This window comes from Calliphora vicina, chromosome X (genome assembly GCF_958450345.1).
Source record: "Calliphora vicina chromosome X, idCalVici1.1, whole genome shotgun sequence".
Classification (NCBI taxonomy): domain Eukaryota; kingdom Metazoa; phylum Arthropoda; class Insecta; order Diptera; family Calliphoridae; genus Calliphora; species Calliphora vicina.
In genome coordinates, this window is record NC_088785.1 from 2,792,854 (window position 1) to 3,081,211 (window position 288,358).

Here is a 288,358-nt window from a genome sequence, read left to right on the forward strand (position 1 = left end):
GACTTTAAAAGTATAGAATAAAAACATTAATATAGAGTAAGTTCGGGTAATGTGGTATACCTATTTTTTATTTGACTGTAATTTTAAAAATATTAATTCAATTGGAACAGTTCTCAGCTGGTGTTCTACTACAAGTGTTAGGTTTACATCCATTAACGTAAAAAAGTCTTTTAAGTTCAAGTTTCAGAGAAATTTGGGAAAAAGATAGAAAAACCATAAACAAGTCATTGAAACACACATTTCTTTGGCATATTATTTGCTTGAAATTCTTTAGCTACACCACATTAGCCGACCACGTGGTTTATTGAAATTATTATAAAATTAAACATATATATGGAGTTTAAAACACGTGATTTTATAAAAAAAATAATTTTTAACAGATCACAAAAAAAGTCTGCCACAAGATATTGCTGACTTTTTACAACTGACTATTTTCATGATCTGCAAAAATAAACTACACTCACCGAATGTTAATTTTCATTTGTTCTGGCTTTACTTAATATATCGCACTCGTTCAACAATACTGTATAAACTCAAAATTTTTAAAAATTCACTTTTTGCAAGAAATCAACTAACAACATCAATATCTATCTACTGTAAAAATTTCAACGTATTCCGATTACTCTTTCATCTCGAAAACCACATTTGAGATAATTTTCGTGATAATTAGTGACTACCTGTATCAACAAAAAGGTATTATTTTGAGTTAGTACAAAAATTTAAATAGAAATACATCGTATATTTTCATAAAAAAATGTATTATTTTGAATTGAGCCTTTATTCAAGTTAAAAATAATCAAATTGTTTTATTTAAATTTGGTTGTATTTTGAGTTTTGTTGATAAAACAATAGAAAAAAATATCGAGAAGTTCCAGAAAAATGGTAGTAACTCAAAAAGTAGATTTATTTTGCAAAAATTTTAAAGAAAAACAATGTAAATATATTTTCAAATGGAATTTGCTTAATATGATGTATTTGGATTTTCAAATTCTCTTAAAATGTAATCACAAACAGTTTTTGGCCTCTACTGAACATTTTAAAATTTTTAGTTAATACAGTATTGTTGAACGAGTGCGATATGTACTTTCGTACATGATTTAAATCCTTACAAAATTGTAAAAACTATATATACATAATTTTAAATATTCACCTTCTATTTCTATTTTCAGATCTTTCAGACTAGAAGGATTCTCTTTTATATGTATAATCCGTGGAGATATGAACCCACCACAAATACATTGAAATTTTATAATATTTCTTATTTATTTATTTATGCATTTAATTTCTAGCTACACACATATTGAATTTTTGTTATTTCGTTGATTTGTTGCTTTATTTATTCATAATAGCGGTTTTCTCTTTCACGCATTATATGAAAAAATTTAAAATTTGTCAAACTTCTGTGGAACTTCTGAGGAGTAAAGGCTTTTTATATACATATGTATTTGATATTCTTGAAAACCTTAGGTCTTAAGGATTGATATTTTAGCAAAATTAAATAATTTTATAAAATGTTGGGACTTCATTTACCTTAAAAACTAATTAAATTATAATATGGTGATTAGAGTGTCCCAAATTTTTTTTGTTTTTGAATTTTGGAACGCATACGTTCTATTTTTTTTGTCTTTCTATCATGATTGCAACCCGTGCCGACTTGCGATTTAGTTTTGTGGTGCATTTACAATTCTTTCAATTTTTGTGAAAATTTTAATTTAAAAGAATCTAAATGTGTACGTAAGTGTCGTTCTACTATGATATAAAAAACACAAAGTTGGTTAAAAAATGTTAAAGTTATTAAAAAATCGCCAGGCCATTAACGTGTCTCAGGCTAATAGAACAAGAAATGTAGGAACAAAATTAATATATTTTGAGAAAAATTATTAAAATAAAAGCTTATTTTTACTAAAAATATATCCATATTTACTTGTATATGAGTTTTTTTCTTCGTAGGCTACCGTTGACCTATTCGCAGGTATAACAAAAAAAAATATTTTTTTTAACGGCATATTCAAAATTCCAATTACAAATTTTTAAAAATTTTGTTGAACAAATTTCAGAATTTTTTGATCAGCACATTGGGATTTATTGAGAACATAATAAGGAATAAAAATATGAAAAAAGTATGACTAAACCTCCTATAGTTTTTCCGTACCTGCGATTTTAATTTTGCGGTTTTCGAGAAAAACTATTTGTTTGGCCAAATGTTTGGCGAATAAGCCGAATTTCCTTACTGTTATGGAATTTCTCATGGAAATACAGCGAAATGTTATATATTTTTGGGCCGATTTTGATGAAACTTAAGAAAAATATAACATGATGTCTAGTATTTACAAAAAACAGCACAAAAGTTAAAAATTAACCCATAATAGCACTTGGGGTTAAAATTACCCCAAACTTCTAAAATCATTAAAAAAATATTCAATTTCAATAGTGCTGATGAAAATTTGATTTTTATAGGAAACAAACTTTAAAATATTGGCCCATAATCATAGTCAAACACTAAAGTCGGTTCTTTTTAGAAACAACTTTAAAGTAAAAACCTGCTTTTAATTATTTTGCAACTATAGTCAAAATTAAAGTATGTTTTAAATTGAACCGACATTGACTGGGTGCCAACGCAAATGTAGAAAATGTTTTCATACAATATACAACAAAATACAGACAAGTGGCAACGCTGAACAGCTGACATACAAAATTAAAAAAAAGTAAACAATAAAAGTAACCGGGACAGCTAAAGAAAAAATGTTGTTTGTTGTGGAAAAATGAAATATATAAGATGAATATCATAATTAGAATATTTTGGTACTAATTTTATTGATAACTGTTCAATAATTGCAAAATCTCTACCTATATCTTGTAACTTAAACATTTTTTACTTTCTGCCAAACTTTTTTACTCGGCGAAGAACAGCTGATGCTGTTGTTAAACGAGTTAAAAACAACTTCAGCTAGTTTTATATTTAGAGTCGACTTCAGCGTCAGAAGTATACTTCAACTTATCTATGATTGATAGACCTAAAGTCCACTCTTGAGTAAAGTCGAGTTTAATTATCTTAAAGTATTCTGTATTTCTGACTATGATTATGGGCCATTGTGTTGTGTATTAGAAAATAGTATTACGAAGCCATTTTGAAAAATTTTTACAATTTTGTTCAATTTTGACCACACAGTTTTCAAACGGCAAAATATTGTATTTATACCTGATTATAAATTATAATTTATACCTGATAACGTAATTAATATTTTATTGAGGATTTTTGAATAATAAAATTGATTTTAACGCTTTAGTGTACTTTTGATTTATTAAATTTAAACTTGAATGATTGAGTTTATTTAACTCTGAAAAACATTAAAGTTAGCACCATTCATATTGAATGAGTTTTTCGTGATTTTAAAAGTTGAGTGTCTTTTTAACCCCAAGAACAAACGCAAATCAACTCGAAAACACATCAGCTCAAACCATGTGAAATTGCGTAACAATATCTCCAATAGTTCCCAAGATACCGAATTATTTCCAAAAAAAAAAGTTTCTAAACCACTGTGCAGTGATGGGATTTGTGGCACAATTGTGACATTTTGGAAATTATTACGTTTTGAGTGATACTTTTCAAAATAGTTTTGTTAATTTCGGAAATGGATATTAAAAATTATCAAATTTTCTTTTTTGAGCAATATTTCCAAAAATATAGAAGGAAACACAATTGTGCTTGTTAAAGTACAAATCCCATTTCACTGCGCATTATAATACTAACATGATTGATTGATTAAGAGCCAATTTGTGACTTCCTATTTAAACATTATTTATCTTTAATTAATTTAAAATCTACTTAAGTTTCATATGTTTTCTACAGCTTACTAAATTCGATTATTAATAACACTAGTTTACAAGGTTTTTGTTCAAGAAGTGAAACATTATTTTAGGCAATCGAACTTTGAGAAGAATATTGATAAAAATCCAGGACGTCAAACTTTTGAGGTATTTATTAAGAATGAATATACTAACAATAATATTAAAATTAGTACAAAAATTAACAGTTTTAATTATTTTCATTTGTTTTTCTCACGACACTCCAACTATAGTCTCCTAGCATATGCTGGTCCCAAAAAAACTTGATAATTCCGTTCGGAAAAAATGATAATAAATCTCTATCTTCTAAACTACTGGTCCGATTGTAACATGATGTACGAACAAAACGTACAAGAGGACATAAGCTTTCACAAAATGTAATGTGGCCACTTAGTTAGCTTAGCCGAATTCAAACAATATAAAATTAGCTTTTTAAGCAAGTTATAATATATTTTCATGTCAATTTGTCTCAACAGTATTCCTAATTTTTATAAATACCGAAATACGCTACTTTAAATAAAAATATTTTTATTTATTAAAAATTAATTAATTAATTAATTACAAAACAAATAAATCAAAAAACAAGTTATTTCTTTTGGAAAAAATATGACTTTTATGAAAACTGTTACGGTTCCTGACAATAATAGATGTGTTCAGATTTCAAAAAAAAAATATTTTCTTTATATGTATAATTAAGCTTCACACCAAAAAATAGTAAAAACAAGATAAATGCATATATATGGTTACACTGCCGCTAATTCAATTAAATACCGATTTTCGTTAGTATTCACTGATATTAAAAAAAAAACCAAAAATTAATTGAATAATAATTTGTAACTTAATATAACGACTAGAAATTGAGCCGCCAACCAGCCAAGTTTTATATATAATATTGTTTATTTCCAAACTAACATGGAAATTTCATAATTCTGAAAATTTACATAAGTTAACTTAAATCAATTGAATAAAATGTTAAATATACAATAAAAACAATTTGAACAAAATAATTAGTTGATAATTTTTAACAAATTATTTAAAAATGGTGTCAGAAAGGGTAGTTTTAGCACTATTGAACACATTTTGGCAAGTTTTTTACATCAATTTATTACTAAGTGCCGATTTACACCATGACTTTTAAGACGTTGTCTTTTCTTAATTCTCTTTTGATTTTTTGAGTTTGTGGATAAGAGGGGTGGAGCAACTTCAAAAGAGAATTAAGAAAAAACGACGTCTTTAAAGTCATGGTGTAAATCGGCACTATATATAAATATTGAAATCCCATCACTGATGAGTACTACAAACGAGATAGCGACTTATTTGAATGCTCATTGTGCCGATTTTTTTCATAAAAAAATACGATTTTTTTGTTTTATTCCATAAAGACAGTAACAGACATAGGTATTCTATTTTAGCGTATTTTTCATTTATTTAACAGAAGACATTAAGAAGTGGAAAAAAATTAAGAAATTTTATTGACAGAAGTATTAAGGACGATTTGTTAACAGAATTAACAAGATATTTTAAAGTGATTTAACAAAATATTACAATGAAAGGTTTTTATATATATCTTATATATTTGTTGAATTTTGATGATTTTTATTTGAACTCATATTAATTTTTCTCTAGAAATTATTCTTTTCTGGATATCTTGAAATAATTCCCCTGAAACAAAGAATTATGGAGTTAAAATTTCTAATTAAATTAAAAATAACATAATTTTTCTGAGCTAAAATATGCTGATTATTTGAGTAAATTTAAGTGTTAAATAAATAAAAAAAACTTTCAGGACATTTTTTAGTGAAGATATTTCATGAAATGGGTTTAGTTATTCTAAAGAGTATATTGAATAAAATATAAAAAACATAAAATTAACATGTCAAATTAAGAATTGTAGGCGTACATATTTCTCAGTATTCTTAACATTGCCGATTTTTCAAAATCCGCCAGTCCTGCACTTCTTTTCTCTGTTGCAATCTGACCAGTTATTGATTGTGATCAGGGATGGAAAATGATATACATATGAATTCGGTAACAAAATAATATGCAAATAGTACTTTTTTCAACCTCGAGGCACTAAAATTAAACATTTTAATTATTTACATATAAGCGGATCGTTGTGTTTCAAATCATCTATAACAAGTAAGAGAGCTGCAGTCAAGGAAAAAAGTCTAATACACCCTACGAATTTGAAGTTTTTGAAAATGTTTAAGGTATTTAATATGAAGACTGTTTGAAATAAAAAAGAATATGAAAAAAATGTAACATAGAAATTATTGGGGAAAAACATAATAATTAGCGGGAAAAAAGTCTACATACAACGTAGTATCTTCTAACATCAACTATAATCACACTTATTGTGGTTGGCGTAAACGTCTTACGCGTACGACTGTTTCGTAGTAGATAAAAGATAAAATGCAAACTGTTTCTTTAATCTAGTACGAAACTGTCGTAGGCGTATGACGTTTACGCCTACCACGATAATGGGTGAATACTAAAAACAAAGAAAAGGAAATAACGGTTAATTTTGTTGATTTATTTAAATTTACAAGCATTACAATTGTTAAATTGATAATTAAAGATTTTTTTTTTAAATTTTTATGGCAAATTGAAAAGAGATATATTCCAGTTCCGAATATGGTAGTAAATCTCCGAAAGGAAAATAAATCTTATGGAGAATTTGCTACGACAACAAAATTAAGTCGGCTACTGTACAGGTGATCATAAAAAATATAATAATACCAATAGAACCGAAAATAAGCCAAGATCTGGCAGACCTAAGAAGCTTTAGAGGCGTGATGTTACCAGTATTTTGAAACTAGTGAACCAGGATCCGAAAATAAACGCCCCAAAATTGGCGGAACAGATCGAAAAATTTTCCAATAACATTGTTACTCCACGAACAATTATAAACATTTTAAATGACAATGGATTTAATAGCAGAACAGCACGCAAAAAAAAATCATTTCAGCGAAGAATCGTATACTTTGGCTTGAGTTTGCTAAAGCTCATATGGACAAGGGTATGGATTTTTGGAATCGTGTTATATTTACGACGAAAGTAAGTATAATATTTTCCGATCCAAAGTTTGGAGAAAACCAAACACTGCACTTGATCCAAAAAATTATACCTACCGTCATGGTGGAAGCAAAGTTATGGTTTGTGGTGCCATGACGTCATCTGGAGTTGGTCGTTTGGATTTTGTCGAGCGTAACATGGACCGCTATCAATATAAAAACATATTGGAACAAAATATTAAGGCATTTGTTGATAGTTTGGGCCTGGGAAATCAATGGATTTTCCAGCAAGATAACGACCCTAAGCATACTGCGCACGTTGTTCGAGACTGGCTTCTTTATTAGGCACCAAGACAGCTATATTCGCCACCCTAGTCACCAGACTTAAACCCAATAGAGTACATATGGGACGTTTTGTAAAAATTTGTGCTAAAATATGACATCAGTAGCCTTGAAACATTAAAAACCGCTCTTATTCGAGCATAAGCCGAAAATTCTATTACAGAGAATTTGGTGAAATGAATGCACCGTCGTCTTACTGATGCCCAAGGTGAACCAACCAAATATTAAGAGTTTTTTTTTTTAATTTTATATAAAATTTTTAATAATATTTATTTTTTTTTGTAGCTTTATATACAGTCAAGGAAAAAAGTCTACATACACCGTATGATTTAGGGGTTTTAGAGAGATCGTGAAGAAAATTAAAAAATGTTTATGTCAATATTTAATTTGGATCCCGAAGATATCTGGAGTCTTCAGAAAATTGATTTCAAAAGACAGGCAGACGGACATGGCTTGAAGAATTTAAAGTCACAAGAAGTGTTTTAGAATGGTTTCTCAGTTTCCAATAGATAGAATGCATTTAGTTGATTTAGGAGTTACAATAAAATTGCTTAAGCTTTTGATTTGTAAATCAAATATAAAAAAAATTAATGAAAAACTTAATTTAATCGCTAAATATGTTCCATTGGAATTTTGCCGTGCTCCTAGGAGTTTAGATGAATTAAGTATTTGGAAATCTACTGAGTTCAGGCAATTTTTGTTGTATACTGGTATTTTCATTCTTAAAGATTGTGTAAGTAGTGACCAATATTACCACTTTTTACTGTTACACAGTGCTATAAGACTTTAGTGAAAGGTCGCATAGAACAGAGGCAGATATTTCCCAAAAGCTATTAGAAGATTTCGTAAACTATTTTGGCACATTATATGGTGATGAGTTAGCAAGTTTTAATGTCCATGGATTATTTCACTTAGCAGATTGTGTCAAACAATTCGGACAGCTGGATTCTTTTTCGGCATATAAATTTGAAAACTATATTCAGTATATTAAATTTTTTTTTGAAAAGCCCAACCAAATTTTGCAGCAGATATCTCGTAGGTTCGAAGAAAGGCAAGGTCTAAAATCGAACACCCGAAATGTTTTTAGCTTGGGAAGCTTTTCTATAAATTTCAAAAAAGAAAAAGATAGCTTTTGCTTCACCAAAAAGGCTGGACCCATGAAAATAATCAGTAAACGAAATGTATCCGAATCGGACATGAACATTTTTTCGAGATCTAGGCATAGTCGTTGCAAGTGACTTATGTAGTAAAATCATATTAGCCAAAAGGGAAGATATAGATTATAAAAATGTTTTTATATCCCACACGACAATAAGTTTCTTCTCATACCCCTTTGAAACTTTTTTTCAAGATGATTTGAATAGGAGAAAACACTAAAATATTAATATGTGTAAGTATTTAGAGATTATTACAACATTTTATTGTGCAAAAATAATAGTTTAAACTGACCTTATTTAATTTTTTAAATTAATTTACATGTTTTAGGCTAAAATTGTGGTTAAAAGTAAGCTCCCAATTAGCATGTAGTATGAAATGAATTTGACTCTGATTGTTTATCTGCTAATATAAAATTGTTTATTGAAACCGAATGTACATAAATTTTCTATTAATTTTTTTAATTTTTGTATACATATATTTACAGAATATATATTGTTTTATAATAAGAGAAAAATCTGTCACGTACGGTATGTCACGTACGATATTAAATTTTATGTATTATAAATTCAGCCAAAGATTGTTTTTATTTAAATATGACGGATTGTAAAGGAAAAATATTTCGTTTAGTGTAAGAAATTGAAAGAAAACTAACGCCTCTCACAATTCGAAAATTTTCGCATATTTCGACATGTACCTCAAAACCACTTCCGTTTTATGTTTATATACACTTATTTCGCTCGATATTTTGGACAACAATGATTCGAAAGAAATTTTTATTATTTTAAAATATAGTACCCTCTGAATGGAACATAAAGACCAAATTATTTTTCAGATACTCTTATTTTTGCAAAATTTATTCCACTCTATAGGCGTACAAATGTCACGTATGGAATTGACCATGTGGGAATTATTTATTTCAGATATACATATATCTGATAACGTTATTTTTAAGAGACTTATGCGTGATTTACAAATATGGACCGATCAAAAAAAATATATGGAATGGCGATTCTTTTTTGCACGAAACTATATTCTATAGAATTTTATAAGGTTCAAAAATTTATTGGGTCTCAGATGAATATTTCTCAATGTTTTATACAGAATAACAAACTTATTATATATTTTTGTGGTGAAGGGTATAAAAAAGTACGATCGTATCAATTTTTCCATCCCTGATCTTGTTTAATTTTTATGCATTTCGTTGCCATTCGTATTGTTTACTAGTAATTAAAGGATCAACTTCGGCCCTGGGGGCTATGTGTGCCGTCCATTGGTTTAGATCTTACATATTTATTACCATTTTGGAAAGGTTTTAACACAGGGATATGTCGAAAACAGGGTTCGCATAATATATATTAAACTCTTCAATTATTGTGGGTTTCTCACTGATATATGTATGTAAATTTAAGCAAACAAAGGCCTATCTTTTAATCTAAACACGATCACTTAATAAATCGTCATATCACAATTATCAGTGTTTAGATTTCATACAGAACTTTGTATTTATTATCGTTTATAAATGTATTCAAATAACTCAGATAATGACTTTTCAACATATTTTGGCTTTATTTGTTTCGTTTTTATGATTAAGCAAGATTAAAATTTAGATTACAATTTATCTGTGGTAACTTACCATTATTATACGGATTTAGTAAAACTCCACGATTAGGATTTCTGAAAATAAATACCAAAGAGTATTTATTTATTATATACATATACTTTTTTAATTGTGTATACACTAAAATCGGTTTTATTATCTTTCGGTGAATAAATGTAAATACAATATAATTCGGATACGACTAACCCAGGCCGCATATACTCTGAAGTTTATAAGTGCGTTTACAAGGTGAAAATAATTCAACTAAAATGTTGAACTAAATTTCGATTTGTTAGTTTTTGTTAATCATAAAATTATATAAAAATTTAAAATCGAATTCATTAAAGTTCTAATATAAATAGATATCGCTTACACATTTCCATCTTAAGCCTAGTACGCTGTTCATATTTGTGAAAAAAATTATGTTTTCCGCAATAAGAACAGACTACTGCTTTTGCGAAATTAATTCGCATATATTTCATTCCAAATATATTATATGTAGTTTGACAGCATTTCGCACGAAATTTCGAACAGAGTACTAAGCTTTAAGCCATATAATGTAATTAATAAATAATAAAACTCAAATTTTAAACTGTTTACAATTATTTTACTTGAATTTTAAGATTTTCAGAATTGATCTTTTTATTAAAACTATATACGAGAATAATAACTTCTTAGTATATCCGGATGTTTGTATGTATGTATGTCCTATTCTCTTTCCGCAACTTTCTGATGACATGTGCATTAAACACATTCAAGACAACAGGCTACACTACTACACGAAAACAAATTCTGCTGGCTGCAGTTGTAGTCGTGTGGCAGCTACTGAATTATTTTAAAGACGACAGCTACAGAGTAAACAGCTATGTTTTCCGCAATAAGAACAGACTACTGCTTTTGCGAAATTAATTCGCATATATTTCATTCCAAATATATTATATGTAGTTTGCCATATAATGTAATTAATAAATAATAAAACTCAAATTTTAAACTGTTTACAATTATTTTACTTGAATTTTAAGATTTTCAGAATTGATCTTTTTATTAAAACTATATACGAGAATAATAACTTCTTAGTATATCCTACACTACTACACGAAAACAAATTCTACTGGCTGCAGTTGTAGTCGTGTGGCAGCTACTGAATTATTTTAAAGACGACAGCTACAGAGTAAACAGCTGATTTATAATTCAGTGGTGCCACTTTAATAAAAAATAACCGTACAAAATTCCAAAGTAATTAAGATTGAAACAATTATTTTGAGTAAAAATATGTACATATATGGTTATAATTAATTTTGTACCTATTATTAATTTATTAACTAAAAAAATATATATTTTTTAAGCACTAATTTGATTTACATTTTTTATTATATTAGCAGCACTATTTCTGTTTTGTATAGAGTGTCCAAAAAACCGGCAAATTTGAAAAACCGGTTTCCGGTTTAACCGAAAAAGTGTGTTTTTGAAAAAACCGGTTTTCATTATAGTATTTTAAAAAAACCGGTTAAACGGTTTCGGTTTTTGTCTTCAATTTTTATTTAATATGAAAAAGTTCACCTTAAATTTATTTTTATTTGTGGACGCAATTGGGAAATGTGTTAAGAATTGTGTACTAAATCTTCGGAAATTTTGCATTTTTTAATTCTTAATAATCTATCTTTATGTAATTATTTTATATCTTTTACGAAATATTGTCAATGAAAATATATTTCATTAAAACCGGTTAACCGTCTTACAAAAACCGGTTTGTAAAAAAACCGAAAAGTTTAAAAAACCGAAACCGGTGGAGTTTACAATGATGAAAAAACCGGTTGACCGGTTTTCGGTTTCGGTTTTGGATACTCTAGTTTTGTAGTTGAGAAAAATAGAAATTAGCCTAATTCGGCTACATCGGCATGAATGGTCGTGTGGCCGTGTAGCTGTGCTGTCGTCAAAATAATCGTCTTCATATAAACGTGTGCATTTTATTTTTGACAGATTGAAGTTGGTATCCTGCTGTCTTGAATGTGTTTAATGCAATAGAAAGTTGAAATTTGACATACTTTAATAACTTTCTCTGCGGAAGATCGTAACGAAGCCAGATTTTTTTCATAGGGAATTTTTATATTTTCTAGGGAATCGGAGTTTGGTGAAGATATTATTGAAATTCCAAATGAATTGATGGTTTAAAACTCAATTTGTAAAGACCAGTTTTGGTGAAAAATTTAATTCTTCTACAGTAGAAAAGTATTCAAAATTTTCTTTGCCCTAGAAATGAAGTCAAATTGACGAGGAGGTGTTAAAACATTTAGAGGAAGAACGTTCCACATACTTGAGTATTAACACAGTAGAATGTGTAAGCATAGCCGAAAGAGGAAACTATCCGCTCGAGTTTTTGAATAGCCTGTCACCACCATCTGCTATTCAAAACCATGCGAAGGTTAATTAAAAGTTGGACTATCGGTTTACAAATTTCAGATTTATTTACATTATTTTTTTAGTTTTTCATTCCTAAAATGTTTGAAATACAAAACGTTTTCTTGCTAAAAATTGTGCGTTTTCATAATAAATTATTTTTATCGAAAAGTTCACTTCTCTCCACTTACTCATTAGATTCTAATATAGAGGTTGGACTCAAACCACTAACAGTACCACTAATACTGCCATCACTTTTCATCATTAGAGGCCGCATGGAGATGGCCTCGCTATAGGAACGCAACTCTTCATTATCCTTTATGTTGCTCATGCTGTTATTCAAATTGTTAACGCCATTGATGGCCATTGTCAACTTTTGATTGACTCTGGTTTGCATTAAGTTTCTGGTCAAATGGTTAATCCCATCGGCCACGCTACAGTGCACAGAATCGTAGATGTAATCGGATTCTAAATTTGATTCATCGGATCGCATTTGAATATCGCCTGAGCCTGCACCAATATTTCCATTTCCTTGAGGCTTTTGTTGCAATGCAATACCATGTCGCCGGAAGGAGGACCAAACGCTGCCGAATAAGGTATGTTGACGCTAAAACAATTTGTTTAGTTTACATTTTCATTAATTAATTATTTAGACAAAACTTACTCTATGCATGGGTTCTGGTTCTTCAGCCAGTTCATCTAAATTGCCCGATATGGCTCTCTTCAAAGCTGGTGATACTTCGTGCAAAGTTCTCAAGCCAGCTTGCAACGTGACTGTATTACTCTCTGCCTGCCCTTCTTTGCCCTCTTGCTCTTTACGCTTTTTAAAGCGCCTAAAGTAGTCCTGTATAAGGTAGGTAGCATAAAATTTGCCTACCGTTACTTCATCGTCATTTCCCGGCGGTGGTACAATCTGATCCAGCAGCTTAGAGTTAGTGCGTTTCCAAATCTGTTTAATAGTGGCACGTAACTCAGCATTGGCATCGTCAATATTGCCATCGGTCTTTATGCTCAACGATGTGCGAACCACTGCGAATAATGTGGCATTAAACAAGACCGTGCCATCTGAGTTCAAGGGCATGTTCATGGAGACCAATCGTTTGCAAGCCATGCGATGAGGGCACAATTTACCAAAGCCTAAGGGGGGAGAAATCTTTCTCAATAGTGTGACCACATCCAAATGTTTGATCCGTCCTTTAGCATCCGGATCGTATTCACTCCATAAGCGTATAAATTCGTCCAAATGGTGGGGACCCAAAATAGACCAATCACGTGTTAAATAATCAAAGTTATCCATAATAACAGCAACGAAAAGATTGATAATCTTTGAAAATAAAGAAAATAAATATTGTTAAATAGACTTAATAGGGAATCCTAGTTAGTATTGTCAAATATTCGTTTCAACGAAAATGTAAAAATTTTAAAACTCATATCATTGATATTCTCTAAAAACAATAAATTTTGAATTGTGGAATTATTTATTTACAACCAGGGAAGCCACAAAAATTATTTATATTAAAAATCATCTATGTATATATAAAAGGGAGAATTCCAAAATGTATGTATGCAATGCAACCTTAAAAAGTCGAGCGATTCTTAACGCACCCGTGTAAACTTTGAAAATGTTTCATATCGCAAAATGTATGAAAAATAAAAACAGATACGCTTTTTTAAATTTTAACTACGCGTTTGCATGATTTGTTTTGATAAAGATATGACTGCATTGTATACATACATTTTGGAATTCACTCAAAGAGCTTTTCTCTAAAACTAAGAGCATAGGAGTAGCGGTACCAAGCTTAAGAGTTTTATGATCTCAGAAAATTCACAATGGGTGAGTGTACTTCATTTTTGCAGGTCATGGAAATAGTCAGTTGTAAAAAATCAGCATTATCTTATGGTAGACTTTTTTTTGTGATCTGTTAAAAAATTTTTTTTTCTACAATCACGTGTTTTAAACTTTATTAATTTAATTTTAAAGTCAAATATTTTGCTATTGAAGAACATATGTAACAATATAGTATATTTAGTGTATATGTTTAATTTTATAATAATTTCATTAAACCACGTGGTCGGCTAATGTGGTATAGCTAAAGAATTTCTAGCAAATAATATGCCAAAGAAATGTGAAGTATGATAATGGGCAGCGGAAGATTTGAAGAACGCTATCTGAGCTATTAGAAACAACAAATGGAAATTTTTTTCGCATCAGTCATTCAATGTCTCCTACAAAGCGAAGAATGTATTGATGATCTTCTGGTAAGCTTGGTCAGCCGCCAACTTTAACCGCATCGATTGAAGATGATTTAAATAAAACGCAACTCATTTACAAATTAAAATACTATATGTATATCGGTTATGCGGTTTGGTATACAATATTAAAAGAACATGGTATACCACATTAACTACCAATTTTTTCAATGGCTTGTTTATGCGTGTTTTCTCTTTTTCCCAAATTTCTCTGAAACTTGACTTTTTTACTTTCATGGATGTAAACCTAACACTTGTAGTAAAACACCAGCTGAAAACTGTTCCAATCGAATTAAGATTATAAAAATTATAGTCCAATAAAAGATAGGTATACCACATTACCCGAACTAAAGCTACGTACACACGGTTGTCAGATTGTCAGGAACATGCTCAGAAAATCGTTAACACAACCATGAGAACTTATGTTGATACATATGGTATACGTAGCTTTACTCTAACGTTACTGACTGACTGATTCATCATCGCACAGCCCAAACGACTTAAGTTATCATGAAATTTTAACTGTGGGTTCCTCTCTTCCCAAAACGATCCGATAAGAAGGGATTTTTGGAAATTCGAACGTTTAGGAGGTAAAAACGGGTAAATTAGGTAACCTTATATCTTCAAAACTAATAAAGATACAAAAAACTTAAAATTGCATGTTACTCCATTTAAAAAATAAGCTGAAAAGTATTTCGTACTTTTTCGAAATTCGAACCTTTTAGGGGAGAAAACGGGTAAAAACTGTATTTTGGTACTTTTTGGCACCCTATGTATCTTTTAAACCAATAAACATAGAAACAAATTTTAAATCGTATTCTTCACTTATCACAAAATAAAAATTAAATGTTAGATACTTTTTGGAAATTCGAACCGTTAAGGGATAAAAATTGTGTTTATTTTTGGTACTTTTTCATAAAATATGTTTTTCTATAATTTGACATACGAATATTTTATTATGAACTCCCACCACGATGCAAAATTGTATTTGAATAAAATTTTACCACCGCAATGGGGATAAAAAGGTACCAAGGTTGGGCCAAATCCGGGTAAGCAGTTTGGTACGTTTTTTAAAACATATTTTTTCTTGGGCACATTAACACAGATTTTAATAGTTTTTGGCAAAATGGAATATTTTTAAATTTCAAACCTGAGGCGTGCTCAAGGAGGAAAAGGGAAATTGGTACTTTTCTCCTAATGGTATTTTCTTTAATATTTTAAATTATTTCACTAATCGACATTAAAGTTAGCTGATATGTATCTGAATGAAGTTAGTGTTAGGAATAGGGAATAATATTTAGGTACCAAAATGTGAGAACTGATACTTTTTTATTCTTCTAATGGTACTTTTTGAATTTTCTGTAAAAATGGATTTAGAAATATGAAACTAATCATATATAGAGTCAGAATTCTAGGAGCAGACTTTTTGGCACTTTTTCTTTATTCGAATGGTACTTTTTGCCATTTTTTCACCAATGAACCTAGAAACACAATTGGCTGCTTTTTGGTACTTTTTCTATATTCTAATGGTACTTTTTGAAATAATGGACCTAGAAATATGAAATTAAGCGCAAAATTCAAGCGGATACTTCATGGTACTTTTTCTTTATTCTATTGGTACTTTTTTTAATTTTCTATAACAATGGACTTAAAAACATGGAATTATGCATATATGATCCTAAGTCAGTGAGAAGGGGGAGACTTTTTGGTACTTTTTTTATTCGAATGGTACTTTTTGTAATTTCTTTACCAGTGAACCTAGAAACATGAAATAAAGCTTATATGGAGTGGGAAACCACAAGTGGGGGCGTTCTAATGGTACTTTTTGAATTTTCTGTAATACTGGACATACACTGAGGGAAAAACTACGTTGCAAAATCGACAACGGTTGGTTTCATTTTGACACCATACGGTGTCACTTTTATTGACACCGTACGTTTACAATTTGTAAACAAACGGGTACGAATCGACAACGCAATGTTTTTAAATTATTCGCCGATGCATCTCAACGTGAGTTGCTCTGCTTTGTTTTTATAAGTGAGTTTTAATTTTATTTACATTAAAAATTTTTAATAAATATAATGATAAAAGTGAAGTAACTAAATGTTTTAAAAACCAAAATATAAAAGAAAGCGTAATTATGTTTAATAGGGAATATGTGTTGATGCAGATGGAAGCAGTGCCACCATTAGGTATGCTATTTGAAATTTCACATACAGGAACTCCGACAATTGACACCAATGTTTTTCCACATTTAAACATGGAATCTTTTATATGTACATATTTTATATTTAAATATTTTTTCTTATTATATTTAAAAATAAATATAAAAAATAATGAAATTATTATTTATTTTAATTACCAAATCGTACACGAACGGTATCAAATCGACAACGTATGGTATCAAATTGACAACGGTGCGGTATCAAATTGACAACGGTCTGGTGTCAAATCGTACACGAAAGGTGACATATTGTCAACGGTCTGTTATAAAATCGTACACGAACGGAGTCAAATCGACAACGGATGGTGTCAATTCAGCAACGGAATGGTGTAATTTTTTCGTTGTCAAATTGACACCGTTCGTGTACAATTTGTACACATACGGGGTTGATTCACTATTGAAACAAAGCGTGGTTTATTGGTCTTGTTGCCTACATAACAAATTGTGTTATAAACTTTTGCAAATTTAAACCGATTTTAACAAGTAATGTCTCGTTTTTTTCTATATACAATTTTCTTGCATACATTTTATGAAAGCATAATTCTTTGCCTTTCCATAACCACAACTGTTTTTTTCGGTCTTAAAATTTGTGAGTTAGAGGTACTAAAGTACTACGACCTATCGTAAAACAGTTTTTTCAAAATAACTCAAAATTTTTAGGGTATTTCAAAATCTTTGAAAACGAGACAACCCTCACTTCAATACCAGTAAGCAAAGCTTACTGGTATTGAAGTATACATTCTTCTTCTTCATTGACATCTTTATTAATTTATTTTTTCATTTCTTCAAAAAATACATACACTTTGTACTAATTAGTCGTAAGTAAATTTGAAGTAATAAATAATATAGATATTATTGTTTAAAATTTCTACATATTGTTACGTTTTAACATTCTCAAAACGTTGGTTTATTTCCTTTAAATAAACCGGATACTTTTGATTGCAAATAAAAGCCGTTTAGTAGTTTGAAAATGGTAACAACGCTTTATTTATTCAAATGTACAACAACAACAGAATTAAATAGTCACTCAATGTTTTTTTATACACGTTTGTAAATTCGCAGAAATACAGACACAATTTATAATGTACACGAATTTACTTGAAAAACACAACACACTTTAAGGCACTCAGTTGATATTTATTCGAAAAGCGTCTCTGATAAACTGACTAACGACTGCAACCTCTGCCACTATTTATAACATTGATTGCTCTAGATTGCTTTTTAACTGTCAAAGTTCGAATATTCTAGATCTCACTAATACATACGCCATGTGTGGTGTACTTTCTACAATGTTCTTTAACTGAATATTCGAATTCGAATATACGGTAGCAGCAAACAGCGTTGCCAACTTGCGATCAATGGTCAACTGAAAGCTTTTATTTAATAATGCTCACAGATGTTACAGTTTGCTATTACAGCACTGTTATTTGAAAGCATTATGCTACTTTTAAATCAGCCCTTAAAATGGTTATATTTGAATTCAAGTACAATTTCGTAACACTGCCCCCCGCTTAAGCCTGTTCGTCCCGAATATGCATAGATTCACTTCTCCCATAGGCGGTAAGTCGTTTCAGATGTTCAACTTTAATTCCCGATATCGGTCTTCCACATTTCCGTATTCTATAAACCATGTCGTCCAATTTCTTAACCACCCTATGTGGTCCTTTGCAGTGATTCGTTAATTTGGATGACAAACCCTTATTACGTTGTGAGCTATATCTGGTTTTCATTTGGTCATTTGTTATTTTAATTCGTCTCCGAACGAGTTCATGCATTTCTTTTTCTGTGAAGCACCTTCACCCATCTTGGAACCCGGCCTGATGATCTTTTCTCTGCGGGACAGACCAAGCACTCCAACAGGAACATGGACACTTCTCACATCCGTTGGTTCCAACACCAACAAACCATTGTCTATACAATCCTCCACTTCCTCACGGGCCCATACCAAATCCTCTGACTGCGGTGGCAACCTTTTGTGCTCAACAAAAACTAACTTTCTTACTTGAGACTTGCTCTCATATCCGACGTCAAGGGGTATTTTAACATTTCGCCAATTCATGACTTTTTATCCCATATCCAAAATAATGCTGTGATTAATCATGAAGTCTGCACCAATGCTTCCTTCGTCCACAACAAAGACATGACGCTAATACCACCAATAGTTAGTTTCACATTAACTTTACCATGGACAGCGGCAGGCTCTACAGTAGCGGTGCGTATATTTACATTGCAAATTGGTTCCATCGATTTCTTTACTAAATCTGTTCTGATGATAGACTGCGACGCTCCCGTATCCATAGTAAGGGTGTGCTTCCGACCGTTGATGTACCCACTAGCAGTAAGATTGTTATTTTCCTGCTGCAGTACTGATATGGAGATGGTAGGGCCATCAGGTGTGGGTGTCAGATCCTGTCCCTCAGTGCAAGCTCGCTTTAAATGTGGCTCCTGTAAGGCTTGATGATTCGCCAGCTGGTTATTTCTTGATGCTGAAACATATCTGATTCGCTTTCTTGATGCTCTGCAGTTTCGCTGAATGTGACCCATTTTTCCACAGTTATAACATTTAACTTTGGCTTTAGTTTGTCTCTTACTTAAAGCCTTTAAAACTGCATCTATTAATTCCTTTAATTCGTTGACCATACTTCTATCATTTTCAGCGCAACCTCGATTTTCCGCACATTACACATCTGGGGCTTTGAAATTATCTCTGCTGTTTCTTGTACCAGCGCGAATGAGACGGTTTCAAAGAATGATGACTTTGGTGTGGCACATACCGCATATTTAATCTCTGAATCGCGAATACCATTCACAAATGCCTCAATCTTGAAATGGTTCAATAACGGATGGTTTTCGTCTGGATATGTAAGCTGCATCAAACGTTCGATTTCTGCCGCAAAGTCTTGTAGCGTTTCATTAGGTTTTTGTACTCTACCACGCAATTCCATTCGGTATATTTCTTTCATGTGTTCTCCACCATACTTACGTTGTAGAGCATCCAATATGTCATCATAGCTATTTCTGTTACTTACTGCTACGCTTTCAAGAACTATTGCTGCGTTCCCTTTCAAGGCCAAAATCAATTCTATAGCTCTTTCGTCATTACTCCATACATTTCTCTTGGCAACTGTATCAAACTGGAACTTGAAAACATTAAATGGTGTGCTGCCATCAAAACTAGGAGCCTTTATTCTACTCGATGTTTCTGAAATAATTCGCACCGGTCCGTCTTGGCATTGAAGATTATTAACTTTTATTTGCAGATTGTGCAGTTTATTGTCGACAATAAACTCTAAGTCGGAGAGTTTTTTATTGACGTCTATGGCTTGTATTTCTAAACAGCTTTCTAAGTCGGACACTTTTCTCTCAATGCCATCCACTCTGCTGTTTATAACTTCCGATATTTGCTGAAGCTTCTCGTCTGTCGCTCTAGAAGTTTCTTCAAATTTCATTTCCATTATTTTATTTTTTTCTTTAACTTCAGCAAGAAGTTTCTCATTGTCGGCAAGAAGTTTGTCGTTGTTGACTCTAGAAGTTTCTTGAACGTCAGCTAGAAGTTTCTCGTTGTTTACTTTAGAAGTTTCTTGAACTTCTGCTTTAACTTCAGCTAACAGCTTCTCATTGTTGACTCTTGAATTTTCTTGAACTTCAGCAAATTTCTCATTTGTTTCTTTGAATTTTTCCATCATAGCAGCAAACATTGTGCTTAAATCCATGCTTATATTTCTTTAAAGCATTCAAAATGGAAAGAAATACTTTAATAAAGTTATCAGCAGATTATTTATACTTATTAATGAAGGAATTGTGAAATTTATTTATCGGTAGTACATCTGATAGGTATGTTCCTTGTGGCCGATGCTACATCATCATCAGTTTGAGGTATGATCAGTTGATTCTACGTGATTAATCAAATGATTGAGATTTAATCATGTCAACTTGAAGTGATTAACAAATCATTTAAATGTATGTTCAAATTTGCAGAGTTAATCATCTCAAACGTGACTAAGCTCTAATCACTTCAAAATCGTGATGATTATCCATACATTTAAATGATTTGTTAATCACTTCAAATTGACATGATTAAAACTTAACCACTTCATTAATCACATAGAATCACCTGAACATACCTCAAACTGATGATGATGTAGCATCGGCCACCTTTCAGTGTAGTACCGATAAATACATTTTGACAGAAGTTTTTTTTCCTTAAAAAACCATAAATAATTCATCAATGTTCACGATTTCATAATTAAAAAGTTTAAAATAATCTGCTGATATCTTTAATAAAGTATTTATTTCCATATTTAATGCCTTAAAGAAATATAAATTTATTTGTTGTTTTTCATTTGTCAACTTAATCATTTTAGTGTCAACTTAATCATCTCAAATGTGGCTTTGATTAACTTAATCAAATTGCTTAAACTTATATATACCCCTTCACCTTCGTGAAAAGGGTATATATAAGTTTGTCATTCCGTTTGTAATTTCCACAATATAATTTTCCGACCCTATAAAGTATATATATTCTGGATCCTTATAGATAGCGGAGTCGATTAAGCCATGTCCGTCTGTCTGTTGAAATCAATTTTCTGAAGACCCCAGATATCTTCGGGCTCCAAATCTTCAATAATTCTGTCAGACATGCTTTCGAGAAGTTTCCTATTTAAAATCCACAAATGGCTGATATATGAGGCAAAAACCAGGACAACCTCGATTTATGTTCCAATATCTGGATTACTAAGTCATTAATGTAGACAATATGGATATCTAATGATAGATATTTTAAAGAACTTTGCAACGACGTATATATGACCATAGTAGATTGGACCTACAACGGGTCAAAATCAGAAAAATATTTTTTAACCCGAATTTTTTTTTCAAATTTGAAAAAAATAATTTAAAATAACAATTGGAAAAAAAAATTTTCCAAAAAAAATAAAAAAAAACAACTTTGGAAATATAAGATTCGGCACAGCCGAATATAGCTGTCTTACTTGTTTAATTACATTTTTTAAAAATTCAACATGAAACCGGAGGCAGAAAATAATTTCCGATTGCAGCAAACTTAGTGACATGAACATATTTATAATTTCACACATTTTTGTCACAGTGCCCATAAAAAAAACTTAAAAGAAAATTTTCTTCATACACGGGTGACCCACCCTAATACGCATCTCATTAGTAACGATCAGCACGCCTACCTTAATAAGGGTAAGTCTGTGGAGAGTGCATTACATGAGGTTAGCTTTAATTTAGCTGCATTTTCGGACATAGAGAGAGCCATTAATACACAACGAAAACAGGGTTAGTGTTCTTGACCAGGAGATATGGGGTAGAGAGATTTAGTTTTCCAAAAATAGCTGTTGAACTTATGTTATCAGAGGACGCCAAGTATCTAGTGACCTTCCTTGACAATAAATTGTCATGTAAGAAAAATACTGAGGAAATGCTTACTACACATGCATTGGTAAGAACTACGACCAGGCATTAAAAAGGGTCTCCGAGAAGTGTATTTAATAAATCCCTGACTTTTTGAATTTCCCGCCATTCAACTGATCTACACTGCTCCTGTCAACAAGTATCTGTCAGTTGACTACTGTCAAAATTAGAACAAGCTGCATCATTTAGTTTGTGATTGACAGCTATTGATAACAGTATATTGCTTGACTTGAGGAGAAAATGCGATGATGATGATGATGTTTCCGAAATACAAACGGAGCAAAATTTTAAAAACAAATTAGAATATGCAATCAATATTGTGAAAGAAAACGCGTTTAAAACATTTAAAATCAAATGCTGAAAGTCTTTTTAAGCGGGAATTAGCTTAATTTGAAGCAAGTAGCAATCGGTCAAAAAATGTACATTGCCTTTATAAAGCTTTACTGAAGATAAAGCCAAGATCTGTGGAAAGTGAAAGAGTTTTCTCAGTGGCTGGAAACTTTGCCACTAAAATAAGAAATCTGATCTCAGATTAATAGAATGTATTTTTTTTTTGATTTGACTCAAATTGTTCATACAACAAAATCAAAGAATATGTAAAAATTTACCAAGAAACTGCAAAGCACGTAAAATGATATAAAATATGGAAAAGCTATGCTGGAACCACAATTCCCCGGATGGGAATCGGACTCTTCGTCACATTTTACTTCATCGCGCGGCGAACAATCCATCATAATATCCTGCCATGCCTCGCCGGTGGCCGAACGGAACAGCACCAAAACGGCTTGTGGAAATGTTTGAAAGTTATTATTTCGATGTATAGCCGTATCGTCATCCAGTGCGATTTTGCCAAAGACCTGAATCAAAATAAAATTAATTAAAATTTGAATTAATCTGTTAATCGGTCGATACTTACCTGCATACCAATGACAGCATATATAAAGAAAAGCATTACAATTAACAGAGCCACATAGGGTAGAGCTTGGAAGGATTTAATGAATGTCCATAAAAGTGTCCTTATGCCTTCACCCTTACTCAGCAATTTCACTAAGCGCATGACACGAAAAAGTCGGAAGAAATTAATAGAAATTAAAGTGGAACCACCCTAGAATAATATTAAAATAAAAAAAACAAGAAAAATTATGTTAGCTTTTGTATATGTAAAGTTGAAAAGTAGAATTTGGAATATGTGTGGGGGTGGCGTACTTACTTTAGCCTTCGGTTTACAACCTTGCATCACGGTACAAGGTGTAGTCAATACCTGTTCCTTGGTTTTTATCTCGCTATACACAATGTCTATGAAACTTCCAAGGACAATAATAAAATCAAACGTGTTCCAGGCATCACCAAAATAGTTCTATTAAAATAAGAATTTGTTAATTAATCTAATATTTTTTAAAATTGTTATATTACACATATATGTATCAATATGCACAGACTTCCATAAATTTCCGTTTATTATAAGCTACATCTTTTCGAATATCGTTGTTCGAAAAATAGGAAAAACATGTAATTTCTAATTGTATTAAAATTTCGAGTTGGTTATAAAAGAAGTATACGTGAATAGAATATTCTTTTAATAAAAAAACATACATATCTCTGTCACTCACTATACATTCGAGTAATGATCGTCCGATTAATCGAATAATTTCTTACGAACAATTATTCGAACAATTTAAAAATTACCATTTTCGAATAACGAATAAGTCGAACAATTTTATATAGAATATATACATATATTTAAATTTATTAAATTGCTTAAAATTGTTCATAATTCCAAATTTAAAGAAGTATTATTCGGTATTATTTCTGAAATTCGACAAATAAATAAAGATAAATGCTGTCTTTCGATTCATGTAGCTCCTTCTATAAATATATAAATATTAATGCAAGAAGTTACAATTCATATACAAAAGTATTAGTTACTCACTTTACAGCCCAAATTAATATATATTGTTCAAATTTTTTAAAGCATAGCTCCAAAACGAAAACTAAAGCTAATCAATTGTTTTGTAGATTGTTCGGGAGGGAATCTGATCAGAATATTTCTGATAAAAATTTAATGATGGGCTTTGCTTTCGAATGTTTTTTAACATTATCAATACTTGAATTGTTAACTTTAACGTTATTTTTTGTTTTTCTTTAACAATAAAATATTAAAAAAACCTACATTAAAATTTCATTCTTTACTTTTTTAAAAAAAAATTTAATTATTCGAATAATTCGATTAATTTTAAACGTGTGATCGAATTATTCGACCAAGTTAAAATCTCTTATTCGAATTATTCGTTTTATTCAAACAAGAGAAAATAAGTTTCGTACTAAAAAAAATCACAACACAAAATTTTTTGTGGATCGGACCATTATTTGACCATATAAAGTTCACTTCCGAAAATCACTTAAATAAGCATAAATATCTTATAAATATCGTTATTAAGTTGAAATTTATCACAAATAATCCCCATTTATACCAAAATTGTTGTACCTAATTCTATGAAGATCGGCCCAAAATTGGTTATAGCTCCCATATAAGGACCACTTCCGAAAAACACATTAACCTGCATAAATTTCTAAAAAATATCAATATCAAACCAAAATTTTACACAGGTTTTTGTGAATATCGGTCATATTTGACCATAGCTCCCATATAATGTCAACTTCCGAAAATCAGTTAAGTACTCATAAATCTCTTATAAATATCTTTGTCATGCGTAAATTCTACACAAATAATATTCATATATTAGAAATCACTGTACCGAATTTTATGAAGATTGGCCGATAATTGGTCATAGCTCCCCTATAGGCCCATTTCGGAAAAAGATATTAACCTTAATAAATATGTAACACATATCGATATCAAAATGAAATTATACACAGATCAGTAATTTGTATCCATTTATCCATTAAATCCAATCATACTATTGGATTTAATGATGATCGGTTCATATTTAACCATAGCTCCCATATAAGGCCCACTCCCGAAAATCACTATAATCTTCATAAATTTCTTACAAATATAGTTATCAGGTTGAAATTCGAAACAAAAATTTTCAATACATATAAAAATCGATGTACCAAATGTTATGATGATCGGCCCAAAAAGAAAAAAAAATCACTTTCAACACACACATTTTTAAAATATCATACGATAAACAAAAACAAAATCTACATGGATGACGCAGTCGTCAATGTTTACCAGCAAGCATACGAAAGTGTTGTTGCTTTCAACATGCGTGTATTCAGTGAAGAACGACAAAAAAAATAATAAGACAAAGTTGTTTGTGTATTTTGTATTGCTAATGCTGAGTGCTCTAGTGAGTATACAAAACACACAGCCTATAGCAAGGCGAATTAATACAAGGTGGTGTTAGTTCTACAAAAACAACGATTGGTCTTAACAAATGTCAAAAAACCAAAATGAAAAATTTAACAAATAAGTATTTAAACTTAATATAGTGTAGATAATTGAATAGTGAGGGCTTTACTTATTTATGTAAACAATAAATATTTTGTTAATAAGCTTAGAATATGTAGATATTTAAATATAAAAACAGGATTTGACAATTGTTAGAACCAAAAAGCGAAAAAAAAATTATCAGCTGTTTGACTGACTCCACCTTGTATAAATTCGCCTTGGCCTATAGCTAAGAGCAATTACAATAACAAAAGAGTACCAAGAGTATAGGGCTTGGGCATGACTGCTTTACAGTATTAGAGTGTGTGAAGCATTGCCACAAGTATCTGTATAATCAACACTTGCAACTGCCTTTAGGTAGTTGTTGCAATTTAAACAACCAACTGGATCGTTGGATTGAGCAGCTTCAGAGCTATGACTTTAGAATCGAACAAGGGTTTGAAGCACGGCAATGCAACGTGGGATGCAAACATTGTACAAAAGCCGAGAAATTGGAATGTGTCATCGATGTTCGACTAATGCATATAGAGTCCAGATACTGGCAAAAGTAATATCGGCTAAAGAAGAAGACAGAAAGCCAATCCGGCGAAAGTCCACTGATGAAATCATATTGGGCCCTATGAAATAGTCTGCAGTTATTAAGTAAATGGCTGCTTATACCGTATATGGGAAAGTGCTGACGGTAAAACGGTGACAAATCTAATGTAATTTTTTAATTGTTTGCTCAAAAGAAACCCTAGGTCTTTTCCTTTAAGAGATTTATTTTCGCTATTATCTATCAAAATAAATGTTTTGTAACTCAAGACATAAAACTTTTTTCAACATTTACCCGTTTTTACTTTTTTTTTGATCAAAATAATGCTTAGGTGTATTCCTTTAAGAGCTTTATGGTCACTTAGTGGGATGCGAGTGGGTTATAATCAAAATAAGGAATGGACCTAAGCGTTCTTTTGAGCAAAAAAATAACAACAAGTAAGAGAGCTATATTCGACTGTGCCAAATTATACTTCAAAATAAAAATTTTAAATATTTTTGGGTAAACAAAAAAACAAAGTTGTTTTTTTATTTTTTGAAAAAAAAATTTTTCGAATGGTTTTTTTTTTAATTTTTAAAATTTTTATTTTTTTAATTTTTTTTAAATTTAAAAAAATTTTGTTTTGTTTTTTCAATTATCTAAAAAAAAAATTCGGTTTAAAAAATTTTTTTTTCCGATTTTGACCCATTGTAGGTCCAACTTACTATGGTCTTATACACGTCGTTGCAAAGGACTTTGAAATATCTATCATTAGATATCCATATTGCCTATATTAATAATTTGCAAAAAAAAAAAATAAAAATGTTATGTCTTGAATTGCAAAACATGTTTATAGATAGATATCCCACTAATCGACCAAAAAGGTCTTAAAGGAAAATACCTGAGCTTTCTTTTGATCAAAAAAAGTAAAAAGGGGCCATTTAAAAAAAAGAAGTCCTTGTGTCTGTTTAATGTATTCAATTATCAATAAACGAGTATTTCTTTAGTAAATATTAGTTGAAGAACAAAAGAATTAGTTACGAAAACGATAATTTCGAGCAAAAAGCATTAAATAATGAACTAGTTCATAACCGTTTCATCAAAAGTGTATTGGTTACTTAAATAAATTAAAATATATTTGTTGGCTTGTAACATGACAAGCCTTAAAATAGCTTGACAATCATGATCATTCATAATATTCAATATTAAAACATATTGAAAAATGTTAGTTCTAAGCATTATTTTTCGGAGTTTATCTCGAAGCTAGTACCTCAATTTAATTTATTTCATTTAATAAAATTTTTAAAAATACACATTTATTTAACTTACTTTGAAGCGAAATGCTGCCAATTTAAAAACGAATTCCAATGCAAATACAGCAGTAAATATCATATTCAATGCATCCAATATTTCCGTATAATATTCTGGTTGTTTATGAAATTTCATTGCCAATGTTACCGTATTTATCATGATTAGAACAAATATTGAGTACTCAAATGATGATGATGTCACAAACCACCACACTTTGTACTGAATGCCGTGCTTCGGTATGTATCGCCGCACTGGTTTCGCTTTCAAGGCGAATTCAATACAATTACGTTGATTTTTATCCAACTCGCAATTTTTGTACTCCTGCTCGCCCTCATTTTGGAATGTGACAATAACAAAACCGACAAATATGTTGACCATAAAGAAGGCAATAATAATGATGTAAATAATGTAATAGGCAGCCACTATTGGACGGAAGTTATGTATTGGTCCACCGTTTTCCATATTTGAATCAATCGAGACATAGAGGAGGCTAGAGAAAATAAAACAAAATTTTTATGTTACGAATAATTTAATAATAATAATACATTTTGCTTACTTATTGGATTTTTAAAGTTAAAAATAAAATAAATAGACGATATGTATATATAGGTAGTTCATAAATTGACAAAGGTCGAAAGGTCAACAACATAAAAAACAAACCCGACATCTGTTACGTACATATGTATATAGTAATAAAATACATTTCAAATATATTTTTTAACGAAGCACATTGGGTTGAACAGTACTCGTGGATTAGTTCAAAATTATTTAGAACATTTTTTTTTGAAAGTAAAAAAATTTTAAAGCAATCTTGCATGTGCTTCCTATATTTTCTTAATATTTCAATAATAGAATATTAAATAGGAACAAAACGGTACCTTTAATTGGGAAATGTTTATTGAATAATTAAATATCGGTTATTGAAAATTTTCTTTTAAAAAAAAAAACGTTATAATTTGGAAAATTTGTAACGTGGATTAATATTACTATAAGAATTATTAACATATGCATAATTTTTCTATCATAATATTTCCTATTATTTTTTTAATAATTACACTGTACTAGAATTTTCTGTCAAGCGGGGCACTCGGCGGGTTAAACAAGACTGAAACTTTTTTAATCTAGTTTCAGCCTTTCTTAAAGGTAATTTTATTGCGGAATTTCGTTTTTTAGTCTATTCAATAAGCTAAACCGTTCTCGAAAACAAGAGATAACCTAAGAAACACGGTTATCATCACTGGATTCAGCGTACTCGAATTAGTTTAACCCGCCGCACAGTGGCTCATTATCGTTTTTCATCGGCCAAAACTCTGTAACTTTTGAACCGATAGAGATATTTTAGAATTTTTTTTTCCGTGGACAGATAACTTCTTGAATTTTTATCCAGTTTTAATTTTATTAAAATCGGTTCAGCAGTTGTTGAGAAATTTAAAGCTAAATTTGAACTTTTAATTTTTTATAGCATTTAGTATGAAAATGCGGATTTTAAGGAAGTATGTTCGGTCAAGCTCGACCATATAATACCCTACACTGTAATTTATTTTCTTGAATGATTTTCGGAAGAGGGCACTATGTGGTCTCTATGACTAATTATTAGGGTGATCGATTCATCGACATTTTTTAGAAACCGGTTTTCGGTTTCTTCGAAAAATTGCAATTTAATATAAACCGGTTTCGGTTTTTTTATAATAATCGGTTAACCGGTTTTTTGGAAAAATATGCCAAAATTTTTACAAAAACTGAAAAAATTGCATTTTTTCCCCTTGTAAATGCACCTCAAAACTTCAGCGTCGTTGCGGCACCAGTTAGCGTTATCCTATCATCCTAATATTTTATACAACGAGTTTCTACAAAACATAGAGCCATTCTAGAGGGGGGACGGCCTGTACCTAGAATTTTTTTTTGTCCATACAATCTTGGAGCACTCTAGTGTAGATACTAGGGTTTGGGTAAACTTATTGTCTGGAATTCCCGGGAAATTTTAATTTTTTTCCCGGGAAAAACGGGAAATTTAAAATTAATTAAAAATACTTTAATTCATTTAAATATAACATCTCTGTTTGATGAATGGCTTGTTCCAAATATTAGTGGAGGTTTAAACCTCATTAAGGATACAGTTGAAGCATTAAGCCGACATTTAAATTCAAATGCTGAAAGTCGTTTTAAGCGGGAATTAGCTTTATTTGAAGCAAGTAGCAATCGGAGAAAAAATTTAGATTGTCTTTATAATGCTTTATTAACGATAAACCCACCACCTGTTTAAAGCGAAAGAGTTTTCTCAGTGTCTGGAAACTTTGCCACTAAAATAAGAAATCGTCAAATGATTTACTGAATGCATTTTAAAACCTAAATTTTTTTAAAAAAAATAGTTCTATGACGAACATATAACATTATTTATACGAAATAATAGCGGTATTCACAATGTAGAGTACTTTCTCTAGCAAAGTAGCAAAAGAGGTGTTTAGCAGAAACCAAAAACAAAATACATTAGAACTACTTTTTTACTTATTTACACTTTTACTTATTTACACTTTTTAAACTACATACATACATATATGATGTAATTTTGTTTTGGAAATGAATTAAATTTTATTTTAAAATTTATTTTATTTAAAAAATATGTATAATAAAAAATATGTATAACAGAAAAATTAAAAGAATGAAGCTAAAAAATGCATTACAAATGCAATTAAAATATTGATCGACAGTGAATTATAAAGGTACATTCACAATTTATAAAATTTTGTGACACTTACTTGCTCTTTTGCTCTAGTACCAGGACAAGAGCTCTACATGATGAATATCGCTAATATTTAATTTTATAGTAGCAAATGTTCTCCAAATATTTTATCCAAAAATGTATGTAGCAAATTTTATCGCAATATCTTCAAAATTGCGACTTGTTCTTTGCGCCAGTCATATGATCAGGTAAAATAAAAATAGAAAAAAATTTGGGAGTAATTTCATTCAAATGAATAAAGTATTCAACAAACAGGTCAAAACAGGTATATATGGGCTTAAAGAGGACACTTTGGCCTTTCTCTTGGTAGTAAAATTTGTTTAACCCCTTTTGACCCTAAGCACTTTTATTCCACTGATCAAATTTACAAAAATCAAATTTTTTATAAAATAACATAAAATATTTGACTTTAACAGCATGCCACGCACACAATTGACAATATTTTTATCTAATTTTTTCATTAGTTTTTTTATCTAATTTTTACATTAGTTTCAATGTGTTTACTATTGAATGGCATTAAAATTTTTGGAAATCGGAGTTAACAAAAAAGTTGGACTTTTGGCCAATGAAATTGAGATATGCCACCATGCGCCGGGTGCCCCGCTTGACATTTTTTTCAACTAGCACAATGTTATTTATATATATTATTTTCCTTTGTTAATATTTTTCAAAAGCAGTTTCAAAACTCCATTTATAAATTTTGTTAAACAAATATCAGGATTTTTTTTATTATCATTTTTTTATTATTGAGAAATAGCTGACCAGACAGACGTTGCAACAACGCGTTGTACTGTCCAAATTAGAAAAAATTTTTATGTTCGAATTTGTGGGAAGATGTTTAAAAATAGTTAAAAGGCATTTTTGAATGATAATTTTTATTCATATATGTATGTAGGTTTGGGTATTGAAAATATGTACAATGAATCTTATGGTGTTATATTTACATTTTTGAAACTGGCTGAAATCGGTAAATTATTTCACCTAGCCCCCATTCAAATGTCCTCCCGAAATTGGACTTTATCCGTCATAAATGTTTTATTATTATAGGTATCTGTACAAAATTCTATGTATACGGAAGTCATGTCACATAATTTCATGGCGATCGGCCCATAATTAGTCATAGCTCTCATATAAGGCCCTCTTTCGAAAATCATTCACATAAATAAATTATTAAAATTTTAAAGAAAAATTATTTTGCTCATTTTCTTAGTGTAGGGCATTATATGGTCGGGCTTGACCATACTTTCTTACTTGTTATTATTAGAACTCTTTACTACTATTATCATTATTTATTAAATTTTATTGGATAATAAAATATTTCTAATAATAAACTTTCTAAAAAAAATAAATATTTTATTTACATTTTGTTAATTATTCGACAAAAAGATGGACTCAGAAAGGCTTTTATGTAATTCAATACAATAAATACACAATTTTTATACCCTTCACCTTCGTGAGATCCTATAAATTATATATATTCTGGATCCTTATAGATAGCGGAGTCGATTAAGCCATGTCCGTCTGTCTGTCGGTCTGTTGAAATCAATTGTATGAAGACTCCAGATATCTTCCTTATCTAAATCTTCAATAATTCTATCAGACATGCTTTCGATAAGTTTCCTATTTAAAATCGGCCCAAAAGGCTGAGATATAAGGAAAAAACCAGGACAACTTCGATTTTTGACCTATTTTTAACCTATATTTGGATTACTAAAAGTAGGGTCAGACTACGCAAATTATTTGACACAAGATGTTTCATGTGTTTGATAAAAACTACATCAAATAATTCATGGTTGATTTTGTGGTTACACTGTACACATTTATTTGCCATATTTGTTTAATCAAACTACACCGAAATACTATCAAACACTCGAAGGGGAAAATATATTTGTCTTGTGGTCACATTTATGGTAATATATTTTCTAAATAATTATTAAATAAAGCTGCAAAAAAACTTTAATTTCTTTCAACAATAAAGAAGACATTTCTAGAAATTAAAATATTACTATATTTGCTTTACAATTAAAAGAATTGTGAAATTTCAGTACTTTTATTTAAACGTCAAATATTTTATGTTTCTAGTTTGAACATAAAATATTGTTGCATGGCAAACAAGAAAACAGCTGAATTTGGTCAAACAAATTTATTTGCCGATAAGAAAACATTCTTGTAATGTGACCAATGTGTGACCACTAAAGAGCAAATATTTTCATCCATTTTGTGTAATTTTTTATTTGATTTTGCAATTCAATTGCAAGATCAAACAGCGTCAAATAACAGCTGTTACATCATGTGTTATCGCAAAAGTAGTGTTGCCATATCTTAAATTAAAAATTGCTAAATAATGAAAACAAATCGTGAAAATAACTTAAGTTTGAACAATTTAATAATATAATTGTATAATTGTACTTAATAAACAATTTTGGAATTTTATTGTATTTGTTTTGGCTTTGTTTGGATTTTGAACTAAAAATCTTTTTATTCAAACAAAACGAATATTACTATGGTAAAATTAACAATAATCGGAAATTAAAATGAGCTAGAAGTCTAAAATAAAATTATAAAATTCTATGTGTTAAAGAATTAACGTGAATTGAACTATATTTAATCGACAATTGAAAAATAGAGAAGTCAGACTACTTGTTATACTTATTCACAAATATTATAAAATTTTACGGAAATGTTTATCTTTTTTACATATATTTTTAAATAATTGCAATTCAATTGTATTATCTAAAGATTTAGAATAACAATTTTTTTATGATAACAAAATCAGAAAAGTAAAAATATTATTAGACATATTCTTCTTCTGCAGTAAAACAAATTAAACAGATCATACTGTTTAAGAATTAATTTTTAATTGGAATCAAATCATACTATTTATGTAAGTATGTCTAAACTATTTTCTTTGATTTTAAATTCAATCTGTACAAATACAATAAATATTCAATACATTTGAGCAATTTTAAATTTTGTGAATAGAAAAATTCCATGTACTATGTATAAAATATAATTAAACATCTGACTATGTGAAACGTATAAAAATATAAATCGCATAAAAATGCAAAAATCGCAACATAGACTTCATGTCTTCAATTAGTTTTTCTCCCAGTATGGCATTCTCGGCTGACTGACTTTTATGTGAAGAAGAAGTCTTCATTTATTGATGCAATTTTTTTAATGAAAATAATTTAAATACCAAATGTTCAAGAAATATTGAATATGTATTTATGTTTAAAAAAAAATAATGAAATTGTGTATATAATTTAGTCCCTAGAATACTTAAATATTCTCCTTTTATTTTTCCGCCATGCTGAGCAAATAATTTTTGTTTTCACTGTATTTGATCAAACAAATATTTCATGAAAATATTTGATATAGTGGGACCACACGGCAAATATATTTAATGATTCTTTTACGCAGCAGTTTGGTCAAACAAAATGTGAAAAATTAAATTCAATATATGATAACAAAATTCATCAAAACTTTATTCAAATAATTGCTTTACAATTCGAAATAAGTACTTTAACCCTAAAAAGATTTGCAAGATCAAATTATATATTTTTTAGGTATTTATATTGAAAGTGGTCACACTATGTTCACATTAAGAAAATATTTTGTTTACCGACAAATAATTTTGTTTGACTAAAAACATCTGTTTTGTTGTTTGCTCTAATTTTATTCGTGGTCAGATTCAAGCAATGAAATATTCAAGGCACACTTAGAAAGGTGACTGCGATGAAACAGCTGATTATTTTTTTTATTCAGTTTGAACTGTCAATTCACTAGTGGTTGTTGTGGCGCAAAATACAACAAACCCAAAAGCAAAAACAACAACAGGCAACTTTGACAGTTCACCTACCTTTTAACAAAAACAAAGTACCTGTTGTTTTTGTATTGTTGTATTTATTGCAGTGATGCAATCACCTTTCTAAGTGTGCCCTGGAAATATTTGTCGAAAAACTTCAAATATTAGCTGTGTCTGACCGTACCTTAAGTCATTAATATAGACATATTGTCGCATATTCATAAACGATCACCAAGTGTTAACTTTTTTAAGTACCTATTTAAGTTATTCACAATTGGTTATTTTCAGCACAATTAGTTAGCACTTAATCATGGGTATAGTTGTAACCCTGCAGTTGATTGCACTAGTTCCGCTACGTCGAATTCGTTGGCCACTAAGAACTACTACTAGTGAATATTCAACCCACTCGCAACGTTATTGACTGGTGAATTTAACACGGGGATGTCATTGCAAGTGGCCGATTGGCACACTCTGCATAACACTTCACTATTAAATTCAATAGTGAAAATACACCAGCATTTGAGAAAAAAAGAAAAAAATAAATTTTTCTGAGAGCGGGGTTGAACACATAACCTCTCGTTTTCTAGTCAAATGCTCTAACCACTAAACCACAGAGCTCTTATTTGTACTGCTCTCTAATTGTTATTAAGAATAACATGTGAGTCTACTCTCTATTTTTGCATTTTCTACATCATCACTGAGAATGAAAACACAAATGGCCACATTCAGCATTACATGTGGCCATCGAAGTGGTATATTTTAGAAAATTTTATTTTTCTTGAATTTATTTTAAAAAACTTAGGACAAATAGCTGACTATTGCTTATTACTGAATATGCTGGTGAAATGTAGTGCAAGTGATAACCATTTAACTACCACTTTAGCAGCCACATCGAACTAGTTAGTTGTAGAAGTAGTAATATAGCTAGTGTAAGGTTTCCAATTGGCACTTTTCAAACTGCTGGGAACTAACTGTCAACTAACTAATACATTCAAAAAACAGCTGATATCAGCGGGAAAAAGATGCAGTAAAGAGGCCTTCCTAAATGCCTCATTTTGCAGACACAAGGACTTGCAAAATCATTTTACCGCATTGCAAAATCATTTCAATTTTACACGGCGTGTCATTGCGAGCCAAGGCCTTGCATACTCGCTGCTGTTAGAGGGTTGAGAGAAGGCCTACTTATGATGGGCTGTTGGCAGCCAACAAGCTCACTTGTTATTAGAAGGGGATTCATAGGGCTTCTTGAACACCTTCTAAGAGCAGGCAGGGTGGAATGAGTATCGGATCTTTTAGAATGTGTAAGTATGCCTTTTAGAAGGCCTACAAATTGAAGTCCTATCATTTTTTCCCGCTGGGATTGATTTCATTTTAATACATCCATACAAAAAGAAAATAAACTAGAGATGTGTTTGTTTTTTGTCAACAACATCCCAGCTGTTTGAAAAGTGCCAATTGGAAACCTTTCACTAGCTATATTACTACTTGTACAACTAACTAGTTCGATGTGGTAGTTAAATGATTAACATTTGCACTACATTTCACCAGCATATTCAGTAATAAACAATAGTCAGATATTTGTCTTTAGTTTTTGAAAATAAATTCAAGAAAAATAAAATCCTCTAAAATATACCACTTCGATGGCCACATGTAATGCTGAATGTGGCCGTTTGTGTTTTCGTTCTCACTGATGATGTAGAAAATGCAAAAATTGAGAGTAGATTCACATGTAATTCTTAATAACAATTAGAGAGCAGTACAAATAAGAGCTCTGTGGTTTAGTGGTTAGAGCATTTGACTAAAAAACGAGAGGTTATGTGTTCAACCTCGCTCTCAGAAAAAGTTATTTTTTCTTTTTTTCTCAAATGTTGGAGTATTTGTACTATCGAATTTAATAGTGAAGTGTTATGCAGAGTGTGCCAATCGGCCACTTGCAATGACATCCCCGTGTTAAATTCACCAGTCAATAACGTTGCGAGTGGGTTGAAAATTCACTAGTAGTAGTTCTTAGTGGCTAACTAATTCGACGTAGCGGAACTAGTGCAATGAACTGCAGGGATTCTATTGAAAAATTTAATTTTACATGCCATTATTTTAATTGATTTACATACAAACTATAACTATAAATTTTGTATGTACTTTTTAGAGAACAAAAATAGTTTTGTAAGAGCTTTAAAAGCCTTTTAATTAATTACAATATATACCAAATATTATCGACATTTTGTTTTCTCTACATGTCAAAGCAGTAACTAAGCTAGTTATGAATTGTGAATAAGATCTCCAACTATCTATGAACTATTTTTTAGTTTCTGTTTTACTAGTTCCGACTTTAGTTATGATTTTTGAATATGCGCCATTGTTTTTGAAATAAATGATGATTTAATTCCATCTTTCAAATAAGGCGATATTGGCGCATATTCATAAACGATCACCAAGTGTTAACTTTTTTAAGTACCTATTTAAGTTATTCACAATTGGTTACTTTCAGCGCAATTAGCACTTAATCATGGGTAAAGTTGTAATTAAATGCCAACTAACTAATACATTCAAAAAAACAGCTGATTGATTTAATTTTAATACATCCATACAAAAAGAAAATAAACTAGAGATGTGTTTTTTTGTCAACAACGTTCTATTGAAAAATTTCATTTTACTTGCCCTTTGAATGTATTAGTAGTTGGAATTTAGTTCAGTAATGCGCAGCCCATAGCACAATTGTGCAGAATCAAATCACACGTATTCTTATGCTCTTACATTTTAGTAGTCGGTGTCCACTCAACGAGACAACTAGGAATACGCATGAGCACTGGTGTATGACTTTTTCTTTATTTTTTCAGTTTTTGTATTTGTGTGTTTGTAGGTGCACTGTATAAAATAAAGAATTGAATGTGTTGGTGAGAGTAAGTTTATTGGTGAGAGGATTTATTTTTGCGAACCTCTGATTTAGTTACAACTTTACCCATGATTAAGTGCTAACTAATTGTGCTGAAAGTAACCAATTGTGAGTAACTTAAATAGGTACTTAAAAAAGTCAATACTTGGTGATCGTTTATGAATATGCGCCAATAAAATTGGCAACAACATTCAGATTTCTGGCACAGGGTTCGTATCAGGTTAGTGTTGGAAACGTTTTTAATTTGGGTTTGTCGCAACCTGCATTTTCTAAAATATTGACCGAAACTCTGAATCCTTTAGAAATGACAGTTTTTGGAAACAGAACTGGTTCCTTTTCTTTTCGGAGTACAATCACGTTATTTCGCGATAAAGGTCCAGGTATCTCTTGTTCAATGGGGCATCTATTGTGTCCAATTCAATAACGTCAGACTCTCCTTCCAAAAATCCTGCTGATTCTAGGATCTCAACATTATTGCCCTGATTCTGACATTGGACACATTGCACAGCACCTTCCGGATTTATAAGTTTATTAAACTGCAAGAGATTTGCTACATCTTCCTCCAAAGGGGTGCCAACTGTTTAAATCTACCGCCACCTGTAGCATTACACACACTTCTGTTAGTTACCATTTTTTTTTAACTTTAAATCTCTCCATACCTAATAAATATGATATATTAATTATACATATGCCTATATAAACATCTAATAATTTCCATACCGTTTGCCATCCATCGGAAAGTCTCCTGGATGGGCCAAGAGCATTTAAAACTTTGGTCATTTCTTATCATTGAACTTTAAACTTGCTTGGAACATTTCCTCGATTAAATCCTCTTGCGAGAGTAGATTTTTCCGCAACTCCTCAACAAGTTTTTCAAATTGGTAAGAATTTGTTACTTTAATTTTTTATTTTTTTCCATTTTATTATATTTTCTCCATTTTTAACTTTAAAAAAACAACTAGTCGTCACCAAAAATGACGACGACAAAATCAGTGTCGACACAATACAATATCGACGCCGTATTGACTTACAGAATACCAAATGTGTGTCGACAGTCATCGATAGCAGTCAATAACGACAAACAGAATACCATTTTTAAATTGTCGACGACGACAACCAGAATATGGGTGATTTCTAAGACCTTTGCAACGACGTATAAAACCATAGTAAGTTTGACCTACAATGGGTCAAAATCGTAAAAAATATTTTTTAAACCGAACAAAAATTTATATAGATATCCATATTGTCTGTATATTAATGACTTAGGATTAATCCAGATATAGGTAAAAATCGGTTGGGCTGGTTTTTTCCTCATATATCAGCCATTTGTGGACCGATTTTCTCGATTTTAAATAGCAACTGAGCCGGAAGAATTCCGGAGATATTGATCGTGTATGTAAGGAGCTTCGGAAAGTTGATTTCAACAGACAGACGGACATGGCTTAATCGACTCCGCTATCTATAAGGATCCAGAATATATATATACAAATAAATTTTGTTTACTTAAAAATATTTAAAATTTGTATTTTGAAGTATAATTTGGTGAAGGGTATATAAGATTCGGCATAGCCGAATATAGCACTCTCACTTGTTTTTTTTTTTTTTGTTCAATGTATTTCGACCAACACTCTAAATGTATTCAAACACATTAGGTACTTACTTGGGCCATCCTTCAAATGTTGATACCGTAAATAAGGTCAGCATTGCTTTGGCCACATCATCGAAGTGGAATTTGTTGTTCTTCCATTCTCGCTCCTTCAGACGAGGCTTATTGATATCACCGTTTTCATAGATCAAATAAGTACCACTATTTTAGTTAAATACAAAAATAAATTTATATTAAAATATTTTATTTGCTGTCTGTCCTACATATATTATTTTTTATGATACTTACTGGCACTCGCTTTCAAACATCTTGGACCCATCGGAACATTTGAAAAATTTCCCCTAGTTATAAGTTTATTAGAGAACATATTTTGTGAATAAATCATAAAAATCAGCAAATCAAAATAAAATATATGTCCATAAAAATAATAATAATAAAAATAATCAGGGCAAGTGATCTTTTGCATTTTTCACAAGTTTTTCGAAAAAAATTAATCTTTTGCTGAACCTTGCAGAATTATGCATATTTCGCACTTCGACTATAATGTATTAAAAGAAAATATTATTACTTTTATCTACCACGACACATCGTCCTTATGAGACTTATAATTAGACCATCTAACTATGTATGTCTGCTGAAGACAAAAACATGTTTGGTCATTTTATATAACAAATAAACATAATTAAATTTTTAATAATGTTTCTTGTAAGGAAATGTTTCTTAAGCTACGTATACACGGTTGTCATATTCTTACAATATTGTCAGAACATGCTCATAAAATGGTTAACACAACCATGAGAACTTATGTTGAAACATATGGGTGTTAACCATTTATTGAACATTTTCTGACAATATTGTAAGAATATGACAACCGTGTATACGTAGCTTTACAATCAAAATAATTTTTCTGCATATTTGTGTGCCTATTTTGGAGTTTTTTGTGCATGTTTAAACTTGCCCTGATAATAATAATGATATGGGCTTAACAAATAGTACTAAAATCTTTCCAAGCCCATTTCACTAAGTTCAAGATGATTTTTTTTGGCTTTGTTTCAGTCAGGAGAATTATGCTCCAGCCGCCTGGTTAAATTAACCAGGTTAATAGGGTGTACAGCTGGTTACTTTGAGTCATACGTACTTCGTAATAAATATATAACACAGGTCAACAGCAAAAAAAAGACTTCACTAACCACTATATAGATTTGATGCATCATGATTACCTAAGTACAAAAATGGTAAAATTTTTAAATTCTAATATAGATTTTTTTTTTCTAAAATTGTGAATTTTTTTAGATGTTTCGCCACATAATTTATAATAACTCAAAAAGGATTAGTCCGATATTAATGAAGTAAACTTAAAAACGTTCCAATTTACATAACCTTTAATTATATAATTTATATATGTCGGCTCAGTAGTTTCGGAGTTATAACAACAAATTGAAGCAAAAAATATATATTTTACGTGAAAATAGCAAATTTTTTTTGTTTTTAAAAAAAAATCTATGCGTAGAATTTAAAAATTTTACCATTTTTGTACTACCACAATACTTCAAAATTGTGTAGTGGTTTAAAAAGCCTCCAAAATTGTTTCGATTTTGTTGCCCTGTGTTATTAATAAAAGCCGAAAAGGGTACATAATAATCGTCTTGTTACTTAAGGTTTTGTATATCAAAGCCAAGTTTTCCATGAATATTATAACTATTTTAAAAAATAAATGGGGGTATATTGATGTTGTCACTCCGTTTGTATACATATGATATTTGAGTAACATGGAAAAATTTGTGTGAATTTCTTTTTCAAAAACAGTTTCTTGTTATAATGGGTAACACATACCAGAAAAATAAAATAGTTTTTGTCAGATAATTCAATAATTATATGAGATGTTAACTATTATATATAATTACTTTGAAGTCCTATAACTCCTAAAATAAGAGAAACCGGACTTATGCTTATAATTTGAAGATTTATCAACACTAAGGTACACCCTCAATGTGTGGAAAAATGCAAAAATGGTTTGAGTGAGGTTAGGATAAAAACAGAAATTTACAAAGATTTAGCTCGATTGGTTAAAATTAGCGTGCCACACGAGTGTTTAAGTTTGTGAGAACGAAATTGGTGGAAAATGGATAGAAAAGGCTCATAACTACTCAGAGGGAGGTAAAATGTATGAGCAATTATTTTTGTATCCCCAATATTTTTGCTTGATATGCTCATTGAGTATTTATTATATTGTATAACATAAAAGCCTTTCTGAGTCCATCTTTTTTTCGAATAATTAAAAAAATGTTTAATAAAATGTTGATTTTTTTTAGAAATATTTTATTTTCCAATAAAATTTAATATTAGTAAAGAGTTCTAAGAAAGTATGGTCGGCCAAGTCCGACCATGTAATACCCTGCAGTAAGAAAATGAGCTGAATTTTGTGTAACTAACCATTTTTTTACGATATTTATGCTCCTTTAAGTGATTTTCGTAAGAGGGCCTTATATGCAGTGTTGCCAATTCATGGTGAACAAAAAGGCTAAAAAATGGCTAAAAAGGGCTAACATTTTTAATTAAAAAAAATACATACATTTGACACAAAAAATAACTTAGAATGTTACATTTGGCTATGCCGAATAGACAAACAAAATGTATGAATATAACACACGTTCAAATGCAAGAAAATAAGAATATTTATTCCTGTATGTTGATCCTTAACTTTAAAATAACGTAATATGGGGCCACACGTATATCATATGCCGATGTTTTTAAAGCCTCGTATTTATCACCTGGCCTGCAAATGCTCCTAGGCAAATTTTTTTATATGAAAGACAAATTATGTATAAAGTAATCCTTTGTGATAACTTCGATGAAGAATATTTTGATAAGTGAATATTTTCAATCAAATAAATGTTGTGCTGATGTAATCCCAAATAAATTTTTTGTCATAGATGATGCCATTGAAATACAAAAATGTAGTTTTCCTTGTTATTTTCTTGGGCTACTATGTTTTAACAGTAAAGACGAACTATTCACTCTCACAATATACTTTTAAATAACACACCTTAAAATAACAGTCTCATTTTTTAATTTTTCGCTCACAGTTTGTATGTTTTAATTAAAAATTACTAAAAGATCAATACGTTAATGTACATAAAATAATGTGTCTAACATAAACAAAAAATATGAACTGTAATTCGGTAATTCCCTATATTAAAAAAAGTATAAAAATTTTCCGATCCAATACCCATGTTTCAGGTAAAAAATATTTTGTTTCGATCCGATCCACATTCACAGATTTTATACTTGGTTTTTATTTCCAGTTTTCCTGAAAATTATTTTTTTCTGGTTTGGAGATAGAGGATAAGTTTGTTCTAGAGAAATATTGGGGATACAAAAATAATGGGGGTTGCTCATATGTTTTACGTCCCTAGGGGTAACTCCTGAGTAGTTCGATCTCACGAACTTTAACCCTCGTGCGGCAAGCCAATTTTTAACCGATCGAGCTTAAACTTTTGTAAATTTTTGTTCATCCTAACCATACACAAAACTGCCCTTTGTTTTTTGAAAAATTTAAAATAAAAGAATTAGGTCCACCTTAATCAGCACCAAACAAATCTATATATATAAAAATGAAATGGTCCATGTATGTAATGGCATCACATGAGAACGGCTGGAGCGATTTGACTGATTTTTTTATTTTCGATTCGAAATTTTCAGGAGATGGTTCATAAAAAAAAAATTCAAAAATTCCGGGTAAATTTCGGCATTTTTCTTTTTTTTTGCAGTACAAATTTAGATATTTTATTTGCAAATAAATAAGAAACTTGACGAACTAACATTAGTAAATGCTACTGGGCGAAGCCGAGGAGATTTTTGTTTACACAATTTTACCACTTTAAGTCGATTTCCAGCAAAGGATCTCTCTTATCCCATTGGTCTCAAAATTAGCATCAGTAAGTTTTAGCAACTATCCATAGCAAATACATTTTTCTAAGGGCGGATCTAATGTACCACCTACGAACAATATGAAATTCGATTTACGTCATCATTTACCGAAACCACTCACGACGTAAATCTAGAGATTATTACTGAAGACCAAGTTGATAAACAAAATTTTTTTAATATTTGGGATTTATTCATGACAATTCTAAATATGTACATAAGATTTTGCTGTATTTTATTGAAAAATACCAAATGTTCAATAATTTTACATATGATCCTGGCAGTGAAAGGTTCAACGTTTCCCATTTGGAGTGAAACAGGCTATTAGTTAATTTGAGATAATGATATCCAACTTATGATTTAAATTTTAGTTTTTTCCCGAAATAATTAAATATCAATTGACGTTGTTGAAGTTATTTACCGAACTATATTTGTACCAAGTAATGAATTAAAATGCTAATACATATATATAATTACTCTTAACTACTTGCACATTGGCATATTAATGCATTAAACACATTCAAGACAACAGGCTACACGAACACAAATTCTGCTGGTTACAGTTGTAGTCGTGTGGCAGCTACTGAATTATTTTAAAGACGACAGCTACAAAGTAAACAGCTGATTAATAATTCAGTGGTGCCACTTTAATAAAAAATAACCGTACAAAATTCCAAAGTAATTAAGACTGAAACAATTATTTTGAGTAAAAATATATATATGGTTATAATTAATTATGTACCTGTTATTAATTTATTTCAATATGGTTATCAGAAACTTCTCTTAATTAAGTAAAAAAAATATATTTTTTTAAGCACTAATTTGATTTACATTATTTTTATTATATTAGCAACACTATTTCTGTTTTGTAGTTGACAAAAATAGAAATTAGCCTAATTCGGCTACATCGGCATGAGTAGTCGTGTGGCCGTGTAGCTGTGCTGTCGTTAAAATAATCGTCTCCATATAAACGTGTGCATTTTATTTTTGACAGATTGAAGTTGATAGCCTGCTGTCTTGAATGTGTTTAATGCATAAGTCATTATTTTAACTCGACAATGTCATTGGAGGTAAGTACTTACCACTAACGCTTACACATAGGAAGTTAAATAGGTTATTACGATTAAATCTATTACAAATTATCTTTAAAAAATTATTCTAGATTTATTTTCTACGAGATAAAATAAAAAAATATTTCAAATCAATTTGGATTAGATTTCAATTAACAAATATGTAATCATGAATGAATGTATTTATGAATTTCGTAAGCAAGTAATTATATATATATATGAGATTATATGTATATCAGACCTTACCAAACTGCTTCTAAGTAATGTAGATGGTAAGAAGAAGTCTTTGAAAATTTGTTCTGTAATTGCAAGTCATTACCAAGTTTTTTATTTAGGGGGGAGTTAATAGTAACTAGGGGGCGGATTTATATAAATGCATGTTTTTTCTCGAACGTGCAAATGCTAATATAGACTAATTATAATAATAGATAATTATCTATCCGCTGTCAACTGGCATCGATTTGTAAGCATATTTTCCCAATTTTTAATAACGAATCTTGTTAATGATTTAAATATTAGAAAACTGAACATTTTTCAAACAAATGTTGTCGATTAAATTCTTTCTACATCAAGAAACTGACTTTAAGTCTTCATCATTTCTCTATCAGCTATTGAAAATTTCATTTCTAAATATTTGGTTTCAAAACTGTTTACATATTTTATTAAAATAGCTATCAACAATTTATTAATTGTACATTCTACACAGTCATTTATTACGAGATGAAATTAATGGCGGGATTCTGCTTTATCCATTACCCATGTTCTTGAAATTAGCTTTTTCGATTTGAATCAAAAGTCAAATAGGTGTTCTGACAAACGTTTTTAAAACGCTAGTGTATACTGAAACGATTTGGACTATTTTATTAAAACTGCACTTTAAATAGAAAATGAAATGAAGCGCAATTTTATGTTTTATTTTAAGAAAATCTTGCAAAATTTTTTCACGATTTTAATTAAAAATGTATATGGGGCATTTCGTGTCAAGTGAGCCACTTTTGAAATCGATGTCATTCGATCGGAATGAAACAAGATCGGTCGAGAACTCTCTGAGTTAGAGGTCAAAATTTGATATTTTGGCAAGAAGGTTTATTGTTCTTAGCAAAATGTGTCCCACATAATTTAAATAGCTATTTCTTCAATCTTTCGAAAAAAAATATTTAAAAAAAAATAAAAAATGTTTAATATTTTTTTTCCAAAATCAAAAACTTTTTTGACTTCTTTTTTCAAAATGGGCCCTTTTTATTTTTTTTTAGATATTTTCTTGAAGAACTATTTGGTCGCTTAGTGGGATGCGAGTGGGATATCTATCAAAATAAATATTTTCTAACTCAAGGCATACAATTATTGACTTTTTTTTGCAAATTCAAATTTTTTTTTTCAAAATGGGCCCTTTTTAAAAATTTTTTTTTTGCTAAAAATATTTTGATTTTTTTTAAGTATATTTAGGCACGTTCTTTCCAATAATAAATGCATGAAAATCCGCCCCTATTAATAACATTCTAAAGAGAATAATATTCTGATATTATCAACATTTTGTAGAATTAGTTTAACAAAATTTTACTTCGTTATGTCTTTTATATAGCAGAATGTTTCTGTGTATATTTTAATACTATTGTAACTTATCCGATTTGACTCATCGTTGTTGTGTTATACCAAATGTCTACTAAGTTGACCCTGAATTTGAATTTTTTCGTTGCTTCCAAGTAAAAATGGTTCTTCGTTATCTAAATTCTAAAAATTAGAGCAACATCGGATATATATTGCACAATTGATTATATATTTCGATTGCAATATTTTCCATAAAATTAATGCTTAAAAAATTGAATTTCCAGTTTTTCATTTTCATGTTTAAATATAAAAATTTTCTGACATAAAATCATAAAATTTCGTGCATATTTCAAATCCCAAATTTTCAATTATCAAAATTATTTTAAACAGGTAATAGTGCATTTACACCTACGCCATAAACATGTTATAAGTTGTTTATGGTGATGAACTAGTTTGAGAAACTTGTTTATCCATACAAAACAAAACCAGCTTTTGAGATAAACTAGTTACATACAACGAGTTTTTGCTAATGCAGCTCTGTTTTTCAACATTTTTCTGGCAACGCTGGTAACATTTGACATTTGCTCAAAAATATAAAAACAGTTTTCTTTTAAAAATAGCCAAACTGTAAGAAAAAGTTTAAAAAATATATTAAAATTTGTTTTTTTATGCCGAATTTTATATACCCTTCACCAAATTATACTTCAAAACACAAATTTTAAATATTTTTAGGTAAGCAAATTTTTTTATTCCAAAGTTGTTATTTTAATTTTTTTTCGAATTTTTTTTTTTCAATTAAATTTTTTTTTTTTAAATTTAAAAAAAATTTTTTGGTTAAAAAAAAATTCGGGTTAAAATGTTTTTCCGATTTCGACCCATTGTAGGTCCAACTTACTATGGTCTTATATACGTCGTTGCAAAGGTCTTTGAAATATCTATCATTAGATATCCATAGTGTCTATATTAATGACTTAGTAATCCAGATATACATATGTAAAAAATAGGTAAAAAATCGAGGTTGTCCCGGTTTTTTCCTCATATCTCAGCCATTTGTGGACCGATTTTGCTGATTTTAAATTGAAAACTTCTCGAAAGCATGTCTGACAGAATTATTGAAGATTTGGATCCCGAAGATATCAGGGGTCTTCAGAAAATTGATTTCAAGAGACAGACGAACGGACAGACAGACAGACAGACAGACAGACAGACAGACAGACAGACAGACAGACAGACAGACAGACAGACAGACAGACAGACAGACAGACAGACAGACAGACAGACAGACAGACAGACAGACAGACAGACAGACAGACAGACAGACAGACAGACAGACAGACAGACAGACAGACAGACAGACAGACAGACATGGCTTAATCGACTTCGCTATATATAAGGATCCAGAATATATATACTTTATAGGGTCGGAAAATATACATTTTGTAGCCTAGTTTCTAATATTTAATTTTAGATTGTTTCTGAAAATTTATCTTTTTTTTTTTTTGGTCTGAAGCTCTAATGGGTTGGAATGGATGTCAGAAAATGTTTATATTTTATTTATATCTATGGTTAATTGAAATACAAAATCTAATTTTAATAGTATTTCATTGTTTTGGCCCAAAACTTTTGACCCCTAAACGTTATCCGATTTTGCTAAAACTTTTGAGTTTTAAAAAATAATTCTACAAAATATTTCACAGGTGTCGCGAATATATACGTACATACATATATGTTAAAACATTGTTTTAATTTAATGTTTTATTTTATTTTACTATTGAGCTCCCCTTTTTGTTTAATATATTGGGTGTATGACTTAAGGTATGGTCACACATGACAAATATTTGACGAAAAAGACGTAACCATTAAATAAAATATATTTGAATTCTTTTATTAATTTATTTCAAAAACGTATGTTATTTAGGATGATTCAAAATAAATATTTATTTGTATTTTATTTGAAAATACTCGCAAGGGTAAACAACATCAAACAAATTTGTACTAGAATAAAGTGGTTACGTTTTTTTTTTTTTGAATAAATATTTGGCGTGTGTGACCATCCTACCTTTACAAGTGCGGGATTTACAATAGATGGCGTATTTTTTGAATGTGGTTTTAGGTTTTAATAACTTAAATTGGAGGCATTACTCCAGGAAGACTGTTGTCAAACTCAACAAGAGCTTGCAAAATCATTGGGACCTACTCAAGCAGCAGTTTCAAAACGTTTGCAAGCAGCCGAATTCAGTGGGTACCATAGGAATAGAGAGACCTTGAAACACGATTTTGTCCGAAATGCACCGAATCATTACATGCGATGAAAAATGGATCCATTACGATAACCCGAAGCGTAAGAGATCGTATGTGAAGCCAAATATCCATGGCGCTAAGGTAATGTTCCGTATTTGGTGGGACCAAAAGGGTCCTATTATTATGAGCTGCTTAAATCTGGCCAGACCATCACAGGGAACATGTAATGAACGCAACTGATTCGTTTGAATATGAGGCCAGACATGGAACCGTAATATTCCATCATGTCAACGCTAGGCCACATGTTGCAATACCTGTTAAAATACTATCGTTAATCTCTCTGGGATACGCTTCACAGAACAAAGTATCCGAAAAGGACTTGATTCGTTCTTGGCCTCAAAAGATGAGGTGTTCTTTTGCCTCGTAATCCATATGTTGCCAGAAAGATGGGAAAATGTCATAGCTAACAACGGCCAATACCTTGAATAAATTTATATTGTACAGATGTTTCAAAATTATTTAAAAAAAATCACACATTTTTTAAGTCATACACTCAGGGCCGTTCCTCATAGGACGTATTGCCAACATATATTGTGCATTTTTGAAAGCCACCGACTGTAAAATCTTGCATATGTAATTTGTTCCAACTTTTGTGGGAAAAAATCCGGCGACTTTAATATAATTTGTAGATCATGTTTGTTTCAAATGCTAACATTTATAATTTACCTTGAAGAGTTGAACTCCGATGACAGCAAACATAAATTGTAGCAAGTAAGTAACCAACATTATATTACCTATCGTTTTTATGGCTACCACAACGCATTTCACTACATACTTAAAAGTCATAAATACAATCCATTTCGAAATATTTAAAAAAATATTGAAAGTTTCAAATCAAAGTAAATAAAAACGTCGCACCATTATTATTTGTATTTTACACATAATACACACGTACGTACATAAATAAATAAATAATAACGGGTGTAGGGTGTGCGTGGTCGGGGTCGGGGTCGTGTGAGTTATATACAACACACACACAACATTAATAAATCAAATACACACACGGATAAAGGGGTCAAAAAACAGTAAAGCAAAATTAAAAAAATTTATTAAAATTTTATTAAAAAGACAAAAAAATAATAATGAAAATGAAAATATACGTAATTAATTAAAATAATATAAATATATACATAAGTGTTGTGTAGTTTATCAAAGTGCATTAATTTTGTAATATTTTTTGGTTTTGTTTATTTTTTTTTTGTTTTTATATGAAAAGAGACAAAAGAGAAAAATAATAAGATTTTTGTTAATTATAAGGATATTTTGGATTTAGTTATCTATAAATATATTAATTATTTCACACATATTAAGATATACAATAATAAAAATTACACACTTATGCAAATAAATATATAATCATGTTTAATATAGATAGATACTGGATGTCATATTTAAAATATTCACAATAAAAACAAAAAAAATAACACAGAAACCCTTACTTTCTGTGTGTGATGAAATTACATTTATAGTTAATAACTAGGGGCGGATTTTTCATAAATAAAATTATGAGCCTAAGAATATGCTTTATTAAAAAATAATTATTAAAGCATGAATACAAAGAAACAGAACGAGTATTGCTCTATTTTGTTTTTGTTGTAATAACTATTCCGTTTAACAGATTTCTTTAGTCGCATACATTTATTTATAAATGCATGAATATCCGCCCCCTATTAATAACTAAAGGTCACGGTGCACTATAATACAGAATCGTACGATTTTATCGATGATACAACTGAAAGTATTATGTCCTAGTCAAATAAACTAAAATAAAGCCACTAATGCTACATAGTAGGGGAATTTTACAACAAAAAAATAAAAAATTTAAATAAATCTTTAATTTTAATACAACTAGGCTATATATCTGGGCTATTGAAGGGATATAGCTAAAAATTTAAGTTTTGAATTTGGTGCTTATAACCATCAGGGGCGAGTTCACTTCCAGTATAATCAAATTGCATCCTAAATAATTTTCTATTTTTGATCATTACACCTATAGATTATCTATTCGCATTCATAAAAATTCTAAACGGTTAATAAGATTAATTATAACAAAATTTCTATTTAATTATTTGAAAGACCCCAAAGTAAAGAACATTGGGTATATGTATTTCTTAACAACATTGTCTGTTTTTGATACGATTTGTAATCTACAAGTTATGATACAAAAAACCTCTTTTAGAAAATTTTTATTTTGGAAATAAATCGGTAGCTCTTAGGGTTCCTACGCGGGACAAATTTCCCGGGAATTCTCGGGAATATTTTTTTGTTAATTTTCATAAAAGTTTCTTCCAAAAGTAACAATTTTCAGATTAGTTTCGATGGCCAAATTTGTTGCTAATTGTATCATTCTATTATATCCATAGATATTTCGGTTCTAGCAACAGATAACACAGGTCAACAGCAAAAAAAGGCTTCACTAACCACTATATAGATTTGATGCATCATGGTTACGTACAAAAAGTACAAAAATGGTAAAATTTTTCAATTCTATGGATAGATTTTGTTTTAAATTTTTTTTTCTAAAATTGTGAATTTGTTTAGATGTTTCTCCACATAATTTATGATAACTCAAAAAGGCTTACGGCCATTTTCACAATGTACGATTATTTCATTTTAACCGGAAAATTAACTAACTGTCGGTTTGTTTAACGGGGACCATTTAACCAACGGTTACCGATTTACGTTTCACCATCATTTGATTACTTAACCAAAGCATTCAGTAGAAAGTATGGCAATAATGCATACATTTGTTTACGAAAAATAGTGTAATGAAAGATTGAAATATAAAAAATTGTCTAAAAGACGGCATAAAAAATAATAGTTTGTGTTTTCTTAGTGGTATAATAAAAAAAAACATATAAAACTCAAAAATATTAAGGTACCTAACTGTAAAATTTACAGAACAAACTGAACAACAATTACCGAAAACCAACAAGCAAAAGTGCACATTTGTTGTTTGGTTTGTAAGTCCAATATCCGGGTGGTATATGGATCACCCCGTGCAAAATTTACTTTTCTTCGCTTTACACTTTTAAAAATTATAAATATTACAAAAATATAAATGTTTTTCCATGTTCTTTTATTATATTTCTTACAATTAAGATGCTAACCGGCGAAATTTGTTCGGTTATATTTAACAGCAACTTTGTTGTTAAATAGTGTCAATTAAGAATTAATCGTACATTGTGAAATTCAAATTAGCCTAACTTGCGGTTAAAGTTCACGTTAACTTTTAATCGTACATTGTGAGAATGGCCGTTAGTCCGATATTATTAAGGTAAACTTAGAAAAGTTCAAATTTACATAACCTTTAATCTGTTTATATATTGCATTTTAATCGGCTCAATAGTTTCCGAGTTATAATAACAAATTGAAGCAAAAAATCTATTTTTTACGTGAAAATAGCAAAACTTGTTCAGGTTTATTACTATGTCGCAAAGCCGCATATAATAGCAACAAAATGAGATATCGATCATACAAATCGATTGATTCTTTTCAAATTTATTCACAATTAAGTGAATTCGTTAATTTTCACAAAATTTAACTATTTTGTTTGATATACATAAAATTGAGTAGTTAATGTTCTTCTTTAGATTGATTGAATGTTGAAAGCATTTTCCCCATGCTATGTACAAATTTTTAATGATATATATATATATATATATATATATTAATCGGCTCAGTAGTTTCGGAGTTATAATAACAAATTGAAGCAAAAAATATATTTTTTATGTAAAAATATCCAATTTTTTTTTTGTAAAAAATCATGAAAAACCGAAAGATGTTCAGATTTATTGCCTTATCGCAAAGCCACATGTAATAGGAACAAAATGAGATATCGATCATAAAAATCTATGGATTATTTTCGAATTTATTCACAATTAAGTGAATTCAATTATTTTCAGAAAATTGTATGTGCATACAAGCGTGTTCTTTGAATGTAAATTTTACATGTGTTTTGTTTTTGTTAAACTTTTTGTTACAAGTCCTAAAAAAGGACATATAACATTCAAACACACTTCTTCTTAACTGTTATTAGATGATCTAATAACAGTTAATTTAAATCATTATAATTCATAGCAATCAAGGACTTTAGAACGTTTTTTGTATCTCCTGTAATATACTAAGCTAACGAAATGATAAATAGAAACAATCAAACTCAGACGCAAGTCCGTCAACCACAAAACCAAAATATGAACCCAGAAGTAAGAGAGCAAACGCCAATTTTAAATTTTACCCGACTAGAATCTACAATAGAAACTCTTGTGCAATCGGTAAATAACTTTACAAACTCAATGAGTAACATGATGCAAGAAATGCTTAAGATGCAATCAATGTTATTGCAGGCTGTGCTTAACAGACCATGAACTGCCTAAGAATATGTTTTAGGAATGCAAACGGCATACGCCAACACAAAAACGAACTCGAATATTTTTTAAGAAACCAACAAATTGATGTAATGCTGGTTTCTGAAACTCATTTTACGTCCAGAAGTTCATTTCGAATAACTGGATATGTATTATATGACACCAAAGATCCCAGAGGTAGAGCATGCGGATTCTCGGCAATTTTAATAAAAGCTCGAATCAAAGACTACTTAATGTGTGATCTTTGCGAAGATTATCTTCAAGCTACTACAATCTATCTTGAAGATTTTCATCGTAACTTAGTGATTTCGTCGATATACTCACCCCCTAGATTTTCAATCTAAGCCCGTTTCCTGGCTGCTGGCGATTATAATGCTAAGCACACATTCTGGGGATCACGACTGATTACCTTTAAGGGTCTTGTTTTGAAATGATTCAAATTGAATCCTCGCTGAAACTATCTTGTTACTTTATTGAGCCCCCGAGAAATTGTATCCCCGACCATTGTAGCTCCCAAATGAAATATCTTCCAATGAAATAACTCCCAATGAAATAATTCCCATCAAAAATGAAATAATTCCCAAACTTGAAAAATGAAATAACTACCAAAGGGTAAAATGAAATTACTCCCAATAATCGGCGGTTTCATAATTTTAAAAATATTAGTCCCAAAAAAGCGAAATAACTCCCAATGAAATAAATCTGATTTTGCAAAGTAGAACCCAACAAAAATGAAATAACTCCCAATACAATGAAATAACTCCTAATTCCCAAAATAAAATGAAATAAAACCCAACAAAAATATCATTGGGAGTTGTTTCATTGGGAGTTATTGCATTATGAAATAACTCCCAACAAAAAATTATGAAATAACTCCTTATGCGTTAGGAGTTTTTTCATAATGAAATAAGTCCTAAGTTGTATGAAAAATTTGTTGGGCGTTATTTCATTTTTTCGTGGGGAGTTATTTCATTTGGGTGTTATTTCACGGTACCATCACTCTCTTATCAATTTCGATAAAAATATCAAACTGGCTGCTCAACATGCTACCCAAACCCCCCGACAATTCAGATATAATAGAATTAATTCTGCAGATGTCGAACGGCTCTTAAATGAAAAAAGAAGAGTTCGAAGAGAGTGGCAATTGCACAGATCCCCTCAACTCAAATCGTAGCTTAAAGATTGTATAAAAAAACTTAAAAAGCTCTTGGAATTTCGAAAAATGGAATCATTGAATAAATATTTAGAAAGCCTGGACGCAACCCCGCAATCGGATTACTCATAATGGCGAGCAACAAAAAGTCTTAAAAGACCCGTTATATGTAAGTCCCCCTTGCGAAATTCAATTGGCGGTTGGGCAAGAAATGATACTGAAAAAGGGAATCTGTTAACCATTTAAAAAAGTATTTACACCGAACACATCTAACGAAGAAATTGAGTTGCCACCTGTTGTACCCCATTTTGGAGCAGCCGTACGCCTACGTTTTGAGATTCGAGAGATTGAAAAGGCTATTGTTGACTTAAATTCCAAGAAAGCACCTGGTATTGACAAAATCATTAACAACATGCTTATGGAGCTACCCCGGATAGCAATAAAAATAATTCTTTTTATTTTTAATGCTATATTACGACTTGAATATTATCCTCCAGAATGGAAGGTTTCACTGGTTACCATGATGCCCAAGCCGGGAAAAGATCACATAAAAGTAGAATCATAATATATCAAAGCTATTTGAGAAGATACTTATGAACAAATTGTACCCGATGTTAACTGAAAACAATTGTATTCCGAATCATCAATTTGGATTTAGAAGAAAACACAGTACTATCGAACAAATCCATAGACTTGTAAATATTGTGAAAAAAACGTTTGAAGAAAATAAATATTGTTCCGCACTCTTCATCGACATTTCTCAAGCGTTTGATAAGGTATGGCATTAGGGTTGCCAGATTCAGATTTGCAAAAAGCTGACATTGGGGTCTAAAAAGCTGGACAAATCAATAAAAACTAGACATTCAAAAAATTACTGAGAAAATGTTAATTTTGATTTGTGTAAATAATTTTTATAAAATATATTTTTATCCATTGTAATCAACATATATTTGTACTACACGGTACATGGAAACATGGAAAACTACAAAGCGTGGGTTATAGGTTTTGTTAAGTACATTATAAATTGTGTCAAAAACTTTTTCGAAAAAGTTTATAAACTTTTGCAAATTTAAACCGATTTTAACAAATAATGTCTCGTTTTTTTCTATATACAATTTTCTTTAAAACATTGTACAAAAAAATATATTTTCATAGAAAATATCCATATTTTTAGCAGTTATTTAAAAAATTAGAATCACAATTAAATGTTTTCATTTCATTCCTTAAAATTTATTTAACTAAACTTAAATTTGTTCGGTTCAGTCCGTCATATACATATGTATATTATTAAATACTAAAAACACTGCCACTTTATTTCGTTTTTGAGCTTACGGATTTTACCCCCAGTAACACGAAGTCTGGTTATGTTTTAACTAATAGTTATACTGACAGTTTTCATACAGAAATAATTTTAACCGACAGTATAACTATGAGTTAAGGCATAACTAGACTTGGTGTTACTGGGGGTTAGCCAATTCCAAACCTAGAAGTTTGTAAACCATTTTGAAAATCTTTTCAAACTTCCTCTAAATTTGTTCGTATTAATATTCCAGCTCTAATCAGGTCGAATGACATTCGGTTTATTTCTTTAGTATAAAGATTGTTTAACCCTCCGGGGGGTGGGAAAGTCCCTGGGGACCTTTTTCATTTTCAAACTGAAATTACTCCTTGATGGTCCATGGGAAGTATACCCGCCCCCCACATGTATTCCAAGGAAATTTTATCTAGAATCAAAGCGATCCGACCAATAGTTTAGTTTCTATTGAGATTTAGATGTGCTTAGTACGTCAACGTGTGAAAAGGTACTTGTACTGAAATTTCAACAATATTTTTTTAGGCTTTTTTCTTATAAAACTTATAAAAAATTAATAATGTTATATATAAAAGAAAATTTTTTTTCTAACATTCATTATACATGTATAATTAGTAAATAATAAATCAAAACAAAAAAAATGTTTAAAAACTGCGCTTTCATATAATAGAAGTACAAGGTCCCTGTGGACCTATCACCTTTGGTAATAAAATAGTACCATATCATTTGACAAATCTCTTGGTATTTGTTTATAAACTTCACGAAGGCTGCAGTAATCGATATACATATGTTAAGTTTATCGTTATCTATTTCTTCAGATATTTGAAGGTTTTGCGGAAGTTTTTGTAAATCTACCCATGAAAATAGGTTTTTATTTTAAATTTAAAAATGCTATTTTTAAAAAAAACGATTTTCTAAATAGCTGACCGCTGTTTTTAAAAAGTCTTCTACTTCAGTCTTAAAAGTTTTTTGTTCATTAGGCGAATTTTTTTTAAAATGCTGTTAAGTGCATCTGATAATCCTTAACTTTTACATTCTTTCATATGACACGTATTCCCATAAAACTTTTTGGCATTTATTTTTTCCTTTCTTCAAAAAATACATACACTTTTTTGCATAAGTTATTACTGTGTACTAATTAGAAGTAAGTAAATTTTAAGTAATAAATAATATAGATATTATTGTCGAAAATTTGTATTTAGCTGGACAAATGAAATTTTAGCTTGAAACTGGACAGACATCAAAAAAGCTGGACAATCCATCCAAGTCCAGACAGGCTGGCAACCCTATATGGCATGGATGGATTAATATACAAATTGAGTCAAAATTTACCCGCAAACACACATAAGCTGTTGGAAAGCTATTTAACTGGTCGAACATTTAAGGTTAAAGAGGGAGACTTTTTAAGTACTGCACAATCCATTGAAGCTGGAGTCCCCCAAGGCAGTATCCTGGGAGCCTTTTTATATTTGATATATTCGTCTGATATGCCAACTAACAATCGCACTCATACATCAACATTTGCTGATGATACTGCTATTCTAAACATTCATGAAAGAAGCGTCTCGTTACTTACAAAATCACATATTTGAATTAGAAAAATGGTTAAAATAATTTGAAAATTAAAGTCAACGAGCAAAAATGTACACATATAACATTTACATTGCGTAGAGAATCATGCCCCCATATTCATATCAATAACCAAACAATTATTCAACAATCGGAAATGAAATACCTCGGAATACATCTCGATCGTCGCCTTACATGGAAAAGTCAAATAGATGCAAAGTTGACTCAAATGAAATTGTAATCAATTCAAATTAACTGGCTTATTGGCAGAACTACTACTTTATAACATGATCATAAAACCGATATGGTGTTATGGCATACAGCTATGGTGCACGGCCTCAGCGTCAAATGTAGAAAAGATCCAAAGACCCCAAAACAAGTTTCTAAGAATGATCACAGTTGCCCCCTGGTATATCAAAAACGCGAATATACACAAAGATCTAAACGTGCCCATTGTAAAAACTGAAATCTCGAAAAATGTACAAAAATATTAAAAAAAACTTAAAGTTCACCCAAACCCGCCGGCCCGCAACATATTAGATAACCGTGGCCACAATCGATTAAGAAGGAGGGACACATCAGACCTAATCTAGAAGGAAGAATGCCAATTTAATCAAAACAACACTGGCGGGACTAATTAAATAATAATTATTAGATATAAGATTTGAACCACTTATTGTTAGTTCATTAAATAATGAAGATACAATAAATAAATGAACATGAAAAAAAAAAATCTTAAGAAAAATTATAAAACATTTTAGTAATTAATTAATTAAAAATAAAAATGTTGTATCCTTTTTCTATTTTCTTTGTATGTTTGTTATCTAATTAGACTTAAGTTACTTATGTTCAATTCAATTTATCACTGTAAAAAAAAAACATGTTTGAGGTACCTTAAGAGACTTATAGTCTTATCTGTACTGAAATAAATAAATTAATTAATTAATTAATTATGATACCCGCAAATCAAATGAAGTGACCTGGTCACAAACGAACTCTAATGTACATGTTTAAATGTGAAGAAGTGTCCCAATTAGGCTTGCCAGATCGAAATCGGTAAAAAGCTTGACATTCAGAAGAAAAAAAATTTATTTTTTTGACGTTAAAGGAAAAAAATTGATTTTTTTTACAATTTAACCCTTTCGGGACTAGAAATCATGTTTAAGAGTTCATTATAATATTTGAATAAAAACATTACGGTACATGTCAGCGCATTAATTCAGCTTGAAAATTAATTTCACAACATTGTTGAAATTTGTGCAGTCGGCCACACAGTAGTATAGAAAAAATATAGAGGGAAATAAATCTTTGACTTCTAAACGCTTCGTTCAATTTGAGTGAAATTTGACATGCGCAAAGAGGAAGTCTTGTCGAGTTCAAGTTTTGAGTTTGGACCTCATGGACCCACTAGGGGCGCGGACAGGATTCCATTTTCAAAAAAAATATAAATAATCTCCTCGTCAAGCACTATAAAAAACCGTATCGTATCCATCAAATATTTACCACCATGCTCCAGTTTTTTGATATCAGAGTGTCCAAATATTTTCCGAGTTTCTAAATTTTTATTATGATGAATGGCTTGTTCGAAATATTAGTGGAGGTTTTAAACACCATTAAAGATACAGTAGATGCATTAAGCCGAAATGAAACCATTTTTCTGATAGGTGATGCTATAATAGGTGATATTATGAACAGCAGTTATCTAAAAATTCTAGATTTCTCAAAACAGCAAATGTATGAACGTCTATTTGACCACAATGTTCCCTCATCTGTTCAAAGCGATGATGATGAGGTTTCCGAAATACAAGTGGAGCTAAATTTTAAAAACCAATTAGAATATTCAATAAAATTTGAAAAGGAAAGCCCTAAATAATACATTTTGATTGTCTTTATAATGCTTTAATAACGCTAAAGCCAACACATGTTTAAAGCGAAAGAGTTTTCTCGTCGAATGACTAATTAGTAATTTTGACAAATCAATTTTTTAAAAAAATAGTTCTACATTATTTCTATGACATAATATATCATAGAAAAAATAGTATAACATTATTTCTATGATATGATAGCGGTATTCACAATGTAGAATACTTTCTATAGCGAAGTAGCAATAGAGCTGTTTAGCAGAAAACAAAATAAATTAGAACTACTTTTTTACTGCTTTACTCTTTTTAAACTATAATTTTGAATTTCATATTTTTGTTTTGAAATGAATTTAATTTTATTTTAAAATATGTATAATAGAGTTAATTTCAAAAATTTGATTTGCGGGTATCATAATTTTTCTGAAGGTTTTTGCGTAAATAAAAATAATGTCGTCTTTTTTTTGGAAATTTTTCACTACTTGTGGTGGTTCAACTCACCTAAACACGCGCATTTTGAGCACATTTTTCTGTAGAGCAAAAACTGTTGAATATACTGCAAATATGATTTCACCAATGGATTCTGCATTAAAAATTAATACAATTGATGTTTTTTGAATTCCTAAAATAGTTCCACTAACTCAAATAGTTCCACTAACTTTTTAAAAAAAATATTAAAAAGGATTTTTGATTTTTTAAAAACGCATGATGAAAATACATATTAAACTTATCAAAACGGTGCCATTATTTCCTTTCTATGACAACACGTTAAAAAATTATGTGGCTTTAAAAATGTTTTTCTAAGGCAAACTAATAAACAAATTTCTAAACTTTTTCTACCAAATTTTATTTTCTTGTTAAATAAATAACTTTCAAGCCTCATAACTTTTTAATGGTTAGTGATAGAAAGGAAATATTGGTGCCGTTTTGCTAAGCTTAAAATGCTTAAAATGCCTTTTCATCGCGTATGTTTAAAAAAACTAAAATTCTTTTTTTATTTTTTATGAGATTTGCGGAAAGTTTTACTAATATCGGAAAACGTCAATCCTTAAATCGTGAAGGTAAAAGGTAAATTTTTTCAATATTAGGAACTTTTCAAATGTTATATATTTCTGGGCCGATTTTGATGAAACTTAAGAAAAATATAACATGAAGTCTTGTATTTACAATAACAGCACAAAAATTAAAATTAACCCTTAATAGCACTTGGGGTTAACATTACCCTCTATACCAGGTTATTATAATGCATATGGGCATTTGCATTGTGAAATACGTGACAGTTGCATGCTTCAATGAGAAACAAAATTTAGAAATACTTAACTTTTTTCATTTCTTTGTATTTTTGTGTAAAACTTAAGTATGTAGCTCTGTATTTAGTAAAAGATAACAAAACAATAGAAAATGTAACAAAAGTAGTGACATTTTATTCCATGTTCGCATTATGACGATCACTGCGATATAGTAATTTCGAAAGTAGGCCGGCCTACTGTGATCTTTAGTTTGATGACAATGACAGTCATTTGGAAGATGGACAGTTTGACGGATATCATTTTAAGCGACAGAAACATTTGCAAACATCAGAAATTCAATGGCTTGAAGCGAGACAATCGCGTAAAAAGCGGGACGTTTTGGCAACACTAATATGTACATTAGAGTGACAATCAGTTGTATGGAAAAAAATTTTTGTTAAAATTTTGAAGAGTGCCGGGTGGAATATTGTGACACTAGGCCTAAATGTTAAGTGCTGAAAATTTGAGCCAAATCGGGCAACGATTTCTGGACGCGCATCGAGGTCAAAGTTCAGATATATGCAAAATTTTACTGTTAATATGGAATAAATAGGTGAAACTCGTTAACTTTCTGCATTGTTTTCTAGAAATATGTAGATTTATTTATATTAATGAATATTACATTAAAAAAAAAATTTGGAAATTAACCCTGTATCTCCTTTGGTTCAAAATGACCCAAAAACTGTATTATAGCCAAAATTAGAGAAAAATGCAAATTTTTCAGTTTTTGAAAAAATGTTGCTACTAAATAAATACTTTTGCAAGTAAAACCTATTCATAATATTATAGTCCTTGTAATTTTAAATATGTTCTGAAAGTTTTACTAAAATCGGAAAACGATAACCTTTGAATCGTGAAGGTCAAAGGTCAAATTTTTCAATATTTATAATTTCTAATGAAAAAATAGCGAAATGTTATATATTTTTGTGCCGATTTTCATGAAACTTGAGGAAAATATATATTGGGGTCTAGCATTTACAACAACAGTGAAAAAATGGATTTTAACCTTTAAGAGGACTTGGGTTCAAAATGGTTGTGTTTTTCGTGATTTTAAAAGTTGAGGGTAATTTGGACCCCAAGTGCTGCTAAGGGTTAATTTCCATTTTTGTGCTGTTATTTTAAATTCTGGACTTTATGTTATATTTTCCTTAAGTTGCATTAAAATCGGCCCAAAAATATATAACATTTCGCTATATTTTCATTAGAAATTCAAAATATTGAAAAATTTGACCTTTGACCTTCACGATTTAAAGGTAAACGTTTTCCGATTTTAGTAAAACTTTCAGACCATATTTAAAATTACAAGGACTATAATATTATGAATAGGTTTTACTTAAAATTTATAACAGTAAGGAAATTGGACTCATTCGCCTAAACATGGACAAAAAATTTGTTTTTCTTGAAAATCGCAAAATTTAAATCGCAGGTACGGAAAAACTGAAAGAGGTATTGACATAATTTTTTCATATTTTTATTCCCTATTTTGATCTCAATAAACCCCAATGTGATGATCGAAAAAATCTGAAATTTGTTTAACAAAATTTTTAAAAATTTGAAAATGGAGTTTTGAAACAGCCGTTAAAAAAAAATATTTTTTTTGGCCATACCTGCGAATAAGTTAACGGTATCCTACGAAGACTAAAACTCATATACAAGAAAATATGGACATATTTTAAGTAAAAATGAGCTTTTATTTTAATTTTTCTCGAAATATCATAATTCTTTTCCTAAATTTTTTGTTCAAGTGGCCTGAAACACGTTAATGGTCTGGCGAATTTGTAATAACTTTAACATTTTTTAATCAAATTTTGTCATTATATCTCATTACAACGACAATTACGTACATATTTCGATTCTTTTGCATTAAATTGCAAAAGTATTTATTAAGTAGCAAAATTTTTTCAAAAACTGAAAAATTTGCATTTTTCTCTAATTTTGGCGATAATACAGTTTTTGGGTCATTTTGAACCAAAGGAGATACAGGGTTAATTTCCAAAATTTTTTTTTTTAATGTAATATTCATTAATATAAATAAATCTACATATTTCTAGAAAACAATGCAGAAAGTTAACGAGTTTCACCTATTTATTCCATATTAACAGTAAAATTTTGCATATATCTGAACTTTGACCTCGATGCGCGTCCAGAAATCGTTGCCCGTTTTGGCTCAAATTTTCAGCACTTACCATTTAGGACTAGTGTCACAATATTCCACCCGGCACTCTTTGAAATCTAAAAAAAAATCGGCTGTCACTCTAGTATATACATTTGGAATTTTTTTTCGTGAAATGCGGCTGTAATTGTCGTGACATTTGTTATAAGACTGGTTTTGTAATTGATACACGGGCAACAAAATCGAAAAATTTTTGGAGGCTTTTTAAACCACTACACAATTTTGAATTTTTGTGGTTCCAGTTGTACAAATATGGTCCAAATTTTAAATTCTATGAAGAAGTTTTTTTTTATTTTTTTTTTTTCTAAAATTGCTGATTTTTGTAGATGTTTCTCCACATAATTTATAATAACTCAAAAAGGGTTAGTCTGATATTACTGAAATGAAATTGGAAAAGTTCAAATTTACATAACCTTTATGTTATGTAATTTATATACATATTGTTACGAAATTGTACTTGAATTCAAATATAACGATTTTAACGGCTGATTTAAAAGTTGCATAATGCTTTCAAATAGCAGTGCCCAAACTGTAACATATCTGTGGGCATTATTAACATTGAATAAAAGCTTTCAGTTGACCATTGATCGTAAGTATGGCAACGCTGTTTGCTTCGACCGTATATTCGAATTCGAATATTCAGTTAAAGAACATTGAAGAAAGTATACCACAGATGGCGTATGTATTAGAAAGCTCTAGAATATACGAGCTTTGACAGTTAAAGAGCAATCTAGAGTACAGATGGCAGTGTTATAAATAGTGGCAGAGGTTGCAGTAGTTAGTGGCTTTATCAGATACGCTTTTCGAATAAACATCAACTGAGTGCCTTAAAGTGTGCTGTATTTTTCAAGTGAATTCGTGTACATTATAAAGTGTGTCTGTATTTCTGCGATTTTATAAACGTGTATAAAAAAACATTGAGTGACTATTTAATTCTGTTGATGTACATTTTAAATAAATAAAGAGTTACAATTTTCAAACTGCTAAACGGCTTTTATTATCCGGTTTATTTAAAGGAAATAAGCAAACATTTTGAAAAGGTTAAAACGTAACAATATGTATTGCGGTTTAATTGGCTCAGCAGTTTCGGAGTTATAATAACAAATTGAAGCAAAAAATATAGTTTTTACTCGAAAATAGCAAATTTTTTTGTTTTAAAAAACTCACGAACAAAACATAAATTTTAACAAAAACAAAACACATGTAAATGTACACTCAAAGTACACGCTTGTACGCACATACAATTATCTGAAAATAAACGAATTCACTTAATTGTGAATAAGTTCGAAAAGGCTAAAGGCTATGTAAATTTGAAAATTTTCTATGTTTACTTCAATAATATCGGTCTAACCCTTTTTGAGTTATCATAAATTATGTGGAGAAACATCTAAAAAAAATTACAATATTAGAAAAAAATTAAAAAAAAGCTTTAAAAAAAATTAGCAATTATTTTCCATTTATGTTACTTTAAAAAATTAACCTTTTTAATATTCTCTTGTTTTACGAGTTTAACAACAATTTTAAACAATAAAAAAATTGAAAAATATTTTTCCCGACAATGGCCCATTGTCGATAAACGTCTTCAAACTAAATAACACCGTGCTGGGGGCAAAATTAAAATATTTTGTAAATAAATCTGTCATTTCTAACTGGTTGATCGGATTGGCATGAAATTCCACACAGGCGTAGCAGTATTCGAGTTTATTTCTTGAATACGAAATCCAAAGACCCTTAGGATCGGCGATATGGGGTCTAAAAGCACCTTTTCAAACACTTTCGAATTTATTGTGGTTTGTCGAAAGATTTTAATATATTCATATAGCCCCTTGGTTTAGAAACTTTTGTTTTGGAAATAATTCGGTATCTTGGGAACTATTGGAGATATTATTACAAAATTTCACATGGTTAGAGCTGAGGTATTTTTGAGTACGAACTTACGTTCGTTCAGCTTCCTAGCGCTAATGGGGGCCAGTACGTAGCCCCTAACAGTTGGTCACCTCGGGTCTCAAATTTAAAAAAAAAAAGTCGCCAAAAATCCATTTATGGTCCGAATGAGCTGAAATTTTGAATATAAATAGTTCTTGAGAAGATCTACGCTTACAAGTGTAGGTTATCTCTATAAGTTGAAGAGATATTCAGGTTTATTGATTTATTTTTTTTAATTTTGCTCGATCTTTTTATGGTTTTTTAGACATGGCGGGCATACGGAAGGTTGAAATTTATTTTTAAAGTATCAGCTATATTTACCGTGTGATAGTAAAAACACTTAGTAAATATTTAAGAAACATATGAGGTTATACAAATATGGAGCTTTTTTGTGGATTGGTGCTTTTCCTTTTTAGAATTTTTAGAATCGTGTAGCAGAAACGCATTCTACGGAAAATTCTAAGAAATTTTCCCCAAGAAACCATAGGTCTAAAATCAAATCCTATCTTGCGCATTTCGACTTTTATCCAATAAAAAAAATATATATATACTGAAATATCATTGGATAAAAGTCGAAATGCGCAAGATAGGATTTAATTTTAGACCTATGGTTTCTTGAGGAAACTTTCTTAGAATTTTTCGTAGAATGCGTTTCTCCATTACGATTTTTTTACTTTTTTATCGTCCATACAATTCGACCCGGCCTAATACAGGGGCTAAAAATCTAAGAAATTGAAAACTTCTGCTATATTCAATTTTAAATTCACCTACTTTTGGATTCGTGCAAATTATTGATTTGAAATTTGATTTCTTATTTATTGTTTAACTAGCTGAACAAATTTAACCCAGATATGCCGATTGCTCGAGCTTGATCATTTTAAAATTACTTTTATATTATTTTGGAAGCAAATGAGAAATAAAAAACAGTTCAATTAGAGTTTTTTAAAAATTTATTGAAAAAAGTGGTTTTTTAAGTCTTCCAATATAGAGGACATTGGAGTCACAACAACAAAACTAAAACGCAATAATCAAACATTCATGCATATAACAATTAAGCTACTCTTCATAAATATAAATTCCAAAAAATATACTATTTATTCACTTGTAAATGTACAATATAGTATTTATTCACTTGTAAATGTACATAAATAGTAGCAAAAAATAATGCGATCACACAATCTCCCCTGAGGTATTGGTATTTTGATAAACATGACGTATCCTGTAAACAAGAACTACATGTAATACAGTCGGTATATCTGGGTTAAATAAAAAATTATATATTGTGTCTGAAATAATAAAAAAAACTGGGTCAAGGTATGAGAAATTTGAATTTAAAACTGCGTATAACTCAATAACTAACTATAAGAGATAAATTGCATACGTCACTACGTTTTTCATAGGCCTAATCGAGGACTTTAAGAATACAATTAAAATCTTTGATTTTCAACAAACCACAAAAATTCATAAGCGTTTAAAAATGTTGCGTGACCCCTCAACGCTTATCCTGAAGGGCTTTGGGGTCTGTCGTCAAAAACTAAAATCGAATATTACTCTGTTAAGCCTGTGTGAAATTTCATATCAATCCGATCAGCCAGTAAGAAATGACAGAGGCTTCAAAATAAGAGAGAACTTCGACTAACTATATGCAAATTTGAAAACGATGGCAAATTACTATATATGGCACCTACAAGTTAAGCTGTACACAAATTATATCTTAAAATGAAAATAAATATTTGTTGAAATTTCGGAAAGATCCGGTTTACAATCGGATCAAAAATATAAAATTAGTGTTATTTGAAATTTAGCATATAACCGATGTGCATGATTTGGGGCTTTGTTTCTTTAATTCCCCCACTGTGCATCGGATCTGACTTTTAAAAATGCGTTAACAAAGGAAACCGATGCAGCACGGATTAACATTATCTGATTGTACTGAAATTCTTAAAGTTTCAGCTTTATTCCAGATGTCATACTAAAACAGTCACGTATCCAGGTCAATAATTTTGTGTTAAATTAAAATTATATATTTCTTTTTTTTATACGAAATTCCTATCTCACCCCCTCTGGATCCGCGCCAGTACTAATACCAAGCACACTCCCACGAACTACAAAAAAAACTATAAGTAAAAAACAGTATAATGTACATACATACATACATACAAATATAAATATTTAATTCTAAGCTGCATACTTTTTCTACAACATTAATTAATTAATTAGTTATATAATTAATATACATACATATATTTAAGTTATATAGTTAATATACATACATACATTGATAAACAAATACTATACATTTGTGATAATTAATTAGACAACACTCTTGTATGGGGTCATTTTATAATCGACCATTTAATGGATGGGAATTTTTAAATACATAATTATGTTAATGTGTAAATAATGGATTGATATATTGATTGATACATATACAAAAATATTAAAACCACAAATTAGACGTAAATGTTTGTCATTTTTACCCCCATTTTCTCAATATCTGGTTATCGTTTTTCGTAACGATAAACCTCCAATTAACATTTTTTTGTATGAGAACTGTAAGTTTATCGTCACGATAAAAAATAACCAGAGATTGAGAAAATGGGGGTTACACTATTATAAGTTGAGAAGATGAAGTAAACAAAAAACAAGTAAAAAAATTTAGTCGGTCAAGCCATTTGAAACCCTACTCCGAGTATATCTATCTATATACATACACACAGCCTCAAAAGTGAGTAAACACCCGCGAATTTAATCTTTTTTTCAAAACTGAATCTATTATTCAACTCAATCTCCAACAAACCGAAACATTAAAATTTTAATCGATGAATAAATTTAAGGATTTTCATTATATTAAAAAAAATCTAATATTTTTTGGTGTATACTCACTTTTGAGGCTCACTGTATATACATGTTCTGTGTTTATATATTTATACTCTATAAAACACAAAACCTGTTTCTACCTATGTCCGTTTTAGACTCTGAAACCATACAAACCGATTTCATTGGAAAAATAGTTTTCGGAAAATGGTTTTAGACACCTAAAATCCTACATTAGGTCAATTCTTAAAGTCGATTTTCCCAAATTTCAACTTTTGAAAATTTGTAGTTTTGAAATTTTGTTTGTACGTACCTCACACTAAGAAGGTATTTTTGGAAATTCGAATTTTAAGGGGTTAAAATTGGTAAAATCGGCATCTCTATATCTCCGGAACTAATAAAGCTAGCACTAAAAGTCGAACTTAATCTATATTTATGCAAAAAATAAGTGTACAGGTGTGTGGTACTTTTTAATTCTTCTACTTTTGAGGGGATAAAATGGGGGAAACCCAAGTTTTAGTACTTTTATGTTTCCCATATCCAAGAAATTTGATTTAAGTGAAATTGTAGTTGTTTGCCGAATACATTTATTTGTCTTAATTTACGATGTGTCCGGATTTTGTAACATTTTGAATTGGCAAAACTTAAGAGAATGTAATAACACTAATGTTATTTTCTTTTCTAAAAAAATGATTTTACAATGTAGAAATTGAAAGACAGACAGACGAAGTTTGTTGGCAAGGGGTTCAAGATGTAGAGTGTGTATTACACAGGTTTAGGTTAGTTCAAAAGAGAATGAGAAAAATGTCTGCCTTTCAATTTCTGCATTGTAAAAGGGGACTTATAAATGTGTAATATTATTATCATGTTACACACACCCTTGAAAGTGAAACATTTTTTCTATTAAGGTTAGTACTCTGTTCATATTTGCGAAAAATTATGGTTTTTTCATGCGTAATATTTTACATGGTGTTTGACAGCTAGCTGTTGGTTTTAATTTCGTGCGAAAAAGTGCTGCGTATAGCTATGTACTCTGTTCAAAATTTCGTGCGAAATGCTGTCAAACTACATATAAAATATTTGGAATGAAATATATGCGAAATAATTTCGCAAAAGTTGTACTCGGTTTTTATTGTGGAAAACATGTGAAATACATCTGGCAACCTTATTTTTCCACACGAAATAACATACGCAGCACTTCTTTCGCTGCGAGCTGTCAAACTGCATATAAAATTTTTCGCATGAAAAAACCATGATTTTTCGCAAATATGAACAGAGTACTAGGTGTACTTATGTTATTTCGTGTGGAAAAATAAGGTTGCCAGATGTATTCCACATGTTTCCACAATAAAAACAGAGTACTGCTTTTGCGAAATTATTTCGCATATATTTCATTCCAAATCTTTTATGTGTAGTTTGACAGCATTTCGAACGAAATTTTGAACAGAGTACTTAGCTTAAAGCGAAATCCTGTCAAACTACATATAAAATATTTGGAATGAAATATTTGCGAAATAATTTCGCAAAAGCAGTATTCTGTTCTTTTTGTGAAATACATCCGACAACCTTATTTTTCCACACGAAATAATATAAGCAGCACTTCTTTCACACGAAATTTAAACCAACAGCTGATCATTTGATCGGCGTGAACAAAACAAACTGGAAATAAAAGAAAACATACTGGAAACTGCTGATTCTACGTACATTTAGGCCTCCATTTACGCGGTCTGGTGGGCCCAAAAAATATATATATTATTGATTTTATAACTTATCCTGTAAAAACAATAAACATGTAGTTACGTCCATTTGCATTTAAGGCAACGATATATACTTTAAGTAAACTTATTTTATTTGTACAAAAAAAAAACAATATTAAAAAAATTATTTCTGATCAAAAATTAAAGAAAAAATGTCAATTAAAAAAACAAAATATTCTATTCTAGAAATCAAAACATAAAAAAAATTCATAAAAATTAACGAAGTTTTCAAAAAAGAAATCTGTTATTCGCTTGTGTTTTTTTTTCGTTTCTTGTTGTTTGTTGCCGCGTTATATAAAAATCGTGTAAAAAAGTCGCGTATTTCAAAAAATGGTTGCAAATTTGAGTTCGCGAAAATAAAGTACCGCGTAAATGGAGGCTTACCTGTATGCTGTTGATGTTGTACCCAACAACTTTATTTGTTGTGTGGTGAATATAACACTCTGTATATTTGTTATTGTAAAAGTTTGTTGGTTTTTAACAAATCGCAGTGGTGACAAAAATTCTGTATATTTGTTATTGTAAAAGTTTGATGGTTTGCAAGGTTGCCAATTTAGCCATTTTCCGGCTAGATCTAGCGATTTTATTTTCATTTAGCCATAAAAAAATGGCTAGATTTAATCCAGCCGGAAGATCTAGCCATTTTATTTTGTCCTAGCCTTTTTTATTTTATACTTTTCATAAACCTTTTTCTAATTTTTTAAATAAAACAGTATTTTTTATCAAATGACAAAAAAATTCGTCTGTTGATGAGAATATTATTGGCATAGAGACGAGACACTCCGATTTGTCAAACAAAAATACAACAAATAACATTTCTGATACAACAACAAAATACATTGACTAGCATGTATTTTGTTGTTGCAAGAGATAGGTTTTTGACAATTCCGTCTCGTCTTTATGTTACCCTATGATTATTGGTTTTACGAAAACAGTCAATTTTGCATTTCTTCAATGGATCCGATTTTGATTGTAAGTGCCCAGAAATTTGTTTAATTTATCAAAAAGGAAAAAAAATTATTGATATTACAATCTTTAAATCTGCTAAACCCCATTAACACGAAGTCGGTAAAATTTTTTTTTGAAAACTTTCAGTATAACTATTAGTTAACACATAACCAGACTTACCCCCATTAACACGAACTCTGGTTAGGTGCTAACTAATAGTTATAATGTCGTTTAAAATTATTTTTGTATGAAAACTGTCAGTATAACTATTAGTTAACACATAACCAGACTTCGTGTAATTGGGGGTTAGTGGTAATGGGGGCCAGAAATGTAATATTTTTGAATTTGTATTCAGTTATTTTTGGGTTTTAGCCATTTCTAGCCATTTTTAATTCAAAATATAGCCATTTTCTGAGCTGAAGAGTTGGCAACCTTGATGGTTTGACATTTTTTAACAAACCGCAACATTCTGTATATTTGTTATTGTAAAAGTTTGTTGGTTTGTAACAAACCGCAGTGTTGACAAAAATTCTTAAAATAAACTAAAAAGTTAACAAACAATGACAAATAATATTTTTTAAATGCATTTACAAAAATTATGTCAAGAAATACGTACCATATAAACAATTTTTGAAAAAACAAAAGTAGGGGGTAAACTTTGTTGAAGTCAAAACCACTTTTCATAAACAAATTAACAAATTTAATTTAGGAAAAAAAATTGCCAATATTATATAAGGCAATGGGCATCATATCTGGAGACACGAATGGACAGTCTTAGGAATCGAATGGCATATAAACAATTTTTGGAAAAATAAGTTTTTCCAAAAATTGTTTATAGGGGGTGTTTGTAGGGGGTAAGTCCATTAAAACTTTGATGTCATGATTTTTTTTAAATTTAAAATTTTTCATGAAAAATGGTTATGACATCAAAGTTTGAATGGGCCTACTCTCTACGTTCAAGTTTTTCCAAACATTCTTTATATGCCATTAGATTCCTATCAGTGTCCATATATCGTGCCCGTTCTCAGATATGATGCCCAACGCCTTGTATAATTGTGGCAATTTTTTTAATAATTTAAAATTTTTAATGAAAAATGGTTATGACATCAAAGTTTGAATGGGCCTACTCCCTACGTTCACTGATCGTGTCTGTTCCCAGATATGATGCCCAACGCCTTGTATAATTGTGGCAATTTTTTTTCTAATTTAAATTTTTTTATGAAAAATGGTTATGACATCAAAGTTTGAATGGGCCTACGTTAAATTTTTTCCAAACATTCTTTATATGCCATTCGATTCCTATAAGTGTCCACTTATCGTGCCCGTTCCCAGATATGATGCCCAACGCCTTGTGTAATTGTGGCAATTTATTTTTTTATTTAAAATTTTTCATGAAAAATGGTTATGACATCAAAGTTTGAGTGGGCCAGCTCCCAAGGCCTTATATAATTGTGGCAATATTTTTTCCAATTTAAAAAATTTTTTCATGGCATTAAAGTTTGAATGGGCCTACCCCCTACCTTTAAGTTTTTCTAAAAGAAGTTGGTATCCCATTCGATTGCTGTGAGTGTCCACTTATCATGTTTCCCGATATGATGCCCATCGTCTTGTATAAATTTGGCAATTTTTTTTCTATATATATCAAAGTTATTGCAATTTTTTTAATGATTATTTTCTTTTAAGGTTATGTTGCGGTTTGTTCATATGTAACAAACTTCATTTTGACATTTTAACAAAGTATTACAATAACAAATTTTATTTTTATATTCACCACACCAAAACAAATAATATGGTGTGTACAACATCTACAGCAACAAAAAACAATCAGCTGTTTCCGTTTTGTTTTCTCCGGGTTGTTTTGTTGACGGGCGTAATATACAGAGTGTTATATTCACCACACAACAAATAAAGTTGTTGTGTACAACAATATACGTATAATAAGCTGTTTCCGGTTTAATTCTTTTACTTCCAGGTTGATTTGTTCACTCCAATTGCAAAAAAGTACTTAACGCAGTTGCAAAAAAGGATATTTTCTCACCCTGAAATATAATTGAGGGTGAAATATGTAACATATTTACCAATTATTTATGCAACATATTTAGAAAGGAAAACGGCAACTTTTTTTCACATGTTTGCATACATTTTTAGAATGGTGCATACCCCTGCGCCAATGGTAACATAAATGGAACATTTTTCTCAGAAAAGAAAACACCATAATAAACATACAAAGTATGTAATATATTATATAATTATTTACATCAATTCGTTTTATATTAGAATAAAAAAAAACTCATTTGTGTTGAAATAGGGCTCGAAAATATTTACGAATTAATTTAAGTCACCACAAGTTATGAATTAATGTTTAGACCCCATTAATTAACAATATCAAACTTGTAGTTAGCAATAACTTAAAGGTCTTAATTTTCAAAATATTCGGTTAAAAATTAGGGCATTCGGTTAGTGCTAACTGCAGTTTAAAACTTTATTGTTAAAATGGGGATAAGAGTTAATAGGTATATTAAATAAAACTTACAATTAAAATATGTAGATGGATATTATTAGCACTTAAATCATACCTTAAACAATTGGACTCCTATAACTGCAAACATGAATTGTAGAAGGCATGTCACAAGGACAATATTTCCAATAGTCTTTACAGCAACTATTACACACTGAACTACATGCTATAATAATAATAATAATGTATGTATATATATAATATAATACCGTATTACCATAAGAAAATAAACCAAGATTTTTATAGAATTAAGAATTTTTGTTTAAGCTAGAAAATAATAAAATGTTAAATATTTTGTTATATAAAATTATTATGTAAATCATTTTATTTTTATTTGCGACTGATCCAAATAATCGATGAACCGGATTAATTCAATATATGAAACCACGCCGCGGCGTACTATGTCCGAATTTCTTAATTCTAAAACGATGAAAATATGTAAGTGAACGGGTAAAAAGGATTAACATTTTTAAATATAATAGTAGAAAGATTACAAATTATTTGCTTTTTTAGGTACCATTTCTAAATATAAACAATTGCATTTCTCGTTAGCATATTTATAGCACTATGTATAGTTTATAGGGTATTCAAATTATTAGATTTTTCTCTTGTTCGAATAAAACGAATAATTCGAATAAGAGATTTTAACTTGTTGGAATACTTCAATCACACGTTTAAAATTAATCGAATTATTCGAATATGTAATTTAAATTTTTTTAATAAAGTAAAAAATGAAGCTAAATAAAAACAAAAACTAACGTTAAAGTTAACATTTCAAGTATTGATAATGTTAAAAAAAAACATTCGAAAACAAAGGTCCATCATATAATTTTCATCAGCAATATTCTGATCAGATTCCCTACCGAAACAATCTCTGTTTTGGAGCTATGCTTTAAAAAATTTGAGCTAACTGGACATGATCCTGGATTCAAGTACGATATTAACGTATTAAGAACTTTTTTATGTCGGTTTTAAAATATTAATTCCGGTTTTAAAATGTGTAACTAATTCTTTAATAAATTAATTATTCACTTTTTCTAAATTATTTATAACAAATTGTATTTTACCCTCAAGCTCTATCAACGTCGCCGAATCATTATTACCATAACTTTTATTGAATATTTCACTATTCAAAATTTAAATACTTACCATCGCACAGTGGGGCAGAATAAAAATAAAAAACGGATAGTCCGATCGGGATAAAGATACCTTACAGAAAAACATAAAATTGTTATATGTTCTTAAAGAAAGTTTTTTGTTAATAAGAAAAGAGTTAAGTTACCTTATCGATAAAAAACTGCAAAAATCTACTATTTTTTTAATATTTAAATTGAAAATAGTTTATTTTTGGATCTATAATTGATATTGCTCTGAAATCTTTTGTATATTATTCACAATTTTGTTGTCTAATCGAACCAAGGTATAGCAAAATTTTAAAATTTCAATTTATAAATGCCTATAACTCGGAAATTGTAAGAGCACGCAAGCATGACCTAGCCGAGCGCTTTCCAAAAATATAAAAATCTTTGAAATCGGATGGGAAACCAAAAAATTGTTTTATAAATGTCGAAAGTATCCTACTTTGAGCCCGCATACTAACTTAAACTCGAATTGGCTACGCCCACGTAAAATTTTATCCCAATCGGACTACCCGTTTAGAAATGCCAGATTTATTTCCAAAAAAATTTGATTCTGCCCCACTGTACAATGTTCTTCGGAAAGATACCTTACAGAAAAACATAAAGTTGTTATATCGCTCACCCAGTTCAAAAGTGACACAACTCAAAATTTTAATTTTTCATAAATCGCAAAAAATTATATACCAATTGAAACATTATGAAAGATATAACTGTTGTTTTAGCAACAAAATACACTGATATTTGTTTTTATATATAAACAAGTGTATTGTGCACAATTTAAGCATATAAACCCCAAAAATCAATTTTGAGTTTTGTTAATTTTGAACTGGGTGTACGATATGTTCTTAACCCTTTGACGACCAAGGGGACACCGGTGTCCCAACACAAAAATATTTCATAACTAAATAAAGAAAAAATTAATGGGTGGCATTTTAATTTTAACTAGCTGAACCCGGTCCGCGTTGCTGGCCTTTGAAAACATCTGTTTTATATTTTATTCAATGTTAATACATGTAGTGCGAAATGCCACGAAATGCTGGTTCCAATGAATTCAAAAATTCTGTATGGAAATTAATTATTCGTGCACCTAATATGCAAGAGTAAACAAAATTGTTTATCACAGACCAAAAATCAAAAATCTGACTTTACACTGTTACCCAAAAGGCTTTTCTGACGATTCCGTGAAAATTTCATCAATATCGGTCTAGCCGTTTTTTATATGTATATATATAGATGGCATTAGCGGTATAATGTAAATATTTGATTTTGCCACGACCCTCCGCCCACAGACCGAAAATCAAAAATCTGACTTTACAGTGTTACCAGCTAAGCTATTCGGAAGATTCCCTGAAAATTCTACAAAATCGGTCCAGCCGTTTTTGAGTTCATTCGAAACATATATACGTTTGTATGTTTCAAATGAACTCAAAAACGGCTGGACCGATTTTGATGAAATTTTCAGGGAATCTTCCGAATAGCCTAGCTGGTAACACTGTAAACATCCATTTTTATATACACACCGTTACTAAAGTATACGTACGATCGACTTTTTGATATTTTGCAATTATTGAACAGTTATCAATAAAATTAGAACCAAAAAATCTTAATTATGATATTAATCTTATTTTTTCCATTTTTCCACCACATTTTGCTTTTTATACCCTTCAGCTTCGTGAGAAGGGTATATATAAGCTTGTCATTCCGTTTGTAATTTCTACATTTTTCATTTCCGACCCTATAGATAAATAAACGGAGATATGAGCAAAAATCCGAGACAACCTCTGAAAATTTCATCAAAAAACACAATGCATGATTTGACAAAAAAACAACAAAACGTATGTTTGGATATGCAAGCTTTGCGTATTTTGTTTTTGTGTGTTTTGTTTCTTTTGGCGTTGTTGTTGTTTTTTATACAACTAAACTTTTGTTTGGTTGTGTGTTGGTTTTTTTGACAAAAAAACAACAAAACGTATGTTTGGATGTGCAAGCTTTGCGTATTTTGTTTTTCTTTTGTGTTTTGTTTCTTTTGGCGTTGTTGTTGTTTTTTATACAATTAAACGTATGTTTGGATGTGTGTTGGTTTCATTGCCTTGCGTATTTTGTTTTTGTTTTTTCTTTTGGTGTTTTGTTTCGTTTGGCGTTGTTGTTGTTTTTTGTGTTCTTGATAAATTTAGGATGAAAGTGGGCAATGTACATACATATGTATATACTAATTATAAAAAATAATAATGCATCCACAACAAAGGTGAAGGGTATATAAGATTCGGCATAGCCGAATATAGCTCTCTTACTTGTTTTCTTTAGATTTCGCTGTTACTTTTATTGTTTACCTTTTTTGTTTTTTTTTTAATTTTCTATGTCAGCCGTTCAGCGGTGCCACTTGTCTATATTCTTTTGTATATTGTATGAAAACATTTTCTACATTTGAGGTGGCACCCAGTTAAAGTCGGTCCAATTTAAAACACACTTTAATTTTGACTATAGTTGCAAAATATTTAAAAGCAGGTTTTTATTTTAAAGTTGTTTTTAAAAAGAACCGGCTTTAGTGTTTGACTATGATTATGGGCTAATGTATTAGTTTTTTCTTTGTCATATTTTTACTTAAATATATTAACGAAATAAAATAAATATAGTTTTATATTGTTGAATTTGATGTTTATGAAGTTTAACTAAAATCCCGAATCCCGTGATTTGTAAACCGCAGTCCCGTTTGGATCTCTAATTTCCACACTTGGTCATGGAACAACATTATCTGATTTGTCTTAAATTTCTCTTAAAACATACATCCATATTAGGGTGGCCCTTTATACACAAAAGTTGGATTTTGGCCATTCTCACCCCCACTTTGGTGAACATTAGTAAAAAAATCATCCTGAAAAAATTTTAGGTAAATCTGTTGGGGTTAAGACGTGCGCAAGCCTTCTGAAGTTTTGAGATGTATTTACAAGGGGAAAAAATGCATTTTTTTCAGTTTTTGTAAAAATTTTGCCATTAAAAAATTACTTTTGCAATTTAATTTAAAAGAATAAAAATGTGTAGGTAATTGTCGTTCTAATGAGACAAAAAAACAGAAATTGGTCAAAAAATGTTAAAGTTATTAAAAATTCGCCGGGCCATTACCGTGTCTCAGGCTACTAGAACAAGAAATGTATGAATAAAATTAACATATTTTGATAAATATTAAAATAAAAGCAAATTTTTACTTAAAATTTATCCATATTTACTTGTATATGAGTTTTTGTCTTCGTAGGTTACCGTTAACCTATTCGGATGTATGACCAAAAAAATAATTTTGTTTAACTATATCTCTTATAGTTTTTCCGTACCTGCGATTTAAATTTTGAAATTTTCGAGAAAAACCAATTACTTGGCCATTTTTTGGCGAATGAGCTCTATTTCCTTACTATTATGAATTTTAAGTAAAACCTATTCAGAATATTATAGTCCAGATAAATCTAAATATACTCTGAAAGTTTTACTAAAATTTAAAAAACGGTAAACCTTAAAATATATAGAAATGTTATTTATTTTTGGTCCGATTTTGATGAAACTTAGGAAAAATATTACATAAATTCTAGTAATCATAACAGCACAAGAATGGAAATTAACCCTTAATGACCCCAAACTTTTAAAATCATAATTTTTTTTATTGTTTTAGAAGTTTGGGGTAATTTTAACCCCAAGTGCTATATAGGGTTAATTTTAATTTTTCTGCTGTTTTTGTAAGTACTAGGCTTTGTGTTATATTTTCGGTAAGTTTCATCAAAATCGGCACAAAAATATACATTTCGCTATATTTCGAAGAGAAATTCCAAATATTGAAAAATTTTACATTTGACCTTCACGATTTAAGGTTTAACGTTTTGCAATTTTAGTAAAACTTTCAGAGTATATTTAGAATTATCCGGACTATAATATTCTGAATAGGTTTTACTTAAAATTCATAACTGAAAGGAAAAAGTGCTCATTCGCCAAAAAATGGCCAAGTAATTGGTTTTTCTCAAAAATTTCAAAATTTAAATCGCAGGTACGGAAAAACTATAAGAGATATTTTCATAATTTTTTCATATTTTTATTCCCTATTATATTCTCAATAAATCCCAATGAGATGTTAAAAAAATTCTGAAATTTGTTTAACAAAATTTTTAAAAATTTGAAAAAGGAGTTTTGAAACTGCCGTTAAAAAAAATTATTTTTTTGGTCATACATCCGAATAGGTTAACGGTAACCTACGAAGACAAAAACTCATATACAAGTAAAAATGGATAAATTTTAAGTAAAAATGAGCTTTTATTTTAATATTTATCAAAAGATGTTAATTTTGTTCATACATTTCTTGTTCCAGTAGCCTGAGACACGGTAATGGCATGGCGAATTTTTAATAACATTAACATTTTTTGACCAATTTCTGTTTTTTATGTCTCATTAGAACGACGTACATATTTCTATTCTTTTAAATTAAATTGCAAAAGTAATTTTTTAATGGCAAAATTTTTACAAAAACTGATAAAAATGCATTTTTTCCCCTTGTAAATGCATCTCAAAACTTCAGAGGGCTTGCGGCACGTCTTAACCCCAACCGATTTACCCAAACATTTTTTCAGGATGATTTTTTTACTAATGTTCACCAAACTGGGGGGTGAGAATGGCCAAAATCCAACTTTCGTTTATTAAGGGAAACCCTAATCTATATATACAGTATTGGCCATAACTAAAGCACCCCCTCAGTGCATTTTTTTCATATGGTATTTTTTTGTATAAAAACAAATTTTTAAATATCTATTATGTATTATTTTCAATTGTTAATATGTTTATTATTGATAAACAAATACTTCGAAAGTTAACCTTTCCATAAAAGGTAACTTAAAATCAAAAAATACTTTAAGGTAGAAAATGAAACGGACAAAACTAAAGCACCCCTTCAAGGATGTACTATAAAAAAAAATTTTAGTTCATTTTTTGTTGCAAATCCTTTGTTTTGGATGGCACAAGAACATCTCTTAGCATAGAAGATATTATGTTTTTATGGCGTTTTTCGATATTCCTTCCCAGGCTATTTTAACGGCATGAAATAAATCGTGAAAATTGCCGATCATTATTTCCGCAATTTTCACGATTTATTTTCATATTAACAATGTGCCACAAGTTTTCAATAGGATTAAGATCGGGAGATTGACTAGGCCAATGAAGAACTTGAATCTTATTGCTCTGAAGCCAAGTCTTACAAACTTTGGAGGTGTGCTTAGGATCGTTATCCTGTTGGAAGCTCCCTATAAGTGGCATCTCTTCACTGGCATAAGGCAACATTACATCTTTCAATACATCACGGTACATGAAGCGATCCATAATCCCATAAATTTTATGATTTGGCCCAAATCCTTGACCAGAAGAGCATCACCAGACCATTACATTGTCTCCTCCATGCTTAATTGTTCCTTTGCAATACTTAGGATTTAATCTTTCTCCTTTTGGTCTGCCTTATTCCAGCGGAACTTTTTAAGTTGTATTTGGATTTGTCAGGAAACAGTACTGTCTTCCATTTTAGGACACTCCAGTCGATGTTGGCTTTGGTAAACTTCAGTGTAGCTTTCTTGTTCTTAGCTGATGGAAATGGTTTTTTTGCTGGTCGTCAGCTGAATAAACGGGCTTCTACTACTCTTCTACCGATTGTTCTATCGCTAACGCATAATCTTAAACTTGTTCTCACTTGACTAGCGGATGCTCTACAATCTTTTTGTATTGCTCTTTTGATCAAGGAATCATAATATCGTGTGGTTTTATGCGAACGACCTGCAGAATGCACCGGTGATATGCGGCCAGTCTTAAAAAATTTTGAAACGAGACTGAAAATAACTGATCTGTTAATTGAATATTTTTTACTCAATTCATGTAGTGATAAGCCCGTCTTACAGTCTTCAATAACTTTAATTTTAAATTCACTGGAGTACTTGTTGCTTACCATTGTTTTTTTTAACAATAAACTGTATAAAACTTAAATTTTACACACTACGCCTTCCATTATTTTTATCTTTTGGAATTTTTAAATGCATTCATTGTGATTCCCGATAACTCACATTGCAAATATGCAGTACCGAGTCAAATTTTTAAATATCTTATAAGAGGGTGCTTTTGTTTTGTCCATTGCGTTTTGAGTTTTTATATGATTTATCATTTTAAATTAATTTTTGATAAAATTATCTTTTACTAAATGAATATTAAATGAACATTAACAATATTAGTTAATAAAATATATACAAAATACATCCCAAAAAAGCCGTTTTTATCAAAAAAATATGATTTGATAAAATTCATTGAGGGGGTGCTTTAGTTATGGCCAATACTGTATATATATTCATCATCGCACAGCCCAAACGGCTGAAGCTAGAATCATGAAATATTAACTGTGGGTTCCTCCCTCCCTAAAACGATCCGATAAGAAGGGATTTTTGGAAATTCGAACGTTTAGGGGGTAAAAACGAGTAAATTCGGTAACCTTATATCTTCAAAACTAATAAAGATACAAAAAAATTTAATTTGCATGTTACTTCATCTAAAAAATAAGCTAAAAGGTATTTCGTACTTTTTCGAAATTCGAACATTTTAGGGGAGAAAACGGGTAAAAACTGTATTTTAGTACTTTTTGGCACCCTATGTATCTTTTAAACCAATAAACATAGAAACAAATTTTAAATAGCATTTTTTACTTATCAAAAAATAAAAATATAAGTTTGGTACTTTTTGGAAATTCAATCCCTTAAGGGATAAAAATTGTGTTTATTTTTGGTACTTTTTCATAAAATATGTTTTTCTATAATTTGACATAGACATACGAATATTTTATTATGAGCTCCCACCACGATACAGAAATTTATTTGAATAAAATTTTACCACCGCAATGGGGATAGAAAAGGTACCAAAAGGGGATAAAATCGGGAAAAGACATTTGATTTGAAATTATTAAGCCAATTTTTATAATTTTTTGTAACATTGGTTCCTGGATTCATACAAAAATTAACTAACAGGGTGTTATTTTGAACTCGAGTGAATAGGTGTATGTATATTGGGCCAAATCCGGGTAAACAGTTTGGTACTTTTTTTTTAAACATATTTTTTCTTGGGCACATTAACACAGATTTTAATCTTTTGAGACATGTCTGCAGCATAAACAATTTTGGCAAAATGGAATATTTTTAAATTTCAAACTTGAGGGGTGTTCAAGGTGGAAAAGGAAAATTGGTTTCTTTTCTCCTAATGGTACTTTTTATACATTTTAAATTATTTCACTTATCGACATTAAAGTTAGCTGATATGTATCTGAGTGAAGTTAGTGTTAGGAATAGGGGATAATATTTAGGTACCAAAATGTGAGAACTGAACTACAGGTACTTTTTTATTGTTCTAATGGTACTTTTTGAATTTTCTATAACAATGGACTTAGAAACATGAAATTAAGCATATATGGTCCTAAGTGAGCGGGAATTCTAGGGAGAGACTTTTTGGTACTTTTTCTTTATTCGAATGGTACTTTTTGTAATTTCTTCACCAATGAACCTAGAAACATGAAATAAAGCTTAGTGGGTGGTAATCCACAAGTGGCTGCTTTTTGGTACTTTTTCTATATTCTAATGGTACTTTTTGAATTTTCTATAATAATGGACCTAGAAATATAAAATAAAGCGTATATGGTCCTAAGTGAATGAAAATTCAAGCAGATGCTTCATGGTACTTTTTCTTTATTATAATTGCACTTTTTTTTATTTTCTACAACAATGGACTTAGAAACATGAAATTAAGTATACACGGTCCTAAGTCGGTGAGAATTCTAGGAGACTTTTTCGTAATCTTTCTTCATTCGAATGGTACTTTTAGTGATTTCTTCACCAATGAACCTAGAAATACGAAATAAAGCTTTATGGAAACGATTGAGTGGGAATCCACAAGTGACTGCTTTTTGGTACATTTTCTATATTCTAATGGTACTTCTTGAATTTTCTTTAATAATGGACATAAAAATATGAAATTAAGCGTATATGGTCCTAAGTGAGTGAGAATTCTAGGGGTAGACTTTTTGGTACTTTTTCTTTATTCGAATTGTACTTTTTGTAATTTCTTCACCAGTTAACCTAAAAACATGAAATTAAGCTTATATGGACCCGAGAGAGTGGGAAACCACAAGTGGGGGCGTTTTGGTACTTTTTATATATTCTAATGGTACTTTTTTAATTTTCTGTAATAATGGATTTTGAAATATGAAATTAAGCGTATATGGTCCCAAGTGAGTGAAAATTCAAGGGCATACTTTTTTGAATTTTCTATAATAATGGACTTAGAGTTTCCAAAAAACCGAAGAATTTCAAAGCCGCGGTTTCGGTTTTAAAAAATTGAAAACCGATCAGTTTCGGTTTTTTCGGTTTTGTGATAATTTATTAAATATTAAATGTTATAGAAACAAAATTAGTTGATAATATAGGAAATGCTATACAAATTTAAAATTCAAACTTGACGGGTTATGGTTTAGTGAATGTAAAAGTTATAATCAATGTACTATTTCTTTGTTGCAATGCACTATAGTTCAAAGTATCACTTTTTTCGTGCGAAATTCAAATTTCGAAGTTGTTATTATTCATTATTTTTTGTTGTCAACCTGATACTAAAACTCCAATGCAATCAAATTTGCAATTGGTTTTTATAAAATACAAAATACTGCTTGACAGCACGCCTTCAAAGTCAAAGTTCCGATACATTTTTTAAAAATTTGTGAATAGTATCAATATTGTATCGTAACTTTTAACCATAAATTGTGGAAAGTGTGTGAATAATTTAAAAAAATGTTTAAAATAGAAAACAACGAGACGTCTAAGTACTTAATTTATCTTTCCTAGATATTTGGAAACTATTTCCCTTTATATTAAAAATTACAATTTTTAAACATAACCTTAAAGTAATTTCTTTTGATTACAAAACATTAACTTTATAGAAGCTTTTAAAAAAATGTTAACGTTTGTTAAACTTGAAATAAAAAGAAATAAATATATTGAAATATTGTGAATTCATTTCACTATATTTCATACTGCGCATTTTTGCGCTTTCTGAGTAATTTAATTTTTTCTAGGTTACTGAGCTAAAAAAATTAACTTTTTTAAATTTGGCTAAAAGAACGCCCAAAAGACACAAAGTATGATTATTAAATATATTGTGAAGAAAATTAGTGCTCCTATTATTCCTAAGGGCTGTAAGATGAAAAGGTCCGCCATTTTGTCTACAATTACTTAAAAGTAAAATGTCAAAAATGCTGAAGAAAGGAAGATAATTTTCGAAATGAAAACACTATATGGCTTAATGGTGATATATGCTTTCAGATTTGTATCTTTGGTTACCAATGACATCCACAGTACACAAGGAATTAATACATTCGAAGCAGATGATATAAAACACAGACGAAGAAATAGGATCGTTTTAAAAATTGAACATAACCGAGGTGTCCTACTATGGAAACCCCTATCCACACCCCTGGTGGGCCCATGCGGTCAGAATTAAAAATTTAAACTCGTCAACACTTCTTCTTTGCGCATGTAAAATTTTTGTCAATTCTAACTAAGGCCTAAGGATTTAGAAATTACAGATTTATTTCCCTCTTTTTTTTCTATACCACTGTGCGAAATTTTATCTGATACTTCAATTAATATTTTGAATCAAATGTGTTTGCAAAATGAATTACTGATTCAACTAATTTGACTGAAAACTAATATGAAATAAATTTTTTCTAATCAAAAGCAATGAATTTACTTTATTTTTTTTCTGAGGGGTTAATGGTCGACAAAGTGTTAATTTTTTCTTAAATTTGTTGAAAATATAAGTATTTCTACCTATGGTCCAAGTTTGATATCAAACAGTAGAATACTTTAATAGTTACTAATTTCGAACGGAAAAAGTGATACTTTGAACTATAGTGCAATGGTACTTTCTGAATATTTTATAAACCTAAAAATTTAAAATTAGGCACACATGATTCTGAATGAATTTGAATTAAAAAAAGGTGACTTTAGTGGTAACTTTCTTTTGCATTTTCTATAATAATGGACCCAGAAATATGAAATTAGACATTTACAATTAGATTCACAAAGGGAGACTTAATAGTACTATTTCTTTCTTCTAATTGGGGTGTCGAAGCGCACCGGGTCAGCTAGTAGGTACCTAGTACCTTTTTAACCGAGTACTTTTTTAAAATATATACAATCTAGTAATAATATTCGTCAGGTCATTTTAGAGGCGCAGTTTCAACAAAATTTAATAAAAATAAAATGATTTACATAATAATGAATGAAAAAAAGAAAACACATACGCATATAAATCATTAGTATAATTTAACAATAAAAATTTGTTGCAATTAGTTTGTTACTTTTCTTAGTGTATAAATATTAATTCTTAGAATCGTATATAGAAATTATTAATACAATATACCTACATAAATAAACCAACAGCTGTTTTGAATATTATTCATATAGACATAATAACTTGAAATAAGTAAGTATCTACTAAATAAATAGCAAGAAAAGTAATGTTTCTAAATGAATTCAAAAGACGTTTTTCAAAAAAAACACATTTACTTGTTAGTATAAGAACTATGTTGTAGTTCCTTATAAAGTTAAATCATTCCATTTAAGTTCCATTAGTATTAAAGTCTGTTCACATAGACTTGATATACATACAAATACCATATCAAGCCTTCTATAAACAACACATTCAGATATATTCAAATTTATATAATCCACACAGCCACAGATAAATACAATAATATTGTAATTCCAGTTTATTAATTTATAGTAGATATGTATGTAACTAGTAGTTAGTTTTCAATAACATTAAGCAATAATAAATACATTCCAAAATATACAATGTTAGTAAAAACAAATTGTCTAAAAACATACCTTTAGGCCTTTAGCGCGATTTATAGCCCTAAGAGGCCTTAAAACCCTTAATACACGCAATATTTTCACGACTGAAATCGCATTCGAACTGTATGAAATGAAAAAAGAAAACAAATTTTCAATTAAATAATAGCATTGAAAATTATTTTTACATATATTCTATACAATATAACTACCCTAAGTTAAAAAATAAATTAATAATCAAACAAAAAAAAAACAAAATTTTTAAACATGTCCAATTGGACCAAAATTGATAGTTTTAAGTTAACAAATTGATTTATGGTAGTTAGGTTGGTTTGTTATAATACAAATCATAACAAAAAACTACTTATGTTAATCCAAAATAATAAAATTATTTATGAAATATGAAGACCGACTTATCAGAAATTTTTAGTTTAGTCAGGTAAATATGTAGGCTCAGTTAAAAAAATGCCAAAGTGCTCGCAATACTTTTATTTTCTAATAGTATTTTGTTCTGCCGTTTCAACATTTCCGTTTTATCTAAAACTTTTAACACATTATACGTTTAATTTACATATTCTAAGGCCCGTTTTCTCAATTTTATTGACAAACTGCCTGTTACTAAATGTCGACATAAATTTATTAGGCCGCTAAACTGTCCGTTATCAATTTGGGTTTTCTCAATATACCGACAAAAAACATTATTTTCAGTTGGCAATACCTCTCAAAATAGATGTGAAAGTTGGGAACCCTGCCTTCAAGTGACAACATGTTTACATAAATCAGCTGTTTAATGTGGCCATCGACAGCCGGAATCTTTTGAAAAATTCATTATTCTGCATGTCTGACATGTAGTTAGGACTGGTATGAAAAACACTTTCAGCATTCACTTGGAACTCATGTTCTTCGAGTTCATCCTACATCAAGTTAATGTTAATTCCTCTATTAAACGTTTTTTTATAAAATCTACATAAAAACTATGAACAGCAGTCAGCTGATTGAATTTATCTGTACGATAAATAAATAATTGGCAGATGAGGTCGGGTTAGTTTTGCGACAAAATAGAAGCAAATGAGATATTGATAAAACCATATTTCTTTAATCTGCACTTTTTCGTTGGGAAAAAAGATAATCACCTAATGAGAAAACGGCCCTAAATCTTTCAAATTATAACGCATAACATTTTTCTTTTAAAATTTCAATAAGAGAGATTTTCTGAAGTGGACATTGTATGTCAGCTATGACCAATTCGCCATGAAATTAGGACGCGTAATTTATTTCTGTATGAAATATATTTGTGTTGTATTTTGTAGGGATACCAACAAATATAGGAGCTTTATGGGAGCTATGGTCACTTATGAAACGATCCACACACAATTTTTAGGTGTGACATACATATTTATGATTGTAGTATAATTAAATAATATTCATCCTCTGGGCAATATTTATGAGCAGCAATAATATAATTTTAATTAAACTATTAATTTTGAAACGAATCCAAATAACATTTCTCAAATATTTAAAATTTGGTAGGTTTTGGTAGTTTTTCATCAGAAATTTGGTAGGAATAATGTTTTATGAGTGGCAACGCTGGCTGCATATGTGATTTTGTTACCCCAAATCTCCACGTAGCAATATTTATTGCTGCAATTGTCAAATTTGATTGCGTCAATGAAATTTGCGAGAGTAAACAGCAAATTACCATATGTAGCAATCCATTGCGCAATGATTGCTAAGCAATAAGCTGCAGTTCAGTTGTCATTAATGTAAAATTTATTCTTTCTATGATTCGGTGCGATTAATTTCTACATATTTAATTTATTTAAGTACGAAAAGTAAAAAAAAACAAAGAATTTAGTGAAAAAATCATTCAATACAAAATATAAGCAAAATACACCACAGTTTTTCATAGAACTTCTCGCGTTGAAAATTTTGTATTTGTGACGAACGTTTTCTCCACCTAAAGTAATCAGCAATCACTCTGCTGTTCTTCTGCCAATGTTATTGCTTGTGCTTAGCAATAAAAATTGCTACGTGGAGACATAGGGTTAGTGCAGAAGTAAAAACAATCACATATGCAGCCAAAATAAACAGAGTTGCATAGTAAAAAATGTTAGACAAATTTATTGGGTTGTGCTGAAATAATAATAGAATATAATATACCGAAAATAAATACCAATTTCATAAGTTTTTATAAATAAAATGTTTGCAATTTGAAAATTATGGTATTTGTGCCTTTTTGGCGACAAATTAGAGAAACTCAACTAATAATGTGATGGGAAATATTTTACGTAATTGGTAATGGACAATGAGATTCGTTTTAGATGCAAAATTTATGCTACGCCACCACTAGGGTTCTATAGCTGAAACAAAAAGTCGACTTTCCGACTATTTTCGACTTTTTTCAACTTTTTACCATTTCTTGTAAAAAAATACATAGTTTCTACATTTATTGATGCGCCTTTTGTAAAGTTTAGCAATAAAAATGAAATTTATCAAGGCAATAATAGTTAGAAGAATGTTGTGTAGAAAAAAGCTTTAATTTATAAACATTTATTTATTATTTATATTAGCACACACTACAAAAAATGCAAGTGTATTGCAATAGTTTTAGTATAATGTTGCAATTAAATATTTTTTTTAACAATCTAAAAAGTCGACTTTTATCGACTATTTTCGACTTTTATCGACTATTCGACTTTTGAGATAACATAATTGTTCGACTTTTTTCCGACCAAAAAGTCGATTGTTCGAACAATCGATTTATAGAACCCTAGCCACCACCATCATATCTCCGTACAGGATCATATTTAGACATTTGCATAGCTGACTGCAAACTACACATTAGGGCTGAGAATGACACCTTGAATTGCCTCTAAAACTCTAGACTACGATAACGACCATAATGCTATACAGATAATTGCTTCCAGGTGAAATGGACAACAAAATTTTACATTTCTGAAACGGGAAACTTAATCTTAATATAATTATAAATATAAAAACTGGAAAAGATTCCAGAATAGAATTATTCAACGACTGAATGGTGACGATCTAATCCCAAACATTAGGAATCAATCTTACGAATGAAGAGATTGATATTAATGTTGAAAGAATGAACAGAATTATTGTTGAAACGGTTAAGGATGTTGTCCCGAATTATAAAACAAACAATTACTTAGCGGAAATAACTAACTAAACTCTAAGGTTGCTCTATAGGGAGAAGAGTAGAATTATCACTCTGATCAAACGACATAATTATCTGAAACGAATTTTAATATTTTGAAAACTATGCTAAAATTGATCAGGAAACTTATAAAAGAGAATTTAGCGTTCATCGTATTCGAGAAAAATTTACAAATATTGATCCAAAAGATTACAGGAACATGTTTAGACAAACCTTTGAATCTTGAAAATCTTAATCGAATCAATATTTCACATGAAATATGTTCCCTTTTGCCATTTCACGTTCATCAACTTTGTTCACGAGAAAAAATTCCCCATGTTGTGAAATTTTTAGATGGAATTTTGTAAACAATAAACATCTGTTACGAACAAAATAACTAATGTAAATGAAAAGTTCATGTGAATATCACGATAGAAATTTTCCCTTCGAGGGAAATGGATATTTCATGGGAACAAAATTTCACATGTTATTGCCGATAGGGATGAATTTTTCAAAGCAATGAACGGAATCAGATGATAGATGTCATAGCTGCATTTCAAGAGACAGTCCATGCTCCTATGGAAATAGATCAGCAGAACATTTTACGTAACCAGGAGTTAACAGTTTTGGAAGATTTCTCGATTCAAAGACAATATTTGTTAGTAATCAAACCTCTTTCATTAATTTTTGCTAAAACACATTATCAGATAATCTTAATTATGAGTACTTTTTAATGAATATATTCCAAATTGATAGGTAAATCTGGAATTGATAACATTCCAAATATCGATCTGAAAAATATACCTAAAGAAATGATTTATAAATATTGTAAATTATTTAACAACATGGAAAACTGCAAAGTAGTATTATTACCTAAAAAATATAAGAATCCCAGTTAAATCGGAAATCGTTGACTGATAAGTCTACTACAAAACATTAGTAAGGTTTTAGAAATATATATATGCAAAAACATATTCGCTTTCAGGATTTCTATTTTTGCAGAAATTGTATATGAGGAGCCGCAGAACAAAAGGTACTTTTTGGAATTTATTTACAAATTGATTTTTTTGGTATTATTATAATATTTGGGTTGAAATCTTCCCAAAATTTTTGGATTTTCAAAAGAGTACCTTTTGTTCTGAGGCTTCACATATACAAATTCTGTAAAAATATAATACAGACATTCTGCAATAAATGCCATTCATAATATAACCTTCTATATTAATTGGAATAAAAAGTGTTGTGCATTTGATAGCATATGAATTCCAGGACTTATATTTAAACCAATTCAATACAAATTTCCTCAACACCTTTCCTCAATACTAAAAGGAATCGAGAAGTAGTAGAATTGATTCATACAGACTATGTGGACCGATCAGGGTCGAATATGCCAGAAAAAAGTTGTAGTTCGTTTAATACGAACAACATCTTATATAACAAATCGTTGCCCAACTAAATTAAACTGAGAGTTATGGTCTGGAAAAGTTCCAACTATTAGACTGTAAAGTCAGATTTTTGATTTTCGGTGTGTGGGCGGAGGGGTGTGTGAAAATCAAATTTTTACATTATACCGCTAATGCCATCGTATATATATATACGGCTGGACTGATTTTGATGAATCAGAGAATCTTCCGAATAGTCCAGCGGGTAACACTGTATAGTCAGATTTTTGATATTTGAAAAAAAATCCAATTTTTACATTATACCGCTAATGCCCTATCTATATATATATAAATGGATGTTTGTATGTATGTTCCGAATGAATTCAAAAACGGCTGGACCGATTTTGATGAAATGTTCACCGAATTTTTAGAAAAGCTTTTTGGGTAACAATGTACAGTCAGATTTTTGATTCAGGTGTATGAATAAGAAATTTCAATACTGATTTTTGAATTCATTCGAAACAGCCGAAATGCCACTACATGTATTTACATTGAAGGTTGGTTCACCGACTTTGTCCGACACTGTATATTAAAATCGAGATCGATATGCAATATAAAACAGATGTTTTCTAAAGGACAGCAACGCGGACCGGGTTCAGCTAGTATATCATAATTACAGAAGAGCTACTACAAACAAAATTCAAAGCAAACAATTTTAGTGTTTTTATCAGTCATAAATGTTTAAATGTTAAGTATCTACACAAATTACTATACTATTGCGTGCATAAGTCATTTGCAATCATATTTGTTAAATTGTTAACTTTTTCTGTTATGGTAAGCTTATTCTACAATTTAGTTACATTTTGCTTATGAAATGGTCTGTTGGGTTCTTATTATCATAATGTAACTAAGTATTAAATTATTATGTACTCACCTGAAACCAATTGATATTAGCGAAACGCAAACGACCAGCAAGTCCAATAAATTGAAGGCTGATCGGCAGAATGCTCCATCATGTAAGACGAAGCCATATGAAATCAATTTAAGCAACAGTTCTATTGTGAAGACAGCCGTAAAAAAGTAATCAAACTTGTTTAAAACCTAAAAGAGATTAATAGTTTTTATTTAATTTACTAAATCATTGATACAAAATGTTAGTATTTGAAAACGAAAATCGAAACGAAATTGAAAATTATATCTTATAGTTGGAGCCTCAAAAAAACTTACAGTTAACGAGATAATCACATTTTATTCTAAAACCGGAACCAAATATTTAAATTTTTTTTTATATTTTTTCTTGAATGAGCAAATATTTTTGGATGATTGGTTTAAAAACTATTGCTGAGTCTAAAGTTAAATTGTTTTTTTTTTTTAATTTTCCCCACACTGCGCCAGCTACATAAAGCAAATATTTATCATAACAATTAATTACGTTTGTTGTCATGACAAAGTTGCCTGAAGCAATAATACTAATAAATGGGGACTATACCTGATAATTTTTTATCTTGACAACCATTTTGACGTTTACCATGATAAAAATTTGTCAGGTATAGACAGGGGTTAATAATTTAAAAATATCTGGCTGTCCATCAAAATTTAATTTCAACAATAGAAAAATATGTGACAAAATGTCGCTTACGATAACTTCTATAATAGTTTAAAAATTAAATGAAAATACCCAAATGAATTGTTTTTTATAACAATTTTGTGATTTAGGTAATCTTTTGTTGACGTTTAAATTAAATCTTACACTTTGCATAATAAATATTTATGTATTTATTTAACTAATATCGAAAACTAATATTTTTACCCGTTTTATTAAATGTTTAAGCTATTATCCGACTGACTTAAAACAGTTTTCCTACATTATATGTATTTGCGGTTAGGGTTTGATCTCTGAAATAGAGGAAAAATAATTTATGTTAAAATACTTACAAGGTTCCTACTTGCGTCCGCTTTTAAGGGATTTTCCGCAGCTAACATGGCCGATGAAAACATAATACAGCACAATATGAAATTACCAAAATTGCTGTGATTACACAACTTATGGCAAAATACACGAAATCTAGTAACAAATTAAACAAACGGTTATTAAATTTTATATGAATATTATTATGAAATTAATAAATTCTAGTTATCATAGTGTACAGTAATAAAAATATTTGCCCTAGGAAGTTTTTCAAAAGAAAGCAGTTCCTCGTTTCTCTAGCTCTATCTAGCGTTACCGTTGAGTAATTTCAAAAAGACCTCCAAAACAAAGATTATCCGAAAAAAGAGGATTTCATAGAAAAAAGCAATCAACTCAAAACCTTGTTATATACATACTAGCTGACCCGAAAGACGTCGCCCTGTCCAAATTAAAAAAAAAAATTGTGTTCGATTTGTGAGAAGCTGTTTGAAATGTGTAAAAATAGTTAAAAAGGAAAAAAGCTTATAAGTCTGTCTTGTTGAAATCAATTTTCTGAAGACCCCAGATATCTTCGGGATCCAAATCTTCAATAATTCTGTCAGGCATGAGATATGAGGAAAAAACCAGGACAACCTCGATTTTCTGGATTATCTGGATTACTAAGTCATTAATATAGACAATATGGATATCTAATGATAGATATTTTAAAGACCTTTGCAACGACGTATGTAAGACCAAAGCAAGTTGGACAATACAATGGGTCAAAATCGAAGAAGTTTTTTTCAAAAAAAAAAAATTTAAATAAAAACTTTTTTTTTAAAATTAAAAAAAATTAAATAATTCAAAAAAATTTTTTTCCAAGAAATGAAAAAAACAACTTTAAAAAAAAAAATTTGCTTACCTAAAAATATTTAAATTTGGATTTTAAAGTATAATTTGGTGAAGGTTATATAAGATTCGGCACTGCCGAATATAGCTCTCTTACTTGTTTGTTATAATTCTTATATATATACATATGTACATTTTTATAAACATATATAAATTTTAATAGAGGGATCAGACGGCATGTATTGCTTGTGTATTGGGACATGTATTCGATACATATGGAATTCCATGTGTATGTCATAATTCACGTTATACATACGATTCATAATTTCCACGTTCAAACGTACATATGTAATTGCATGTGACATAACCTCTATTAGTTTATATGTTTGTTGTTTTTAATAATATACATATTTATTTAAAACTTTTTTAAGTCACAATAAATATATTTAATGCAATGAAACTTATTTTGTTATGATTTTTCTTTACTCGTTTTTGTTTTGTTTTTTTTTATTTTGCACTCACACAGTGTTGTATTTGAAAATACAACACTGTTATACACACGAAAATAGAACATGCTCTAATTGCCAAAAATGTCACGAGTAATACACATGTATTTTACATACACAAAGTTTTATATGGATCACACGGTATGTATATGTTTACATATGGAAAAATGTCCCAATACATGTCACAAAACACAAGCAATACATGACGTCTGACCCACCTTTAATAGGGGGGTCAGACGGCATGTATTGCTTGTGTATTGGGACATGTATTCGATACATATGGAATTCCATGTGTATGTCATAAATCACATTATACATACGATTCATAATTTCCACGTTCAAACGTACATATGTAATTGCATGTGACATAACCTCTATAAGTTTATATGTTTATATTTATATTTAATGCAATGAAACTTATTTTATTATGATTTTTCTTTACTCGCTTTTGTTTTGTTTTTTTTATTTTGCACTCACACAGTGTTGTATTTGAAAATACAACACTGTTATACACACGAAAATAGAACATGCTCTAATTGCCAAAAATGTCACGAGTAATACACATGTATTTTACATACACAAAGTTTCATGTGGATCACACGGTATGTATATGTTTACATATGGAAAAATGTCCCAATACATGGCACAAAACACAAGCAATACATGCCGTCTGAGCCCTCTTTAAGCACATATTAATATAATTTGCCACCTTGCCTCAATAATGTCTGTAGCTCGTTTCTGTATTTCTCGCATTGGAAAATTTCTCACATGAATTGTGAAACAAAAAATTCCATCGTTTCTCGATGTGCGAGAAAAAAGTGTTTCTGTATTTGAATACAACAACACAACACAGATTCAGATACTGGAATATTTCCAGTAATTAAGTGTCAAATGCAAGACAAACGTCAACGAAAGAAATAAATTATAATAAAACCAAAACAGTAAAAAGCTAAAAAATTAATAATGCCAAAATATAACAATTGTGTTTTATTGATTGTCATCATTTAAATATAAAACAAAAAGTACAGTGTGGCGCTTATAACTGCTGAATTAAAAAAATAATAATTTAGAAACACATTTTTGTGTACTTACATGTGTATATACATATAATTATTTTATTCAAACACTGTGCTTACTTACATTTTCGGCTGATTTGGTTTCCATATTTATATATACGAAATTAAAAATATCTATATTTTTTAAAATTTAGTTTTTCTCACACCAATTTCAAATGTGACTTGTTTTGACAGTTCTTGTGAGAAACTTTTCGCAAAATATTGTTAAAAGTTTTTCGATTCGAGAAATACAGAAACGGGCTACTGTAAGGAGCTGAGACTAACTTATTGTAATGAATTTGAATTGAATATAAAATTTATATAAAATAAAAAAAATTTAAAAGTTTAAAGTTTCCATTGTTTTGTCAATCTCTGTATATCTGGTTTACTAAGTAATTTATAGACAATATGGATATCTAATGATAGATATTTCAAAGACATTTACAAGCACGTATATAAAACCATAGTAAGTTGGACATACAATGAGTCAAAATCGGAAAAAATATTTTTTAACTCAAATTTTTTTTTCACCAAAAGTTTTTTTTCGTTAAATATAAAAAAAATTTAAAAAACAAAAAAAAAAATGTTTTAAATTTAGAAAATTAAAAAAAATAAAAAAAAATTACAAAAAATCCAAAAACAAATAAATTTTGTTTGCCTAAAAATATTTAAAATTTTTGTTTTGAAGTATAATTTGGTGAAGGGTGTATAAGATTCGCACAGCCGAATATTGCTCACTTGTTTAATGATAATTTTTATTCTAGGTTTGAAAATGTGTACAATGAATGTTATTGTCATATCGTAGAATAAAATATACATAGAAGTGTTATTAAGAGACAAAAAACCTATGTTAGTCTGTAGTCAAAAACCTGAGTCATGCAACAACAAAATACATGTAAATCAGAGATGCCCAAAGCTAAAACTGTATTTATGTTCAAGGTTGCCAACTCTTCAGCTCAGAAAATAGCTAGATTTTGAATTAAAAATGGCTAGAAATGGCTAAAACCCAAAAATAACTGAATACAAATTCAAAAATATTACATTTCTTGCCCCCTATTGCCACGAAGTCTGGTTATGTGTTAACTAATAGTTATACTGACAGTTTTCAAAAAAAATTTTACCGACTTCGTGTTAATGGGTTTAGCACATTTAAAGATTGTAATATCAATATTTTTTTTCCTTTTTGATAAATTTTCCTTTAAAAACAATTTAGAAGACTGTTTTCATAAAACCAATAATATTCTCGTCAAATCATCAACAGACGAATTTGTTTAAAAATACTGTTTCTTTGTCATTTGATAAAAAATACTGTTTTATTTTTAAAAAATTACAAAAATGTTCAAGAAAAGTATAAAATAAAAAGGCGAAAATAAAATCGCTAGATCTAGCCAGAAAATGGCTAAATTGGCAACCTTGTTTATGTTGGTGAGCGAAAGAGATCTATCGTCAAAGTTAAAGAAATTTCAACGGCGGAAACGCATTAGTTCGCATTTACAGAGTCCATCCAAGAAACGAAGCAAATCAATCGATCTTTCAATCAAAATGTAAATAGAACACCATAAGCATAGGGTAAAACTTGAGGCGCAACAGAGTGTAAGTAAGTAAAAATAATTACTTTCTCCCAAATTATATGGCTTACACAACAACAAAATACATTGATTTACATGTATTTTGTTGTTGCAAGCAGCGTTGCCGTTTTTGTCCACTCGGACCAAAATTGGTAGTTTTAAGTTAACAAATTGACTTTTGGTAGTTTGGTTGGTTTGTTCCGATTTTTGTCACATTTTGGTAGGTTTTTTGAATAAGTATTTTTAAGAACAAAATAATAAAAATCATAACAAAAAAAAACTTATGTTAATCCCTCTACGACGGATGTAGAGGCTTAAATGCGATGATCTGTGTTGGCCATGCTGGAGGGGACAGTTTAACTTGAGTTGGCTGTCTCCGGTAGGGTCTCCCATTCCAGAAGGGCACGCGGTGAGCATAATACTAAGAACTACCCTCCCCTCTGTCTGATAGCGTCTGTTCTCCTTTGGGGCGGCTATCAGATGTTCCAACAAACCATGTTCCCTCATTGAGAGGGGTTTGTTGGTTATTGTCCGGCTGGTCCGAAAGGGCTCTTAAATTGTCCGTCCGAAATCCATCAGCGTCTGTTTCCCATATTGGGCGGCTGATGGTCTGCATCTGTTATCTCCAATGGAGCGGCAGTTAATCAACACCTGGCAGCAGGCATAAAATGCAACCTTATTTGTCCGTAAGGACTTCATGGAAGGTAAAAAATCATGCCACATGTACCCGGTCGGGGGCTTCATAATCTCCGGAGACCCTACTCCCACAGCGATGGTTTCGGGCTGTGGTGAGTCGAATGCTACTGCAACTCAGGCTAGTCAGGTGATCACACCGGGCCAGACTAGTCTGCATGCTACTGGTGTCGCAAGAGGTCAATCTGGTACACCCAGGCTGGCTGATTGTAAAAAATTCAAGGCAATAGGTGGTAGTGACCTAAGCGGCGAGGTGCCTCTGGACTTCTCTCCAAGTACCTCCAAAGCCGCTAAAGCCCAAGTCGCCAATGCGGCTAAACCCCCTGTTTCGGGCGCCTCTAAGGGGAAAGCGACTAAGTCGCCCCTCACGGAGGCTTCCATATGCCAATTGTGCTTTCAGGTCTTGTGAAGGAATCCTCCTGTCCTGAAGACGCATCACCCCTGGCCAATTCCGGCTCAAAAAGTGCCTCAATAAAGCGTTCCGCCTATCGCTTTATTGAGGCACTTGGCTCTAAAAAAGTCGAGGATCTCACTAAGGAGCAACAAGCTTCGCTTTCTTGGGCGAAAGCCTACATTGCTGGTCTCAAGACCGCTCCTCCTTCTGCTGATTCTTCAGCGGGGCCTAACGGCAACGTTCAGAGGAAGACGCAGTGGCCAAGAGCCAGCAACCGGGACCAAAAAGGCCCAAAGCGACACAAAGGTCGTTAGCTAAGTCCTTCAGCGAGATTGTCAAAGACAACCTCGTCAGGGCGGTTATCAATCGGAGTGTCGATGACGGATCCATATCTCAATTGAATTGGGATATGGTGAAGCAAAAACTGGTAGGGGTGTTCTGGAAAGTTCTCAAAGAGAACCCAGGCACTCCTCCTCAATGCGATGTCTTGTGTAGATGAACGCTCAGCGTTGCTACTAAAGACTGCTGTCGCATCATTGGGCGAGGTAATGCCGGGATCTGGGCTTGAGGTGTTATCTGTGAGTGAGATACCCCGAAAGCCTAGATCCATAGCTAAAATACCAGCTGAGCCATCTAGCCAGGAGGAGATCTTGGAGATCCTTCAGTGCTGCAACCCACAGCTTCCAACTGAAGACTGGAAAGTTGTTAAGGTTACGGACGCTGAGGGGTCTTCAAGAAAGGCGATCGTTGTCCTGAATAAGGACTCTTTGGGGCCGCTAAGGAAGGCACAACGGAAGGTCTACTATGGTTTTGGTACGATCATCCTGCGTGTCTACCGTAGCGACAACAAAAGCTATATCTCCTCAGGTGATGTCAAGCCCATGCTCTCGGAAGAGGAGGCGGTGGACGAGGATGCCCTCCTGAATTCTGACCAGGGGGACGCCGACGTCACCATTAAAAATGGAGCATGGTTAGGGTGACTCAGGTATACTGGCTAAAAGCTCTTTGAATATCTTCATTCTGTCTGATTACAGCAATGAAGATACAGTATCAGTCTCATGGGAAACTAATGAAGGTTGTTTGTTATGGTTGATATCCAGCTATGTATATGGCGCATGACCACGGGGAGCATCCGCCAAATGATGCTGTCCGTAGTGCTGTGAAAAAGGCGAACGAGTCCAGGATACCTTTGGTCATCTGTGCTGACGCTAACTCGCACCACATTATATGGGGTAGCAGCGACACCAACACAAGAGGTGAGAGTCTTTTTAGCTTCATTCTTAATAGTAGTTTGGAAGTAGTTAATACAGGTTCAGAACCTACCTTCATTGTTTCAAACAGAAGTGAGGCACTAGACTTAACACTTGTGAGTGCTGAGCACCACAGTATGATTAATAATTGGGCTGTCTCCGGAGACTGCTCTTTTTCCGATCATCTATATATTGATTTCAATATTAGTGTAATTTATAGGAGTGATAATATCATTCTAAATAGGAGGAAGACCAATTGGGAGATGCAGAGTGATGCACTCTCTCGTTCTCTACCAAACCCGTCCTCTATTGAAAGTAGGGAGGATATTGAGGTAGCGGTTGAGACTCTTACAGAAGCGTTTCAAACGGCTACTAATTTGGCCTGTAAGCCGAATATCTGCAGGGATAGGAATAAGCCTCCCCGGTGGAATCCTGAGATTGCACACGCCAGAAGGACGTGTCGTAAATTGTTCAACGAGGCAAAGAGGCTGGGTAACTGGCCGGCATACAAGTCCTCAGTGAATCACTTTAAGAACGTTACGAGGAACGCGAAAAGGAAAGCCTGGAGGGACTTCTGTAGCGGCGTGGAAGGATCCTCTGAAACTAACCGATTACGTAAAATTTTATCAACCTCACCGGTTGTACCAAGCTATATCCAGAAACCCTGTGGTATTTGGACTCTGAATAGTAAGGAAACACTTGAGGTCCTACTAGATACTCATTTTCCAGGTTGCCTCCCAGTCGATGATGAGACTGTGGATATGGCTGCTGATTCTGTTGCTCCGTGTGATAACTCTGTTGCAATAAACAGGGAAAGAATCCAATGGGCAATCAAAAGCTTCGACCCGTTTAAATCTCCTGGGCCGGATGGCATTATTCCTGCTGATCTTCAAAAGAACGAAGAATTAGTTGTACCATGGCTCATCAGCATATACACAGCGTGTATTAGATGGACCTATATCCCTACATGGTGGACGAGATGTAGAGTAGTCTTCATTCCTAAGGGTGGTAAGGCGACTCATACTAAACCAAAGGATTATAGGCCAATTAGTCTTGCATCCTTTTTGCTGAAAACCCTAGAAAGGGTGATTGACGTATATCTGAGAATGACCATTCCGTCGGAACTCATCTCTAAATCCCAACATGCCTACACCAAAGGCAGATCTGTGGAAACAGCTCTACATTCGCTAGTTGGCTCCATTGAAGAGTCGCTACTACATAAGAAGTATTCACTTGTTGCCTTTCTCGATATTGAAGGAGCTTTTAACAATGTCAGGCCCGAGGCCATTTTATCTGCGATGGATGAACTGGGAATTGATCTATGTGTTCGCCGACTAGTCGAAAAGATACTCGGTTATAGAGTCATTTGTGCTACTTTAGGTGGTATAAGTGTTTTAAAAGTGGCCAACCGCGGAACCCCGCAGGGGGGTGTATTATCACCACTTCTGTGGAATTTGGCTATAAATACCCTGTTGATCAGGATGGACAACAGATGGATCAAGACAGTCGCGTATGCTGACGATGTTGCAGTTTTTATATCTGGTAAATTTCTGGATACAATATCTAGTTGTATGGAATCAGCATTAAGTACACTGAGTGCGTGGAGTATTTCGAGTGGACTTAGTGTGAACCCTCAAAAAACGGAAAAGATCGATGATTTCAGACCACCTAGACTGAATGGAATTAGTCTTGAGATCAGGGATAAGATCGATGATTTCAGACCACCTAGACTGAATGGAATTAGTCTTGAGATCAGGGATAATGCGAAGTACCTTGGCATCATTCTAGACAAAAGATTATCCTGGAATTTGAATATTCAAAACAGGATTAATAAGGCATATGTGGCCATCTACTCCTGTAAAAGGGCAATTGGTACAAACTGGGGTATTATGCCGTAGGGTATCAATTGGATCTTCAAAGCAGTTGTTAAACCCATCTTGTTCTATGGAGTGTTGGTGTGGTGGCACGCCTTGGATAATGCTACTCACCGGAAGGCTGTGGAACGAGTTCTCAGGACTATTGCGATACTGATTACAGGCGCTATAAGGACTACCCCCTCTAAGGCACACTTTGCTATCCTAAACTGGTTACCAGTTGATTTGATGGTGATACAAATGGCTCTCAACTCTGCTGTGAGACTAAATGCTGGATGTTCGTGGTATGGTAAAGATCATGGGCATTCTAAGATACTGAACTACTATTGGCATTTACATAGTAATGTCGATTATTGCATCGCAAAACCTTTTTTCCATATTAAGTTCCCGAATAGGGATCTATGGCAGCGCAGACTCTTAGCCGCTTATGATGTCATAAGGGTATATACTGATGGCTCAAAGCGGGGCAATAGGGTCGGTGGTGGTTTCTTTATTGAAAACTATGGGATTAAATCCTACTTCAGGCTACCTAACTTGTACGGCTCTTCAGGCGGAAGTTACGGCCATTAAACGTGCATCCAACTGGCTGAGGTTTTATCGAATATCTGGTGATATATGCATATTTACTGATAGCAAGGCTGCCGTTAACGGAATAGCGGGTGTCTTTACGACATCTAGGTTAACCGAGGAATGCCGGGTATTTCGGACATTCTAGGATAACGCTAATATGTGTCCCTGGCAATGATGGAAATCAGGGTAATTGCATAGCAGACGAACTGGCCAAAAGGTGTGCGTTGATGAATGATGATGAGATCGACCCCTTTTCTGGTATCTCCCTTGTTAAATGCAAGATGGCTGTTCAGCAGATACTTTATGAATCTGCACAAAGCAGATGGACCAATGAGTCTACCTGTGTTATAACGAGGTCTACTTGGTCTGTATATGATGCCAGCAGCACGAATCTACTTATGGAATTTCGTCTTGAGCAAATAAGGCTAATTGTCTCCTTCATTACGGGACACTGTATAATTGGGACACTTGCTAGGAGATTGGGCCTACGGTATAATGACTACTGTACAAGCTCCCACAATGAAGAAGAAGATGAGATGGTGTCACACCTATTCTGCCAATGTCCGGCTCTGATAAACCTGAGGGAACGCATCCTTGGATTACCCTTCCTTTCATGTTTAGATGAGCTATCAAGGATGAGTCTTAGACGAAAACAACGGACGTATAATTAATACCAAGCTGTTTACCCCTTGGGTATCAGTTTTGAATGGACCCAAGTGAGCTGCTTGAACATTGGTTACCCATGGAACCTAACCTAATCCAAAATAATAAAATTATTTATGAAATATGTAGACAGAATTATCTTAAATTTTTAGTTTAGTCAGGTAAATATGTAAGTATTTAGTAGAGTTCAGTTCAAAAAATGCCAAAGTGCTCGCAATACTTTTATTTTCTAATAGTATTTTGTTCTGCCGTTTCAAGATTTCCGTTTTATCTGAAACTTTTAACATATTATACGTTTAATTTACATATTCTAAGACAAACTGCCTGTTAACAATTATGGTTTTCTCAATGTACCGACAAAAAACATTATTTTCAGTGGGCAATACCTCTCAAAATAGATGTGAAAGTTGGCAAACCCTGCCTTCAAGTGACAACATGTTTACATAAATCAGCTGTTTAATGTGGACATCGACCGCCGTAATCTTTTGAAAAATTCATTATTCTGCATGTCTGCCAGGTAGTTAGGCCTGGCATGATAAACTCTTTCAGCATTCACTTGGAACATCCTCCATCAAATTAATGTTAATTCCTCTATTACATTTTTATAACCTTCAGCTTCGTGAGAAGGGTATATATAAGTTTGTCATTCCGTTTGTAATTTCTACATTTTTCATTTCCGACCCTATAAAGTATATATATTCTGGATCCTTATAGATAGCGGAGTCGATTAAGCCATGTCCGTCCGTCCGTCTGTCTGTCTGTCTGTCTGTCTGTCTGTCTGTCTGTCTGTCTGTCTGTCTGTCTGTCTGTCTGTCTGTCTGTCTGTCTGTCTGTCTGTCTGTCTGTCTGTCTGTCTGTCTGTCTGTCTGTCTGTCTGTCTGTCTGTCTGTCTGTCTGTCTGTCTGTCTGTCTGTCTGTCTGTCTGTCTGTCTGTCTGTCTGTCTGTCTGTCTGTCTGTCTGTCTGTCTGTCTGTCTGTCTGTCTGTCTGTCTGTCTGTCTGTCTGTATGTCTGTCTGTCTGTCTGTCTGTCTGTCTGTCTATCTGTCTGTCTGTCTGTATGTCTGTCTGGCTGTCTGTCTGTCTGTCTGTCTGTCTGTCTGTCTGTATGTCTGTCTGTTGAAATCAATTTTCTGAAGGCCCCAGATATCTCCGGGATCCAAATCAACAAGTCAGACATACTTTCGAGAATTTTGCTATTTAAAATCAGCAAAATCCGTCCATAAATAACGGAGATATGAGCAAAAATCCGAGACAACCTCTGAAAATTTCATCAAAAAACACAATGTATTGCATGCTTTGACAAAAAAGCAACAAAACGTATGGTTGGATGTGCAAGCATTGCGTATTTTGTTTTTGTGTTTTGTTTCTTTTGGCGTTGTTGTTGTTTTTTATACAACTAAACGTTTGTTTGGTTGTGTGTTGGTTTTTTTGACAAAAAATCAACAAATCGTATGTTTGAATGTGCATGCTTTGCGTATTTTGTTTTTCTTTTGTGTTTTGTTTCTTTTGGCGTTGTTGTTGTTTTTTATACAATTAAACGTATGTTTGGATGTGTGTTGGTTTCATTGCCTTGCGTATTTTGTTTTTGTTTTTTCTTTTGGTGTTCTGTTTCGTTTGGCGTTGTTTTTTTGTGTTCTTGATAAATTTAGGATGCTGTAAGCTGAAAGTGGGCAATGTACAACATACCTATATACTAATTATAAAAAATAATAATGCATCCACAACAAAGGTGAAGGGTATATAAGATTCGGCATAGCCGAATATAGCACTCTTACTTGTTTTTTATAAAATCTATTTAATTTCGTTTACAAAAACACAAACACATAAAAACTATGAACAGCAGTCAGCAGATTGAATTTATATGTACGATAAATAAATAATTGGCAGATGAGGTCGGGTTAGCTTTCCGACAGAATAGAAGCAAATGAGACATTGAGAAAACCAAATTTCTTTAATCTGCAGTTTTTCGTTGGGGAAAAAGATAATCGCCTAATGGGAAAACGGCCCTTAGGTTTTTTGTCTCTCAGTAACGCTGCTATGTATATTTTTTATTGTACATATTTTCAAATCAAATGTAAATCAAACATTACCCAAACCTATATGAATAAAATACGTTTTTTTCTCTTTTTAACTATTTTTCACAAATTCACAAATCGAACACAACGTTTTTTTCTAATAAATAATAACTTAGTTCTCAGCTACAGCCCTATATACATATGTATATGAGTTAAAACTCATTTTAATGAGGTGAGCCGGTCCTGTTGAGAATTTTGAAGAATATTGGCTTATAAATAAATATTAAATATAAAATAAATGACATCTAACATAAATATTACTTGTATTAAAAAATAATTAAAACAAACGAATGTATTTGATTAAAAAAATAAAACCTGTTAGTTTGTGAAAATAAGAAGAATGATGAACCCTCCGGTATGGGCTGAATTTTCGTGGCAGTATTAACCTCAGACATGCGTCTGGGTCTGGCTGTGGCTACATCGCTGTCATCATATTCTACATGATAAAGAAAAGTTAAATATTGGATGTCGTTTATAACAATTCTAAAAGTATATATGTATATGAATACCAGGTGCGGGAAAAGTTTTATTTTTACAATTTAATTTTATTTCCAATTCCTACTGCATTGGAATAAAATACGTAACCATATGTCTCCACGTAGCAATATTTATTGCTGCAATTGTCAAATTTGATTGCGTCAATGAAATTTGCGAGTGTAGACCGCAAATTGCCATATGTAGCAATCCATTGCGCAATGATAGCTTTACTGATTGCCAGAGCAATTATTGCTAAGCAATAAGCTGTCAGTTTAGTTGACATTAATGTAAAATTTCTTCTTTCTATGATTCAGTGCGATTAATTCATACATACATATTTAATTTATTTAACTACCAAAAGTAAAAAAACTAAGAAATTATGAAAAAAATCATTCAACACAAAATATACATCAGTTTTTCATAGAACTTCTCGCATTGAAAATTTTGTATTTGTGACGAACGTTTTTTCCACTTAAAGCAATCAGCAATCGCTATGCTGTTGTTCTGCCGACGTTATTGCTTATGTTTAGCAATAAAAATTGCTACGTGGAGACATAGGGTAAAGGAAATAAATCGTCGTAAAATTAAATGACATTTGATTTTTATTCAAAATCATTTAGCAGTTTCCGAACCTGGTATTTACATATAGTACATATATACACATACTGAACCAAATCTCGTAGGTAATATCAACAGTCAACAGAGCTTTTATTCACAAACATATTTCAGTTAAATTCGTTAATTTGAAAAAAATAGTAAATAATTAATAAAAAAAAAAAATAGAATTGGTGAAAACGATAGTAAACCATCGGAATGCAATATGTAATAAATTTCAGTGAATTTATCAATCATTAAATTGGACATTTGGCTCATGGAAACTAAATAAATTTTGTATTCCCAAAAATAACATCCGATGAATTTGTTTAGTTTGGCAAAAATGTAAATGAAAAATAATTTTTGCCTAACTATTATAATAATGGGAATGGGTAAATCTCATTGCCAACAAAAACTCAACTCTTGTAAAAATAGCTTAATTTTAGGCAATAATTTGGTTAAAACAAATTCAGAATATTATTACCCAATCCATAGCTAGATTTGAATGCACTCGTAGGTAAAAATTTTAATATGTTTCATCAAAAATACAACCAATGCATAAACATGCATACACGCTCTCAATTTTTTTTATTCGCATAGAAAACGAAGTTCCAAATAAAACGAGCCCTAAATAATTAAAATCTGTACACAACTTTTAATTTTATTCACAAAAGATAAGATACACAACTCGTAGTAATTAGCTACATCGTGCAGTGTTCTTCTATGTTTAGTACTGCAATAGTCGGCAATGCAGTACAAAAACATTGAGAGCGTGTATGCATTTTTAACGCCGTTTTAAAAACCAAAAATTTCGAAATTTTCTAAAACAAAATGTATATTTCTATAACGACTGCGATCATTAAAAACATGTTAAGCCTTACTTAAAGGTAATTTTATTGTGGAATTTCGTTTTTTCTAGTTTATTCAAGAAACTAAACCGCTTTCGAGTTACGCGAATATATGTTGTGCAGCCTCCTACATTTTCGAAATAACGGTAGATCTCGAAAATACGAGCTAACCTAGAGAAACGGTTAGAACCACTGAATTCAGCGTACCAGAATTAGTTTAACCCACCGGGTGCACCGCTTGACAGTTTTTTTCAACTAGCACAGTGTAATCAATTTAATAAATTCATGAAAACTATGAAATTTTTACTGATTGTTCTATATAAGCCTACTACTTTTCAGTCCTGCACCCCATTTAACTGTATCCATTGCCCATTTTTGGTTCAGTATATGTACATAAGTGATGTTATAAAAATATTTAATACACTGATTATAAACATACAACTTTTAAACTAATGAACTGATGTACATACAACATTAATAAATGAGAGGTTAAACATTTAAAATTTTAATAGGAAGAAGGGAGAATTTTTAGAAAAAAAATTAGTGAATAGGTCCCAGGATTAAAGGTTATTTCAAAAAACATTGCGCAGTGTGAAAATTACCCTCCGTTACTCGCAACTGATCTAGTTGATACAGGCAAAATTTTTTTATTGTAAATTTTTTTAAACTCCCTAAGTTTTAAGCTATTTTTTGATAAAAATATATTTATACTGCAATTATATTTAAATATTTTGAATTTAATATTGTTTTTATGTTTTCGAAATATAAAGTGAAGAGATTATTTTCAAACGCGCCTTTCTTTTATTGATATCAATTTGAGACATTGCGACTAGTCTCAATTGAAAATGATTGCGACTTGCGGAGGGTTAATAAAAAAATAAATAATCCTGTTATTTCTAAACAGATATAGAGCTCCAAACATCTTCATTTAATATTTGGAAATAGTTTTGAATATTTTCCTGATCTTAAGCTAGCTGGCGAACAGTTTATTAAAAAAAATTTGTTAATAATATGCCTTTTTATTGGATTTTTTGCTATCTGATTTTTTTCAAACAAAAGGCCCAACTATAATATGCATACACTAGTTTAAGTCAGCTTAAGCAACTGTTCGAATACATATAAAACGTATGTGACAAACTATAATGTACTTAAGAGAGTTTCGTCAAGTTTCGTCAAATTTTATTTGCTTAAGCAAAGAGCGAAGCTGTTCGCACATTCCGTAAGTTTGTTTATTGTATACAAAGAAAATAAAGAAAAAATGAAAAGGATGAAGAAAATTAATTTATTTTCATAAAATAATAAGAAATACGTATTTTTTTAATTACGTGTTGCACATGAATGTGCAAATGGGGCTAAATTGTTTTAAATGCACATAAGTACATTATGGCCACCTAAAAGTTTCTTCGGATTTTCTTAAGCATTTGACAGTCTTTTCGTTCGGTTTTGACATTAACTTAAGCTAGCTTATGCACATTATAGTTGGGCCTAAACAAAGCCGTATTGGAAACCAGTTTTCTAAAAAAATCGGTTAGTTACTGTTTATTTTGTTACAAGTCCAACGTAGGGGATACAACTGTTTACATTTTTAAAATTTCTCGAAATTTTTGCCAGTTTTACCACAACTTCCGTAAATAGTGCTAAATGTAAAATGTAATTCTCGAAATTCCCAAATTTTTATATTGAATTATGGTTACTTTCGAAATGTTCGGGAATATTATTACCTGTTAGTATTACTGAATATGAAGAAGGAGCTCTCACTGGGCATGGCTTTTTTGGTCTTCTTTATGCTCATTTCGGAAAGTCGACGGGGTCGTGCAGTTACTCTTGCTGAAACATCATATCTGGGTGCTACTTTAGCCGATTGTAGTGTGTATATGTGTAAGCAACATGAAGGGATAATAAACATGTTTGAAGTTTATAGGAAATATTAGTAATAGGAAACCCGAAATATATTTGGGTTTAAGTATTAGAAAGACTTTTAACAACTACATATGTATATGTGTGTTAAATGCATTACAAGTATTAAAATAAAATAGTTAAACATTTTCTGGTTATATACATTAGAGTGATAATCAGTTGTATGGAAAAAAAGGTTGTTAACATTTTGAAGAGTGCCGGGTGGAATATTGTGACACTAGGCCTAAAAGTTAAGTGCTGAAAATTATGATCTCAATAAATCCCAATGTGAAAAACTCTGAAATTTGTTTAACAAAATTTTTAAAAATTTGAAAAAAAAATAAATTTTTTTGGCCATAAAGACAAAAACTCCTACACAATTAAATACGGATATATTTTAAATAAAAATTACCTTTTATTTTAATTTTTCTCAAAATATTTTAGTTTTTTTCCTAAATTTCTTGTTCATGTGACCTGAGACACGTTAATGATTTTTAATAACTTTAACATTTTTGAACCAAGTTTTTGTCATTTATATCTCATTTCAACACCAATTACGTACACATTCCGATTCTTTTTACAAAAACTGAAAAATTTGCATTTTTTCGAATTTTAACGATAATACAGTTTTTGGGTAATTTTGACCTAAAGGAGATACAGGGTTAATCTCCAAAAGATTTTTTAATTTAATTTTCATTAATATAAATAAATCAAGATATTTCTGGAAAACAATGTAGAAAGTTAATGAGTTTCACCTATTTATTTCATATAAATAGTAAAATTTTCTGAACTTTGACCTCGATACGCGTCCCGAAATCGTTGTCCGATTTCGCTCAAATTTTCAGCGAGTTAATCTTAGGCCTAGTGTCAAAATTCAAACAAAAATTTGCCACTCAAAACTGATTGCCACTCTGATGTACATACCTTGTTCACAAAGCCATGCACATTATTAGCTTTGTTAGTACAGCAACAAACAACTTACCTTCTTGTTCTTCTTCACACATTTCCCTTTCTTCGCCATACAAATCCTCTTCCGATATAACATCTCCGTCTCTGCAAAATTAAATTATATATTTTAAATATTTCGTAAATACACTTAAAAATATATTTTTTTTATTATAGTAAGAATTGTGCTAAATTTTTTTTATTTTATATTCAATTCAAATTCATTACAATAAGTTAGTCTCAGCTCCTTACAGTAGCCCGTTTCTGTATTTCTCGAATCGAAAAACTTTCCGCATCAAACGATTGAATTGCAACAAAAACAGTGTCAAATGAAACAAAATAAGTTTTTTCTCGCACAAGTGTTTCTGTATCTTGAGTTTGCGAGAAGTATCTGTCATTTAAATAATTTTCCAGCAATTATTGGAAGGATGTGAGAAAAAGTGTTTCTGTAACAATATTTTGCGAAAAGTTTCTCACAAGAACTGTCAAAACAAGTCGCATTTGAAATTGGTGTGAGAAAAACAAAATTTTAAAAAATATAGATATTTTTAATTTCGTATGTATAAATATGGAACCCAAATCAGCCGTAAATGTAAGTAGCACAGAGTTTGAATAAAATAATTACATATATGTATATACACGTGTAAGTACACAAAAATGTGTTTCTGAATTATTATTTTTAAATTCAGCAGTTAAAGGCGCCACACTGTACTTTTTGTTTTATATTTAAACTAGCTAAAACCCGGTGTGCTTCGCTACCCGTATAGTAATGATTTACAATATATTTAGTCTATCTAAAATTTATTTCATATTTTCTAACCTTAATGTGAATTGTAATAAAATAGAAAAGTTTAGACCCAAAAATATTTGTATTTAATGTTTAGTATATAAAATTTTGTATTAATTATTTAGTGTATAGAATATTTTTGGATTCTCCATCTGGTTCATAGACCTATAAGTCTTTGAGTTTTCCTACTCGCGAACATGCAACTGAAAACTGTTCATGTGAAAAACATGGATTTGCTAAACTTAGTCCGCAAACTTGCAAATACTGACCTTGAGCTTTATCAATTGATATTGCAAATGCTAAGCAAATAGGAAACTGCAATCGATTAAAATCAATCATTTCCGAAGTTATAATCGGAATACGTGAAGCAATACACGTATTGCCAGTTATAAAAGTCTTTACTGTATGTCGAGTGTCATTACAAATACGCAAACAATCATACAAACAAACACACATTGACTTTTATATATATACTACCTAAAACCCGGTGTGCTTCGGTACCGTAAAGATTTACAATATATTTACCCACATTTTCTCAATCTCTGGTTATTTTTTATCGTGACGATAAACTGACGGTTCTCTACAAAAAAATGTTAATTGGAGGTTTATCATTACGAAAAACGATAACCAGAGATTGAGAAAATGGGGGTTAGTCTATCTGAAATTAGTTTCTGTTCATATGAAAAACATGGATTTTTTAGATTTAGTCCGCAAATTTGCAAAGACTGATTTTTATCAATTGTCATTGCAAATACTAAGCAAATAGGAAACTGCAATCGAATAAAATCAAATGGCATTTCCGAAGTTATAATTCGGTGGCTCTGATTATAGGTCGCTCCGATTAAATTGTTCATTAATTGCCTTACTGTAAGTCGAGTGCCACTACAAATACGCAAACAATCATACATACAAACAAACACACATTGACTTTTATATATAATGGTTTCAAATGTATACAAATTTTAACATTTACTTAATATTATTGGTAGTCCGCTCACTTCTGTACTAAAAATTAATATTGATAACTGCTATAGCTTTCCCTATAAATAATTTGTCATTATATCTATGGAAGGTGCCACGCCCACTTTTGCTAGTTTGCCCATTTTTGGCCCAAATATGTAATTCATACAAAGTTTCATTGCTTTACATATCAAAATTATGCACATAGATGTGGTTTTTAGTATTTAGTTTGTATGGGAGGTGCCACGCCCACTATTGATAGTCCGCCCATTCTTGTCCTAAATATTAATATTGATGATAGAATAACCGTGCAAAATTTATGGACTCCATCTCTTATTGTATCCCATATAATAGATTTTTTAATTATCATCATATGGGAGGTGTCACGCCCTCTGTTGCTTCTACTCCCATTTTGGCCTCAAATATTTATACAAATGGTGGTATTGCTCATGCAAAATTTGAGGACTATAGCTACACACATTGACTTTTATATATATGGGGCATTTCATGTCAAGCGAACCAACTTTTGAAATCGATGTCTTCCGATCGGGATGAAATTTGCAGGTTAGTTCTATTGTAACTCAGACACAATTTTTCAACAAGATCGGTCGAGAACTCTCCGAGTTAGAGGGGGTCAAAGTTTGACATTTTGGTCAAGCAGGTGTTTTTTCTAATCCATGTAACTTATTACCTATTGTTCTTAGCAAAATGTGTCCCAAATAGTTTAGATAGCTCTTTCTTCAATATTACGAAAAAAAAATATTTAAAAAAAAATATAAAAATCTTTTAATATTTTTTTTGTCCGAAATCAAAAACTTTTTTGACTTTTTTTAAAAATGGACCCTTTTTTTCTTAAAATAAAGCTTAGATATTTTTTCATCACATCTGTGGGAGGTGCCACGCCCACTATTGCTAGTTTGCCCATTTTTGGCCTAAATACAAAAATTGAACGCTTTACATACTACAATTATACAGATAGATATGAAGTTTAGTATTTAGATTGTTTGGGAGGTGCCACGCCCACTATTTTAGTACGCCCATTCTTGTCCAAAATATTAATATTGATGGTAGAATAACCGTACAAAATGTATGAATTCTATCTCTTATTGTATCCCATATATTAGATTTTTTAAAATAATAATCATATGGGAGGTGCCACGCCCACTGTGGGTACTACTTCCATTTTGCCTCAAATATTTATACAAACGGTGGAATTACTCAAGCAAAATTTGAGGAATATAGGTAGTATAGTTTCCTAAATATTTTTTTAAAATTAACTTTGTATGGGAGGTATCACGCCCACTTAAAAAGTATCCTATTGTTCCTTCCAGATATAGAAAAACATACAGTCAAAATTTCAAGCAAATCTGGTTAGCCGTTTAGCCGTCTATAGACTTCAAACCAACAAATATATGTACATACTAGGGTGATCAGCTTGGCTTTTAATAACCGGTTTTTTTGGTTAAGTCGCTTTCGGTTTTTCTGAAATGCTAACATTTCGAATATCGAAGAAACCGGGTTTTCCTCCTCGAATAGCCGGTTTTTCCTAAAAGTGTGTTTTTATGAGTTATAGTGTATTAAAAACTTTAAAAATCCAAAAAAAAACTTGTTTAAAAAAATACTCCAACTATTTTAAAAGTCTTTTTTATATTTAGAAAAATGTCACAAGCAATCTGGAAAGCTTTAAAACTTACTTAATGCATTGTTAACTACATATTAGGGTATTCAATTAATCGGGTTTCTGGATTAATCGGTTAATCGAGCAAATAATTAATCGGGGTTTAGATTTAATCGGTTAATAATCGGTTAATATTAAATTATTCGATTAACCGAATAATTTCTATTTTAATTTTAAATTGAAAAGAAAAACACGAATTTTGTATACTTATGCATTTTGTTACTAAAAAGAACAAAAACATAAAAAACAAACAAAACTTAATAATTCAACAAAACAATAAATAAAAATATGTATACACATGTGAGTTCTTTTTTTAGATTTTAAGGAGATCTTCTGAAATAATCTTTTAAAAAAAGAATGTAATTTAAATGCTTCAATTTTAAACGATTTTTTTTAGTTTTAATTAAACTTGACTTGAAAAAACTATCTCACTGATTGTAGATTTGGAGAAATCGAAAATAAGGCACGATAAAAAGAATCCAATTTCTCAGTTCTTTTTTTAGTTTTTTCTAAGCATATTTTTTTAGATTTTGAATACTTTAATAGTATCGTTAAGTTCTGATTAAAGATTCGTTTCAGTAATGTCTTTAGTTTCGTCTATTACCAAGTCGTACTTCAACTCATTATCACAAAGTTCATCATAGAATATTCTAGAAAAAATGTCATTTCCAAATTCCTTAGTTTCAGTTTCCGTACTATACTTCAAATAACTATTGCTAGAAGGGAATGTTCAAGAGTTAAGAAATTAAATTTTAAAAAATAATTCTGTATAAAGTGCAAAAAAGAGACATTTCGGTTAATCGGTTAATCGACACAAATTAATCGGTTTATTCGTTATTTGAAAATCGTCAATTTTAAATTATTCGAACAGTTAACCGACAAAATTTAATCGGTTAACCGATTAACGGTTAATCGATTGAATACCCTACTACATATACGTCCTACAAGTACACTGAGTGAAAGATTATTTTCAATGTTTAGCTTTATAAAAACAACGGAAACAAATAGATATACTCCAAAGCATTTAAACTGTGTTTTATTGCCATGAGATTGTTTTAACATACATAAGGTCTTCAAATATTTGTCGCTAACGATCTCCGGGTTTAATTTAACCCGAATAGAAAATATATATTTTTTGTATATTTTTCGTAAAAATAGAAAAAACACAATTTTAATTTCAAAATGTGACAAATTTGACCCGAATATCTTATGAAGGATAAGAAAACAATAGCTTTGGTACAAGGGGAATCCCAGTTTTCATACAAATATAATGTTCAGCAAGTATGATGAAAAGAGACGGATATATGTTAGTGCTACCAAAGCTCTGAAAACATTTAACTTAATTGTGCGTAACAAAGATTTTTAAGATTTTAGCTCCAGGTGAAATTTGACCCAATGACATTAAGTGGAAAAATTTTTTTTTTGCAGATTTGTGTTTCTAAAACGTATTTGTTGATTTTTGAAATTAAATAAAATTCATAAAATATCAAATATATCAACCACTTACTTTTAAAAAAATTTAATTTTAATATCGAAATGGGTCGAATTTGACCCGAAGACCTTGTGAACGTTAAAAGAAGTAATCATAATTAGAATTAAAAAGTATTTAAGCGTTTTAAAAATACTTATTTTTTGTAATTAGAATACATGTATATTCTTTGTCATAAGTATGAGATCTTTAATATAAAATAAAACTTATTTTCTTCTTATTTCTAGGCGTTTTAATATTTTGCCAAAAACCCGGTTAACCGGTTATTATTAAAAAACCGAAACCGAAACCGGTTTATATTAAATTGGAATTTTTCAAAGAAACGATCACCCAATACATATATACATACATATAAACACACATTCACTTTTATATATATATATATAGATAAGGGTTTCAAATGTATAAAAATTTTAACATTTATATTGTTGGTAGTGTGCGCATTTCTGTACTAAATATTAATATTGATAGGTGCTATAGCTTTCCCTATATATAATTTGTCATAATATCTATGGGAGGTACCACGCCCACTATTGTTAATTTTCCCATTTTTGGCCTAAATAATTATTTCATACAAAGATTCAATGCTTTACATATTACAATTATACAAATAGATATGAATTTTAGTATTTAGTTTGTATGTATGGGAGGTGCCACGCCCTCTGTGACTACTACTCCCATTTTTGCTTCAAATATTTATACAAACGGTGGAATTGCTCATGCAAACTTTAATGACTATTGCTATTATAATTTCAAAAATATTTGATATTTAAAATTAACTTTGTATGGGAGGTACCACGCCCACTTGAAAATTCAAAACAAAAATTATCCTATTGTTCCTTCCAGATATAGAAAAACATAAAGTCAAAATTTCAAGCAAATCTGGTTAGCCATCTATAGACTTCAAACCAATAAATATACATACATACATATAAACACTAGAGTGCTCCAAGATTGTATGGACGAAAAAAATGTTCTTGGTAAAGGCCGTCTCCCCCTCTAGAATGGTTCTATGTATTGTAGAAACTCGTTGGGTAAAATATTAGGATGATAGGATAACGCTAACTGGTGTCGCAACGACGCTGAAGTTTTGAGGTGCATTTACAAGGGGAAAAAATGCAATTTTTTCAAAAAGTAATTATTTGGCATTAAATAATTACTTTTGCAATTTAATTTAAAAGAATCCAAATGTACACGTAATGGTCGTTCTAATAAGATAAAAGACAAAAATTGGTTTAAAAATGTTAAAGTTATTAAAAAATCGCCAGGCAATTAACGTGTTTCAGGCCACTAGAACAAGAAATGTAGAAACAAAATTAACATATTTTGATAAATATTATTATAAAAGTACATTTTTACTTAAAATATATCCATATTTACTTGTATATGAGTTTTTGTCTTCGTTGGATACCGTTAACATATTCGCAGGTATGACCAAACAAATTTAATTTTTTTAAAGGCAGTTTCAAAACTCCAATTTCAAATTTTTAAAAATTTTGTTAAACAAATTTCAAAATTGTTTGATCATCACATTGGGAATTATTGAGAACATAATAGGGAATAAAAATATGAAAAAAGTATGGAAATACCTCCTATAGTTTTTCCGTACCTGCGATTTAAATTTTGAGATTTTCAAGAAAAACTTTTTTTGGCCATATTTTGACGAATGAGCCGAATTTCTTTACTGTTATGATTTTTAAGCAAAAGCTATTCAGAATATTATATTCCAGGAAATTTTAAATATAGTCTGAAAGTTTTACTAAAATCGGAAAACGTTAACCCTTAAATCGTGAAGGTCAAAGGTCAAATTTTTCAATATTTGGAAGTTCTCATGGAAAGATAGCAAAATGTTATATATTTTTGGGCCGATTTTGATGAAACTTAAGAAAAATATAACACATAGTCTAGTATTTACAAAAACTGCAGACAAATTATAATTAACCCTTAATAGCACTTGGGGTTAAAATTAACCTCAACTTTTAAAATCACGAAAAACACAGTCAATATGAATGGTGCTAACTTTAATGTTTTTCAGAATTAAATAAACTGAATCATTCGAGTTATTTTTTAAATCTAATAAATCAAAAGTGCACTAAAGGGTTAAAATCAATTTTATTATTCAAAAATCCTCAATAAAATATTAAATACGTTATTAAAGCAAAAATCAGGTATAAATAAAATATTTTGTCCTTTGAAAAATGTGTGGTCAAAATTTAACAAAAATGTGAACATTTTTCAAAGTGGCTTAGTAGTACTATTTTCTAATACACAATACAATATTTTAAAGTTTGTTTCCTATAAAAAACTATTTTTGATCAGCACTAATGAAATTGACAATTTTTTTTAAGGTTTTAGAAGTTTGGGGTCATTTTAACCCCAAGTGATAATAAGGGTTAATATTAATTTTTCTGCTGTTTTTGTAAATACTAGACTTTGTGTTATATTTTTCTTAAGTGTCATAAAAATTGGCCGAAAAATAAATAACATTTCGCTGTTTCCATGAGAAATTCCAAATATTGAAAAAATTGATCTTTGACCTTCACGATTTAAGGGTTGACGTTTTCCGATTTTAGAAAAACTTTCAGACTATATTTAAAATTACCTGGAATATAATATTCTGAATAGCTTTTGCTTAAAAATCATACAGTAAAGAAATTCGGCTCATTCGTCAAAATATGGCCAATAAAATAGTTTTTCTTGAAAATCTCAAAATTTAAATCGCAGGTACGGAAAAACTATAGGAGGTATTTCCATACTTTTTTCATATTTTTATTCCCTATTATGTTCTCAATAAATCCCAATGTGATGATCAAACAATTTTGAAATTTGTTTAACAAAATTTTTAAAAATTTGAAATTGGAGTTTTGAAACTGCAATTAAAAAAATTAAATTTTTTTTGGTCATACCAGGAGTAGGTTAGCGGTATTCTACGAAGACAAAAACTCATATACAAGTAAATATGGATATATTTTAAGTAAAAATGTGCTTTTATTTTAATATTTCTCAAAATATGTTAGTTTTGTTTCTACATTTCTTGTTCTAGTGGCCTGAGACACGTTAATGGCCTGGCGATTTTTTTAATAATTTTAACATTTTTTAACAAATTTTTGTCTTTTATATCTTATTATAATGACAATTACGTGTACATTTCGATTCTTTTAGCGTCGTTGCGGCACCAGTTAACGTTATCATATCAATATTTTTAATATTTTTCACAACGAGTTTTTACAATACATAGAACCATTCTAGAGGGGGACGGTCAAAATTCGCAATTTTATTTTTTTGGAGCACTCTAATAAACACACATTCACTTTTATATATATATGAAGATGATGACATTCAATAAAACACAATTGTTATATTTTGGCATTTTCAATTTTTTAGCCTTTCACTGTTTTGGTTTTATTATAATTTATTTCTTTCGTTGACGTTTGTCTTGCATTTGACACTTAATTATGTACTGGAAATATTCCAGTAAGAACAGAATCTGTGTTGTCTGTTTTCGCATTCAAATACAGAAACTCTTTTTCTCGCAAACGATGGAATTTTTTCTTTCACAATTCATGTGAGAAATTTTCCAATGCGAGAAATACAGAAACGAGCTACAGACATTGTTGAGGCAAGTTGGCAAATTATATTAATATGTGCTTAAAATTTATATATCTTTATAAAAATGTACATATGTATATAAGAATTATAACAAACAAGTAAGAGAGCTATATTCGGCAGTGCCGAATCTTATATAACCTTCACCAAATTATACTTCAAAATCCAAATTTAAATATTTTTAGGTAAACAAAATTAATTTTTTTTCCAAGGTTTTTTTTCATTTCTTGGAAAATTTTTTTTTTCGAATTATTTTAATATTTTTTTTAAAATTAAAAATTTTTTTTTTAATTTAAAATTTTTTTTTTGTTTTATAAATTTTTTTTTAAAAAAAAAAAATTCTGGTTAAATTTTTTTTTCGATTTTGACCCATTGTAGGTCCAACTTACTTTGGTCTTACATACGTCGTTGCAAAGGTCTTTGAAATATCTATTAATAGATATCCATATTGTCTATATTAATGACTTAGTAATCCAGATATAGGTCAAAAATCGAGGTTGTCCTGGTTTTTTCCTCATATCTCAGAAATTTGTGGACCAATTTGGCTGATTTTAAATAGCAAACTTCTCGAAAGCATGTCTGACAGAATTATTGAAGATTTGGATCAACAGACAAACAGACGGACATGGCATAATCGATTCCGCTATTTATAAGAATCCAGAATATATATACTTTATAGGGCCGGAAAAGAAAAATGAAGAAATTACAAACGGAATGACAAACTTATATATACCCTTGCCACTCATGGCGAAGGGTATAATTAACTAAACACGTATTTAAATACCAAGTCAAAAACTGGGCATTAGTGTGTAAGCAGATGCAAATGAATTAACAAATAAAACTTTAGTTTATAGTAAATTAAAAGATCGTGTTTTATTCTACGCACTAAAGGTATATTACTCTCCACATATGTAAGTCATAAATTTATATCGACGTAAAATATCGAGAAAAACCAAACTAGAATTTCATTTCGCCATAACTATACTTACACTTTATGTTCATCCATTTCATGGTCAATATCCATATCTATATCAAGGTTATGTTCGTCATCATCAATATCATCTAAAGTCGGCGTTGGACTATGCGATTTTTTACCATCGTCGATTTTTTGCTGCAGCTCTTCTTCCTCTTTGTCAATTGCAGTCAAAGAATCGGCATCTGCTAAATTATCCACCGCAATGGCCAAGAAAACGTTTAGCAATATGTAGTTGCCACATATAAAAAGTATTATGAAATAAATACAGGCTAAAATGCCAAATGAGAAAACGCCACCGTATGCTCTAATGCCGTCATACATAACAGCATTCCAATCTTCACCCGTCAATATCTATAAGTTCGTAAACATAATTTAAAAAAAAGAAATAATTAATATAAATCAAAACGCATTTACCTGAAATACTGTAAGAAGACTTTGATAAAAACTGTCGAAATTCCATCTAGGCTTTTCTTCCTCCGGTTTAAATGTAAAACGACCACCAAACACTTGCATTCCCAATAAGGCAAATATCACAATAAACAGAAACAGCAAGAGTAAAAGGGACGCAATTGATTGTATAGAATTAAGCAAGGAAGCAACCAAGTTTGACAACGAACGCCAATATCTAAAAAAAAGTTACAAATTAAAACATATGAGTACATATGTATATTAGAGTGACAGCCGATTTTTTTTTAGATTTCAAAGAGTGCCGGGTGGAATATTGTGACACTGGGCCTAAAAGTTAAGTACTGCAAATTTGAGACAAATCGGACAACGATTTCTGGATGCGCATCGAGGTCAAAGTTCAGATATATGCAAAATTTTACTATTTATATGTAATAAATAGGTGAAACTCGTTAACTTTCTGTATTGTTTTCTAGAAATATGTAGATTTATTTATATTAATGAGTATTACATTAAAATTTTTTTTGTTGAAATTAACCCTGTATATCCTTTGGGCCAAAATGACCCAAAACTGTATTATCGACAAAATTCAGTTTTTGTAAAAATGTTGCTACTAAATAAATACTTTTGCAATTGAATGATAAAGAATCGAAATGTGTACGTAAATATCATTGTAATGAGATATAAATGACAAAATTTATGTCTTTAGATCTTTAGAAAAAATAAAAGCTAATTTTTATTTGAAATATATCCGTATTTACTTGTGTATCAGTTTTTGTCTTCGTAGGATACATTTAACCTCTGCGAATAGGTTAAATGTGTCCTACGTATGGCCAAAAAAAAAACATTTTTTTTAACGGCTGTTTCGAATCTTCATTTTCAAATTTTTAAAATTTTGTTAAATAAATTTCAGAATTTTTGGATCATCACATGGGGATTTATTTACAACATAATAGGGAATAAAAATGTGAAAAAAGTATGTCAATACATCCTATAGTTTTTCGTACCTGCGATTTAAATTCTGCAATTTTCGAGAAAAACTAATTTTTTGTCCATATTTTGGCGAATGAGCCCAATTTCCTTACTGTTATAAATTTTAAGTAAAACCTATTCATAATATTATAGTCCCTTAATATGGTCTGAAAGTTTTACTAAAATCGGAAAACGTTAACCTTTAAGTCGTGAAGGTCAAAGGTCAAATTTTTCAATATTTGGAATTTCTAATGAAAAGATAGCGAAATGTTATATATTTTGGACCGAAAGTTGAGCAAAATTTTTACAAAAATACAGTTAATACTACAGTTTTTGGGTCATTTTGACCCAAAGGAGGTACAGGGTTTAATTTCCAACAAATTGTTTTTAATGAAATATTCATTAATATAAATAAATCTACATATTTCTAGAAAACAATACAGAAAGTTAACGAGTTTCACTTATTTATTCCATATACATAAATAGTAAAATTTTGCATATATCTGAACTTTGACCTCGATGCGCATCCAGAAATCGTTGTCCGATATGGCTCAAATTTTCAGCACTTAACTTTTAGGCCTAGTGTCACAATATTCCACCCGGCACTCTTCAAAGTTTTAACAAAAATCTTTTTCCATACAACTCTATTGTATATAAATAAGTATAAATGAATGACCTACATACTAAAATCTTTAAATATTTGTAGATTATTATTCTGTTAGTGGGCCTTAGGTACGACATAGGGCATTATTAATCGATACCTAAATTGGCTAGGAAGTCATTGTCTAGAGGAACATATCGTCCATCCCTCAAAAAGTTTTTGAGGTCAACGACACTCCATACAGACTCAGTACTATTGGCAAAACTGATTAAGGTACTATCGTATAAATGGTAGAAATATATGAATTTATACAATGCCGGGCGTCTCTGAATGAGATAGCAATACATTCAACAATATCACTACTATGATTGGTAGACGTTTATATAAAAATTCTATATTAAATTAGTACAAATAACAGTAAAATTGTTCAAATAATTTAATAATCCGACTAAAATTAGTAATTCCTTTTAAAAGAGTACTTTTTCAAATCAGAATGTATATAACAAATTTAAATTTTATTTTCTGTAAGTTTGAATATCCTTAGAATCTTTAATGCATCTTAATAATTATTTTAAGAACTTAAAATTTTAAATAAACATTCTTCTGTTCCTGTCACACAGGGAGAATTGTTTTTGTTGTGATAGCCGAATTGCTAATACAAAGATTCTGTCTAAATGACGAAATGTTTCCCTTAGTCCCATTTTACAATGCAGAAATTGAAAGACATTTTTCTCATTCTCTTTTGAACTAACCTAAACCTGTGTAATACACACTCTACCTCTTCAACCCCTCGCCATCAAACTTCTTCTGTCTGTCTTTCAATTTCTGCATTGTAAAAGGGGACTTATGGCCGACAAATTTATAGTTAGTGTTCCAAAAATTTGGTTATATAAATCGTTATTGTTCTTTGTTAACTGATTTTCTATTGATAGAATCATAAAAAATATACAGATTTAATTGAATTAATCGATTAGCAACAAATCACAACGAATCTATTTTAGTTTCAAGAAAAAATCTTATAAAGAAATTCCCGAAATTTTCCTATAAAAATTTACCGCAAATATGTAAAAAAAAATATGCCCGGAAAAATTCCCCGATTAGGAACCCTAGTAAAGTGTGACCACAATTTCAAATCAACCCATGGATTATTTGAAGCAGTACTGGTCAAACACCATCTCAATCTCAATCTCAGCCTATCTTAAGGCTAACGTTTAGCCATTCCCATCTGCCAACAAAAAATATAAATTCATTTATAGCAATCTAAAAAATCTAATTTCAAAATATTAACATGTTTTAAATATTTAAGTTTTTCTTTTTATAATTTTATTAAAGATATACACAAAATACTGTGAAGATTACTTTAAATTGGATGCAGGTCTTCTATTAAAAATTAATACTTTAAATTTGATGTACTTACGTGACTTATTTCAACTTTTTTTATACTTACTTTGTCACTTTGAAGACACGTAATAAACGTACGCAACGTAATACAGAAACACCTAAAGGAGGCATTAATTCACTTTTAGTCAATATCATTTCTGTGATGCTGCCAATAACCACAAAACAATCAAAACGGTTGAATAGGGAAACAAAATAACCCTCAAATCCGAGACTGTACATTTTCAATATCATTTCACAGGTGAACAGAGCAATAAAAAATATGTTTGTATATTCTGAAAGTGATAGACAGTTACAGATAATATTAATGAATTTATGCTTATAGTAGTAGTGCTCAAAATTACAGAGCTCTTCAAATCACATTATACTTGATATTAAATGATACAAAAGTATTACTAAGATGTATGTACTTTAATTTTGGGTTTGATAAAATATATAATCAGCCCAATCATGAATAAAAAATTCCACCGGAGTTTTTTCCCATTGAATTTTAATAGGTAACATGAGAAAAGGAAAAAAACTCCCTGGAAATTTTTATTCATAATTGGGCGGTATATTTCGCGGAAAGGAAGAAAATGTTTTATCAATTAGAAACACTTATCCCATACCATTATGAATGCAACTAAAATGATTGATCCTTCATTGAATGACACTGTGCTAGTTGACTGTCAAGCGGGGCACCCGGTGGGTAAAACTAATTCGGGTATGCTGAATTCAGTGGTGCTAAACGTTTTTTTAGGTTAGCTCGTATTTTCGAGATTTACCGTTATTTCGAAAATGGAGGAGGTTGCACAACATATATTCGTGTAACTCAAAAACGGTTTAGTTTATTGAAAAAAATTAAAAAATCGAAATTTCGCAATAAAATTACCTTTAAGAGAGGCTTAACGTGTTTTTAATCCTCGCAGTTGTTTTAGAAATATAAATTTGTTTTGGCAAAAAAATTATTTTTTTTGCAAAATTTCGAAATTTTTGTTTTTTAAAACGGCATGAAAAATTGGAAAATAAAGCTATGCTGTTTATTTTTTCTAAGCTTATAGAAAATTAAGTTCCAAACAAAACAAGCTCTAAATGATTTAAATCTGTTTACAACTTTTGATTTTATAAACAAAAGATCAACCAAATATCCCCTAATAACATTTTAACATTTTTTCCCATGTTTTTACAAAAAGTCTTCTATAAATTTTTTAAAAATTGTATACATTTTTGAAAAGAATACATAATTTCCTATATCTTTTCCACTAGTCAAATTTATGGATTCAAAATCACCAACAAACAGAAAAGTTACAGAATCTTGCCGTTTTGTAAAAACGGCACTGCATTGCCGACTATTGCAGTACTAAACATAGAAAACAGTGCACGATGTAGCTAATTACTACGAGTTATGTATCTTATCTTTTGTGAATAAAATTAAAAGTTGTGGACAGATTTTAATCACTTAGGGGCTCATTTTATTTGGAACTTCTTTTTCTAAAATTTCGAAATTTTTCCAAAAAAATATTTTTTTTGGCCAAAAAAAATTTATATTTCTAAAACGACTGCGAACATTAAAAACATGTTAAGCCTTACTTTAAGGTAATTTTATTGCTTAAAGGTAATTTTATATCCGAAATAACGGTATATCTCGAAAATACGAGCTAACATAAAAAGCGGTTAGCACCACTGAATTCAGCGTACCCGAATTAGTTTCACCCACTGGGAGCTTATGGTAAAATAAGCTCTGTTACTTACGATATTACTTAATTTGAGGAAAAGACATATTAATGAAGGCTAATGAAGTGCGCCATAATATTAAACCATATTTTAAATATAAATAAAAATCAGTTGGGATTAAAAAATACATTCGCACCTTGGAATTGATCCAACCAGGAGGGCTGCTTGTAATGCTCAGTTGCCAGTACACCCGTATTGAGGAAGACCAAAACGATAATTAACCAATAGAATGCTTGTGATTTTACTGCCTTTCTACACGATCTTCGCAGCCGTCGATTTATGCGATCCAAGTCTTTCTTCTTTTTGCGAAACAGTGACTCAGTCTGTTGTACTTCGTAGCCATGCTCATGTTCTCCCATCTGATTTGCTGATTCGATTTCATTGGCGGCTTTAGTTTTTCCATCTGATATTAATTGACCATCGGTGTCAGGTTCAATGTCCTCAGCCTGAGTAATCCAGTCCAAGTAACCACGCAAATCGTCTTCTATTTGTTGTTTCTCTCGTAACTTTTGAAAGTCGCCACGATTTTTGGCTTTTGTACGTTCTTTGGAAAATTCACCTGACAAAACACCAAGAATTAGATTCATCACGAAAAATGCACCCAAAATAACCATGGAAACAAAGTAAATCCATTCCCAACTTGAACCCATAGCATCTTGGATCTAAAAAAAATAACCAGACATTCTCTGTCATTTAGTAAACTTCTTCAAATATATTAACCCTCTAACCGGCCAATTTTATTTTGAGGTAAAAAATATACCAGGTATTGTTTGAATAAAAAACAAGTAAGAGTGCTATATTCGGCTGTGCCGAATCTTATATACCCTTCACCAAATTATACTTCAAAATTTTAAATATTTTTAGGTAAACAAAATTTAATTTTTTTTTAGTTGTTTTTTTTCATTTTTTGGAAAAAAATTTATTTAAAATTTTTTTTTTTTAAATTAAATTTTTTTTTTTTTTTAAATTTAAAATTTTTTTTTTTTAAATTTAAAATTTTTTTTTTGGGTTTTTTAAATTTTTTTTTTTGAAAAAAAAAAATCGGGTTAAAATTTTTTTTCCCGATTTTGACCCATTGTAGGTCCAACTTAATATGGTCTTATATACGTCGTTGCAAATGTCTTTGAAATATCTATCATTAGATATTCATATTGTCTATATTAATGTCTTAGTAATCCAGATATAGGTCAAAAATTGGTCAAAAATCGAGGTTGTCTTGGTTTTTTCCTCATATCTCAGCCATTTGTGGACCGATTTTGCTGATTTTAAATAGCAAAATTCTCGAAAGCATGTCTGACAGAATTATTGAAGATTTGGATCCCGAAGATATCTGGGGTCTTCAGAAAACTGATTTCAACAGACAGACAGACAGACAGACAGACAGACAGACAGACAGACAGACAGACAGACAGACAGACAGACAGACAGACAGACAGACAGACAGACAGACAGACAGACAGACAGACAGACAGACAGACAGACAGACAGACAGACAGACAGACAGACAGACAGACAGACAGACAGACAGACAGACAGACAGACAGACAGACAGACAGACAGACAGACAGACAGACAGACAGACAGACAGACAGACGGACATGGCTTAATCGACTCCGCTATCTATAAGGATCCAGAATATATATACTTTATAGGGTCGGAAATGAAAAATGTAGAAATTACAAACGGAATGACAAACTTATATATACCCTTCTCACGAAGCTGAAGGGTATAAAAATACGTTGGAATAATTCATATTTATCACAATAAGTAAATTGTTTGTCTCTTTACACATATTTACCATTATAACGGGTGAAATAAGCAAATAAAGCAGCATTACATACATTTAATATACCCAGCGTAAAGGCAGCCTTGCCGGTTAGAGGGTTAATTTATAAAGAAATATATGTCATACAAGAAATAAAGTATTTCTTTGTATGACATGCATATTATTAATAAATATTAATAAGTCTTATCAAATTTCAAAAATTTAAATTGAAAAACAAGTTTGCATACTTACATTATACAAAACATCAGTCCAACCTTCCAAGGTAACACACTGAAACACTGTTAACATCGATAAACCAAAGTTGTCAAAATTCGTTATGCCCCAATTGGGACCGACCCACTCATCAAAGCATACATATTTTTCGGGACATGGGAATCCAACACCACATGGATGTAATTCATCCAAATCCCCTAAGTATTCACCGGTTGTAGGGTTTCTACACGTTTTATGTAATTTTCCAGAAAATAACTCTAGACCAATTATAGCATAAATTATTATGACGAACAATACCAGCAGAGCTATATGCAACAATGGTATCATGGCTTTTAAAATCGAATTTAAAACAACCTGTAAACCTGAAAAGCAAATTATAACATATTTAATTATTGTAGTCTAAAATATTTAACGACTTATTAAGAATATGAGGATTTACTAAAAATCAGATACATAAAATAACTCGTTCGTTCGTGTTCGAACAACGCTGTCAGAACAATTGTTAGCACAACTACATATGTCTGACATTAAATGTCATTAATACAAAAATACCGCCATTTTAAAAAAATTACAAATATATCTATGCACATGAACATCGACACGTTTTCCCCACACCGAAGAACATGAACAAATTTGTATCCGAAATTCTGACGGCTTGACTAGACATCAATTTGTTCACTCAGCGAAAATTTTTTTCCTACGCCATCAAAAACTGTCCTTACGTTTTTTCCTAAACCAAATTATATAAAAACTAGCTGACCCGACAGACGTTGTCCTGTCCAAATTAAAAAAAATGCTTGTGCTCGATTTGTGAGAAGCGGTTTGAAATGTCTTTCAACAACAGAATACATGTAAATTAATGTACATATGTATTTTGAGTTTTTAAATAAGTAATACAATTTTGGTCTGAAATATGAGTGATCACGCTTATTGGCCAAGTTATTAGCGAATTTAGATATTTTGATTTTTATATAACGTATTAGAGGACATGGACAATTTTTATTTCTGTAAAAACTTTTTTGGACTATTACGAACATTAAAAAAAAAATTAGCCAAATCGCCTTGACCGATTTGGCTAATTTTTTTTTGTCCTGCGATTTTGGATATTTCGAAAAAAAAATTGGGGTGGTCAATTTTTCTTTTAGTAAAAACTGAAATTGGATTACTATGAACATTGAAACAAAAAATTAGCCTAATCGCGGCAGCCGTTTTCCGATTTTGAATAAATCGTAAAAAATGGGCGTGTTCAATTTTTCATTCCGTAAGAACCTAAGTTGGACTATGACAACATTTAAAAAAAAATTGTCTAAATCGGTCCGACCGTTCTCAACTGATGCAATTACCAACGAACGAAATTTGATGAATGAGAACATTTAGATCAATTCCCTTCTATTTTAATGTAATTACCAGTTTGAACTCTGTCACTGAATTTTTGTTTTGATTCTGGGCATTATTTGCGTAAAATGTACCCTCACAGATTCTCCACTCGTTTAAATCCAACTCGGAAGTCTGCTAGCAAAACCGAGTAATATCATGTTTAGTGAACCACGATTTGGATTAAGTAAGACATTGTTAATAAAAATATAAATTAATAAAAAATATAAATTAAACAAATTTAATTTAAGAATGTAGTCCAGGGATGGAATGTGAAGATTTTGTTCGGCATCAAAATAACACCGAAAATATGTAGGGATTCTAATATATTTCAATAAAACGAAGTGATCGAGCAAAAATAAAAGTATTTCCATACTCTATGAAGTCCAGAAAATCACTGTGTAATATTCAAATAGTAATTTTTACCCTCAGAGTACAAATAAAATTGTTAGTTATTTATATATTTCTGTGGTACTATACACGAAATGTTCTGTACCCAAGATTATCTATAGAAAATACTGATATACACAAGAGTTTCTAAAGAAAAAGACTTGCTAAGGCCCGTTTTCTCAATGTATCGACAAACTGCCTGTTACTAAATGTCGACATAAATTTATTATGCCGATAAACTGTCCGTTAACAATTTTGGTTTTCTCAATATACCGACAAAAAACATTATTTTCAGTTGGCAATACCTCTCAAAATAGATGTGAAAGTTGGCAAACCCTGCCTTCAAGTGACAACATGTTTACATAAATCAGCTGTTTAATGTGGACATCGACAGCCGTAATCTTTTGAAAAATTCATTATCCTGCATTAGAGTGACCCAAAAATTTTATTTTTGAATTTCTTTATATATATAAAACTATAGTTAAATATGAAATTTTATCTTTCTATCATGATTGCAACCCGTGCCGACTTGCAATTTAGTTTTGAGGTGCATTTTCAAGGGGAAAAAACGCAATTTTTTCAGATTTTGTAAAAATTTTGCCATTAAATAATTACTTTTGCAATTTAATTTAAAAATGTGGACGTAATTGTCGTTCTAATAAGACATAAAACACAAAAATTGGTTAAAAAATGTTAAAGTTATTAAAAAATCGCCAGGCCATTAACGTATCTCCGGCCACTAGAACAAGAAATGTAGGAACAAAATTAACATATTTTGAGAAATATTAAAATAAACGCTTATTTTTAAATAAAATATATCCATATTTACTTGTATATGAGTTCTTATCTTCGTAGGATACCGTTAACCTATTCGCAGGTATGACCAATAAAAATATTTTTCTTAACTCCCTTTTCAAATTTTTAAAAATTTTGTTAAACAAATTTCAGAATTTTTTGATCATCACATGGGGATTTATTTACAACATAATAGGGAATAAAAATGTGAAAAAAGTATGACAATACCTCCTATAGTTTTTCTGTACCTGCGATTTAAATTTTGCGATTTTCGAGGAAAACTAATTTTTTGGCCATATTTTGGCGAATGAACCGAATTTCCTTACTGTTATGATTTTTAAGTAAAAGCTATTCAGAATATTATAGTCCAGGTAATTTTAAACATAGTTGGAAAGTTTTACTAAAATCGGAAAACGTTAACCCTTAAATCGTAAAGGTCAATTTTTTCAATACTTGAAATTTCTAATGAAAATATAGCGAAATGTTATATATTTTTTTTATGAAACTTAAGAAAAATATAGCACAAAGTATAGTATTTACAAAAACAGCAGAAAAGCTAAAATTAACCCATAATAGCACTTGGGGTTAAAATTACCCCAAACTTCGAAAACCATTCAAAAATAGTCAATTTCAATAGTGCTGATGAAAATTTGATTTTTATGGAAAACAAACTATAAAATATTGTGTTGTGTATTAGAAAATAGTATTACGAAGCCATTTTGAAAAATGTTCACAATTTTGTTCAATTTTGACCACACATTTTTCAAACGGCAAAATATTGTATTTATACCTGATTTTTGCTTTAATAATATAATTAATATTTTATTGAGGATTTTTGAATAATAAAATTGATTTTAACCCTTTAGTGTACTTTTGATTTATTAAATTTAAAAAATAACTTGAATGATTGAGTTTATTTAACTCTGAAAAACATTATTTTAAAAGTTGAGTATCTTTTTAACCCCAAGTGCTATTAGGGGTTAATTTTAATTTTATTTATAATGTTATTATAAATACTAGACATCATGTTATATTTTTCTTAAGTTTCATCAAAATCGGAACATAAATATATAACATTTCGCTATCTTTCCATTAGAAATTCCGAATATTGAAAAAATTTACTTTTTACCTTCACGATTTAAGGGTTAACGTTTTCCGATTTTAGTAAAACTTTCAGACTATATTTTGAATTACCTGGACTATATTATTCTGAATAGCTTTTACTTAAAAATCAGAACAGTAAGGAAATTCGGCTCATTCGCCAAAATATGGCCAACAAATTAGTTTTTCTCGAAAATCGCAAAATTTAAATCGCAGGTACGGAAAAACTATAGGAGGTATTGTTATACTTTTTTCACATTTTTATTCCCTATTATGTTGTAAATAAATTTGAAAATGGACTGCCGTTAAAAAAATATTTTTTTTGGTCATACCTGCGAATAGGTTAACGGTATGCTACGAAGACAAAAACTCATATACAAGTAAATATGGATACATTTTAAGTAAAAATTAGCTTTTATTTTAATATTTCTCAAAATATGTTAATTTTGTTCCTACATTTCATGTTCTAGTGGCCTGAGATTCGTTAATGGCCTGGCGATTTTTTAATAACTTTAACAATTTTTAACCAATTTTTGTGTTTTATATCTTATTAGAACGAAAATTACGTAAACATTTCGATTCTTTTAAATTAAATTGCAAAAGTAGTTATTTAATGGCAAAATTTTTACAAAAACTGAAAAAATTCATTTTTTCCCCTTGTAAATGCACCTCAAAACTTAATCGCAAGTCGGCACGGGTTGCAATCATGATAGAAAGACAAAATTTCATATTTAACATTCACTTGGAATGCGTTTCTCAAATATTTAAAATTTGTTAGGTTTGTGGGACAATGTTACATGTGTTAATGTATAAATATTAATGAATATGAAAATTACTTACTTGGTACACCCGACACCAAACGTAGCGGTCGTAGTACACGAAATGCTCTTAGCGCTTTCACATCAAAGCCTTCTTTAACCAAATTGGATAATGCTGTCGAAATCATACTAACAGACCAAATTCGAGTATTTAATATAAAAACATTTAACAATAATTTTAATTCAATCATACATACCCTATTACAACTATAAAAAAATCCAAAAAGTTCCATCCGTTTCTTAAATACGAACCAGTATGTAAAACAAATCCATAAGCTATAATTTTCATAACACATTCAGACGTAAAGATAACTAAAAAGATGTATTCAACTTTTTCCTAAAAATAAAAATAAACAAAAAAATATAGAACATATACTACCTGGTCCCATTCAATATGCTCAAAAAATAAACGTACCAAAGTTTGATTTGTAACATTAGAATCACTAGAAGGATAAGGCGTATAAACAGCTAAGGCCACACAATTTGCAAATATAGTTAACAAAATAAAATATTCAAATATTCTATTGCGTGAGTGTTCATAATTATGCAGTTAAGAAAACCAAAATACATACATATGTAATTTATTTGTTAGGTTAGTAAGTTCAATGGTTAATATTAAGAGTAAGTACAGTGAAGTCGATCGCTAAAATAAAATATTGTTACGAAATTGTACTTGAATTCAAATATAACGATTTTAAGGGCTCATTTAAAAGTAGCATAATGCTTTCAAATAACAGTGCTGTAATAGCAAACTGTAACATATCTGTGGGCATTATTAAATAAAAGCTTTCAGTTGATTTGATCGTAAGTTGGCAACGCTGTATTCGAATTCGAATATTCAGTTAAAGAACATTGTAGAAAGTACACCACAGATGGCGTATGTATTAGTAAGATCTAGAATGTTCGAATTTTGACAGTTAAGGAACAATCTGTAGTACAGATGGCGGTGTTATAAATAGTGGCAGAGGTTGCAGTCGTGAGTGAGTTTATCAGAGACGCTTTTCGAATAAACATCAACTGAGTGCCTTAAAGTGTGCTGTATTTTTCAAGTGAATTCATATACATTATAAAGTGTCTGTATTTCTGAGAATTTATAAACGTGTATAAAACAAGTAAGAGTGCTATATTCGGCTATGCCGAATCTTATATACCTTTGTTGTGGATGCATCTTTATTTTTTATAATTAGTATATAGGTATGTATGTACATTGCTCACTTTCAGCTTACAGCATCCTAAATTTATCAAGAACACAAAAAACAACAACAACGCCAAACGAAACAGAACATCAAAAGAAAAAACAAAAACAAAATACGCAAGGCAATGAAACCAACACACATCCAAACATACGTTTAATTGTATAAAAAACAACAACAACGCCAAAAGAAAAACAAAATACGCAAAGCATGCACATTCAAACATACGATTTGTTGATTTTTTGTCAAAAAAACCAACACACAACCAAACAAAAGTTTAGTTGTATAAAAAACAACAACAACGCCAAAAGAAACAAAACACAAAAAAAAACAAAATACGCAAAGCATGCACATCCAAACATACGTTTTGTTGTTTTTTTGTCAAAAAAACCAACACACAACCAAACAAACGGTTAGTTGTATAAAAAATATATATGTATATTAATGAAATTAATAGCTTTTTATTCTTGAATTTGATATTTTTGACGTTTAACTAAAATCCCGAAAAATCCCGAAATCCCGAAAAATCCCGGGATCCCGAAAAATCCCGGGGTCCCGAAAAATCCCGGGATTTACATTTCTACAATCCCGAATCCCGGGATTTGTAAAACCCAGTCCCGTTTGGCATCCCTAATATTTATGTCGCGGACAAACAGCCAGAAGATGGACATAATGATTTTTGATTATTCTGAGTCGATTGATCATTATGAAATAACTGGTAAGTATACGAACTCTTTCCTGAATAAATATTTGCTCGCGGGAAATACATACATATCAGTTTCACTTAATTGTTTGAATTTTTTTACACATTTTCAACATAATGATGTTCTTTAAAACTAGATCTGAAATAAGTAGTTATTAGATTTGGAAAATCCAAAAAAGCGGGAATTACGAATCCCCAGTGGGACGCAGGATTTTATTACTAAAAGCGGGACAATCCCGCGAAAATTGGGACATTTGGCAACCCTACATTTTACATAGTTTGGTTGAAAATGGTTGGGAATGGATTAGTGGTCGTGGAACCTCCCATACAAAGTAAATAGTTAATTTCGAATATCTGGAGTACTATAATTGTAATGTATTTCAACTTTGTATGAACCAAATTGTCTGGATCAGAACAGTGGTTGTGGATTCATAGTCAATTTTGAATATCTGGATATCTAAAATTGCGAGATTCTTCAAAACAGCGTTGCCATACTTACGATCAATGGTCAACTGAAAGCTTTTATTCAATGTTAATAATGCCCACATATATGTTACAGTTTGCTATTACAGCACTGCTATTTTAAAGCATTATGCTGCTTTTAAATCATTTGAATTCAAGTACAATTTCGTAACACTGCCCCCCGCTTAAGCCTGTTCGTCCCGAATAGGCATAGATTCACTTCTCCCATAGGTAGCTAGTCGTTCTAGATGTACGACCTTCATTTTAGATCTCGGGCTCTTTTCTTTCTATATTCTGTACACCACGTCGTTTAGTTTGTTAATCACCTTGTATGGTCCATCCCAATGGGTTTGTAGTTTTGGAGACATTCCTTTCTTACGTTGTGGGTTATACAGCAGTACAAGTTGGCCTTCATTAAATCCATCAGAATTCGCTGCTCGATCGTATCTGGCTTTCATTTTGCCGCTGGTCATTTTTATTCGTCTGCGTACGAATTCGTGAAGTTCGTTAAGTGTTTTCATTATTTGATGAGGGCTTAATACCGAATTCTAAATCACCAGGCAACTTAAGTTCTGACCCGAAGACAATTTTGCAGCTGACCTGTATGCCAATAGAAATTTTGGTATGTGTTCATCCCAGTCCTTCTGGTGTGCACTGACCACTTTTCTTAAATATTCCTCCAGGGTGCGATTGAATCTTTCGACCATGCCATCAGATTGAGGATGCAGTGGAGTTGTTCTGGTTTTTCTTATTCCGTATAAATCGCACATTTCCTTGAATACGGCGGATTCAAAATTTCTACCCTGATCCGAGTGCAATTCCAGTGGAACACCATAGCGGCACACCCAGTTGTTCACAAATACGCTTATAACCGCATAACCGCATTGCCGTGTTTCAAACCCTTCCGGTGTTCGATTCTAAAGTCATAGCTCTGAAGCCGCTCAGTCCAATGAGCCAGTTGCCCTTCAGGTTGTTTAAATTGCAACAACCACCTGAGGGCAGAATGATCGGTTCTCAGTTGGAAGTGCTGACCATACAAATACTTGTGGAAATGCTTAACACACTCTAATACTGCCAGGAGTTCAAGTCGCGTTACGCAGTAACGAAAGCACACCGCCTATTCCGTATCCACTCGCATCGCTGTCTAGCACAAACTTCACCCCTGGGATGGGATATGCCAAAATTGGTGCTGTAACAACAATTCCTTTAACTGAAAGAATGACTGTTCTTGAGATTCACTCCACAGGAACGCTCGCGACTTCTGCGTTAGCTCATGTAGGCTTGCGGCAACACTGGCAAAATTCGCTACAAATAGTAGTAGTACGTGCAAAGGCCTAGAAAACTGCGCAATTCGTGAAGATTTCTCGGACGAGGCCAGTCCTTTACGGCTCGTATTTTATCCTGATCTGTTTATATGCCGTCTGCTGTTACGCGATGCCCTACATACTTAACTTCTTTCTGGAACAATGCACATTTCTTTACGCTAAGTTTTAGTCCAGCCGCAGCTATTCGTTTAAGGACTTCTTCAAGGTTTTTCAAGTGTTCATCGAAAGACTTCCCCATGACAATTATTTCATCGAGGTACACCAAGCATGTCTTCCAGTGAAGTCCATTCAACACATGTTCCATTAAACGCTCGAATGTGGCTGGAGCATTGCAGAGTCCAAAGGGCATCACATTAAACTGCCATAATCCATCACTAGCACTAAACGCAGTTTTCTCTTTGGCTTTTTCTGAAATCTCTACCTGCCAATAACCACTTTGCAGGTCCAACGTGGAGAACCATTTTGTTCAAGCTAATGTGTCCAGGGTGTCGTCAATTCTTTGTAGCGGGTAGCTGTATTTCTTGGTAACGTCGTTCAGCTTTCTATAATCGACGCAAAATCTAGTGCTGCTGTCTTTCTTTTTAACTAACACAACAGACGAGCTCCAAGGACTTGAAGATGGTTCGATTTATTGGCAGGTTCCGGATTTTTCTCGCAATTGATTACTGCCTCTGCTGAAGTGCATTGACCTATTTCGGAATTTAGCTTAACGACTATTTCATAGCTAGACAGGTTTGCAGGGTTTAACGAGGGCTTTTGCTGTTCATCAAGATCACTTACCCCACGTAATGGTTCAATTGTGTTTTTGACTAAATCGGGCTTGACGATGGACTGCGACGCTCCTGTGTCTGTAGTAAAAATGTGCTTCTGACCGTTGATGTATCCACTAGCCGTAAGATTGCTATTTTTCTGCTGTATTACTGATATGGAGATTGTGGGGCCCTCAGATATGGGAGCTTGCTCTTGCCCCATAACGCTAGCTCGTTTTAGTTTAAAGGTGATTCTTGTGACGATTGATGATTTGATTGCTGGTTGTTTCTTGGATGCGAAACAGATCTGGTTCGTTTTCTCGGTGCTTTGCAGTTTCGCTGAATATGACCAGATTTACCGCAATTATAACATTTTACTCTGGCTTTGCTATGCTTATCATTAAACGCTTCCAAGAGCTTTTTTAATTCGTCGACTATATTTCTCTCATCTTCAGCAACAACCTCGATATTGCACACCTTGCATATTTGCGGCTTGGACATTATTTTCGCGGTTTCTTGCGCCAGTGAAAATGAGACTGTTTCAGCAAATGATGGTTTAGGTGTAGCACAAACCGCATGTTTTATTTCAGGATCGCGAATGCCATTGACGAATGCCTCTATCTTGATATGGTCCAAAAATGAGTTGCTTTCCCCTGGATAAGTAAGTTGTAGCAAACGCTCGATTTCCAACGCAAAACGATTGTAGCGTCTCATTGGGTTTCTGCACTCTACCACGCAATTCCATTCGGTATATTTCTTTTTTATGTTCGCCACCATACTTACGTTGTAGCGCCTCCATTATGTCATCATAACAATTTCTGTTGCTCACTTTCAAGAACTACCACTGCATTTCCTTTTAAGGCCAAAATCAATTCGATAGCTTTTTCTTCGTCTTTCCACATGTTTCTAATGACAACTGTATCAAACTCGAACTTGAACACATTAAATGGTGTGGTGCCATCAAAACTAGGAGCCTTTATTCTACTCGATGTTTCTGAAATAACTCGGACCAGTCCATCTTGGCATTGCAGATTATTAACCTTTGTTTCTAGGTCATGCAGTTTTTGATCAACACCATTTTCTAAATCTGACACCTTCTTGTCAATACCATCCACTCTGCTATGAAAAGCATCAGACATTTCCTGAATTTTCTCGTCTGTGACTCTAGATGATTCTTGAAATTTCGCTTCCATTTCAGCTAGGAGTTTCTCGTTGTTGACTTGAACTTCACCTAATAATTTTTCATTGTTGACTCTAGAAGTTTCTTGAACTTCAGGCTTAACTTCAGCTAACAGCTTCTCGTTGTTTACTTGAGTAGTTTCTCAGATGGTTCTAGAATTTTCGTTCAATTTCGCTTCCAGGTTCTCATTGTTTACTTTAGAAGTTTCATTTGCCGCTTGAATTCGTCTATCAGCCTCTTCTGCAATTCTGCGTTATTACCTGCTGTTGGTAGCTCCAACTTACTCAATTCTTTCTTGAGTTGTTCAACTTTTAGTTCCTCAAACTTCATGCTTATTAATTTGCAATCCCACTTCTGACACCAATTGTTACGTTTTAACCTTTTCAAAACGTTTGTTTATTTCCTTTAAATAAACCGGATACTTTTGATTGCAAATAAAAGCCGTTTAGTAGTTTGAAAATTGTAACAACTCTTTATTTATTTAAAATGTACAACAACCACAGAATTAAATAGTCACTCAATGTTTTTTTTATACACGTTTAAAAATTCGCAGAAATACAGACACAATTTATAATGTACACGAATTTACTTGAAAAACACAACACACTTTAAGGCATTCAGTTGATGTTTATTGAAATAGCGTCTCTGATAAACTGAATCACGACTGCAACCTCTGCCACTATTTATAACACTGCCATCTGCACTCTAGATTGCTCTTTAACTGTCAAAGCTCGTATATTCTAGAGCTTTCTAATACATACGCCATCTGTGGTGTACTTTCTACAATGTTCAGCGTTGCCATACTTACGATCAATGGTCAACTGAAAGCTTTTATTCAATGTTAATAATGCCCACAGATATGTTACAGTTTGCTATTACAGCACTGCTATTTGAAAGCATTATGCTATTGTTAAATCAGCCGTTACAATCGTTATATTTGAATTTCGTAACAATATTCAATATCTCAGTTTTTTTTAGTTTTTTCTAAGCATATCAAATCTTTCGTTATACCATTGGTGTCCTTTTTGGAGTGCTTTAGATATTGAATACTTTCGATAGTTTCATTTAGTTTCGTTAAGTTCTGTACATGTAAATGCAAGCAAAGTTTCAAATACATGTAAATTAAATAAGTCAGTTGTTATTCTCAATAAAAATTTTTCTTGGATGTTCGAAAAAATATATAATTTTAATTTGAAATTTGTATTTAAATTGAAATGTTTTTAAAAAGGATGCTTTGAATCTACAATTCTTATACAAAACGCTCGAACAGGATTTTTTAAAGTTAAACAAAAGAGAGCTCTCTCTGGTCGATCAGGTTGTTGTTTGCCACCTCGTCGTTGTGGTCGTTTTTGAGTAGTACCACCTGTTGTCTTTTGTTGATTTGCTCCGGCGCCCGGAGTAGCTCCACATACTGTAGTGCCATTCATAGTTTCAGGGATGTTTGGCATACCATTGCCAGTAGCTAGAACATACAAAGAAAACATTTAATTAAATAATATAATTATTTTACACAAATAAAATAAAATACAACAACCCGACATTATTGTTTGTTTTGCGACATTGCACGGTGGTAAATTACGGCCAACATTTTTTAAATTGTTATAAAATTTTGATGGTATATATACCATATATATGCATTAAACACATTCAAGACAACAGGCTACACGACTACACGAACACAAATTCTGCTGGTTACAGTTGTAGTCGTGTGGCAGCTACTGAATTATTTTAAAGGCGACAGCTACAAAGTAAACATCTGATTTATAATTCAGTGGTGCCACTTCAATAAAAAATAACCGTACAAAATTCCAAAGTAATTAAGATTGAAACAATTATTTTGAGTAAAAATATATATATGGTTATAATTAATTTTGTACCTGTTATTAATTTATTTCAACATGGTTATCAGAAACTTCTCTTAATTAAGTAAAAAAATATATTTTTTTAAGCACTAATTTGATTTACATTATTTTATTATATTAGCAACACTATTTCTGTTTTGTAGTTGACAAAAATAGAAATTAGCCTAATTCGGCTACAGCGGCAAAAGCAATCGTGTAACTGTGCTGTCGTCAAAAGAATCGTCGTCATATAAACGTGTGTATTCTAATTTTGACAGATTGCAGTTGGTAGCCTGCTGTCTTCAATGTGTTCCATGCATAAAAGTCTGCTACGAACAGTGTTGCCGTTTTGGTTATTTATAAACAAAATTGGTTATTTTTTTCCCTGATGTGTAGACGTGTATTTATTTTTACTTTTTATACCCTTCAGCTTCGTGAGAAGGGTATATATAAGTTTGTCATTCCGTTTGTAATTTCTACATTTTTCATTTCCGACCCTATAAAGTATATATATTCTGGATCCTTATAGATAGCGGAGTCGATTAAGCCATGTCCGTCTGTCTGTCTGTCTGTCCGTCTGTCCGTCTGTCTGTCTGTTGAAATCAATTTTCTGAAGGCCCCAGATATCTCCGGGATCCAAATCTTCAACAATTCTATCAGACATACTTTCGAGAATTTTGCTATTTAAAATCAGCAAAATCCGTCCATAAATAACGGAGATATGAGCAAAAATCCGAGACAACCTCTGAAAATTTCATCAAAAAACACAATGTATTGCATGCTTTGACAAAAAAAACAACAAAACGTATGTTTGGATGTGCAAGCTTTGTGTATTTTGTTTTTTTTTGTGTTTTGTTTCTTTTGGCGTTGTTGTTGTTTTTTATACAACTAAAGTTTAGTTTGGTTGTGTGTTGGTTCTTTTGACAAAAAAACAACAAATCGTATGTTTCTATGTGCATGCTTTGCGTATTTTGTTTTTTTTGTGTTTTGTTTCTTTTGGCGTTGTTGTTGTTTTTTATACAATTAAACGTATGTTTGGATGTGTGTTGGTTTCATTGCCTTGCGTATTTTGTTTTTTCTTTTGGTGTTTTGTTTCGTTTGGCGTTGTTGTTGTTTTTTGTGTTCTTGATAAATTTAGGATGCTGTACGCTGAAAGTGGGCAATGTACATACATATATACTAATTATAAAAAATAATAATGCATCCACAACAAAGGTGAAGAGTATATAAGATTCGGCATAGCCGAATATAGCACTCTTACTTGTTTCAAAACATTTTGTTATAGACAGATTTTTCAATATTTAATGGTGGTGTACTCTCAAAAAAATGTTTCAACATGGGTTTGTGTTAATCCTTGCTGTAGGTGTATAATTTTACATGACATTTTTCATAAATAAATTATATCTATCGTGATTGGCAATTGAAGCCAAAACATTTGAGAAATAGTAATTGTTTTAAAATATATTTACGATTTGTGTGATTTAGAGCTAGTTTCTTACTTGTCAGTTAAACTCAGCTTAACACGCTGTTATATGAAACCTGAAACATATTTTGCCGGGTTTTAACCAATGACTGTGTTTCTCACTAATGGATTAATTTTGTAAGAATTGCCATACTTTTCAGTCAAATCACATTTTGTTCATATAAATATGGCAATACTTCAAATTTTATAAGAAAAAGCAACCATAACTTTTTTTTTGGAAATTTTAACATTGCAAAAGAAAAAGTGGCATTAAAGTATATAAAATTGTATATTAAAAATTATATTGATGTTAATAAAGCAAATCAAAACAAGGAGCTGCTCTGCTGAATTGTTTATTTTATTTTTCATCTGTTTGTGCTTTGTCATTTTATACTTAGGTTTAACTAACCAAGGATGCTGAGTTAAACCTAGATTAGGTAGTAAATAAACAATAAATGAGAAACACTAAACAATGAATGTAGATTATCTTCATCCCAGAAACTAGCTGTATTTGTGGATGAATAAGTCAGTCAGTCAGTAACGTTACTCTTTTATGTCTTACGCACTCGATGAGGACGATTATTATTAACCCTAATCTCAAACAGAATGGCCCATAATCATAGTCAGAAATAAAGTATATTTTAAGAGAAATAAAGTCGTCTTTACTTAAGAGTGGACTTTAGGTCTACCATAGACAAGACAAAATATACTTTTGACGTTAAAGTTGACTGTAAATATAAAACTAGCTGAAGCTGTTTTTAACTCATTTAACAACAGCATCAGCTGTTCTTCACCAAGTAAAAAAGTTCGACAAAAAGTGAAAAATGTATATGTATGTTTCAAGATATTGGCAGAGATTTTGCAATTATTGAACAGTTATCAATAAAATTAGTACCAAAATATCGTAAATATGATATTAATATTATTTTTTTCCATTTTTCCACCGCAATTTGCTTTTTTTCTTTAGATTTCGCTGTTACTTTTATTGTTTACCTTTTTTTTTTTTTTTAATTTTCTATATCAGCTGTTCAGCGGTGCCACTTGTCTATATTTTTTTGTATATTGTATGAAAACATTTTCTACATTTGAGGTGGCACCCAGTTAAAGTCGGTTCAATTTAAAACACACTTTAATTTTGACTATAGTTGCAAAATAATTAAAAGCTGGTTTTTATTTTAAAGTTGTTTCTAAAAAGAACCGAATTTTTTCTAAAAAAAGTTTTTTCAAAATTTTTTTTTTAAATTTCTTTAATTAATTTTTTTGGAAAAAGAATTTATGACAAAAAAAAAAATTTTGATGAAACAAAAATTCGAGTTAAAAAATATTTTTTTTTACGATTTTGATGCCCAACTTACTATGGTCTTATATACGTTGTTTGAAATATCTATCATTAGATATCCATATTGTCTATATTAATGACTTAGTAATCCAGATATAGGTAAAAAATAGGTCAAAAATCAAGGTTGTCCTAGTTTTTTCCTTATATCTCAGCCATTTGGCGACCGATTTTCTCGATTTTAAATAGCGACCGAGCCGGAAGAATTTCGGAGATATTGATGTATGAATCGTGTATGTAAGTTAATTGGGGGCTTCGGAAAGTTGATTTCAACACACAGACGGACATGGCTATATCGATTCCGCTATCTATAACGATCCAGAATATATATACTTTATGGGGTCGCATATGAAAAATGTGGAAATTACAAACGGAATGCCAAACTTATATATACCCTTGCCACTCATGGTGAAGGGTATAATAAACAATAAGTTAGAAACACAATTTTTAATTTAATTTAGGTTTAAACGAAGAATGTAGATTATCTCATTTACATCTTAGGGATGTAAATTATTTCCCAATATTGGTTTAATTACACCAGCGGAACAGACATTTTGGTGCCGGAAATTTCAGTTACATTTTGTACGAGTTGATGAACTCTTAGTACTATGTTAAACTTGTTTTTTTCAGTCAGCTCGCGTTTTCGAAATATTGCTGTTTTTATATTCACATTACATACCGTATTTTTGGTGTTTTTCTTCTAAATTTTGGGTAATTCAGCATAGAAAATTATTTTTTTTCATTAAACTGGTCTACGTAACCATATGATTATTTTGAGTATAATAATTCTGGTGGATGTTTTTTTAGCTTTATTGCGGATAAATAAAATGTTGTATTCCAAAAATTCTAAACAAGAATGTTTATTTTTAATATTTAGCTAATACTCTAATAAAAACCTAAGTAAAAAAATAAAAACATGACGTTTGCAACACATTTTTGGGTTACTTTTTTTAACATTTTGCTTATTTTTTTAATCAAACTTGGTTACAAATATTTTGAGGTTGTGGCAACACTGGCTACGAAGCAACAATGTAGATCATTGGTAGGCAAATAGAGGCATTTAATTTGTGTGCATGTGTAGGTAAAAAATAAAATAAAAAAATAAATATATGTAACAAATCCAAAGATGATCCTAAAATTAAAAAATGCAGCAATTGCGGAGGTAACAACACAGCAAACTACAGGGGTTGCCCTGTCTACTCAATTGTTAAAAAATCACAAAGCCAGAAACCGAAGATTTTCCCCGCTTAGCCATTAAACAACAATTTGAACTACACCCGTTGCAACAGACATATGCCAACAAAGAAACATATGCAAATGTAATTAGAAACAACCAAACTCAGACGCAAGTCCGTCAACCCCAAAACGAAAATATGAACCCAGAGGTAAGAGAGCAAACGCCAATCTTCAATTTCACCCGACTAGAATCTACAATAGAAACTCTTGGGCAATCGGTAAATAACTTTACAAACTCAATGAGTAACATGATGCAAGAAATGCTTAAGATGCAATCAATGTTATTGTAATATTATGCTGTGCTTAACAGACCCTGAACTGCCTAAGAATATGTTTCTGGAACGCTAACGGCATTCGCCTACATAAAAACGAACTCGAGTATTTTCTTAAAAGTCATGAAGTTGATATAATGTTAGTTTCGGAAACCCATTTGACGTCAAGATGTTTATTTAAGATAAATGGATATGCTTTTTATGGCACAAATGGTCCAAGAGATAGAGCACGTGGAGGCTCTGGAATTTTAATTAAAACCCGTATCAAACACAATGTGTGATATTTGTGAAGATTATCTTCAAGCTACGACAATATGTATGTATGGATGAATGCTACAGAGACCTATTAATTTCTAGAAATTTATAACAGGTTGTTGAAAATAAATAAAAAAACATTATTTTCAGATGGCAATACCTCTCAAAATAGATGTGAAAGTTGGGAACCCTGCCTTCAAGTGACAACATCAAAGTAAATTAATAAAGTAGCTACAGTACTACAACAAATACAACATTTACAAAAACCACAAGCAATTTTGTTTTTGGTTTAAGGTCTGAGCTGTCAAAGTTGCCTGTTGTTGTTTTTGCTTTTGGGCTTGTTGTATTTTTCGCCACAACAACCACAAGTGAATTGACAGTTCAGACCAAAGTAAAAAAAATAGTCAGCTGTTCTACTGAGTCTACTTTATTAATTTACTTTGGACAACATGTTTACATAAATCAGCTGTTTAATGTGGCCATCGACAGCCGGAATCTTTTAAAAAATTCATTATTCTGAATATCTGACAGGTAGTTATGACTGGCATGATAAACACTTCACGCTTTAAGGGTTAGCGTTTTCCGATTTTGGTAAAAGTTTCAGAGTATATTTAGAATTATCTGGACTATAATATTCTCATTAGGTTTTACTTAAAATTCATAAGAGTAAGGATATAGACCTCATTGACCTAAAAATTGCCAAATAATTGTTTTTTCTCGAAAATTTCAAAATTTAAATCGCAGGTACGGAAAAACTATAAGAGATATTTTCGTAATTTTTTCACATTTTTATTCCCTATTATATTCTTAATAAATCCCAATGAGACGATCAAAAAATTCTGAAATTTGTTTAACAAAATTTTTAAAAATTTGAAAATGGAGTTTTGAAACTGCCGTTAAAAATTTTCATACCTAAGAATAGGTTAACGGTATCCTACGAAGACAAAAACTCATACACAAGTAAATATGGACATATTTTAAGTAAAAATGAGCTTTTATTTTAATATTTCTCAAAATATGTTAATTTTGTTCCTACATTTCTTGTTCTAGTGGCCTGAGACACGTTAATGGCCTGGCGAATTTTTAATAACTTTAACATTTTTTGATCAATTTCTGCTTTTTATGTCTCATTAGAACGACAATTACGTACACATTTCGATTCTTTTCAATTAAATTGCAAAAGTAATTTTATATGGCAAAATTTTTACAAAAACTGAAAAAAATGCATTTTTTCCCCTTGTAAATGCATCTCAAAACTTCAGAGGGCTTTCGGCACGTCTTAACCCCAACCGATTTACCTAAAATTTTTTCAGGATGATTTTTTTACTATTGTTCACCAAACTGGGGGGTGAGAATGGCCAAAATCCAACTTTCGTTTATTAAGGGCCACCCTAGACGACATACTCGAAAAATAGGACATTTTTTTTATACCAAAATGTTCTTCGTAAAGATAACTTACAGAAAAATATAACTTACATCGCAAACCCAGTTCAAAAGTGACACAACTCAAAATTAATTTGTCGGGTTATATAAACCCGAAAAATGAATTTTACGCTTAAACTAAAGATATCAGTGTATTCCGCTGTTGTTAACTGTGCATAAAAAAACACTAATGTCTTTCATTATGTTTCAGTTGGTATATATTTATTTTCGATTTCTGAAAAATTAAAATTTTGAGTTGTGTCACTTCTGAACGTGTGGTGTACGATATGTTCTTCAAGAAAGTTTATTTTTAATAAAAAAAGAGTTACCCAGCAAAAACTTTACTTACAAATAAGCCGAAAAATAAGGGGAATTTGACGATTCGACTACTTATTTTTCTACTGAAAGAAGTCATTATTTTTGTTCGCGATGTGCCAAAAGTAATCCTTTATATTTTGACCGGAAATAAGTTGTTTTGTTAGTAGAGTTATTTATAGAATTTTGTATTTTCAAACAAGAAATAAAAAAAAAATAAGTCGCAGCCACGAGTCGAACCACCAACTATCCGTCTGCCCATATCGCCGCCCCTTGATCATTTGTAGGGTTCATTTTAATAAGTTAAACTCGAATACTCCTTTGCTGCGTCCATACATGGACATAACGCATTACTTTTTTACTGCAGTAAGCGTTTCAGCAATCAGTAAATGCTTACTGGTATGAAATATAATTTTCATTACCAGTTTCATCCCGATCGGATGAGCCGTTTAGAAATGCCAGATTTATTTCCAAAAAAATTTTGATTCTGCCAAATTGTGAGTGCGAGAGATGGTTTGTTCGGTTCAGAAGTGATGATTTTGATAGGGAAGACAAAGATCGAACAGGTCAACCAAAAAAGTTTGAAGCCAAGATTTGGAGGAATTACTCCAAGAAGATTGTTGTCAAACTCAACAAGAGCTTGTAAAATCATTGGGAGCTATTCAAGTAGTGTGATCAAATATTCGACATATTCCAAAAACCGGTTTTCGAATAATTCGAAAAAGCGTAATTTATAAAACCGGTTTTCGGTTTTTTCAATCAAAAACCGGTCCGGAGGTATAAATTAAGCTTAAATATTTTTTTTATTAAAACTAATTAAAAAATCATTCAGTCTTTTAACAATTTATTTAACTTAAATTAAATTTATTTAAAACAACTTTAATATTTTAAATCAAAAGAAATGATGTACATAGTAGTATATTAATATAATATTAACACATACTAATAGTTACATAATTACATATATTTTTTAAAATAACACACGATTCCTCAAATTATTTTTGATTAAATCAGTAGTGACAATGGCAGTGGTACAGTATCAATGACTTTTTATGATATCCACCAATTTAAAAGACACGCGGTTGGTATAAACTACGTAGAACAGGAAAAACAAAAATGAGCCAGAAATATTGACAATGACGTTCGACTGCCCCTAGCCCTTGATGTATAACTTGTTAATGACATTCAACATGAAATCATAACACACAAAGTGTTGTTTAAAGTAATCCCTAATTATTAAAAGTAATCGCAGAATCTTAAAATAAAAAAAAAATATTCGATTTTGTCGAATAATTCGAGACAAAAAACCGGTTTGTCGAATAACTCGAAAACCGTCCTTTTGTAAAAACCGGTTTAATAAAACCGGAAAATTGGAAAATAACCGGTTTTTCGAATAATTCGAAAACCGGTTTGACCACTCTATATTCAAGCGGCAATTTCAAAACTTTTGCGAGCACCAGAATTCATCCAAAACAAGAGAAACTGGGTATACGAATAGATGCCGAGAGACCTTGCAAAACTATTTTGCATGTCCGAAATGCTGCTTGAACGCTATAAATGAAAATAACTTTTGCACCGAAGCATAAGATATCGTATGTGAAATCAACCAAGCCGAATCTACATCAAAGCTAAATATCTATGGCGCTAAAGAAATGATCTGTATTTGGTGAGACCAAAAGGGTCATATTTATTATATGCTACTGAATTCTGGCCAGACCATCACATGGAACCTGTCTAAATAAAATTCGAATTCATAATTTCATTAGTTCATCTTAAGATCACTTAAATTTTACAGATTTAATCAATCTAAGAAGTGAATTCACAAATATTTCACTTTATATTGACATTTCACTTTCGACATTGATTTAAATTTTTTTAATTTTTAAAATCAATTACATATTAATAAAAAATTTATTTGAAGTTGACGCATAATTTTGTGCACTCAATCGCTTTATGCTAACTCATTTAGAAACCGATAATATTATGGTAAAGCAATGTAATCGAAAAATGTTACAGATTTGATTACAGATTAAAATTTTGGCCCAAAAAAAATTCTAAAATTTCCTATAGTGCTATGACAAGGCAAATGCGGAAATTTAAAATATGTAATTAAAATTAATAACCAATAAAAGTACTTAGTACTACTTACCATATATATCATTATTTACATTTTGAGCGCCGTCTTCAACTCTACCGCCACTTAGCACTTCTACCCCTCCACTGTTTACACCAAGACCAGAACGGGTTAAAACATCTGTCGGGGCATCACTTTTATAGCCGGCATCAAAAATCATCTTGTTAAAATTAAGACTATTGTTGTTATAACTTAAAATTATATTCTGTTCGAAAGTGTCTTTTTGGCTAAGAGCAATACTATGCGGCTCCAAATCGCAGTTATTAATCGAATCACAGGGACTGTTAAAATGAGTGAACCGTTGTTGTTTTTTGTAAAACTTTTCATGAAATTTCGAATAGTTTTTTAAATTATTGCTTAGAATTTTATTTTCCGTTTCAACTCGAGGTAAATCTTCTATTAGAGAAGGCGGATCACTGCAGGTCTCATCAAAAACGCTGCAATTATCAGAAGCGTTTGTTGTCTGATCGTTGTCGTCTTGGTCATCAAACTTTTCTTCCAAATATTGAACACCGTGCCGTTGTACATCATACAAGTTATCACTAGTATGTCCCCTGAACGACGTTGAAAGAGCTTGACCGTTACATACACTGTCACTGGCAGTCCCCAAATCGTCCGTATAGCTGCTACTTACAACGACACCAATGCCAAAGCCCTCGTAAAGAGTGTTACTATTTTCGCCGGTAATGTCACAGTTACAACTGTTGCTACTACTGCAACTGCTGCAATAACTGAAGCGTTTTTTGTTCGACTGTACTACTATAGCATCGGCCTCGGAGTTTTGTTGTGTTGGCGAACGTGATTTATATTTCAATAGCTTGGGTGAGGAATTTTTAGCGCCACAACCACCGTTTGATGATTTTAGAGCAGATTTTCGAAATGATTTAAGCCTTTTATGGTATTCACTCGATTCTACAGATTCATAATCTTCACAATGATTCGTTTTATAACCGGCCTTCTCCGAACCATTAAACGTATTTAAATCGTTGATGGCCGAATAATTTAAACAGATATTAATGTGTGATTCATGGGGTTCTTCTTTATGAATATTTGGACTATTTGGATTATGTTTATTATCATTTACAATAATGAAGTTGCGTTTATTATTATTGTTACTAGGAGTTTTTGTTGGCGTTTGAATTTGTGCTTCAGCTGCAATATTTAATGAATTATTCAAATTTTGGCACTTAACATTGTTACTTATAACTATTGTATTTACAGGTACACCAGCAGCAGGTGCAGCTTTATTTATTATTTCTTGTCTTATTTGTGATAAGAATTTGTTACTTAATTCTTTGCTATACGTTGGATCACCTAAAAGCGTTAAATCTGCTTGTTGCACACACGGTCTATCATACGCTGCTATTTCATCAGCCTCTTGGTTCTCAAGATGTGTAGCAAAATGGGGGGGTCCCTTCTCTAATTGCAGTGATTCGTCAACTTGATTTTCCACAAATACTTTTCGCTTTTGCAGGTAATTTCTAAAAAAAAAAAACATTTTTCAATTAGTAATTTGCATATTTTTTTATATGCTCCTTAGTAAATTTTAACCGATTATTCAACGGCCCTATTGCCCGAAAAATCCATTAAATTCACGAAAGGTTTTTTTCGGCAATACGGCCCACAGTGCTTTGTTCAATGGACAAAAACCAAAAACAAGATCATGGCCCACAAACAACTTATCAACTTTTCACTTTGCTCTTATCAAATTTCATTTGTTGACAAAGTGATAAGTGTTTCCGTTCCATAATATTCTTTGCAAATCTCACTTTGCAATAAGCAAATTTTTGCAAAGTCTTTGCTCTCTTTACAAATTCGTTGCTCTCTTTGCAAAGTCTTTGCGCCAGTGTTGCCACCAAGGAAATTATAAACTACACATTAGGGTTCTATAAGTCGATTATGTTATCTCAAAAGTCGAATAGTTGAAAAAAGTCGATAAAAGTCGAATAGTCGATAAAAGTCGACTTTTTAGATTGTTAAAAAAAAATATTGCACTTGCATTTTTTGTAGTGTATGCTAATATATGTAAAAAATTTGTAGTTATAAATTTGAAATAAAGCTTCCAAAATTGTAAGTAAATTTTATTGTTTATTATTTAAAACACAAACAAGAAACCAGACAGAAAATAGCATAAACACAAAACAGTTCTTACGGATATAAAAAATAACTAGTAACAATTTGTAAATAAATTTTTCTCACACAAATTCCTACGTTTTTGTTTTTTTTTGCTCCTAAGATTGGCTAACGTTAGCCCGAAATAACTGCAATTGCCGTTACCGATATAATAGTTTATACCGTTATCTGTAAATACCGTTACCCTTATTCTATAAACAATTTAAAATTATTAAATTACAAATTTTAGATTTTGGGTTATTTTGAAAATTAACGCTTTTCTAATAACAATTTGTAAGAACTTGCAAACAAAACTATCACAACAAACGGCGAAATGTCCACTTGGAAAACCAAACATAGCAATCTCCAAATTACTTATCGTATTTTTCTGCAAGCCTTAATGTTAATTTAGTTCAAACTTGATTCATATCTTCATACATATAATTCCATTATACTGAGTAACAAACGAGTACAATATAATAAATATGAATACATTTGGAGATACTGGATTTTTTATTTATCAACTAAAATAGAGGATATAGACTAAACGTACATATTTATTTCAGTCGGTTTGGAAATCTGAACAATTCATAATTCATTCATTCATTCATTCATTCATTCATTCATTCATTCATTCATTCATTCATTCATTCATTCATTCATTCATTCATTCATTCATTCATTCATTCATTCATTCATTCATTCATTCATTCATTCATTCATTCATTCATTCATTCATTCATTCATTCATTCATTCATTCATTCATTCATTCATTCATTCATTCATTCATTCATTCATTCATTCATTCATTCATTCATTCATTCATTCATTCATTCATTCATTCATTCATTCATTCATTCATTCATTCATTCATTCATTCATTCATTCATTCATTCATTCATTCATTCATTCATTCATTCATTCATTCATTCATTCATTCATTCATTCATTCATTCATTCATTCATTCATTCATTCATTCATTCATTCATTCATTCATTCATTCATTCATTCATTCATTCATTCATTCATTCATTCATTCATTCATTCATTCATTCATTCATTCATTCATTCATTCATTCATTCATTCATTCATTCATTCATTCATTCATTCATTCATTCATTCATTCATTCATTCATTCATTCATTCATTCATTCATTCATTCATTCATTCATTCATTCATTCATTCATTCATTCATTCATTCATTCATTCATTCATTCATTCATTCATTCATTCATTCATTCATTCATTCATTCATTCAATTAAAATCCAAAATATAGATAAAAGACATACATTGACACTATATTTTGGATATAATTGGAATTTAAAATTACACATTTTTACATTTTTTTTTTTATCTTTCATTTCAAAATGTTTTTAATTTTTTTTCAAAAATTTTTTTTTTGTTTTTTTAGTGACAATTTTATGCCAAACATTTTTGTTTAAAAATTTATTTTTTCATATATTTCCAATTATTTTTTTTAAATTAAAGTTTTGTAGTCATGAAAAATTAATTCGGTCTCTATAATTTCTTGTTATAACCGCATCTTTACTATCGTCGAACAAAAATTCACGTCTTAACGTTTTTAAAGCTTCACTAGTATAACAATATATAACAGTGTATAACAATATGAATTTGTAAAGCGATCGTTTACCTTTGACAAAATTATCGAAATTTTGCGTCACAAAAATAGAATTTACTTTTCAATATTAAGATTGCACTTTGAACAAGTGAACGTACGTGTAACAGAAATTGCAAAGAGAATATAAAAATTGCAAAAACTTTGCAAATTACACTTATCAATTTCAACTTATCACTTATCAAATTTTATAGTTCTGAGGAACATAAAGTTTTGCAAATTGACCAAAAATTTGATAAGTACAAAGTGAAAAGTTGATAAGTTGATTTGTGGAATAAGGCCATGTCTTTGATGTTAATGAAATTTATATTTTTCAATAGACAACTAAATAACTCATTCGTGTAAAAAAGACTTTTTTATAAATATCTCTGTTTGTCGTCACTAGAGGTCGCTAAAGTTAGTACATTTTCAACATAAATTTTATGGAGAAAAATATAGTTTTTTTATGGTTAACTAAAATAATTGTTAAAAGTTCGTTTTAAAAGATATAAACTCGCGAGTGGCTGCAAATGAAAGAATTCTAAAATTTTGTTGGAATATAAGTAAAATATGTTTATGTTTTACTATAAAATAGCCTTAAGTATTATCTATAAGAAAATGTAATCATTAGTTGTCAATTCGTATGAAAACTATTACAATTTTGTTTAAATGTATAAATAATTTAAAATAATACCGTTTTTTCTTTTAAATAACTAAGAAATATTGCGTTATTTAACAAAAGTAGTTTAATGGCATAAAGTGTATTAATAGGTATTTATTTGGTTCTTGCTGAAATCAAAAAAAAAATGCCTAAGTTTGATTTAATTTTGAAAATAAAAACATGTTAATCAATTTTAATTTTTCTTTTATTTTATCTAATGCTTATCTCTTATTTATTATAATGTGAAATCATTATTTGTCCGTTTGGATTAGAACGTTAAAAAAAATTGTTTTTGATGGCACCAATAAATAATACATTTTTACCGTAAATGTAAGTAACTCAATAATTGAATATAACCTACATATCCTTAGGTTGAGATAGTAATATGAGCTTCTGCTGATATAAGGAACACTTAAAGTATAATCCAACATCAAGTTTCTAATATTACAGCTGAACCATAAGGCTATCAACATTTGAAAATGTCCGTCCACCCGTCCTTATATGATATATATTTAATTTTATGATTATATTTAATTTTTTAATGTATTAGGTATGTTTTAGGCTAAAATTGCGGCGAAAACTGGGCTACAAATAACGTAATTAAAGATTCTGAGGAAGATTGTGAGGCGGCAAAACATTTGTACAAAGAATGTAGATTAGCATAGCTGCGCAAAAGGGTGAACTATCACAAAGTTTTGTGAACAAATCTGTTTTTTAATCGACCCAAAGTAATACCGGTGCAAATAGTAATACGAATAGTATTTTGAATCGGACCACAAGTCATATTTTTAAGTCTTGGCCTACTTTTCGTGATGGGTTCATAAACATTTATATTAACTGTGAGGAACTAACAAATGTTCAAAGCTTATATTATTGATTCGAATTGGAGAATTTTAGTTAATATTCAACTAAAACAATTGTTAAGTCTTGCTCATGTAAACACTGAATGTGCTAAAGACATAAAACTCCTCCAAACAGAAATAAAAAATTATATTTCTGTTTTTACTTTGAATGGTATAGATACTTCTGGAGGGGACGCAATTTTTTTATTTTTTGTTCTATAAAATTACCGACTTTTCTTTATCATAGCGTTAACCGTCGATTAATAACCAAAAGGATATATCTAAAATTGTTTTTGATGGCTCAGTTTCAATCATTGGAAACTGTTTTCGACCTTAGGCATTTTTAAAATCCCGATATAGGGAGATTTAATCCTGAATAGTCTTCTAATAAGATTTCAAGCAAATTTGAGACTCGTGCAGGAAATAAAACAGGTTGTCGAAGATCGCTCGCATTGTGAACGACCTGATCGACTTCGACTAAAACTGATCGAAGACCACAAATTGCTAAAGTAAAAAAAAGCACAGTGAACAACTAAATTATTCAGTTTGCAAATTAAAACATAATTCAATGTTACATCGCACAGTGGTGGCAGTTATATAGAAGAGAGCGACAAAAACAGTAATAGTTCGAATATCGTCTTGAAACATCTACAGCATATTCCTGCCGATAAGAAAATTAATTTGACAAAAAGTGGGCGTGGTCACTTTCACTTAACGCCCACTTTTTATCTATATATATAAAAGTGAATGTGTGTTTGCTGGTTTGAAGACTATTGACGGCTAACCGGCTGCCTGTATGTCTGGAAGGAACTGTAGGCTACGTTTTGTTTTGAAATGTCATGTGGGTGTGGTACCTCCAATACAAAGTTAATTTAAAAAATCATATATCTAGGAAACCATAGTAGCTATAGTCCTCAAATTTTACATGAGCAATTCCACCGTTAGTATAAACATTTGAGGCAAAAATATGAGTAGTAGCCACAGAGGGCATGGCACCTCCCATATGATGTTAATTAAAAAATCGAATATATACTGTAAGAGATAGAGTCCATAAATTGTGTACGTTTATTCTACCATTAATATTTAGGACAAGAATGGGCAGACTATAAATAGTGGGAGTGGCACCTCCCATACAAACTAAATACTAAAATTCAGATCTATCTGTATAATTGTAATATGTAAAGAATTAAAACTTTGTGTAAATTACTTATTTAGGTCAAAAATGATCAAAATAGTGGGCGTGGCACCTCCCATAGTTATTACAATTTATATATAGGGGAAGCTATAGCAGCTATCAATATTAATATTTAGGACAGAAATTCTTTAGGTTGCGTGTTCGCGAGTGGAAAACCCCACTTACTTATAGGTCTATGCACCAGATGGAAAAACCAAACATATTGCATTTCCTAAGGCATTAGAACAACAAATAATTAATACAAAATATTATAAACTAAACATTAAATACAAATATTTTTTGTTCTAAACTTTTCTATTTTATTGCAACTCACATTAAGATTAGAAAATATGAAATAAATAATGTATGTAATTTTTATTACATTATAAACTAATTTTAGATAGACTAGATATATTGTAATGAAGAGGCGTGAAAATCTGCATTTTTTGGACGTTTCCTTTATAATAAATTAAAAATATATGTAAATAAACAAATAAATAAAAATATAAATAATAAATGTTTAATAATAAAAAAGTACACCATTTAACAAATTACACAGTACTAAAACTTATAATAAAACATTAATGTGATCTAGGCATTTTTAATGTTACTGAAAAAGGCACAAAAATGCGCAGCCAAATTTAACATAATCATAAACTACATACTTTGTTTAATATATGCATATAGGTTTGGTCGTTAAATTCGATTGACAAACATTTTAAAATTCTAAATTATTTCAACACAAATTATAAAAACATGTTCAAAAAGCTACTTCTTAAAAATTATTTTTTTTTAAATACAGAACACAATTAACCTACATGAAATATATTTTAAACAAAGCCAATACCATCAGTCTTTATATCCATTTTTTAAAATTTGCATTTATCACTTTTTTAATATATAAATCCACTATTGAACTTAAACTTTGTTTTCGGTTTTTCTTCTACTAACTTCTGCACTTTTGTTTGTTCTCACTTAAATTGTTTATATTATGGAAGTACCGTTAGAAATTTTCAAAACAAATCCGAAGTAGAAAAATTTGATGGTTTTAGCGACTAGTTATACCCCTTCAAGATCAATATTTTAATATAATTTTTTTTATTTTTGTCGCATGGGTGCAACCACTGCAGTGCACTGTGCATCGGGAAGTGTCTGATGTTCTCCTACTGCAAGTAGTTCATGCAGCCAAAATAGCGGTCAAACAGCACAACCAACAAAATGACATTTCAGAATGATCTGGTCAGATGCAGGTTTTATCTATATGTCATTAAAAAAAATATTTTTCGGAATGACCATAATAGCAATTTGAACGATTTTTGAATTAAAGACTGTGATATTTGATCTTCAATTAATATTGGCATTATCGTCAACATTAAAAAATGCTTATCTAACGATAACGATTTTAGCAAGGAAAGATTTTTGAAAATAGATGATGAGAGAACAGCTAAAACATTGGGAGTAATGGAACGCTAAGGTTGATCAATTTTATTTTGTAACAGCTACGATCACTCTGAAAGGAAAATTGACAAAAAGAGAAGTTTCGTAGCTCAGCTATTTCACCCAACAGGTTAGTTGGGTCCGGTTGTTATAATTGCAAAGATTTTTATGCAACAGATTTCGAGCGACAAAATTGATATCTGAAACAAGAGGTCAAAAATGGAGGAATTTTCTTAGAGACATTAGGGCCATAGATAATATAAGAATAACTCTTAGGGTTCGGTTTCAACCTTCAACCAATTTACATGAAGGTGGTTCTGTGCACACAGGTAGCTCCTTTGAAAGCGATTTCCTTTCCAAGATTGGAACTTTGTGGCTCGCTCTATTGATTTTTTGATACCGATGGAAAAGATTTGATGAAACTAGAACTACCGTTTTACTTGGAGTGATTATATAGTATAGTCGAGAAAATTGGGAAAGATCAGGTGTAGTGACAATTCCGCAGATTTGTTGAGAAGAGCTGTTCGACCTCTGGACTTAGTTGAAAATCGTGGTATGGCGTAGCTTTGCTCAGATTGTCTTCTTTGGGAAGCTTCTTTGGATAAGGAACGGATAAGGATTTCCAACGAATATTATAAGTTATTAACGATAGAGCCCATTCTTGTTAGCAAATTGTTGAATTTTAATCCTTTCATAGATAAAAAGGAGGCAAAGAGTTTAAAAAGTAATTTCTTTATATTTCAAGTCTAATTGTGATTTGACTGAAAGGTTCTATTCATATCCTGGAGCTATACGGGTAATGGCGTATGTGATGCGAGGAATAAATACAATTTTTATATTCAAATGGGATCGTTACACGTCACTAGAAATCAATTCAGACGAAATGAGCTCTGTTGAGGAAAATCTGATAAAAATTGCGTTTTCCAACGAATGTTATAAGTTATCAAGGAAAGAGCCCATTCTCGTTAGTAAATTATTAAAATCTAAACCTTTCATAAATGAAAAGGTGTCGGAGGTCGGTCGTATGCACCAAATTTATCTTATAATTAGAAATGTTCTAGTTTGTTCGGATTGTCATTTGGCTAGACTGCTTGTTAATATTATTCATAAAGTTATACTGTACGGAGCGTATCAATTAATTCCGAAGGTCCTAAGAACTGAATTTTTTATTCCTCGACCAAAAAAAACTTATCACATTCGTTATAGGTCGTTCGTTCTTCCATTTAATATCATTAGAGTAGTTTTAGCTGGATCTCTCGTGCATGTTCGATAACGAAAGGTTATGTATGCGTATTCCGAACGATATATGTATATTCGGTTAATGGAACTAATTTTCCATTAAAAGCTGTAGTTTTCACCTCTTATGGGAGGTTTTTGGGAAGCAGGTGTTGGTGATTAACACTGGGATATTTGCAGCCAGGAATTTATATGACAGACGGTATCAAAGGTCCATACATATATGCAATAATATTAGACGAGTGGATTTTTTATTATACCCTTCACCTTCGGAGAAGGGTGTATATAAGTTTGTCATTCCGTTTGTAACTTCCACAATATAATTTTCCGACCCTATAAAGTATATATATTCTGGATCCTTATAGATAGCGGAGTCGATTAAGGCATGTCTGTCCATCTGTTTGTTGAAATCAATTTTCTGAAGACCCCAGATATCTTCGGGATCCAAATCTTCAATAATTCTGTCAGACATGGGGTGAATTCCAAAATTTATGTATGCAATGCAGTCATATCTTTATCAAGGCAAAGCATGAAAACGCGTAGTTCAAATTTACAAAAAAAAACTTATACTGCATGTTTTTACTTTTTCATACATTTTGCGATATGAAACATTATCAAAGTTACACGGTTGCGTTAAGAATCGCTCGACTTTTTAAGGTTGCATTGCATACATACATTTTGGAATTCACCCATGCTTTCGAGAAGTTTCCTATTTAAAATCAGCAAATGGCTGAGATATGAGGAAAAAACCAGGACAACCTCGACTTTTTTACCTATTTTTGACCTATATCTTGATTACTAAGACATTAATGTAGACAATATGGATATCTAATGATAGATATTTCAAAGACCTTATATAAGACGTATATAAGATCATAGTAAGTTGGACCTACAGTGGGTCAAAATCAAAAAAAATATTTTTTAACCCAAATTTTTTTTCTCCAAAAAAAATTTTCAAATTTAAAAAAAATAAAAAAAATTAAAATTTAAAAAAAAAAATTTTTGAATAACAATTCGAAAAAAAATGTCCTAAAAATGAAAAAAATAACTTTGGAAAAAAAATAAATTTTGTTTACTTAAAAATATTTGAAATTTTTATTTTGAAGTATAATTTGGTGAAGGATATATAAGATTCGGCACATCCGAATATAGCTCTCTTACTTGTTTTTATTTAAATATATTTATGAAATAGTTTTCATTGTTAAACTTTATGTTTTTTAATATGAAACAAAAATCACGAGTTTGGCATCCCTAACTGAACACGTGGCCTTGATTAAGGTTGGATAATGTTTAATATCTGCAAAATTTTTAAAATTCTACAAAATCACTAAATTAGTAAAATAATTCAAAACACAAATTGTTTGCCAAAATTTAAAAGTGTTCCTTCTGCCTTCAGACGCATTTTCAAACTTCAGAGCCTGTTATGCGATTTGACTCAAATTCTCCAGATTGCAGTTTTATACCTAGTGTCACAGTAATCCGAACCGCGTTCCTAAAAATTAAAATTTGTCCTAACCTTCATATTTGTATGAAGTTGTTCCAAAATAAATTTGAAATCATGTTTATTTATTGTATTGTGACTTACAAATCTTGGTTCGTATTACACTCATATCTACGATGACATTTCACTTGTTGATTGTATTGCATTAAATGTTGTTGAGGGTGTGATGATGATGTTGCTGTTAAAATGTTAGCTGTTCTCGACTTCTCGTCCGAAGTTGCTTCACAGTTTAACATTTGTTGTTGGTCATTGTGGGGAATGTTTTTTGAGGGACTTTTATGATTGTGATGAGTGGTTTGATTATTACAATTGTTATTAAATGCACTATAATTTTTATCTTTTTTTGAACAGTTTATAAATGTAGCGGTATTGGAAGATACTGATTCCGACGACAACGATGATGCTGATGACGACGATGGCGTTGAATTATATGAAAAAGGTGTTATGCTGGAAGTAGATGGCCGGTTAATGGATTTTTTCAATTTAAACAAATCATAATCATAGTTTTCGCATTTAACCCTTAGTTTTTGAAAATTTCGTTTTTTTAAGCGTTGTTGTTGTTGCTGTGGTTTTACTTCATCACACCTGATTCCCTGCTCATTAGCCTGACCACCGTAATCGTAAACTTCATTGTCATCATCATTATCGTTAATATGATGATGATGTTGTCGCTTAGCATAGTTTTCCTTTTTGGCCTCAAGTGTATTCGTCTTATGCTGCTTAGGTTTAGGTGCTTCTAACATAATTGGTTGTACTTGTTGTCCTTCGGAATGACTTTCATCATAATCTTTTTCCATATTGACTCATGTACACGACTTTTTTTGTCTATAACTATATTCAATTATTTGTTCTATTTTCTATTCTTATATTTATATTGTTCAATCAAATACGCTTTTGACCGTTTTAAGGCTTAACACTCACTGTATTTTCAAACGATTGGAACTCATGGCAATCGCTATACACACAACAAAATACACACACACAAATGTTAGAAGCATGTTGGAAAGAAGGGGGAGGCAAAGCCATCCTTATAAATCCTCATAACAAGTTAAATGACAACCAAATGACAACATACATCAGGGGTTGTTTTCTGCCACCGAGAAGATAGTAAACTCAGCAAAGCGTATTCATTATAAGGTGGTCTCGATTATACAACATTTACAAAAACCACACGCAATTTATTTATATTGGAGCTGGAGCAGTCAAAGGCTGTCTGTTGTTTTTCTTGCACTGAACATTGGTAAATTTGACTGTTTCAGCCTCTACACAAATGAAGAAAGATATAATCATCTGTGCTATCGACACTACCTAACAATGAATACGCCATGAATCTCTGGCTAACCCCCACTCAAGGCGAATTTATACAAGGTGGAGTCAGTCAAACAGCTGATAATTTTTTTTCGCTTTTTGGTTCTAACAACTGTCAAAGCTTGTTTTTATATTTAAATATCTACATATTCTAATAGTATTAACAAAATTATTGTTTACATAAATAAGTAAAGCCATCACTATTCAATTATCTACACTATATTAAGTTTAAATACTTATTTGTTAAATTTTTCATTTTGGTTTTTTGACATTTTTTAAGAGCAATCGTTGTTTTTGCAGAATTGACACCACCTTGTATATGTTAACTTATAGTTAGGCCCGTTTTCTCAATGTATCGACAAACTGCCTCTTACTAAATGTCGACATATATTTATTAGGCTGTTAAACTGTCCGTTAACAATTTTGGTTGTCTCAATTTAACGACAAAAAACATTATTTTCAGTTGGCAATACCTCTCAAAATAAATGTGAAAGTTGGGAGCCCTGGCTTCAAGTGACAACATGTTTACATAAATCAGCTGTTTAATGTAATTGCTCAGAAAGGAGGACCTACCACATATTAAATGCAATTAAGATTAATATTGGGATTCCTTGCTTAAAACGGTTAACTGTACGGAGACTTTTTTGGTGATACTTTTCGTACAATTATTGAATTTATGTAAATTTTTATGTTTTTAATGAAAATGTTTGTATTTTTTTTATGTCGATTTCTAGTTTATAAGATTTTTTATAAAATGAATTAAAAAAAGGTTCAAATATGTATTGAAAAGTGACCATAAACAGCTAGTTTATATTATGAGTATGTCTGTACGGAGACTTAATTGATTCAGTGTATATAATTAATTTCGAATATCTGTAGAACTATAATTGTATAGGTGTTTAAACTTTTAGCGAATTAATTTCTTATTACTGTGCGGAGTTTAGCTGAATATAGACGAATTAGATTAGAGGGCATAGCACCTTCCATACAGAGTAAATACTGATTTCGAATATCTGGGCAACCAAAATGGGAGGGGTCGGAAATTAGGTGAGTCACCTCCCATACAAAGTAATAATTGCAATGTTCTTTAAACTTTGTTCGCATAGGTCTCTTACCATTTTACTCAGATTGGCTGAAAATGGTCGGGATTGTATTAGTGGTTGTGGCACAAAGTAAATAATTAATTTTGAATATCTGGAGAACTATAATTCTATAAGAATTTAAACTCTATATCAATCAATTTATTACCATTCTACGGAGGTTAGCTAAAAACGAATTTATTCCTGTTCCCTGTTCGAAGTTTAGCTAAGCATGATCGGCTTAGTAGAAAAGACCCCTCCCTTATAAAGGAAAGTTAAAGTAAAGCTTGATATTTACATAAAAGGTTTAAAAATGGATGGGATCAGAGCAGTGGAGTGGTATCTCCCATACAAAATTAGTTAGTTATTTTCGAATATCATGTGAACTGTAATTGAGTGTTATTTTCGTATTTCCATTCATATTTTTTTAATTTTACTAGGGTAGGGGTAGCAAAGTGCGCCTAGTGCTAGTTATAATTAAAATTACAATAAATCTTATAGCTAAAAGCACTAGCAACTTAGGCTTACGGCTTGATTATTAAAATATGTTTTTATCCATTGTGAAAAAAAAACTTGAAAAACGACAAAGCGTGTGTTATAGGTTTTGTTGAGTACATTACAAATTTTGTTTACAAATTTCAGAAACACCGTCAAATTCAGAAGTTATCCTAAAAATCCATTTTAAATGTTGTTCGGCAACTTATCGACCAGAAACTCAGTCAGTTTTTGTCCGATTTTATTTTTTAACGGATTTATCAACAATTAACAAAATTGAAACCGAATTTAACAAGTAATGTCTCGTTTTTTTCTATATAAATTTTTCTTTAAAACATTGTGCATTAATAACTATTGTTGAATTTGAAAAATTACGAAAAAAAGCGAAACATTTTATAAAAACTTACCTCATTTCTTGAAATATGTATTCATTTTATGAAAGCTCAATTTTGCTTTTCCATAACTGTTTAAAATTTTAGTTAGAGGTACTAATGTACTACGACCTACCGTAAAACGGTTTTTTTCAAAATAACTCAAAATTTTGAGGGTTTTTCAATTAATTAGAAAGAATATAACTCACAATATCCTCAACACAAATCAGTCTCTCAATGTAGTTGGAATGGCAATAAATTCAATCATAAAATTTTAAATTTTGTCTATCTATTTTCCTCCTCATGATTCAATTCAAGCATCAGATCTTAATGATCTTGTGGCAAACATTAACAACCATTTTCTACTGATTGGGAATTTTAATGCTTTGAATCCGATTTGGGGATCCCCTGTTACAAACACCAAGAGTTCAATTATAGACATTTTTTTATTTAATTATAATCTTTCTACATTAAATGTTGGATCTCCAACCCATCTTAGCACTCATAATACATTCTCACATATTGATTTGACAAGTGCATCCATCTCTATTATACCACTATGCAAATGGTACATCATAGATGATCTACATAACAGTTAACATTACCCTATTATGACTGAAATTCTAATGAATAATAGTAATAACTAGGGGGCGGATTTATATGCAAATGCATGTTTTTTCTCGAACGTCCAAATACAATGTAGACTAATTATCTATCCGAATCGCACATTTTGCTGCAAAATGGCATCGATTTGTTAGTGCATATTTTTGCATATTTTATTGATAATGCATATTTTGTTATATTTTACTTCAAAATGCTTATTTATATGCATATTATGCCAATTTTTAATAAAAATATAATTTTTTGTCGTTAATGGGCAATACATTGTTTCGACAAACATTTTTTTGTCGAATTTGTTATAGAAATAGCAGTAAATTTTATCGACTAACTTCGTTCGGCATCGCAAAACTACTGATAGAGAAATGAAGAACTTAATCTCTATCAGTAATTGAAAATTATCATTTCAAAAAATTTTTTTTTAAAAAAAAGTTTAGTTTAACCGCTCCTGACAGTCATTTCCAAGTCGTTCTACGAGACTGTCGTAAACTAGTGAATTTGGATAACTTAGAGACAAATGCACTACACAATTAACGTTTAAAGTCCCTACACTATAGATTACATAGACACTTAAGTGACAGTTGTCTTTATGCTAGATTACCTGGGATGTATAAAGTAACCAATTGACTTCTCTCTGCATTACAAATAGCTCGTCAAATGACCCAAAATATATAAATTGTAGTCTGCCAAGTGATCAGACATTATCAACAATTTCCGTCTATAAGGGATACATTTACTAATTGCTTAATTTCTGGGTTATTACAAGATAAAAATTAAGGGTGGATGCTACTTTACAGCACGATCAAAATACTGATGATTTTAAAAGGAAAGTCACAATATAGAACCTCTATGACTTTAAACAAGTATTCATACCAAGATATTACATCGTTTTTTTCAGAAGAAAAGTTATGTTAAAAATAGTTTTAGAACTTTAATTGTTTAATTCCAGGTATAATTTAAAGAGTTCTAACTGCTGGCACAAAAATATAAGTGCATATTTTTTAAAATTTTAGGTCATATTTTGATTTTTTTGAAGCATATTTTAGGCGCATATTTTCCAATAATAAATGCATTAAAATCCGCCCCCTAGTAATAACAATAGCAATAATAATAAATACATTATTCACCCTACTCAGAGCAAATTTAATACACATAGGGCCAATTGAGCAGAGTAGCAACTAATACTCTACCATAAAACTACTTGTTTTAAAAAATAAAATATTGTTCAGAACTAAATGAAAGTTCATCAAGCTCTGATTTAGAATATATCTCAGATCAGCTCAGTTTAACACTAAAAGAAGTTCAAAATCTACACAAAAGAACTAATATTGCAACAACGGGCGACTTAATAAAACAAAATTTTAATTATTTGGACAAATTTTCAAAAATATCGAATTAAATATTTTATACAATGCAATTTTCACAGATAATCCATGTTTCTTCTTTAATAAAAAATAATTTAGGGAAAAAAATACAATTAACTATTATTATTATATAAAATTATCTATTAATATGCATCCTTTCTTTTGATTTCAAATTCTGTGTAATTTGACTAAACGATTTTTTAATTTGTTTTAATAAAAAAATAATTTTATAATTAATTTTATTTTAAATTGACAAAAAAGGCTAAAAACCGGTTATTCCAACCGGTTTTTGATAGAAAAAACCGAAAACCGGTTTTTAAAAATGACGCTTTTTCGAATTATTCGAAAACCGGTTTTTAGAATATGTCGAATATTTGACAACTCTAGTGGCCAATGAAAGTATCCCTATCTCTTCTAACAGAAATAAATTGTAATTACCCTGGTGGCAGTGTTTATAACCAAAATTGGTTATTTTTATTCTTGATGTGTAGATGTCTATTTATTTTTCATTTTGGTTATTTTTTTTTTTAAATTTTTCAATATTTAAGACTAATAGTGGTGTACTCTAAACAAAAATGTTTCGTCGTCGGTTTGTGTTAATCCTTGTTGTAGGTGTATAATTTTACATGAGTTTTTATAAACAAATTATATCCATCGTGATTGGCAATTGAAGCCAAAAGATTTGAGAAAGAGTAATTGCTTTAAAAGATATTTACGATTTTGGGATGAAATGCAAAAATTATGGAATAGATAATTTTTGTAATTGAAAACACATTTTTGTTATTTTTTGTTTTTTCAATTACGAAAATTATCTATTCAATAATTTTTGTATTTAAAGTTCAACCAATAACGAAAATTGTATATTCAAATATCAAAATTATCAAATTCAAAACTCAAATTCAATAGAAAATATCAGAAAATTTTGTTTTTGAGTACATGAATCAATTATGAAATAATTGAAACCAGTTGAATATGTGACACATATTTTAATTGAAATATTCTTTTTTCTGTGTACACATGTTTTATAGATTTAACTTAGTCGAAATTCTTAAGTTTTTTAAGTAAACAAAGAATTTTTGACTGTGACAAAACCGATAAAATGCCATTATTAAATTAGAAACCCTTATAAAGGCTGGACCAACATTTTACAACCACTTCTTTTAAAACCCTGGTACAATTAAAAAGCTACGTACACACGGTTGTCAGATTTTACAATGTTGTCAGATCTGGCAATGTGCTCGCAATGTACTGACAATGAAATATTATTACCAAAAGGTAAATTGTCAGTTTAGACGATTGTAAGAAAACCTTACAATTTCATTGTCAGACAATTGTCAAACAATAAATGTATATGCCAACAAAAATTGTCAGTTCACACGGTTGTCAGATTGTTGTATGGCAAAGGTAACCAGATCTCTTGTTAGACATTGTCAGAAGAAAATTCAAATCTTTTTACAAACAATTTTAATTGTCATCTGTGTGTATTTATTAAAAAGTTGGAAATTTAAAGTATTATTATGGAACAGAAAAAAGCCATTGCATGACGGATGAAGGCAAAATAGCAAAAAATCGTCGCAAAGTTTGGGTAAAGGATTGGGTACTTCGCCATCAGTAGGAAGGATTTTACGCTACATTGCTCATCCACTTACGAACTGACGAGCCGGAGTTGTATCATAATTTATTGCGAATGGTCTCCGAACAATTTGATCAATTTTGGCGATTTTTTTTTAAATGTGTGCCGACTAAATAATACAGCACAACATAAAAGTGTGGACTTGATCATACTATTTCAACAAACAATCTTTGTTTTAGAGTCAAAAAATAGTAAAAACGAATGTGCTATTTAGAGGGACTAGACACGTTCATAATGCATCGATATGTTCACAAGAGTTATTCAGATTTACCGTAGCTACAACATTACTCAATATTGTTAGTGACAAATTAGGAGTCCCTGGAAGTTATTCTAAAAAAAGTAAAAAAAAAAATTGTTCTTCCTATATTTTATTCAAAAAAAGTGCACGAAAAATCTATTTTTTGGAAAAAAATGTTAACAAAATTTGTTTGGCGGATTCTTAGCTATATTATTGCCATATAAAGTTAAGCGGTATTACCAAGTCTGAATTAGCTTTTGGCCAAAAATTAATGACACCATTTTTTGAGAGCCCACTGATTTTCAAAATCTTTGGCCCATAAAAACAAAAATTGGTCACCAAAATGGACAAACTGAGTATAGGGTCATGATCGTGTGTTTTTTGCACTGACAATGATGCCATTGTCAGATGCATAAGCTTCGCACATATGACAATAAAAAGTTTCTGACAATGATCTTACAATGATCTGGCAATGGCAACGTAAGGTGTTTACACGATTGTCAGATGTCTGATAATATTATTGTCCTACAATGTACTGACAATACTTTTTCTGACAACGTTGTAAGACAAAAATTGTAAGTTTACACTGTTGTTAGACATTTTCTGACAATATTGTAAGATCTGACAACCGTGTGTACGTAGCTTAAGTCAATTTATTCGAAAAAAAATTTCTGGTTTTTGGTTTAATTTAGTGTTAAAAAATTCCCGGGAATTACCGGGAAAGAAAAAAGTCCGGGAAATTAGGACCCTAATATAGTGTTATACAAATATGAAGCTTTTTTGAGAATCGGTTTTTTTAAATTGTTTTTAAAAAAAATTGGCCAAGTTTGGATAGGTTACGCTTTTGCATTCAATTCTCTTTCCGGATCATATAAAAATTATATATAGTCCCGAAGAAAATTTTTTTCTACAAAAGAAAATATACATATGTATATGGGCCTTTTTGGGAAAAACCTAAAAAATACGGCACTTTTTACATGTTCCAATTTTGGATGCATTTAACTTTTTATAGGTACATATAAGCTAACTGTTAGCAATTTTTTCATTTTATTTAGAATTTTATAATAAATAAACCTAAATATCTCTTCAACTAATAGAGATAACACATATAAGCGTATTTTTTGTAGCGAGGTGACCAACTTTGAGGGACAACGCACTGGCCCCGATAGCATTTTTCAGCTATTAAGAATTTATTTTCATAATATTCTAAATGTAGAAATCTTGACATAAAATTGATCTTGAAGTTTGAAAACCTGTGTAAAATGTATTATAGAAAATTAAATTTCATATTTTCTGTTCATATTTTTAAAAAAAAAAGTTAAAAACATGACGTTTGCAATAAACTTTTGGTTACTTTTTTAGCATTTTGGTTATTTTTTTAATCAAACTTGGTTACAAATGTTTTGAGGTTGTGGCAACACTGCCTGGTGGTCATCCGAATTACAACAACTTAAGGTGGGGTCACACATGGCAAATATTTGACGAAAAATACGTAACCGCTAAATAAAATATAATTTAATTCTTATATTTATTGTCAAAAACTCATTTTACTTAAGACAATTCAAAACAAATATTTACATAGTTTTATTTTATTTGATGCTGTTTGATCTTACAAAACGCTTGTAAGAGTAAACACGTCAAACTAATTTGTGCTAAAAAACGGTGGTTATGCTTTTTTGAGTAAATATTTGCCATGTGTGACCGTACCTTTAAAAACGAAAAGGTAACAGTCGACGGAAAACCTTCTTTTATACAAGAAAAAATGTAATGTTAAATAGGGAAAAAAATAGGAAAAGCTAAATCATTTAAGGAGTTTACTGAGAAACTGAACCCGTCTACAACTACAGCAATTGTATGGCAAATATTCGCAAAATATCAGGCATATATAGACCAAATGTAATTAACTCTATTTTGTATATCTGAGTCGTTTGCAAAATATGTACTGGTCGGACAATTCTAATGATAAAAACTTCTCGCAACATTTTAAAAACGCAAAATCCCAAACACTTTCTTCTTTAAATATAACGAATTGTCCCACTAAATCGAAATCTATCTAAAATTTGTTTCTAATGTAATATTTCTTATTTTCTAACCTTAATGTGAATTTTAATAAACTAGAAAAGTTTAGAATAAAAAATATTTGTATTTAATGTTTCATATACCCACCCGATTTTTATTAATTACACTGTGCTAGTTGAAAAATTCAGGCACGATGAATTCAGATGTGCTACCCGTTTTGTTTAGGTTAGCTCGACTTTTTCCTGAAAAAAGTCGAATAGTCGATAAAAGTCGAAATAGTCGATAAAAGTCGAATAGTCGATAAAAGTCGACTTTTTATATTGTTAAAAACAAATATTGCACTTGCATTTTTTGTAGAGTATGCTAATATATGTAAATAATAAATAAATGTTTATAAAATAAAGCTTTTTTCTACACAAAATTCTTACAACATTCTTCTAACTATTATCGCCATGATAAATTTCATTTTTATTGCTAAACATTACAAAAGGCGCATCAATAAATGTAGAAACCATGTATTTTTTACAAGAAATGGTAAAAAGTTGAAAATAGTCGGAAAGTCGAAAATAGTCGATTTACTAAAAAGTCGAAAAGTCGACCTTTTAAAAAACGGAAAAAGTCCTACACGATGTAGCTAATTGTTACGAGTTATGTATCTTATCTTTGCGAATAAAATTAAAAGTGGTGGACAGATTTTAATCATTTAGGGCTTGTTTTAATTGGAACTTCTATATGTGTGAAAAAATTAAGGGCGTATATGAATTTTCCAATTTTCACGATGACTTTTTTTCATGTTTACCCAGACGTCTGTTTTCATGTTTGTCGATGATTGACGGTGCGCGGGGTAGAGAAGAATGGGGGGTAAGAAAACAAACATGATTTCGGTTTTTGATGTTTCTTTTTCACATTCCTCTTTACACTCATTCTTATTATGTTTTATAATTTTTCGTTTGTTGAAGTGAAATCATCATTTATATTAAAAGAGAAATTTTTTTAAAGGTAAATAAAACATTTCATCAATTATTTCATCACACATTTTGAATTTACTTTTAAAAAACAATTTAAAATATTGTCCAATTTATTTTCCACAATCAAATAAGATGTTTTCGTTTAAAAAATATATTACGAATAAACAACTGAAGAGAATAAACAATTAAATGTCAAAAACAAGACAAACATAATTTCATGTAAAAAATCACCGTGTAAATGTTCATGATTTTTTGGAAGATTTTCAAAAGAGAATTCGAAAAAACAGACGTTTGAAAAGTCTTAATGTAAATTGCACCTGCTATAGCTTTCCCTATATATAATTTGTCATCATATTAATGGTAGGTGCCACGCCCACTACTGCTATTTTGCCCATTTTTGGACAAAATAAGTAATTCATACAAAGTTTCAATGATTTACATATCACAATTATACAGATAGTTACGAATTTTAGTATTTAGGTGCCACGCCCATTATTAATAGTCCGCCCATTCTTGTCCTAAATATTAATATTGATGGTAGAATAACCGTACAAAATTTATGGACTTTATCTCTTATTGTATCCCATATATTAGATTTTTTAAATTATCATCATATTGGAGGTGCCACGCCCTCTGTGGCTACTACTCCCATGCAAAATTTGAGGACTATAGCTTCCTAAATATTTGATTTTTATACCCTTCACCATCGTGAGAAGGGTATATACACACAGTTACTAAAGTATACATACGATCGACTTATTGGGCTTTTTTGTAAACATCTATATATGTATATATAAATACAAGGCCTGACTCATTCATTTACTCATTCACTGACTCATCACTAGTGAATGAGTGAATGAATGAGTCAGGCCATGTATCTATATATATAAAAGTGAATGTGTGTTTATTAGAGTGCTCCAAAAAAATTAAATTGCGAATTTTGACCGTCCCCCCATCTAGAATTGTTCTATGTATTGTAGGAACATGTTGTGTAAAATATTAGGATGATTATCCTATCATCCTAATATTTTACACAACATGTTAACTGGTGGCGCAATGACGCTGAAGTTTAGAGGTGCATTTACAAGGGGAAAAACAGCTATTTTTCCAGTTTTTGTAAAAAATTTGTCATTAAATAATGACTTTTACAATTTAATTTACATTTTTTAATAGACTTCATGTTATATTTTTCTTAAGTTTCATCAAAATCGGCCCAACAATATATAACATTTCGCTATCTTTCCATTAGAAATTCCAAATATTGAAAAATTTGACCTTTGACCTTCACGATTTAAGTGTTAACGTTTTTCGATTTCAGGAAAACTTTCAGACTATATTTAAATTACCTGGACTATATTATTCTATTATACTATTATAAAATTAATAACAGTAAGGAAATTGGGCTCATTCGCCATAATATGGCCAAAAAATTAGTTTTTCTCGAAAATCGCAAAATTTAAATCGCAGGTACGAAAAAACTATAGGAGGTATTGTCATACTTTTTTCATATTTTTATTCCCTATTATGTTCTCAATAAATCCCAATGTGATGATCAGCTAATTCTGAAATTTGTTTAACAAAATTTTTAAAAATTCTAATTTGGAGTTTTGAAGCTGACGTTAAAAAATTTAATTTTTTTGGTCATACCTGCGAATAGGTTAACGGAATCCTATGAGGACAAAAACTAATATACAAGTGAATATGGATATATTTGAAGTAAAAATGAGCTTTTATTTTAATATTTCTCAAAATATGTTAATTTTATTCATAAATGTCTTGCCTGAGACACGTTAATGGCCTGGCGATTTTTTAATAACTTTGACATTTTTTAAACAATTTTTGTCTTTTATATCTTATTATAACGACAATTACGTACACATTTCTATTCTTTTAAATTAAATTATAAAAGTCATAATCTAATGCAAAATTTTTACAAAAACTGAAAAAATTGCATTTTTCCCCTTGTAAATGCACCTCAAAACTTCAGCGTCGTTGCGCCGCCAGTTAACGTTATCCTATCATCCTAATATTTTACAAAACGTGTTTCTACAATACATAGAAAAATTCTAGAGGGGGGGACGGCCTGTACCTAGAAATTTTTTTTCGCCCATACAATCTTGGAGCACTCTAGTGTTTATATGTATATATGTATGTATATTTATTGGTTTGAAGTCTATAGACGGCTAAAAGGCTAACAAGATTTGCTTGAAATTTTGACTGTATGTTTTTCTATATCTGGAAGGAACAATAGGATACTTTTTGTTTTGAATTTTCAAGTGGGCGTGGTACCTCACATACAAAGTTAATTTTAAATATCAAATATTTTGGAAACTATAATAGCTATAGTCCCAAAATTTAGCATGAGCAATACCACCGTTTGTATAAATATTTGAGGCCAAAATGGGAATAGAAGCAACAGAGGGCGTGGCACCTCCCATATGATGATAATTAAAAAATCTATTATATGGGATACAATAAGAGATAAAGTCCATAAACTTTGCACGGTTATTCTATCATCAATATTAATATTTAGGACAAGAATGGGCGGACTATCAATAGTGGGCGTGGCACATCCCATACAAACTAAATACTAAAAATCACATCTATGTGTATAATTTTGATATGTAAAGCAATGAAACTTTGTATGAATTACATATTTAGGCCAAAAATGGTCAAACTAGCAAAAGTGGGCGTGGCACCTTCCATAGATATAATGACAAATTATATATAGGGGAAGCTATAGCAGCTATCAATATTAATTTTTAGTACAGAAGTGCGAGGACTACCAACAATATTAAGTAAATGTTAAAATTTGTATACATTTGAAACCCTTATATATATAAAAAAGTCAATGTGTGTTTGTTTGTATGATTGTTTGCGTATTTTTAATGGCACTCGACTTACAGTAAGGCAACTAATGAACAATCTAATCGGAGCTACCTTTATAACTGGGAATTATAACTTATAATTATAAATGCCATTTGATTTTAATCGATTGCAGTTTCCTATTTGCTTAGTATTTGCAATGACAATTGATAAAGCTCATGTGTCCCAAATAGTTTAGATAGCTATTTCTTCAATCTTTCGAAAAAAAATATTTAAAAAAAAAAATAAAAAATTTTTAATATATTTTTTCCGAAATCAAAAACTTTTTTGATTGTTTTTCAAAATGGGCCCTTTTTTCTATTTCCTATTAAAATCAGCAAAATCGGTCCACAAATGGCTGAGATATGAGGAGATATTTTTGACCTATATCTGGATTATTAAGTCATTAATATAGACAATATGGATATCTAATGATAGATATTTCAAAAACCATATATAGCCCGTAATTATTATATTATTTACAAAATCTTAAAAATTATTTTTTTTTATATTCAACCTTATCGCGGTTGGCGTAAACGTCTCACGCCTACGACTGTTTCATACTAGATTAAAGATAATCAGCCTTATCATGTAAGGCGTAGGCATTTTACGACAACGACAGTTTCGTACTAGATTAATGAAACAGGTTGAATAATTTCTTTAATCTATTACGAAACTGTCGTTGTCGTAAAACGACTACGCCTTACATGATAAGGCTGAATATGGAAACTGTTTCTTTAATCTAGTACGAAACTGTCGTAGGCATATTTAACCAGGTGGCAGCGTAACGCCAGCTGATTATTTTTTGCTCTACTCGTGTTTTGCCTTGTGAAATGGAAAAAGTTTGTTTACAAAAATATTTAAATTTGTTATAAGATTAAAAAGATTATCTTCCTCAAGTTTCATGAAAATCGGCCCAAAAATATGTAACATTTCGCTATCTTTTCATTAGAAATTCCAAATATTGAAAAATTTGGCATTTGACCTTCACGATTCAAAGGTTATCGTTTTCCGATTTTAGTAAAACTTTCAGAACATATTTAAAATTACAAGGACTATAATATTAAGAATAGGTTTTACTTAAAATTTATAACAGTAAGGAAATTGGACTCATTCGCCTAAATATGGACAACAAATTTCAATCGCAGGTACGGAAAAACTGTAAGAGGTATTGACATAATTTTTTCATATTTTTATTCCCTATTTTGATCTCAATAAACCCCAATGTGATGATCGAAAAAATCTGAAATTTGTTTAACAAAATTTTTAAAAATTTGAAAATAGAGTTTTGAAACAGCCGTTAAAAAAAATTATTTTTTTTGGCCATACCTGCGAATAGGTTAACGGTATCCTACGAAGACAAAAACTCATATACAAGTAAATATGGACATATTTTAAGTAAAAATGAGCTTTTATTTTAATTTTTCTCGAAATATCTAAATTTTTTTTCTAAATTTTTTGTTCAAGTGGTCTGAAACACGGTAATGGTCTGGCGAATTTGTAATAACTTTAAAATTTTTTAATCAAATTTTGTTATTTATATCTCATTACAACGATAATTACGTACATATTTCGATTCTTTTGCATTCAATTGCAAAAGTATTTATTTAGTAGCAAATTTTTTTCAAAAACTGAAAAATTTGCATTTTTCTCTAATTTTGGCGATAATACAGTTTTTGGGTCATTTTGAACCAAAGGAGATACAGGGTTAATTTCCAAAACTTTTTTTTTAATGTAATATTCATTAATATAAATAAATCTACATATTTCTAGAAAACAATGCAGAAAGCTAACGAGTTTCACCTATTTATTCCATATTAACAGTACAATTTTGCATATATCTGAACTTTGACCTCGATGCGCGTCCAGAAATCGTTGCCCGATTTGGCTCAAATTTTCAGCACTTAATATTTAGGCCTAGTGTCACAATATTCCACCCGGCACTCTTCAAAATTTTAACAAAAATTTTTTTCCATACAACTGATTGTCACTCTAATGTACATACAAACACACATTTACTTTTCCAATACAGATATAAAGATACATAATATAGGGTGATCTTAATATTTGGTTTACTCACCTTTTTAAAATTGTATTTTTTGAGAATATTTCACATTTGCACAATTTAGTTTAAAAAACAAACACAACAATTAGTTTCACGCCTGTTTAGTCAGTAAATTAAATTATTAAATATATGGATGTGTACTTTTATAATTAAAAAATAAACTATTTATTTATATTCACAACATTACAAAATTTCAAATACTTTTTTTTGTATTAAATAATGCAGTTATTTAAGATTATTTAAATTAATAATTGTTTAATATTTATAATTTGGACGTGTTTAAGACAAATAAACGCACACGCTCCTACCGCACAGTGCTTTGACACATAGCCAAAAATAAACATAAAACATTGTCTTCATTATTTCATGAATGTTACACTTCTGTACAGTTTATATAGTGTAGTAAATATATATGAAAAAATATTAAAGTGGGAATTATAGGGAATTTGTTTAACCAAAAAAGGCATTTTAACTGTCTTACAAAAAAATTCCAAAAAATATTTTTTAAAGTAATTATATTAATGTTTGCATATTTTTATTAGTACCTATACAAGGTCTATTAATAAGGTCTATGCAACTAATCAGCTGATAATTTTTTGCTCCTACTGAGCTTGTCAAAAATTTTGTTTATGTTGGCTGGTGCTGTCAAAGTGGTATTCGCAATAACAAACTTTAGTGAATTTGACAGCTTGAGCATCTAAACAAGTGATCAGCTGTACTATCGACACCACCTTATTGTGAATTCGCCTTGAAATGTACGCTGTTTTTGACAAGTTTACACAAACAAAATGCCTGAAATAATTACATATTTTTGGTGGTTTCGTTAAAAGATTGTAACATTCGAAATATTGTATTTTTTCTGGGTCCTCATAAGATGCTAAGACGATCTAGCTACATATGTCCCTCCGTTCGTATGTCTGTCTGTTGAAAACACGATAGAGCCCAAACGAAAGTAGCTAGCTGGCTGAAATTTAAAAATACTCTCTGTTGTGCTTGGTATTGGAAATGAGCAAAGTCGGTCTATTATTTCACATAGCCCCCACAATACGGTTTCAACAGTCAGAAACATGTGGATTATGCGTCAATCCTCATAAAATGTAGTACGAATTAGTTCCAAGTACTCTGAAATTGTACTGCAAAGTATGGCGAAAATCGCACATTTGTCCCTGTTCCCCATACAACTTCCCCCCAAGAAAATTACTTCAAGATTCATAATTGTGAATTGAGGGTGCTGTGGCTTAATTGGTTAGCGCGTTTGATCATTAAGCATGATATGGTATTTGTAGCCCGGGTTCGATTCCCAGCCGCTGCCAATCAACAACATCAGTTTATAATAATTATTAGTTTACTAATAACTAATATTTATCACAGCGAACTCCTTCGGTGATATAACACTAAAACGCCACCGAAGTAAAATAATTTAATGAAGGTTGTTGGCTTAACTAAGGCGCCATCTCACCACCAGAGGCGCTGCAACCTGCACTAATAACAAACATAACGCGCAATTGCAGAGTTGTCAATTAAAAAGCTTTTCTCCCCCTTTCACCACCTTTTCCTCTACACTCTATCCCCTTTCCAAAGAAAGTAACATATTTAATATAGGCATATTAATTGCCTTCTCCTATAGATTTAAAATTATTTGAGTTAGGGTCAGAGTTGAGACCAAAGATATGTACTTTGTTGGGGTTAAAAAAATCCTAAAATCAACTCATTCGACAAGTCTAAATAATTACTTGTGATAGTTATAATATAAACCTGCCTTAAGTAGATATAGAACTGTATGTAACTAAATAACTAGGGTTTTTATTACGGGAATTCCCTGTACAAATTTCCCGGAAATTTTGAAAATTTTTCACTACCCGATTCCCGTGATTTTTAGTCGGGAATCCCGGGAATAAAAAACTGATGAAAATACAAAGAAAACAAATTATATAGTTTTTTATTTTTATAGTTTTTTACTTACATCTCTGCATTATTATTTATTTGGGGTTTTTTTGTATGAAAATTTAAAAAGAGAATTCATTTCTATTCTATTCTAATTTCTTCAAATTTCTTCTTCAAATCCATAACAAAATAGCTTCAAAAATGTATTAAATGATTAAATTTGGCTTTCATTCAAATCTCTTACAAAAAGGCTTAAGACATTTTTTAAAATTAATTTTGTAAATGATAAAAACAAAACTGAATCAAGAAAAAAATAACTTAATTTGAATTAACAAAAATTTAATCATTCAAAGTTTGAAAAAATTCTGTTATTAATTAACTTCAAAATTAATTCAGTTTAAACAAAGGCTTTTGAATGAATCTAAAAAATTAAATATTGGGAATGGATTTATGAAATGAAAGGCTGACATTTTTTAATTGCGGATTAAGATTTTAGTGAATTAAGCTCAAATTGTATTAATTAATTCGAAGCTCTGATATATAATATTTATAACACTATGTTTTTATATGAAATTCGATTATAATATTCCTAATTTACAGTATCATTATAAATCTCGGGAGTAACCGGGTACCCGGGAATGTAGAAAATAATTAAAATTAAAAACCCTTTAAATAGCACATATTTATGAAATCAGTACATTTAAATTATTTAATTCTTTTAAAATTAAACCTTTTTTTATATTGAGTATTATTCGTTTTAATTATAACTATAAAAACACATAAATATATAAAATACTTGCTGTCCCGGCAAACGTTGTTCTGCCATAGTTCACACAATGTTTGAAGACTCGCACTATAATTGTACTTCAGATATTCAATAATAAATTTTTACTTTGTATGGGAGGTGCCATGCCCATTGTTCCTATATAGGTCAATTGTGAATTTAAACCATCCAGGGGCCCACTCAAACACACACACAACAAATTTCATCGAAATCAGCCCAGCTGTTAACGAGGAGTTCAGTTACTAAAACACGTACAGATGAATTATATATGTATATGTATAAAGATAGTATTTTTTCAAATTTCCTTAAAAATCCCCTAAACTGAATCAATATCCCCATCAAATCCCTATATCCCCAAAGCCAAATTTTCATCCCAAACTTGGGGAAAAACCCCCATATCTTACAACACTGGGTAGGTGAGTTCAAACACCCATTGTTTTGAAAATATATCATATTTTTAAATAGGTTTTCCGACACTAACCTACTAAATATTATCCTCCTACGATCAATTGACTATTTTAGCGGATTTATTATATGGAAACAAAGCACTGTAAACCGCCGCCGCCGCCGATCACATAAAAGCACAAAACAATTAAGCTTTTAAGTTTATATTTTATTATATTTTCATGAAATTAATTTTTTTGAAATATTATTGTTTTACTATATAAAAAAAATATAAACTATTTGGTTCTTCATTATAAATTAATATTCAAATATATTTTCAATTATATTTTGAAATAAATAAAAAATCAAAACACAGTCCCTTATTTTCTAAATAACACAACATCTATTTTTAGACAAAAGTAAAATCAAACATCAAAAATATTGTTAGACAGTTTTTTAAACAAAACCAACACAGTGTGCTAGAGTTTTTTACAATAACTGCCTGCAGTGTTTGAAAATAAAACACAAATCGACATGTGTCGATTAGTGATGTCAAATTATACCACTAAAGATTATTCGTTACATATTCTTTTTGCTACATAGTACTGCTCGATACTTTTAACGGAAAAAATAAAAAAAAATAGCTCTTATTGTAGTTAGAAAAAATTAAAAATATTAAAATCGTAGGCTTATTATAATTGTTATTTACGATCCCTGTTAACTGCTATTAATCTACATTAGGGTTCCTAATATAATAGCCTTTGACTTTTTTCATTGTACATTGTTGATCCAACCTTTTTAAGGGTACTGCTGCACGTTCAATATATATTGTGATATTTGGATCGCGATCCATCAATACTGCATGCTACACGTTCAATAAATATCGTGTAGCAATATCCTTTTCCAAATATTGAAAAATAGGAAAACTTTCAGACTATATTTAAAATTACCTGGACTATAATATTCTGAACAGATTTCACTTAAAATTAATAACAGTAAGGAAATTGGGGCTTATTCGCCAAAATAGGGCCAAAAACTTTGTTTTTTTTTTTTCGAAAATCACAGGCACGGAAAAACTATAGGAGGTATTGACATACTTTTTTCGCATTTTTATTCCCTATTATGTTGTCAATAAATCCCCATGTGACCATCAAAAAATTCTAAAATTTGTTCAACAAAATTTTAAAATGTAGTTTTGAAACTGCCGTAAACAAAATTTATATTTTTTGGTCAATCCTGCGAATAAGTTAACGGTTTCCTACCAAGACAAAAACTAATATATACAAGTAAATATGGATATATTTAAGTAAAAATGAGCTTTTATTTTAATATTTTTCAAAATATGTTAATTTTGTTCCTACATTTCTTGTTCTAGTGGCATGGCGAATTTTTAATAACTTCAAAATTTTTTATTCAACTTTTGTCTTTTATATCTCATTAGAAAGACAATTACGTACACATTTCGATTCTTTTAAATTAAATTACAAAAGTAATTTTTTAATGGAAACATTTTTACAAAAACTGAAAGAATTGCATATTTTCCCCCTGAAAATGCACCTCAAAACTTTAAGCGACGAGCGGCACGGGTTGCCCTTCGTAGAAGGGCACTCTAATATATATAAATAAATATAGTATTTTTTAAATTCCCCTAAACCCAAACTATATCCCCATCAAATCCCCATATCCCGTAATCTGACAACACTGGGTAGGTTTGACCTTGCACCGGTTCTTTTGAACATATACGGTGTAAATTAGGGTTCTATTAGGGTATTTTCCTGAAAAAAGTCGAAATCGACTTTTTAGTCGGAAAAAAGTCGAACAATATGTTATCTAAATAATCGAAAAAATCAAAATAATCTAATAGTCGATAAAAGTCGACTTTTTAGATTGTTAAAAACAAATATTTAATTTCAACATTATACTAAAACTATTGCAATTTTGTACACTTGCATGTTTTGTAGTGTATACTAATATACGTAAATAATAAATAAATGTTTATAAAATAAAGCTTTTTTTAAACAAAATTCTTACAACATTCTTCTAATTATTATCGCCTTGATAAATTTAATTTTTATTGCTAAACATTACAAAAGGCGCATTAATAAATGTAGAAACCATGTATTTTTTACAAAAAATGGTAAAAAGTTGAAAATAGTCGAAAAAAGTCTTTTAACTAAAAAATTATTATAAAAATTAACTTTTCATAAATTACCAAAAGTCGAAAGTTCGAAAAGTCGACTTTTTAAAAAACCATTTGTTTCAGCTATAGAACCCTAGTGTAAATGTTGACGTTCAAATAGGCCAAATCAGATGTTAGGACTGCTCTCTTAAAAAGAGAGCTAATATTTTGTACTAGACTATCAGTGATGTGTTGAAGCTAAAATATACAACACGAATGTGGTAGACAAAGTAATGTAAACAAAACAAACAAATAAATTTATAACACAATTGTTTCGTAGTTTGTGGCACAAAACATTTTATATATAAACTTACTTTTAATAACTCCACTTTTGATTTATCTGCAATTAAAGTAATAAATAATAAATAAAAATTTTAATTAAAACAAACATATTTGTGTGTTACTTACCATAAACGCAAAGAAATTGAATTATTGCGGCAGAAAAATAAAATCATATCAAAATGAATAAGGCAGTTCAGAAAGAAAGAGAGAAATATAAAACTAGATTATTTTCTGTCTCGTGACGCCTCTGTTTTATGTTTTCCGACACTAACAAGGCGTATTTATATTCAAGGTGGTGTCGGTGGCGAATTCAGGAAAATACGTGCGAATTCATTAATTTTTTATATATGGAGTTTGACATTCAAAACCACTCTCTCATTGTTTCGAATGTCAAACTCCATATATAAAAAATGCATGAATTCGCTCGTATTTGCCTGAATTCGCCACCGACACCACCTTGTATATAAATTCGCCTTGGACACTAACCTACTAAATTTTATCTTCCGACGATCATGGAAACAAAGCACTTTGCACCACCGATCACGTTAAAGCACAACACAATTAAGCGATTTTATATTGTAAAAAATAGTTTTTTAACCACTTTCATGAAATCATTATTTTTTAAGTACTATTGTTTTACTGTTTCAAAAACTATAAACTATTTGGTTCTTCATTATAAAATAATATCCAAATATATTTTCATTTAGATTTAAAATAAATAAAAAATAAAAATTCAGTCTCTTATTTTCTAAACAACACAACAGCTATTTTTAGACAAAAGTAAAATCAAACATCAAAAATATTGTTTGGCAGTTTTTTGAACAAAACTGACACAGTGTGGTGCTTGTGTTTTTTTTCAATAACTGCCAGCAGTGTTTAAAAAAACAAAAATCGAAATGTGTTGATTAGTGCTGTCAAATTAGACCGCTTTTGATTACTCGTTACATATTTGTTTGAGTATATACATAGTACTACTCGAAACTTTTAACGGTTTTGTTTTAATTTCAAAACAACATAAACATTAAAAAATAATTCTTAAAATCGTAAGCTTATTACTGCTATTATTATACATATATAATATTGAGTTACCCTGCAGGAAATGAAGTGACAATTGTCTAAATGCCAATAGGGCAAGACTTTCTATGGAAAAGTACTAGTGCTGATGAGTACTAGTATTAGAAGTACATAGTCCGAATGTACCACTTGTAGATTAATAGAATTTTTCGAATATTTTCGTTTTAATACATTTATACAATTTTACCATTTGATTCACGTGTTTTTTATAACGAAAAAATTAAATGTTTTGATAAAAATACTAATTTTTAATTTATATTTCTTTATTATCAAAAGGGTTGCCCATGCCACGATAATCCGTACTAAAATAATTTATTTTACTCAGCAACGAAAACAATTTATGGCAATTCTGCATCAAATAAACATTTTGTTATAATTTTTTGTGCATGTTGAGTAGACTTCGTTTTTTGTGTTTTCGTGTGTAAAAAAATAAATTTTTAAACAAATTGTTAAAAGGTGATTTTAAAACATGTTAAAATGAATGGTTCCAAAAGATATTTTAAAAGAAAAGTGAAAAAACAGATATTTAAATATAAACAAAGAGTGTTGTACAATGAAAAATAAAAGAAAAGTTCAAAGAGTGTGAAAATTTTGAAAATAACACTATGCCCCAAATGTGCTTGGAGGAAGAAGTCACACAAGAACACGAACTCCAAAGGATCCCAAAAAAAATACATTGAGGCAAAAATTAAAAAAGTGGGTAATTAAAACTAAGCCTACTGGAAGCTGTGCGGAAGAATTGCTTGCAATTTTGTCTGAGGAATTGCACAAAGTGCACAAAAAAAATTTTGGGACAGAATATAATCATGGATTTTAACGCATGGAAAACAGAGTCTCAAAAAATTTGAAAACTTTAATTCTGCATTGATAGGTAAAATTGCAGAATTGCATGCTATTTAAGTGATAATATTTAATGTTTTGACTTTTTATTACAAAGTTTAGAAAGCCTTGAAAAAATAGATGTATATCGCTACATTACAAAATTTTGAAATGATTTCTTTAAGTATTTGAAATACATATTCGTAACTTTGCAGAAATGAATTTTACGCAACATTAAATGTTTTAAAAATAAGTTTCTTGTCTGACCAACTTGAATGAAATCTGGTACAAATTTTCTTTTATTAAGTTATTCTTTTTTATTTATATACATTAGGCCGGGTCGATTTGTATGGAGGATCAAAAAGTAAAAAATAGTATAGCAGAAACGCAATCTACAGAAAATTCTAAGAAAGTTTCCCCAAGAAACCATAGGTCTAAAATCAAATAAAAAAAAATGTGTACATTAGAGTTCGTTTGTGATCAGGTCACTTCAATTGTTTTTCGGGTATCATTTTTCTGGAGGTTTTTACTCAAATAAAAATAATGGCGTCCTTTTTTTGGAAAATATCCACTCCTTGTGGTGGTTCAACGCACCTAAAGACGAGCATTTTGAGCACATTTTTCTGTAGAGCAAAAACGGTTGAATATATGCAAATCTGATGGCACCAGTCGATTGTGGATCAAAAATTAATACAATTGATGTTTTTTGAATCCTTAAAAATAGTTCCGAAAACCCACATCAGGTGGCGTAAATTTCATAAACAAAATAAAAAAAGTATTTTAGATTTTTTAAATATACATGATGAAAGGGTATTTTAAGCTTATCAAAATGGTACCAATATTTCCTTTCTATCACAACCCGTTAAAAAGTTATGTGCGATTTATGACGAACTGTTGGAAGATGCTCTTCTCTCATTTATGGATGAAAAAATGGATGAAGATTGCATATTGCAACAAGATAATGCTGCAATCCATGTTTAATGAACATAGCATTCCTCTGTTGGACTGGCCGGCTTATAGTCCGGACTTGTGGGGATACATGGGCCGTAAATTTTATGCAAATAATGCCCAGAATGAAAGCATAATGACTGTGACAGAGCTGAAACTAAGAAATAAACAAGGAAATTGATTCCAATCTGCTTAAAAAATTAGTGAAATCAATGCCAGACCGTATTTTTGAAACAATCCATAACAAAGGATCATCCACACATTGTTAATAATGCTACCGTGGCCCATAAATTGTTATTAATGCAGATTGCAGCGCCTGTGGTGGTGAGATGGCGCATTAGTCAAGCCAACAACCTTTATTTAATTATTTTGCTTCGGTGGCGTTTTAGTGTTATAATTATTATAAACTGATGTTGTTGATTGGCAGCGGCTGGGAATCGAACCACAAATACCATATCATGCTTAATGATCAAACGCGCTAACCAATTAAGCCACAGCACCCTCTTTTTAAAAAAAAAAAAAAAAAAAAATTAAAGTGCGTTTATAGGAAAATACCCTTAAAAATGATTGTTAATCTCGAAAATTAAGTAAAAAAAATAAATAAAGTACAAATGAATTTTTGGTATAAATCAAGATCAGCGAAACAGCTTGCATTAAAAATGGCTGTTAATCTCGAAAATTAAGTAAAAAAAATAAATAAAGTACAAATGAATTTTTGGTATAAATCAAGATCAGCGAAACAGCTTGCATTTTTATAATTTCTTTGGTGTTGATAGCTCTCATAATTAGAAGCACAAAAACGTTAATATTTTTCCCTGCTCTCTCTTAGTTTAAGAGTTATATGAATTTAAAGTCAATACATATAATAGTACATTTCTCATATATTTGGAAAACAAACTGATCGTTATGGGTATCATTGAATAGTGCTTCACAATACCTTTAATATGATATATAATATGGTACAGTTTATTAATATTGTGAACCTTTTTGATTTTATATGATACTACTTCAGAAAATTTTGATATACAGAAAAAGTGATTTTAGCGAAGCCGGTGTTCGATACACACAGAAAATGTGAATATTAACAGAAAAAAAATTAATGAAAATATAAACTGTTACGCGGATCTTGATTTGTTCCGAATTTTTTTTGTAAACAATATTTTAAGTGAAGTCTTAACTAATTTAATAAACAAATTTGTAGCCCCCTAAATATGTATGTTCATGTTTAATTTTTACAATGGCCCATAATCATAGTCAGAAATAAAGTATATTTTAATAGAAATAAAGTAGTCTTTACTTAAGAATGGACTTTAGGTCTACCATAGACAAGATAAAATATACTTTTGACGTTAAATTCGACTGTAAATATAAAACCAGCTGAAGCTCTTTTTAACTCATTTAACAACAGCATCAGCTGTTCTTCGCCAAGTAAAAATGTTCGACAAAATGTGAAAAATGTTTAAGTTACAAGATATTGGCAGAGATTTTGCAATTATTGAACAGTTATCAATAAAATTAGTACCAAAATATCCTAGATATGATCTTAATCTTATCTTTTCCATTTTTCCACCACAAACAACTTTTTTTTCTTTAGTTTTTCCGGTTACTTTTATTGTTTACCTTTTTTTTAATTTTTCTATATCAGCTGTTCAGCGGTGCCACTTGTCTATATTATGATGCATATTGTATGAAAACATTTTCTACATTTGAGGTGGCACCCAGTTAAAGTCGGTTCAATTTAAAACACACTTTAAATTTTACTATAGTTGCAAAATAATTAAAAGCAGGTTTTTATTTTAAAGTTGTTTCTAAAAAGAACCGACTTTATTGTTTGACTATGATTATGGGCCAATCTTTTTAAAAAAAAGTAGTGTGCGTTTATAGGAATATGCACCAGTGTATACGTGAAAATAACTTCGGGACGACGATATGATGGCAGATTACTGCTGAAGTATCACACGGGAGTGTCCTAAGGAAAATTTAAAAAAGAAGCTGTCAAAGAATTTAATTAAATTACCATTACCACTGTATTGAAAAAATACTTAAAATTTGTTTTAGTTTTGTCGGAACTAAAATCATTGTACACCTGTATAGTATATATGAGGAGCCGCAGAACAAAAGGTACTTTTTCGCATCTTATCAAAAATTGGTATTTTTATAATATTTGGGTTGAAATCTTCTAGAAACAATCAAGTCAGCAAATTTTTTTAATTTTTTTACTTAGTGAATGGGTTCTAAAAAAATTTGTGCTTAACAAAACGTACAACACTAGTATACAAGGAAAAAAAAATATTTAATTTCAATGTGTAATTTATTTATATATAAAAAACATACTTTTTAATTTTGTTTTTAACAAAACGTAGTTTTTTTCTTTATTTTTTAACAAAAGGTTCTTTTTCCGATTTAAAATGGTTTTATATCAAACATACTTAGCATTTAATGTGGTGACTTATGGCAGTTAGATGTATCTATTGATAAGTAAGAAACTTATTACCATTTCCAGGTTCATGCAGTTTTTTAAGGGGGCGAAATAAATAAAACTCATTTTCCCAAAAATTTTATATGTGCGAAAAGTACCTTTTGTTCTGCGGCTCCTCATATATGGATTGTGAAAAAATTATACATAAATTAAAACATTTATTATACCCTTCACCTTCGTGAGAAGGGTATTGTATATAAGTTTGTCATTCCTTTTGTAATTTCCACAATATCATTTTCCGACCCTATAAAGTATATACATATATATTCTGGATCCTTATAGATAGCGGAGTCGATTGAGCCATGTCCGTCCGTCTGTCTGTTTAAATCAATTTTCTGAAGACCACACACTGAGGGAAAAATGACGTTGCAAAATCGACAACGGTTGGTGTCATTTTGGCACCATACGGTGTCACTTTTTTTCGACACCGTACGTTTATAAATTGTAAACAAACGGGTACGAATCGACAACGCAATGTTGTTAAATTAAACGCCGACGCATCTCAACGTGAGTTGCTGACAAGTTATTATCAAATTGTTGCGGCGAAACTTTTTGCTCTGCTTTGTTTTTATAAGTGAATTTAAATTTTATTTAGTCTGCTTTTACACAGGGCAAGTTTTCTTGCGGAAGTCTAGAGTTTATAGGAGAGAGAGGCAAGAAGAAAGAAGAGGGGTACACACTTGCTTGTACTGGCAAGTCTCTTCAATTCTCTTTTGTTTTCTCATTTTCACTATGGCGTCTATTAGGTTTTGACATACAAAATTGAAAACAGACTTGCTGTGTGTAAACAGTCGAGCAAGTTTAAAAAGGAATCGAAGAGACTTGCTTCAAGTAAACTTGCTGTGTGTAAAAGCAGTCTTACATTAAAAAAGTGAAGTGAACTGGTGTCAAATCGTACACGAACGGTGTCAAATCGACAACGGATGGTGTGAATTCGACAACTGAATGGTGTAATTTTTTCGTTGACAAATTGACACCGTTCGTGTACAATTTGTGCACATATGGGGTTGATACACTATTGACACCAAATGGTGTCAAATCGTACACGGATGTGTTCATTTTTTCTCTGGGTGCAGATATCTTCGGTATCTTATATATAAATAGGCCACACGTTTTTTTGTGGTACACTTTTAAGTATGTTATTGTCCACCAATTTTGATGAAACTTATATGGTTTAAAAGGTTATTTTCTCTAGATGTGCACAATATAAATTTTTTTAAAAAATTCTTTCCATAAAAGTAGTAAAAAGCATTTTAATTTAGCTTGAAAAACAACAACAACATGTTTATGTACATCTAAATACATACACGTGCATTTGTACACAAACGTAAAAATATTTTTGCGTAAAAACAAAAGTAACTGTATAATTTCGTTATTAGTGGTCGAATTTTGACCACCAGGCGATCCTAGTCCAAATAAATCTGTCAGACATGCTTTCGAGAAGTTTCCTATTTAAAATCAGCAAAATCGGTCCACAAACGGCTGAGATATGAGGAAAAAACCAGGACAACCTCGATTTTTTAACTACAGTGGTGGCCAGGTAATTAAGACAAATTTTTATTTGCTAAATTCCATGTGTTTCTCAATTATTTTTTCAAATATTTCCACAAATATGTATGCATGAGGACTGTTTTAACACACAAGTGTGTTTTATTCAACTGTGTCAATTCATACATATTCACCACGAACACATACGATTTTTCTACAACTTGACCAAAAACATATTTTCTAACATTTATATCATTATATTTTTATTATTATAAAATATTCGGACCAAATTTCGTATTTATAGTTCCATTAGTTTCAGTCATATCATGTTATTAACAGCGGATGTTCGCTGAGGTGGGTCTACGTATTTCCACATACATATGTATATGTTGTAACGATTTTTACAAACATTTTTGAGAAACTAGAAATATTAATAATAAATTTCATACCCTTAGGTACTTTTGTTTTGGCTCTATCGCACTTAAAAGCTTTTGATAAAATCTCACACAATATCCTGCTAGCAAAATTGGATAAAATTGGATTTCATTAAAAATTTTTGAACTGGTTAAGTTCTTATTTGTGTAACCGTGTTTGTTATGTTAATATTGATGATTATTTTTCTACCCCTTATGTTGCTACTTCTGGTGTGCCTCAAGGAAGTGTGTTAGGCCCCTTTCTTTTTTGCCTTTACATTAATGATATTTCTTCTTGCTTTAATGTCTGTAAATTTTTGCTTTATGCTGAGGATATACAAATTTTTTATCGTGTTAAATGTTCTCAAGATGCTTTAGATTTTCAGAAGAGTTTGAATAAATTAGTTTTATGGTCGGATCGTAATAAATTACAATTTAATATTGATAAGTGAAACATACTGTTTATTTTAATTATTCCATACATTCTATATTACTACGAGAAGTTTATGATATCATGGATTTAGGAGTTATATTTGATAGCAAATTAACTTTCATAACCCATCTAAATTATATTATTCCAAAATTATATTCTCTTCTAGCATTTGTTAGGAGAAATAGTACTAAATTTGTTAATCAATTTACCAGAGACCGAAAATAACGGGTTCACTTTCATTTCAATTGTAAATTCTCATTCGCAGCCATTTAAAATTAATTTCTTGTGATATATCACAGAGAAAGTGATTTATTCGAGAACATTTTAGGTTTGGGGTTGAGAAATATAGAAGAGAAACCAACACAAATAATCTGGATGAGTGCTTGTGACTTTTATTTGCGAACATGAAAAATAAATCGCAAAAATGCATTTGATGCAAATCAACGCTTAAATATATAAAATTTAACAAAAGATTAATAACAATTTAAAAAAAATTCTCATTTCTGTTACTCAGACTTCATACTTATCATATTATTTGCATAATTTGTTAAAAATTACCAACAATATGTTATTGTATGTAAATAAAAGAGAAAGTAACAGTTATTAAGAACAAGAACAAACGAATTGTTTATCTCACATCAAACCATTAAAAACAACAAAAACGAATAAAGGTCATACCAAACCATTTAAATAAAAATCATTTTATAACTGTTATTTTCAGTGATTTATTTGTATCCCAAAAATATAAATCACAATTTGGGTTTTTTGGTATATGGACGAGTTATTTTCGATCTCTGCAATTTACACGTAAAACTTTATACTTTTCATTTGTTCGATCTGTTCTTGAATATGCTTCTATTATATGGAACCCCCATTATATTGTACTTGTAAATCGTTTAGAAAGAGTTCAACGTAAATTTACAAAATTTGCTCTTTCTTTGAATATAATAGATTATAATCATATGTTTTCTTAAATTACCCGTTGTAATATGTTGGGCATTCAAACACTTGAGAGTAGAAGGTCATTCCAATCTATTTTATTCTTATTTGATATAGTAAATAACAATATAGTATGTCCTAATTTGTTGTCATATGTTAATATAAGTGTACCATCTAGATCATTAAGATATCATAATTACTTTTTTACAGACTTGGGCGTTGCCAATTACTTTTCAATTACCAATTACATTACATGTATTTGGTAATTGAAAAATACTAATTACCAATTACTAGCAATTAGTAATTGAAATTTGCCAATTACAAATCCAATTACATTTTGTAATTGGCAACAAACAAATACCAATTCCAATTACAAGTAATTGGTAATTGGCTTTTATAAATTACCAATTACTGTAATTAGTAATTGGTATATGGTAATTACCAGGGAAACCAAAATATGCAAATGCATGTTTTTTCTGGTGAGTCTAATGAGCACATGGATAAGATATTTACACGTTTCAGAACTATTTAAGAATTTTGGCATCGATTTGTTAGTGCATATTTTTGCATATTTTACCCATAAATACATATTTTTGCATATATTTGTTTTAAGAGCATATTTATGTCATATTTTGCGTTTTTAGAGCATATTTTACTGTTTAATAGCATATTTTGAGTTTATCAAAAACAAATATTGTCTTACTTATTTTTCGCTGTTGTGTTACAGGTTTTTACTTCCTTTGTTTAAAATTCAAAATTGAAAAATAGATGGCTTTTCACCAAAAAAAAAAAATTAAAAAACAGAAATTTTTTTAAAATTTAAAATAACAATTCAAAAAATTTTTTTATCCAAAAAATGAAAAAACTGAAAAAAATGTTTGTTCACCTAAAAATATTTAAATTTTTTATTTTGAAGTATAATTAGGTGAAGGGTATATAAGATTCGGCACAGCCGAATAAAGCTCTCTTACTTGTTTTAATATAAAATAAGCACTATTTTAATAATAGCTCCATCTAAATATCAAATTTTAGTTCTAATTCAAACTTAACCGTTCTAATGCCCAGTTTTTGACTTGTTATTTAAATACGTATTTAGTTAATTTTAACTTAAAATTAAGTTGTATTTAAATACAGTTTGAGTTTTTCAGTGCTACATAATTTGTCTTATTTAAATAAGATAAAAGTATGGTAGCACTACTAAATATCAAAAATTTATCGATAGTTTTGCTTAAAACAGCTGTTCAACCAAAACAAAAATTGATACATTTTGCCCAATAAGAAATAAAAGTTTATTAAACAATAAAATTATTGGTAGGAAAATGCACAAAAGAAGCTCCAATTGCCCCGCATCGGAATTGTAGTTTTTGCAAGACGCTTTTTTTTAGCAAGACGCTGTTGTTTGTTTTTTTTTTTACTACAATAGAGTGAAAAAAAAACCAAACAACAAAAGTCAGCTGTCAAAAACATATGGTAGTTTATGAAACTTAAATAGAATTTAAATGGCCAACGTTGGCCATTTAAGTATCATTTAAAAAAGCACTGAGAAACTCATTTTCGTATTTAAATAGAACTTAAATATAATTCATATTTAAATACGAAGTCAAAAACTGGCTCTAATGCCCAGTTTTTGACTTGTTATTTAAATACGTATTTAGTTAATTTTAACTTAAAATTAAGTTGTATTTAAATACAGTTTGAGTTTTTCAGTGTTACATAATTTGTCTTATTTAAATAAGATAAAAGTATGGTAGCACTACTAAATATCAAAAATTTATCGATAGTTTTGCTTAAAACAGCTGTTCAACCAAAACAAAAATTGATACATTTTGCCCAATAAGAAATAAAAGTTTATTAAACAATAAAATTATTGGTAGGAAAATGCACAAAAGAAGCTCCAATTGCCCCGCATCGAAATTGTAGTTTTTGCAAGACGCTTTTTTTTACTACAATAGAGTGAAAAAAAACCAAACAACAAAAGTCAGCTGTCAAAAACATATGGTAGTTTATGAAACTTAAATAGAATTTAAATGACCAACGTCGGCCATTTAAGGTATCATTTAAAAAAGCACTGAGAAACTCATTTTCGCATTTAAATAGAACTTAAATATAATTCATATTTAAATACGAAGTCAAAAACTGGCTCTAAGTGTTAAAGAAATATTGTCTTTTAAATTTGCTCCTGTAACATCAGTTGATGTCGAAAGAACATTTTCTATGTTTAAAAATGTTTTCAGATCCAATAGACAACGATTTTTATTTGAAAATTTAAGTAAATTTTTTTTGGTTAAAAATTTTGTAAAAGATTGTTTTTTTAAGAGCATATTTTTTAAATTTTAAGAGCATATTTTAAAGTTTTTACTGCATATTTAAAGCGCCTAAAACGCTTTTTTTAGAGCATATTTCCGGTTTCCCTGGTAATTACCAATTACATATAATTGGTAATTGGTAAAGTAATTGCAAGTAATTGATAAAAAAGTAATTCTAATTACATGAAAGGCAATTACATTTAAATTTTTTCCTAAATTTAATTTTAAAAAATTGATAAAAAAGTAATTCTAATTACATGAAAGGCAATTACATTTAAATTTTTTCCTAAATTTCTAAACAACATTAAATAATAACACTCTGCTACAAAATAACACTTTTTATCAGAACTTGAAAATCGGCCTAATGGGGGCTGTAGGCCTAGGTGAGGACAAATTCAACAATAGTACAGGCAACAAAATCGAAAAAAAATTTAGAGGCTTTCTAAACCACTACACAATTTTGATGTATTGTGGTTCCAGTAGTTATTGTCCAAATTTTAAGTTAAACAAATAAAGTTTTTTTTAAACATTTTTTTTGTAAAATTGAGAATTTTTTAGAATTTTCTCCAAATAAGTTATGATAACTCAAAAAGGGTTATTCCGATATTACAAAAATAAACTTAGAAAAGTTTAAAGTACATAACCTTTAATCCGCTATTTATTGCGTTTTAATGGGCTCAGTAGTTTCGGAGTTAAAATTAGAAATTGACCAAATTTTTTTGTTTTAAAAAAAAATCGAAAACGGCAGAAATTGTTCAGAATTTTTGCTTTATCGCAAAGCCTCAATTAAGTGAATTCACTTATTTTCAGAAAATTGTCTTTTAAAATCATCAATATTTTGATCGAGCTGTAAAGTAATAACCCAGCAGTAAAGAAAGTAGTAAATCTATCCCTTATAGACTAATGTTTGATGACATGACTGACTCCAATTGATATATTTTGGGTCACATATGTGCGATTTGTATTGCAGATAGATGTCAATTAGTTACTTTATGCATCCCATGTAATCTAGCGTAAAGACAATTGTCACTTAAGTGCCTCTAAGTAATCTAAGTAATGCATTCGTCTCTAAGTAATACAAAGGATCAATTGACCCTCTGCTTGGGCCATTCACGTGTTAAAATAACTAATCACGTAGCTAGTTACGTAACTAGCTGTCACCCTAAATTATAGTAAAATCACTAGTCTCATAGAACTGCTGGGAAATGACTGTGGTATCTATATGAGGTTACAAAATCGTTCGATAACGAAATCTCTTAAAAATTTAAATTGCAAATTGTAATGAAACAACATAACTCTAAACTTTTTTGAAGCGAAATTTTTTGAAATGGTAATTTTCAATTGCTCATAGAAATGAAGAAGTTAGTCGACAACATTTGGAGCTATTTCTATAACAAATTCGACAAATATGTTGCCCATTGACGACAAAAAATTCTATTTTTATTAAAAACTTGGATAATATGCACATAAATATGCATTTTGAACTTTAATATAACTAAATATGCATTATTAATAAAATATGCACTAACAAATCAATGCCATAAATGTGCGATTCTAATAGATAATTAGTATACATTTTATTTGGACGTTCGAGAAAAAACATGCATTTACATATTAATAACATAACATAGTAATAACATAACATATTTGGTTTCTATTCATTTTTTTTTTTATTTTTTGTATATTGTGTAATGTACGAGTTATTTTATAATTACATTGTTGGTAATAAATACTTTAAAAGTAATCATTACACATTTTTTATCAATTACTTTCAATTTCAATTCATTTTTACCCATTACATGTAATTTGTAATTGACAGTAACCCAATACCAATTGGCATTCAGCAATTACAAATTACATTTAATTGGTAATTGGTTATTGCCAATTACACGTAATTGGTGCTGTAATTAATTACAAAATGTAATTGGTAGTGCCCAAGTCTGCTTTTTTATTGGTTTACATAAAACTAACTATTCTTTGAATAAAGAAAAATTTAAACATTATTTAAGTCTATAGGTTAGGTATATAAGGATATTTTGTAAATCCAAAGACTTTTATAAATAAAATTAATAAATAAATAAATAAAAATTCAGTTGATGAAAAAAATTCAAGTATTTGTCTTAAATAGCTGGCCACTACTGCACACTGTTTTTTTTTTTGCATAAAGTAAATTTTTGTTTGTTTAAGTATTTTAAAATTTTGTTGATTTTTAATTTTTAAACACCGTAGTTAGAAAAAAAAATTAACTTTAACATGTGGAGCAATACTGTTCTGTTTGCGCGCTGTTAAAGAAAGCTTATTATGTACCACACGTTTTGTGTGAAATTGGCGGGGAAAATTTTGCAACTTTTATTGTTTGTTCTGGCGAAAGTTTACACAAAAGTGAAAAGAATTAATACGGAAAACGTTTGTCCTGGTATGTAAAACTATAATTTACCAATGTCTGTGACATTGTTATGTGTTTTGTCCAATTGTACCATGTTTTGTTTATATGTATCTACAGTGATCGAAAGTCCCTTGGTCTTTAGTTATTTGTCGAATTTCAGAAACAATACAAGTTTTGTGAGTCATTATTACTTATTTAAATTTGAAATTATGAAAAATTTTAAGCAATTTAATAAATTTAAATATTGTTACGAAATTGTACTTGAATTCTAATATAACGATTTTAACGGCTGATTTAAAGTTGCATAATAAGAATGAGGTGTTGTCTTCTAATAAACAAATGAAAGAGTTTATTATTATTTGTTACAAATTAATTAATAACATTGATTTGTCGACTACATCTAAGATTAATGCTTTGGAAAACGAAAATCACATCCTTCATCGTAGGCCTTCCGGTTTGGATAACCTTACATCTGCTATAACTTCATTGTGTTCCTTTTATAATATAAATGTTTCGGATCATGATATTAATCATATTTGCTACATGAACTACAATAGGCATATCCTTGTTAAGTTTAATTGTGTATCTTTGCGAGACAGACTTATGAAGGATTATTTTAATACTAGAACGCTGAAGGTGAGTGACGTTATTGGATGTGAAATTAGTAGTCGATTATATCTGAAAGACCACTACTCTCCTGCTGCTTCAAATTTGAGTGCTATATGTCGGAAATTGAAGCGAATATAAAATATTAAATTCTGATAATGTTCAAGCTAAGTTGACCTTGATTGATGGGAATGAAGCCGTCTATAGCATGGAGCAATGTGCCGGTTTATATAGCAGCGTTAACACTTAACTATACAGGCAAATCCCGGTATAACGAACGATATGTTGTCAGGCCCATTCGTTAAATTGAAAAATTCGTTATATCGAGATGTTATCCACCATTAATAAAGCCTTCATTGTAAGGGATTTCGATTCTGAAAATGATTCAACCTGTAGAAAATTAAATTCAGGGACAAACATTTAAAAAAACAAATTTTGAAGATCCAGATTCCACTTAATTTGTGTAAAGATAATTACAGGAAAAACTTAGTTACGATAAAATGTTTGTTTTTATTTTCTTCAAAATTCATGTTGAGAATTTTATTATTCCATATTTCATTTATCTAAATTTTTAGTTTTTCGTTCAATGAAATTGTTCTACGGTTTCCCATATTTAATTCACGTGAATTATAGATTGTTTCGCAATATCGAATGAAAGATTTCGTTCGCATTCTAAGCGGAAGAAAACAGATTTTGGATTCCTTAACTTCATGTTTATGTGAACGAAACAGTTTCCATTCGCTTAGAATGCGAACGAAATCTTTCATTCGATATTGTGAAACAAGCAATTAAAACCACTATAAAAAAATGACAGCACCTATTATTAAAGAAAGTAACTATTGAAAACGGTACTGTAACGACTTATTTTTTTATTTTCTTATTTTTACATTCTTTACTACTTTTGTTTTTTAAACTTTCTGTTCGTTATATTGAGCGTACAATTTTCGAAATATTCGCTATATAAGGTTGTCAATGTTAAAAATTTGGTCGTTCGTTTGATTTTGTTTGTTTTTTTTCATCATTCGTTATATCGAGCATACAATTTTTGAAACGTTCGTTATATTAGGTGGTCAATGTTACGAATTTGACCGTGCGTTAAATCGGATTTTCGTTAAAGTGAGATTCGTCATACCGGGATTTGCCTGTAGTTTATTTTCTCTTTATTTACCTTTTTATTAATTGCTTGGTTTATTCCTTACCTGTTTTTATGTTAATTTTTGAATTCCCTTGATCTTTTTTAATTATGAATTTTTTTTCTCTTATTAATATCTGTGCTAATATGGCTAACATCTTATGTTACATCTACGATTTTTTATATCGTCTTTTAATGAACCCAGCTTATGTCAATTTAAGATGTTGTCATACAATTTATTTTTATATTTTATAATCAGTTTTAATTTATTAAAGGTTTATAAAATGGATTTTATACAGAAATTTTATTTTATAAATCTTTTATAAATTTAACAAGTAAGAGTGCTATATTCGGCTATGCCGAATCTTATATACCCTTCACCTTTGTTGTGGATGCATTATTATTTTTTATAATTAGTATACAGTCAGCGTCTAAAGAAAGTGTACAACTTGTTTTTACATTTAAAACATTTTATTTACATATTAAAAAACTATTTGTTCTCCAGTTCTAGTATGTATGTGTATTTAACAAAACATTTAATTGTTCTCTTGCAATATATAAACAAAAAACTAAACTAGTTCAACTGCAACAAAAACAGTAACAACAAAACCAAAAATACTCCATTTTTAACGCGTCAAAAGAAAGTGTACAGTTTAGGGAAATAAGAAGAAAAAACGTGTTTAGATTTTATTTGACATCTTTTGGGTTTTAAAACAGTTTCAAGCCTCCTTGGCATTGTTTCTACCAATTTTGATGTCACCGATGTCTTCCTGCAGGATTTCGTGTAGAGAGTCATTGCTGGTAATATTTCATTTTCTGATCTGTCTGTCCAAATGCTACCACAGATGTTCAATGGGATTAATGTTCGGTGACTGTGGGGGTTGTTCCAGTTGTTACGGTGTATGATACAACAACCATTCTTTAACATGTTAAGAAGTATGCTTCGGATAGTTGTCCTTTTGGAAGATCCAGGTTCGGTCTAGATTTAGTTTTCTAATGATGGGTTCCATATTTTCTATAAAAATGTTTAGGTAATCGGTTTTGCTCATCAAACTATCAATAAAAATGAGTTTTCCCATGCCACTTGCCGCCATACACCCCCACACCATCACCTAACCACCACCATGCTTTACGGTGGATAGTACATTTTTTGGTCGAACTCTTGATTTTTGCTTCTCCAAATTTTACTCCTTTTTTTACTTCCGAAAATCTCAAACTTGATTTCGTCCGTAAACAGCATATTATTCCAAAACAATTTTCTTGGTTTTTATACATGTTTGCGAATTCTCGAAGTCGCTCTTTATTTCGTTTGGAAATGTGGGGTTATTCTCTCGGAACTCCACCATATAGAGCATTTGGGTGTAGCGCTCGGCGAACCGTACTGTTACTAACTCTCACTCCAGACGAATCTGTTAATTCTTCGCATAATTTTACTGCACTTACTGTGAATACTTTCTTCACTGCTCTCACAATCGATCGTATTTCAAAGTTGTTAAGGCGTTTTGGTGTTCCGGCACGTTGCTGATCTTCTAAAATTCTAAATTTTTTTGTTTGTCTATAATTTTTTTTACAGTATTATGGCTTCTTCCTATTATAGAGGAGATTTCACGTGACGATTTGCCTTAATTTTTAAATTTTATGACTTACTTTCTTGTTTCAATTGCAGTTTGTTTTCCCATTTTGGTTTTAAAGTTCTCGCGATCAAGCAAGAAAAGCTACTATCTTAAAATCTCATGAGACTAGCAGCAAGAGCCACAAAAAATTATAATCTAGGCAAAAATAAAGAATAACAATATATTTTTTTATGTATCTAGAAAAATCTTATTGCAATTCTAAATGTGTACACTTTTTTCTGACGCGTTAAAAATGGAGTATTTTTGGTTTTGTTGTTACTGTTTTTGTTGCAGTTGAAATAGTTTAGTTTTTTGTTTATATATTGCAAGAGAACAATTAAGTGTTTTGTTAAATATACTAGAACTGGAGAAAAAATTGTTTTTTAATATGTAAATAAAACGTTTTAAATGTAAAAACAAGTTGTACACTTTCTTTTGACGCTGACTGTATATGTATGTATGTACATTGCCCACTTTCAGCGTACAGCATCCTAAATTTATCAATAACACAAAAAACAACAACAACGCCAAACGAAACAAAACACCAAAAGAAAAAACAAAAACAAAATACGCAAGGCAATGAAACCAACACACATCCAAACATACGTTTAATTGTATAAAAAACAACAACAACGCCAAAAGAAACAAAACACAAAAGAAAAACAAAAAAACGCAAAGCATGCACACCCAAGCATACGTTTTGTTGCTTTTTTGTCAAAAAAATCAACACACAACCAAACATACGTTTAATTGTATAAAAAACAACAACAACGCCAAAAGAAACAAAACACAAAAGAAAAACAAAATACGCAAAGCATGCACACCCAAGCATACGTTTTGTTGCTTTTTTGTCAAAGCATGCAATACATTGTGTTTTTTGATGAAATTTTCAGAGGTTGTCTCGGATTTTTGCTCATATCTCCGTTATTTATTAACGGATTTTGCTGATTTTAAATAGCAAAATTCTCTTCGAAAGTATGTCTGACAGAATTGTTGAAGATTTGGATCCCGGAGATATCTGGGGCCTTCAGAAAATTGATTTCAACAGACAGACGGACATGGCTTAATCGACTCCGCTATCTATAAGGATCCAGAATATATATACTTTATAGGGTCGGAAATGAAAAATGTAGAAATTACAAACGGAATGACAAACTTATATATATTGTAATTTATGAATATTTTTAGTAGTTCTTCCATTAGGTTACCCTTTCCAAATTATTCTGATCAGTTGAGAGTTGGACATATTATTTGCCAAAGTATTAGGCCTAGTGCTAACTCTGCTAAATTCGATGAGTTCAAGAGAATTGTGAGTGGAAACTTTGATCTGATGGCTATTTCTGAGACCTGGCTGAAGCCATATGTATCAAATTTGTCTCTTAAGATATATGGTTATACTTTAATTAGGAATGACAGGTTGGGCGCGCGTGGTGGCGGTGTAGGATTATATGTGTCTGATGCCCTGCGATTCCGTGTTGTTTTTAAAGTTTCTGAGCTTGGTAGTTGTGAGACGCACTTTATTCTATTAGATAACTGTGGTATTAAGGTACTTTTTGGGGTCGTATACTTACCTAATGGTGATATTACTTCGTTTGAGGATAGGTATTGTGATTTGTTTATGCGATACCCTAATGTGGTTATTGTTGGAGACTACAACTGAAATTTATTTGATGTTGTGAAAGCTACCCTGGTTAGATCGCTGTGTATGAGATGCAACTTGTCTGTGTTTCATAACTCTAGGCCTACTCACTTTGATGTTGCTCATTCTTCGACATCTTTATTGGATTTTTGGCTGGTTAGCGATAGATCTTTTTTAAGCTTTTCGGATCAGGTACAATGTTCTTCGGTTTCTCATCATGCTTTGCTTTGTTCGACATTCCTTGGGATTTTTTGAATATAGAAATTTCAATGCTATTGACTATTCGTCATTTTTGACGAATTTGGACCAAACACCTTTCTTTAGTTCCACTTCAATTGATTCCCATTCTTTTTTTGAGCTCTCTGATTGATTCTTTGTTATTAAATTTAACAGATTTAATTCGGGATAATCTAAATAGGAATAGATTGACCACGTTGGTTTCCCTAGATTTAACAAGGCATTCAATTCAATTAATTACTCTGTACTGATTAACAAATTCGGATTTTCAAGTTCTGCTTGTAGGCTGGTGTATTCGTATCTGTCTGATAGGCATCAGTTTGTTGATATCGGTGAGGTATATTCAGGGGCACTTCGTCTTTTTGCAGGTGTTCCACAGGGCTCAGTTTTGGGACCCCTACTTTTTATACTATACGTTAATGATCTTCCGGAATATATTGATGACAGTATCTGTAGGTCTTTCCTCTTTGCTGATGATGTCTTTCTTCTTTTTAGTGCTGATCGCGATAATACGGATGTGCTAGAGTCCAACATCAATTACAGTCTTTCACCATTGATGGTGATAATATTGTTTTTGGTATTCTCGGGAATATTTCGTAAAATTTTTTCAAATAACATATATTTACCTTTTTACGTGAGGTATAAGCTTGCCTACGCTTTACTTATGCCACATATATTCTATGGATTGGATGTCGTGTATGGTACTTTGACCTGCATTACTGCTAGGATGAATCGCATCACGAATTCCATTGTACGTTATTGATATAGTGTTCGACGAAGAATGCATATTTCTGGATATGTTAGGGATTTTCTTGGCTGTGAATTTGGACAGTTTATTTTGTATAGGCATTTGTTACTATTCTTTAGGGTTGTGAAAAGTGGATTGTCTTCACAACTTTGTTCCATATTTCAATTTACTCACTCCTCTAGAAACCTCCAGATTGTTATACCCAGGATCAGGTGTAGTTGTTTTGAGCGGTCTTTTATTATTAGAATTGCTCGATGTTAGAATTACTTACCTGTTGATCTTCGGATATTTTCCCACTCTAATAATGCTTTTCGCGTTTAACTATTAGCTCATTTTTCTCTTCATAGTTAAGGATTCTTATTTGTAGTTTTTTTTTTCTCTAGGTGACTTGGTTGTTAGCTACTAACTTTGGGAAATATTCTGTATTTTTTTAATTTTATATTAATATTATTTTTTGATATCTGGCTGGGGAGCCAATTGTAACTAAACCTCTGCATGAATGGATTTGTAGTTAAGTAGTACATGTGTACTTGTAAAGTATGTGCTCTTACTCGAACTATATTTAAAAATAATGTTCATATTTTTGGGAACAACAAAATTATCGAATATGTATTTGTTGTTACTCGCCTTTATGTTTACTAGTTAATTACAGGTTTGTTTTACACTCGCACTCTCCACATACAAGAGAACATATCGAGTATCAAGCTACAACCAAACTTCTCGAGGTACTTGTAGTACTACGTGATGTTTGGCAAATACAATTTAAATTTAATATTTTGTATACAGTGCAGTCTTCTTCATAAGAAATGGAAATAAATGAGGCAAGTTTATAATCTATTTACAGTGAGTGTCACTCAAAATCGTATAACATATTTTTTTTTTAAATATTATGAAATTATACAGGCAATAATAGGTGATTATATAAAAAATTAAAAGTAATTTTATTAATTGGAACAAAAAATATGTATTTCAATAAAAAATATAACAAAACCTCAATTCGTTAAAAAAATATTGATGAAAATTAAAGAACATCACAAAATTCATATTTTACATAAATTCGTACAATTATATTAAATTATAATTAAAACTTTAAAAATTAAAAAAAATGTTAATATTAAATAATCCTAATACTTTGTAGGGTATCATTTGCTATTTTTTAGTGCCTTTACGATTTTAAATGAAGCGTTGATATTCTGGGCACTGACAGTCTTACCCAATTTTTTTATTTGTGGATAAGGGCAATTAAAATTATACCTAATTTATCTGATGATTTTAATGAAATTTGGCTTGTTTTATTTCTAATGCACAATATACAAATGTAAATGCCGTTAATTACATTAATACATTACTATAATCTCTACTGTATAATACACAAAAATACTTGCAGTACCACATGAAGAGAACATGAATTTTAAGGTACTTCTTTTTTGTTGTTCACATATCATTTGTTCTTTTTTTCGGTATTCTATTAACTTCGGCTACATACTTATTCGTATTTAATAAGCAAACATTCTCTTCACTTCCCTACTTGTGCTCTGAGTAAGAGTACAAATAAATACTACATTCGACGGCGAGTTTCACACATGAAGAAAAAAACTTACTCGCTGCAGATGTCTAATTGTAACTGTATTTTGCATATTGTAAATTTTTTTTTTTTATTTTTTAATGAAATCATCTGAATTATTATATTTGTAATTTTGCTTTTATATATTTTATTTTCATACATACATATGTACATATTCAGTAATTTTTCTTTTGTAATATATATTCATTGGCCTATTGAGGCTTTTTTATATTACTTGAATTTAAATAAATAATTAAATTGAAATATTTTTAATTTAGTTTAAAATCTTGGTGTGCAACTTAATTAGTTTCGTTATTATAATAAAATTGTCTAAACAGTTAAAAATAAATAATTTTAATTTAAAAACAGTATTTCTTAATTATTAACAATGATTTTTAAAATACAAATCTTTTCACTAATATAAACATAATAATAACGACACTAGTTTATCAAAATTGTATTAACACATTGGATATTGTTGTATTCGAACTCCATGTCCTTTTCTGCTTTCATAGCCTTTAAGTTGCCTTTTATAAATGATGGTGTCCTTACATAAAATAAGACATATATTCGTGCGGCATTACACCTCTTCGGGGATAAAATGTATGAGAAATTGAAAAATTCAGTAAATTCGTTATATCACTCATGTAAATGTCAGCAAATCGGAAAAGACGACGGGAAAAATAGGTAGGGTTGTGATAGGTTCTAAAGACACTTCCAAACTGTTCATTAAATACAGTTTTTGTTTGATTTCTGAAAATAAAAAATAAAAAAAATATGTGATAGATACGATTGAAAATGGATATACATAAATCTGTAATAAATAATAAAATAATTGTCACTTTTCACTAATTGGTTTTAATTAATATTGAGTGAATCTATTTTAAAAATAATAAAATACTAAACAAATACATGCTTCAGTAATATTCGGTTTTTTAGTTTTACTATAAAATTCAACGTTGTAAATCTGCATATTTACATAAATTTTTTATAAAATTGGGAAACACATATTAATTACAACAAAGACATAAAGTTAGCTGAATAAACATTGTGATTCTCAAGTTTTTTTTATAAAAGCCGCGATGGGTCGGAAATAGGGTTTGGGGTTTCCCGGATAATTTTATTTCCCGGGAACTCTTGTCCTGGTAATAGAGCAAAAGAGCAATTAAGTGTCACAAAATTTTAAAAATTGTGAATGTACCTTTATAATTTACTGTCGATCAATATTTTAATTGCATTTGTAATGCAGTTTTTAGCTTCATTCTTTTAATTTTTCTGTTATTAATATTTTTTATTATATTTCTTTTATAAAATATATTTTAAAATAAAATGTAATTCATTTCCAAAACAAAAATTACATAATATAGTTTAAAGAGTGTAAATAAGTAAAAAAGTAGTTCTAATGTATTTTGTTTTTGGTTTCAGCTAAACTGCTCTTTTGCTACTTTGTTAGAGAAAGTACTCTACATTGTGAATACCGCTATTATTTCATATAAATAATGTTATATGTCGTCATAGAACTATTTTTTTTTTAAAATTTAGTTTTCAAAATGCATTCAGTAAGTCATTTCTTATTTTATTATTTTAGTGGCAAAGTTTCCAGACACCGATAAAACTCTTTCGCTTAAAACAGGTGGTGGCTTTATCGTTAATAAAGCATTATAAAGACAATCTAAATTTTTTCATCGATTGCTACTTGCATCAAATAAAGCTAATTCCCGCTTAAAACGACTTTCAGCATTTGATTTTATGGTTAGGATTTACTTTTACAATATTGATTGAATAATCTAATTCGTTTTTAAAATTTTGCTCCATTTGTATTTCTGAAACATCATCATCATCGCTTTGAACTGATGAGGGAACATTGCGGTCAAATAGGCGTATGTATAAACATTGTCTTTTTGTATTATAATTTAGCTTATTTTGTTGTGAAGTTATAAGGAATTTTACATAAGTCTGCTGTTATATTGTTTATTAACTTTACATTTTATTGCAAGAACCATTTTTTGAGAAATCGTAGAACTTTTAGATAAAAGCTGTTCATAAAGAGTGTTCATCATAGCAAAATGTCGGCTTAATGCTTCTACTGTATCCTTAATGGGGTTTAAAACCTCCACTAATATTTGGAACAAGCCATTCATCAAACAGAGATGTTATATTTAAATGTAATAAAGTATTTTTAATTAATTTTAAATTTCCCGTTTTTTTCCCGGGAAAAAAATTTGAATTTCCCGGGAATTCCCGGACCCCAAACCCTAGTCGTAAAGGAAGAAATACTTCGTTAGAGCAAAGAAAATTAGTGATTTTTCACTACGAAAAAGGAAAAAAATATTGCTGAAATATTGAATATGAAGCCAAATACTGTCGGTGACATTATCAGAAGATATAAAAACGAGGATCGGATGGATTTTAAAAACAAACGGTAGCCAAAAAAGAGATGGAAGAGCGCCGTATTGTTAGCAAGAAATCATCGATTAAAATTAGCTAAGGAGCATATCGAGGGTTTATATTCAAATAGTGCTATAAGCAAAATCAACATTTTACAGGAGAGCGAAAAAAATTTTTCGTTAACTCTGAGAGTAATAACTAAAGTTTATTTTACAATGTTATTTAAAAACGACGTTTAAATCCTACATATGTTATGTTTTTATTAATTCCTGATATTCGCGGATATGTTACATAGCAGTTTTTACAAGTTGAAGGTTTTTCGATTCTAACAGTGAAATAAGCAGATAGCACTATTTGAACAAAAACAAAAATGAGCTTTAATGTAAACTTTGAGGTTTTTATGGGCTCATACACAACACCATCATTGATGTGCCATCAAATGATTGTCCAATTAAGCTGGACACACACACTACACCAACATGCTGGTACAAAATTTATTTTTTGTGTGGAAAAGGTTGTAATAAATAACCAAATTAGTTTAGGCCTCTTATTTTTGTAGTGAGACGATGAAACTGGCGGTTTATTGACCAACCAATATCTTAACATTCCTCTATTTATAGGAAGAGTGGAAATGAACATAGTTCTACATACTTGAAGCAATTCGTGGTTGTAAGGAAGTTTATACATAAAGCTAATCTGTTTTCTAGAATTATCCAGTAAATTTCTTTTTGTAGGAAGCATGACATAATCCAAAAGGTTTCAAATATAGATTTTCTAGTGTCGTCATCTAATTTTTGGCAGTGTTTTACTCTACTTTCTATGCAAGTTTTTGATAAACACGCGGGTCCAATTTCTCTTTGTTTTCTTGTTACATTTTGTTTTACAAATTTATCGGTTGTCGAAAATCCTAAATACTGCAGCCCCTTCACACGATTTTTCTTATTTTCTAGTCGGGTTTTTGAAGCAGAACAAGTAAGAGTGCAATATTCGGCTGTGCCGAATCTTATATACCCTTCACCAAATTATACTTCAAAATTTTAAATATTTTTAGGTAAACAAAATTTAATTTTTTTTCCAGTTGCTTTTTGAATTTTTTGGAAAAAAAAATTTTCGGTTGTTATTTAAAATTTTTTTTTTTAAATTTAAATTTTTTTTTTTTTTTAAATTTAAAATTTTTTTTTTTTAAATTTAAAAAAAAATTTTTTTTTTAAATTTTAAAAATTTTTTTTTTGTTTTTTCAATTTTTTTTTTTTTAAAAAAAAAAATCGGGTTCAAAATTTTTTTTTCCCGATTTTGACCCATTGTAGGTCCAACTTACTATGGTCTTATATACGTCGTTGCAAATGTCTTTGAAATATCTATCATTAGATATCCATATTGTCTATATTAATGTCTTAGTAATCCAGATATAGGTAAAAAAAATAGGTCAAAAATCGAGGTTGTCTTGGTTTTTTCCTCATATCTCAGCCATTTGTGGACCGATTTTGCTGATTTTAAATAGCAAAATTCTCGAAAGCATGTCTGACAGAATTATTGAAGATTTGGATCCCGAAGATATCTGGGGTCTTCAGAAAACGTAAGAAATTATTCGATTAATCGAACGATCATTAGTCGAATGAATACCCTAGTTCCTAGTCAACAACCGACCGATTAATATATTCTTGACCAGCAGTAAATAGGTAAAAATACCTCTTCAAAACGCGTGTCGAAAAGTCATGGGAAATTGTTATAATGATGATGAAGAATATATAGATGAAGGTTTGTCAGAGGCATATTTGTATTTTATGTATAACGTAATGCATGAATTTAACCCTATTAAGATGGTTAAAATATGGAAGCAAAGTAGTAACTAGTTTAAAAAATATTTCATCTCTCGAAACAAAAACTTTAAAATTCGAAGTAAATTAATTTTTAAAAGTTTATATTACGTGCTTAGAACAATGATACGATTTCGGAGACGAATCACTTTACATCAATTTAAAACAATCACTTTACATCAATTTAAAACAAGTCATGTTGTACAATGAACTCCGCCTGGCGTTAGCCTGCCGGTCCCAAACCAGGAAAAAGGAGGAGGGTTTCAGGCAACGGGGCAAACCCTATCCCGAGTAAAATATTTGCGTTCCTCCAGCATCACCGGAGGTTGCTTGCAGGCCTGATAAGTCGAAGCTGAAAAAACACGTTATCAACGAAACGACACAATTAATAAGTAATGGATTGGATAATACGGCACAACACATTGGCTATCGAACAAGGACAAGATTTGGATCATGGAACGTGAGAACGCTATCAGAATCATCGCGCTTGGAGCAAGTATGCAATGAAATGGTTAGATATCGACTTGACTTCCTAGGACTATGTGAAGTTAGATGGAAAGGCAGTGGAGAGTTGCGCACTGCCTCTGGTCACCATTATATCTTTAGCGGTAACCCAAATGCACATATAAACGGAGTTGGTTTATTACTCACAACCAAAATGAAGAATGCCTTAATGGAGTACAATCCGATATCCGAAAGTATACTCACAGCCCGCATTCGCACTAGATACCGTAACATCACAGTGCTACTCACCAACAGAAGCAGCTGACAACGACACCAAAGACTCATTCTATGAGCAATTGAACAGAGCAATCTCCATTGCTCCAAGGAGCGACATAAAAATTGTCATGGGGGATATGAACGCGAAAGTTGGCGACGACAACACAAACCTGCAAGCAATTATGGGGTCCGAATGGCGAACGTCTCATAGACTTCTGCATGGGCAACCAATTATTCATTGGAGGTTCTAAATTTCCACACCGAGAATACATAAATACACATGGCAATCTCCAGATGGTTTACTCGTAACCAGATCGACCACTTCATGATAAGCAGAAAGTTTCTGGGTTACTTGATGGATGTGAAGGCTATCAGAGGAGCGGACATATACAGCGATCACCAGCTACTTGTCGGTATATTAAGGCTAAGACCAATGGCTAATTATAAGGAATCATCAGCCAGGAAGAAATTCAACGTGCACAGGTTGCAACAAACATCAGTTGCACAAGACTTCAAGCGTCGCCTGTGTACAGAGCTGGAAAAACATAACCGAAGCCTGCATTAAAACAACAATAAGCACTAGGCGCAAGCACCCACCACACCTAACGTGGATCAGGAATGCAACATGGGAGAAAATCAAGGAAAGGAAAGCCATTAAAATGGAACTACTTACAGCAGAACAGAACTCCAATTACCAACAAACAAGCCATCGTTACAACAACGTCGAAAAACAGGTGAAGAAAATGGTTCGAGCTGACCGCAGGCTGTATCAGAAAAATGTAGCTAGCTCGGCCGAATATGCAGCTGCCCATGGCAATACACGAGAAACCTACAAAGCCATCAAGCAGTTAAGCGGATCCAAACTCAAGACCACACCAAATATAAGGGACATAAATGGCAACATCCTCACAAACATCGAAGATCAGCTAGGACGATGGAAAGAATTCTTCGAGACTCCACCTGTGGAAAACATACTCACACAGCCCACCCTCTCAGCGACAAATCAGAAGAAATCCAAGAAGAGACATACCCACAGCAACACCGACTATCGAAGAAGTAAAAAGAGCTGCTGCTAAGCTCAAGAACAACAAAGCTGCTGGTCCCGACAATATTGCACCCGAGTTCTGGAAGACATATATGGCCACATGTCAAAGAAGCGTGGTTATCATGCAGATTCCCTTCCGAATGGAAAGAAGGCGTACAAATAACACTACCCAAAAAAGGAGACTTAACCGAATGTAGGAGCTGGAGAGGCATAACTCTGTTGAACACCATCCAAAAGGTTATCACAATGATCATCTTAGACCGAATTTCGTCAACCATTGAAAAAATCTCTTCAAAATGAACAGTGTGGATTTAGACCGAATCGATCATGTGTAGACCAAATCAATACATTGCGTATAATAATCGAACAGTCCGCAGAGTACAACTCCCCGCTCTTCTTAGTATTTGTGGACTTCGAAAGAGCATTCGATACCATCAATAGACAGGCAATATGGTCTACACTCGTAAACATTGGAATTCCTGACCATCCCATATCCAGGGAGGATGTTCGCTGTCACCAGTGCTTTTCCTCTTAGTTCTGGACACAGTTCTCCATCAGACAAACATCGAGGCACCAAATGGAATCCAATGGCACCTGAACCAACGGCTACATGACTTTGACTATGCGGACGACATATGCCTTATGTCACACACGTTGGACGGCATTCAACAAAAACTCGATAGGCTGCAAGAGTGTGGCATTAGGGTCGGGCTTAAGATCAACATCGCCAAAACCAAGTCGCTCAGAATCGCCACTGCAAACAATAACCCAATACTTTTAAACGGTACCGAGATAGAAAACGTAAATAAATGAAGATGCAGGCGCAGATGAAGATGCAGCAAACAGAATAAATCGAGCTCGTAGTGCATATGCGTAAAGTTTGGAATTCTTCAGAAATTTCTAAGCGGCACAAAATCAAAATCTTCAATTCTAGCGTAAAGTCGGTCCTTCTCTACGGATGTGAAACGTGGAAAGTCACTGAGTCCTTAACAACGAAACTACAAGTGTTTGTAAATAAATGTCTGCGCAAAATAAACAAAATATTTTGGCCAAACCGCATCGCAAACGCCGACCTACTGTCAATTAGCAACCAAAGTCCCGTCGCCCACGAAATCCACCATCGTAAATGGTCATGGATTGGCCACACGCTGCGAAAAGACATCTCCAACACAGCAAAGGCCAGTTTGCAATGGAATCCGCAAGGGAGACGAAATGTTGGACGGCAACGAACAACATGGATAAAATCTGTAGAAGCGGAACATCGACAACGAGGACTCACGTGGCCTCAAATCCGACATATGGCACAAGATAGAAATCGCTGGAGAGCCTTCGTGAACACGTTGAACATATGAATATTAATTCCCTATTCGTTATTGTATGGTAGAACTTATGTTAATCTGTTTTTCTGTTTATTCAATGTACATATTTTGCTTTTACGATTGTATCGCTAGAAGCTCCTTCTTTGGAGTAGCACACCTCATCTGTGCTGACTAAATAAAAAAAAAAACATATTTAAAAATAAATGTTGTACCATGACTTTTGCTGCATGCGAGAAGACTTTGATAATTTGCCAGACCATTTTTAGCTTAACTCCGTATAGTGATAAGAACTTGATTCATACAAAGTTTAAATACTTTTACAATTATCGTTCTCCAGATATTCGAAATTAAATATTTACTTTCTACGAGAGGTGCCATGCCCACTAATCCAATCCCGACCATTTTCAGCCAAACTAAAGTTTAAAGAAACTTAGAATTACAGTTCTTAAGATATTTAGAAGTAACTAATCTCATGCACTGATAAGACTTTGAATCATGTAAATGAAGACTCACAATTATAGTTATCTAGATATTCGAGGTGCCACGAATGGGAGGTACCACGCCCACTAAACCAATTCCGCTTATTTTCCGCTGAACTCGGAACAGTTAGTTATAAGAAATTGAGTCATGAAAAGTTTAAATACTTTATAGTTCTTTATCCAATTCGGAAAAATTTGGATAGGTGGTGCCACTCCCATTTATCCAATCATGCCCATTTTCAGCCAAGCTGGCCACAATGGTACCGAAGTACATATAGTAAAAATTTCAAGAGGATAGGTCCAGTAGTTTCTGGTTGTACTGAGTACCTTGCTTTCTCTTTTACTTGGTTGATTATTTCTGTTACACATATACTTTATCAAATTTCTTTTTTCCTAGTGGAAACTAGTTTTTCTTATCAAGTTGCTAATTAACTGACATCAATTAAAGAATCATTATCTAATAATGATGTTTTATAATATAATATGTTGGAGTTTAAGTTTTGACTTTGTTCAATTTTATTTATAATAATTATATAATTTATATCATAATTATTTAATTTAATTTATTTTATATTTAAATTTTTTAATGTAAACTATTTTTTAAGTAAGCCAATAGGCTAGGTTGTTGAAAATAAATAAATAAAACAAAACCAAATTATAATTCAAAATAAAAATTTTAAATATTTTTAGGTAAACAAAAAAAAAAATTTTTTAATTGTTTTTTTAAATTTAAAATTCTTTTTTTTTGTTTTTTTAATTTTTTTTTAAATATTTAGCGAAAAAAAATTTTTGTAAAAAAATAAAAATCGGGTTAAAAAATATTCTTCCGATTTTGACCCATTGTAGGTCCAACTTACTATGGTTTTATATACGTCATTGCAAAGGTCTTTGAAATATCTATCATTAGATATCCATATTGTCTATATTAATGACTTAGTAATCCAGATATAGGTCAAAAATAGGTCAAAAAACGAGGTTGTCCTGGTTTTTTCCTCATATCTCCGCCATTCTTGGGAAAGTATGTCTGACAGAATTATTGAAGATTTGGATCCCGAAGATATCTGGGGTCTTCAGAAAATTGATTTCAACAGACGGACATGGCTTAATCGACTCCGCTATCTATAAGGATCCAGAATATAAATACAGTGGTGGCCACAAATTTAAGACAAATACTTGAATTTTGTTCATCAACTGAATTTTAAGTGCGATAGAGCCAAAATAAAAGGACCTCTAAGGGTATGAAATTTATTATTAATGTTTCTAGTTTCTGAAAAATGTTTGGAAAAATCGGTAAAACATATATGGACAAAGATATGTGGAAATACGTTGACCCACCTCAGCGAACATCCTCTGTTAATAACATGATATGACTGAAACTAATAGAACTAAAAATACGAAATTTGGTCCGAATATTTTATAATAATAAAATTATAATGATATAAATGTTAAAACATGTTTATTTAAAAAAAATTTTTTTTGGTCAAGTTGTAGAAAAATTGTATGTGTTCGTGGTGAATATGTATGAATTAACACAGTCGAATAAAACATACTTGTGTGTTAAAACAGTCCTCATGCATACATATTTGTGGAAATATTTGAAAAAATAATTGACAATCACGTGGAATTTAGCAAACAATTTTTGTCTTAAATTCCTGGCCATCACTGTATATACTTTATAGGGTCGGAAATGAAAAATTTAGAAATTACAAACGGAATGACAAACTTATATACAGTAGCGAGCATAAAAAATGCAACGCTATGTAATGTGATTTTCAACTGCACTGATTTTACTCAAAAAGGTATCAAATTGTCCACATCTGCTGTTTTTATATTCTTATTGATCATAGGAAATTATTGTATGACATCTTGTCCAATATTTTTTTACGTAAGGATAATTATAAAATTTTTAGTAAAAACAGTGGTAACATTGTGCCAGAAAAAAATGAAGCTCTAAGAAAATTGACTTGATTTTTAAAATTTTTGAAAAAAATTATTATAAAAAATTGCTAAAAACTATAATACTGTTACAATACAGTAATTTACTGTTAATACTAATAAATTCAAGGATATGGAATCTACAAAGGATAACAGAATTAACGAATGATGCATTTTCCGTTCAATATGGTGAATTTTTCGAAAACCAAGAAAATTTTAAGAATTTTTATTTATTATTTTTACCAATTTAAAATCTTGCTGATATTCTCTATGAAAAGGAAATCAAATAATTGTGGTGGTGTGCCTAAAACCGAGTGTATAAGAGCTCAAGATCAAAAGGATATGACTAGTTAATGTTAGAAGGGTGCAGAAATTTAATGCTAAAATAATATTTTCACAATCATATGACATCATATGGTCTTTAAAAATTACAAATAATGAGATCATATTCAAATATCCATATATTTTGGTAAGTAAACGAATTCCAAGACAGCGGGAGGCTACTGTAAATAATATTAAATCTGACACTGTTCCTATTTCATAGAATCCTATATTTAGCTTAGGTGATTACTAAGCTATCGCAATTGTTTACTATTTTAATTTAATATTTAAGGGAATATCTGTGACCAGACGGCCTGAATAACAGATCGAAACTATCAGACACGAATAAATTAAAATTACGTTAATTGACCTTCCATATCATACTACTGCACCATTTTAAGCATAAAGGAAAAATAAAAATTAACCCTTAATAGCACTTGGGGTTCAAATGACCCCACACTTCTAAAACCATAAAAATCTTGTCAATTTGAATAGAATTTTAACGACACTAGAACATAATTATCTTCCAAATGCATCTTAGTAAACGAGTAAAGATACATAGTATCTCAATTTTTTTTTTCGTTTCAATATTTTTAAATTTTCATGGTCAATATCGGAAGACCCTATGTCAATTCCTTTATGATGTCTTATGTAATTCATTTAATTTAATTTTTGAAGGTTGTTTTCCATTTTGGTCCATAACTATAGTTCTACAATCAACAAATAATATTTGGGTAAATTTTTTTTTAATTCAATATTTTTTACAATCTATTTTACAAAAATTAAATAATAAACAAATTACATAAATAAAATAACTTATATATCAAGTTCCAATGAACTCAATAATAAAAAAAAGAATTATTTACATTAATTTAAGCAAATTCACTAACATTTTTTTTTTTATTTCCTAAAGGGTCAATTTAAATCCCCCTAAATTCTTCCTTCATGGCCCTATCAACAAGCGAACGATCATCAGAGAATTTTACAAAGATCCAGCGTATATCGATGTGTAGCAAACTGAATGACAAAATCAATATATGTACTTCAATATTTTTGGAGGTGGATATAAAAACTCTAAATAAATCAGTGTATTGTACTTCAAGAAGTTTTACTCTTTCTCATCTGCTTTATTGCAATATTCTTTATACTTAAGTTGATCTCTTTTAATTTTTTCCGAGTACCGCTTCCCTTTTTCTGTCGGCACTCGTTTTACTTAAATAAATATGTATGTTACAATAATACAAAAAAACATTAGTTTTTGACAAAAACTACACTTTCGATAGCGAACACGTTTTGAAAATCAAAATAAAATATAATAAATATTTTATTTATCATTTAAAAATTTACCGTTAATCGAGCTTTGTTCATTTATTTAGTTGTTGATAGAAACATTCTACAAATAGCACAATTTTGTATATTGATATAGGTTTGTTTACTAGAAAATAAAACAAGTAAAACCCATGGATTTGATTTACAGAACACAAAAATACGTGAATTCGTTTTAAAACGAAAACATTACTCGGATTCGGTTTACAGAGCAGGAGGATTAGTAAGTAAACAATAAATATAAAAATGAAAACGTCAATAAAATTAGCTAAGTAGAAGAAAATATATATTTTTAGTTTCAGATCAAAGATTAGCTGGAAATAATATAATTTTATAAAAAAATTATTTGTTTATTAACATTTTAATCTGGTCTGGTGGATAATACTGAGGATAATATAGAAATATGGGAGTTAAAAAGTATTTAAAATACATATGAACTGTAATAAATGTATCTCGTGAACTAATGCGACAATTTACCTTAATTGATCTCTTTCTTGCGTCCATTTAATGATACATTTTTTTCCGGATTCTGATTCATTATCCTGGTTTTCTTCAATTAATTGTGTTAGCATTTGCAACCAATTGGCCGTTGATTTGAATTCCTTGGCATTTAAAGTTTTTATTTCATGCTAAAAATAGAGACAAACAAAATTCAGTTTTTAATCCATACAATGCTGCTATGAAATGTAATAAATATTAATGTTTGTATGTATATCGTAAACTACAGGTCCGATCGGCAAAATATGTACATATGCGAAAGTTTTTAAGGCTGTCGTAGGTTTTCAAAAACCTAAACTTGTAACCACTTACCCTGTTAGAATACAGGATAAGCAAATTCTAGAAATATTAAAAAATGTCTGTTCATTTTTTTGTGTAGACATATTTCAGATTGAGCTTTTCGTTAACGTTTCATACATTTATAAACAACACCTACCGATAATTCACTAATAATTGCACCTGTTCGCCAACCATGTTCTAACGTAACATCAGCCAAGTCGCTATATGGATGATCCCCAAAATACAAGACACTATGACCATGCCAGCCTGTTAAATCTTGCAACTGTTTGACAGTGCCCTGCAAAATTACTAGTTTGATATTTTAACTCTAAACTGTTGAGTAGATGGATATTACCTCATAATAAATTTGTCCTTTTTCAAGCTTTGATACTCTATCCCATACATGGCTGTCATTGCTTTCTTCATATAAACGAATAGGACGAGATTCATCTGTAAAGAATTTTGGCTTACGAGCTTGTACAATTATGACATCAAAATATTCGCGCCAGTCTTTGCCAGCCAATAAGTTCATGCCACGATTTCTGTTGGAAGAAATATATTCATATGTAGTTTTATATACTATACCGTTTCAGATTATAAATGGAAAATCTCATATAAAATACATTTTTTATTTCACATATTATCTCATATTTAACTTACACAAAAGAATATGGACTATTGGTTACTAAAAAGAGCTTTTTATCCGCTTTCTGTAACTTTTCAAAGTATTTTGGTAGATTTTCGTTTTTCTCAATGTACTCCTCGGCGTTTTTCATAACAATTTGATGCATTATCGGATGGCATGCCTGCACGGCGGCCTTAATGTCGTGAAATAGTATTTCTGGATGATAATCAATATGATTCTTCTCAAAATATTCGGCAACATTACACAGCAGACACATTTCAGGTACCGAGAATAAATCAGCCAACTGCACCATCTTTGATTTAACATTTGGCTTAACTCAAATAAGACAAATATTTTATATGATATGTATTAAATATTGTTTATCTATAACGTGACACCATCATTATTATTATTATTTACCTGATAGTTTTTTGAGCTTCCCTCAACGTATGCGATTGGTAAAATGCGGTTTTTGTACAATTTCAATACCTCTTGATCCGGAACTTTTGTCCGTCCTCTATACACCGAACCCAATTGTATTTGTAAAAAGGAATCTAATTTAAGAAGCAATCCTTTTTCAATGTCATAATGCAGTCCTCGTACAGCAAACCCAGGTATATATTCCAATTTTGAAATCGGCTGAGGGTACTAAAACAATTCATTGAAAAATAAAATTCATTTAAATTATACAGGTATAAAAAAGAAAAAATTTGGAAATAATTCGGTATCTTGGGAACTATTGCAGATATTGTTGCGAAATTTCACATGGTTTTAGCTGAGGTGTTGATTTACGTTTGTTCAGCTTCTTAGCGATAATGGGGGCGCTCAAAGTTGGGTCACCTCGGGTCTCAAATTTTTTAAAAAAAAACACCAAAAATACATTTATGATCCGAATTATCATAAATGTATTAGTTCAAGAGATATTCAGGTTTATTGATTTATTTTTTTTTAATTTTGCTCGATCTTTGTATGGTTTTTTAGATATGGCGGGTCTACGGAGGGACGTAATTAATTTTTAAAATATCAGCTATATTGGCGATAAAATTCTAAATAAAATAAAAGAAACTTGCTAACAATTATCTCTTCCCTATAAAAAGTTATACGCATCCAAAGTTGGAACTTGTAAAAAGCGCCGTATTTTTTACATTTTTTCCAAAAAAAGCCCATATATTTTAACTTTTGTAGAAAAAACATTTCTTCGGGACTATATAGAATTTTTATATGATCCGGAAAGATAACTTAATGCAAAAGCGTGTGAAGTTAAATTTGGCTCACTTAAGCGGACATACCAACCCCCAGTCCTATACAAACTTAGCCAATTTAAAAAAAATCGGTTTGAGTAAAAAATTCTAAAAAGGCAAAGCACCGATCCACGAAAAAGCTCCATATTTATATAACCCCATATGTTTCTTAAATACCTGCTAAGTATTTTTACTATCACACGGTAAATAACGTCACAGTAGGCATTTTTCTAAAAAAAAACTCAGTTTGTGGAACACATTTTCCCCGTTTTAGGAATTTGAGTCTATATTAGTTCCAAATTTTGTTATGAATTCAAATTTTATATTTTTATTCGTGGAAAATCACCATATGAATTTTTTTTTAGTTTTTAAGGTAAATGAAGTCCCAAACTTTTATAATATTATTTAATTTTGCTAAAATATCAATCTAAAGGTCCTAAGGTTTTCAACAATATCAAATACTTATATAAAAAGCCTTTATTTGCTCCTCAGAAGTTCCACAAACCTTGCCCCCTTTGACAAATTTGTACATTTTTTATATACATATTGCATGCAAAATGAGTTTACACCAAACTTTCTGTTAAGTAAGCATGTGTTTGAATTCAAAATTTACATTTGATATGTTAGTAACATTTTGCATGAAATATATTAAAAAAAGGTACCAATTTTTCAAAGGGAGCAAGATTTGTCTGATTACAGCAATGAAGATACTGTAGCAGTCTCATGGGAAACTAATGAAGGCTGTTTGTTATGGTTGATATCCGGCGCATGACCACGGATAGCATCCACCAAACGATGCCGTCCGTAGTGCTGTGAAAAAGGCGAATGAGTCCAGGATACCTTTGGTCATCTGTGCTGACGCTAACTCGCACCACATTATATGGGGTAGCAGCGACACCAATACAAGAGGTGAGAGTCTTTTCAGTTTCATACTTAATAGAAGTTTGGAAGTAGTTAATAGAGGTTCAGAACCTACTTTCATTGTTTCAAACAGAAGTGAGGTACTAGACTTAACACTTGTGAGTGCTGAGCACCACAGTATGATTAATAATTGGGCTGTCTCCGGCGACTGCTCTTTTTCTGATCATCTATATATTGATTTCAATATTAGTGTAACTTATACCATTCTTAATACCATTCTAAATAGGAGAAAGACCAATTGGGAGTTGCAGAGTGATGCACTCTCTCGGGCTCTATCAAACCCGCCCTCTATTGATAATAGGGACGATATTGAGGTAGAAGTTGAGACACTTACAGAAGCGTTCCAATCAGCTACTAATTTGGCCTGTAAGCCGAATATCTGCAGGGGTAGGAATAAGACTCCCTGGTGGAATCCTGAAATCCACGCCAGAAGGACGTGTCGTAAATTGTTCAACGAGGCAAAGAGGCTGGGTAACAGGCCGGAATATAAGTCCTCAGTGAATCACTTTAAGAACCTTACGAGAAACGCGAAAAGGAAAGCCTGGAGTTACTTCTGTAGCGGCGTGGAAGGATCCTCTGAGACTAACCGATTACGTAAAATTCTATCAACTTCACCGGTTGTATCAAGCTATATCTAGAAATCCTGTGGTAGATGGACCCTGAATAGTAAAGAGGTCCTACTAGATACTCATTTTCCAGGTTGCCTCCCAGTCGATGATGACTGTGAATAGGGCTGCTGATTCTGTTGCTCCGGGTGTTAACTCTGTTCCGATAAATAGGGAAAGAATCCAATGGGCAATCAAATGCTTCGATCCGTTTAAATCTCATGGGCCGGATGGCATTATTCCAGCTGATCTTCAAAAGAACGAAGAAATAGTTGTATTATCACCTCTTCTGTGGAATTTGGCTATGAATACCCTGTTGATCAGGATGGACAACAGAAGGATCAAGACAGTCGCATATGCTGACGATCTTGCAGTTTTTATATCTGGTAAATTTCTGGATACAATATCTAGTTGTAAGGAATCAGCATTAAGTACACTGAGTGAGTGGAGTATATCGAGTGGACTTAGTGTGAACCCGCAAAAAACGGAATTGGTTCTCTTCACTAGGAGGTATAAGATCGATGACTTTAGACCACCTAGACTGAATGGAATCAGTCTTGAGATCAGGGATAATGCGAAGTATCTTGGCATCATTCTAGATAAGAGATTGTCCAGGAATATGAATATTCAGAACAAGATTAACAAGGCCTATGTGGCCATCTACTCCTGCAAAAAAGCTATTGGTACTAACTGGGGTATTATGCCGAAGGGTATCAATTGGATCTTCAAAGCAGTTCTTAAACCCATCTTGTTCTATGGAGTGTTGGTGTGGTGGAACGCCTTGGATAATGCTACCCACCGGAAGGCTGTGGAACGAGTTCTCAGGACTATTGCGATACTGATTACAGGCGCTATAAGGACTACCCCCTCTAAGGCACTTTTTACTATCCTAAACTGGTTACCAGTTGATTTGATGGTGATACAAATGGCTCTCAACTCTGCTGTGAGACTGAATGCTGGATGTTCGTGGTCTGGCAAAGATCATAGGCACTCTAAGATACTGAACTACTATGGGTACTTACATAGTAATGTCGATTATTGCATCGCAAAACCATTTTTCGATAGGCATTTTCATATTAAGATCCCGAATAGGGATTCATGGCAGCGCGGACTCTTACCCCCTGATGGCTCAAAGCGGGGCAATAGGGTCGGTGGTGATTTCTTTATTGAGAACTATTGGATTAAATCCTACTTCAGGCTAGCTAACTTCTGTACGGCTCTTCAGGCGGAAGTTACGGCCATTAAACGTGCATCCAACTGGCTGAGGTTTTATCGAATATCTGGTGATATATGTATATTTACTGATAGCACGGCTGCCGTTAGCGGAATAGCGGGTGTCTTTACGACATCTAGGTTAACCGAGGAATGCCGGGTATCCCTTAATGAGATTGCGAGACATTCTAGGATAACGCTTATATGGGTCCCTGGCCACGATGGAAATCAGAGCTGGCCAAAATGAGTGCGATGATGGATGATGATGAGATCGACCCCTTTTCTGGTATCTCTCTTGTTAACTGCAAGATGGCTGTTCAGCGGATACTATATGAATAGGCTCTGATCTCTGATGAATAGGACCTGAGGGAACGTATCCTCGGAATACCATTCCTATCATGCTTAGATGAGTTATCAAGGCTAAGTCTTAAGGTACGGTCACACACAGCTAATATTTGACGTTTATCGTTAAATATTTCATTGTCTGAATCTGACCAGAAATAAAATTTAGAGCAAACAACAAAACAGATGATTTTAGTCAAACAAAATTATTTGTCGGCAAACAAAATATTTTCTTAATGTGAACAAAGTGTGACCACTAGCTACATAAATACCTAACAAATATATAATTTGATCTTGCAAATATTTTTAAGGTTAAAGCACTTATTTCGAATTGTAAATTAATCATTTTATTAGAGATTTATTGAATTTTGTTATCATATATTGAATTTAATTTTTCACTTTTTGTTTGACCAAACTGCTGCGAAAAAGAATCAGTAAATATATTTGCCGTGTGGTCACACTATATCAAACACTTTCATAAAATAATTGTTTGATCAAATAGAAAAAAACAGAAAATTATTTGCTCAGCATGGCGGAAAAATAAGAGGAGATTATTTAAATATTTTTCGTACTAAATTAAAGACACAAATTCACTATTTTTTTTTTAAACATAAATACATATTCAATATTTCTTGAATATTTGTTATTTAAATTATTTTCACTATATAATAATTGCATCAATAAATGAAGTCTTCTTCTTCACATAAAAGTCATTCAGCCTAGGATGACATACTGAGAGAAAAACTAATTGAAGACATGAAGTCTATGTTGCGATTTTTGCAATTTTATGCGATTTATATTTTTATACGTTTAACATAGTCTGATGTTTGATTATTTTTTATTTATACATGGAGTTTGTCTATTTTCAAAATTTAAAATTGCTCATATGTACATATGGAATATTAACTGAAATTTTATACAGATTGAATTTAAAATCAAAGAAAATTTTGTATACATAAATAAATAAATTGAATTGATTGTAATTAAAAAATAATTCTTAAACAGTATGATCTGTTTAATTTTTTTCTACTGCAGAAGAAGAATATCTCTAATAGCATATTTTACTTTTCTGATTTTGGTATCATATAAAAATTTTTATTATAAATTTTTAGATAATGCGATTGAATTGGAATTAATTAAAAATTTATGTAAAAAAGGTAAACATTTCCGTAAAATTTTATAATATTTGTAAACATGTTCTTATTCTGAATGAAAAAAGTTTGGAAAAAGTCGTGTTCGATTAATAATATTTATTAAAAAAACAATAAGCATTTTTACTGGAATTCAAGTTGATAGCAAGTGTAATTCAAGCCTTGAATTATAGTCAAGAAATTGAATTAAAGTTGTATTACACTTTATTTCAACAGCATTCTCCAGTAAAAAGGAAACATTAATTCAAGCCATATGTTTTTTGTTTCAATGATATTTAATTTTTCAAATATTTTTCAAGTTTAAAACATAATTACATCTGCATTCAAGTCAAATTCCAACAAAATGTTCAAGTGCTTGAATTTTTGGGTGTTTGGTGCTTACTGGGATAAAACATAATTACATTTCCATTCAATTTCAAATATGAATTGTGATAGTAATATAATTTAATAAATAAACATTTAATAATTATATTATTAAATTGTTCAAGCTTGTGTTCTTTTTGCGATTTGTTTTCATTATTTAGTGATTTTTAATTTAAGATATAGCAACACTACTTTTGCGATAACACATGATGCAACAGCTGTTATTTGACGCTGTTTGATCTTGCAAATGAATTGCAAGATCAAATAAAAAAATACCCAAAATGCAGGAAAATATTTGCTGTTTAGTGGTCACACATTGGTCACATTACAAGAATGTTTTCATATTGGCAAATAAATTTGTTTGACCAAATTCAGCTGTTTTCTTGTTTGCAGTGCAAAAATATTTTGTGTTCAAACTAGAAACATAAAATATTTGACGCTTAAATAAAAGTACTGAAATTTCATAATTCTTTCAAATGTAAAGCAAAATCTGGTAATATTTTACTTTCTAGAAATGTCTTTTTTATTGATGAAAGAAATTAAAGTTGTTTTGCAGCTTTATTTAATAATTATTTAGAACAAATATTACCATAAATGTGACCACAAGTCAAATATATTTTCCCCTTTGTGTGTTTGATAGTATTTCGGTGTAGTTTAATTAAACAAATATGGCAAATAAATGTGTACAGTGTGAACACAAAATCAACCAATGAATTATTTGATGTAGTTTTGATCAAACACATGAAACATCTTGTGTCAAATAATTTGCGTAGTCTGACCCTACCTTTAGACGAATCTACTCTTTTATCAGAGAATCTGGTTGGTTTAGCATGGAAACGACGGACGTATAATTAATACCAAGATGTTTACCCCCTGGCTATCACAACGGGATCAGTTTTGAATGGACCCAAGTGAGCTGCTTGAAGAGTGTCTACCCATGGAACCTAACCTAAGGTTTGTGGAGCTTCTGAAGAGTGAGTATCAGGTTATTATATAAGTATTTAGTATTGGTGAAAACCTCAGGACTTGGAGATTGATATTTTAGTAAAATTATATAATTTTATGAATTTTTCGGAAGTCATTTAGCTTAAAAACTAAAAAAATTGTAATATTGTTATTTTCCACGAAGAAAAATAGGAAATTTGAATTAATGTCAAATTTTAACGGTTAAAGATATCATAACAAAATTTATAAATAATGTAGATCCGAGTGTCCTTAAATCAATGGCATTTTAATTTCTGACATTTTTTCTAGAAAAGTGCCTGCAGCATTTATTATCCTTCTAACGGTAGAAAGACTAGCACTGGAACCACTCTTTGCTTTGATTTTAGCGGCAGAGTCACTAGAATTTGAGGCTATTCTTAGAATATTTCGCCTTTCCGTAGCTGTTGTGGCCATTGTTTGCCTTCACTTCATGTTTTTGCCATATTTTTCTTTATTTCTTAAATAATTCCACACAACGTTAACACTTTTATTTATTTTTATAGAAATTTCCCGGCCCGGCAAACCTTGGACATTATAGGCATAAATTTTTGCCTTCTCTTCCACTTTTAATGATTTACCACGGCCCATTTTCACTTAAAACTGATGAAAAATTGTTTTTGTTTTAAAAAAATTTTGAACTATTTTGTAATTAAAATTGACACAAATGACCATACAACTACGTTTCTATCACTGCACCTATTCAACTGACGCAAAAATAATTTACACTTTGCTTTAGAAATTATGAAAAGAAGCACAGATTAAATCTAACGGAACTTTTTCGACTTTTCTTTGTTTACACTATTTTTCTCAATTGTTAAACCTTTTATAAGAAGTACAATGCAATCCTATCCAACAATTATCTTGAGGGCAGCAAGCTAAAATTGAATGCTAAAACACTGCACCTATTCATGTGAAGCAGAGTGTATATCCAATAGTTCCCGAGATACCGAATTATTTCCAAAAAAAAAAGTTTATAAACCACTGTGCATCGTCTTAAAGGATTATTTTTACTTATTTAATTGACTTAAAATTTACTTTAGTAAAGACAAATGCGTGCAAAATCAAATTTTTACAATATACCGCTAATGATGTGCAATTTTGGCAACACAAAATAATGACTACAACAAGCTCAATGAGCAAATTCCATTGAAACTGCCTCGCGAAACAATGAAATACAAATCGATTGACACAGTAATGAACAAAGAACAAGAGGTCAATTATAATACTGAAATTTTGAATTCATTGGAATCAGCCGGAATGCCACCACATACATATATTAACATTGCAGGTTGGATCACCGATAATGCTTCGCCGCACCTTAAATGTGCCAAAATTATGTAACGCAACAAGATTGACCGACCATCCAAAAATGTTCAACAAATTTAATTGAGGCAACAATCATCGGTGGCAGATTCAAGTGCGAAAATGTACTGATTTGTTAATCGTTTTAATACTTTTAAGTAAATACGTATAACAGTGTAACTAATTATTTAATAAAGGATTCAAAAAAAGTGAAATTAGTTAAAACATTTCTGGGACAATTATATTTTTCGATGTTTTTTCTGTTAAATTCAAAATTAGTTTCGTTACTTACTTTTTACAATACTATAACATTAATTAAATTTAATTATAAATGAAATAATAAAAAAAAATTATGTGACAAATGTTTTTTTTTGTTTGTCTTTAATATAAATAAACATACATACCTTAAACTTATTTATTAACATATCACGTCCTAAATTATAGAGCAAATCATGTAGACAGGGTTTGTAGCACGCCAGTGTATAGTCATAGTCAAAGCCATATACATTTACTTCACTCAGGTCTAATTCATTGCAGGCAAACACACCGCGTGCATTAACGTCCTTTGGCAGCTTTTTAGCTAATGGTATTAGAAACCATATAACACAATAATTAACATACAGGACAAACAAAAAAAACATGAGCTGTTGTTTACACTGACACAAGGATGGAAATGTTGATACGATCTTACTTTTTTTTAAACTATTTCAAAAGTACCGTGGTAATCCCGCGACTCATTTGATACCTTCAAACAAAATTTTGGTCTATAACAGACGAAATATACAAATTCCTTTACAATAATTTTTTCTATAACAAAAGTATTTTATATATGCACTTATATTGTAGTATAAAAGTATTTTCGGAACAAATAAAGATACCAGTAACAGTTTATATTTTCATACTTTTTTTTCTGTTAATTTTTTCAAAAAGATCGGTCAAGAACGCTCTGAGATAGAGGGGTTCAAAATTTGACATTTTGGCCAAACAGGTGTTTTTCTCATCCATGTAACTCATTACTATTGCTCTTAGCAAAATGTGTCCCAAATAGTTTAGATAGATTTAGCTTTAAATTTATTCAATCTTTCTAAAAAAAAATTCTGAAAAGAAAGCTTAGGTCTTTTCCTTGAAGAGCTTTTTGGTCGCTTAAGCTGGCCACACACGGAATGATTTGAGATTGAAAATTTTCAATTACTTGTTTACGCACAGCCCCATTAACAAGTACCAAGACGTCGAACACGAACTAATCGCATTCACAAATCACCCGTTGTGGGCTGGTTAAGAAGGATGAGAAGTGGATATCTATCAAAATAAATGTTTTATAACCCAAAACATAAAATTTTTTTTTGCAAAATCAAAAATTTTGTTTGATGATTGCTTAGTAAATAAATAAATGTTTTTTAACTCAAGTCATAAAAATGACAAATTTTGACCCCTCTAACTCAGAGAGTTCTTGAACGATATTGTTGAATTTTTTTTCTGAATTACTACTAACAGGACTAACATTTATATCTTCCGATCGAAAGACGTTTGTGGATACCAACATTTTTATGAGATTTATGCTCGTTAAATTTGCAACGAAATTTGTGTAGATATAAATTAAACAGTTATGACCGATAAAGTCCAATTTAGGGAGGACATTTGTATGGGGGCTAGGTGAAATAATGGGCTAAAACAAATGTATGTATCAAATTTGATCGATATATGTATCTTCAAAATTGCGACCTGTACTTTGCGCACAAGGTTTACATGGACAACCAGCCAACCAGAGGGACGGACATCGTTTTATCAATTCAGAAAGTGATTCTGAGTCGATCGGTATACATTAAGGTGTTAGACTAATATTTTTGGGCGTTACAAACAAACATCAGCACTATGGTGGTGTCGTGTATAAAAAGAGGGAAATAAATCTGTAACTTCTAAATGGTTAGTCCAATTTAAATGAAATTTGCCATGCACAAAAATTTTTGAATTTAGACCATATCGCCATACCAGGGGCGCGGTCAGGTGTTCCCAAATAGGACACCTAGGCTGCGCCGAATCTTATATACCCTTCACCAAATTATACTTCAAAATAAAAATTTTAAATATTTTTAGGTAAACAAAATTTTTTTTCATTTTTTGGAAAAACAATTTTTTCGAATTATTTTTTAATTTTTTTTTCTTTTTTAATCTTTTGGTGAAAAAAAAATCGGGTTAAAAAATATTTTTTCCGATTTTGACCCATTGTAGGTCCAACTTACTATGGTCTGACGTCATTGAAGGTCTTTAAAATATCTATCATTATATATCCATATTGTCTATATTAATGACTTAGTAATCCAGATATAGGCCAAAAATATTGGTCAAAAATCGAGGTTGTCCTGGTTTTGTCCTTATATCTCAGCCATTTGTTGACCGATTTTCTCGAGCCGGAAGAATTCCGGATATATTGATGTATGAATCGTGTATGTAAGTTATTTGGGGGCTTCGGAATGTTGATTTCAACAGACAGGCGGACATCGACTCCGCTATCTATAAGGATCCATAATATATATACTTTATAGGGTCGGAAATGAAAAATGTAGAAATTACAAACGGAATGACAAACTTCTATATACGGTAAAGGGTATAAAAATAATTGTTTTAAAATCATGACTCAGTCCAAAGTTATATGCATTTGAATTTATAAAAGGCGATTGTGGAACTCATCAAATTTAGTGTTGAAGGCCTATGAAAGCCTAAATGTAAAAATGTCAAAAAATTTGTCTGCTCTCTTAAGGTTTACGAGTTATACACCTTTAAAGTTTTGATATATATTTGTAAATATCTACTATACTAAATGATACTTCTAGATAATATGTATATCATTTGAAAGTGCTCGGAAAGGCCTTTCGATGGATATATAATATGACCAAATCGATTAATCCATTGTGAGCCTAGGACTGTATTTATGTTTTTAAATTTTGAGTTTTTTTTACTAAAGTGTTGATATCTCGAAAATTAACCAATATAACTACAATTTATGTTATATATGTACTTTTTTGTAGAGAACCTTCCAAGCATTCATTTGATATATAATTTTTAATCCTAACCCTTTAATTCACTCAGTTATATGAATATTAAAAGTTAAGTAATAAAAATTGTTGTATAAAAACATTCTGTTTTTTTTTAATGTTATATATAACTGATTTATTTTCGAGATTTGGAAATACAGTAATGCCTCGATTAACGGCGTAATTGGTTCCGGAAAAAGGCGACGTAAATCGAAACGACGTTAATCGAATTTAAAATAACTCATACTTTCAGATGGTTTGAATTTCATATGTACAAAAGAAAAAAATAAACTAGTTAAAATTTAATAGCTCATATTAAAAAAAAATTATGGTTTAATAATTAAAAACTATATTAGAAGTGGTACACAAATTTATACTTAAAAACTTAAAAAATAATTCAATCCCATCATCATTTGTTTTAAAATTCACAAAGCGCCGCAAGCGAAAAATTGTTTTTTAATTTTTTTGCAATATTTAAAATTTATAGCTATTTCGTGAAGCACCACCTTCACTAATCAGTACCCATGGGTATTTATTTTATATATATTTTTGTAGAGAACCTTTCAGGCATTCATTTTATATATAAGTTTTAAACCTATACCTTTAAATGACTCAGTTATATGAGCTTAAAAATCATAAAATTATAAAAACTACATATTTTTCATAATAATTAACCCAAAAACTTACATGGCTTTGTTATATGAAAGGAAATTTTATTAATATAGATATCATTTGAAAGAGCTCGGTAAGGCCTATCAATTGATATATAATATGACCAAATCCATTAACCCTTTGCGATCCTAGGGCTGTATTTAAATTTTTTAAATATGTACTTTTTACAATTTGATGATTTTTAACCTCATATAACTGCGTCATTTAAAGGGCTACGATTAAAGCTTATATATCAAATGAAAGCTTGGAAGGTTCTCTACAAAAGAGTATATAATATAAATTGTGGTTATATTGGTTAATTTTCGAGATATCAACACTTTAGTAAAAAAACTCAAAATTGAAAAACTTAAATACAGTCCTAGGCTCACAATGGGTTAATGGATTTGGTCATATTATATATCAATCGAAAGCCCTTTCAGAGCACTTTCAATTGATATCTATATTGCCTAGAAGTATTATCCAGTATAGTAGATATTTACAAATATATATCAAAACTTTAAAGGTGTATAACTCGTAAACCTTAAGAGAGCAGACAAATTTTTTGACATTTTTACATTTAGGCTTTCATAGGAACTCAACACTTAAATTTTTTTCAAAATTCAATCTGTTTCCCAGGTCTTGATTTATACCGATTCGGCACAGCCGAATATAGCTCTATTACTTGTTTTTCTTAACACTGTATGTTCCAAATTTGAAACCTAATAATTTTTTTTTAAATTCGATTTATTTTATATTTAATACGAGTTACTTTTTGTTTAAATTTGAGCGATTTATTCAATTAACTGCGTACATTCCGAATTTGAAACCTAATTTTATGAAGTGGTAGTTCACGTAGCTCGTTCCAAATCAAAAAAGAGCGATTGAACAAGATGATCTACCTAGTTCCTTTTTGAATTATGATTTATTGAATTTGAATTGAACTAGAAAGCTCAAGACTAGCAATCAATACAAAAAAAGGTATTATTAAAATGCAACTGTTACGGTGATCTTGATTTATGCCCATCTTTTGTTGCTAATATGAAAATAATAAAATTTAAAATTTTAGTACTGAATATTATTTGGATACTGAACAAAAATTTAATTTTCCATTCCTGGTCTGGCATATATTTCATTGGGATATCTACATAGGAACTTCTCTCTGGTCAAAGCATAGAGCAACTCAAAATCCTCTGCAGTTGTTGGTTTGCTTTTACCCATATTGTTGTAGTTGATGCTACTTATTGAGCGGCTTCCATGTGTAAAATTTACTGCGATAGTTTGTTCATGACCTTGACTAAGATTTTTCGGAATTTGATTAATTAATTGGTTTTTAAATTGCCCAGATATATGTCGTAATCTCTGCATCGTGAGCTTTTTCGTTATTTTCTTAGAGTTTTATTTTCCCGCATTTATGTAATTTAAAAACACAGGAAATATTTAATATATAAAGCGGCCGAATAACAAATTGTAGCAGAATTATAAAATAACTAACAAATGCTGCCACATTTTTATATTCAAATCTAAGTTGCCAGTCCAGTCGAATTTATACAAGGTGAAGTCAGTCAAACAGCTGATAACTTTTTTCGCTTTCTGGTTCTAACAATTGTCAAAGCTTGTTTTATATTTAAATATCTACATATTCTAAGCTTATTAACAAAATATTAATTTTTTATATAAATAACTAAATCCCATACTATTCAATTATTTACACTATATTAAGTTTTAATATTTATTTGTTTAATTTTTTATTTCTGTTTTGACATTTGTTAAGACCAATTGTTGTTTTTGTAGAACTGCCATCACCTATTATGAATTCTCCTTGGTTGCCAATCAACCATTTAGCATCATCATCAGTGATGGTATTTCTTTATATATAATGCTAAAACGTGCCAAAATGGTCAATAGTTCCAAAACTATTTTTCAGAAAATAAACAGGATTTGGCTCCCATTTTAAACACCATTTTTATATAATCTGTTAAAAAGTAGTAGTAATTCAATTGAAAAATACTGGGTCATCTATATAAATAAAAATCATATGTCGTTCGTTGGTAATTGCATTAGTTGAGAACGGCTAATATATGGCTAATTTTTATGTTAAATGTTCGTAGTAGTCCAATTTATGTTTTTACTGAAATAAAAATTGACCATGCCCACTTTTAAGCCCACTTCTTTTGATCGGAAAACGGCTCCACCGATTTGTCAATTTTTTTATTTAAATGCTTTATGATTTTACTGAAAGAAAAATTTACCACTCCCACTTTTTTCAATATATCTAAAATCGCTGAACGCCAAGACCGATTTGGGTAATTTTTTTTGAAATGTTCTCAATAGTCCACAAAAGTTTTTTACATAAAGAAAAAATCTTCACGACCACTAATATGCAATTTTTATAAAAATAATAATAATAAGTTAAAAATATAATTATTATTTTAAAACTATTGGCGCATAATCATAAACGATCACCAAGTGTTAGCTTTTTTAAGTAAAATTTAAGTTAGTCACAGTTGGTTGAGCTACGTATACACGGTTGTCATATTCTTACAATATTGTCAGAACATGCTCATAAAATGGTTAACCCAACCATGAGAACTTATGTTGAAACATATGGGTGTTAACCATTTATTGAACATTTTCTGACAATTTTGTAAGAATATGACAACCGTGTATACGTAACTTGGGGGTTACACGATCAAGTTTTGCCTTTCAAGTTTTAATACACTCACACTTTTTTACTAATACACTCACACTTTTAAGAATTGAAACGAACTTGCATTCAATTTCACATTCAAGTTGGTGTTCAATTTTTCATTCAAGAAAACAGCTGATTACATTTTTATGTCCAATTTGTACTAAAATTGTTTTCAAGTTGCGTGCTGCCTACGTCACCGCTTTCAATTTTTATAAATTTTGACAAACAGTATATGTAAAAGACTATCAAGAAAAACTTGATCGTGTGGCTGCAGTGTAAGCTACGTATACACGGTTGTCATATTCTTACAATATTGTCATAACATGCTCATAAAATGGTTAACACAACCATGAGAACTTATGTTGAAACATAAGGGTGATAACCATTTATTGAACATTTTCTGACAATATTGTAAGAATATGACAACCGTGTATACGTAGCTGTAGCTTTACTTTCAGCACAATTTGTTAGCACTTAATCATGGGTAAAGTTGTAACTGAATGCCAACTAACTAATGCATTCAAAAAAACAGCTGATTGATTTCATTTTAATACATCTATACAAAAATAAAATAATCTAGAGATCTGTTTTTTTTGTCAACAACATTCTATTGAAAAATTTAATTTTACATGCCCTTATTTTAATTGATTTACATACAAACTATAACTATAAATTTTGTATGTACTTTTTAGAGAACAAAAATAATTTTTCAATAGCTTTATAAGCATTTTAATTAATTACAATATATATCGATCAAAATATTATCGACATTTTGTTTACTCTACATGCAAAGCAGTAAGACCCCTTTCACACTAGGCAATTTAGTTGCGCAAGTCTCTTGGCCAACAACAAAACACCATGCTAAATTTTCTTCTCCTCAACCCGACATTACCTCTGGTATATACAAACACAAGAGACTTACGCTACTTGCCTAGAGTGAAAGGGGTCAAATTGCCTAATGTGAAAGGGGTCTAACTAAGACCCCTTTAACAATGCAGAAATTGAAAGGCAGACATTATTTTCATTCTCTTTTGAACTAACCAAAACCTGTGTAATACACACTCTACCTCTTCAACCCCTCGCCAACAAACTTTGTCTGTCAGCCTTTCAATTTCTGCATTGTAAAAGTGGACTAAGCTAGTTATGAATTGTGAATAAGAGCTACAACTATCTATGAACTATTTTTTAGTTTCTGTTTTACTAGTTCCGACTTTAGTTATGATTTATGAAGATGCGTCCATGTTCTTTTATTATATTTCTTACAATTAAGATGCTAACCGGCGAAATTTGTTTGGTTATATTTAACAGCAACTTTGTTATTAAATAGTGTCAGTTAAGAATTAATCGTACATTGTGAAATTCAGATTAGCCTAACTTGCGGTTAAAGTTCAAGTTAACTTATAATAGTACATTGTGAAAATGGTCGTAATTATAGGCAATATTACCTATGAATTTGTTTGTGTGTACTTGTCCAGGCGTAAAGTTACGTTACGAAAATTGTTGACTAGCCAAGTCATTAGTCTGGCATATTTATTTTTTTGTACCGTCTGGCATCTCTGGTATGAACAATGAATGGTGAGTCTGGCAATATTAATTACCCTAAAAACATAACTTTTTGTTGTTTAGTAGAAAAAAAATCTACATAAAATTCTTGGGAAATAGTTTGATAATATTCAAAAGATTTTTTTCCAAAGTAATTTAAAATGTTTAATGTTTCGTTAGAATGAAGTGTAAAAGTCTTAATATTTCAGTTTGAAAAGTTTGTAGAATTTGTTGGTAGTGGCACAGTGGTTACACAGATAAAATGCATAAAAAGTTTTAATTTTTCTTGTGTTTTTAAGAAAAATTCAAATCTGTAATTACAATTTACACTTGGGACTAAATTATTTTACGTACGCACAGAAACGGCAAACGTTCCTGATAGCAAAAAACTGATGATGGCCAATGTAAATTTTGTTGTTTTAAAGGTACGTACAACATACAGTGTAGTAGCTTTGTAAAGGAATTTAAACCAATAAAATGTAAATGGACTATGACTATGGTGTACGTTCTTTCGCTGACTGTCAATAAGGTAGTCTGTAAAAATTAAAATATATGTAGTACATACGTATGTATTTGTATGTACATAACAAAATCTAATTGCAGTATATTGCTTTAATTCTCAAAAAATTTAAAGAAAAGGTTTCATCATTGGGAATGAATATGCACAATATGTTTATAATTAATTCTCTGTTTTTTTATACTGCCCCTTGTAATATTTGATTAAATTCAATATGGCTTTACAAGTTTGTATATATTTGTTTATTATTAATAAATCGTTTACTATTAATTTGTATGAAGTTTTTTTTTATAAGTTTTTCATTCCGTATTTAACATTGATAAATATTCATCTGAGACCCAACAAAGTAAATACAAACATACATATATTATTGATCCTTATGAAATTCTAACTTGATTGAGCCATGTCTCTCCAAAATACACTACAAAACTTTTCAGGATTACCCAAACAATTTTATCATTTTTAACCAGAGGTATGGAACAATTTGTAAGACAACCCGCCAAACAGTTGAAATTTTTCAAAAATCTTTTGATATTTTCTTTAAATAATTACAGATAAGTCCATAAAGTTTTGACTATTTTATAAGATAATCGAAAAAATTTAATAGAAAATGTAAGACTCTGTCCATGATTTATCTTAGACCCCATATACATTTCTTCCCGAAATAAGGCGCTATGGTATATAAATCCAATAGCAATATCCATATATAATTAAGCAAAAATAATTTGTATGTAAAAATAAATCACAAAACCATATTTTCGTTGAATTGACCCATATTAGACCATAGCCCCCATATAAGGTTAAATTCCTAAAATCATTTAAATCTTATTCTTATATATAAATAGGCCACACGTTTTTTTGTGGTACACTTTTAAGTATGTTATTGTATACCAATATTGATGAAACATACAGTGGTGGCCAGGAATTTAAGACAAAAATTGTTTGCTAAATTTCACGTGATTGTCAATTATTTTTTCAAATATTTCCACAAATATGTATGCATGAGGACTGTTTTAACACACAAGTGTGTTTTATTCGACTGTGTCAATTCATACATGTTCACCATGAACACATACAATTTTTCTACAACTTGACCAAAAAATTTTTTTTTAAATAAAGATATTTTCTCACATTTATATCATTATAATTTTATTATTATAAAATATTCGGACCAAATTTCATATTTTTAGTTCCATTAGTTTCGGTCATATCATGTTATTAACAGCGGATGTTCGCTGAGGTGGGTCAACTTATTTCCACATATCTTTGTCCATATATGTTTTACCGAGTTTTCAAAACATTTTTTAGAAACTAGAAACATTAATAATAAATTTCATACCCTTAGAGGTACTTTTATTTTGGCTCTATCGCACTTAAAATTCAGTTGATGAAAAAAATTAAAGTATTTGTCTTAAATTGGTGGCCACCACTGTATATTATGGTTTAAAAGGTTATTTTCTCTAGATTTGCAGAACATCATTTTTTTTAAAATTCTTTCCATATAAGTGGTAAAAAGCGTTTAAAAGTGGTCGAATTTCGGCCACCGGGCGATCCTAGTACTAATAAATCTCCTAAAATAATCGCAAATTGGACATTAATAACCTTCAGATACACAAAAAATGTATCAAATTTGGGCTCATAAATGGTCATAGCTCCCATATAAGGACCATAGCCCCTATATAAGGTTAAATTCCTAAAATCATTTAAATATTAATAAATCTAAAATAATTGCAAATTGGACATTAATAACCTTCAGATACACAAAAAATAGGGTACCAAATTTGGGCTCATAAATGGTCAAAGCTCCCATATAAGGACCATTTCTGAAAAACAAATTACATAAATATGTACATTAGGGGTATAAATATTTACATTTTTTGCAAATACGCATAACATAGTCGAATAGAGCATTAAAAAATATGTAAAACCTCGGTGTTATTTTTTCGCGGTTGTTAAAAAAGTTCACGCACCAAACCCAATAAAGTTTTTCATTAAATATTTTCAATTATTTTGAAATACACTATATTTTATTTTAGTAATAACTGCGGACATACTTCAAAGATAATTTTTATACCCTCACGAAGGTGAAGTCTGTCTGTCTGTGTCTGTCTGTTGAAATCAATTTTCTGAATACCCCAGATATCTTCTGGATCCAAATCTTCAATAATTGTGTCAGACCAGCTTTCGAGAAATTTCCTATTTAAAATCAGCAAAATCGGTCCACAAATGGCTGAGATATGAGGAAAAATCCAGGACAACCTCGATTTTTACCTATTTTTTACCTATATCTGTATTACTAAGTCATTAATATAGACAATATAAATATCTAATGATATTTCAAAGACATTTGCAACGACGTATATAAGACTATAGTATGTGGGACAAAATCGGAAAAAATATTTTTTTTCACAAAAAAAAAAAAATTTAAAAAACCAAATAATAAAAATAATAAATAAAATTAAATATTATAAATGAAAAAGAAAAAAAAAATCTAAATAATTTACATATGTATGTAATTTATGAAAATACTTGAATGAATTTATTTTTATACATTGTTGTATATGATAGTTATGGATTTTTGTATACATATTATGGTATTTATAGATTTTATATTGTATGTTATCAGGCCATATTTGCTATGTAATATAATTATTTTGGCCTTTTTAGGCTTTGTATTACAAATAAATGAAATAAAATTAAAATTAAAAAAAATTAAATTTTTTTTTTCAAATTTAAAAAAAAAAATTTTAAATTAAAAAAAAATATTAAAAACAACTTTGGAAAAAAAATTGGTAATTATTCAACAGCGGAGTTAAAAGTTAAAATTTATAAACATTTATCTTTAAAATTCCTTTTTTTTAATATAAAATGTAAAAAGAATACCTTAAAATAGGGTGGAAGCAATTTTAAAATTCATTTATTTAAAACAACATTTGAAATAGGTATTTTAAGCTAAAATGCATTTATGAATATAATTTTAATGAATTTAGCTTAAAAATGTCTTAAAATGTTTTTTAAAATTTTTATGAATACGGCCGTTAAAATTAAAGAAATCTAAAATTATTGGCGATTTGGGACATCTACTCCACTTGACTCTATCTCTAGACCGATAAAGTCAGTCTTATATACCCATTCCGTCCTGTCCTTATTCGTCTTAGGTCAACCCTCAACTGTAATCTACCGTCCCTGTCTAGCAAATCTCGGTGATCGTCTCATCTTCTTTCCTGCAGTTCTTACATACGTATATGAGGATCAGTTGTGTCGAATTTCAATCTGATCGATGTATTTATAAAAGATTTATGAGTTTTTAAGTGATTTTCGAAAGCGGGCCTTATATGGGGGCTATGGTCAAATATGGACCGATACACAAAATCTAGCAAAATGATTTTAGCTTGAATATGACTGATCTGTGTAAAATTTAGTTTGATTTCAATGTTTATAAGATATGTACATTAGGGATACACTGTTGGACAAAATACAGTGCAAAAGTGTAAGACAAACAGGTCATTTAAAATCATACTTTTAAAAATACGAAAATGTATTTATTCTTTGTACCGTTATAACGGTAGATGTTGTGTTTATTTTTCAAAAAACAAAAATCAAGTTCAATGATTTATTGCTGTTCTGCGGACAAAATAATTCAGTTTGCGTTGTACAAAATAAAGTGTTTTTTTTTTTTGTAAATATAATTCTGTATGTTTCTTCAAATATTTTATAAAACATTATAGGTAAAGAATTGTAAAGATTATGTTAGTACAAAATAAGATACAATTTGTATATTACAAACAATCTAAATTGCCAAAAAAATAACATTTCCTCAGACATCTCCTAGGACATCAAAATGAAGCCAATTTCGAAAACTGTTAAGGATCTGTTAGTAAAAGACAGGAAAGATGGAATGAAATACAAAGATTTGTCCAAAAAATATAAAATATCCATATCAGGAGCAAGAAGAGCGGTTCTGTTCAGTTCTAGTTCAGTTCGGACGTGTTTATTTTTACTCCGAGTTAACTCGTTATTTTAATGTATCTATCGGAAAATAAATATAAATATCACCTGTTTATTATTTACGCGAAAGGACGCTTTTTTTTAAATAATATTATTAAATAAAAAAATCAAAACAACAACTAAAAGACAAATAAGTAAAAAAATTCTTTATATTTTTTTTTTCTTTTTTTGAACCTTTTTTGTGCATTGACTATTAAATAAAGATCAAGAGTGTTAACGAAAGTAATTACAAATACTCTTAAATGAGTCTCTTCAACGAAAACAGTGAGCGAAGGTTAAGTGTAAACGGCAGAAATGCATAGGTTACAGTTAATGTAGACGAAAAAAATATAAACAAAACAAACAGAAGAATAGATGACAACTTGTTTTTAACAGCCAAACCTGTTAACCGCGCTCGTTCTTGTTCCCCCGCATTGACAACAACTAATGATTGTCAAACAAAAGAAAATTCAACTCAATCAGAAAATAAAAATATTTTATCTATGCCTGAAAGTATGCTAGCTATATCAGCTTCAGATACGAAATCCACCACACTAACTACAAATAAAATTAACCCATTAAGCGGCGCTGTACCCAAGATTAGTCAACCATTAAATAATGAAAATAAATCCCAAATACAGGTTGGAATGGACCGGTATATTACTGTATTTTCTATTCTGGAATGTGAAACTAATGAACCAGTAAATAAAATCCATTCTACAAAACCACCCCCCATTTACTTGAGAGAAAATAATTCGAATCCACTGGTTCAGAGCCTGATCTCATTAATAGGAGAGAACTCCTTTTACGTAATCCCAATCAAGAAAGGCACGATTCATGAAACTAAAATACAGGTCAATAGTGAAAACGATTATAGAAAGGTTGTAACATATTTTGAAACTCAAAAGAAAAGTTTTTACACTTATCAGCTGAAAGGAAGCAAGGGTCTACAAGTTGTAATAAAGGGTATTGACTGTAATGTTGAACCACTCGAAATAAAGCAAAGCTTAGAAGATAAAGGCTATAAGACAAAAAATGTGATAAATATTAGAAATCGCGAAAAAATACCCCAACCACTCTTCCGTGTTGAACTTGAACCCGGTGACATAAACCTGAAAAAAAATGAAACACATCCCATATATAACTTGAAGTACTTATTGCATCGTAAAATTACGGTAGAAGAACCACACAAACGATTTGGCCCCGTTCAATGTATGAATTGCCAAGAATATGGACACACCAAGGCATATTGCAAATTGCCACCAGTATGTGTCATTTGCGGGGAGTTGCATAACACATCCCAATGTAACAAATCTAAAGATGATCCTAAAATAAAAAAATTCAGCAATTGCGGAGGTAACCACACAGCAAACTACAGGGGTTGTCCTGTCTACTCAATTGTTAAAAAATCACAAAGCCAGAAACCAAAGATTTTCCCCGCTCAGCCATTAAATAACATCAATTTGAACTACCCCCCGTTGCAACAGACATATGACAACAAAGTAACATATGCAAATGTACTTAGAAACAACCAAACTCAGCCGCAAGTCCGTCAACCCCAAAACGAAAATATGAACCCAGAGGTAAGAGAGCAAACGCCAATTTTCAATTTTACCCGACTAGAATCTACAATAGAAACTCTTGTGCAATCGGTAAATAACTTTACAAACTCAATGAGTAACATGATGCAAGAAATGCTTAAGATGCAATCAATGTTATTGCAGGCTGTGCTTAACAGACCATGAACTGCCTAAGAATATGTTTTTGGAATGCAAACGGCATACGTCAACACAAAAACGAACTCGAATATTTTTTAAGAAACCAACAAATTGATGTAATGCTGGTTTCTGAAACTCATTTGACGTCCAGAAGTTCCTTTCGAATAAATGGATATGTAATATATGACACCAAAGATCCCAGAGGTAGAGCATGCGGAGGCTCGGCAATTTTAATAAAAGCACGAATAAAACACTACTTAATGTGTGATTTTTGCTAAGATTATCTTCAAGCTACTACAATCTGTCTTGAAGATTTTCATCGAAACTTAGTGATTTCATCGATATACTCACCCCCAAGATTCTCAATTACAGAAAGTCAATATAATAGATTTTTTAAATCACTAGGCCCCCGTTTCCTGGCTGCTGGCGATTATAATGCTAAGCACACATTCTGGGGATCACGACTGATTACCCCTAAAGGTCGTGTTTTGTTCGACTCAATTTCTAAAATGGGTTTGTATGTGCTTTCGAGCGGCCAACCTACTTACTGGCCTACTGACCCACGAAAAATACCGGATGTTATTGATTTTAGCGTGATGAAAAATATCCCTAGAGAAATGATTCAAATTGAATCCTCGCTGGAACTATCTTCAGATCACTCACCCACTATTATTACTTTATTGAGCCCCCTAGAAATTGTATCCCCGACTGGTAATTTAGCGATGGCAGGCACAATAATAAATTGGCTCAAATATAAAAAATACCTCAGTACACATTGCTCGGAAAACATACCGCTAAGAACACCAGAAAACATCGATCACTCTCTTATCAATTTCGATAAAAATCTCAGAATGGCTGCTCAACATGCTACCCAAACACCCCGACAATTCAGATATAATAGAATTAATTCTGCAGATGTCGAACGGCTCTTAAATGAAAAAAGAAGATTTCGAAGAGAGTGGCAATTGCACAGATCCCCCCAACTAAAATCGAAGCTTAAAGATTGTATAAAAAGACTTAAAAAGCTCTTGGTATTTCGAAAAATGGAATCATTGAATAAATATTTAGAAAGCCTGGACGCAACCCCGCAATCGGATTACTCATTATGGCGAGCAACAAAAAATCTTAAAAGACCCGTTATATATAAGTCCCCCTTGCGAAATTCAAGTGGTGGTTGGGCAAGAAATGATACTGAAAAAGGGAATCTGTTTGTTAATCATTTAAAAAAAGTATTTACACCGAACACATCAAACGAAGCAATTGAGTTGCCACCTGTTGCACCCTATTTTGCAGCAGCCGTACCCCTACGTTTTGAGATTCGAGAGATCGAAAATGCTATTGCTGATTTAAATCCCAAGAAAGCGCCTGGTATGGATAAGATCAGCAACAAGATGCTTATGGAGCTACCCCGGATAGCAATAAAAATAATTCTTTTTATTTTTAATGCTATATTACGACTTGAATATTATCCTCCAGAATGGAAGGTTTCACTGGTTACCATGATACCCAAGCCGGGAAAAGATCACACAAAAGTAGAATCATACAGACCTATCAGCCTATTGTCTAATATATCAAAGCTATTTGAGAAGATACTTATGAACAAGTTGTACCCGATGTTAACTGAAAACAATTGTATTCCGAATCATCAATTTGGATTTAGAAGAAAACACAGTACTATCGAACAAACCCATAGACTTGTAAATATGGTGAGAAAAGCGTTTGAAGAAAAGAAATACTGTTCTGCACTCTTCATCGACATCTCTCAAGCGTTTGATAAGGTATGGCATGCTGGATTAATATACAAATTGAGTCAAAATTTACCGGCAAACACACATAAGCTGTTGGAAAGCTATTTAACTGGTCGAACATTTAAGGTTAAAGAGGGAAACTTTTTAAGTACTGCACAACCCATTGAAGCTGGAGTCCCCCAAGGCAGTATCCTGGGACCTTTTTTATATTTGATGTATTCGTCTGATATGCCAACTAACAATCGCACTCATACATCAACATTTGCTGATGATACTGCTATTCTAAGCATTCATGAAAACCCTCAAGAAGCGTCTCGTCACTTACAAAACCACATATTTGAATTAGAAAAATGGTTAAAACAATGGAAAATTAAAGTCAACGAGCAAAAATGTACACACATTACATTTACATTGCGTAGAGAATCATGCCCCCCTATTCATATCAATAACCAAACAATAATTCAACAATCGGAAGTGAAATACCTCGGAATACATCTCGATCGTCGCCTTACATGGAAAAGTCATATAGATGCAAAGTTGACTCAAATGAAATTGAAATCAATTCAAATTAATTGGCTTATTGGCAGAAACTCCACGCTTAGTTCAGATTGTAAACTTCTACTTTATAACATGATCATAAAACCGATATGGTGTTATGGCATACAGTTATGGGGCACGGCCTCAGCGTCAAATGTAGAAAAGATCCAAAGACGCCAAAACAAGTTTCTTAGAATGATCACATTTGCCCCCTGGTATATCAAAAACGCGAATATACACAAAGATCTAAACGTGCCCATTGTAAAAACTGAAATCTCGAAAAACGTACAAAAATATTTAAAAAAACTTGAAGTTCACCCAAACCCGCTGGCCCGCAACATATTAGATAACCGTGGCCACACTCGATTAAGAAGGAGGGACACAGCAGACCTAATCTAGAAGGAAGAATGCCAATTTAACCAAAACAACCATGAACACAAAATTTTTTCGTCCGGCACTGGCTGGACTAATTAAATAATAATATTAGATATAAGATTTGAACCACTTATTGTTAGTTCATTAAATAATGAAGATACAATAAATAAATGATGAAAAAAAAAAAAAAAAAAAAGGAGCAAGAAAAATATTCGAGCTCTACAAGATTAGAAAATCAAATGAAAGTTTAAAAAAAGTGTCTGGAAGAAAGCTCAAGACATCAAAGCGAGATGATGATCGTATAATAATCTTAGCCCAAAAAAAAACATTTTCTTCTTCTAGAGAGAACAAGGAAGAATTAAATTTAAATGTTTCATCACGTACTATACGGAGAAGGCTCAACCAGAGCGGTCTGAAAAGTTCCTATGCAAAGAAAAAGCCATTACTACGAGCCGCAAATATAAGAAAACGTTTAGCGTTTGCTAGAAAGTATGTAAATATGCCAGAATCTTTTTGGAATCGAGTGATTTGGTCAGATGAGTCGAATTATGAGCTAAAAAATGCAAAACGTGCTAAAAGAGTATGGTGTGAACCATCACAAAAACTTAAATCTAAACATATTGAACATACTGTAAAACATGGTGGAGGAAGTCTTATGGTGTGGGGCTGCATTTCATCCTCTGGGGTTAGACACAAAAATGACTGGAGAGCATTATGTTAACATTTTGCAAGAAAATCTTAACAGTAGTGCTATGGAAATGGGCTTAGGGGACTTTATCTTTCAACAGGATAATGACCCCAAACATACGAGCAAGGTCGCAAAGAACTATTTTCAAGAAAACGATATCGAAATACTGGAATGGCCGGCTCAAAGCCCCGATCTAAACCTCATAGAACACCTGTGGACCATACTAGATGATAAAATTCCAATGGAATCTCGAACTAACCTTCAAACATTTTGGGAAAAAATGCAAGCTGAATGGAGAGAGATTCCTGTTCAAATTTTGAAAAACTTGACATCAAGTTTACCTAAAAGACTTCGGGCGGTCATACTTAATAAGGGGGGAGCTACTAAGTACTGATTACTGTATTATTTCTTCATATTTCTGCGGATATCATCCAATATTTAGCTTTTGCACTTTGTTTTGTCCAACCGTGTACAAGGAGTTGTTTAATTAATGTTATTTTATAAAAAAGTTTAATTTTAATATATAAGTTTTATTGTTTTTTATATTACTATGTAAGCTAAATTAATGAATTCAATTTATTTTTTAGAATTAAATGTGAATTTTATTCTTTTTTCTCTGATGATATATAAAAAAGGTATTTTTGCACTCTATTTTGTCCAACAGCGTATTGTTATGATAATGGGTTAATGTTTACAATCATTTATAACTCTGTTATTAAATGAACTAAACATAGCTTAAGTGTTATAGCATTTTCCAACACTATACATTAAGTTTAGTACATGAAAATACATACTTCAATTATATGATACACACACATAAAGGATCATTAATAAAGAGACATTGAAATTAACACATGGTGTCAGGTTTTAAAGGTTAGAAACCCTCGTGTTTAATATTGATTAAAAATCAATTAAACCAAAAAAAAAAATATATAAGTCAGTGTTTTTATAATGACAAATGAAGCAGATAAAAAAGCTGCAGAAATAAATGAAAAAATGTCAATAGTTACATCAATATCGCCGCTGAACATCAATGCTCCAAATTTAAGCATAGAGTGGAAAAATTGGAGCCAGAATTTCAAGATATTTATGAGAGCATCAGCACTGGATACACAGCCGGACGCACGCAAAGTAGCGTTGCTGTTACATCATTTAGGACCATCAATCATGCAAATTGTAAGTTCTTTTAATGTGGATATAGACGTTATATTGTACAGTGCGTTGTGGGACAAGTTGGACACCTATTTTGTTCCAAAGAAAAACACTGCCATGGAGCGCCACATGTTTTTCACAAGAAAACAGTTGCTTGGAGAAACCATATTGCAATATGCCACACAATTGCAAAATATGAGCATGACATGCGAATTTGAGTCACTGCGAGAAGGCTTAGTCAAAGATATTTTTATCTGTGGCTTATCACAAAATTATCTTAAAATAAAAGAAAAATTGTTGACCGATGGAAATATTAACTTTGAAAAAGCTCTTCAAATTGCACAGAGCTTGGAAGCTGCCAGAGAAAATGCTACTGCGATAGAGCAAGTATCTAATACCAACAACAATAATGCAAATGTTTGCGCATTAAAAAAATACAACAATAAATCTTCCAAATACAAAAAATCTAACAACAAGTTTCAACAACAACAAAAATGTGGAAAATGTGGACAAATACATCAAAATAAATGTCCAGCTGAAGGAATGAAGTGCCATTTGTGCGGCAAGATCAATCACTTTGCTAAAATGTGCTTTAGCAAAAATCACCACCACCACTACAACAACAAAAAGAACAACAAATATGTAAAGGCCGTTGAAAATAATGAGGAGGAAGAAAATCTTTTTATTGGTACTGTTAGAAACATCACAGGCGCTACACCTCGTGATTGGAATGTTGAAGCCGAAATTAACAAGAAGATGGTGATGTTCCAGGTTGACACCGGGGCGCAAGCCAATCTGCTATCGGAGAGAACATTAAGTATTTTGAAAATTAACAAAATTAATAATAATAGTTGTAATAATATACTAACCTTTAGTAGAGAAAAACTTCCAGTTATAGGAAAAGTTGATTTAAATATTAATTGTAACGAAACAAATTGTTTAACAACTTTTTACATATTGAATATGGAATGTAGAAACGTAATTGGTTTAGATTTAGCTATAAAATTAAATATAATCAAAACGGTTAATGCTATAAATATAGAAGAGGTTTTTGAAAAGTACGACGAAGTTTTTAATGGTCTTGGTAAATTGAAAAAAGAATGTAGTTTAAAAATAATAGAAAATAGAGAACCTATAGTGGAAGCACCTCGCCGAGTCCCATTGGGTCTTTTAGAGCCTTTAAAAAGGGAATTAACTAGAATGGAAGAATTAAAAGTTATTGTGAAAGAAAATGAACCTACTGAATGGGTAAATTCCATAGTTTTGGTAACTAAGCCCAATGGTAGTCTACGTCTGTGCCTTGATCCAAGGAACTTGAATAAAGTTATAGTTAGACCGAGGTTCAGTTTTCCTAATATTGATGAGTGTAGGTCTCGATTAACAGACTCAAAATTTTTTAGTAGCCTTGATGATAATTCAGGATTTTGGATGATTCCATTAGATGAAGCATCATCAAAGCTGTGTACTTTTAATACCCCTATGGGTCGATATAGGTTTTTGCGTTTACCATTCGGCATTAACGCTGCCCCAGAAATATTTCACTCGGAAATGGTGAGATTATTCGGAGATATAGATGGGTTAATCATCTATATGGACGATTTTCTCATTCATGCCGAAAACGTGGAAAAACATAACGAAATATTAGAAAGGGTTTTGGAACGAGCCAAAAATGTTGGTTTGAAATTCAATAAGTCAAAATCGAAAATTTTGAAAACGGAAATAAAGTTTATTGGACACATTTTTAATAGTGATGGTGTTAAACCAGATGTTGACAAAATCAAGGCAATCACAGAGTTACCAGAACCATCGAATATAGGCGATCTTCAGAGGTTTTTAGGAATGGTTAACTACTTAGGTTCATTTATTCAAAATTTGTCCGCTAAAACTAAAAATTTAAGAGAACTTCTAAAGAAAAATGTTTTGTGGCAGTGGAATACTGAACAAAATAATGAATTTTTAAATTTGAAAAAAGAAATAACTGCTTCGCCAGTTTTAGTATATTTTGATCCTAGGAAACAGGTAAAACTGTCTGTGGACTCGTCAAAATTTGCTGTTGGAGCCACAATTATGCATGACAATAATCCGATTGCATATGCTTCAGCCTCTTTGACTGAATGTCAGTCTAATTATGCTCAAATTGAAAAAGAGCTTTTCAGTATGTTTATGGTTTACATGTTATAGTAGAAACTGATGATAAGCCGTTGGTAACTTTATTTGAAAGACCACTTTATAAGATTCCAGCTCGCTTGCAAAGATTTATGCTGCGTCTATTAACATACAACATAAAAATAATTTATAAGCCTAGAAAATATCTCTATATTGCCGACACTCTTTCGAGAGCTCCACTTAAGGAACATACTCTATTAGATATGAATAAAGAAATTGATTTGCATTGTAACTTCATCATGTCTCAAAATAGTTTATCTGACATTGCGGTCGAGAAAGTAAGAAAGGCCACAGAAATGGATGAAGTTTTTCAAAGTTTAAGGGAATGTATAAAAACTGGATGGTCTACTGGTCTACTGGTCTACTGGTCTACTGATAAGAAAAAAGTAAATCCAATTTTATTACCTTATTTTCCTATAAGAAATGAAATATCACAATTAAATGGTATTTTACTAATGAATAATCGAATTCTAATACCTAAAAGTCTTAGAAAGGAAATGTTGTCATACTTGCATGAAAGACACATGGGTATACAACGCTGTCAAAACTTGGCAAGAGAATCTATTTTCTGGCCAAATATAAATCATGATATAAAAGTAATGGTATTAAATTGTGAAATTTGTAAAAAATATCAAAAATCTAATTCAAAAGAGGAACTGTTACCTCATGAAATTGCAACAATACCATGGTACAAAATAGGTTGTGATCTCTTTGAATTTAACAAAACTATGTATTTGTTAGTAGTAGATTATTATTCTAAATACGTAGAAATTGATATTTTAAGTTCTGAATATGATAGTAAAAAAGTTATAACTAAACTCAAATCTATTTATGCCAGGCATGGAATACAAGCGATTTTTATTTCCGATAATGGACCCCCTTTCAATTCGAAGGAATTTTCAGATTTTTGTAAAAATTGGAAATAGAACACATTACTTCAAGTCCCTATCTGTCTAGGTCGAATGGCTTAGCAGAGAGTAGAGTAAAGACAGTCAAGAAAATGTCAGCACTGTTAAGGACATTAACAGAAACATGGAACATTCGCAATAGTAATATCCATAGGAATCTCAATGTCCCCATAATACGCGGGGAGATCAAGCTCTCCAGTTTAAACTACCTTTCAAAACTATTGGATCACCCAAATCCCTTTGCCAGGGAGTTGCTGTTATTTGAGGGTCATAGACGACTAGGCGATTGGAAACACGGGATGATAATCATTTTAACGAGCACTTATGTTGGACATTGCAGCGGCAATAACAACTTTACTTTTAGTTTAGGTTAAGATTTTAATACTTATTGTAAATTTCTTAAATGAAAGATTCAAAAAAATTCAGTAAAACATGTATAGCTGTAAGAATAACATTGTTCTCATCGTATGTATAAAATGTTATCGAAAAAGAAGACTTAATAAAAAAAATTGACTTGTTATTCCTTACTTACGATGATGGTAAATGTGTGATGCCACTTTGAAATATTTTAACACCGTGTCGTATCTGGTCATCATATAAGGCTCACTTCCGAACATGCTACGGTTGTGGTATGTTTATAGGGGTTCTAGAAATTACAAAAGGATGACATATCAATTAAGGGTATACAAAGTGGCATATGCAGTAGGGTGGGTCAAAAAATTTTTTTCTAAATTTTTTGAAAGGCTCAGAGATAAAAATGTGCCAAATGGTGTAGCTAATATGTATCTAAAATTTTATTGCATTATTTTAAGTTTTACTGCCTCCGGATCACGATTGAATTTTTGGAAAGAGTAAATTTTTTATATCACATTAATAATAAATTTTTATGCGAAATAATATTAACTACCGATACCAATATAAATTTTTATCATTCAAATCCGGATTCTTACTGTTATATTTCAGCAGAACACGTATTTACATATTACTTTTTTTATACAAATACCCTAAAAATCAAGTTTTCTACATATTTCGATAGATTAGGGAAATTGCTATTATTTATTTGGTTTTCATAATCTGAGAAGTGGAATAGTTGGAAGTGTCCCTTATTTTCGTGTTTTGTGTGATTTAAAAAATAATATATTGCCTACCTATGCAGATCTTATGAAATTTTATGAGTGGACCATACTTAGCATTAAATATGAGAGGGAAACTAAAAAAGACCCAACATCATAATATTAATAGGCAAGTCGATTTCTTTAGACCCCTTTTACGCTCACATTATACATTCAATTTGGGCAAGAAATATACCATTTTAAAGGGATTGATTCACAGAAGTGCAGAATTTATTAAAATCGGTTTAGTTTTTTAGGAGTTATAAGCGTTTAAAGATGTTACTAACACATATGCAAAAACGTGTACATGTGAAAAAAAAAGTAAACAAAGCAAATCGTGTTTGTCAAATTTGTTGTTGTAAATAAATAGGAGAAACAATTAAACAGTATTGATTTCGCTCTGTTTTAAATGAGAGTTGTTATAGAAAACAAAGAAGAAGACTTTAGCAATTTAAACTTTAAATTACTAAAGTCTTACCCCCATATGCATAAACAGTTTATAAATTTATCAAAGGTTTATAAAACAAAATTTCCATACAAAATCTGTTTCATAAACCTTTGATAAATTTATAAACTGTTTATGCATATGGGGGTTAAATTTTAATTTAAAAGTCACAAAAATATATGTTTTGAAGGTGTTTTTTTTTTTTTATTTTCTAACTCCCATATGCATAAACAATTTTTAAATTTATCAAAGGTTTATAAAACAAAATTTCCATTCAAAATTTGTTTTAAAACCTTTGACAAATTTAAAAACTGTTTATGCATATGAGGGTAAATATGTAATTGTATAATTAATTGTGACGGAATCAATTACTTATCACTGCTTGAATTGTAATCAAAAATGGGATGGGTCGGAAAAAATAGTAAGTCGCTTACCATAAAAAGTAAATAGTTATTTCTAAATATTTTGTGAACTATAATTGCAAGATTCTTCAAACTTAGTCTAAATGGCTCTTTTATAATTTTGCATAGTTTCGCTGAAATTATTCGGGATTGGAATAGGGGGCGTGGCACACCCTATCCAAAGTATATAATTAATTTCGAATATATGTAGAACTATATTTGTAAAAGTGTTTAAACTTTTAGTGAATTAATTTCTTATTACTGTGCGGAGTTTAGCTGAATATAGACGGAATTAGATTAGTGGGCATAGCACCTCCCATACAGTGTAAATACTGATTTCAAATATCTGGGCAACCAAAAAGGGAGGGATCGGAAAAGGAGGTGAGTCACCTCCCATATAAAGTAATAATTGCAAGGTTCTTCAAACTTTGTCCGCAAAGCTCTCTTACCATTTTACACAGATTGGCTGAAAATGGACGGAATTGCATTAGTGGTTGTGGCACAAAGTAAATATTTAATTTCGAATATCTGGAGACCTATAATTCTAAAAGAATTTAAACTCTATATCAATCATTTTATTACCATTCTACGGAGGTTAGCTAAAAACGAATTTATTCCTGTAGTAGGAATGACCCCTCTCTTATAAAGGAAAGTTAAAGTAAAGCTGGATATTTACATAAAAGGTTAATAATGGGTGGGATCAGAGCAGTCGAGTGTTATCTCCCATTCAAAATTAGTTAGTTATTTTCGAATATCAAGTGAAGTGTTATTTTCGTATTTCCATTCATATTTTTTTAATTTTACTAGGGTAGGGGTAGCGAAGTGCACCGGGTTATGCTAGTATAAAGAAATAGAAGACATCATTATTGGAAAACTGATATAAATATGGGAAAAATCGTCAATACCTTCTGTTAGATCTGTTAGACGAATGAAGGTTATGATACCAACATATCATTTAAAATGTAAAAATCTTCTAAAGTCTCGCCCGAAAATTCTTAAAGAAAAGTTTGTGAAAGCAAGACTATTTTTGATATTTCGGCATGTAAGTGCAAAGATTTTCTGAAATGCACTTGCATTAAAAAACAAAAAAATACCTGCAAGAGAACGAATTTTGATAACATACCAGAGAACGGTTACACAAATGGCTATAAGTAGCCAGATACTTATATTGAGCAGTGCATCTGAACTTGAATATGATCAGTCAGATTGTGAAGAAACGGAACAATTACAATTACTGCCATTAAAATAGTTTTCTTGCATAAGGGTGTATCACTAAATTTTTTAATTGTATAAAAAAGATTTGTATGTTGCTTATGAATGAACTGCCATTCAGACACCTGTTTCAACATATTGATGGTGGAACATCAAGACCACAAACATTTTTAGGAGAAATTGGCAAAGAACTTGAAAACTTCAAAAAAGGCCAATAGTGAAGTTTCAACCAATTCCCACGAACTTGCGTTGAAGGTATAAGTGCAGACCTTCATCTATATACTTCAGTTGAGAAGAAACCTAATAACTCTTGCAATATATATTGTAAAGGTTTACGCTCCAGTGTGGTTTTCTATAAAAACTCTTCCCAGCTGTAAAGACGGGCGCCTCGACACCTTTTTGAACTAATCAAACTTAGCAGATATTTACCAACAACTTTGAAGGTTTGTCGGCCCAGTGATTCAAAGAAACAGTTATTTAGCACATCCTGAAAACTTATTAATTGTAATGTTGACATATTTTGACGAATTTTTAAAAGTAGATTCACATCGTCAAATAAATTATGGCTGTTTCAGATACCAACGATAAATTTTAATGCTACGTCATACTATGACCTTTTGAAATGGGATGAAAATATTACTGAATCACCTATATTAAAATCTGAAGATGAAAAAAATCTTCTTCTGTTTATTGAAGAAGGAAAAAAAAAACTGAGGAATTGAGCTATTTCAGCCCCTGTCATACTCAAGCGGTAAAGAGAGCAGTCAAAGCAGAGTAAAGCAACATCAACTTTGTGCAACAAAACAACAAGAGAAAGATTCATCAAAGCTCATATAGAATCAAGAAAATCAATACCAACATTTTATAGCAAAAATAATTTTGTCGCTATATGAACACTTCATTATTATTTTGATTATCCTTTCTTTCACTTCTGTAAACATTTTTGTAATACTTTTTTTCTCTAAATATTTAATATGTTATATGTAATTACAATTGATTTCTATTTTTACAAATAAATACAAATATCTGGAATAAACTTGCATATCATGCTCTATTGCCTTTTTTAATTACATTTTTTAAAAATTCAACATGAAACCGGAGGCAGAAAATAATTTCCGATTGCAGCCAAACTTGGTCACATAAAAATATTTATAATTTGGCCCATTTTTGTAACCGTGCCCATAAAAATACTTTAAAAAAAATTTTCTTCATACACGGGTGACCCACCCTAATACGCAGTCCTTAATAACATTATAATGTAGTAGGTGATAAATTCTGATTTATTTTTTGCTTACTACAATAAAGTATTTATTGCAATAATGATTATCATATATTTGGTCAATTCACAAGGTCTCTTATCATGTCATATTGCCATAATGTCCTAATATTTCACAATGGTTTTTATTGTTTTTCAAGCAAAAAATGTCCTAAAATAATACTACAATATGATAAGGCTGATTATTTTTAATAATGACGTATATAAAATAAATAATTATTTACAGATAAATGATATTAAACTTGATCAACTTCCACAACATCAACAAAAGACGGCTTTAAGCATTCTTTTAAATGAGGAGACTGATAACGTAGTGCTCGAATTAAAGCGAAAATCATGTTGGAGTACCAACAAAAATATAGATTACGATGATATTGAAATTAGCAAAAAACTGTGCTATCTTCAAATTCATCACAATACACCTTTGTTGGATAATAATGCCGATAATAATTCCTCAACTACAACTATAGTTTCGGATACAATTGTTAATCTGCACTTACCAAGCGCGACTCTTCAGCAATATTTTATGGCGAAATCTACGCAGACTGAGGATATAGCGTTTTATGTGCATGAACATCTACGTAGCATACAAAAGGACACTGAACGTCTTATCGAGCATGAACACAATTTATTTGAGCAGAGTTTGGCCCCTGAAATAGATATTGAGGTAAGTTATTATATATAACTAGCTATGTTTAACCAACAAAATGTGGTAATAAATCTGTATTAATTGCAAAATAATGTCCAAACGAATCGTAAAGGAGGACAATCCAAGGACGAATCCTAATGTGTCCATAATTTCACCTTGTCCCTATACTAATGTCCCCTCGAAATAGGACTTTATCGGTCATAACTGTCTGATTAATATAGTTCGCCATAAATATGTTTTATATAAAAAGAAATCACACTTAAAATGTATGATAGCTCCCATATATAGCCCACTTTCGAAAGTTACATTGGTATCCAAATAAAATTCAACACAAATTAGTTTTATACACAACTCATGTCACCCTATTTTATGGTGATCGGTCCATAATTAGTTATAGCTCATGCTACTAAATTGTTTGACGATTCTGAGAAACACCTTTAAGCGGAAAATCTTTGGTAATTTCTAGTAATGACACACAATTTTTTACAGATGAGTTTCAAGATGTCGTACTAGCAAATTTTATACGAGACCGGTCCATATACATACAGTAATTTTGACTTACCTGCACAACCAACTTTGCTCGATTTTTTGTGCAGGTAAGTTAAAAATGCACTTACCTGCTCATTAATGGCAAATAATTTACGTGAAGCATTGTTTGTGATTTTTTCCTTCTAAAAATGACAAATTTGCTATTTTAGCTACTTTTAAAATTATTAAGAAGTTTACAACATAATTTTTTAGTCAATATCGTATTTTCTTATTTTGTTATACCCTTCACCATGTGTGGCAAGGGTATATGTATATAAGTTTGTCATTCCGTTTGTAATTCTCCATTTTTCATTTGCGACGCCACAAAGTATATATATTCTGGATCGTTATAGATAGCGATGTCGATACAGCAATGTCCGTCTATCCGTATGTTCGTCCGTATGTTGAAATCAACTTTCTGTAGCACCCAAATAACTTACATACATGATTCATACATCAATATATTGACAATTATTCGACAAAATCAGCTCACAAATGGCTGAGATATAAGGAAAAAACCGGGACAACCTCGATTTTTGGCCTATTTTTTATGTATGTATTAGACATCTGCAACGAGTAAGTTTTTTTCTTCATGTGTGAAACTCGCTGTCGAATGTAATATTTATTTGTACTCGTACTCAGAGCACAAGTATGGAAGTGAAGATGATGTTTGCTTATTAAATACGAACAAGTAAGCAGACGAAGTTAATAGAGTACCGAAAGAAAAATGAAATGTGAACAAGAAAAAAAGAAGTACCTTAAAATTCATAAATTTTAAAATATGCATAAGTGAATAAATAACAAAATATATCTATATACATTAGGGTGGCCCCAAAATTAAAGTTGCGGATGTTCCCGCCTAAAATGAAAATTTGATTCATTCTAAGACTACGTTTTGAATTTTTTTCGTCCTGGGGTCAATATTTGGCGAGCTGGATCGAAGGATAAAAAGGTCCTTTTTTGAGGTTTTTTACATTTTTTCCATATTTCTTCCAAAGGAAGTATATGTAAATTTTGGTATCATATGAAAGGTCTTTGAGAGACGCATTCAATTGGTTATAAGAAATTTAAAAAAAAATATTTAATTTAAAAATTTTAAAAATTTTCGACAAAATTTTATTTTTTTTTATTTTTTTTCATAGAATTTATTCAAATACATAGATTAAATTTCTTGATCATAAACATCATGTAATTTCACCGAAATGGGTTTTCTCGTTTTTTAAAATTCAGTCCAGTTCAATGTTTATTCAAATTTGTTTAAACCTAATTTCATTCCTATCAGACAATCTCTGTATACTCAATTCATAGTATGAAATGGGCATCAAAAGAACTCAAATTTTATAAGCTTTCCATCGATGTATAATATACTTATTTTTGTATACTTATTTTTGTTACACTACGAATATTTAAATTTAAGCTAAAACATTTACTATACATCGCGCTATAATGATTATTTTAATGTTATTCCTTTGGAATGTTGTTGTTTATTTTAAGCAACATGTAAAAAACTGCTTATTACATATATTTTTACATTGTTTAGTATATTGTTTGCTAAATGAGAAATATTAATTAACAGTTAAAACTAAAAAATATAAATTCATAGAAAATATTTTAATATTAACATAATTTTTTCATATATATTTATTTACAAATTCGTTTACATGAGTTTATTCTATTAGCAATATGAGAAGGTCGATTTTTTTCGATTTCTGATAGCATGGATTGACTGACAAAATGTACAAATCGTTCTGTATTTTGTGAATGACATAGAAAATCTGAAATTAGTAATATATTATTAAAATATCACGATTTTGAAGTTTAATTTTATTATCGCGATTTTTATGAGAATTTATAATGTTTACCTGGAATATCTATAATGTTGCTTGAGTCGTTGTATTTCATTAATTGTTCTGTTGAGTAAAACTGAATGCAAGGGGGCTCTGAAAAGGCTACCTCTTCCCAATCTATTAAATCCGTGTACGATTGACAATTAAAATTGAGTGTTGGAATGGTGAATTGGCGAAGTGGTATATTTTTATTGGCACGATACTGAAAAATTTTTTCATAACCTTTATTACGAATCTCTATTTTTTCGTCGGTTATCATAGAAAGAATAATATTTTCCGGATGTGCAAAAAAAGCATTAATTTGTACAGATGATTGAATTACCTCTTGAATTTCATTTGGCAATTCTCGTGTCCACTCAATATATTTATATATATACCGACTGCCATGAATAGCATAAGGGTTATTTTTTATTAAAAACCAAAAAGGGGTATATATTTTCACAATAAAAAATGCCAACGTTTTTAATTCTTTTGAAGCCTCAGTTTGGGTAACATAAAGTCGCAGGATTCTTGATGCTGTTGTTAACCAGCGTGAAAGATTGAGTCGTCCTGGCTTAATACTAGATAAATGTTCGCTACAATGTCCAGAGTCAACAGCTTTCACCATTTCGTAAAGGTACTTTTGGTCGTCTCGTAGGTCCCACTCGTTGATATTTTCTGGCATTTCACCCATCTTTATTGGTTCAAAATTTTGTACAACCTTAAAAAAATCAAAAAATTTATTTTATGTATTTCCAAATGTAAATGCTACTTACCGAAATGTTTTCACAAACTGGCAAAGCCTTTCCAATAATACCTGGCCAATTGTGTGGTCCGTTTGCATTCCCAAGTAAAGCTTTTAAGAGAGCAGTAAATGGCAACTAATTAAAATGAAATAAACAAACCAACCATTGCAAATGTCTCTGTAGATATTCTTCTAATTGACATATTGCTCCTTTATTTTTACCGGTGTTGGTTATTGTACCATCGCAATTCATTGCGACTAATTGGTTTATGGAAATTGTCTGTTCATTTAAAAAGCCTATAATTCCTTTTGCCAATGTAGTTCCCTTGCCATCACTAGGAGAAAAGTAACCAATGTAGGTTGAATTAGGTTCTTTAACCAAAGTTATATGTTCCTTTATTGTATTTATGTTGCGTAATTTACCATTAATTTGAATTTGCTCTAAACATTTTTCGCGTTTACCATCAAAAGAAATTCCCTCAAGAACTTCTCTACATTTATTATCTTTCACGGAGACCTTTCTTGATTTATAAGGTGACCTTAATAAGATTTTTTTTAAAAAATAAAAAAAAGAGAAAAAATTTTCTCTTAAAATTTTACTAGTTCTCAATGATTTTATACAAATTCTTCATTACTTTAAAAATAAACGACAAAAAACAACAACATTATATTATTATTATTATGGAATAATGTTTTAGCTTAAATTTAAATATTCGTAGTGTAAAAAGAAAAAGTATACGAAATTATACATCGATGGAAAATTTTAGTTCTTTTGATGCCCATTTCATACTATGAATTGAGTATACAGAGATTGGAATGAAATTAGGTTTAAACAAATTTGAATAAACATTGAACTGGACTGAATTTTAAAAAACGAGAAAAACCATTTCGGTGAAATTACATGATGTTTATGATCAAGAAATTTCATCTATGTATTTGAATAAATTCTATGAAAAAAATAAAAAAAAAATAAAATTTTGTCGAAAATTTTTAAAATTTTTAAATTAAATATTTTTTTTTTTAAATTTCTTATAACCAATTTAATGCGTCTCTCAAAGACCTTTCATATGATACCAAATTTACATATACTTCCTTTGGAAGAAATATGGAAAAAATGTAAAAAACCTCAAAAAAGGACCTTTTTATCCTTCGATCCAGCTCGCCAAATATTGACCCCAGGACGAAAAAAATTCAAAATGTAGTCTTAAAATGAATCAAATTTTAATTTTAGGCGGGAACATCGATACCTTATTTTTTTCTCCATACAAACGGGGCCACCCTAATATACATATTTAAAAGAGTAACGGTACTGACTCAATGACTGACTGATTCATCATCGCACAGCCTGAAGCTAGAATCATGAAATTTTAACTGTGGGTTCCTCCATCCCCAAAACGATCCGATAAGAAGGGATAAAAAGGGTAAATTCGCTAACCTTATATCTTCAAAACTAATAAAGATACAAAAAAAACTTAAAATTTCATGTTACTCCATTTAAATATTCAAACCTTTTAGGGGAGAAAACAAATAAAAACTGTATTTTGGTACTTTTTTGGCACCCTAAGTATCTTTTAAACCAATAAACATCGAAACAAACTTTAAATTGTATTCTTTACTTATCAAAAAATAAAAAAAAAATAATTTTGGTACTTTTTGGAAATTCGAACCCTTAAGGTATAAAAATTGTGTTTATTTTTGGTACTTTTTCATAAAATATGTTTTTCTATAATTTGACATAGACATCGAATATTTTATTATGAGCTCCTACCACGATAATGAAATTTTTTTGAATAAAATTTTACCACCGCAATGGGGATAAAAAAGGTACAAAAAATGTATAAAATCGGGAAAAACATTTTATTTTAAATTATTAAGACAATTTTGATAATTTTTTTTTAACATTGGTTCCTGGATACATAAAATTAACTAACAGGGTGTTATTTGGAACTCGAGTGCCAAGGTGTATATTGGGCCAAATCCGGGTGAACAGTTTGGTACTTTTTTAAAACATATTTTTTCTTGGGCACATTAACACAGATTTTAATCGTTTGAGACATGTTTGTAACATAAACAATTTTGGCAAAATGGAATATTTTTAAATTTCAAACTTGAGGGGTGTTCAAGGAGGAAAAGGAAATTGGTACTTTTCTCCTAATGGTACTTTCACTTATCGACATTAAAGTTAGCTGATATGCATCTGAGTTAGTTTTAGGAATAGGGGATAATATTTAGGTACTTTTTTATTCTTCTAATGGTACTTTTTGAATTTTCTATAACAATGGACTTAGAAACATGTACTTTTTCTTTATTCTAATGGCACTTTTTGTAAGTTCTTCACCAATGGACCTAGAAACATGAAATGAAGCTTATATGGACCCGAGTGAGTAGGAAACCACAAGCTTTTTGGTACTTTTTCTATATTGTAATGGTACTTTTTGAATTTTCTGTAATAATGTACATAAAAATATGAAATTAAGCGTATATGGTCCTAAGTGTGTGAGTATTCTAGTTGGTACTTTTTCTTTATTCTAATGGTACTTTTTTGTAATTTCTTCACCAACGAACCTAGAAACATGAAATAAATGTTATATGGACCAAAGCGAAAGGAAATCTACAAGTGGGGACTTTATTGTAATTTTTCATTATTCTAGTGGTACTTTTTGTATATGAGCAAGATTGGATTTGATATTAGCCCTATGGTTTCTTGAGGACACTTTCTTAGAATTTTCCGTAGATTGCGTTTCTGCTATACGATTTTTTACTTTTTTATTGTCCATACAAATATCAGATCATATAAAGTAAATAATAGTTTGACTAAAAATAGTCTCGAAACTTGGTCACAAGAAAACTATCAACATTTTTCAAATCACAGGATATTTTTTATATCTTTATACCATTAAACATCACAAACAATAAATTCCGGTATTAATTATATTAATTTATTTTTTATAAAAAATTCATTTTTATTTTACGGAGGTACTTCGATTTTTATTCAAGAACATTTTCAGTACAAAGTTGATGTCTGTGAGAGTAAAAACTTTTTTGATTCAATAGTTTTAACGATAAATAATTCAAAATTGAATGGAAAATCTATAAAATTTGTATCATTTTATATATCACAAAAGTGTACAACAGAAAGATTTTTATTATATTTGGAAAGTCTGTTAAGTTCTTATGGTCGTGAACATTGTATATTTACTGGGGAGGGGATTCTAATATTGATGGGCTAGATTTGAATTCTTCGGAAGAACTACTGAATGTGCTTGCAAATTTTAGCTTCGGAAATTGTCACACAATGATTACTCGTCCAAGCAGTGGGTCATCTATTGACCATATATACAGTAATGTTAAAAATTATTTGTATATTGAATCTGTTGAATGTGGGCTGTCAGACCATAACATTGTTTCATGTAGAATTAAAACAGAGCAACAACCCCGAAATTTGACTGAAAATGTTCGATGTATCTGTGACTACAATCGAGTAAAAGAAACCCTTAGAATCAATTTGCCAAGATTATCTCAAACTGGATACAGAAATTTTAATATCGTGTGTAAATGACGCTGTGAATAACTCTACTCTTGAAAAAAGACAAAAAATAATGAAAAGGTATGAAATTACACCATGGATAAATATGAACTTGCAGAAATTGATAGCTTACAAACAAAATCTCTTAAAAAGGCGGAAAAGGAATCGTAATAATTCAGATATTGAAGTAAGGTTACGAAGAATCAGCAAGGTAATTAAGCAAGCCATTAAAGAGTCTTTGAACAATTTCTATACAAGTAATCTGAATAATATCCAACACGATCCGAAAAAATGCTGGAAATTTTTAAACGAAACTCTCGGTAGAAAATCTCTTAAACATATTAATTTAATGAATGCGGATGGTGCAATGATGGAAAATGATTCTCAAAAAGCTGAGGTATTAAATAATTACTTTCTCCAGTCTATAAGATAATTAAGTAGATTATTGCAATTCTTTAAGAACATTAATACAATGTGATAGCAGATGTCAATTCAGACACACAACATATAATGAGATGCAGATTCTTATTTCAAATTTAACGCCGAGTAAAAGTGCTGGCCATGATAAATTTTTGCCAAAAATACATTTAAATAACAATAGCGACTTTACTCCTTATCTGGTAAATATCTTCAATAATATGATTAATTCATATTATTAATTCCAAATGTTTTAAAACTCCACAAAGTTACACCGATTCCAAAAGTGAAGGGTTCCTGTACCGCCGAAATGTTCAGACCAATTGCAGTGTTGTCAGTCATTGACAACGTGTTTGAAAGGATTTTGCATAATCAGATTTCAACCTATATGAGAAATAATAATTTTAATGATTTTCAATATGGATTTAGAAAAGGCTGTGGCACAGAGGAAGCAGTAGTTAATGTTGTTCATTTTATTTGCAAAGGATTGGATGAAGGACATAGTGGCGTAGCAGGTCTATTTTTTGATTTAACTAAAGCTTTTGATCTTATAGATCATGAAATATTGATAAGAAAATTGAGGTATTATGGCATATGTGGCAATGAACTGTCTCTCTTGAAAAGTTATTTGACAAATCGCAAACAATTTGTACAAATTAATGGTCATAGGAGTGCATTTGATGATGTTGAGCATGGCGTACCACAAGGGAGTGTATTGGGGCCGTTATTATTTACCATATACATAAATGACATAAAGAATCTAAATCTTTCTGGAAAACTTTTTATATATGCAGACGATATTTGTCTATTATACCCATACAATCATGAAACAGTGGCAAAGGCTTATAGAGAACATGATGCGGCAAAAACTCGATTGCTTACGTTTAAACCTTATTCTAATCGAAATACCAATTTCAGTACATACGTGGATGGTAAAGAAATTTTGGAAAACAGTTCTATAAAGTACTTAGGTATTCATCTCCAGAGTAATCTAGCTTGGAACCAGCACATTAAATATCTGAAATCAACAGCACCACAAGCCACAGGGTTGTTGTATAAATTCAAGAACAAATTCAGTCGAAACTCAAAATTTGTAATATACAATTCGTTAATTCAGAGCCATTTTAACTATTTAGTCATATTTTATATGGATACAAAAACAGCTCCATTTTAAAATCATTACAACGTATACAAAACAAAGCTTTGAACGTCGTATCAAACCTCCCATCAGATATCCAACGGTTTCAATTTATAAAGATATATTTAAAACAGTGTTGCCAATTTACTGCAATTACAAAATGCAACTGCTAATATATGTGTTTAAGTTTATGCACAACATTGGACATCACACTATAAAATTTTCAATAAATCAACATGCATTCAACACAAGGAATAACAGCAATTTATTAGTAGCCAGATGTAGACTTGAAACAACGAATAGAGTACATGGGTAGTCGTGAATTTAATAATTTGCCTCAAGATTTAAAATGTCTAAATACAATTTCAGCCTTTAAAACAAACTTGAAACAATATTTATTGCAACAGATAGAAGAACTTCTGATTTAGATAACTTGTTATCATTCTTTAATATAAACAATATGTACATATTTATATATTCTCTTTTATAATTATTATTATTTTTTTTTAATTACTTATATAAAATGTTTTTTAAGATGATTTAAAAAATTGAAACTCGCTCCAACAATGCATATTAGGCGCTGGAGCAACACAAATTGTAATGAATTATTTGAAAAAATAAACTTAATAAAAAACAAATAAGAGTGCTATATTCGGCTATGCCGAATCTTATATACCCTTCACCTTTGTTGTGGATGCATTATTATTTTTTATAATTAGTATATATGTATGTACATTGGCCACTTTCAGCGTACAGCATCCAAAATTTATCAAGAACAGACAAAACAACAACAACGCCAAACGAAACAAAACACCAAAAGAAAAAACAAAATACGCAAGGCAATGAAACCAATACACATCCAAACATACGATTAGTTGTATAAAAAACAACAACAACGCCAAAAGAAACAAAACACAAAAAAAAGCAAATACGCAAAGCATGCACATCCAAACATACGTTTTGTTGCTTTTTTGTCAAAGCATGTAATACATTGTGTTTTTTGATGAAATTTTCAGAGGTTGTCTCGGATTTTTGCTCATATCTCCGTTATTTATGGACGGATTTTGCTGATTTTAAATAGCAAAATTCTCGAAAGTATGTCTGACAGAATTGTTGAAGATTTGGATCCCGGAGATATCTGGGGCCTTCAGAAAATTGATTTCAACAGACAGACGGACTTGGCTTAATCGACTCCGCTATATATAAGGATCCAGAATATATATACTTTATAGGGTCGGAAAATTATATTGTGGAAATTACAAACGGAATGACAAACTTATATATACCCTTCTCACGAAGGTGAAGGGTATAAAAATAAAAGTTAAAGTGCTAAATAAAGAAATTTCGGTTTATTTGTTATTTGAAAATCGGCCATTTTGAATTATTCGAACAGTTAACCGACCAAAATTAATCGGTTAACCGATTAACGGTGCTACTAATGGTGAAAGGTATAAAAATTTAACTCATAAAAATTATTAAAAATTTTCTACAAAACCGATCGTTGAATGATTAACGCAAAAAATCAATATTTCAGCCGGCTGTTCTCAAGGTTCATGCCTTTCTCTAATATTATACAACGTATTTACTGTAACTGCAATTGCGGATATATATTCAGCAGTTATTATTACAAACTTACAGTTAGCTCTTACTGGTTTGTACAAATATTTTTATAAATGGTAAATCTTAATTAACCCTGAAGAAGACTCAGGTTATATATTTTACGAGAAGGCTTTGGAACTGTTACACTCCCCAAACTTCGCTTCGATTTATGAACCACGACATCCCTTGGGAAAATAAAGTCAAATACTTAGGTGTAATGCTTGATACAAAACGTAACTTTAATAATCACATTCCCTATATAATTGATAAAATAAACAAAATAATTCGAATGATGTACCCAATCATAAACAGAAAGTCGGAGCTTAACATAGAACACAAAAAAATTATTATTAAATTCATATTTCATCCCATAATGTTTTACTGTGCTCCAGTTTGGTCCACGTCTGCAAAATGTCATTTATATAAAATCCAAGTAGCACAAAATAAGCTACTTAAAATGATATTCAATCTACCTTGGCACTATTCTACGTTCTAGCTGGTTTCGAACTCGTACATGATAAAATCGAAAGATTAATTATTAACTTTAATAGAAGATGCTTATCTTCACAATATCAACATATTAATGAACTGATCTCATCATAATTTTCCTAAGTTTAACTTTTATCTTATACCCTTACTTCACATAGGTTTTTGTAAATTTTTCCCTTCCTTATATATATTTTATGTACATAGATTTTATAATATAAAATGTATATTTATGTAGAAAAGGAACGTTGTTTCTAAACTCTTTACTACTATAAGACAAATTTAAATACTATTCATATTATGAGAAATAAAAATAAAAAAAAAATATTGCATTTACAATTAGGGTTTTTCAAATTATTCGATTTTTCTCTTGTTCGAATAAAACGAATAATTCGAATAAGAGATTTTAACTTGTCCGAATAATTCGATCAAAAGTTTAAAATTAATCGAATTATTCGAATAATTAAAATTTTTATAAAAAAGTAAAGAATGAAGTTTTGATGTAGGTTTTTTAATATTTTATTGTTAAAGAAAAACAAAAAAATAACGTTAAAGTTAACAATTCAAGTATTGATAATGGTAAAATTTCGAAATGGTAACATTCGAAAACAAAGTCCATCATTAAATGTACATCAGAAATATTCTGATCAGATTACAAAACAATTGACTATCAAACTTTTTAGTTTCCGTTTGGGGCTATGCTTTATAAAAATCTTTAATAAATGAATTATTCACCCGCATGCTCTATCAACGTTGCCGAATCTTTGCTTAATCAAGTGGTTACACAAATCTTCCACATTTTCATTGTTTTCATTTTTTACTGAGCATATCGTTTGCAGTTTATGGTTTTCACGCAGCTATTTGTTTGCATGTGTAGTAAATTGTTTGTATATTATACAAGTTAAAGTAAAAGACATTTACTTTATTGTTTGAGTACTTGACTGCAACTGAAGTTGCGATCAAAAAGATCTTTATTTATAATCACAAAATAAAAAAAGTCAATAAAATAAAACATAGAATTAATTATGCAGACATATCGTCAGCATTTACAAAAATATTAAATTCTTATTAAAATAACATAATTAAAATAAACAAGAAATTGCAGACAGTTAAATGAACTTTATATAAGTTTAACAATAACGCAAACGCAGCAAATTGAAAAAGTAAAGAAAGAGGGAGTATTCATAATTAATTAAATTAGTGTTAACTTACACAAGCAATTTCATTTGTTTTTACTAACCAAAAATATACATATATTTAGGCAGAAATGTTTTAAAAATGAAAAATTTTCATTTTGTCTTCTAGCTGCAACGTAAAATATTTTGTAAGGTAAAATATTTTTGGAAAAACTGCGACAAATATTTCTACCATGAAGCTTGTGCATATATGGAATTCGTAAATAGTATTTATATTTTTAGTATGTATATAATGCAGTATTTGTTAAATATTTGTTGCAGTTTTCATGTAAAATTATGAAATATTTTGCAATTTTTTGCCTATTATAGTAGTAATTTTAAACTCTGGTTATAACTAGTGAAGCTTTAAAAACGTTAAAACGTGAATTTTTGTTCAACGATAGTGAAGACGCGGTTAAAACAAGAAATTATAGAGACCGAATTAATTTTGACTACAAAACTTTAATTAAAAAAAACAAGTAAGAGAGCTATATTCGGCTGTGCCGAATCTTATATACCCTTCACCAAATTATACTTTAAAATAAAAATTTTAAATATTTTTAGGTAAACAAAATTAAAATTTTTTTCCGCTTGTTTTTTCGAAATTGTTTTTTTTTTTTAATATTTAGTGAAAAAAATGTTGGTGAAAAAAAAATTCGGGTTAAAAAATATTTTTTCGATTTTGACCCATTGTAGGTCCAACTTACTATGGTCTTATATACGTCGTTGCACAGGTCTTTGAAATATCTATCATTAGATATCCAAATTGTCTATATTAATGATTTAGTAATCCAGATATGGGTCAAAAATAGGTAAAAAAACGAGGTTGTCCTAGTTTTTTCCTTATATATCAGCCATTTGTTGACCGATTTTCTCGATTTTAAATATCAACCGAGCCGGAAGAATTCCGGAGATATTGATATATGAATCAACACACAGACGGACATGGCTATATCGATTCCGCTATCTATAACGATCCAGAATATATATATGTACTTTATGGGTCCCAAATGAAAAATGTGGAAATTACAAACGGAATGACAAACTTATATATATCCTTGCCACTCATGGTGAAGGGTATAAAAATGGAATAATATTAAAAAATAAATTTTGAAAAAAATGTTTAAAAAGTTAATTTTGAAAAAAAATTTGGCATAAAATTTTTGTCACTAAAAAAAATTTAAAAACATTTTTAAACAAAAAATATTTGTTTACATAAAAATATTTAAAATTTTTATTTCAAAGTATAATTTGGTGAATATAGCTATCTTACTTGTTCTTTAATCACATGTAACAGTATTAAATTCAAAGTATTTAAAAGAATAATAAAAATAAAATTGCTGTAAAAATATGTTTTTATCAAAAAATAGCTTAAAACTTAGGGTGATTAAAAAAATTTACAATAAAAAAATGTTTGCCTGTATCAATTAGATCAGTTGCGACTAACGGAGGGTTAAATGATTTGAATCTTATTTCATTCAGAATTTTGAAGTGAAATTAAACAAATTTATGATTTAAAATTTTGGTTGAAATTTAATGAATAAACCAATAATTAAAACCAGGGCCCTATTCCACAAACAACTTATCAACAAAGTCTTTGTTCTCTTTGCTCTCATTCGTTGCTCTCTTTGTTGCAAAGTGTTCCACAAAGTATTTAATCATCTTTGCATTTCAGCCTTATTACTTTTCACTTTGTTTTGCTAAATAGAACGTTTTAAAATGAGCCGCAAAACAAAAAAACGTGCACTGTTAAATGTGATTAAAGAACAAGTAAGAGAGCTATATTCGGATGTGCCGAATCTTACCAAATTATACTTTGAAATAAAAATTTTAAATACTTTTAAGTAAACAAATATTTTTTTAATTTTCATTTCAAAATGTTTTTATTTTTTTAGTGATAAACATTTTTTATCAAAATTAATTTTTTTTTTTTTTATGACAATTTTATGTCGAACATTTTTTTTTCAAAATTAATTGGAAAAATATTAAAAATTTTAAAATTTTTTTTTTTCATTTTTAAATTAAAGTTTTGTAGTCATTAAAAATTAATTCGGTCTCCATAATTTCTTGTTATAACCACGTCTTCACTATCGTCGCACAGTGGCCCCCGTAGAACAAGTGAGTTTGCAAAAATCAAAAATTCCATATGCCCCTATCAAATATTGAATAAACCTATTTTACAGTAAATTGTCCAACGAGTTCAAATATGCTACTCTTATTACAATCAGATTTTTGATTCAGAAGATGTAGCTCTTCAAAGTTGACTGATTTTCAGTTTTCAAAAAAACGGTCCGCTTTCAGATACAATATATAGAAAACTATGTAACGGATCGTCATTATTTTTGTTTCTATTGATAGATTTATTAATTAAGAAAATAATAAACAAAAATTGTACTGTTTGCTTTGTATTTGTCCAGGTAAATCGATATTTACCAACTATAAATTTTTACAATAATTATCAACTTTGAAGGAAAATAAAAAAACTATCAATTTCTATATTTGCCATATTTTCCAAATAAGTTCTTTGATTATTCCTTTACCTAATGCAAAAATTTCCAGCTGCCCGTTCTTGTCCCATTTTTTTTGCTATAGGTAAAATTTTGAAAAAAGACATGCTTCCAAAAATGACATATGACCATGAAAAAAACCAACCAACTCATTTTTTATTCAAACATTTTTTTTAATCTTTTCAGGAATAATTTTAAATCATAAAAGCATTTAAAAAGAAACAAAAAATGAACAAATTTTAAAAAAAATATTTAATTTTACTTCCCAAAAATTGATTTTTCCACAAATTTCAACTTTGCTAACCCATAAGTAGGCACCTGAAAGGCGTAGAACCATTTTGAAACACTCATTTCATAGGCAGAACAATTATCTATCATATGCTTTTTAAATTTTTTGATTATCTCATTTGGTTCAAAAGTTATGAATTTTGCAACTCAAATGACACCACTGTGCGTTGGTGTGCTCAGAATATCTTGTAAATTGTCTCGTTATCTCATGAAGAGGATCAGATTCTTAATATGACGATCTACTTTCTCCCAAATCTTGATTGATTGATATCACCACTTACCTACTACGAGAATTATTGAGAGTTTCTTCTGCTCGATATATGAGCAGATAGAATTGTGATGAGCTCGGTGTTAGAGCGGATTGGCTAAAATTTGTTGTATACTTATTGTCTCGTTGTAGGTCGGGATGGACCAGTTTTCTCTTCAATGTGCCCCACCTGAATTGGTTTAATTTAAGTTTGACTACTTATTTTGAGTCCAATTCTCAATTACTTCCCTCGACTTCTTCAGCTTCTCACTATAACCTCCTTTACCAAAGAGACGCAGTACAGTCCGATGAGCTTTTTAACTCCTTAATGTTTCGTTCATCTTCACTTGCCGTTAGATGGTGAAATACCATACTGCTTTTCTACTATTTTCACTCGATGTTAAGTTATTTCAATTGCTCAACACTGTAATGTTCTTGCGCGCATTCTTGATAGTCGATTTTGAAGCACTCAACAAATTAGAAGCTGAAACAGCTGCAATCGTCGGTAACCATTCAATAAATTCGATGAGTTACTCATCATAGAAGGAAAAATATATACTTAAGATGAGTTGTGTGGTCGGTGTGGGGATAGTTATTGCTGCACAGTGGTGTAGAAAAATAAAGAGGGAAATAAATCTGTAACTTCTAAACGGTTGGTCCGATTTTAATGAAATTTGACATGCGAAAAGAGAATGTGTTGTCAAATTAAAGTTTTGAATTAGGACCTCATGAGCCCACCAAGGGCGAGGGCAGGGGTTCCCAAAGTAGGACACCACGGTATGTTAAATATTTAATACAATACTATTTCATCGTTTGCTTTCTGATTTAAAAGAAAAATACATATATTGAATCTCCTCTTTTATTTCCCTCTTTATTTTTCTACACCACTGTACAGCGCCCTCTTGGGTGAGTTTTAGGTAAAAATAAATATCAAAAATGGATTCCCCGACCACAAAAATAGTAAGATATCACAACTTTCCGGGATAATAAAAATAAATAGGCATTGTTTTATAAAATGTTTAATGATTTTTTCTTGTTAGTCAAATGCGTGTAAAAAAAAATCTAGCGCTGAACTAAAAAAAAGCCTTGAGGGTTTTGTTAATGAAAACGTAAGCTTTCATTTGCTTTTGGTTTCATCCTATTCCGATTTTGGTTGTTGCACAGTGTAATTATGTATATAGTTTTGTCCGATTATATTGGTTGTTATCTAAAATTCTTTTACCATCCGGATACCTGAAAGTGAGAGAATTTTTTGTAAATATTAAATTCTATATATATAAAATTAATGAAATCGCTCGATTTGTCTTGATAATGTAAATTTTTATTTATTTTCTATATTTGATTCTTTAGGAAATAACTTTAAGGAAGTCTGATAGTAATGAACGTTTGGGTATAACTGTGTGTTATAGCAATGCCGATGACTATACGGAGGGAGGAGGAGGGGGGGTGAATATTGGTGGAGATATGTATAACGAAACTGTTGTAACTGAAGTACATATAAGTGATATACATCCGGATAGTGTGGCTGGCCGCGATGGGCGTCTCAGACAAGGTGATCAAATATTACAAATAAACGGGAAGGATATTAAAACACGCTCTGAGACTGAAACACTAATTGCCGAAAATAACAATGCTGTTACGTTACTAGTTAGCAGATATTTGTATGCGGTAAGATTACATTTAGTTGTTTATAATTAGATATATGTAGGTTTACAATAACAATTAATTATATCATTGTATGTTTGTTTACTTCTTCAACAGGATGAGGACGATTTTAATGACCCTTCAACAAACGAGGATGAGGACGAAGTACTCGTTGTAGAGGACGATGAAGACGATGATGATGATGAAGATGAAGAATTCTTTGAGGAAAATAACATGACATATGTTAACTGTGTGATAAATAATGATTGTTGCATTAATGCCGCAGACGAACTCGACAAAGCTTTAATGTCACAAGTGGTACAACAAGAACAACTTCAGCAAGCCTTTGAAATGCCGAGAGCAAAATACAATATAAATACTTCTTCTACCTCCACTACGCATACAAATCCAGCATATCAAAGTAGTACTCTTAAGTGTACAAGTGATGGTCAAAAGGAAAATCTTTCAAAAAATGATAGGAAATCTTGGGTAACAACTGGCACAAAATGTGGAAAGAATGCAAAATCAAATACGCCAAAAATAGATACAAGTCCAAGATTTAAAACTCATGATGACTATGAAACTGAACATATATATGAAACGATTCCAGAGGATCCAGAATCAGAACCATTTTATTGTTCACCTTATGATAATTCTGTTTATGTTACCACCATGACCTCGTGTTCAACTTCCACAATTACCGATGCTTTACAACAATTGCAACAAAAGCAGCGTGTTGAGCAATGGTTGGGCATTAAACCGCCACATGATATTTGTGCTACGACCGCACCACGCCAGACTGTGTGCAGCACTAATGGCGGTGGACGTTCATCGCCATTTTTCAACAAAAGTGCTACCGGTACAATGCGCAGTGCCGTTACCACGCTTACGAATGGCTCGGTTGACTATCTTGTAACTAATATTGCTCTGCATGGTAACTGTCAACTCGAAGATCAGGATAATTCGTCCAGTGCTTATAATACTGGAGGTTCCAATAATAGTGTTTCTCCCCTAATATTAATGGTAAATCCTAAAAATCGATCTGACCAAAATCATACTTTAGCCACTTCTGCTATCAATCCGTTAACAAATGGTGCTACCGATGATGGTATTGGACTCCAACAAATACATCAAAAAACATTCGCCCAGCAAAAAATGTATTCTCCAAAAGATAAATCTAAGATAACCAGTCCCAAAGGTGGTTCATTTCAACTTAAAAATAATGCAGGTGCTCATAAAATGGCTGTTATGGGTAAATAATTACATCAGGAATACAAAATTGATAAGCTTACAGTTAACTTTTCTTTCTATACATTACGTTATTTTTTTATTTCATATTGTATATCACATGAAAATAATAACACTGTTAACGAAATTTACACTTTTTTTCTGTCAAGCGGGGCACCCGGCGGGTTAACCTAATTCGAGTACGCTGAATCCAGTGGTGCTAGCCGTTTTTTATGAACGCCCCAAAAATATGAACACTTCTTACTTCCACTGGCTACTCTAAAATATGACTTAGTGTGCCAAAGCTTTAAAATATGAACAGCTTATTTTTGTTTTTTAACATATCTTATCTATCTACACAGAGTTGAAATCTAAATCAACAGGGTAGTGGCTGAATTCTAATTCAACTGCATAATAATTTGGGGATTTCCCTAGCTGTATATGGAAATTGGACGCCATTCGCAAATATGAACAATATTGCAAAAGTGAACTGGCCTGATTTTAATTAGTTCATATTAAAATACAGCTACGAGCATAGACAACAAAGTTCCAAACAAAACAAGCCCTAAATGATTAAAATCTGTCGACAATTTTATTCACGAAAGATAAAGCAAATATGCACTAATATTTTTAAAAAAAATACATGTGTAACTGCAGTAATTAGCTATATATTATATCATCTCATAGGAAAGTGTGTCGTCTTTTCAAAAATGTATAAAATTTTTAAGAATTAAAATGCAAAAATATGGGAAAAAATGTTAAAATATTATTAGGGGATATTCGTTTTATCCTTTGCTTATAATATCAAAAGCTGTGGACAGATTTTAATTTTGGGCTTGTTTTGTTTGTAATTTTCCAATTTTTATGCGGTTTTAAAAAAAAATATTTTTTTTTTACAAAATAAATTTTTATTTCTTAAACGACTGCGCAGATAAAAAAGTTTCATTCTTACTTAAAGGTAATTATTGCGGAATTTCGTTTTTTTTATTTTATTCAATAAGCTGAACCGTTTTTGAGCTACGCGAATATACTATGTTGTGTAATCTCCTGTATTTTCTAAACAACGGTATATCTCGAAAACAGGAGCTAACCTAAAGAAACGGTTAGCACCACTGGATTCAGCGTACTCGAATTATGTTAACCGCTTGACAGTTTTTTCAACTAGCACAGTGTAATTAAAAAATATAGGTATATACTATATTTCACCAAGTTAATTTTTCTTCCTTATAGACCTACAAACAAATGTTTTAGACAAAAACACTACTATCAACAAGGAACCCAATGTTCATCGAAATATGTTGTTAAAAAAACATTTATTTAATCAAAAATTATCGTTAGAGAAATCTATACAACCCCACTCACTGCAACAAAGGACACAATGTCATTATCAACAGCAACCAGATCAAATTCAGTGTCCACAGTTTACAGCTCCTAATTTAAGCCAATATCATTTTGTAAGCAGTCAAGAGGTAAGCGATAAATACTACATGTGTATAAAGGTTTTGTTTCAGTCTCGACTGTAGTATAACACCATTAAAGTGGAGTTTCGATACAATTGGAAATAAATCTGTAATTTCTAAACGCATAGTCCGAATTAAAAAAAAACTTCCCATGGCTATACAATAGGTACAGTCCAGTTTATGTTTTCTTAAAGTTTTGACCTTATAGAATATATTTTATTTTTTAGATCCAATCCGAAAGATTGTACTAACGTTAAATATGAATTAAAAAAAAATAATTTTGATTTAATTTTTATTTATTTATAATATCGTCTGCTTATTATTATTTTTTAGGCCCACCGACCATTATTAAAATTGAGTTAGGAGATTGGATTGTATATATTTTAACTGTCCTCTTTCGGATTTCGGAACCCATTTGTCGATATTTTGAGACATCTATAACAAAACTGAAAATTGTATTACTTCGTCATCGTCACATTACTTGATAGTATGATTTTGGATTTATAAAAGTTATTTGAATCGAATATTATCTCTATCAATTTTAATAAGAGAATTATGTAAAGTGATTTCGGGCCTTACATTCGGTGGTGTCAATTTTATGTCATTGAATTTTAATATGAACACCAATATTTTTATGACATTAATAAGGACATTTATGTGGGAGCTGGGTAAAACCTTGCACCGATTTTAACCATTTTCGTTGGGATAAAGAAGCATATCTACCAAATATGATCATAAACGGCACTGAATTGCCGACTATTGCAGTACTAAACATAGAAGAACACTGCACGATGTAGCTAATTACTACGAGTTATGTATCTTATCTTTTGTTTATTAATCAAAAGTTGTGGACAGATTTTAATTATTTAGAGCTTGTTTTGTTTGGAACTATTTATTTTATTTTCTATACGCTTAGATAAAATTAACAGCTTCATTTTCCAATTTTTCATGCCGTTTTTAAAAACAAAAATTTCGAAATTTTGATAAAAAATAATTTTTTGTTTGCCAAAAAAAAATTATATTTCTCAAACGACTGCGAAGATTAAAATAATGTTTAGTAAGGTATTGAAATTATTGGATTTTTCTCTTGTTCGAATAAAATGAATAATTTGAATAAGAGATTTTAACTTGTTCGAATAATTCGATCACACGTTTAAAATTAATCGAATTATTCTAATAATTTAATGGTTTTATAAAAGTAAAGAATGAAGTTTTGATGTAGGTTTTTTAATATTATATTCTTAAAGAAAAACAAAAAATAACGTTAAAGTTAACAATTCAAGTATTGATAATTTAAAAAAAAACATTCGAAAACAAAGTCCATCATTTAATTTTCATCAGAAATATTCTGATCAGATTGCCTCCCGAACAATCTACAAAACAATTGACTAGCAAACTCTTTAGTTTCCGTTTTGGAGCTATGCTTTAAAAAATTTTAGCTAGTTGGACATGATCCTGAAATCAAGTACAATATAAACGTATTAAAAACCTTTTTATGTAGTTCGTTAATTCGGGTTTTTTTAAATGAGTAACTAATTCTTTAGTAAATGAATTATTCACTTTTTCTTAATTATTTATAACAAATTGTATTATATCCTCAAGCTCTATCAATTGTTTAATCAAGTGGTCTTACACAGAAAAAAGAAATTCATAATTGGAATGAATTTTGTAATAAATAATATTAATCGAACTTGACTTTTTTTCCCAAACTTTTTTCATTCAGAATAAGCACATGTTCATGTTGAAACTTTTTTCTGTGTAGGGAGTTACACAAATATGTCCAAAGTTTAAAAATCACATTCGTCATCACTTTCAATACAACACCACTTTAATCTACGTTAATATTTTGATTATTAATAGCGATTCTGCTAATATTTCGCCAGCATATGTTCATGTTTAGACGCTAAAATTTCAGTTTCGAAATCAATTCTAAAATCTTTTAGCCTTTTTTACAAATATTTTATTCCGTACCTTTTATTTTCATTGGATCTATTCCAAAATTAAACATTTTGAAAGACTTGTTTTTAGAATTGTAACTTTTTGCAGTAATATTTATAAATTTATAGAAGAAGCTAACGGACCACTCATCTACAGTGATCGAAAGACTCCCTTATCTTTAGATATTTATTTGTCTAATTTCAGAAACAAAACAATTTTTGTAAGTTTATTACTTATTTAAATTTGGAGTTATGAAAAATTATAAGCAATTTTATAAATATAAATAAATGTATAAGTAAATGTAAATTTATTCGTTTAATTCGATTATTCTTCATAAAATTGTTCGAATTATTCGTTATTCGAAAATGGTAATTTTTATATTGTTCGAATAATTATTCATAAGAAATTATTCGATTAATCGAACGATCATTACTCGAATGAATACCCTAATGTTAAGCCTTTCTTAAAGGTAATTTTATTGCGGAATTTCGTTTTTTTATTCTATTCAATAAACTAAATCGTTTTTGAGTTACGCGAATATATGTTGTGCAACCTCCTCCATTTTCGAAATAACGGTATATCTCGACTACGAGCTAACCTAAAAAAACCAGTACCAGAATTAGTTTAACCCACCCAATATGTACTTGAGAGTTTTTTAACTAGCATAGTGTTATTAAAGCTTGAACAGAGTTACTTTGTTACCATTGTACATAAAAGATAAAAAAATGGATGGGATCAGAACAATCGAGAGGTATCTCTCATACAAAGTACATATTTTTTTTCGAATTTATTTATTTAATTCATTTAGTCTATGGATACAAAAAATCCTTACAGACTAGATACTTAAAACTAAATTTAAAATTTATAATAAATTATTTAATTATGATTTAAAAATAGTATTAGATTGACTCATATCTAAATATTGGCAAAAGGTATTAAATAACCTAATTGATTTATTAAGTGGTTCATTTCTGGTATAATAAGTTCTAGATATTTATGAGGAACAGAAATTTTAATATTATTCAATAGATCAGGGCAGTCTATGGTGGTATCACAAACAATTCCATGAAGGAATAATAAAGAAGAAATATTTTTTCTAACTTCTAAGGACTTCATTGAAATCCAGATACATCTGTTTTCATAAGAAGAAAGAGGAGTTGAAAAATATAAAGAAGAAAATACAAATTTTAAAAATTTAATTTGGATCTTTTCAACACGATTAATATGTGTACTAGCATTTGGACTCCAAATAAACGAAACATATTCCAATATAGATCGTACAAAAGATGAAAACAAAATCTTTTTAGTATGGAAATCAAAGTTAGCAGAATTTCGCTTGATAAAACCTATTCATAGTTGGGAACAACAACAAATGAACGTAGTTCGGAACAAGGGATATGTTTCCTCCCATTCAAACATAATATTCATTATCGAATATACTGTTAACTACTATAAACAGCGTTTTCATACTTTGTTCAAATTGCCAGTATCCATTGTTTGTCTTAAAGTGAGGACGATCGTATCATGTTGGGCAAGTCGTCCCTTTTTCTGTTAATTGTTATTAATGGATGTCTGGCGATCTATACGGGGTTGTCATATAATCCAAACATTGTCGGAATCGGTTTTCAAAACTTACGCGGGGCAAAATATAATAAATTATACCTCAACTCTCTTAACACTGTATTTTTACCAAATTATAAATTTATGCATTTATCTAAATCTTTTTAGATAAATGCAAAAATTTAGACATTTATCTAAATCTTATAATAGAACTAAATTAAAGAAAATTTCCTCGTATATAAAAAATACGTAACTGGTTTGTTCCTTTGTTGGATACTTTAACTAGATTTAGAAATTTTCTATACAAAAAATAACAAAAAAATATACATATTGGAATATATTGGTTGTATGACAAAAAAATGCGAGATTTTTTTTTTTTTTTTCAAATTTTAGCTTTTATTTTGAAACATTTGTACAATATAAATTTATTCAAAGTATTGGCCACTGTTAGCTATAACATTTTCCCATCTTTCTGGCAACATTTGAATTCCGAGCCAAAAGAACTACTCATCTTTTTAGGACAAGAACGAATCAAGCCAATATCAGACACTCTGTTCCAAAGTTAAGCGTATTCCAGAGAGAGCGTTCTGCTTCGATCGAAATAAAAGCGGGTGAGACAAAACTTCCCAGCCACTTTATTTTAAGTAGTTTTTAACAAGTACTGCAACATGTGCAAGATTGTTGTCATAATGGAATATAACAGTTTCATGTCTGGCCGCAAACTCCGAGCGTTTTTCGGCCAATGCTCGCTTCAAACGAATCAGTTGTGTTCGGTACAGGTTCCCTGTGATGGTCTGGTCAGATGTCAGCAGCTCATAATAGATTGATCCCACCAAATAGAGCATTACCTTAGCGGCATGTAAGTATATTAAGCTTTGGTATCGATTCGGCTTCATATACGATTCTTCGGATTATCGCAATGGATCAATTTTTCATAGTAAATAATGATTCGTTGCAAAAATGATTTTCTTTTATAGCGTTGAAGCATCATTTCACACATCAAAAATCGTCTTCAAAGGTCTCTCGTCTTCAAATCGTATGGCAGGGAAATTGCTACCCAATGACTTTGCAAGCTCTTGTTCAGTTTGACAACAATCTTCTTTTTTAAGTCGTCCTATATATAGGACATCGGGGTCACAACAACAAAACTAAAACGCAATAATGAAACTTTCATTCATATAACAATCAAGCTACTCTTCATAAATATAAATTCCAAAAAAATATAGTCCATAATGACTGAATATCGGCATTATTAAAATATCACAAATTAAAAATTCAATAACTCAAAAATAGTAGCAAAAAATAATGCGATCACACAATCTACCATGAGGTATTGGTGAGTACTAAGTATGTGAACAAAAAAAATGGTATTTTGATAAACGTGACGTATCCTGTAAACAAGAACTACATGTAGTACAGTCGGCATATCTGGGTTAATTCAAAATCAACTGATATGTAGTAAGTAATTATTAGATGTGGAAAATCATTAATTCCTTAATGAGACTAATGGGAAATATAAGATGTACATATTATATATCAATGTGTAGGAAATTATGTTATCTTTTCAAGAATTTATAAAACTTTTAATAATTAAAAAAAATGCATGGAAGGCTTTTTAAAAAAATAAGAAGTAGTCAAATATTTATTTATAAATGTTTTTTTGAATGACATTTTACTGTTGTATTGAATTTTTTACTTCAGAATTCTATATTGGAAAAAAGTTTCTATTGCTTGAAAATATAAAATTTAACAAACGATATAAATGTTTTTATATAAAATGCTCAACAGTCGGTGCTCGTATAATAATGGTGGTGGGAATATAAGAATCGGCATAGCCGAATATAATACTTTTATTTATTTAGATTGAAAGTAAATGTATTTTAGCTTTCTAAAATAATGTTCTATGATAATTTTTATTGAAAATCCAATGCTACAAATGTTATATTAAATATTTAAATTATATTCTTTTTAGGGAAACAATTTGTCACTTAGCAACAAAATGCCAAAGACTTCCACCACAATAACTTCCACAATCACCAATAATCCAAAGATAGAAGAGGAGACAATGGTTTGGAAAGTTAAACGTCGACCGGACGGTACGCGTTATATTGTACGAAGGCCAGCTAAAAATCGAGTAATTAAAGAGCGCAATACACGTCTGAATGTGGAACGTTTACGAAACGACATAACTACAACGGAGGACGATACTATATCGGAAATTAAAACTGGTCGTTATTGGACAAGAGAAGAAAGAAAAAAGCACATCGAGAAGGCAAAAGAAAGACGACAACAGCAGCAGCAACAACAAAATAAAGCGCATTTGGCCTATGACGATTCAACTGCTGCCACATTGTGTATAGGTGAGGTGACGCATAAAATTCTAGAAGATCCTAGTGAGCAAGACAAGATTAAACATTTAACAAGGCAACAACAACAACAAGCGCCACACCAACAACAACATTACCAGCTGCAATTCAACTCAGCCGAAGATCATAAACATTCTATATCTATACACAATATGGAGAGTCCAACAAAGAAATCTTCATCAACATTGCCAACAACATCCAAAGAGTTTTCTACCATAAAAGCGAACATTGATCAATCCGAAGTCTTAAATACTATTGTATTTACATCGTCAGAACAAAATCAAATCAATAATGCATTGCAATCAGTTACAACCACATAAAAATGTTTATTTATAGAACTATATAATATCCTACACCGTTTGAGAGCAGCACAAATCAATTTTTACACAGTTTTTTTAAATTTAATTAGCTTTTTGTTCCTTTAAAGCGAGTACATACATAAATACGTATTATACTTACAAATCATCTATAGAAAAACTTTGATCTCAGATATAATATATTACAGTTACAGAAAAGCAGTAGCACTGTTACAGCTATTTTTTTCTAATACAATTGCAAACAATTCTGTGTTTTTCTTTTCAAAATATTAATTTGGAGGAGTAATTTTCAACATAACAACAATAGTTACTGTATCTACACATAAATACTAAGCGTTATTATCTGTGAGAATTTGTACAACGGGTTTGCATTCATATGTCGAGTTTTTTGTATACAAATGACGGTGATCATATAGGAACAACTGCTTTGTTTTTGAACTTTTATCAAATTTTTAGTCGAAATTATTTCCAACTCCTACAATATGTATTACATTTTATTTTGAATACGTTTCTATTATTTTTAGAGCAGAAAAGTAGGACCTTTCTAAGAAACTAGTTCAAGATGAAATTGTTAATATTCAAATTGCTGTTCAAATTAAAAATATTAGTTAATCTAATCTCGGCTACGGTATTGTGAATCACTCCATAAATATAAAAAGGTACCAAACAGGGAACAAAATCGGGAAAATACATTTTATTTGAAATTATTAAGCCAATTTTGATAATTTTTTTAACATTGGTTGCTGGATTCATACAAAAATTAACTAACAGGGTGTTATTTGGAACCCGATTGCCAAGGTGTATATTGGGCCAAATCCGGGTAAACAGTTTGTAATTATTTTTCTGATATTTTCTTAAAATTGGTATAAAAAATATATTTTATTTAAAATTGTAAAATTTTGGAACACATTTTTTTTTTGCACAATCCAAGTAAAAAACATTATGCATTTTTATGAAATTTGTCATTTGCGATGATGAGGAATACAAAAAAAACAGTCTCTATAGTATAGAGTCTGATGTATATAGAGTCTATACGAACGTGCACTCGATATCGAATGCCGTGATTTGCCCCCAGATTTTAATCGTTTGAGACATGACAATTTTGGCAAAATGGAATATTTATAAATTTCAAACATGTGGTGTGTTCAAGAAGGAAAAGGGAAATTGGTACTTTTTAATATTTTAAATTATTTCATTTATCTACATTAAAGTTAGCTGCTGATATGCATCTGAGTGAAGTTAGTGTTCGGAATAGGGGATAATATTTAGGTACCAAAAGGTGATAACTGAACTATAGGTACTTTTGGACTTAGAAACACACTAGGCAATTTAGTTGCGCAAGTCTCTTGTGTTTGTTGATGCGAGAAGCAATGTCGGGTTAAGAGAAGAAAATTTTGCATGATGTTTTGTTGTTGGGCAAGAGACTTGCGCAACTAAATTGCCTAGTGTGAAAGGGGTCTAAGCATATATGGTCTTAAGTGAGTGAGAATTCTAGGGGGAGACTTTTTGGTACTTTTTTTTATTCCAATGGTACTTTTTGTAATTTCTTCACCAGTGAACCTAGAAACATGAAATAAAGCTCACATGGGCCCGAGTGGGAATCCACAAGTGGCTGATTGTTGGTACTTTTTCTATATTCTAATGGTACTTTTTGAATTCTCTATAATAACAAACCTAGAAATATTAAATTAAATGAAAATTCAAGCGGATACTTCATGGTACTTTTTCTTTATTCTAATGGTACTTTTTTAATTTTCTATAACAATGGACTTAGAAACATGAAACTAAAGGTAGGGTCACACATGACAAATATTTACTCAAAAAAGCATAACGACTTTTTTTAACACAAATTTGTTTGACGTGTTTACTCTTACAAGTATTTTGCAAGATCAAACAGCATCAAATAAAATAAAACTAAATTTTTTATTTTGATTCATCCTAAGTAAAATAAGTTTTTGAAATAAATAAACGAATTCAAATATATTCTAGTTAGTGGTTACGTCTTTTTCGTCAAATATTTGTCATGTGTGAAATTAAGTATATATGATCCTAAGTGAGTGAGAATTCTCGGGGGAGACTTTTTGGTATTTTTTTTCTTTATTCGAATGGTACTTTGAGTAATTTCTTCAACAGTGAACCTAGAAACATGAAATTAGTGTTTATAAAAAACCGAATTTTTAAAAAACCGGTTTGTATGTTAACCGAAAATTGGCCCTTTTTAGAAAAGCGGGTTTTCGGTTAACTGACTTCGAAAAAACCGGTTAACCATATATGTCGGTATGTGAAAAAAAAACAAAAAAATGTCCAATAAAGTATACACAGCTTTAAAAATTTTGGTTTTTAGTAATCAGGAATGGTTAATATTAAATAACAATAAATAAAGACCATTTTATTTTGTAAAAATTTCAAAATTATTATCACAGTCAAATGAAACTGTGTATAAATATATTACTAAATATATTACTAAATACGTATATAATAGTTGTTTTAATTATTGGTTTATTCATTAAATTTCAACCAAAATATGTAAGTCACAATTTTTTTAATTAAATACGTATTGTTACGTTTTAACCTTTTCAAAACGTTGGTTTATTTCCTTTAAATAAACCGGATACTTTTGATTGCAAATAAAAGCCGTTTAGTAGTTTGAAAATTGTAACAACTCTTTATTTATTTAAAATGTACAACAACAGAATTAAATAGTCACTCAATGTTTTTTATACACGTTTATAAATTGGCAGAAATACAGACACACTTTATAATGTACACGAATTCACTTGAAAAATACAGCACACTTTAAGGCACACAGTTGATGTTTATTTGAATAGCGTCTCTGATAAACTCACTCACGACTGCAATCTTTGCCACTATTTATAACACTGTCATCTGCACTCTAGATTGCTCACTAACTGTCAAAGCTGGTATATTCTAGAGCTTTCTAATACATACGCCATGGCGCCATCTGTGGTGAACTTTCTACAATGTTCTTTAACTGTCAAAACTGAATATTCGAATTCGAATATACGATCGAAGCAAACATTCAGCGTTGCCATACTTACGATCAATGATCAACTGAAAGTTTTATTCAATGTTAATAATGCCCACAGATATGTTGCAGATTGAGAGTCACTGCTATTTGAAAGCATTATGCAACTTTTAAATAAGTCGTTAAAATCGTTATATTTGAATTCAAGTACAATTTCGTAACAGTATTTAATAATTTTAAAAATTTATTATCACCTCGACTTTCTGATATGAAACAGAAAATGTTCCAAGTCCCCAAAAAGGACATATACTAAGATGCAAACGCACTTCTTCTTAACTGTGATTATTTGTCATTAAAAAATCTTTACCAAATAATTAATAAAACTGCATTATCAGATTTCAAAAATATTCTCAAATCCATGATATGAAAAGAAACACTAAGCTAACGAAATGATTAATAAAATAAAATTTTAAGAACAAAACACTCTAATGAAGTCAAATTTATTGAAAGAAGGTATGTACATCAAATTCAATTTAACGTTTGGTAAAATCATCCCTAAGTTTATAATGAATCATTATTAAGATTTAGCTTAACATCTAGAATTATGCGGAATTTAATCTTAATTTTTAAATCAGCTGATTATGTTTCAAATTAAACCAAATGTTTGATATAATGTAAATTGAAAATTTTAAAAACCGGTTAACCGAGTGATATAAACCTGATAAACCGGTTAACCGAAAATCAACATTTTAAATTAACCGGTTCGCAAAAAAAACGAGATTTTGAAGAAAACCCTGTTTTTCGGTTATCCGGTTTATAAACACTACATGAAATAAAGCTTATATGGACCCGAGTGAGTAGGAATCCACAAGTGCCTGCTTTTTGGTACTTTTTATATATTTTAATTGTACTTTTTGAATTTTCTGTAATAAAAGACATAGAAATATGAAATTAAGCGGTCCTAAGTGAGTGAGAATTCTAGGGGTAGACTTTTTGTTACTTATTCTTCATTCGAATGGAAATTACAAAATTTCTTCACCAATGAACCTAGAAACATGAAATAAAGGTTAGTGGGAAACCACAATTTGAGTCTTTTTGGTACTTTTTATATATTCTAATGGTACATTTTGAATTTTCTGTAATAATGGACATAGAAATATGAAATTAGGCATATATGGTCCCAATGGCATACTTCATGGTACTTTTTCTCATGGGTACTTTATTGAATTTTCTATAGTAATGGACTTAAAAACATGAAATTAAGCATACATGGTCCTAAGTGAATTAGAATTCTAGGGGGCGACTTTTTTGTACTTTTTCTTTATTCGAATGGTACTTTTTGTAATTTCTTCACCAATGAACCTAGAAACATGAAATAAAGTTTACATGGGCCCGAGTGGGTGGGAATCCACAAGTGGCTGCTTTTTGGTACTTTTTCTATATTCTAATGGTACTTTTTGAATTTTCTATAATAATGGATATGAAATTGAGCGTATATGGTCCTAAGTGAGTGAAAATTCAAGCGGATACTTCATGGTACTTTTCTTTCTATAATAATGGACTTAGAAACATGAAATTAATCATACATGATCCTAATTGAGTGAGAATTCTAGGGGGAGACTTTTTGGCACTGTTTCTTTATTCGAATGGTACTTTTTTGTAATTTCTTCACCAATGAACCTAGAAACATGAAATAAAGCTTATATATAAACCGAGTGAGTGAGAAAGCACAAGTGTGGGTTTTTTGGTACTTTTTCTATATTCTAATGGTACTTTTTTTAATTTTCTATAACAATGGACCTGAAACATAAAATTAAGCATATATGGTTCTATGTGAGTAAGAATTCTAAGTTCATATGGACCAGAATCTACAAGTAGTGACATAATGAAACTTTTTCTTTATTCTAACGGTAATTTTTGAATTTTCTACAATAATATAATTAGATATATGAAATTTAGCATATGAGCAATTCCACTACTGAAAACCCAAAAACCATTGAAACTTTTTTTCAATATGATTTGAATAGGAGAAAACACTACAACATTACTATGTGTACTTATTTAGAGCTTATTACAACATTTTATTGGCAAAAATAATAGTTTAATATGAATATATTTAAATTTTTAATTGAATTGGCATGTTTTTGGCTAAAATTGCGGTTAAAACTAAGCTCCCAATTAGCATATAGTATGAAATGAATTTGACACTGATTGTTTATCTGCTATTATAAAATTGTTTATTGAAACCGAATGTATATTTTCTATTATTTTTTTAATTTTTGTATACATATATTTACAGAATATATATTGTTTTATTATAAGAGAAAATTCTGTGACGTACGGTATGTTACGTACGATATTAAATTTTATTATAAAATCATCCAAATAGTACTTTATAGTACTTTTCATTTATTTTTATTTCTGGCTGGTCAGATCATTACAATTTGAATGCACCTTGCATTGCAATTGAATAAATCGTGCCTAAAATAAATTACATTGTTGTTTTTTTCTTAAAGAAATAAATTGCTACGCACATTCAGGCATGTGATGAAAAATTATCGTTTTCAAAACTGAAATCAATCTCAAAAACGATTTAGGTGTGATGAATTTCGATTGATTTCACATTTCATTTTTGTTTCATTCCGTATAATTTTTATACCAAAAAACAACAAAATAAGCAAGTCGGCATTTGTTTACCTTAATTAATGTGAACATTTAATTTCAATAAATCCCCTTTGAAACAAATTGGAATTTGAAACCAATATGACAAAACGATTCAAACAAACACATCACAGCTTTTGTCGTTTTGAAATCGTTTTTGCAGCTAAATCGTTTTTCATCACATACCAGATTATATCAGATAAACTCAATAAAGAAAGATACTGAAAAAAAGAGAATAAATGAAATGAATTTTATTTTATGACTGGAAAAATAAAACTCTTAATGATTTTTATTATACCCTACACCACCATAGTGGGGAGGGTATTATGCGTTTGTGCAGATGTGTGTAATATTGGTCTAACATCCATCTTAAAGTATACCGATCGACTTAGAATCATTTTCTGAGTCGATTAAACGATGTCCGTCCTTCTGGCTGGCTGGTTGGCTGACTGTCCATGTAAACCTTGTGCGTAGAGTACTGGTCGCAATTTTCAAGATATTTCGATAAAATTTGGAACATTCGACAAATGACGAAGCCTAATGAAACTGGCTGAAATCGGTCCATTATTTCACCTAGCCCCCATACAAATGTCCTCTCGAAATTGGACTTTATCGGTCATAATTGTTTAATTTATATATGTATCTACACAAATTTCGCTCCAAATAAGTTTTATATATACAAAATTCATGTCACCAAATTTTGTTACGATCGGTCCATAATTAGTCATAGCTCCCATATAGATCCGCTTCCGAAAATCACTTTAACGTGCTTAAATCACTTAAAAATGTTGGTATATACACAAAATTCAACATAAATAACTTTCATATAGACATAAATCACACGACCTAATTTTATGGTGATCGGTCCATAATTGGTCATAGCTCCCATATAAGGCCCACTTCCGAAAATCACACACGAATATAAATTATTGATATTTTAAAAGAAAAATATTTTTACTCATTTACTTGGTGTAGGGTATTATATGGTCGGGCTTGACCGACCTTACTTTCTTACTTGTTTTTTTGTTGGAATATAACTGTTAACTGTGAAGTTGAGATCGTTTTTTATTCTAAAATATCACTTCAATACGAATCTATTGGTATATGACAGTCTCCGTTGACTATAACAGAGAGTTTTTGAGTTTAAATTTTATGTCTAACCGTTATTAACGGTTTTATTTGTAAATTTTATCATAAATTTATAAAATGTATGTTTTTATATGATTAGTTATTAGTTAGTTATATATAAATAAATTAAGGTTACAACAATTAAATAATAATTTATATATTTTTAGTTTTGAATACGTTAATTATTATTACTTTAAGAAATAAGATAAGTAAAGGATAGTAAAATAAATAAATAAATCTTATAAATTTATAATTATAATTTTTATTGTTTTGTAATATATTTAGGTTAATTTTAATTTTTAATTTAATTTTGTGCCTATAAGTTTATAATTTTTCATTGAATATTCAAATTCGGACAATTACATTTAACAAAAAATTTATTGTTGTAACACAGTTGTGCAGGTCATGTGAATGTATATAATTTTGTTTTATTTGTTTCGAATTTTTTCACGTTGTGCATGCAAATTTTTGAAAATAAAATTATGTAAATGCTAAATTTTTGGAAAATAATATAAAATAATTAAAAATAGTCGGATTATTTTTTGATTACTTTTGATTATTTTCTCATAAATCATATTTGTAATCGTAATCAATTAGTAATCCGAAATTGTTCTAAAGAGAATTATATAATCAATTAAATTATTTTTAAAAAATAATCTAATTGATTACTAATCGTAATCCAAAATTAACAGCTATGGTTAAATCACATGTGGCATGCGAGGTCACCTTTCTATAACTGTATTTTTTTATTGTGTTTATAACGGGTTCTTTTATAAGATTTACCCCCATTTTCTCAATATCTGGTTATCGTTTTTCGTAACGATAAACCTCCAATTAACATTTTTTTTGTATGAGAACTGTCAGTTTATCGTCACGATAAAAAATAACAAGAGATTGAGAAAATGGCGGTAAGTTTTGGTTGTACTTATCTTACAAAATATACAAATGGTATTCCCCGCGATGGCTTTTCTTATTTGTAAGTTGGTTCTTGTCCCTGTTGCTATAATTAGATATTGATAGTGTGGTGATTTTATTAAGGTTGATGTCCACACTATTTTCTTCTCAACTTCGCCCATATATGGCTCTGCTATAAATCTCTATTGTAATTAAGGTTGGCAACCTAAACGGTATCGGTAATGGTATTAATTTTATTATTTCGGTATCGGTATACCGGTATAAAACATTAAAATTAAATGCCTAACAAACCTAACAAAAAGTAAAAAAAAACGAAATATATATTTAATTAAATTTTTTTATTTAATAATTCAATGAAAAAAATAAGCAATAATGCTCTTTTAAAGTTTGGGGACACAAAAGTAATTACAACTATTTGACCCAAATATGCCGATTGCTTGAGCTTAATCATTTTAAAAGAACTTTTATATTATTTTTGTTTTTATGGTTTTTTAAGTCGTCCTATATTTAGGACATTAATGAAACATTTATGCATATAACAATCAAGCTACTCTTCATTAATATAAATTCCAAAGAAATATAGTATTTATTCACTTGTAAATGTACAAATTTTTACTTTCCGTACAAACGAGATATGTCCATAATGACTGAATATGGGCATTATAACAATATCACAAATTAAAAATTCAATAACTCAGAAATAGTAGCAAAAAATAAGGCGATCACACAATCTCCTATGAGGTATTGGTGAGTACTAAATAAGTGAACCAAAAACAAGTAACAGTGCTATATTCACCAAAGTATACCTTAATTGTATGTTGAAAAAAAATAACAACAAAAATAAAAAAAAAATAAACCAAACGCACTCAAATACATACAAATTATGCACTCGTGTGTTTGATTTGTAATTCTCATTTCATTCCACATTGTAGATGTTGGGTGTTTGTGCTGTTTACGTCAGTGATGGGATTTGAACATTTATATTTAGTGCCAAATTGATGTATAAATTGTTCCAAAATGTGTTCAATAGTGCCAAAACTACTTTTCACAAATTCGTATTTGCAAATGGCATAATGTGATTATGATGGCCTCAGGCAGGGTTATGACTAGAAGATTGGAAATTAAGTTAAGTTTAATCTGCGGATGTTTTGGGTTGTCGATTATTTTATTAAGTAATTCCTCAAGATAAAAATTGTAATTTTGATCAAAATGTATCTGGTCGGATTGATAAATTTTCGGAGCCTTTCATTCAATTAGTTTAAGTTAACTTTACCAAATTTTACTATGAATAAATTACGAAACGTGTGGTGAAAAAAGTCCCCAAGAGAAATCCAAATTCGACAACACCACCACAGACATCGTCTTCGGACAATGAAACAGATTGGCCCATAATAGGCAAAAATAAAGTATATTTTAAGAGAATTAAACTCGACTTTACTTAAGAGTGGACTTTTGGTCTATCATAGACAAGTTGAAGTATACTTTTGACATTGTAGTCGACTCTAAATATAAAACTAGCTGAAGTTGTTTTTAACTCGCTTAACAAGAGCATCAGCTGTTCTTCGCCAAGTAAAAAAATTAGGCAAATAGTAAAAATGTTTAAGTTAAAAGATATTGGGAAAGATTTTGCAATTATTTAATAAATTAGAACCAAATTAGAACCAAAATATCCTAAATATGATATTAATCTTATCTTTCCATTTTTCCACCACAAACTGCTTTTTTTCTTTAGATTCCGCGGTTACTTCTATTGTTTAACTTTTTTAGTGTTTGACTATGATTATGGGCCAATAGCTAATATTATAATAGAAATATTCTTAATCATTTCTACATTATTTTGTTTATTTATAAAAATTTTCCATTTTAAATAAATTCCACTCAAATCGTCTTAAAATTAATTAGTAAATAACAACAAACTTTAACAAAAATATGAATTGAAAGAGCAACAATACGACCTCTTTGTATATTTTGTAACAATCAATCATTTTTACTGAAAATCTAACATGTCTAACTAAATCTGATACATTTTAGTTTTTCAGGAAATTATTTAATAATAATCGTACTTTAGTACAGATATTTAATTTAATGACTCGATTTGAAGAAGAAATTCTATTTTGTATTGTATCGGTCAAAGCTTCGTTATTTTTAAAATAAGAAAATAAAACTTGAAAATTTGTAATACATATCTATTTCCGAAATTAATTCAAAAAAACTATTTTTATTTTGTCAAAAAGTTATATGTTTTGATTTATTTTGAAAAGTATAGAAAGTGCCAAAATAGTATCGAGTGTGCCATTGTGCCACTCAAAACGTAATAGTTCCAAAAATGGCACAATTGTGCCACAAATCCCAACACTGGTATACGTATGATAGAGTTGCTCATATGAGAACTCATTATAAACAACTCTCTCTATTTTGTTAGAGAATAAGATTTACAAAGAAACAAAATAGAATTGGTGAATATACTCAATGTGTATTTTGGGTTTTTTGCTTATATCTCGGCCATTTGTGGACCAATTTTCTCGATTTTAAATAGCAACCGAGCCGGAAGAATTCCGGAGATTTTTATGTATCAATAATGTTTGTAAGTTATTTAGGGGATTTGGAAAGTTGATTTCAACACACAGACGGACATGGCTATATCGACTCCGCTATCTATAACTTTCCAGAATATATATACTTTATGGGGTCGCGTGTATCGGGTCGGGTGTATCAAATACATAGTATCAAAAAAGTCAAGGCGTCAAGGTTCAAATACTATTTTCTACTGTGTATGTAATTTTAAAAATGTTTGCAAAATTTAATTATATAATGCCGGTATGATATCGGTATTGAAACTGGTGTGATACCGGTATTGATTTGCAATTGATACCGGTATGATAAAGGTATTGATACCGTTATGATAACGGTATTGTACTGGTATGATACCGGTATTAGGGGAAACGTTATTTGAATACCGGTATTTTACCGAAATAATTATTTCGGTATCGGTATCAATACCGGTACTCAATTTTAAACGGTATTTTATCGGTATCGGTTGCCAACATTGATTGTAATGCATTTTAATATTAATTTGTTATATACATACATATGTAAAAACAAAAATGTTTATTCATGCATAACTAACCCATATTAAAACAATGTATAGTTCTGTTTTAATATAATGTTAAAGTTACAGTTTACATACTAAATTATTATCATAATTATCAAAATAAATGTTTTAACCCTTTACGTCCACGCCTACACAAATGTGTAGGTAAATTCAAAGTATTTTGTAGAGACATTTATATATTATTTGCGTTTCTTACTGTTTTAAATGTCTAAATATTATCCCAGCAAAAATTTTGTGAATTTTTGTAATGACAACTAGTTATTTCATGCATTCTTTTGTAAGGAGTGGTGGTTACCCAGCACATTATTTTATTTACTAGAATAAGTACTTATTTTTATACAGGCTGGTAATGAACTTTTGCATTTAGCACAGCTATCTAGTGTGTTTGACTGGAAAACGGGAGGTTAGTGGTTAGCCACCTGTCAAAGCCATTAATTTTTATATGTAGACTTGCCAACCGTCCCGTTTTCGACGGGACAGACCAGTTTTAGAGTCGAATGTCCCGTGTCCCGTCGATACTTTGAACGGGACGCCATTTGTCCCGTTAAAAAAAAAAAAAAACTTTTTCATTAATTACCACAAAAAATATAAAAAAAATCAAAAATTGGAAATACCGATAAACAAGGATGCTTTATTTTCTAAAATATAATATTTTCTAAAAACTGAATATCACTATTTAACAATATACATAGGTACTTAGTGCATTAACTTCTATGAGTTTCAATAAACTCATTAGTAAACATTATTTAACTATCATGTACCTTTAGTTAAAGGTGAGTTGTTGATCCATTGAAATGAACTGAGTTTGTCGAATTTATTACTTCAAATAATAATAAAAAAGCTTATAAAAGCGATTAAAAATATAAATTCTAAATTATGGACTGAAATAGGTAAACTTTATTAAATAACCCGCTGCGCTTCGTTACTCTTACGTAGTAAAATAAAAAAATTTTGAAGATTTTATAAACTATTTTTTTAATGAGGTGAAACAAATTAGGTAAAATTATAAAAAATAAATTTTCAGACAAAGTTGGAAGAATCTCGCAATTTTAATTATCCACATATTCAAAATTTACTATGTACTTTGAATGGAAAGTTTCACACCCACTGTTCCGATCTAGACCATTTTAGCTAAACTCTGTACAGTGATAAGAATTTGATTCATACAAAGTTTAAATACATTACAATTATAGTACTCCAGATATTCGAAATTAACTATATACTTTGTATGGAGGTGACACTTCCACTAATCCAATCCCGACAGCCAAACTATGTAAAATGATAAGTGAGCTGTCGGACAAAGTTTGAGGAATCTCGCAATTATAGTTCTGAAAATATTTATTTTCCTTTGTGTGGTAGGTGACTTAAACCTTGTTCCGATTCTTCCCAATTTGATTAAACTTCATGTCGTGATATGAAATTGATTCATATTAAGTTTGAAGAATTTCACAATTATAGTACTCCAGATATTTGAAAATAACTATTTACTTTACAAAATTCAGTCTCGCCCATTTTCAGAAAATCTCCGTATAGTGACAAGAATTTGATTCATACAAAGTTTAAATACTTTACAATTATAGTAGTCCAGATATTCGAAATTAAATATTTACTTTGTATGAGAGATGTCACGCCCACTAACACAATAACATTTTCACCCAAAAAATGTAGAATAGTAAGGGTGATATTAGGGCAAAATTTTAAGACTTCCACAATTATAGTTCTCCAGATATTCGAAAATAATTATTTACTCCTGTATAAAGTTCGAAGACTTTCACAGTAATAGTTCTCCAGATTTTACACAATTAAAATTAATGTGATATTGTTGATTTTAATAAATAAAATAGGATAATAACACTGCTTCAAAATAACACTTTTTGTCAGAACTAATGGAGGTTGTATGCCTAGGTGAGGACATGCTAAAACCGTTTTCAAAGATTTTGAACACCCTCAAAATTTTGAGTAATTTTGAAACAAGTGTTTTAGGGTAGGTAGTACTTCAATACCTCTAACTCAGACATTTTAAAACCGATTTCAAAATTTTAAAAAATAATCTAAGAAATTGTTTAAGTTATTAAAAAAGTTAAATTTTTTTTTTATTTTTTTCGTAATTTTTCAAATTCAACAATAGTTATTTTAACAGTGCTTTAAAGACAATTTTATATAGACAAAAAGGAGATATTACTTATTAAAATCGGTTTATATTTGCAAAAGTTATTAAACTTTTTCGTAAAAAGTTCGAAAATAAATTAAGTAAATACCCTGTTTTTTTTACATTTATATGCGCTGGGGGAGAAAAAACTCAAAAAGGTATTAATGGAAAGTTGAATAACTTTTACAGTTTTCATCCGATTTGAAAAATTAAAACCATGTTTTATTAAGAACTTTTCTTTATACATTGATATAAATTTGTATAAGCTTTCATATCAAAATAAGCAATGAAAAGCGACTCAAATCAAAAAAGATCGTAACAAAAACAATACTTATAACTTACAAATGTATCAATAAATGCATGTCATTTTGAAGCGTAATAAGTTTTCTTTCACAACACGTTAAAAAAAATAAAAATTTAACAAAAACTGACTGAGTTACAGATCGATAAGTTGAAAAACATCACTGTAAACGGTTTTTTCAGAATAACTTCTGAATTTGAAGGTGTTTCTGAAATTTTTTGACACAATTTGTAATGTACTCAGCAAGTCCTATAACCCACGCTAGGTCATTTTCCATGTTTTTTTCCATCGTTCTCTGATCATTTAGTGGTGTCCCGTTTTGGAAATTTCAAAAGGTGGCAAGTCTATTTATATGTTGATGTTAAAACTATTGTTAACTTACAATAAAATAACTCGTACATGGAGCAGTGAGTTAGAAGCTTGACTATCAAACACAAGCAAATCATGTGACTGTTCGATTCCCACACAAGGCAATGTTTTTTGTTTTTTTTTTTTAGTTACATATTCTTGTTGTGAATTTACTACTTATTTCTCAACTGATTGTAAGTACATTTGTAAGCTTGACCCCTGAATTTTTTAAAAATCTCGAACAAATGTAAGTAGTGTTTCAGTCAAATCATAAGTAGTTATCGCTTTGCTCCAATTATACTTGCTGGCTTACTAGGTAAGTAAAGTTTTTGCTGGGGATTCATTATAAAATTAGGGATGATTTTACCAAACGTTAAATTGAATTTAAGGTACATACCTTCTTTCAATAAATTTGACTTCATTTCATTAGCTTAGAGCCAGTTTTTGACTTCGTATTTAAATATGAATTATATTTAAGTTCTATTTAAATGCGAAAATGAGTTTCTCAGTGCTTTTTTAAATGATACTTAAATGGCCGACGTTGGTCATTTAAATTCTATAAGTGTGTCAAGATAGCAACGATATTTAGCAACGCCGGAAATGAAAATGAAAAATTTTATAGGAATTTACAAAAACTAAAATTAAAATTCCATGGAACGTGGGCAGTGCCACGGGAACACCTATATGGGAGATGGTAGTATACATACTATAGATTATTAAAAACTAACCGTGCAAGCAATTGGTGGTTCCATTCCTGAGAAAATTGAGTTCCTCCAGAGTGGTCAGAAAAATATAGAATTTAATATTCCATGGAACGTGGTCAGTGCCAAGAGGTTACCTATAGTAGAGATGAAAGTATACATGGTGTAGATTAAAAAACGCTTTCCGTGCAAAAAATCGGAAGACCCATTTCAGAGAAAATTAAGTTCCTCCAAATTGGTCAGAAATAAAATGGAATTTAATATTCCATGGAACGTGGTCAGTGCCACGAGATTACCTATAGTAGGGATGAAAGTATACATGCTATAGATTATAAAACGCTTTCCGTGCAAAAAATCGGAAGACCCATTTCAGAGAAAATCAAGTTCCTCCAAATTGGTCAGAAAAAAATGGAATTTAATATTCCATGGAACGTGGTCAGTGCCACGAGGTTACCTATACTAGAGATGAAAGTATACATGGTATAGATTAAAAAACGCTTTCCGTGCAAAAAATCGGAAGACCCATTTCAGAGAAAATCCAGTTCCTCCAAATTGGTCAGAAAAAAATGGAATTTAATATTCCATGGAACGTGGTCAGTGCCACGAGATTACCTATAGTAGAGATGAAAGTATACATGGTACAGATTATAAAACGCTTTCCGTGCAAAAAATCGGAAGACCCATTTCAGAGAAAATCAAGTTCCTCCAAATTGGTCAGAAAAAAATGGAATTTAATATTCCATGGAACGTGGTCAGTGCCACGTGGTTACCTATAGTAGAGATGAAAGTATACATGGTATAGATTAAAAAACGCTTTCCGTGCAAAAAATCGGAAGACCCATTTCAGAGAAAACCAAGTTCCTCCAAATTGGTCAGAATAAAATAGAATTTAATATTCCATGGAACGTGGTCAGTGCCACGAGGTTACCTATAGTAGGGATGAAAGTATACATGCTATAGATTATAAAACGCTTTCCATGCAAAAAATCGGAAGACCCATTTCAGAGAAAATCAAGTTCCTCCAAATTGGTCAGAAAAAAATAGAATTTAATATTCCATGGAACGTGGTCAGTGCCACGAGGTTACCTATAGTAGGGATGAAAGTATACATGCTATAGATTATAAAACGCTTTCCATGCAAAAAATCGGAAGACCCATTTCAGAGAAAATCAAGTTCCTCCAAATTGGTCAGAAAAAAATGGAATTTAATATTCCATGGAATGTGGTCAGTGCCACGAGGTTACCTATAGTAGAGATGAAAGTATACATGGTATAGATTAAAAAACGCTTTCCGTGCAAAAAATAGGAAGACCCATTTCAGAGAAAATCAAGTTCCTCCAAATTGGTCAGAAATAAAATGGAATTTAATATTCCATGGAATGTGGTCAGTGCCACGAGATTACCTATAGTAGGGAAGAAAGTATACATGCTATAGATTATAAAACGCTTTCCGTGCAAAAAATCGGAAGACCCATTTCAGAGAAAATCAAGTTCCTCCAAATTGGTCAGAAATAAAATGGAATTTAATATTCCATGGAACGTGGTCAGTGCCACGAGGTTACCTATAGTAGAGATGAAAGTATACATGGTATAGATTAAAAAACCCTTTCCGTGCAAAAAATCGGAAGACCCATTTCAGAGAAAATCAAGTTCCTCCAAATTGGTCAGAAATAAAATGGAATTTAATATTCCATGGAATGTGGTCAGTGCCACGAGATTATCTATAGTAGAGATGAAAGTATACATGGTATAGATTAAAAAACGCTTTCCGTGCAAAAAATCGGAAGACCCATTTCAGAGAAAATCAAGTTCCTCCAAATTGGTCAGAAAAAAATGGAATTTAATATTCCATGGAATGTGGTCAGTGCCACGAGGTTACCTATAGTAGAGATGAAAGTATACATGGTATAGATTAAAAAACGCTTTCCGTGCAAAAAATAGGAAGACCCATTTCAGAGAAAATCAAGTTCCTCCAAATTGGTCAGAAATAAAATGGAATTTAATATTCCATGGAACGTGGTCAGTGCCACGAGGTTACCTATAGTAGAGATGAAAGTATACATGGTATAGATTAAAAAACCCTTTCCGTGCAAAAAATCGGAAGACCCATTTCAGAGAAAATCAAGTTCCTCCAAATTGGTCAGAAATAAAATGGAATTTAATATTCCATGGAACGTGGTCAGTGCCACGAGGTTACCTATAGTAGAGATGAAAGTATACATGGTATAGATTAAAAAACCCTTTCCGTGCAAAAAATCGGAAGACCCATTTCAGAGAAAATCAAGTTCCTCCAAATTGGTCAGAAATAAAATGGAATTTAATATTCCATGGAACGTGGTCAGTGCCACGAGGTTACCTATAGTAGAGATGAAAGTATACATGGTATAGATTAAAAAACGCTTTCCGTGCAAAAAATCGGAAGACCCATTTCAGAGAAAATCAAGTTCCTCCAAATTGGTTTAGAAAAAAATGGAATTTAATATTCCATGGAATGTGGTCAGTGCCACGAGATTACCTATAGTAGGGAAGAAAGTATACATGCTATAGATTATAAAACGCTTTCCGTGCAAAAAATCGGAAGACCCATTTCAGAGAAAATCAAGTTCCATGGAATATTAAATTCCATTTTATTTCTGACCAATTTGGAGGAACTTGATTTTCTCTGAAATGGGTCTTCCGATTTTTTGCACGGAAAGGGTTTTTTAATCTATACCATGTATACTTTCATCTCTACTATAGGTAACCTCGTGGCACTGACCACGTTCCATGGAATATTAAATTCCATTTTATTTCTGACCAATTTGGAGGAACTTGATTTTCTCTGAAATGGGTCTTCCGATTTTTTGCACGGAAAGGGTTTTTTAATCTATACCATGTATACTTTCATCTCTACTATAGGTAACCTCGTGGCACTGACCACGTTCCATGGAATATTAAATTCCATTTTATTTCTGACCAATTTGGAGGAACTTGATTTTCTCTGAAATGGGTCTTCCTATTTTTTGCACGGAAAGCGTATTTTAATCTATACCATGTATACTTTCATCTCTACTATAGGTAACCTCGTGGCACTGACCACGTTCCATGGAATATTAAATTCCATTTTATTTCTGACCAATTTGGAGGAACTTGATTTTCTCTGAAATGGGTCTTCCGATTTTTTGCACGGAAAGGGTTTTTTAATCTATACCATGTATACTTTCATCTCTACTATAGGTAACCTCGTGGCACTGACCACGTTCCATGGAATATTAAATTCCATTTTATTTCTGACCAATTTGGAGGAACTTGATTTTCTCTGAAATGGGTCTTCCGATTTTTTGCACGGAAAGGGTTTTTTAATCTATACCATGTATACTTTCATCTCTACTATAGGTAATCTCGTGGCACTGACCACATTCCATGGAATATTAAATTCCATTTTATTTCTGACCAATTTGGAGGAACTTGATTTTCTCTGAAATGGGTCTTCCTATTTTTTGCACGGAAAGCGTTTTTTAATCTATACCATGTATACTTTCATCTCTACTATAGGTAACCTCGTGGCAATGACCACATTCCATGGAATATTAAATTCCATTTTTTTCTGACCAATTTGGAGGAACTTGATTTTCTCTGAAATGGGTCTTCCGATTTTTTGCACGGAAAGCGTTTTTTAATCTATACCATGTATACTTTCATCTCTACTATAGATAACCTCGTGGCACTGACCACATTCCATGGAATATTAAATTCCATTTTATTTCTGACCAATTTGGAGGAACTTGATTTTCTCTGAAATGGGTCTTCCGATTTTTTGCACGGAAAGGGTTTTTTAATCTATACCATGTATACTTTCATCTCTACTATAGGTAACCTCGTGGCACTGACCACGTTCCATGGAATATTAAATTCCATTTTATTTCTGACCAATTTGGAGGAACTTGATTTTCTCTGAAATGGGTCTTCCGATTTTTTGCACGGAAAGCGTTTTATAATCTATAGCATGTATACTTTCTTCCCTACTATAGGTAATCTCGTGGCACTGACCACATTCCATGGAATATTAAATTCCATTTTATTTCTGACCAATTTGGAGGAACTTGATTTTCTCTGAAATGGGTCTTCCTATTTTTTGCACGGAAAGCGTTTTTTAATCTATACCATGTATACTTTCATCTCTACTATAGGTAACCTCGTGGCACTGACCACATTCCATGGAATATTAAATTCCATTTTTTTCTGACCAATTTGGAGGAACTTGATTTTCTCTGAAATGGGTCTTCCGATTTTTTGCATGGAAAGCGTTTTATAATCTATAGCATGTATACTTTCATCCCTACTATAGGTAACCTCGTGGCACTGACCACGTTCCATGGAATATTAAATTCTATTTTTTTCTGACCAATTTGGAGGAACTTGATTTTCTCTGAAATGGGTCTTCCGATTTTTTGCACGGAAAGCGTTTTTTAATCTATACCATGTATACTTTCATCTCTACTATAGGTAACCACGTGGCACTGACCACGTTCCATGGAATATTAAATTCCATTTTTTTCTGACCAATTTGGAGGAACTTGATTTTCTCTGAAATGGGTCTTCCGATTTTTTGCACGGAAAGCGTTTTATAATCTATAGCATGTATACTTTCATCCCTACTATAGGTAATCTCGTGACACTGACCACGTTCCATGGAATATTAAATTCCATTTTATTTCTGACCAATTTGGAGGAACTTAATTTTCTCTGAAATGGGTCTTCCGATTTTTTGCACGGAAAGCGTTTTTTAATCTACACCATGTATACTTTCATCTCTACTATAGGTAACCTCTTGGCACTGACCACGTTCCATGGAATATTAAATTCTATATTTTACTGACCAATTTGGAGGAACTCAATTTTCTCAGGAATGGAACCACCAATTGCTTGCACGGTTAGTTTTTAATAATCTATAGTATGTATACTACCATCTCCCATATAGGTGTTCCCGTGGCACTGGCCACGTTCCATGGAATTTTAATTTTAGTTTTTGTAAATTCCTATAAAATTTTTCATTTTCATTTCCGGCGTTGCTAAATATCGTTGCTATCTTGACACACTTAAATTCTATTTAAGTTTCATAAACTACCATATGTTTTTGACAGCTGACTTTTGTTGTTTGGTTTTTTTTCACTCTATTGCAGTAAAAAAAAAACAAACAACAGCGTCTTGCTAAAAAAAGCGTCTTGCAAAAACTACAATTCCGATGCGGGGCAATTGGAGCTTCTTTTGTGCATTTTCCTACCAATAATTTTATTGTTTAATAAACTTTTATTTCTTATTGGGCAAAATGTATTTGTTTTGGTTGAACAGCTGTTTTAAGCAAAACTATCGATAAATTTTTGATATTTAGTAGTGCTACCATACTTTTATCTTATTTAAATAAGACAAATTATGTAGCACTGAAAAACTCAAACTGTATTTAAATACAACTTAATTTTAAGTTAAAATTAACTAAATACGTATTTAAATAACAAGTCAAAAACTGGGCATTAGTGTACAAAGTTACTTTTCAGAAATAAACGGTCTTTCGTTCGTAATTCATAAGGTAATTCAAACTGAATGTAATTCAGTTCGTAATTGGGGGTTGAATGACGAATGAGAGCGTGAATGACGAATAATGCCGTCGTGTGAACATGGTATAAGGGTACTCATTTAAACGCTTAAGTTTCCCATTTGTGCAAATATGCGCGACGTGTTTCATGAACCCACCTTTTCAATTTTGTACAAGTTTATACAAAAAATGTCTATTTGATAAAAATGTCAAATAAATTCAACAAAAGCTTTAAAATATTTTTACAAATTGTATAAATTTTAATTTTAAAAATGTTGAATGAAAGTTAAATCTTTGGAACTAACGGTGGTATACATAGTTTGGAAGATTTTGCTTATGTTCTACATGTTGGTTAATGTTTTCATACACAATGCCATTTAATCCAATCATTCTGTTCGAAAGTTACACAATATTCTCATGCACAAAAATTTTATATTTTATTTGATTTTTATTTCTTACTAGTTGACCGCCCCTAATGTTAGTTCTTCAAGTTTGTCCAACCCGCATACTGCCTGTTCTTATTTATTATTGCAAACCACTTTTTTCTTTACAAACCATCTCCTGAAAATTTCAAATCGAATAAAAAAAAATCAGCCAAATCGCTCCAGCCGTTCTCACGTGATGCCATTACATACATGGACCATTTCATTTTTATATATTATAGATAGATAAATAAAAGTAAAAAACAGCTGATTCATCAAATGCATAATAAATTCAATTTTGCGAGTCTAAATTGTAGCGCAAACTTATCGGAGTTGTGCAAACGAATTTCCATAATTTTTTTGACATTTCATTTGCGAGAGTGTAAAAATGCACAGATTGCACAGTTTGCTAGATATTTAAGAGTTTACATGGGGACCCTTACTATTTGGTACTTACTCGCCACAAATTCCGAATAATTTAAATTAAAACGAAGATAGGTACTAACATTACATACAATTTTATAAAAATCACTTATCGTACAACCGTCCTGAGGACCACTATAATTTAATAAAACTATGTACATATATTCAAAACCAATTCAAAATACTTGTAATTATACCCTTCACCTTCGTGAGAAGGGTATATATAAGTTTGTCATTCCGTTTGTAATTTCTACATTTTTCATTTCCGACCCTA

General features: G+C 30.5%; 3 protein-coding genes across 3 annotated transcripts; 1 reads left to right on the forward strand and 2 right to left on the reverse strand.

The window, feature by feature from the left end:
* Nucleotides 1–5,292: 5,292 nt before the first annotated feature.
* Nucleotides 5,293–154,131, reverse strand: Ca-alpha1D (Ca[2+]-channel protein alpha[[1]] subunit D). Its single transcript, XM_065514681.1, has 27 exons — nt 153,419–154,131; nt 142,767–144,232; nt 133,712–133,940; nt 127,282–127,387; nt 127,064–127,203; nt 126,889–126,995; nt 122,407–122,750; nt 120,526–121,051; nt 118,726–118,951; nt 115,715–115,925; nt 115,314–115,651; nt 105,842–105,912; nt 101,360–101,480; nt 89,594–89,723; nt 88,593–88,759; nt 83,153–83,240; nt 48,064–48,171; nt 38,840–38,892; nt 38,606–38,752; nt 27,523–27,994; nt 23,475–23,621; nt 23,181–23,369; nt 22,873–23,121; nt 13,019–13,678; nt 12,546–12,961; nt 9,994–10,034; nt 5,293–5,508 (listed from the first exon to the last, which is right to left on the reverse strand). The coding sequence occupies exons 1-27, from the start codon at nt 154,129–154,131 to the stop codon at nt 5,453–5,455; spliced, it is 7,521 nt and encodes a 2,506-aa protein (XP_065370753.1). The 3' UTR covers nt 5,293–5,452.
* Nucleotides 154,132–194,810: 40,679 nt separating this feature from the next.
* On the reverse strand, nt 194,811–220,720 carry Nt5c (5' nucleotidase C). Its single transcript, XM_065514658.1, has 8 exons — nt 220,396–220,720; nt 215,972–216,147; nt 207,867–208,094; nt 207,482–207,777; nt 207,177–207,363; nt 206,979–207,119; nt 206,522–206,673; nt 194,811–195,447 (listed from the first exon to the last, which is right to left on the reverse strand). The coding sequence occupies exons 1-8, from the start codon at nt 220,613–220,615 to the stop codon at nt 195,243–195,245; spliced, it is 1,605 nt and encodes a 534-aa protein (XP_065370730.1). The 5' UTR covers nt 220,616–220,720; the 3' UTR covers nt 194,811–195,242.
* Nucleotides 220,721–223,605: 2,885 nt separating this feature from the next.
* Nucleotides 223,606–267,611, forward strand: Slip1 (SLo interacting protein 1). The gene is made up of 6 exons (XM_065514661.1): nt 223,606–223,906; nt 241,950–242,390; nt 258,205–258,522; nt 258,616–259,750; nt 260,956–261,194; nt 266,656–267,611. Exons 1-6 carry the CDS (start codon nt 223,874–223,876, stop codon nt 267,367–267,369), a joined length of 2,880 nt encoding a protein of 959 aa, XP_065370733.1. The 5' UTR covers nt 223,606–223,873; the 3' UTR covers nt 267,370–267,611.
* The last annotated feature ends 20,747 nt before the right edge of the window (nt 267,612–288,358 follow it).

Coding starts and splice junctions, on each gene's coding strand:
- Ca-alpha1D (XM_065514681.1), bottom strand. CDS start 154,131: ATGGAAAAAGATTATGATGAAAGTCATTCCGAAGGACAACAAGTACAA. Junction 88,760..89,593: donor CGGACGCAAGTAGGAACCTT/GTAAGTATTTTA, acceptor AATCTCTTTTAG/GTTTTAAACAAGTTTGATTA. Junction 27,995..38,605: donor ACATTTGAAGGATGGCCCAA/GTAAGTACCTAA, acceptor TATTTTCTCTAG/CCTCCTCTATGTCTCGATTG.
- Nt5c (XM_065514658.1), bottom strand. CDS start 220,615: ATGCAGAGATTACGACATATATCTGGGCAATTTAAAAACCAATTAATT. Junction 207,120..207,176: donor AAGGACAAATTTATTATGAG/GTAATATCCATC, acceptor GTAATTTTGCAG/GGCACTGTCAAACAGTTGCA. Junction 206,674..206,978: donor CAATTATTAGTGAATTATCG/GTAGGTGTTGTT, acceptor CTCTATTTTTAG/CATGAAATAAAAACTTTAAA.
- Slip1 (XM_065514661.1), top strand. CDS start 223,874: ATGATGGCCAATGTAAATTTTGTTGTTTTAAAG. Junction 259,751..260,955: donor TCATAAAATGGCTGTTATGG/GTAAATAATTAC, acceptor TCTTCCTTATAG/ACCTACAAACAAATGTTTTA. Junction 261,195..266,655: donor ATTTTGTAAGCAGTCAAGAG/GTAAGCGATAAA, acceptor TATTCTTTTTAG/GGAAACAATTTGTCACTTAG.